Here is a 243,159-nt window from a genome sequence, read left to right on the forward strand (position 1 = left end):
GTAAATAACATACAACCACTCTACGTTACTTGAGGCTCTGTCTCAATCTTGGGGTCTTGCTAATACAGGCATACGCTTAAACTTCATTCTTATAGTTTGTGTGGGCCTGATCCAAAGCCCATTTGAAGTCAGTGGAAAGACACCCACTGAAATCAATGAGCTTTGTCTCCAGAATTCTGCATAGATGGTATTACATCTTGTTATGTTCAGATGGAGTTGTATAACCCCAATAATATTCTTACATATCTTTAAGTACAATAGGTTCTAGATAAATTACATAATTCAGGCATATGCTACGTGACATAACACCTTGCTGTCATAGCACTTGTGTAAATACTCAAACTAAATCTGCTTTACAGGGCCTGTTCCTACTCCCATGGAAATCAGTGGCTAAACTCTGACGGATTTCAGGGAGAACAGGGCTGGGCCCAAAATGAAAATGTAGTTCCTCAAAAGCTGTTTTGCTCACGGTGCCTCAAATAGTGACCGGCTTGAGTGAGTATCACGATGTATTTAGGTAGCACTGCTTTGTGAAACAATAGTGTAAATGCTTCAAAAACACGGGAACCCGTAGACCTGATTTTCCACACTAATTTAATATCTATGTAACTCCGCTCCATTCAATGCAGAGACTCTTGATTTATTTCCATGTGCATGAGGAAAGCATTTGATAGACTGAATACAGTCAAATTAGACACCATATTTATTCTGGATTATTTTTTCCTTACCTTTTATATAGGTTACTGTTTGTTTCACAATTATCCTAAATTTTCAAAGGAATGCATGAGGTTTTAGCTGTGAGATGCTCTTTGACATTAATAGCTGTTTAGCTTTGCAGCACTTATGTTATCTTCTGAAGACGTACTGGTGAATATCAAAATTGTTTGTTTGCTTTCCTGGCTGTAATACCCCTAATTCCCTGCATTCTAATGAGAAGGGATGAAAATAGGTTCACGAATCCTGAAAAATCAGGATCACGAGGAAAGATAAAGAGCATAATGACATTCTTCAGATGCCAGTGAAACAAATAGGTTTAAACAAGGCCATAGAGAGGAAATCGCCATATTCATTGACTATCTGAGTGGTAGTAACACATACAAGGTGTTTTTGTGTGTGTATAAAGAGAGGTTACTCTCAGTGGTATAGCTAGAGGAATATAAGTACAAAATTTGGATTCATAATCAAAGCCCAGATCCTCAGGTAGTGTAAATTGACATGGCTTCATCCATTTCCACCAAATGGAGACTTGGTCCTAAATGAATACTGGTCCTCTTTTTTAAAAAAAGGTTCACATGGAGTCCTTACTCTGGCAAAACTCCTGTCATAAATATAAAGGGAAGGGTAAACACCTTTAAATCCCTCCTGGCCAGAGGAAAAACCCTTTCACCTGTAAAGGGTTAAGAAGCTAAGACAACCTCGCTGGCACCTGACCAAAAGGACCAATGAGGAGACAAGATACTTTCAAATCTGGAGGGAGCGGGGGGAACAAAGGTTCTCTCTGTCTGTGTGTTGCTTTTGCCGGGACCAGAGCAGGAATGCAGGTCAGAACTCCTGTAAAAAGTCAGTAAGCAATCTAGTTAGATATGCATTAGATTCTGTTTTGTTTAAATGGCTGATAAAATAAGTTGTGCTGAATGGAATGTATATTCCTGTTTTTGTGTCTTTTTGTAACTTAAGGTTTTGCCTAGCGGGATTCTCTATGTTTTGAATCTGATTACCCTGTAAGGTATTTACCATCCTGATTTTACAGAGGTGATTCTTTTACCTTTTCTTTAATTAAAATTCTTCTTTTAAGAACCTGATTGCTTTTTCATTGTTCTTAAGATCCAAGGGTTTGGGTCTGTGTTTACCTATGCAAATTGGTGAGGATGTTTATCAAGCCCAGGAAAAGGGGTGTAGGGCTTGGGAGGATTTTGGGGGGAAAGACGTTTCCAAGTGGGCTCTTTCCCTGTTATGTTTGTTAGACGCTTGATGGTGGCAGCAATAAAGTCCAGGGACAAAAGGTAAAATAGTTTGTACCTTGGGGAAGTTTTAACCTAAGCTGGTAAAAATAAGCTTAGGGGGTTTTTCATGCAGGTCCCCACATCTGTACCCAGAGTTCAGAGTGGGGAAGGAACCTTGACAACTCCCATTTGATAAGAATGGGAATTTTGTGAGTATGCCCTGCAGAGCTGGGCCATATGTTCAATCTCAGGTTTGAATTTCTGACACTTGTTTTTTGTTGAAATCTTAATGTTGTTTAGCTATAGTTAATTGTGCATGAAAAGGAGACACTTCAAGCTGTACACGTGATAACTGCACATCTTTCAAACAAGTGTAAGTTCAGACAGAAATGGAGGGAGAGAGAAGACACACAAAATAAAGGGGTCAAATTGACAAGTCCCCTGCCTTGAGAGCTACTGTTTCTTTAGAATAATTTTCCAACTTTCCTATTAAAAACAAAACAAACTTTTTTAGTTTGATTTCAAATGTGTGCAACATTGCTGACAAACAGACACTGAACCAACACAGTTTATGTTCCTGTCCTAGGTCTTCACAACTTCTGACAGCTATCTGAGGGGTTCTCTCTCTTTCAGAGGCTACATAGAAGTTTATATTGTACCTGGTATATCAGGCTACCTACAGACAGGAGAATGGGAGGACCAGACCTATAGCATGTCACTGTGGTTACGTCTACACTGCAATTGGGAGGTGTGATTGCAGCATGTGAGCCAGCTTGGCATGGGCCAGTTGCTTGAATATGTCCTCAGGGTCCCGAGCAGGCTTGAACTTGAGCAGCCAGCCTATGCTTCTACAGCTTCCCTGTTATTTTTAGCAAGCTCAGGTACATCTGTGTGCTGCAGTCACACCACCCGATTTGTTGAGTTGCTACTCTGATGACCGGGAGATTGCCGAGCGATGTTCGGTCACTGAGTTGATGGCATTTGTTGTGAATTCTCACTTAACAGAGTGGGCCCTGTGAAGGCTGCCATCTTCCACTCCAGAAGGAGGTTCGGAAAGCAGATTGGGCTAAACAAGACTTTAAAAATAAGCACCTTGTGCCAGATCCCACACAGAAGGTTCCTGGGTTTGACCTTCCACAGTCGTCTTGGTCAACTCTGAGCCGAATTCAAACCAACCCTGGTAGATATGGACATCTAATGCACAAATGCAAAATCAAGGACTCCCCGGCGTGCGAGTGTGGTTCCCCATCACAGACCATCGAACATATCACTACCTACTGCCCAATTTGTAAATACGAAGGAGGCATTACTGCAATCAATTCGGCTGCTGCTAATGTAGCCATTTGGCTCAATCAACTTCAGGTGAAATTGCAGGTGGTGCTCTACACCAGCCATACGAAAGAAGAAGACGCCACCCGATTGCAGTGTAGACCTGTCCTGTGTGGGAGAGATTATGACGGGGTAGACTAGTTTGTTCTGTAATGTGAACTGATTTAAGCTCAGAGTAGTTCAGAACTCTATTGAGGGAGGTGAAAGCACAGTCTGAGGGCAGTGCTGGTCCCATGCTGGGACCTAATTCTAGTTCTCTCTCACTAGCAAGGTCCAGAATAAAGGATTCTAAAAATTGTTTTAGAATTTGTGCCCAAGTTTTGACCTCTTTATCATCTGAGGAATACGTTGTGTGTATTAACTGGAAATAAGAAAGGGGGAGGTAGTGGCAACTTGTCAGTTTTCTTCTAATTTTTAAAAAAAGTTTGTTTCCCTTATTTTAACATGCTGTACCTGCTCCTGCTCCCCTTGAAATAAGGGGGAAAACTGCCACTTTCTTCAATGGGATCGAGATCTGGCCTGCCATCTCCCTTTGGTCCTGCATTTTCGCAGAAAATTTCGTCAAAGTAATTCTGAAACCATTTCTACTTGCCTGATACCTCCCTATCCTCTTTTTGTCGGTGTTGCTTTGCTGACTGCCATCCTGTTGGGCAACACATTGGGTACGTCTACACTGCACACTCCCTACAGCAATGTGATTATATACACTGCATGGCTGCCAGCATGGGTATAAATACAAGTGTAGCTGATGAGGCACTGCTTAGGCAAGTAGAGATACACCTGGACACTTAGGGTTTGAACTCTATATGGCACCCTACATACCCAAGCAATGGCTGCTATTTTTAGTGTGTCATGTACTGCTGCCTGCCAGCAGCCGAAGTCTTTCCCTGCCACAGGGAAAGACTGAAGCAGTGGGAAAAGATTCTGGCAGCTCCCTGCTCCTGGAACTTTCCCCCACCACAGTGAAAGATTCTGGCGGCGGGGAAAGGCTTTGGCGGAGGCCCTGCCAGAGCCTTTCACTGAGTCATGTAACTACACACCACAGTGTGGATGCAGCCTGCTTGTCACTATGCATGTAGCTGCACATACCCTACAGACTGCTGCCAATGGTGTGCAGTGTAGACATTGCCACTGAGAATTGAACAGGGGACCTGCAGAGCTAAAAACACCAGCTAAAGAGTCAAACCTCCCTAGTTGGGCCCCATAACAACTCATATCTTCTGTGGATCAGCACAGAGGAGGATTTGTAACGCACACTGACCAGTGGGTTCCACTTTGCTTTGTTTCCAAAACAAACATGTGCAACAATCCTGTTACATGAGGGAAACAATACGTTTTTACATGAATTTCATGCTTCTCCAAATGCATCTAACATATTTGGTACTTTTGACACTTATGTCAGATGCTAAAATTTTTATCTATTTAAAAACAAATTTGAAAATTAGTCCTGGAAGTGGAGCCCTCTCCATCCACAGAGAACAGGTGCAGTGCTCTACCAGTGTGATCTGGAAGGACTATCTCCAGACTACCTACCACAGAGTCAGAAGGAAACTTGCTCTCCTTTGCCATTCAGTCTTTGGCCTCTGCTGAGAATTTCAGCAATAAAACCCGATTCAGCAAAGCACTTTTAAGCATGTGGTTTATGTCTATCCCTATTCAGCAAAACACTTAAGAGAGTTAAGTACAGTACTTTAAGTACGGCACATAAATGTGCTTTGTTGAATCAGGGCCTTAGGTCTGGGGGGAGTGGAGGAGTTAACCCACAGCTTTTTTCTACATGTCCAATAATGCGCATTATGCAAGCCGCAGTAATAGCGTGCACATGGGTTGGTGTGCCGTTTGTCAACAAGCATCACTTGCTGTGAACTGAGGGTGTGGTGTTCTCAGAGAGTATCCCATGCTCCTTTGCTTTGCTGCTGAGCAGTGTGCGTTCTGGGATTTTTCTGGCTGAACATCATGGGGACACATAGCGGAAGCCAAGCTAGTTCAAATTTTTTACAAAATCACGATTATCTGTTTCCATCCAGTATATCCTTTTTGGGCGGGCTAGGGCCATTTTTGAATTGCTGTCGGACAGCGTGGACTCAGCAATGTTCAGTGCCACTATATTGGCAACCTCGAACATGCAGGGGCGACTTGGGCTGTGTTTGAGCTCTGAGAGCTGGGTGGTTTTGGTTTGGGACTTTGCCTGCTGCACCATTGCGCAGATGGCTTGGCAGCAACAGCCGCTCCTCTAGCAATGGGGGAACCGGAATACAGAGGGGGAGGAAGAGGAGAACTCCGAGCAACTGATTGTAGAGGACTGGTTGCTGGAGCAGCTTCACGGCATGCAGTGCCACTTCTGGGTTTGGGAAACCAGTGCAGATTTGGCATGAGATCAACGGGCCATTGGCATGCAGGCCTGGGATGCCATGGAAAAGGTACCATTGCACCAGGTTTTAAAGTTTGGTAATTCTGAGGAGGTGATTGACGGCTTTGCATGCATGGAATTCCCCTACTGTACTGGGGCAACCGATGGGAGTCGTGTGCCTACTGTTTAGTTCCTCCCTCCCCAACATGAGGGCTCAGAATTCATAAACAGAACGGGATGTTTCTCCACGGTGCTCCGACAGTTTGTAGACCACCATGGCAAATTTATGGACATAAATGCTGGTGCTCTGGAAGGGTCCATGATGCTAGGATCGTTTGGAACTGAGCTCTGTTTGAATGAATGGAGAAAGGACTGTTTGCCCCCAGGGACACCGGATATTAATGGTGCAGACATTGCTCCAGTTATCCTGGGGGACCTGGCTTAACCTCTGCTTCCCTGATTAATGAAGCCATTCTCAGTCCTCTTGAACAGAAGGAAGAAACTGTCTAACTACTGCTTCCATAGCTGCAAAATGACAGTGGAGTGTGCATGTGGCTGTTTGAAAGGGCGATGGACTGTTTGTGGACTAGGTTGGAAGCAGCAGAAAAAGACACCCCAAAGGTTATAGCAGCATGTTGTGTTTTGCACAATATTTGAGAGAGAAAGAGAGAGAGATTTAGTGACGGGTGGAAGACTGAGGTGCTGAGACTTGTTCAGAGGTTTGAGTAGCGCACAAGGTGTCCAATACAAAATGCAAATCGCTGGGGCAAGGTTGTCAGGGATGCCTATTCTGCATCTCAGGTCTGAAACTGGGCAGCTGTTCATCCAGCTATTAATCTGTGGAGAGGAGGTGGGGGAGTTTTTTGTGCTGTTCAGTGTCGTTTAACTGGTGGTGATGCCAATCGGTGGGTATTGGCAATCCCTACTGCATCTTGTCTTTGCCTACATGTGTTCTGAATTAGAGCAAATGTAAATATTTTCTGTTAAAAATGAATTGTCAACTCCTTATGGCCCTTTTAAAGGCTTTTATTCTTAATCTATGGTGTAAAAAACAGAAAAACCCTTCAACTGAAATGAAAATGAAAAATGGCTTTTAATTAGCATACAACATATTTCAAATCTACTCTCGAACTACAACGAACTCTTCCATTAAACCAGCAGTGAAACAAAACAGCAAAGTGCAACAGTGCAGGACACCATGCAAGAGGCGGGGGGGGGGGCTTAAAGTCAGGTGAGGTGTGTCTTGGCTCTGCTCTCTGCCTCTCTTGGTTCATGGGCATTTTGGCACTTAGTGCTGAGACGGTCAAAGATAACAGGAGCTACAGAGGGCTCAAAAGAGCCGTGGTCCCAGGTACCACTGTTCTCAGGGTCCTGAGCTGTGCTCTGGGAGAGGAATGGCATCTGGGAGTACAGCAGGGTGGAGGAGGAGTTGTTCCCAGTAGCCTAGGGGCTGCATAGTATGACTGTCTGCTGCCCTAATAGTAACATGTGCTGCAGAGGGCATTTTGGCTTTGTATTGCCTCCAGGAGTTGCCTCTGCTTCTCCCTGTCTTTTTTCGTACTATCTTTGGCCATGGTAATGCTTTCCCTGGCAACTGCCACACTGTCCTTTGCCAGTGCAATGATCTCCCCAGAGAGCTCCTTGTCAGATTTCCCTCTGTCCTCAGATATCGCCTCCACCTCTCCATATTTTTGAGGGGGTTTGGGGACTTCGTAATGGTGACCACAAACATTTCATCACAGATCTTGCGTTTTCTCTCCCTTGGGTCTGCCAGTCACTTGGCCATTGATAAGGGCCCTGTCATCGAGGGTCTGGCCGGTGCCGGTGCTGTAGGGGTATATTAAAAAATAACAAGCAGTTGTTCATGTTCTTGGGAGGCTGATTATTTTTATTTTTTTTGGACATGCATTTCTGGCTTTACCTCACTGAGATTCTTCCCAGTCTTGGGAAACCTTTGAGATAAGTGGTGTGCGCACTGGGATTTTTGTCTGTGCAGTATCAGCTGTGTGGCTTTGTCACTGTGCCTGGGAGGTTGGGGGTGGAGATAGGGTTGGGAATTACATTCCCAGTCTCGCTTTGAAGTTTTCTTTGCCTTGGAGATGCTTATATGATGTTGGACGGGATAGCAGAGTTAATTGGGGGAAATCTAGATAGTAATTCCTTTTACATCCCCTTTAGACTGTCCTAACTCTGGATGATGATACACTGAGGTTGGTGACTAGGAGACACAGAACAGCTTTATTCAAAAAGGCAAAGGGCAGACCAATGAGATACACTGTGAAGTTCTTCACCAACATGGTTTCCCCCCCCCCCCTCCGACCCCCAGTGTTGCAGGAGTAGAAGGGAGTTGCCAGCTCTGCCAGTGAGGAAGGCCAGGCAGATATTCCTCATGATCTTCAAACAAAAATTGAACAATTTCTCAGCCTTCGATTTTGCTTTATCTCCCCTGCAGACATATTTAAATTGCAGAGAAAAATAGATAGGGATCTGCAATGATTGCCTGAAGCACTCGCTGTTACCATCTGCAAGAATCCATGTTACAGGGCATTTATCGGGATGCTGTACTCTGTGTGGCTTTATGTGCCTGCAGTGTGTCTCTACATCATGTAAAGTCAGAACGTGACGCTCTATACCTCGGGGGAACACCCTACACCCCCATGTTCATCCTTATGATTGTGTGGTATCCAATGCAAAGTTTGTCATGTCGGGTGTCTTTGGAAGGCTCATGAGGTACTGAGCATTGTTGTTATAGTAATGTCATGGGTTGTAATTTGATGTATACAGTTATGAGGCTGAAAATGTGTCCTCATGGCTTAAAGCAAGCCCAGGCAAAAACTCTCCAGAAGCAGAGGGGCAGGTCACACCTCATCAGGGCATGTATGGGACAAACCCAGCCCAGCCTCACAGGAACAAAGGACACTGGCCTAGGCAACAACAAAGTGGAAGGTGATCAGGAACAGTCAACATGGATTCACCAAGGGCAAGTCATGCCTGACCAACCTGATTGCCTTCTATGATGAGATAACTGGCTCTGTGGATATGGGGAGGTGATATATCTTAACTTTAGCAAAGCTTTTGATACGGTCTCCCACAGTATTCTTGCCAGCAAGTTAAAAAAGTATGGATTGGATAAATGGACTATAAGGTGAATAGAAAGCTGGCTAGATTGTCGAGCTCAACAGATAGTGATCAACGGCTCAATGTCTAGTTGGCAGCTGGTATCAATCGGAGTACCCCTGTGGCCGGTTTTATTCAACATCTTTATTGATGATCTGGATGATGGGATGGATTGCACCCTCAGCAAGTTCACAGATGATACTAAGCTGGGGGGAGAGGTAGATAAGCTGGAGGGTAGGGATAGGGTCCAGAGTGACCTAGACAAATTGGAGGATTGGGCCAAAAGAAATCTGATGAGGTTCAACAAGGACAAGTGCAGAGTCCTGCACTTAGGACGGAAGAATCCCTTGCATCGCTACAGGCTGGAGACCGACTGGCTAAGCAATACTGGTCTGGGAATTGTGGTTGGTTGCTGCAGGGCAGAAATCCAACTTGCCTTCTACCTCACCACCATCAGGGGCCAGAGTCTCAAAGAGATCCTGGCCTTTTGGGGAGGTGTCTTCACTGGCCAACTTGTGCTCATCCCTTGATGGATCTTGCTGCTCATCCTTGGGTGTGGAAGGCAGCCACAAGTGCCTGGGTTGGGTTGTCATGTAGTTGTGTAAAATCCTGTCCAGTTCCTTGGAAGATGCATCAAATACGTGTCCCCTGAGGGATTTTTTTCTGGTTGTCCCTTACTTTAATGTAGATGCTCGTGAGCAGTTTGCTCTTTATCCAGCACTGTTCAGCATCTCAGTCTCAGCCCTTACCAGACATCTGCCTAGCAATGTCCACAAAAGGTCTTTATTCCAGGGGCTCACCCCAAGAGCTTCCTGCACTAATGCTTCTCTCCAGATAGTGATAAGATCCAGGTTCTCGGCATGGCTCCAAGTGGCTGCTTGAGGCACTTTGTAGGACTTCTGGAGTATTGGTACAGCTATTGTGATCATCTGGAATTCAGGAGTGAATGGACAAAATCTGGCTTGTGTGCCTGCTTATAAACGGGGGAGGGGGATATTCAGTCAACTTGACCCCTGAGTAGGGGAGGGCACACAGGTAAACAAACAGGTCAGTAACAGTCTCCTGCAAAGCAGTTGGGGGGGAACTGCTGGAAGACTGCCAAAGTAGTTCACAGCAGCATTGTGTACACACAAATGATAGAACAGACTAACTCGCTTTGCAGCAAAGTTAGTTCACTTTGAAAGAGAATGCCATAGTTTGTGATAAATGCAGAGTCCATGCACTACAATGAATTTCATTGTGTGTAGATAAGTCTTTTAAAAGTGGATTAACTCAAAAAGCTGTAGATTAACCACACTGTATAGACAAGCCCTTATTGCCCATTGTGAGTTTTCAGGCAGTGCGGACCTCTGCCTGCTAAAGCAAGTCAACAAACACTGCTGGAAGCCAATACTTTTGGTATATAGCATGCTGTATGGCAAATGTCTGTCTGGTAGCTATTACAGAGGTGGCTGTATGTACAAACTGTGTGTTTGTGAAGCATTTTAGGTTGAAAAGCACTGTATGAATGTAAGAGTAACAGATATTTGCATGTATGGGGCACTTTTATTCCAAAAAGTTTTTCTAATCCAGTGATAATCTCTGTCAGTGCAGTCTCCCTTCCCATTTGCAAAAGAATTTATGTCCAACCCAATCTCAAGAGAGCATCAGTGGCATCCATTTCCCATCAGTAGAGCCAACCAGGGACTGGACAATATTGCCACTAGAATACTGCAGTTGATAATGACTAAATTTAAATGAAGTTGAGTTGTAAAAGAACCAGGTCCATGCTCATATTTAATTGCACCTAATGGAAAGTGAAAGTGAGAAGGAGAGTAAATAAATGAACCATGAGGACCAATGCAAGATTCCAACAACCTGTGAAAGCTTATTGGATGTAGCAAAGAACAATGCATCAGTGGTTTTAAAACTAATCTGTGCCCACAGGTGGTCCCAAGAATGAAATCTGTGCAGTGGGGTATTGGGTTTGGCAGGGGCAGTAGAGGGAGTGTATCTCTCTAACAAACTGGTCCACAGACTAGAAAAGCTGCAAAACCCCTGCAACCTGTTATTGGCTTCCTGCTTACTCCATGGCAATCTTTTCCACTTCAAATAGGTTAAGATGATGTTCTGAAGGTATGTCTGTCTAGTATGTTTTTGGTCCCATAAGCCCTAGTATCTGAGGACCCCACAACCATAAATGGAGTATTTATTCCCATAGTATTGATGGGGAAACTGAGTCACAGACCGATTTAAATGACTTGCTCAAGGTCAAAGAGTAGCTGTAGCAGTGCCAAGAACTGGATTTAGGAGGTCTAGGTTCAAGTCCAGCGGCCAACCATCCACCTTTCACAACAAAACATTTTCTGAACGGGTGCCAACAGTAGCGCTCATGCCTGTAAAGGCGAAAGCCTTAAGGCTGCCTGAAACGCGTTCCCTCCCGTCCCGCTGGCTGGGCGTTATTTCTCCACGCCGTGTTTCCAATTAGCGTGGCACTCCTGGGATCCGGATTCATCCCCCCCACCCCCCAGCGCCTGCCTGCGCCGCTGCACGCCAGACAGATGGGATCAATCAGGGCTCTCGGTGCCGCTGTGTTTGCTTTGGGAATGCGGACAGGCTGAGCGCGCTGGGGGCTCTGGTGCCCTGGAATCCAGTCAGCAAGAACTTGAGCCCAGGGGAGGGGAGAGACCGGAGAGGAGCCGCTGATCTCGCCTGCCCATTTCCCTTCCGCCCCGCAGTAGGCGGCGAGAGGCAGCGAGCGAGCACCGCAGCGGGACCGGTCCCTGTGCAGCCGCGGGTCCCGCGGTGAATGGGGCAGCGCGCGGGGCGCTGATCCCCGGCCAGGGCGCGGCGCCCGCAGCCCCGCGGGCTTGAGCGCGGAGTCTCCGCCGGCGGAGGGGCGAGCCGCGGCGCTCTGCCCGGGGCCATGTGGCCCCTGCTGGCTCTCTGCTGCTGGGGGGGCCTGGCGCTGGGCTGGGCGGGCGCCCAGCAGCCCCCGCTCAACTTCACCGCCCTGGCCCTGGCCGCCGCGCGGGTGGCCCCGCCGCCGCCGCCCCCGCCGCCGCCGGACGCCACGGCCGCCAAGGTGGAGCGGCTGGGCCGCTCCTTCAAGCGCCAGGTGCGGCGGCTGCGGGAGCGCGGCGGGCGGCTGGAGCTGGTCTTCCTGGTGGACGAGTCCTCGAGCGTGGGGCCCGCCAACTTCCTCAGCGAGCTGCGCTTCGTCAAGAAGCTGCTCTCCGACTTCCCCGTGGTGCCGGCCGCCACGCGCGTGGCCATCGTCACCTTCGCCTCCAAGAGCAACGTGGTGCCGCGCGTGGACTACATCTCCCGGCGCCGGGCGCGCCAGCACAAGTGCGCGCTGCTGGGCCGCGAGATCCCGGCCATCGCCTACCGCGGCGGCGGCACCTACACCAAGGGCGCCTTCCAGCAGGCGGCGGTAAGGGGCGCGCGGCACCGGGCACCCACCCCCTCACCCCCTGGGCGCACACCCACCCCCTGGGCGCCCAGCCACCGGGCACCCGCACACCCCCTGGGCGCACACCCACCGGGCGCACACCCACCTACCAGGCACACACACACACCTGGGCACGCACCTATGCCCATGGCGTACAGCACCAGGCACACACCTACAAGGCACCCATCCCCTGGGCGCACCTACCAGGCACCCACCCCCTGGGCGCACAGCCACTGGGCACCCAGCCCCTGAGCGCACCTACCAGGCACCCACCCCCTGGGCGCACAGCCACTGGGCACCCAGCCCCTGAGCGCACCTACCAGGCACCCACCCCCTGGGCGCACAGCCACTGGGCACCCAGCCCCTGAGCGCACCTACCAGGCACCCACCCCCTGGGCGCACACCCACCGGGCACCCAGTCACCCCCTGGGCGCACACCCACCTACCAGGCACACACACACACACACCTGGGCACGCACCTGGGCACGCACCTATCCCCATGGCGTACAGCACCAGGCACACACCTACAAGGCACCCACCCCCTGGGCGCACAGCCACGGGGCACCCACCCCCTGGGCGCACAGCCACCGGGCACCCACCCCCTGAGCACACAGCCAGCGGGCACCCGCTCACCGGTGCACGCACACCCACTTACCTGTGTGCACCCCCACTAGACACACCTACATCCACCCACCTGTGCACATAACTACTGGGCACATCTCTTCTGGGCACGCCCACCTTCAATGTGTACACACCTGCACACGCTGCAGACAATATATTCAATATAAACTCATTGGAGGTTGTATATACACAGATACATTGTGCACATCGAAAAGGAGGACTTGTGGCACCTTAGAGACTAACAAATTTATCTGAGCATAAGCTTTCGTGAGCTACAGCTCACTTCAGCTACAGACTAACACGGCTGCTACTCTGAAACCTGTCATTATGCACATCCACACCCTAGGAAATCTACCATGAGTTAACATAGGTACATGTTTTCTTCCTCAGAAGATGCTGTTCATGTGTTACTATACATAGAACTAATTTATTCTTATGTAAAATATAACTTGTTCATATAACACGTCATGTTTGTAAACTATCTAAAATGTTATGGATGAAATCTTTGACCCACTGAAGTGAATGGCAAAACTCTCGTGAGCTTCAGTAGGGCTACAATTTCCCGTGTGTGTGCATGCACGAGTGAACATGGGTGTGTGTGTATATATATATATACACACATATATATATACCTACAATGACAGTAATTCTGCCCTCATTTAGGACTAATCACGATGTGGTTTGCACAAGTATGAATGTCTCTGTATTTATTATCTCATTGATTTGAAGCATGTGCTTTCATTTGTGTAAGGGGCTCTGGACCATAACTGGGGCTCATAGATACTACTGCAAAATAAATAATACAGCATACTGTGTAAATAATATCCATAATTACATATATCTACATATGTATATTACCATTTACACGTACATAACTCTAATTTTCTGTTATGTTTAAATACACATCATGAGTAAAATTTTCAAAAGCACCTAGCTGAGCACCTTAGGCTTCTAAGTCCCATTTAGGAGGTGACTTAGGCATCTAAGGATACATCTACACTGGGGGAAAAAAATCCCCCAGGGCAGTGAGTCTCAGAGTCTGAGTCAACTGACTCAATCTCAGAGTGAAAAATAGTTGTGTGGACATTCCCTCTTGGGCTGGTGCCCGAGATCTGAGACCCTCCTACCTCGCCGGGGACCCACCTACTGGGCGCACACCTGTGCACACAGCTAGCAGGCTCACACCTACCGGGCACCCACCTATATGCACACATGCAAACCCACCCATACAACTGCCACAGTGTGTTTTTGTTTGTTTTGCAGTGTAGAAGTATGCTAAGTGCCTAAGTTGTCTAAGTTATTTTTGAAAATGGGACTTGGATGCTCCGAAGAATTTATCCTATATCTATATCTGTCTAGATACATAAAGCAAAACATATTTCTATACTGTATGTAGGTAAACACTTTAATTATTGAAGAGCAGGTAAGACGTAATAGCTGCTCTGTTTCCTGCACCTGGATGTTTGACAGATTCTCTAAATAGATCATATGCATTCTGTATTTAGACAGAATTCTTAGTGATTTCAGTAGGAGTTTTGCTTTAATAGGAAATGAATAAGGATTTCACCCAGTGTGGGGCTCAGGACTGACAGGTTAAATTATTCCCTCCTCCTGCTCCCCATGTTTGATAACCGAAAATGATGTTCACTTTCTAGTGTGCTTTAGTGTTATATATGGAAATCACCCTTTAAAAAGACAAATCCGTTCGGTAATTCTGTGCTTGTGAAATTAAGCTATGTTATAGGCTCAATATCATGAGAATTTTCTAAAAAGTTTAAAGAATTAATCTTGAAGTAATTGTGTTATAAACAAAATGTAAGTCGGTTACAACTCCACAGAAATGATGTAGTAAGTTTTCCTTGACATGTAATCCTGACTAAATCTACTTTTAAAAACAAGCAAGGTTAGACATAGATGATTTAGTTGTACAAGCACAGCTAAATAATGTAACCCATGGGCACAATAGTATTGCTGTCATCTACATTTTCTTTATTGGGGTTTGATAACTTGGGAAGTATCACTTCATGTTATGGCAGGGTACTGAGAAGGAATGACATTACTACATGTTCACTGAATTAGCAGCATCCCCTCTCTCAGTTAAAAAAGTCGGGACTGCGCTGAGGTTCTGTATTGTATATCTTTTTGTCAGACAAATTACAAGTTTGGGAATACTCTCTTTTCCGAGAACTTGAAAAAGAAGACTTTACTATGTTTAGAATACCGCTGTGGAAGGGAATTTAGCAAAATACAGATCAGTGTAACAATCAGCTTTCTTTTCTTTCTCTGAACTATTGTGCTCCTGTTCTCTATTTTTAACTGTTTTTTTTTTATAGCTTTGAATTTTTTTTTCTTTCTTTTTTCCCTTGTTGGCCCAATTTCTTCTATTCCCAATAAGTTTAATAAAACAAAATCCAGAATCCTCATCTTCTTTTCCAGTTTGAAGAGTATATTAAACAAATAAAACCAAGAGCCCTTGAAATAATTGATGAGTCCCAGGTAAACCATTCCAGGCTCCCTGTAATAGTTACAAGTCATGTGTGGTATTATGTGTAAATACTTTAGATTAGAAGATAAATGAACCATGGCATGACATAATTGTCACTAACTTCACTTGTCTGCCCCAACAAGTACAGTAACTGAAGCAATGCTTTACAATCCCCTGTAAGGAGTGCTGCACCTTTTAATATACTGTATGTTATGTAATGCTGCATCCACAGATGCTGACTCTTCCTCATACTAAAAGTGAAAGGGTTCTCTTCTGCTCCTTAAAGATTAGCACTATCTATGGAAGGATCTTTGGAAGATTGTTACTGCAGAGTTCCTATCTCTCCGCAGTGCTATCCTCCTGCATGTTTAAAATGACTTAAGAAACATTTACTAGACATCTAGCAGATGGAGGACTCAACCTTCTAGACATATGGAAATATGAAAGATGTGTATTAGCGTGAGCCACCAGTGAGGTCCTGGGACAAAGCCCTGGTGAGAAGTTCAGCCCCTATCAGCATCCTCAGCTGCTGGGATTTCCACTAAAGTGCTGTTCCTGGATCCTGGTCCATATTTGCCAGGTCTCTGGCTGGTGGGTCTTGCCCATATGCTCCAGGTCTAACTGATTGCCATATTTGGGGTGGGGAAGGAATTGCTCCTCAGGTCAGTTTGGCAGAGACCCTGGAGGGTTTTCACCTTCCTCTGCAGCGTGGGGCACGTGTCACTTGCAGGTTTAAACTAGTGTTTAAATGGTAGGTTCTCTGTAAGTTGAAGTCTTTATATCATGATTTGAGGACATCAGTAACTCAGCCAGAGGTTCTGGGTCTGTTACAAGAGTGGGTGGGCGAGGTTCAATGGCCTGCAATGTGCAGGAGATTAGACTACATGATCATGATGGTCCCTTCTGGCCTTAAAGTCTATGAGTCTGAGTCTGTTTCATATCAGCCCTTATCTAGCAAGTGTTTGGTACATTTGAAGATCCATACCCTCTAGCTGCTGAAAAGGAAAGGGCCCAAGAGCCTCTTGGTGCTACTTTGTCAAGCAGTCACCATGTGAAACTGAGGTGAATCTAGCCTGTGACAGAAATAACCAAAGTTTTGTTTATTTCACTAGATAACACTTTGGGCATTCAGAGAGGGAGGTACTGAAGCTGACAGTGACTGCAGACTCAGAAAGATAACACCATCATCTTACATTCACTTTACTTTCAGAAGGTGTTTTTTGCAACCATATGGGCTAGAAACTTCTTTTGTGTTTTAAATGATAGTCTAAAATCTGAAGAAATTGATGATTTAGGCTGCCATGTTTGCCAGGGAACCCTTTCCACAAATGAGAGGATTTTTCAAGGTCAGCTTATGACAATCATCTTTGATAGTATTTAGTTAGTTGGGGTTTTTTGTATATTGAAACATGTTTCAAGCTGTGTTGATGAAAGCACATTCCATGCGCTGATAATCTATTTTTACGAAAATATAGTTTTTAAATCTTAAAACTTTGTCTAGACAACACAACCTTCCTGACTCTCAGTAACCGAAATTTAGATATTAGAATCTGAATACTCGGGTACATGACTCATGAAAAATTATACAGCTCCTGACATGTTAGCATGTTAACCATGTGAAAGGGTCAGAGGTGTATTCTCTTCTCATTGTGCATACATAGAAACGTTAATGGAAGCTAAACACGTGCGGTGAAGGGAGCACTGACACACAAGGAGACAGTGCTTCTTCTTTGTCAGTGTTAAGCAGTGAACAATTTGTGATCCTTTTTGTTTGTCTTGAAGTTATGCTGCAAAGATTTATTTATAGAAAATAGTGTGAGCAATTAATCATTATGGATAAAACACTCTGAAGTTACGGATTAGTTGAAAGACTCATTGGCAGTAGCCACTTGAGAAATCATTCAGTAGAAATAGTGATAGGCACAGGTGGTTTTTTTCCTCTTCACATGAAGGTGCAATTAATTACTGTTGAAAATGGAAGAAAAAAATATAGCTGTGCACTGTTGCTGAGTTAAAGTAAGAGTTAATGTAAAGGTCGACTTTAAAAGGCAGGTCAGACTGTTACAAGGGGCATTGTACAACAATAGCTAAGGGAGTTATTTAGAAGTATTTTATGCTACTAATTATTAAACTAAAAAAGGTCGGATCCTCAGCTGTGGTCAATCAGTATAGCTCCCTTGACTTCAATGGAGATACGCAGCTTTACACCAGTTGAAGATCTGGCCCCAAATCTGCAGAATTAGACAACGCACCCTATCTATTTTTAAATGCATCTGGTCTTTTTTTTTTTAAATCTGGCTTTTATCTTCTACCCTAATCTTGATAGTGTATAACAAGCCAGTATGTCAGATCCAGTGTTCTGTTGTTACCCAATTAACAAACATGACAAACAGTGGCTTACAAAAGAATGTAAGCACATATATTAGCGTAAACAATTTTAATGCTTATTTAGTGTTTGTTTAAATAAGTTATGCTGGTTTTGTTTCTTCTTGATGTCAAAAGCATAAACTTACAAAGTACAGAATTATTATCCATTGGGCTATCCTTGATGATCTGATTTCAATTACAGCACGTTATAAAGATAATTCTTTTCCAGTTTAGTTTCAAACATTTTTGTATTGTATTTTTAAAGTGCAGTTCTGCTCTTAAAATCGACTACTTAAAAAATGGCACACTCTTATTCATCAGATCTGCTCCCTGTGTGCATTTAGAGTCATATTTGTGGACTTTATTGACAACAGATGAGTAATCTCTTTTTTTATTCCTGCAGAATTAACATAGCTAATATAGAATGAGCGAGTGGATTCTTTTCCATCTTGTGTATCATCAACAGGATGTTCACTAAAACCTCCCATCGGTTACAACTGTGCAAACTCTCTGAAGGCTGCACAGATCTCACTGTGAGCCTTACTTGGCTAGGAGAATGTCTTATGATGGTTGTGATAGAAAAAGTGGGAGAGAACCCAGTTTAACTCCAGGTTCAGATTGCAGGGCTAGCAGTTTTTAAAAGTACATATTTGTGTGAACCAAGCAAATTTTATACGGAATCCTTGAGAGACAATAAGCAAGGAACCCTACAATGCGCTCACAATGCCACTATTACAGAGTCACTTTTCAGAATACAACCACATGCAAAGTTAATTTAGTGCTGTGATTGAGAGCCCTGGATACTGAAGTTCTCTGTGGTACCTATTCACAAAATACATACAGCGTGGTCAGTGACCGCTCACACGTCTCCACACTATTCATTAATGATCCTAAGTACTGTGATGGAGGGACCAACTGTAGGAGTGAAAGGGTAATTCAGGCTTCTTGTCAATTCAGATCTTTAACCTTCCTGCTGAGACTGGCAACAAGTGAGCTGTTCAGCATCCTTTGTGAGGCTAGATTGTGTAATGTGGACACCCGTTCATTAGGAATCAGTGTGTTAACGCCCTGATATTATATATCTATCACAAGCATTTGTTTCAGAAGAAGAAAAATCAGGTATTTAGCATCATCCACTTTTTTAAAGTTCCTTTTGGTTTGTGAATAACTTAAAATGCCAACATTTGCATAATACAACAAATATGCAAATTTAGCAGCTGCCCTCCCACACACTTCACATACATTGCAGGGCCAGCCAGATGCTCAGAAGCTTCCCTTTCAGCACATGCAGAACTTGAAGCTGATAGGTGCTTGGCTCACATTGCCTGGTCCTCTCCTAGGGCATGTCTGCACTGGAGCTGGAAGATGTAAATTCCAGCTCGAGGAGACTTACTCACACTCGGTCTGATTGAGCTATTCCATAAAAATAGCAGTGTAGCCATGGTGGAGTGAGCTGCTAACTGTCCTGAATATATATACCTGTGTCCCAGATGGGATTGTACTTGGGGTGGTTAGTCTCTCCTGCCATTCATGCCACCGTGGCTACACTTCTATTTTTAGAATGCTAGTTCAATCAGAGCTAGAATGGGTATGTCTCCTCAAACTGGAATTTATATCTTTTAGCTCTAGTGTAGACATACCAGGTACGTCTATGCTGCAGTCTGGATTGTGATTATAGCACATGTAGAGACATCTGAGCTAAGTTTAATCTAGCTAGCTCAGATACTGTATGGGGAGATTTTGGCAAACCAGTAAAGTGCCTCTTGTGTTGACCTGTTTGTGCCAGCCGTCTTTCGGTCGGATGGCCGTGTCTCCCGTGATTTATTTCCCGACACCACCTCGAAGAGAGTAAAAGTTACCAAGAGCTTTGGTTGAAAGAAGCCCAGGTAACAATATCAGGAGCATTGAATCTATAACAGCTCAGTATTTAGTGTGGGCTTGTTGCCAGAGTAAGTAACCAGGGCCCCAGGTAGGCTTGAACAGCCTGCACTGAAGGTGGTATTGTTGTGGTTTCACTGCTGTTGGTACCCAGGCTAGCTAAATTAAGTTCTCAGGTATTCCTGTGTATGCTACAGTCACATCCCCTGGTTGCAGTGCAGATATACTCGTAGACCAGGCAAACCGAGTTGAGGGTCTATGGGTATGTGTGCACAGCAAAAAACCCCACATGGCAGCAGGTCTCAGCGCCCTGGTCAATTGACCGGGGCTCATGCTACAGGGCTAAAAATAATGTTCGGGCTTGTGCTTTCGTGGCTAAGCTGATTTTCCACTTACTTTGCACTGCCTGGATAAGGAGTGCTATCTGCACTTCCAGCATTGGGAAATGAGAGATCGTTACAATAAATATCATACCTAAAATGTGTGTTTGGGTTTCTGGAATATTGTCAAAATTTTAATACACTAGACCAATGGCTCTCATAGCCAGTCTATTGCTTGTTCAGGGAAAGCCCCTGGTGGGCCGGACCGGTTTGTTTACCTGTCGCGTCCGCAGGTTCAGCCGATCGTAACTCCCACTGGCCGCGGTTCGCGGTTCCAGGCCAATGGGGGCTGCGGGAAGGGCAGCCAGCACGTCCCTTGGCCCGCGCCGCTTCCCGCAGCCCCCATTGGCCTGGAGCGGCGAACCACGTTCAGTGGGAGCTGCGATCGGCCGAACCTGCGGATGCAGCAGGTAAACAAACAGGTTCGGCCCGCCAGGGGCTTTCCCTGAACAAGTGGCGGACCAGCTTTGAGAACCACTGCACTAGACATCTTGCTGAGGTATTGGAAATTAGCCATCTAGTTGCCTGAAGTCCTCTTTTCATGTGTAGTACAGAGGCCATTTTTAGTTTGATCCATCCCATTTGGTTCGTCCAGGTGAAGGCAAAAACTCTCCAGGGTCTCCGCCAATCTTACCTGGGGCAATATTTCTTTCCAGCCCCAAATATGATTACAAGCTGAAAACAGTGCAGAAGTGTGTTTTAAGAAGAGATTTGACTGAAGAGAGGGAGATGAGATGACATGGAAGAAAGCAAAAAGATGAAAATAGAACGATGAAGGACAATGCATGTGTAGGTACCCATTTTGCCCGCATATGGTAAGCACGTACTTCTGAAAATTCAGTCATTCAGAATTACTGTAACAACATGTGTCAGATCACTTGATTAAATCTACATAAGTGATTTGGTTTAACTGAAATAACATCCCTGTAATAGAACACTGCAACAGGATTAGCCTGTCCCACTCTGAAAGTAATAGTCGTGCTTGGCTTTTATGTAGTAGCAAGAGCCTGTTTCTTGTGGCACTGATGTTCTAATCTGTGGGCATTTAGAGCAATGTAACGTCCTTAATTTTGTGCATGCAGCTCTCATTGTGGAAATGTGGAAACGGAGCACTGTGTCTGCAATTACGTATTGGAAAGGAACGGTATTCATTAGAGTAAATCTCTCCCTGGATAATGCAGGGAAAATATCTCGAGAAAATCAAAATAAAACAGACTTGCTGATTGCATTTATTCCCACCATTCCTGTCCACCCACATGTGTGAAGAGCAGCAGTCTGTCTGAGGTCTTAAAACAAAATTTCAACCAGAGGTCAGAACCACTAGCTATCAACATTAGCTCCTCTTTTGAATGGGAAAAACCTAAAAGAGTAGAGGATGCATCTGAATGTAACAGGCAAAACAACAGTGAGGAGGGAACCAAAAAAGAGGTGGTAAAATCAGGTGATAATACTTTGAGCTTTTATTGCCTCTTCCATCTAACAGCCTCAGAGCACTTCAGCAAACATTATTGAGCCTCCTGGCCATCTTGTGAGGTTCAGAAGTATTATTCCTAATTCAAGGATGAATAGCTGAGTCACAGAAAGGTTAGGCTATACCTCTCCACCCCCTCCACACATAAGGCAGTGGCATTAATGTCTCTCATGATAGGGATTTTGAGACTACTCTGAATTAGACCAAGGGTTTTTGCATCTTCTTATTGCTCACAGGTTACAAACTAGGTAAACATAAACAAGCTGTTGGTACAGAAAGGACAAATGGCTCTGTGGGTTGGTAATGAAATGCAAAGAAGTTATAAGAACAGGAGTACTTGTGGCACCTTAGAGACTAACAAATTTATTTGAGCATAAGCTTTCGTGGGCTACAGCCCACTTGCCACAAGTCCTCCTGTTCTTTTTGTGGATACAGACTAACGCGGCTGCTACTCTGAAAGAAGTTATAGTGATCACTCTGTAAAACACTTCACAGTTACTGCAGCTGATAGTGCTAGCTCAGTATTTCCTAGGTATTCCTTACACTACCTTTAAGGAGTCCTGTAAATGTTGGCATAAGAGAATACTCAGGGAATGCTTTAAATGCTGCGGTAACATTATTTTGGCATCTAAAATAACACTGAAACTTTTTAAGGATGACCACTGTGCTAGCATGACTTCATCCTGGAATGCCAGGGGCTGAGAGATGTTATCTGATGATTATCTGAGCTGAATTAGTCCATCTCAGTTCAGTTCTTCATGGACGGGTGTCTTAATCACAAATTTCAGAGTAGCAGCCGTGTTAGTCTGTATCCGCAAAACGAAAAGGAGGACTTGTGGCACCTTAGAGACTAACAAATTTATTTGAGCATAAGCTTTCGTGTAGCTCACAAAAGCTTATGCTCAAATAAATTTGTTAGTCTCTAAGGTGCCACAAGTCCTCCTTTTCTTTTTAATCACAAATGGCATTTTAGTTGGCAGCCTCTCCAAAGGCCAAATATTGAACGGGCACAGACACTAAGCTACTCTCTCTCTTCAGAAGCAAGGCAAATAATAACAGCAGTTCCTGTGCTGTACCTGTTCAGTGGATAAGAAGTCTTCAGTCTCAGATGCTGCCAATCCCATACCTTTCACAAACCTTAAATTAATATTGAAAACATGGAAAGGCAACTAGCCGTGGAATTCTTATAAGAATTATCTGTCCTAACTGCTGAATTTCTAGAGCTGGATTTTGTGTACTAACTTTGTTACACAAGACTACATTTTTATAATTCTGAGGGCTATTCCTGGCACAGGGGAGATGGCTAGTCTGCCAGATACTTGTACACACTGAACTGAGACTGAATACAATGCAGATGGTTATAACTTTTTGCTAATGTGAAAAGAATGTTGAATTTTGTCGTAGGAGTAAAAGGATTGTATGTTGAAACAGTCTTAACACATCCAATCAATGCTTAAAACCTGAAAGAAGGATAAAGAGAAAAGCTTACTACTGACCCTCTACAATAGTTAACCAGCACTGTGACCATTTAATTGTATTTTCGGTTGGTCAGTTATTAAAATTACTTTACTGTAATTATGGTATGGACCTCATTTTCAATTAAACAAGTAATTCAGGGCCTAATTTTCAGTAATGCTGAGTGTGAAGTCCCGGGCAGCTGTGTGTTTTCAGTGCCTCTGAGAAATAGGTCCTATCCAAATCTCCAGTATAACTCATGGGTTCTTATGCTCAGTCCGTAAAAACTCAAGACCTGATCCTGAAAAAATACTCATGCTTAACTTTACGCATGTGGGTAGCCCCATTGAGTTAATGGGGACTAGTGACACGAATAAAGTTACTTGTACATAAATATTCGTAGGGTGAGGGGCGGGGTTTGAGTCATTCTACTTATATAAATTAAGGTTGAAATGTTTAGAACAAAAGTGGCTGTTACAAGAGTTTTCTGGGAGGGTTGCGGGGAGAGGAAGGTCATACAGATTTTCATTAAATAAAACTGATGAAAAATGTTTGACAAATGTTTGTGGGGAAAAATGTAATCCGTTTGGCCTCAGCTCCATCAGTGACCATAGATTAGGGTACAATTTACCAGAAAACATCCAACAGTTGTAGACCCGCACTGGAATATCAAGCATTCCTTCAAGTAGCCTGTATTTAATGCTATGTTCATAAAAAGAAGCAAAGCAACTAACTGGAGTGTCTACCTTATGCATATAATTTAAAAATAGACTTGTCTACATTCTTTGCTCAAACGCTTAATGTCTCTCCGTTTTGTTCTTTTAGTCCTCTTCCTTATACAACAGGGATTCTATATCTAAGATTACAGCTGCAAGACTTAAGGGCCAAGCTATTAAATTTTGTTGTTCCAGGAGCAACATTTAGCTGTCTGATTATCTCTTTGGCAGTTTCCACTGTTGCCTGCATGTTTTGAATGCACACCAGGTAACTTCATGATCTCTTGTCTGAAGCAGCTGTTTGTTAGGCTGGCATACGATTGGTGTCACTTCCCTTTTAATGAAATGCTCTTTATCCAGAAAATCATTTTTGGAGATTAGATCTTGATCAACTGTTTTTCAGTAAGTGCTAGATCAGTGTATAATAATTTTAAAGGGTGATTTTGGGGAATGATCTTGTGTAACTAACTGCGTGTTTTCTAGGTTTCCATTAAATAGGTTTCCATAGGTGGCCATGATGCCCACTTTCCTTCAAAAAAAGATTTTACATTTTCTTTCTGACACTAAAATCATGATGCTAAAAGCATGCTTATTTAATGCATATATATACACATACACTACACATATAAAATATGATGTGCTGCTTCCATGGTAATTAATTTGTGATCTGAAATTTATGAATTCCAAAAGAAAGCATAATCATGCCATAATGCTTCACAAACCACAATTCAGCATGGACCTGATCCAAACCCCACCACAATCAGTCAGAGGCTTTCTACTGATTTTAATGAGTTTTGGATTAGGCTCTGTAAGAGGTAACGACCAGTATACTTGCACTCTCAATCAGTCTGTGCTATATGTGTAACTGATATAAGGCCTGATCCTGCAATCTTTGCTCAGGCAAAACGCTCACTAATGTCCTATCCCACACTGGGTATTACTACTACTGGTTAGCTTTGACATCTGTGTGTTGACAGCAGGTGAGCTAGCAGGTTCACAATCATTGAATGGGTGTTGCAGTGACATTTAAAACAGTAGCTTTCGTGGTATTTGTAGAAGTTAAGTTTTTATTTTTACACACTTGAAATTATAATTTTGAGGATTGTCCCCTGGGACACTTCCAAGTACAGTTTCCCTGGACCATTCCAGTAAAGGAGTTGCAGCTAGCAAGGGATGTGAAGGTAACAAGAAGGGGTTTATACAGGTATGTTAGCACCAAGAAGAAGGTCAGGGAATGGGGGAGGCAACCTAGTGACAGATTATGTGCAAAAGCTGAAGTACTCAATGCTTTTTTTGCCAGCTTTACTGACGTACTCAATGCCACCACTTCCTGCACCTCCCATTGGCTGGGAACAGTGAACCGCGGCCACTGGGAGCTGCAGGCAGCCATGCCTGCGGACGGTCAATGTAAACAAATTGTCTCGCGGTCCACCAGTAGATTACCCTGACGGGCCGTTGCCCACCACTGTGTTAAAAAGATCAGGTAAACGGTTTTGCTCTGGACAACAATTTCAGTTGTAAAACGTGTGGCCCACTATGATAAACTGCAAAGGACAAGGGCCAGATCCTCAGCTGCTGTAAGTCACCATAACTCCGTTGCCACTTTCCTAGTTTACACCATCTGAGAATCTGGCCCAGTGGGTCTTAAGTTGCATCTACAGTGTACTATCCATCCTAATTGTTACCTAGTCAGAGTTGATGAAACACTAATGAAGGTCTTTTCACCACCATAAGAACTGTGTGTTTGAATTTTATTTTTATTTTTGCCCTCTGCCAGAGCAGATGATTTTGTTCATCGCTGTGAAAAGTGGCTCATTGGCCCAGCATCACAAATTCACAGTATCTGTATCATGCCAGGAGTCTGAGCATATAAAAATGAGTCAATATTTGGCTTGATAACCACAGTCTCTGATTAAAGATTGTTGATCTTCTTTTGTTAGTACTGGGTGGTCCAGCAAAACTGGATTAAGTCAGAAAACAAGTCAAATAAAAGGAGATGCACTGTGGAAGAAAGTACTACATGCAGGTCAGCCACTGCTAACCCTTTGCCTGAGATATACTGTTTTATAATCTATTGCAGCAAATACTTCATCACTCCCGTGAAAATGCTACAAAAGTGATATTTCTCATTACTGATGGATATTCCAATGGAGGTGATCCTAGACCCATCGCAGCATCCTTACGTGAATCTGGAGTAGAGATCTTCACATTTGGAATATGGCAGGGCAACATCCGAGAACTGAATGACATGTCTTCCCATCCAAAGGAAGAACACTGTTACCTGCTTCACAGCTTTGCAGAGTTTGAGGCTTTAGCTCGCAGAGCTCTTCATGAAGGTATTACATTTAGTAACCCTGGAAGTATCATTTCAGATGCCAGAGAGAGCATAGGGCCTGGCTGGAAATAACAGGCCTTGTGAAATGTTTCATATGGGTGTTGTAGTCTCTTTCCTTCTGTATTTTTCTTGCATTCATTTGTATTACATTCAACAGAAACCAGCAGATTTCAGGAATTAAGGTAAATAGTAGCTCTTTCAAAGTCAACAGATTGAGCCAAATTCTTCTCTTTGGTGTGCATGTACATTGCCCTTTGGACCAGTTTCAAGGCTTCGTTTTACCTGAGTAAGAACTGGGTAAGAATGTCAGCGTTTGGCCCAATGGAGATTTTGCCCAAATAAGAACTTTGGGCTAGTTTTCAAAGGTATTTAGGCACCTAAAGAGGCAGACAGGCCCTAAGAAGGACTTCAGGATTTGTCTTAGTATTAATAAAAGCCTTTATACGCTGTGGGCACATAACACAGATTTAGAATATTTCAAAAATTCATAAAACTACCTCTCGTAAATGTGACATTTCTTTAGGTATAAAAATTCTATAAAACGGAACTGGTTTCTGATGTTTACCTTTATGAAGAATTGTCACTGAACAAAATAAAACAGGATGAGAGTAGCTGTTAAGAGTGTAGGGCTGAATCTTCACCTGGTGTAAATAAGTGTATCTACACTCGCTTGAACGGAGCTATGCAGCTGCACATCAACTAAGGATCTATCCATGAGTATTTATGTAGTTTTGATTTAAGTAAACCTTCTGATTTAATGAATATGGTACATATCAACCAGCAAATTCTTTTGGTGCATGGTGTTTTTTTCTGTTATGAAGGATGTTTAATTAGACCTTTTTTTGTGGAGGCGGAGAATCTACCTATTTTAACAGTTACATGTTCAGTGACAGACTGATCTCATAGGGTCATCAAACTCAAATTCATTCCTGTGATTTTGGTGGAACCTAATTTAGGCCCTTGTTTTCCTTTTAATTCTTGCATTGAGGTCAGTGATAATTTTGCCTTAGTAAGAACTAAAAAGAAACTGAGTAAAGACTTCAGGACTTTTGCTTCGTAGACTTCAGTGTTTCCCGAGTTAAGAACTTCAGAATTTGAGCCGTACATTTCAAAGAACTGAAGTGTTGCTTCACATCGTTACCACCACAAGTGAATATTGGAACTGTAAGGTTTTTGGCAACATTTCACTAATTATTAACTTTTGCGGCCTTTGTAATTGATTTGTATTACAGATCTGCCTTCTGGCAGTTACATTCAAGAAGATCTATCCTATTGTTCATATCTCTGCGAGGCAAATGAGAACTGCTGTGACATCATGGCAAGCTGCAAATGCGGCACTCACACAGGGCAGTTTGAATGTATCTGTGAAAAAGGATACTATGGTAAAGGACTACAGCATGAATGCACAGGTCAGTCTCCATTTTTCAGATTTATCTACATATCCTAAGTGTAAATCTAATTCAGATCACACGAAGTAATATGCTGTTCTGCTTGCAGATGTGCGGCTACGGGCCTGATCCAAAGTCAATGGAAAAACTCCCATTGCCTTAGTCCGTTTTGGATCCGGCCCTTGTACATTAATCTTAATGCAAGCGGTTCTTACATTAAACTCATGATAGACTGAATGTTCTTGGATTCTCCCAAATTGGCTTTCACTTGCTAGAGAAGAAAAAAGTTCCAGTTGCTAAGCAGAAACGTATCACATTTCAATAAGACTTTTGTGTGACTGTTTTTGTGAACTGCCCCTTAGTAGTGCTGATAGAAAGACAGTCCTCTGACTGAAATAGAGACATTTATTGAAGGCCGTATTTTTGAATTCCTGGATTCCATGTAGCGTTGTCCATGAACAAAGATGAAATAGTCGGATGCAATATACAGCTTCACAGTAGACATTCATTTATTACTTAATTTTCACGTATATAGCCTGAACTGCTTGAAGGGAAATAAGGAGGGAAATGATTGCCCTGGTCTTTTGTGGAATTGGCTTTCAATTCTGGGAAGCACTAGATGCTACAGTGATAAGAGCTATTATGAAAATATGGATGAATGGATATCAACCATTTTACAAACAAAACCGAATTCAAATTAAAGTTTTCTTGCGATTGGAAGATCATCTAAGAAAATGCTTTTTAAACATAATGGAATGATTACAATAAGTGAAGGGAAAATATGCTTGTAAAAAGGATATACAAGTTTTGTCCAATTGCATTAACTTTTATGGGAGAGAAATATCACAATAATCAAAACACTTCTTCACTTCTTTTCTACTTAGTTTATAAGATAGTTAAAAGAAATTGTTGTAATGAAATATCACCAGAAAAAGAAATGTAAGATAAAGTTAATACTGATTTATACCAATCTTAATTCTGTCTCCAAGCTCTCACATGTGTCATCAAAATTTTCACCAGCTGCCTCATGAAATGTAAGCCTGCTCTGCTGAGTGTATGAATTACAACAACATTATGGCCTTTCATGATGTTTCATAATTTTTGTTTTTTAAATTAAGGTTATGTGGTTGTTCACTATCATTTGTAACTGTTCTCAGGCTATTTGCTCAAAGGGTAGAGTGGAAAGGACACCAATAGATCTGGGACCTAAGCGTGGAGGGTATCTTCTCAGATCTCTGTGAGAAGGATGAGTAAGGTATAGCGCAGGGGTCGGCAGCCTTCAGCACGTGGCCAATCAGGGTAATCCGCTGGCGGGCTGCGAGACGTGTTTGCGTTGACCGTCTGCCGGCACGGCCCCCCACAGCTCCCAATGGCCGTGGTTCGCCGTTCCCAGTCAATGGGAGCTGCAGGGAGCTGAGCATGTCACACTTTAACTTCAAATTTCTTTGCTTTCAAAAATATTTCATTCTACCAGTTATTTTAAGTGAAATATATTCTCAATCCTAACTCAATTTAAAAAGGTGTTGTTTTTTTTAATCTGATTTCTTCGGGCTCAGCTTCGCAAGAAGGAGCATTTCTATGGCAAAATATGGCAAATGTATTCAATGCTGATACCTCTTAGTGGTTTGTATAGTTAAATATTGTTTTTTATTAACTACTGCAGAAGTCAAATGCGTTTTCCAGTTGGCCTGTCATTACAGAACTATCACCAGATCCTGCACTTTGTCTCTTCTGTTAAAAAGGGTCTGCTCTAGCATGAACGTGCCCCTGAACAAAAACAGTGTAAACCCATAACTTCTTTAAATGTGCATTTGGCAACTGCAGAACAAAGTGTTATTTCAATAGCACATCAGCAATCATCTGTTAAATCGAAGTTTTACAATTATTATATGCAATGCCAGTGAAGTGAAGTTCTGCCATCTGCTTTTCATGTGCATCATCTGGCAAAGTTAATGAAAGTTGCACACTTGTATTTTTGGATAGAATTGGCCTATTCTTGCAAATAAAACTTAATCTGCTGAAGTGTTGTATTGCCTCTTAGGAAAGAGAGAGAGACAAAAGGCCACATGTGTTCCTTAAAAGAAAAACGTATTTCGAAATCTTGTTTTCCGAAATAGATTCCAGCATTTTTTATTGAACTTTCCCCTGGTGAGCATAAGTATGGTTTTGTAAAGCATGAGGAATTTGCAGACTGCATGCTAGCTCTTATTCATGGTATAACGCGCGGGAATGCTGCTGGCAAGTTTGCTTTGGTGGGACTTAATGATGGACTGTGATTAATTGTGCTGCCTTTAGTTTTCAATTTTTTAAGCTTGTGGATACCATTGTAGATCATGTTTAATTCAAAGAATATGACTTGCGCATAGAGTTTTTATCAAGAAAGGAAATTGTTCTCCTTCTCTAATGTATATACATGTCACATTCCGGGATGCAATCCAGACCAGTGACGAACTGTGTCACTATCTGCCCCGCAACATTGGGTGCCTCACAAGGGTTTGCTGTTGTAGTTCCCAACTTGGGCTGCTCACAAACAGCCTACCAGCATGCAGGTTGCACGCTCAGTGTCTCTGTATAGCTGCAGCCTTGTTTAGCCGCTCTGACCCCAGTAGCCTGTCAGCAACACACCAGCCACAGTTGGCTTCCACCAGCCTTGGTTACTACTTGCAGCAGGACCCCAACACACTCCCAGTCCCAGATTATCCCAAAAACGTGTGTTCTGCGCTGTCCAGCCTTCTCTTGGAAAGTTCAGATATTAAAGGTTTGTTGTTCCTGTAAAGAGTCAATATTCAACAGTTTGCTACTTTGACTGGAGTCACCAAATAGTTCAGCCTAAACATAGCATTGGATTGGTTTATATTAAAAAATAAAACAAGTTTATTAACAAAAGAAGATGGTATTTTAAGTGAGTTCAGGTGTAAGAGAGAAAGTTAGAAATGGTTACGAGTAAATAAAAGAGAAAGCATTTAAAAGTCTAAAACTTAATCTGCCAAGTTTTGGTTCTGGGCTTTTGTTCAGGATGGTCTTTCTCACCTGCAGTCTTCCAGCAAGATGGTGACTGACCCTTTCCTTGGTCAGGATCTTTCCCAGAGGTTGCTGGTGCATTTGTCGTCTTAGGTGAAAGAGCAAGAGAGGGAACTTGGGGTTATCTGCCCCCTTTCTTTTATAGTCCAGTGAACCTTGAAAGTGGATTCTTCTGAAGGTTACCTCTTCAAAGCAAAGATTATTCAAACTGTGAAGGAGGTGACATGGTGTCTGGTGGTGATGGAGTCTCTATGCTTTTTCTTCTCACCTGTGTTTGCTGAAATGCAAATTTGATTTGTCTCCCTTGCTGTCTTGAGGACCTGTTTACTACTTACGTGTAAATTGAGGTAAACACACATTTCTCTGGATAGGATAGACCTGTTTAATAACCTTTGCCTAGGCAGGGCTGAGTGGTTTTGAACATGTGCTAACAACATCATAGCAGGATTTTATAACTTTACATATAATGTTGCTACCTACATTTCACCATGATAATATTGACCAGTGAGTTATTAGTTTTAAGATATCTCACAAATTTTGAATGATATCTCACAAATAGCTCACATATTTTGTACAAAGATTATTACAGTAGTGTGTAGGGTGTGAATACAGGAGTGCTTTTGATCACAACGTGCTCTTTTAATTAAAATTATTCTATTTATGCCCGTGGTTAGACACGTGGTTTATAGCATTGTATATGAAGCAACAAAATAACTGTGTAAAGTCAATTACTTCCCTAATTACCCAAAAATGGCCTCTAGAAAGTCTCCATAAAATAAAATGAGAGCCACATGCTCAACATCAGACAGTAGAAATTGGCCCTAAACCTCCTCCAGTATTGTGAATGATTTGCCATATAAAGAGGAGCAGACCAAGTGTTCTCTGCTTTATACAAACAAACAAAGTTAAGTGAGTCATTGCCCTCACACAGGAATCACACACATTCAGAGATTTCCATGGCAGCTGTGACAAAGGAAGTCCATGGAAAGCAAAATATGAGACAGAGTGATGGAAGAAAGAGACACTCGGAGAAATATCAGAGTGTTAAATTGTACTTGGAGATGTACATACGTGGGAAGCTGCTAATATCATGGCTGGCCCTACGTGTTGTGCAGCCCAGTGAAGAATATTTTGGTTTCTCCCCCACAAACATCCCCAGATGAAAAAAGCAGATATTTTACGTTCCCTTCCTCTTCCATTGGGTGCACCTATCACATTTCAAACTTATGTAGACTCTCAGACAAAAACACAGCAGCTGCCGGTCAGCAAAAAAAAAAACCTGCCTTTATACTCTGCCATTGTACAGAGATAGACCTAAGATGTTGCTGCCATCCTGTCATTTTTAAGATAGCCTGTTAAAGTTCATTCTATTCCAAGCCACACAGAATGCTAAAATATAACCTCTTTATCTGCTTCAGCCTCTCTTTCTTGCTAGGTTAGGGAATGCATCTTCTTCACAGCCTGCCTTCACCTGCAATGATGTTCTTTAAGGTTAGGCTCTCAGAAGCAGGGTTCTTTGGCAACTGAGCTCTTCATGGATTGGATCTCCTCTCAAAGACATGATGCCGCCTGAAATGTGGTGCCCTAGGTGGCCACTTTACCAGTTAAATCTAATCATGCCCCTTAACATTGACCTGTTGTCTCTGACATGACAGTCGTCTTCCATCAATAAGACAAATTCCTTCTATCGTTTCTTTAATTGAAAAATATGGACTTCATTTTTTACAGCACATGCCATTTATGAAGAAGATGTGTGGTTGGCAAAGCACGAATTAGTATATAGAAGATTTTATAACAATGCTAATTTAAGTGCATATGTTAAATGTAGACATGATGGTTTTTTGTTTTGTTTTTTTTACTTTGCTGCATGAGAATGGAATGTGAATAATTGCGGCAGTGTGGAATTTAAATAGTACCATCTGGATGAACAGTTTAAGAAGCTGTCCAGGCTTCTAACATATTTCTAACAGGGATGCAACAAAGGCATTATCATCCGACTATATGACAGATCAGTTTTGCAAGCAAATAGTATGTTAATTAGAGCTGTGCAAAGCCTTTGCAATGAAACGCGAAACCTCATGAAATTTTGGCTTCATTACAAGCTTGAAATCCAGACCAAGTCTGTTGAAAGATTTGTGAGAGTTTTTTGAGAACATCTGGGCCCAGCATGAGTGAGCTTGAGCAGAGTTATAATTTTGTGTTGTCAGTGGACAAAACTCTTGGTTTTTCAAGGTTTGGACCCAAATGTGGTGATGTCAACTGAGTTTTGTTATGAGATTTTCAAGGTTGTTCTAACTTGGAAATACAAAGGAAAACTTGGTGTGGGAGCTGGGGGCGGTGAACAAGATTAAAAAAAAAAAAGAACTTTTTTTTTGTGGGGCTCCTGGTGATTTTTACGAAATTTAATGTATATGTCCTATTAGTAATTGTTTACTCACTAGGACAGGAAGAACCTTGATACCAATCAAGATTCCAATAAGCTATCCAAAGAATGCTAGGGCAGCTACTCTGGTATCTTTTGCTGTAGGGAGGATTCTGCTCCGCTTTGGAATCTAGGTAGCCCTTTCTCTGCCCACTGTAGTTTTCAGGAAGAGGTTCTGTAATGTTTCTCCCTGCAATGGTAGCAAGTGGTGGGGCTGGGCCAGCCACTGTCCATTTTTTCATGCTCTGGAGTAATGCCCAAGAGTGTACCGTATGCTTGGGAAGTCAGAGAGTGCATGGGATTTGAGGCTTCCAAGGTGTGCTGTGCATTTGGCTTTGTGACAACCATGAAAATCACACTGGAGAAGCATCAGCAGCTGGCTGAGATCCCACCAGTAAAAGGTGGGTGAGGAAAGAGGTTCAAGAAGGGGAGAGTGGAGAAATGGATTGTAAGATACTTTGCCTTCATCTCAGTGAAATTTCTGGCTCATTTTGCTGGTTGGGCAAAGGTGTAACTTGATTCCTGTTTTGTCCAAATGGTTTGATCATCTCTAGTTTGGACCTTGGTAAAAAAGAATTTCTGCTGAGTCCATGAATTGGTAGATGGAAAGAGGAAAATCTGTTTAGAAAAATATTAAATGCCTGAGTGCTACAAATGGTGGGGTGTTATCTTGTGCTGTAATTCTTGGTAACAAAAAAATGCAGTAAATCAGTTTTAATAAATCAAAAAGAGCTGAAAAATTTCTACATCCAGTTCTGTGCTTTGACATCCAAATTCTACACTTGGACGCTCAAATTGGCTCAGACAGTTTTACAAACAGTGCATTTAACTTCCCAGCATCCTTGGCGATAAATTCTGGGTGCATTTACTTATTTAAAAATGCTCCTCTGTAGTGGAATTTTATCATGCTATGGATTATTTTCTTTAGCTTTTCTGTTTATACATTTTATGATAGTGCACTGTGGCTTATACATTAATATACTATACTAAAATGACCAACTGTAACAGAAAGAGAGGAGAGAAATATACTGACCTAAACGAGAGAGGGATGTAGGATTTCCCCAGTTAACCAGCTAGGGATCCGTGCCTGCTTTTCATCAGCGCAAGTGTTCATTGTCATCATTCTTTGGTTCTTTATACTGTCTAACATTTTCCAGACAGTGGTTTGAACATGGCATTATGAATTAAAAGTGCAGAAAGATGTAAATGGAGGTGTGAAATCTTGAGGATATTGAAGATTAAGCACAGAGACACTGATAAACTGATGGGAAGACATGTGTGGGAAATTGACAAACGATGCAGACAAGGGTATGCATGGATTTGGCTTAGATAATAGAAAGGTAATTTCCATTTAAAAATAATAATTTTAGGAATTTAAAAGAGAATTAGAAAAATATTTATAATCTTTACTGTTATGTTTGAAAATAATAAGGTGATAGCCATTTTGGCTTGAAAGGGATAGAGATAAAAGTTATACGATATTTGTTTGGGGGGGTTGTTTTTTTTCGACTTATGTGCTAAAAAAATATAGAGGTATTTTTGTTTTAAAGAAACACTTGCCCATATAAACCCAACTTTTCCTGTTTTGTCTTTGGAAACTCATTTAATAATGCTTCACACTACTTGTCAGATTAGGAAGCAAAGGAAAGACCACACTGAACTGGTGTGGAATGCTACCAGGTTTACTGTAATGTAGCAAATATTAGAAATATTCCTTTGTTTTGGCAATAACAAATATATGCTGGTAAATCCTTGATTTCAGGAGATCATTTACTAGTAAATATTAGTTTAAAGCAACAGTGTGGGAACCTTAGTTATGTTTTTCATTATTGTGTGCTTTGATATGGCAGGAATGGCTCTGATTCAGATTATGAAGTCAGATGAGTGGTATCTTGTACTCTATTACAGTAATGATTTTGCATACATTATAAATGGTTCCTGGCATTGAAGTAAATTATGAGCCACACGTGTCACTTCTTTCACGAAGATGGGGAGTTCTTGATGAAAGCTAATTTTCTCTTGAGTCCTGCCTCCTTATATTTACCCAGTAATACAAAAGGAGGTTCATATGGCACTGTGTATGTGTAGTGGTTAAAGGGGAGGGTTTGACAGATTTCTGGGAAACGTTGCTTATGCCAAAATAAATCCCAAGTCATCAGACATTGCCGCCTAAACTTTGTGAAAAGAAGACTGTAGCAAAACTAAAGCTTTGTATGAATACAGATTTAAAAAGGAATGGAAGGTTGTTGGTTTTTTTATTAGTGATGTGATTACCACAACTCAGAGGTGGGGTTGGCCACACAGACTCCATGCAGGAGAGAAAGACATGCGGATCTCATCATCTTCAAAACAGAATTTGTATCCAGACTCAGTTCTTTAGACACACTAAAATAACAATCTCTGGAACCAGATAATGAATTAACGCCATAAACTGGCAATGTGATAGTTTAAACACAGCTTAGTACTTGGCCTGCATGAATGTAAAGAGAGAAATTAGATATCATGTCCATCTGCTGTGGTCCCCATTCTGTGCCCCACCTTTATTTTTAGCAGAACAAATGAGCCATGTTTTTGTCCATAGCCTTGTTATGATAGAGATATTAGGCCTGATTAGAAGTCAGCAATAATCTTTCTGTTAACTTTAATGGGCTTTGGATCAGGCCCTTTGAAATTAGTGACTCATTCCCCTTCTTTCTCTAATTGTACACTGCAGCACTTGGCTTCTTTAATGTTTAAAACACAACTGTTCTATATTCCCCTTCTCTCCTCCCCCCCCCCCATGACTTTTATTAACTGTGAAATGTTTTTGCTCTGTAAAAATAAGTGCATATGTGTCTCCATTGATAGGAAAAGTTAAGAATGGAGAGAGATTTTTTGTGGAACTGTATAGAACCTTATTACAATTTGAACTTGTCCCCTTTAAAACAAAATTCAACATCTTTACCCACAAGAAGAGAATGTTTGGTTAACATGCGTGGAGATTAGAGGGACGAGGTCAAATCCTCAGCTGGCGTAAATGGGTGTAGCTCCATTGATTTATATGGAGCTGCACCTACTTACAGCAGCTAAGGGTTTGGCTCACTGTTTTCACCACCAGGCAATTCGCATATTTTTCCATGAGCTCGAAAGAAACCTACTGAGAATAACTAAAAAAAAAATTGGTTATAAGGCCCATAAAGTTCAAGCAAAGGGTGTTCCCTTATAAATGCCACGATAAACATCCATGCAAAATTTCCATATTAATTTAGTGTGCAGTTTGCTTCTGCAACAACAATGTGAGAAGATAAAGAATGAGGATTTTCCTTCATTATTCTGGCTGTTAAGTTTGCAGATGTCTCCCTTTTCAAACTGATTTTTTGCTTAGGTGATTGTTGGAGGGATTAGGTCAGTACAAAGCAGCAAGCAGCATAACATTGCCCCAGACGCACGGAAAGAAAGACAGGCCTGAGAGGGGGTTAATATAACCTCTCTCAGGTGCACAAGGGCCAATGGCTTACCCTGAGCCACATTGGCCTGCCTACCAGCTCAGGTGAAACCTCCCATTCCCTCCTCCTGGTTAATCCCCTCTCAATTCCCAGTGGGGGGAGGCTCTTCAGGGAGCTACAATCCTTGTGTTCCCACCAGTCCAGACAAAGCCCTCTTGCCTTGCGGTTGGGGGTTGCATTTCCATCTGCATTGTCAGGGCAATACTCCAGATTTCCTCTCAGGTTCATGTCTGTGTGGACAATAACACCAGAGCACCTTTATTTTTACTTTTATTTTATTTTATTATCATGATTTAGGTGTATCGATGCCACAAAATGCTATATAAACAGAAATGTTCAGTAGCACTAATAAAAAAATAAAAGCAGGAAAAGTCACAGTTGTGGGTGGAACATAGAAACACCTACACACATAGCATGTGGGTACTTTAAATTAATAGGACTGCCATGATATTTTAAAGACTTCTGTTTTTAATTTCTGAGTAGAAGTGCCCAGCTTCATAGAATCATAGAAGATCAGGGTTGGAAGGGATCTCAGGAGGTCATCTAGTCCAACCCCCTGCTCAAAGCAGGACCAACTCCAACTAAATCATCCCAGCCAGGGCTTTGTCAAGCCTGGCCTTAAAAACCCCTAAGGACAAAGATTCCACCACCTCCCTAGGTAACCCATTCCAGTGCTTCACCACCCGCCTAGTGAAATAGTGTTTCCTAATATCCAACCTAGACCTCCCGCACTGCAACTTGAGACCATTGCTTCTTGTTCTGTCATCTGCCACCACTGAGAACAGCCGAGCTCCATCCTCTTTGGAACCCCCCATTCAGGTAGTTGAAGGCTGATATCAAATCCCCCTTCACGCTTCTCTTTTGCAGACTAAATAAGCCCAGTTCCCTCAGCCTCTCCTCGTAAGTCGTGCCCCAGTCCTCTAATCATTTTTGTTGCTCTCTGTTGGACTCTCCAATTTGTCCACATCCTTTCTGGAAAACATAACTGACCACTTACTACGTTTTCTTCTCCCAGCCACTGCCCCTCACTCTATCCCATCAAACCTATGTAACTCTGGAACCTTCCCTTTGTTAAAATCCATTGTAATAACCAGACCTCTCAACCCACCCAGGCCCAGAGTCAAAACAAGGGACACACAAAAGTTCTTCATGCAGGAAACTTAAAATGCTGTGAGATTAATTCTTTTAGTGTGCATAATATGATCCTGTATTTCTGGTGTAAATAATTTTCAAGAATGAAAGTGAGAGGACACCAGATTTTTGTGGAACATGGGCAATATGAGGACTAGAATGAGTGACATACCTTATTGTTCTAGAATGAGGGGCAGTTGAGAGGTATGGTTCATTGTGACAGAAACTGGGGAAAACCATCACCTCTGTGATTCCACACTGTGGAAGGTAGGTACATTTTAACTGGGTCTTTGGAGAAAATTAGATGAGTGGCTTTTTCTGCACTTCCAGCTGTCTTTCATAGTTTTAATACCAGAAGGGACCATTATTCATAGATTCATAGATACTAAGGTCAGAAGGGACCATTATGATCATCTAGTCTGACCTCCTGCACAACACAGGCCACAGAATCTCACCCACCCACTCCTGCGAAAAACCTCACCTATGTCTGAGCTATTGAAGTCCTCAAATCGTGGTTTAAAGACTTCAAGGAGCACAGAATCCTCCAGCAAGTGACCCGTGCCCCATGCTACAGAGGAAGGCGAGAAACCTCCAGGGCCTTTTCCAATCTGCCCTGGAGGAAAATTCCTTCCCGACCCCAAATATGGCGATCAGCTAAACCCTGAGCATATGGGCAAGATTCACGAGCCAGATACTACAGAAAATGCTTTCCTTGGTAACTCAGATCACACCCCATCTAATAGCCCATCACAGGCCATTGGGCCTATTTACCATGAATATTTAAAGATAAGTTAATTACCAAAATCATGTTATCCCATCATACCATCTCCTCCATAAACTTATCGAGTTTAATCTTAAAGCCAGATAGATCTTTTGCCCCCACTGCTTCCCTTGGAAGGCTATTCCAAAACTTCACTCCTCTGATGGTTGGAAACCTTCATCTAATTTCAAGTCTAAACTTCCTGGTGGCCAGTTTATATCCATTTGTTCTTGTGTCCACATTGGTACTGAACTTAAAGAATTCCTCTCCCTCTCCGGTATTTATCCCTCTGATATATTTATAGAGAGCAATCATATCTCCGCTCAACCTTCTTTTAGTTAGGCTAAACAAGCCAAGCTCCTTGAGTCTCCTTTCATAAGACACGTTTTCCATTCCTCGGATCATCTTAGTAGCCCTTCTCTGTACCTGTTCCAGTTTGAATTCATGCTTCTTAAACATGGGAGACCAGAACTGCACACAGTATTCCAGGTGAGGTCTCACCAGTGCCTTGTATAACGGTACTAAAACCTCCTTATCCCTACTGGAAATACCTCTCCTGATGCATCCCAAGACCGCATTAGCTTTTTCACAGCCATATCACATTGGTGGCTCATAGTCATCCTATGATCAACCAATACTCCAAGGTCCTTCTCCTCTCCGTTACTTCTAATTGATGCATCCCCAGCTTATAACTAAAATTCTTGTTATTAATCCCTAAATGCATAACCTTACACTTCTCACTATTAAATCCTATTACTATTACTCCAGTTTACAAGGTCATCCAGATCCTCCTGTATGATTTCCCGGTCCTTCTCTAAATTGGCAATACCTCCCAGCTTTGTATCATCCACAAACTTTATTAGCACACTCCCACTTTTTGTGCCGAGGTCAGTAATAAAAAGATTAAATAAGATTGGTCTCAAAACTGATCCTTGAGGAACTCCACTGGTAACCTCCCTCCAGCCTGACAGTTCACCTTTCAGTAGGACCCGTTGTAGTCTCCCCTTTAACCAATTCTTTATCCACCTTTCAATGTTCATATTGATCCCCATCTTTTCCAATTTAACTAATAATTCCCCATGTGGCACGGTATCAAACGCCTTACTGAAATCTAGGTAAATTAGATCCACTGCGTTTCCTTTGTCTAAAAAATCTGTTACTTTCTCAAAGAAGGAGATCAGGTTGGTTTGGCACGATCTACCTTTTGTAAAACCATGTTGTATTTTGTCCCATTTACGATTGACTTTAGTGTCCTTAACTACTTTCTCCTTCAAAATTTTTTCCAAGGTCTTGCATACTACAGATGTCAAACTAACAGGCCTGTAGTTACCCGGATCACTTTTTTTCCCTTTCTTAAAAATAGGAACTATGTTAGCAATTCTCCAATCATACGGTACAACCCCTGAGTTTACAGATTCATTAAAAATTCTTGCTAATGGGCTTGCAATTTCGGGTGCCAATTCCTTTAATATTCTTGGATGAAGATTATCTGGGCCCCCCGATTTAGTCCAATTAAGCTGTTTGAGTTTCACTTCTACCTCAGATATGGTAATATCTACCTTCATATCCTCATTCCCATTTGTCATGCAACCATTATCCCTAAGATCCTCTTTAGCCTTATTAAAGACTGAAGCAAAGTATTTGTTTAGATATTGGGCCAGGGCTAGATTATCCTTGACCTCCACTCTATCTTCAGTGTTTAGCGGTCCCACTTCTTCTTTCTTTGTTTTCTTCTTATTTATATGGCTATAGAACCTTTTACTATTGGTTTTAATTCCCTTTGCAAGGTCCAACTCTACTTGACTTTTAGCCTGTCTCACTTTATCCCTACATGTTCTGACCTCAATAAGGTAGCTTTCCTTGCTGATCCCTCCCATCTTCCACTCCCTGTATGCTTTCTGCTTTTTCTTAATCACCTCTCTGAGATGCTTGCTCATCCAGCTTGGTCTACAACTCCTGCCTATGAATTTTTTCCCCTTTCTTGGGATGCAGGCTTCCGATAGCTTCTGCAGCTTTGATTTAAAGTAATCCCAGGCCTCCTCTACCTTTAGATCCATAAATTCTTCAATCCAATCCACTTCCCTAACGAATTTCCTTAATTTTTGAAAGTCAGCCCTTTTGAAATCAAAAACCCTAGTTGCAGATTTATTTTTGTTAATCCTTCTGTTCAGTTTGAACTGAATTAGCTCATGATCACTTGAACCAAGGTTATCCCCTACAACCGTTTCTTCTATGAGGTCCTCACTACTCACCAAAACCAAACCTAAAATGGTATCCCCTCTAGTCAGTTCAGCAACTACTTGCTGAAGGAATCCATCAGCTATCGCATCTAGGAAAATCTGAGCCCTATTATTATTACTAGCACTCGTCCTCCAGTCTATATCTGGGAAGTTAAAGTCTCCCATGATCACGCAGTTTCCATTAGTATTTACTTTATGAAAAACATTAAAAAGGGCTCTATCCATATCCAAATTAGATCCCGGCGGTCTATAGCACACCCCAAGCACTATCCCAGGGGAGGCTCTAATAGTTTTCTTCCCCAATGTGATTTTTGCCCAGATGGACTCTGTCTTATCCATTCCATTGCTTCTTATTTCTTTACATTCTACCTCATCATTGATATACAATGCTACTCCACCACGTTTACCTTTATTTCTGTCTTTCCTAAACAGCACATACCCTTCAATACCCATACTCCAGTCATGACCACTATTCCACCATGTTTCTGTTATCCCTATAATATCTGGTTTCACTTCCTGCACCAGTAGCTCTAGTTCCTCCATTTTGTTACCTAGGCTTCTCGTATTGGTGTACAAACATCTTAATTTTTGCTGTTTGACCTCACTCACATTCTGTACCCTATTAGGCACGGTCATTCTACAACTAGTATAACCTATTAGACTGGTATCCACACTGCCCTTCCTCCTTATATACATTCTCCTACCTACGGCTGTATCCTTTCTTACTTTGTTTTCTTCCCTCTCAATGCTAAAATCCAGTGTGGAGATTACCTGGACATCTCCCAACCATCTCCCCCCAATTCCTAGTTTAAAGCTCTCTTAATCAGTTGTGCCAGCCTCCATCCTAGAAGTCTATTTCCTTCCCTACTCAGATGAACTCCATCCCGAGAGAACTGTCCTCTGTCCATGAATGCCTCCCAGTGGCCATACATCCCAAAGCCCTCCTTATAGCACCACTGCCTAAGCCATCTGTTGATAGTCATAATCTTGTCACACCTTTGTTGCCCTTCTCTAGGAACAGGCAGAATCCCACTAAAGATTACCTGAGCCTCGATTTCCTTAAGCGTCTTCCCCAGCCTAGCATGGTCTCCCTTAATACTTTCCAGCGAGAATCTAGCCGTATCATTTGTTCTCACATGAAGGATAATTAGGGGATCCTTTTCAACCTCAGGTCTACATCCCGTATCTTAGCACCTGGAAGACAGCACACCCTTCTATTCTCTGGATCAGCTCTGGTTACAGGCCTGTCTATTCTTCTCAGTAAAGAGTCCCCAATCACATACACCTGCCTTTTCCTGGTGAGGGTGCTATTCTCCCGTCTATCCCCTGTTCCCTCTGGCTGCAAGTTCTTTCCATTCCTATTCTCCCTTGTAATCCTCTTCAACCCATCCTATATCCTCCTGGGGCTCATATTTGGTGTAGTCTCCATTGACTCTTCCCCTTTTCCTATAGGACTAGCCGCTCTTCTCTTCTTCCTTGTCCTTCCACCTTCAGTGACTACCTGCTGAGCCTCTTCTTCATTTTCCAACTCTGCAAACCTATTTTTGAGCTCTGTTTCTCCTTCACTAGCCTGTCTTTTCCTCTGCCTGGTTCTTTTAGTCACATGCTTCCACTGACCACTATCCTCACCCAGTCTCCCCTTAGAATTCCCCAGCCCTGATTCCATCTGCAAGTCTGAGCTTTTCCCTTCAGATACCTCATGTCTTTGTTCCATCATCTGCTCAAACCCCTTCCTAAACTCAGCCAGACTTTCCACCTGCATCTCCAAACCTCGGATCTTTTCCTCCATCAGCTCTATCCGGCGGCATTTCATGCAGACAAAGCTCTTACCAGGTGCCCCCTCCAGGATCATGGACATACGGCAGCTTCCACATCCAGTCATCCTCAGTGTGTCTTCCGCTACATGGGTCACTCCCACTGTTGCCTCTGTATCTGTCATAGCCTTCCCGCCTAGACCCTGTTAATCTGGGAAACACAAACCACACCCAAAACACCACCCCCCACAGCAAAACAAAAAACCAAACAAGCACCGCAACACAAACTCCCCTTTCGAACTCCCCCTCAAACTCCCCTGTTTACAGCTCTGTTCGCTAGCTCCTGTGCCGCTGCGGCTGTCTGTGCCGCTGCCTGGCTGCCTTACAATCCTCTGGTCTGACCTGCATAACAGAGGAAATACTGAAATGTGAATACTCCAGTTCTTTACCCTCAGAGGTCAAGCCTTTCACTTCACAACACTTGGAGGGTCAAATTTTGCAGTCTCTGCTTAGGCTAAGCTCCCCAGGGACTGATGGAGGATTGATTCTATCTGCCCGGGTTAAGGACCCTGAGCTGGCACCCTGTGGAGTAGGTGGGCCTGGATTACCTTATCTATCTCTTAACAGGAATTTAAGAGCTAAAGGGGTTCCAGACCTCTGGAGGGGAAGTCCTTATGCCCCAGTGGGAAAGAAATTAACATCCCTGTCCTCTCCACACCAGCTAGTGGGGTGAGAGTACTCCCTACACCCTTTAGAAAATGTATCAGGCCCTGTTGTTTGTTCCTGCAGTGTTCTGAGTTGTGGAGTCCTTCGCTGGTGCACATAATTTCTTACTACCCATTTCCCCAACACAAGTAGTGGTTTAAAGCTGTAATCTTGCCAATAACCTTTTGCACATTAGGATAAAGCATACTCAAGTATTAAAGATATTATGTGCTAATGTTCTATTTGTACAAAACAGTCTATAAATTCTTAACTTTCCCCATTAATGATATTGTAAATTGATTTATTCTTACTACTTTTGCAGAACTTCTGCAGTCTGCTGTCAAATAATGAGACACAACACACAGCACTTCATCTGCCTGTTGGTCTCTGAGGCAGTTTAGCAAACTTTTGCTTGCATCCTTTACTAATTTATGGTTCAGAGTAGTGCAGAAATATTTGGACCCTGTTCAGAAATAACAGTGGCACCCTTCCAGCACACAAGGACAGCATTAATTAATTGCCTCATGAACCTAACTAATTGGAAGAAAGTGTTTCTTAGTAACAGACATTTTGGCTCAGAATCAAAGACTGAATAATTATATGCACTAGTAAAGGCATTAAATTGACATTTAATCATGACTAATGCTCAGAGAGTATATACTATGGGCCATGCAAAAATGTTCTCGCTCTTGCACCAGTGTGTACGTGTAGCTACACATTGCAGTGAAAGGCAGGCTGTGCCCACAGTGTGTTGTGTAGCTATAGGTGTCACTGGGGAGCTGCTGCAGCAGGGACAAGGCTCCAGCAGCAGGAAGCTACAAGTAGACAGGGCAGGCACTGCTTGGACATGTAGAGAGCCATGTAGGGAACATACCCACAGGGTTCAGACGTGTCTTTATTCTCCTAAGCAGCGTCTACACTGATATTTATACCCAAGCTAGGGGGACATGTAATGTGTGTACTCTACACACCATTCTAAGGAGTGTGCAATGTAGACATACCCTTATTTGTCCATCTCTGTAGGGAAAGATCTCATAAAGAGGAGGTCATTCAGATAGGCGGATGCAGACAAGTGTGATGAGCCTGCTGCCTTCAGTAATGTACAGCTCTCATTTGAAAAGAGGACATGCCGAGTGCCTGATCCTGGAGTCTTTAAATAGGCAAAATCCCCCTTAAAGCCAAAGGGTAGGATTGGGGTTAAGGTAGACAGTGTATCGTTTCACCACGTACAGCATGAGATAGCAAACTTCAAAAAGTCTTATAAAATCTTCACTATCTTCTGCTTGGCTGCTAGCTTTTTGAGGCATCAATCTATTAATTTCCATTTTAAAATCTGTGTTTGGGGATTTAATAATCTGGACATTACAAATTGCATTGGGATATCTTTAGTGCATAGGCTCTGGCAGTGCTTCGGAGCCTTAAATCCACTTTAATGACCCAGGTGAGAATTCCTGCTTTATGGGGGAATTCTAACATGGTGTAGAGCTAGCATAGGGAGGAGTCTCAAAGGTGTGGCTAGGGAGGCAGGATTACCGGAGTGTTGCTATATCCTGATGATTTCTAACTAGTGTATCAACCCCATGGGGTCAGTACTGTGCTTAGGGCTGTGAGAATACTAAGATCATGCTACTCTTTTTCTGTGTGTGTACCCTCTGCTGGTTCTCCATGGGGCATAGATTGGCCAGGCCAAGTATCAAGCCCGCATTGTTCTGTCTAAAACTTGTCTGAATTAATTAAGCCTCGTTGTGGTGAAGGTAATGTAGGCTAGCAGAATGTCACAGGGCTAGGCGAAGTGAGTTCAAATCCTAGTCAATCATTGTGTTGTCATGCAATTCACATTGCTTTACTGATAGCCAGATCCTTCCTTAGATCGATATTTTACAAACAAAAATTGAGAAAAAACAAGAATGACAAACAAAACTAGAAGCTAGAACCTCTTTTGGTGCTAAGAAGATGGTGGCCTCTCTCAGATATTTTCTAACCAACCCACCGTTACTTCAGACGGTAGTGGGTCTCATTGCTCCCTCCAGGTCCCTTTATAAAACAAAATCCACAATTTTTTTTTTTTTTGGAACTGCATTATTCCGATCATTTAAAAAGAACTCAGTGCTACCGGATTCCACAGAATTTTTTTCATAGCTAGCAGACAAGGGCGAGTATGGTATATAGTCACCATAATCAACAGGGGATGGCAAAGATTCAGAAAATCTAGAGAAGGCTATAAATCTAGAGAAGTTTATTGAACTCTGCACAGAGGAAAAACTTAAAATGAAACAAAACAGTTTCACAGTATTGTGCAAAACAATTGGCAAAGGCACCACTTCTATTTTATAATTACTGGCCTAAACCTGCTGCATGTGCCTCAGTGCTCTCGAGTTAACCAAAAACTGTCTGACTCCTGTCCTCAGCGGCTTAGTAAATAAACATGGAAATAATGGCATATGTTCTCAATCTGCAGAGTCATGTGCTAGGTCTCTAGTGCTTGGAGATAATGCTTCATAGGGTTATAAACATTATTGTTGAAAAGTATATCTAAGTGATAAAACAAAAATAATGGACATTGCGGGGAGGCCAAGTCTGGCGCTAATTTGGAGTAGCAGTTTGTTGAGGATCTGGCAGAAATGACTTAGTGACTTTAACTGTCCTGCTAATAGTTTAAGTTGTTACATTCCCAAATTGTGATTCAGAAACTGGAGCTTCTCTGATCTGCAAACTAAGAGGGTCTGGGTTGTTTGTTGTTTTTTTTTTTTTTTTTAACTTTTGTGGTGCATAACTTCTGTTATTGTCCATGGGATTTACAGAGAATGCAGAAAGGAGAAATATCCCAAAGGAATGGAATAATGGTGGCCTGCAATTCATTATTCATGCAAAATTCTCAGTGACATCAGTGGAACATTTGCCCGAGGAAGGAGCAGGAAACCCCCAAATCAGGAATCCCTTAAGCTATTGTGGATCTTCTGTGCCGTTGGTGAAGTGGCCATCAATGCCAATTTCCTAATTTGGGTTAACGGGAGAGTTTGTGGTACATGCTTTGAACCTTAAATTCAGCTCCCTTGAATTTCAAGGCTTGAAAGAAGTGTCTCAGAATGCATTGTAGAATAAGGAAGGGGCAGCACGGGGCAGATGGACACTTTGGAAACCAAGTCTAGTCCTGAAACAATCACATTGTAGGAAATTCCACAGGAGAGGATACCTTGTCTTGCCCTCTTGAAGTAAAACCTTTGTTCCCAACATTTTAAAGATTAATACCAAAGATTATCTGGGTTCTGCTGAGCAGGTGGATGGGGTGCCTTTGCAGGGTGGTCTGAGTTACATGGCGGTGACCATACTGTTTGCAGTGAGGGTTCTAGACTGTGGGACAGATTCACTGCAGCATCCAACTGACAGCTAATCGGGTTTGCTTATGGAGCCTATGTTTCATTGCCCCTTCCTGAGTCTCAGCACAGATTTGTGAGAAGTTGTGTGGGGTTGGTTGTGTGTAATAAAGAGCCAAATTCTTCCTTCATATGTATTCATGTGGCTTTCACTAAGGTAATGCAAGTTAATGGGAGATGATTATCATCCATCCAGAGGTAAAGCTTGATCCCCAATTTGGAATTTTTGACCAAATTTATCTTTGGTTTAACTCACTGAAAGTCAATGGAGTTACTCCAAGGATGAATTTGTCCACTGGTAGGTTTGTAGTTATTTTTCAAGCTGCCTTGTTAAGGGACTTATTGATAGATTTCTTGATGTACAGCTGGAAAAGCCACATGTTGCTGGTGATGAGTGGTACTCCATGAGTTTGCTCTGTTTCTGATCTGCATCTCCTTTGCAGCTGCCCCCCTCTCCTTCCTACCTGTTCACTCCCAACCCAGGGCTCTTTCCTTAAACAAAAAAAGAAAAGTAGAGTTGGTTGATGCACTATACAGCTGTTAGACCAGTTCTGAAAAGAACTGGGTTTCCTGTCTCAATTCATCCTTTTGTAAGTGTTAATACATGGGAAGTTTTGTATTTATTGAATCTGTTTAAGGTACAAAAATATAAAACAACAGACAGGATAACAGAGCAAACATTTTATTTTACTACAGGAATAGTAAAGTGGGAACTGAGTGCACATAGGGGACGTAGAGATGTTCCTTTTGCATGTTTATATATTTAAATTCCAGGAAGCAGCCCACAGATCCAGTGCTCTTAAAACAGGATTATTTACAGTGCTTAGTGCCAAGTGCTGTCATACCATGGATGATGCAAGATTTACTAAGGAACTAAAGTGTGTAATTATGTAAAGACTCATGACCAGAAAAACCTTCTCTAACAGCTACACATCTGAAGCAAAAGCAGCATTGCTTTCGTTAACCACTGTTGAGTAAGGATTGAACAGTAAGCAAGGATTTGAACACAAATGCCTGTTTTTGAAAAGGCTTTTTATATGTCAGAACAGCCAAACTTACCTAAAACAATGACTTTACACACTAAAATAATGTAATTTCCTACCGTGACCATTTGGTAAGCTCAGAATTTGCTATGCACAATTTCCGTGCCATAAGAATGTGTGGGAAACCATGGAATTAGGACACAAAAAGATGTTACTGAAATCAGACTACGGTATGAATTGGGAAAATGGCATATTCCTGTTCCTCAGCTAGTGTAAATTGATGTTGCTCCATAAAAGTCAATTAGGCTATCCCAGTATACACCAGTTGAGGACCTGATTTGATGTGCTTTGTATTTATCCCCACAGGTTAGACCTCCATGAAGTCCAGAAGTGACATTCTGGCTCCATTGAAGTCAATGGGAGTTTTGTCATTATTTTCATTGTGGTCAGGCTTTTTCCCCCATTTATTAGTTTAGGCCTTAAATAAGGGCTAATTTTTCTTCAGTGCCATGCCTTATTCACTTTTGGTTTAAATGTGTGCCAAAGTGGTAGCTACATTATTGTATTACTGAACATAAGTGCACAAATACGGTATTATATCAAAATATGGATATTTCTAACAGTCTCTGTTGCTTTCTTTGCCCTTCCCTACTGTATATTTCCAAAAAACAGCTGGAATACACCTTTGTTTTTGTGAGCAACCAAAGGATGCAAGTGGAATATTGTGCAAAGTAAAATGTACATATTTGCTGGTATCAGCTTGTATTTAGGACTTTTCTTCACAATAATAAAGTGACATATAGGGTCCTTTTGAATGATAAACTTTTTAATATTATGCTGTCTAGCAATGACAACAGGAATCAGGATTTCTGTTTTCCATTTCTGACTGTGTAGTGGGCAGTCATAGAATCCTAGAATATCAGAGCTGGAAGGGACCTCAGGAGGTCATCTAGTCCAACCCCCTGCTCAAAGCAGGACCAATCCCCAACTAAATCATCACAGCTAGGGCTTTGTCAAGCCTGACCTTAAAAACCTCTAAGAAAGGAGATTCCACCACCTCTCTAGGTAACCCATTCCAGTGCTTCTCCACGCTCCTTGTGAAAACGTTTTTTTTTAATATCCAACCTAAACCTCCCCCACTGCAACTTGAGACCGTTACTCCTTGTTCTGTCATCTGCTACCACTGAGAACAGTCTAGAGCCATCCTCTTTGGAACCTCTCTTCAGGTAGTTGAAAGCAGCTATCAAATCCCCCCTCATTCTTCTCTTCTGCAGACTAAATAATCCCAGTTCCCTCAGCCTCTTTTCATAAATCATGTGCTCCAGCCCCCTAATCATTTTTGTTGCCCTCCTCTGGACTCTTTTCAGTTTTTCACATCCTTCTTGTAATGTGGGGCCCAAAATTAGAGGATTGGGCCAAAATAAATCTGATGAGGTTCAACAAGGACAAGTGCAGAGTCCTGCACTTAGGATGGAAGAATCCCATGCACTGCTACAGACTAGGGACCGAGTGGCTAGGCAGCAGTTCTGCAGAAAAGGACCTAGGGGTTGCAGTCGACGAGAAGCTGGATATGAGTCAACAGTGTGCCCTTGTTGCCAAGAAGGCTAACAGCATTTTGGGCTGTATAAGTAGGAGCATTGCCAGCAGATCGAGGGACATGATCTTTCCCCTCAATTCGGCATTGGTGAGGCTTCCTCCTGGTATCCCACTTCCCCACTTACCTCAGGGCTTTGGTCTCCTTCCCCCGGTGAACCTAGTTTAAAGCCCTCCTCACTAGGTTAGCCAGCCTGCTTGCAAAGATGCTCTTCCCTCTCTTAGTTAGGTGGAGCCCATCTCTGCCTAGCAATCCTTCTTCTTGGAACACCATCCCATGGTCAAAGAATCCAAAGCCTTTTCTCCGACACCACCTGCATAGCCATTCATTGACTTCCACGATTTGACAGACTCTACCTGGGCCTTTTCCTTCCACAGGGAGGATGGACGAGAATACCACTTGCTCCTCAAACTCCTTTATCCTTCTTCCCAGAGCCACGTAGTCTGCAGTGATCCGCTCAAGGTCATTCTTGGCAGTATCATTGGCGCCCACGTGGAGAAGCAGGAAGGGGTAGCGATCCGAGGGGTTAATGAGTTTCGGCAGTCTCTCCATCACATCGTGAATCCTAGCTCCTGGCAAGCAACACACTTACCTTATTTTATCTGTGCCTCAGTATACCTACCTATAACATGGCTATAATAATATTTATTTTCCTCACCCAGTGGGATTGTGAGTCTAAATGTTTTTCAAACTCTTTTACATCATGATTAGAGGTTCTACATCTCCACAAAAAGAAAAGAAGGACTTGTGGCACCTTAGAGACTAACAAATTTATTTGAGCATAAGCTTTTGTGAGCTACAGCTCACTTCATCGGATGCATTCAGTGGAAAAATTCAGTGAATGCATCCTATGAAGTGAGCTGTAGCTCACGAAAGCTTATACTCAAATAAATTTGTTAGTCTCTAAGGTGCCACAAGTCCTCCTTTTCTTTTTGCGGATACAGACTAACACGGCTGCTACTCTGAAACCTGTCATCTCCACAAAGTATTTTTATTATTAAAGTATTTATACTTTTAAGTCAAGTACTGCATTAATACTCTTCTGATTTTTTAAATTAGTATTAATACAGAATACAAATGGGTTTGGCTGTATTCCCTGTATTGTTAATATTAATAATGTTGTCACTTTCAGCTTTTCAATAATACTAACTGCAACTAAATACATGGGCCAGATCCTCGTGCTAGTCAAATTACACTCAGCTCAAATATGACTTAATGCCACCTCCTCAATCCAGGGGCAGCCAAAAGCTAGTTCAATCCCTAGCATAGGTTAGAGCAACCCTAAGGTTGCTCTAATTTACACCAGCTCTAATGTTCTCTGGGCCCATTCCGCCAGTCCACAATCACTGGAGAGCAAGGAGCTCCATCCACACCCTTTATGCCTGGGACACCAGGACTTGGTGGGCTATAGCTGTCCTATCTGCTTCTGAACCAGATGGGGAATCTGCCCCACTCTAGCCCCTCTGCACCATGGGAGTGGTGGGGAGGGTGTCTTGACCTGCATTTTAAGGATGAACAATTTAAATACGTTGAAAGTTGATTATTACCATTTCGGCCGCATTGAGAAAAATGACAACTAGTTTGATCTGTGGAGGGGTTATTCAAAGTGCTGCAGTTCACTTGTTAGTGGTTGGTAGTTGGTATGGTGTCTGTGTATCGTGGAAGGGTTGATGGGTGCTTCTATATATGGAATTATCTAAACTTCTGTTTCAGTTCAGCCAATGCCTCTTATTGGGATGTAATGTGTAAATATAATAAATAAGACTGTAACATACATCTGGCTTTTTAAATCACTAATAATAATGCTGAATGAGGAGTTATTTCAAGAAAAAATGATAAAAGACAGACTGGTGAGCAAATTCATTTCTGTCTGAAATTAATGCAAAACACATGCTGGGTATAACGGGAAATATTGAAGAGTTGCACCACATGCTGGGACTTAGCATAAATCCTCTTCTGATTCTTGCACTTATAGACATGCTAGATGTTTTCCTTTGCAATCTTTCTGCAACTCCTATATATCAAATCTTTAACTAAATCCACTTTCTTGCATATTTCTTGTAATCCTAGTATGTGCCTATCTGGTATTTTCTTTACAGTACTGTATATTTTCCATAGTGCGGAAAGGTAGGTTACAAAATGTGACAAGGATTTTTTTTTCTAACATTATAATATTTCAAATTTTGATGACGCATAATTCCATTCCTACAAACGGCCTTTTAGGAGACAAAAAACAGAAGCCATAAATGCAAATATAAAAACGAGGACCAATGGAAGGGAAGGGAGAGCAGGGTGACAAGGTGTGAGAAGCCATGTAGGAAATGGTCCTTGAGGCACACATGCACAGCCAATCTCCTGTCAGTTTTACTAGCTCTGCTAATTCATTACACTTTTAGGGAGCCAGGCTGCAGATTGTTTGTTTATTTATTTAACAAGGACCTGTGGGATAGGCCTTCACATTAGGGATTTCCTAGAATTTTCATGTACTCAGGCTGCACCCTGGGCACACAGCTGAAATACAAAAGCTATGCCGCTTGAAAGCCATGTCCTCACCAGAAGTCATGGGGAAGGCTTGGGGTCAGGGAGTTTGGTACGTGTGGTTTAACAAACATGCCCACTGCCCTGGGTGCTCCACATCTGGTGCAAATGATTCAGATCCCTGACAAGAGTATTTTGTGTGGCAGACAAAATATAGTATTTGGGACCATTGCTAATATGCCTAAGGCCCCATATTTAGTATTGCTTTTGCTCTTGTCTGTGTTAAGCTTACTGAGGGCCTGAATTTGGCTTCTAAAATTCTAAAGCCAGACTTTGTCACAGCTAGGAATACAAATGTAAATATGGAAATGCTAGCAAATCATAATATACTGTAATTTATTAACATTCTCTTTCTCATGAAGGTTTTGCTTTCCACTTAGTACAATCTCTCAGTTTAAAGTAGGAAGTCAGGTCCAAAATAATGTCCAAATACCATTTAAAATGTGAATGATTTCAAAACAGAGCAGTTAAAAAGACTAAACCTGCCAATACTTGCCAACTTTTACTAGCAGTGAGGTCATGATGAGTATGATGCTGGCAGACCAAGTGCCAGTTCTTGCCAAAGCTGTAAGTGTCAGCTGAGCACTAACAAATTCATAGCTGGAAACCAGCCCAGCTCACCTGGTATGCTAGTATTGTTCAACATAGATGTTAGACTTGTAAGAATGTGTTCTGGTGTTTAGACTCTGTGGAATGCTTGTAAGTTGTAATCTTACTTGGAATGCCTGTATCCCATGCAATAAGGTAATATGTAAGTTTTGGTTTTTTACTGCAAAAATGCCTGCTCTGAACCTGTGAACCCTGTCAGGAAGGGAATGGTCCACTGCCCATTAAGAACAACTATCAAAATTAAATGGGCTTTTGTGGAACATTATGATACAAAGACTTGGTTAATGGCCCTCTCACAGCCATGAAGGTGCTATGTGAAAGAAAGCACATGTATCCCATGAGCTTGAATGCTGGAAGAACAGGGATAAAATAGGGACACGGAAATTTTTTCTTTCTCTTGCTGTTTGGACTCTCACAGAGCTGGAGTTAGGAAACACAAGCAGAGGTCACAAGGGTCAACCTGGGTTAGCCCTAAAAGGCATTCATTGCCGACAGATTGCTACAACTCTGTCACCTTTTCAAACCATAGACTATATGTAATTCATTTGTGTGTATATATTACCTGCTTTAACCTCTAAAGAACTCTCTTTTCTTTTTCCTATTTAATAAAATCTTTAGTTAGTTTTACTATAGGTTTGGCTACAAGTATTATCTTTGGTGTGAGATCTGAGGTACAAATTGACCTGGGGTAAGTGACTGGTCCCTTGAGACTGGGAACAACCCAAATCTTTTATGGTCTTTGGTGTATGGCAGCCAGCTATCACTAAGTCCAGTTTGTCTGGGTGGCAAGATGGACTGGATTGCCCAAGGGGACTGTCTGTGACTCCCTGGTAAGACTGTTACAGTGCTTCAGGAGTTCACATTTGTTACTGGGTTGGTGAAATCTAATTCTAGAACATACAATCAGTTTGAGGTCTCTACCCTGCTTTTCAGCAGTCTGCCCTGAGGCTGGCATTCATGGTTGTGAACCATTCCAGATGGCGTGACAGTGAGATTTATTGTTCTAGAAGTTTTTGCCTTTAATTTGCTGCTGCCAAGGCACAAGGAGAATTTTGGGGTGAGACAGCAAACTAACTACTCACATAAGGCTGGATGGTGCAATTCTTACGATTATTTGCTGTCACAAATTAATATTAGTAATTCTTAGTCCCACTGGTTTTATTATACTACTTGTGACAGAAAGGTTGTACTCGATGGGCCTGATTCTGCTCTCACTTACATTGGTGTAAATCAGGAGTAACTCAACTGAAGGTAGTGGAATTGCACAGATGTAATGTAGGGAATCCCAGAATGAATTAAGGTTGCAGATTTGGACCCGCAATGATCAAAATAATTTCATTCCTTTAATTCAGGTCTTTGGGCAAAAGCGAGTTTTTACATTGCCCATTGATTCTCAGCTTAGCGCAGTGGAGTCGAGAACTAAAAGTGGTTGGAGCTACGTCATGTATGCAGAGCGTTCCCATTTCAGTGTCTACATGGCTCAGGTTCATTCTTGACAGATGAGTGTATATTAGTAAGTTCCTCAGTTTCTATAGGATAGAGCAAAGCAGATTGCTGTCAAACCCACTAATAGATAAGCCTTTAATTTGATCCATTATTAGCATCAGATGTGGAAAGTAGTTAGTTATAGGGATTACTTACGAAATGTAATTTAGTTAACTGAAGAAATTATGCATTTTAACCCTGTGAAATGTATTAAATTAATCTTTTAATCACTGAATCTGATTCTCCTCTCTTATACTGGAGTAAATCACGACTAACTCACTGAAATTGCTAAATTACACTGGTGTTATTGAGAAGGAAATAAGGCCCTGTCTCTCTCAGGAGTTGAGTAGATTTGAATTTTTAAAGCAAAATTACTCGTCCACAATTTTTATTCGTATATGCAAATAGAAAACTTTGATGCTAATAAATAGAGAAGATATATTCTCCCCTATAGTCTTGTGCATTAAAATCCAGACAAGCTTCCATACTATCCTATGTATGCTGGAATGTTACCTTTTACAAATTGGCTTTAATTTGTCACTATTTTTATTTTTCATAGGTTAAAAAAAAGTGACTCAATACTGCATCCTTAAATATTCAGTGAAATCTGTGAAATCTATGTAATTTTATATTTGCACTTGACCGTGTTAAATTGTTCCAGATGGATGATTTAAAATATTAAGTTAGTAATTATAGCAGATCTCTGCATGCAGCCAGAGAAGGATAGTTTATATTAAAGTCTTCCCTTTGATTTTTGCAGACCTTACTAGGGGTATGTCTACACTACGGAATAAGGTCGAATTTATAGAAGTCGGTTTTTTAGAAATCGGTTTTATATATTCGAGTGTGTGTGTCCCCACAGAAGTGCATTAAGTGCATTAACTCGGCGGAGTGCTTCCACAGTACCGAGGCTAGAGTCGACTTCCGGAGCGTTGCACTGTGGGTAGCTATCCCACAGTTCCCGCAGTCTCCGCTGCCCATTGGAATTCTGGGTTGAGATCCCAATGCCTGATGGGGCTGAAACATTGTCGCGGGTGGTTCTGGGTACATATCGTCAGTCCCCCCTTCCCTCCCTCCCTCCCTCCGTGAAAGCAAGGGCAGACAATCGTTTCGCGCCTTTTTGCCTGAGTTACCTGTGCGGACGCCATACCACCGCAAGCATGGAGCCCGCTCAGGCAACCGTCACCGTATGTCTCCTGGGTGCTGGCAGACGCGGTTCTGCATTGCTACACAGTAGCAGCAACCCCTTGCCTTGTGGCAGCAGACGGTACAATACGACTGGTAGCCGTCCTCGTCATGTCCGAGGTGCTCCTGGCCACGTCGGCTGGGAGCGCCTGGGCAGACATGGGCTCAGGGAGACTAAATTTTTGGTGACTTGACCAGGTCATTCTCTTAAGTCCGGCAGTCAGTCCTATTGAACCGTCTTATGGTGAGCAGGTAGGCAATATGTCCTTCTTCACCGTCTGCTGCCAGCCAAAGATGTAAAAGATAGATGGAGTGGATCAAAACAAGAAATAGACCAGATTTGTTTTGTACTCATTTGCCTCCTCTCCTGTCTAGGGGACTCATTCCTCTAGGTCACACTGCAGTCACTCACAAAGAAGGTGCAGTGAGCTAAATCTAGCCATGTATCAATCAGAGGCCAGGCTAACCTCCTTGTTCCAATAAGAACAATAACTTCGGTGCACCATTTCTTATTGGAACCCTCCGTGAAGTCAACCCTGTAAGCCGTGTCCTCAGTCGCCCCTCCCTGCGTCAGAGCAACGGCAAACAATCGTGCATCTGAGTTGAGAGTGCTGTCCAGAGCCGTCACAATGGAGCACTCTGATTGGGCTAAAACATTGTTGCGGGTGGTTCTGGGTACATATTGTCCGGCCCCCGTTCCCTCCCTCCCTCCGTGAAGGCAAGGGCAGACAATCGTTTCGCGCCTTTTTTCCTGAGTTACCTGTGCGGACGCCATACCACCGCAAGCATGGAGCCCGCTCAGGTAACCGTCACCGTATGTCTCCTGGGTGCTGGAAGACACGGTATGGCATTGCTACACAGTAGCAGCAACCCCTTGCCTTCTGGCAGCAGACGGTACAGTACGACTGGTAGCCGTCCTCGTCATGTCCGAGGTGCTCCTGGTCGCCTGTGTGAGGTCGATCAGGAGCGCCTGGGCAGACATGGGCGCAGGGACTAAATTTTTAGTGACTTGATCAGGTCATTCTCTTAAGTCCGGCAGTCAGTCCTATTGAACCGTCTTATGGTGAGCAGGCAGGCAATATGGATTGCTAGCAGTCCTATTGTACCGTCTTCTGCCGAGCAGCCATGAGATGTGGATGGCATGCAGTCCTTCTGCACTGTCTGCTGCCCGCCAAAGATGTAAAAGATAGATGGAGTGGATCAAAACAAGAAATAAACCGGATTTGTTTTGTACTCATTTGCCTCTTCCCCTGTCTAGGGGACTCATTCCTCTAGGTCACACTGCAGTCACTCACAGAGAAGGTGCAGCGAGCTAAATCTAGCCATGTATCAATCAGAGGCCAGGCTAACCTCCTTGTTCCAATAAGAACAATAACTTAGGTGCACCATTTCTTATTGGAACCCTCCATGAACTCCTGCCTGAACTACTCCTTGATTTAAAGCCACCCCCTTTGTGGATTTTAGCTCCCTGAAGCCAACCCTGTAAGCCGTGTCGTCAGTCGCCCCTCCCTCCGTCAGAGCAACGGCAGACAATCATTCCGCGCCTTTTTTCTGTGCGGACGCCATACCAAGGCAAGCATGGAGTCCGCTCAGCTCACTTTGGCAATTAGGAGCACATTAAACACCACACGCATTATCCAGCAGTATATGCAGCACCAGAACCTGGCAAAGCGCTACCGGGCGAGGAGGCGACGTCAGCGCGGTCACGTGAGTGATCAGGACATGGACACAGATTTCTCTGAAAGCATGGGCCCTGCCAATGCATGCATCATGGTGCTAATGGGGCAGGTTCATGCTGTGGAACGCCGATTCTGGGCTCGGGAAACAAGCACAGACTGGTGGGACCGCATAGTGTTGCAGGTCTGGGACGATTCCCAGTGGCTGCGAAACTTTCGCATGCGTAAGGGCACTTTCATGGAACTCTGTGACTTGCTTTCCCCTGCCCTGAAGCGCAAGAATACCAAGATGAGAGCAGCCCTCACAGTTGAGAAGCGAGTGGCGATAGCCCTGTGGAAGCTTGCAACGCCAGACAGCTACCGGTCAGTTGGGAATCAATTTGGAGTGGGCAAATCTACTGTTGGGGCTGCTGTGATGCAAGTAGCCCACGCAATCAAAGATCTGCTGATATCAAGGGTAGTGACCCTGGGAAATGTGCAGGTCATAGTGGATGGCTTTGCTGCAATGGGATTCCCTAACTGTGGTGGGGCCATAGACGGAACCCATATCCCTATCTTGGCACCGGAGCGCCAAGCCGGCGAGTACATAAACCGCAAGGGGTACTTTTCAATAGTGCTGCAAGCTCTGGTGGATCACAAGGGACGTTTCACCAACATCAACGTGGGATGGCCGGGAAAGGTACATGACGCTCGCATCTTCAGGAACTCTGGTCTGTTTCAAAAGCTGCAAGAAGGGACTTTATTCCCAGACCAGAAAATAACTGTTGGGGATGTCGAAATGCCTATATGTATCCTTGGGGACCCAGCCTACCCCTTAATGCCATGGCTCATGAAGCCATACACAGGCAGCCTGGACAGTAGTCAGGAGCTGTTCAACTACAGGCTGAGCAAGTGCAGAATGGTGGTAGAATGTGCATTTGGACGTTTAAAGGCGCGCTGGCGCAGTTTACTGACTCGCTTAGACCTCAGCGAAACCAATATTCCCACTGTTATTACTGCTTGCTGTGTGCTCCACAATATCTGTGAGAGTAAGGGGGAGACGTTTATGGCGGGGTGGGAGGTTGAGGCAAATCGCCTGGCTGCTGGTTACGCGCAGCCAGACACCAGGGCGGTTAGAAGAGCACAGGAGGGCGCGGTACGCATCAGAGAGGCTTTGAAAACCAGTTTCATGACTGGCCAGGCTACGGTGTGAAAGTTCTGTTTGTTTCTCCTTGATGAAACCCCCCACCCCTTGGTTCACTCTACTTCCCTGTAAGCTAACCACCCTCCCCTCCTCCCTTCGATCACCGCTTGCAGAGGCAATAAAGTCATTGTTGCTTCACATTCATGCATTCTTCATTCATTCATCACACAAACAGGGGGATGACTACCAAGGTAGCCCAGGAGGGGTGGTGGAGGAGGGAAGGAAAATGCCACACAGCACTTTAAAAGTTTACAACTTTAAAATTTATTGAATGACAGCCTTCTTTTTTTTGGGCAATCGTCTGTGGTGGAGTGGCTGGTTGGCCGGAGGCCCCCCCACCGCGTTCTTGGGCGTCTGGGTGTGGAGGCTATGGAACTTGGGGAGGTGGGCGGTTGGTTACACAGGGGCTGTAGTGGCAGTCTGTTCTCCAGCTGCCTTTGCTGCAGCTCAACCATACACTGGAGCATACTGGTTTGGTCCTCCAGCAGCCTCAGCATTGAATCCTGCCTCCTCTCATCACGCTGCCGCCACATTCGAGCTTCAGCCCTCTCTTCAGCCCGCCACTTACTCTCTTCAGCCCGCCACCTCTCCTCCCGGTCATTTTGTGCTTTCCTGCAGTCTGACATTATTTGCCTCCACGCATTCGTCTGTGCTCTGTCAGTGTGGGAGGACAGCATGAGCTCGGAGAACATTTCATCTCGAGTGCGTTTTTTTTTTTTCTAATCTTCACTAGCCTCTGGGAAGGAGAAGATCCTGTGATCATTGAAACACATGCAGCTGGTGGAGAAAAAAAAAGGGACAGTGGTATTTAAAAAGACACATTTTATAAAACACTGGCTACACTCTTTCAGGGTAAACCTTGCTGTTAACATTACATACATAGCACATGTGCTTTCGTTACAAGGTCGCATTTTGCCTCCCCCCACCGCGTGGCTACCCCCTCAACCCTCCCCCCTCCCTGTGGCTAACAGCGGGGAACATTTCTGTTCAGCTGCAGGCAAACAGCCCAGCAGGAATGGGCTCCTCTGTGTGTCCCCTGAAGAAAAGCACCCTATTTCAACCAGGTGACCATGGATTATATCTCACTCTCCTGAGGATAACACAGAGAGATAAAGAACGGATGTTGCTTGAACGCCAGCAAACATACACTGCAATGCTTTGTTGTACAATGATTCCCGAGTACGTGTTACTGGCCTGGAGTGGTAAAGTGTCCTACCATGAAGGACGCAATAAGTCTGCCCTCCCCAGAAACCTTTTGCAAAGGCTTTGGAGTATATCCAGGAGAGCCGCGAATGCCAGGGCAAAGTAATCCTTTCACATGCTTGCTTTTAGACCATGTATAGTATTTTAAAAGGTACACTCACCGGAGGTCCCTTCTCCGCCTGCTGGGTCCAGGAGGCAGCCTTGGGTGGGTTCGGGGGGTACTGGCTCCAGGTCCAGGGTGAGAAACAGTTCCTGGCTGTCGGGAAAAGCGGTTTCTCCGCTTGCTTGCTGTGAGCTATCTACAACCTCCTCCTCATCATCATCTTCTTCGTCCCCAAAACCTGCTTCCGTATTGCCTCCATCTCCATTGAAGGAGTCAAACAACATGGCTGGGGTAGTGGTGGCTGAACCCCCTAAAATGGCATGCAGCTCATCATAGAAGCGGCATGTTTGGGGCTCTGACCCGGAGCGGCCGTTCGCCTCTCTGGTTTTCTGGTAGGCTTGCCTCAGCTCCTTCAGTTTCACGCAGCACTGCTTTGGGTCCCTGTTATGGCCTCTGTCCTTCATGCCCTGGGAGATTTTGACAAAGGTTTTGGCATTTCGAAAACTGGAACGGAGTTCTGATAGCACGGATTCCTCTCCCCATACTGCGATCAGTTCCCGTACCTCCCGTTCAGTCCATGCTGGAGCTCTTTTGCAATTCTGGGACTCCATCATGGTCACCTCTGCTGATGAGCTCTGCATGGTCACCTCTGCTGATGAGCTCTGCATGGTCACCTGCAGCTTGCCACGCTGGCCAAACAGGAAATGAGATTCAAAAGTTCGCGGTTCTTTTCCTGTCTACCTGGCCAGTGCATCTGAGTTGAGAGTGCTGTCCAGAGCGGTCAAAATGGAGCACTCTGGGATAGCTCCCGGAGGCCAATACCGTCGAATTGTGTCCACAGTACCCCAAATTCGACCCGGCAAGGCCGATTTAAGCGCTAATCCACTTGTCAGGGGTGGAGTACGGAAATCGATTTTAAGAGCCCTTTAAGTCGAAATAAAGGGCTTCATCGTGTGGACAGGTACGGGTTTACATCGATTTAACGCTGCTAAATTCGACCTAAAGTCCTAGTGTAGACCAGGGCTAGGTTTCTTTGTCTCTAGTTCAGGTTCAGGCAGTGTTTTAGCCTATAATTCTGCCTGCTTAAGTGTAGTGTCTGCTATATGCTTCGGTCTCGCAATCCTATGTCAGAGTTGCTTTCTAGTAATTTCTTTACCAGGAAAAAACCCACAGATGGATGTGGAATAAAAGTAGGCAGTCCATTTATGACCTTGAATGTCATCAGCAAGATGTAGGGGATTCACGACCATAAGAGGCATATGGGACTTTCTTTGTGGGAGCTGTTTATCCAAGGAAAGAATATGTGAGGGGGAGAATGCAGAGGCCAGTCTGGCTGATGTTTTTCCATAACTCTTTTCACAGTAATGGTGCTATGGCAATTGTAATAATAGGTTATTCCCAAGGATGGGTTTAAATACATACATACATGCATGCACATGTACGTACACACACACACACACACACACACACACACACACACACACACATTGGCAGATATTCATCATTTCACCTATCTAGTTGCTGTGGGTAACAGCTGCAGAAGTAACAGAATCCTTAGATAGTTACAGAGCTAGAGGAACACTGTTCAGTACTCCTAACTCTGATTGCCTGAATACACCTAAAGCTTTTCTGACACTCGACAGGCATCTCCTTCCTCCCAGTCATGAGAAGAGAGGGCCCTCCCACACACTTCCCTAGTATACACTTCCCTGGTTTCATAGGGAGAATTAAATTAAATCAAAATCCTCGAGTGGCTTCTTACAGGGAGCGGTGAAAAGAAAATCCCATTGGTGGCCCAGTGCCTACCATCTCCTGGTCTGCTGGAGAAGGAGAGAACAACTAACCACCAACAGGAGCTGAAATGTTTCCAGTCCTACTGATAGAGCAGAAAGTAGGGGAGAGTGAGATCAAACACCTATTTTGCTGACCATTTCCATAAAGAGGTAAGATGGGGGAAGCAGCCCAGCCGGTTGGCACCTGAAGACACCAGGATCAATAAGGTTTGATTAACCCGTAGTTTTCACCATTGGCAATAGATATGGTACTCTTGATAACCTAAGGAATATTCCTATCAATTAAGCCACAGTGACATGGACAGAGTAGGCGCACATAATTTTACAGTGATGTGCACTGTGCAGAGTGAATGTACCATGTAAGTGATGGGAATACAGGTCCTGTTATCAGGAAATGTGTTTTAAAAGGAAAAAACAATTGATGTCAGCAGAATTCTTAGGTGTGGTTTCTAAAAGTATCTTCTTTCGCTTGTCCCTTTCGATGCTTCGCTGCAAACATCTCTCTTTCTTTTTTGAACAGGGCAGGGGGGGATTGTTTCACCATTACTGAAATTCTCTCTTTTTCTATTGCTCTTGTGCAGTTATAGTCATCAGAAGCCTTTCAGTTATCCAGTCCACTCCCTGACACGGGCAGTGACTGAACTGAGTAACGTAGTGATAGCATAATGCACCGCTACAGACTAGGGACCGAATGGCTAGGCAGCAGTTCTGCAGAAAAGGACCTAGGGGTTACAGTGGATGAGAAGCTGGATATGAGTCAACAGTGTGCCCTTGTAGCCAAGAAGGCCAATGGCATTTTGGGATGTATAAGTAGGGGCATTGCCAGCAGATTGAGGGACGTGATCGTTCCCCTCTATTCGACATTGGTGAGGCCTCATCTGGAGGACTGTGTCCAGTTTTGGGCCCCACACTACAAGAAGGATGTGGGAAAAATTGGAGAGAGTCCAGCGGAGGGCAACAAAAATGATTAGGGGACTGGAACACATGATTTATGAGGAGTGGCTGAGGGAACTGGGATTGTTTAGTCTACAGAAGAGAAGAATGAGGAGAGATTTGATAGCTGCTTTCAACTACCTGAAAGGTGGTTCCAAAGAGGATGGATCTAGACTATTCTCAGTGTTAGCGGATGACAGGACAAGGAGTAATGGTCTCAAGTTGCAGTGGGGGAGAATTAGGTTGGATATTAGGAAAAACTTTTTCACTAGGAGGGTGGTGAAACAATGGAATGGGTTACTTAGGGAGGTGGTGGAATCTCGATCACTTTAGATAAGCTATTACCAGCAGGAGAGTGGGGTGGGGGGAGAGAAAACCTTTTGTAGTGATAAACACACATTTTTTCATGGTCTGTGTGTATAAAAACATCTTCTGTATTTTCCACAGTATGCATCCGATGAAGTGAGCTGTAGCTCACGAAAGCTTACGCTCAAATAAATTGGTTAGTCTCTAAGGTGCCACAAGTACTCCTTTTCTTTTTGTGAAACATGTACTGTTATTTATATTATTGTAACCCTAGGAGCCCCAGTCCTGGCCCAGGACCCCATTATGCTAGGTGTTGTGGAAATACAGAACAAAAGGACGGTCCCTGCCCCGGAGACCTTACACTCTAACTGTAACACAAGAGACAGAATGTGGATACAGACAGACGGAGGAGTACAAGGAAACAATAAGACAATATTGGTCAACATGATAGGCTGTGGTCTGAGCACACCAGCAGTGTAACTGTTGTCAGGTTTTTTGTAGGCCTCGTGGCAGAGGGGAGTTTTAAGGAGGGTTTTGAAGCACTATAATGACCTCAAGTTTTGTGGATGTTTACATGGAGTTCTCCCAAGCATGAGCGGCAGCATGGGAGAAAGCAGGGAGGTGCTTGTTTGAAAATTTAACCAGTGGGTGATGGAGCCAGCATCATGGGCTGACCATAACTCTACAACAGTCTGGCCATCACCAGTTGCCAAAAAAGCTCCTGTGTAGTTTGTTGCAGTTGGGCTCAGGTCTGAGGTGATTTTTGTGTACAAAGTGTAAATCATACAGATGGAGTTATTTCATCTAGAGACTGGTGGCTGTTTAAGACCAAGAGAAGTTTGTGATCGGTGTGTGGTTTCATAGGTGAGACTTGTAAAGATTGAGGCTTGTATCCTGACATTGTTGATAGTAGTGAGACTTCTGCACCTGGAACAAGATATGAGTGGGATAGGTCCTGTCACAGTAGCAAATGTTTCATTTATAAAGAAGACATAAGGACACTTGGTGATATTAGCTTTTCCAATGGGAAGAAAATCCCTTAACAATGTCTGTAGTCTCTTGCAAATGTGCTGGCAAAAATCCATTTCTATTTTGAAACCTCAGCTAAAAATAGCCAGACTTGCCATGTGCCTGGCCATTTTTTACAAACAAACCAAATTATTTGCTTACAGCTTTGACTCACCCTAGCTTTGAGGAAATGGTTCTTTCTAAAATATAAGTACTAGCTCGTCACACAATATGGTTGAACCTTCAAATTTCCTTTAAAAGGAAAGGTCAGAGTTTTTTTGCAAATAAACTGTTTCTGTTAAGATGCCTTTTTTACAGGTCCTGAAAACCTCACGCTGGTAGCTTTGTCATAGGACTTGCTCCCAGCAGACACTAGGCAAGCTCTTCCACACAGCTCTGCTAAGGCACCCCAAAATACTTGGCTACCATGCTTTTTCTTTTACGCCTTTGTGACTCGCCTGAGCAGGAACTACTAGCTGTGTGTTGGTTTGCATGATGATGCCCTTGAAGTTTCACAAAGGACTGAACTGAAATTACTAGCTACAAAACACAATTCACTTTGAACCCAGAGGTGAAGCAGCAGTAGCCGTACTTAGCCTGACTGGAAACCATCATCTGAATCATGGGAGAACAGGTTTCCCAGTCGTCTGGTGTTCTCAAGGCTTATCTCCAGCTTAATGGGGGTGGAAAGAATCAGTAAGGGGCACAGGAGGAGTGTTCTACTCTAAGATTAAGGGGAAGGGTAGGTCACCAACTTGGAGGTCACTGTCCAGATAGATATAATGGCCAGCCATTCAAACAAACTGGATGGGAGAGCTAGCTAACAAGCCATCCCCTGAACTGCTCAGGCCAGATGTCTGCCTTCTGAAGACATTAGAGAATAATAAAACAGTCAATGGAACAACACGCCCCCACCCAAAGTGTAAAAGGGGGTTGCCCAGAGATTGTAGAGGAGGATCCTTTTAAAGACATTCAGATTGGAATGTTGTTTATAGATGCAAGGCCAGAAAGGGCCATTATGAGCATCTAGTCTGACCTCCTGTAGAGCACAGGCCAGAGAACCTCACCCAGCGAATCCTGCATGGAGTCCAGTCAAGGATGTGGTGGAACTAGACTAGAACATATCTTTTAGAAAGTCCTCCAGTCTTGATTTAGAGACTCCCACTTATGGAGAAGCCACCACATCCCTCCATGATCTGTTCCAATGGTTAACTTCTCTCACTGTTAAAAATTTGGGTCTGTTAAAACTCCAGAGTACGAAAATCATCTGGACATTGGGCTATGCACTTGCACCTGCCAGGAAGCCTATTAAGAGAATCGTTGTGTTGCTGTTGTTATTGCACAAAGTAGTGCAATTTCCATTACAATAGGTTGACTGTGCCATGAATACTGCAGTAAAGGCAGTTTAATTGAAGTGACTTTCACAGTGGTGGGTAATTGTACTGCAAAATTGTTCACTTTCAGTGATAAAGATTTCATTTTTCTTAAAAGCTTAATCTGGGCAGATATCCTTTGTCATTCAGGAGAAAAAACAGTTTAATGTTTATTAAAACTATTTCTATGCAATATCAATAAGAATCCTGAATATAGAGTGGTTGGCACTTTCTCACTCATTTTTATTCTCTCATAAAAGAGCGTGTTACTTTTAATGAAGTCACAAGAGGACTAGAAGCAGCTGACTGCAAAAATATGATGTAATTAAATGGCATTTTTGCAAGTGTTTTTTTAAAAAGTCACTTAAAAAAGAATTCCTGCTGTAGTTGTGAATAAATTTGCCTTCTGGTCTTCCCTTAGCAAGACACAAATTGACCTTCTAAAATGTTTTGATCTTTAATTACTTCCTTTCTTATTTAGGAGCTTTCATTTGGAATTTTAAAGAGCCATTCTACAATGTAGAACCAGCAAGCCAGCTTCCAACTCACTGTGTTACATCACTTAATATTTTGCACCATTCAATCATTTTATCACCTAGTTTGAAACTGAAGCTGCGAACTTCCAAAGAGAGACAGAAAAAATATGATTTGTGGAAAATATTCAAGACGCGACCATGTTCAAGAAAATAAAGCTCTAAATATCCTAAACTATATTTTTCAATGCATAATTCACCAGATATGGCTGACTGGATGGTGATGGGCTTTGTCGGGGTGGCCAGGGGAGAGTAGAAATCTATTTATCTTAGTAAGACAAATGTCAAAGTATTTACTTTTAAACTCACACAAAGTATAGAATTGGTCCAATTCTGTCAAAATAAAAAAGAAAGATATAGTCACAATCTGAGACCTTCAGGAATTAGACCTCTAATACTTGAAAGAGCTAGGAAATATTTGGTGCTGGAAACAAAGGACATTTTAAAGAATTTAAGATTGGACAGAGTTTTCTGGACACAGTTCTCTGGAAGCTACAGAGCCGGATTCTCCATTGTCCTGTACCGTATGCAGCCATTTACATCAGTGCAAAGGGGCTGTAAAACACTACTAAATCAGACTGGTATGTTTTGCATCCACTTTGCACTGATGTAATGACTGCACATAATGCAGGACAATGGAGAATCTGGCCCACAGTCTGTAAGAGAAGTTTAAACAGAATAATAAGTGGTAAGCATTTAAACTAACAGACTTCTGTCTGAACTTCAGCTTTCTTTAGGCTTGTTGCAAATTTCATGAGTCTCATAGCTCAGGAAATAATTACTTAGGCATCAGCATCTTAGAGGGAATGCAGTCTAAGGTACTTATGGCCCCCCATTACCATAGTGTGTGGGTGCCTCACAATCTTTAGTGTATTCATCCTCACAACATCCTTGTGACGTAGGGCAGTGCTGTTACCCCATTTTACAGATTGATGAATTGAGACAGAGAGAGAGAGAGAAAGATTAAGTGACTTGTCCAATGTCACACAAGTAGTCTATGGTAGAGTAGGAATTAAATCCTGGTCTCCTAAGTCCCAAACTAATGCCCTAATAATTGGACTATCCTGTCTCCTGTTTCTGCCTCTGTTAGCCCATATTTTCTGTGTCTATTCTCTGTCTCTTGACAACATCTCTTAAATATTTCTCACACACATTCACGCGCACACAGAGTTAAAATTCTAGAGTAGGATATAAACTACTTTAAAGGCTTTGGGGAGTAATTGTTTTGATTAATTGCTCCATGTGCTATGATTCACACCTATATATAGCATAGCTTCTAAATCATGAAGTCAGATGCTGGATTCTGCGAATTCAGTATGCCAAGAATTTTTATTTATTGAGCCTGATCCTAATTTTCTCATGTTTTGAAAATCTTTGGCTTGATTCGGATCTCATTTATACAAGTATAATCCACGAATAACTCCATAATGTCAATGGAGTTACACAAATGTAAAACCAGAGTGAGGCTCCTTATGTAGGAAGTAAATTATGGCATTGATCCAAAACCCACTGAAGTCAATGGAAAGACCTCCACTGAGTTCAGTGGGCTTTGGTTCAGACCCCATACGCACTAATAACTTTACAGACATACCTGGGTCCTGCTCTGAATTTGAATTAATGACATATAAATGGAGTAAGGGGAGCAACTAAAGCACAGCAATTAAACACGCAACTTGGTCATCCCCACACCTCAAGGTACACTAAAAAGGAAGTGTGCATTAAGAAATCCTTACAAAAATTGGTAGTCCAGTGAACTTTCAGAAAGGATGGAGTCTCGCCTTTTCTTCTTCTTCTAAAAGTCATCTTTTTCATTTGATAGCTTGCCCATCAGGAACATATAAACCTGAAGGTTCGCCTGGTGGTATCAGCACTTGCATCTCTTGTCCTGATGACAACCACACCTCTCCCCCTGGAAGTACCTCCATCGAGGACTGTGTCTGCAAGGATGGGTATCGTGCTGCAGGACAGGCCTGTGAACGTAAGTCTTTCCAAACAGCGAAGATGAATAGAGATGAAAGGCACATTAGGATGCATAGACAGTGTAACCTTAGCCCTTCTTGGACTGTTTCACTGTAAATGAGATGGTCACGCATCTGTGGGGTTTATTATAGTGTTTCATATGCATGCCCTCAAAAGTATAGATGCTATAAATTAAAAACTCAAACCAGCCAAATTAAAGACGTAAACTAACCGAGTGGGAAATGAAATGAAAATCATGCTTCTGGAATCTCTAACCCTTTTGTTGTTGTATGATTAATTAGTTGTCCACTGCCCTGAGCTGCAGCCCCCTGAAAATGGTTACTTTATCCAGAACGTCTGCAACAACTACTTCAACGCTGCCTGTGGAATCCGATGTAAAGCAGGATTTGATCTAGTGGGAAGCAGCATACGGCTCTGTCAGCCAAATGGCCTCTGGTCTGGTTCAGAGACCACGTGCAGAGGTATGAAAGCCATTTCTTTGGAAAAAGCTTTTGACACAAGTTGTTTTGTTGTTAATGATGGTTTGAGATTTGTTGGTTTTGCTGGCTGAGAGTAAATCCCAAATGAAGGAACATTCAAAAGGACCACCCCATGATGAGTATTTTATCTTCTGGTTTACTAAAATGGAGGAAGAAAACCTTCAGTAAGAAATGCAGAGTGGGTATCATCTGTTAGAGAGCCAAACCCTGGTAAACATTCCGCATTGTCCTCTTTTACACACCTATCCTGTCGATTACTAACTTTATTCACGAGACACCAGTGGAACTGCTAGAGTAAAGTTAGGGTTGTAAATAAAGTTATGGTTAGTAAATAAGGATTTGCAGGATGGGGGTTTCAGAATACCCATGAGGGATCCATCTGGTGGATTAGATGCACGTTGGCATTGGAACCTGGGGGCATAAACTTCAACAAAGAATATTGCTTCCAAATTTCTGATTTATGATCCTTGGGTTTATCATGTGAATGAAAAAAAAAAATGGAAAGTTCCAGGCCACATGTATAATCTCAGAAGAGTTTTGAGTGTGATTCCATTGGACAGTGACTATTTCCTGGAGGCTGAATGTGAGGATATATTAACTAGAAAGGAGATAATCAGAAGGAGTGATCGAAGATGACACGGCTGGGAATAGGGAGAGGGGCTGAAAAAAAGTATTTATCCAAAGAGGGCCTCCTGGCGTCCTAATAACTACGATTGAATATTGCTTTAGTGGATCAGATCACAATTCCATCTTGCCTCTGGCTTAAAACATGATGTTTCAGAGGAAGGTATCCACCTTCCAGTTCCACCAGTGCTCTGGCAGGACACCTTAACCAGTTGTGCAATTCTACAAGGGATGTGGGATTCCTTTCTGACCTCCTACAGGCACTTATGGACTGAGGCTCCTCTTCCACCTTTCACAGCCCGTTTGGAGAAAGGAAGCTTGCAGCCACACACTGGCTGGTATGCAGGTCAGGTTTCACTTAGGGAAAGGATGCGTGATGGAGACAAGGGGAATGGACAGAGCCAGAGAACAGTTATTCTTTGAGACATGCTCACCTGGCAACCCACCTGAATTTGCATAACAAATTGCTGCATAGTCTAATGCTGAATGTTGCTGAATTTACTGTCCCTCTGCAACTCCCAGTGACCCTGGAACGGGTGAGAACTTGCAATGGAAAAAATATGTTGCTAGTACTTTGGGACAGAGAAGCAAGATCCGTGGGATTTGGCCGTGTCATTCCCCTAGGCAGGCTGCAGAGTGAAATAGTTTGAAAAACCAACTGCAGGCTGAATGGAGTATTGGGAGAGCAGGTCTCCATGAGACTCTCTCTCTTACAAAGGGGTCCTCCAGAATGAAAAGGCTGGAGAGCCCCTGCACTGGAGCATAAAGGAAGGACTGATCAGTTTTCACTCTAATCATCTACAGTATTATAGTCTCCACACAGAGAAGTGGAACAATCTTAAGCATGTAAAATTTAGAGAGCCCACCCCCCTTCCCCCCCGCACACACACACACTTTTAGGGGAGAAGCTATTCTGTCTTCTGTTTTTTTGGTGAGGAATGGTTTCTTTTTTCTGCAAGGTTTCACAGTTTTCCTTTTAATGAAGCATTTGGCTTTAACATGGAAAAAGAAGTTAGCCCTCTGTTTTGAGCTGTTATCTTCATGTGGTATTAATTTTCTTTGAAGCATCTAGAGGAGATCCTTTCTTTTTTTCCCTCTCATAATACATCGTATTGAAGTTCCTAATAAAAAAAAAATCCAACCTTAGCATACGCTGTGTCTGCTGTTCTCCATTCATACAAGAAACCGTGCTGTAGAAGAGAGCAAGATCAAAGGCGCAGTTTATGGGCTGTCTCATTAATCCCAACAGTATTTTATCACATCAATTATGAAAGGACCCCAAAGGATTTTAATCCCTTCACACTGCTTTAGGTTTCGACATTAAACATTCAATGTTTTGGCATTTTTGCACTACTTAGCTAAAATGTGTCATGGCTGTGGTAAGTGATGCTTAGACCCATCAGCGCACCTTCTCCAGTTAGCAGCAGCTAATATAGAATTAAGCTAAATACTGTCCAACTGCAAAACACCCATTTAATCCAGAAAAATATACTATAACAAAATTATAAAGGCCAACAGAATATATTTTAATGTACATTTATGGGAACTTTCAGTGATTGTGGAAAGTGCTAGATTGATAGTCCTCAAGTCAAGAGGATGGTCTTGTGGTTAAGGCACTAGGCTACAATTTGGAAGGTCTGGATTCTATTTCTGGTTCTTCTACACATTCCTGCTGTAAATTTACAGAAGCTAAGTTACTTGCCCGTGCCTCAGTTCCCCATCTGCTGATGGAGCTAATAGTATTTCCCTACCTCACAGGGGTCTTGTGAAGAGTAATCCATTAGCCTTTGAGAAGCCTAGATCCTGCATGGCCTACACACCCAGTACTCCCTGTGACTTCAGTGGGATGCTCAAGAAATGCGGGATCAGGTCTCTGGGCCTTTAAGCATTCTGTGTGTGTGTGTGAGAGAGAGAGAGAGAGACTAGAGATGGGGGATAGTTTATTTAAGTTTTGTCAAATCTTGTCGGCTGGGTTTTGGTTTGGGGTTTTGTCTGGATCCCATTTTATTCAAAAGCTTAGTGTTCATGGGGAGACTGACATAAGTGTTTTGTTCAGGTTTAGGCATATGTATGAGCAGTAAGTCCAAATGTTAGGTGGGCTATAGCCCCGGAGACCAATAGATCTTGTATGCTCGTGCTCATACTCACTGGGATGGAAACAGAGGTCTCCACTTCCCAAGTGTGCCCCCTTAGAGGGGTGAGGGCTAGAAGTTCAGCAGTGGCAAATCCCTGTGCTTTGCTGCTCCCTGGGATGATGTTTCAAATGGAGCTCCCTCCCTCCTGCGTAGGACACCAGTGGGAGAGGTAGCCGCGGTTCCGGTCCTTCCACTCTGGAACACACGGTTAGCAGTGTTGCTGATAGTGAATCATAGCTCCATCACCCTGAAAGGAACAGAACAATGGCCATGCATTCCTTCCATGCCCGCAGGTGAGCAGGACCTAATAACAGGTGCAAAGAGGCACATGCTATCACCTGTGAAGGTGTGTAGCAGTGGTCACCTGCTGAGCATTTCCCCAGTGCTTCCAGATTTATTCCCGCTGCCTCCATAATGCCTCCAGGACCTGATAGTTTGCAATGCCCACTACACACACTACCACAGCTGTGGCATTAAAGGCCACAGTAGAAATCATCATACCCTAGGAGCCTATTCTCTTTTGCATGACAAATTTGCATTAGAGTTGTAATATGTTTTTCTTAGTGCAATTAAGGTAAAGAATAATAGAAAACTAGTCTGAAGAGCAACACTTTCTTTAATTCATTAAGAGACTTTCGACTAGAGTCACTAGAAAGTTTCCTGATCTCTTTCATTCTAGAAAAGCCTGTGCATACACATGAATTGGGGGTGGCAGGGAGGAGTGGCAGAGCTCTGGACCTGAGCGAACACAAGGCCGTCATAATGCCTAGATGTTAGGCAGCTAACTGGGTTGCCACTCCTTGCTTTTTGGTCAATAGTTGATACAAATCATGCAGGTTTTTTCCTGATGTGTTTATATCAAACTCCATCCGAAAGGAACTAATTTTTTTTAATTACTCAAGACTTGTAATCCTGGCTGTTGGTACAGCTGGATTTCATTTGATTGATAACTGATTAACTTTGTTCTCTATCTTTCGGAAGACATGTAGTCTGTTGGGTCAATATGTACAATTATACATGCATGTTTTCTCATCAGTATGTGCAATAGACTACTGGAAAAAGGAAAGAAAGCTGCCAAGTTTGCTTAACTTTGAACTTATTTGGAAAGAAAGCTAGTAGTTTGACTCCTACGTTGGCAGGGGGTCACTTCGTAAAATCAACATTCTTAACCACAACATAGAAGTTACCCAGGCCACTGCAGTCATGACTCATTCAGGCCTTGACCCTTCTCCATCCAAGATGATGGAAGGCATGGAAGCAGGATCTAGCTCTTAAAAAGACAGTAGATTGGAGAACTGCAGCTTTCCCCCCCTTTTTTTTTATTACTATTCAGTTGTGCTACTGCTTAATTTGTTAGACAAGACTGATGCACAAGATTACATTTAATTCCATGTTCTTCTGGAGTTGATTTTAGTTATGTAATAAATTGGTGTCAAGATGCAACATTAGGAATTCAGCAAGTTTAAAAAAAACAACCTGTATTCTCAGCCAAAGCTAACCCTGTCTTCCCATTCAGCATCATTCTGCAACTCCTCCCAGAGCTAACTAAACAAATCTTCTTAGTTACACTTCCTTTAAGTTCATTGACTAGATAATGGACCCAGATTTCCCAGTGTGACATCTTAAAGAGGCCTGGTTTTCAGAAAGGGGTAAGCACCCACCTTGTGAAAACTAGGCCCCTGTAAGGTGTCTTAACATAAGCACCCAAAATCACTGGTCAGTTTTGAAAATATTAGCTTTATTTATAAACCCAGATTACCAGAATGTTATTTTCACTATATCCATTTGAATGACAAAGGGTTTTAGAAGTGACCTTTAAACTGTCTGTTGTTCCTCTTGTTTATCGTGAAAACGTAACATGATTGTTTTACCATTTGCAGTTCGAACGTGTCCAAAACTTCACGCACCTGAAAATGGACAAATGAATTGTTCATCAGGTGATATCTCATACAAGACAGTGTGTTTTGTGACTTGTGATGAGGGCTATGAACTGGAAGGAAACTCCAAACTTACCTGTCAAGGAAACTCTCAGTGGGATGGAAAGGAGCCAACGTGTGTGGGTATGTTTTTTGTCATTCCATGACAGTTCATATAGAACCATATCTTGAGGAGGGATTGGTAATGGGATAAGAAAACCTTGACCTCTAGATTGCTGGTTGAAATCCAGCCCCAATAGGTAATATCTAAAAGTCACTCCTCTCCTGTGGCTGTTTGGTAACCTGTATGAAATGAATTAGTGATCACAGTCCAGTTCCTGGTAAACATGGCTCTCATACAGCAGAGGCAAGAGTGAATCTCTGGGGAGACTCAATTACCCTTTCGGAGCTAGAGATGCTCCCTCCAGCTAAAGATTGAGGCATGTTGGCAGTGTGGGGGAAGCTTAAACTACCGCTGACTCCTTTGTTGGAATTCCCAGCACAGAGGCCAAGGGTTGAAAGGGTTGATGCTGAGGAAGGAAACTTGCTGGTCACATTTGAAGCACATCGGTGGAGCAGTGCGGGGAAGCATCCACTGCTGGTGCCTGCACAGAAGCTGCTATGTGAATAAGTAGAGGACTTTAGACTCCAGGATTACCAGTCCAGCACTTTTCATGAGTGTGCTGACTTCACTGGAAAATGTTAATAATAATAATAATAATTTTTAAAACCCAGTGAAATACAGAAATCATTAACTTTTCTGACCTAATGATTTCTGTATTTCACTGGGCTTGTTTGATGCTCCTGAAAATTGTGGGTGCAGTTAATGTCATCGGTAAATTTTGTACCTACATGTCCAGATAACCTACATTATGCCTATAATTATTTGTAATTCAAAAACTACGGGGACAAAAATGGGGACCCTGTGAGGGCAAGGCTGAACATTGAGCCCTCGATATAGATACATGCTTTAAAAACATCATGAAGATAAATTCATAAATTTTCGATTATTTACACTAAGTACATTAAGAGCCCGATCTTGCTCCCAGATCAATGGGAACATTTTATTTAACTTCAAAAGAGCAAGCCTGGGCCCTGAAATGCCATTGGAGGATTATTATTGGAGGATTTACTTTAGTCTGTCATTTCTTAATTTTTAATTATTATAATTCAGTTCCATTATATATCAGAAGGCTGCCTCATGCTGTTTGATATTATTTGACTCTTTTTTCATAATCAAGTAGGTTATATGAGAGTTGTTGCTGGATTTCTGAGTCACCCATGGCAAGGCTTTGTTCTTGTTGGTCCCAAAAATCCAGTGTAAGAATTTCCTTTGATTGTCCCGTTGCAAAAAGCAGTAGCTGAAAAATCTGGACTCGCTCTTGCCATGACTGCACACAAAAGTAACTTGTATAGACACCCCACCCCCATGCAAGGAAAGCAGATGTGAAATTCCACTCATGGAATGATTGCAGAATCATGAAAATGCTAACCAGAGTCCTAATAGCACATTTAAAAAAATGGTTCTCCTTACTAATGTTCTCCTTACTGATGTTCTAATCTCCTTTCTGATGTTCTAAATTATTACTCTCTCTGTTAAAAATGCGCACCTCACTTCTAGTCTGAATTTGTCTAGCTTCAGTTTCCAACCATTAGGTCTCATTATGCTTTTTACCGCTAGATGAAAGAAACATGTACTATCGGTAGGGCTCCGTGTCTGTCACGGAGGTCACGAAAGTCATGGATTCCGTGACTTTCCACGACTTCTGCAGGGGATGGTGCGGCAGGCTCAGAGGCCACCCAAAGCAGCTGGCTCCTGGGACAGCCACACCAACCGCTGCGCCGGGGGCTCCAGTGCCCCCTCCCCCAGAACCCCTGCTCCCCCCGCAAGATTTAATCATAGGTATTTTTAGTATAAGTCATGGACAGGTCACAGGCCGTGAATTTTTGTTTATTGCCCGTGACCTGTCTGTGACTTTTACTAAAAATACCCGTGACTAAATCGTAGCCTTAACTATTGGAAATGCTTCCCAGTGTAGGTACTTGTAGGCTGTGATCTGTTAACCTTCTCTTGGTAAATTAAAAAGATTTTGCTCCTACGTCTTTCGCTATAAAACATGTTTTCCAAACTTCATGTCATACTCACAGCTCTTTTCTGAACCCTTTCAAATTTTTCGACATCCTTTTTGGAAGTCTGCTCAGCAGAACTGGACATAGCATTCCAGTAATGGCCTCACTAATACTATGTTATAACAGTTATTCTGGGTAGTTAGGTAGGGCCCAATTAGTTTTACCTGCCACATGCTATAGGTTTTTTTCCTACAAGGGGGTGTATGTTACGTGTCTTTTTAATTCAAGCAACTTTTCATTGAAGATGCTGTTGTAATGAATTGTCTTGTATTATTGTTACATTATATTCTGTTGTCTAAAATTAAAATATTTGATAGGCATGAAAACGTCTTTCTTTTTTTTTTTTTTCTAACTTGCAAAAAAAAAAGTTAATATTTCCCCACCGCTAAACTCTTTTATCTCTTTCCCTTTTGTATTCCACTGAAGACTGGTTTATAGCCAACATCTTAGATTTAGTATACATCAGGAAATGTTAGTCTCCTCGTATTACAATGCTCTGTACAGTGCACATGATTACTGCAGGAGTACATAATTCACTGGCATTAATGCCAAGGGCACTGATGCCATCTAGTGTTGAAAGAATTAGTGTGCCCACTTTTTAAATGTGTTTTGGTCAGGCTTCATCCCCAAAGTTTATGTTTAAAAAGAAGAGGAGAGAGAGGTCAATTAGTGCCCTGCTGTGCAGTATTCTTTTTGTCCATTAGATTGAGATTCACTTGTTAGTTTATGAACTGTGTACTATACTCCTACTCCCTTGGTTTCAGTCAGCTTCATGTGATGCACTGTTTTACAGACATGGGACAGATTTTGCTTTCTCATATGCTGGATTTTCACCCTGTATTTCCATTGGCATGAGTAACTGAGATCAAATTCTGACCCATCCAGTGCTAAATTGTCTAATATTTATATACATTTACAGAATCAGAGATTGATGGGACGAAATTCCTCTCCTGTATACACCCTTTTAAATCCAGACTTACTGGGTCAGATCCTAAGCCTGTGTAAATCATTGTAGCTCAGCCGAAGTCAGTGGAGCTACAACAGTTTATACCAGCTGAGGATCTGGCCCACTGAGAGCAGAAGACCTGTAGAATTGTAGGAGTCAGAGATGAAAAAGTTCTATTAGGCCATCCAGACCTTTTCTCTAATAATGCAGGGTTGCTCCTTATACAGTCTAGTGTTTTGTCTGGTTCAGTAATATATGTCCTAAGTGCTTGGACTGTCACCACTTCCCCAGAAGACTATTCCACTTTTCCTTGTATTCAACCTAAATTTTCCCTTTCTCAATTTCTTCTCTTCACTCCTAGTTATATATCCCTTTCTACCACCCTACATAGTTCTTCTTCTCTTTGTGTTTGTGCCTGTCATTACATCCGATGAAGTGAGCTGTAGCTCACGAAAGCTTATGCTCAAATAAATTTGTTAGTCTCTAATGTGCCACAAGTCCTCCTTTTCTTTTTCCCTAAATTGTCACTTATCCAACCAGCTCATAATTAGGTCTTTTAATTTTGATTCCCTAATCATTTTTGTTGCTGCTCTCTGAACTCCCTCCAATTTGTCAATAGCTTTCCCATAAAGAGGTGTCCAGAAATGAACACCATTTTTAACTAATGGAAATAGTTTTAAGTTTTAAGACAATTATTCTGTCTAAAATGAATGTGTATACACTCAAGGCCTCTGCAGACTGTCAAAATAACGACAAGATATGAAGTATTATTATTAATAGTTTAAACTTTAGTCTTAATTTTTCAAAAGCAAGACTTTCAAGGGCAGGAAATATTTATAATACTTAGATTCTTTCTTTAAAATAAGTTTTGTAGAACTGCCAGCTTTTCAAGTACTTGGCAAAAAAATTTTTTTGTCTCAATATTAACTGTTCTGAATCTGAATCTTTTCTACACCCTGAAACATCAGGTAAGGAATGAACAAGGCTCCACCATCCCAATCTGTCCTGGAAGCTTTTTACATATCTGCTATGTTAAGTATCATAGGTTTTCCCTCTCTGAGTAGTGTTTAACAGACGGAGTCTTTCAGTCAGCTCTTTTTACGTGGTTGACCAACTGCCTAATGAGAGACCTGCCATGGCAAACTCTTGCTTCATACATGTCTTAACACATGTCCCAGATATTTCCATCTTCTTTTCTGGATAGCTTTGGCGATGATAAGTTGTTGAACTCTACGATGAATCTCGGTGCTATACATTCATTCCATTTAATACTTAACATTTTCCTGAGGCATTTGCTTTGGAAGGCATATTAATATTTCAAGGCACATTATTGAAAATACATTTATTGTACAAATTCGGTATCCACCTTTTACCGTATTTGCTCAGCTCTACATGACAACAGTAAAAATTTGCAGTAACTGCCTGAAATAATAAATATGGCTGGTTGAAAAACAGGATAAAGTGTTGGTAAAAATGTAGTCATTTCCCTCCCTCTCTCCTTCCTCCCACCCCATTTTAGTTTTGGAAATTTCAAATTTTGATTAATTTTTTCTTCACAATTTGAAAATATTTGACCTGCCCTAGTCATAAAACATTTCGGTACATTTTTGGTCCCTGCAAATCCACAGTCAACATTTGCTAAACTTGGAAGTTTAGGTTTACATGGAAACCAGCAAATTGTTCTTTTGGTTGCCATGTATAGTTCCCTGAGTTCTGGTTCGTATTTTAGATTTGAACAAAATCAGATATCAGCCTATAATAATTTGAAACTGGATGTAAGTTCACTTACGAGCCATTTCACAAACAGAAGGTGATTGAGCATGTAATGAAACCTGAAATAAACAAATTTTAATGACTTTTTTGTTTTAGTAAAATTGTTGTACCTCTTAGTTCTCATTTCATGGCATTGTATAAACAGTCCTTTGTAGTTAGCATGCAGCAAACTGCTCACAGTGCCACTCCAATATCTGTATTGTGACAATGAGACAACAAAATAGGAGCAGGTGAAATTAATAGGTTCTTGTACAAAGCTGTGGTGTGATTCCAGCAGCAAAAAAAAATGGTAAATGGTGAATTTAAGAAAAAGGAGCAGATCTGATACAAGGGGGTGGAGCCAGACCTGATTTGTCTCATGAGGATATTGCCAAGGTTGTAATTTACTGAAAGAGAACTCCTGCAACCATAAGAACTCACCTGAATTCCAGCACCCATTTCAAAAGGTTCTTAATTGCTGATAACTTTGGATGTGTATATTTTCTGTGTCAGCTGACATTTGTGTGTTTACTTCATGTAGAGGTGCATTGCCCCATCTTCCAGAAACCTGAAAGTGTGACAGTACATCCGTCAAGTTGTGGACAGGAACCATCAAAATCTGGAACAGTGTGCCAGTTGAGCTGCCCCCAGGGATTCACCTTGTCTGGTGTTAGAGAAGAACTGAGATGCACTCCTTCTGGGAAATGGAGTGAAAATGTCCAGAAGTCTCTATGTAAAGGTATAGACCTGAACAATAATTTCCACTTGCAAGTAGATGTGAGTTCCGAGGGAAGGGGATTGCAGAGAGAGAGATAAAGATGTGTTGGAACCTGAGGCAAAGCCTGATTAAAGTGATTTCCAAAATGTACTGCTTCTACCATTGCCTGACAATAGAATTTAATATTTATTAGTTCATTACAATTTTGTTGCTCAGCAAGATTGTTCCAGTACATTTATGATGCACTCACCATCAGTCAGCCCTCTGGAGACCCCTCCCAGGTGTCCTGTTTTGTTGGGGTTCACGGTACTGTGTGACTTTAAGGCCTGGGAGAAAAAGTTAAATTATAAATTTGAAGAATGAAGATGAAAAAAACCTAGGCTTTAGAGGTGGCGAGAGAGAAACCAAACAATATAATAACAGTAATAATATCAATGGTATATCATGAATTTATATAGTTCCTTTTATCTCCAGGTTCCGTATGTGCTATGGAAACTTATACTAATATGCAAGATATATTAAGGTGTTTTATCCCAGTTTTTCAGAGCACCCTCCGGGAAGAGGAACTAGCTCTGTTTAACAGCTTTCTACTCAAAACTTTAGGGCATACGGTGAAGAATGCTGTAATTAACTGAAGCTGCACAGGAAGTGTAGATGGAGAAAACATAATTACATTAGTTTGAGTTTGGCCAGGGCTCTGGTATGAACACCAAACTCTTTCAGAAGATATTAGATTTTTTCGTACACAAATATACTTTCAGTTTGAATGCCTTTAACCCTAGATTAAGGGAAAACCCCAAGAAAGAACAAAAGTAAAGTCTCATTGAGAAAGCATAGGGTATATTTCTCTATGACATTCTGCTCCTGAAACAGAATGGAGGGCCTTACAGCAGAGAGGCAGGCAGACTCTTTAGAAATGAAAAGGTGCGTTACGAAAAACAAAATTATAACAGTTATTTAGCACATCACTACAGAAAGTGCCACAGGATTTCTGTTGTTAGGACCTCCATATTACTACTTATCCTAAACACAGCACCTCCAGCAGCATAATGATCCCTAGTGCATTATTTCCGTATTGACTTGGAGGGTACAGTCCCCCCTACTGAATCAGCAGCAGCCTCCCTGCTCGTGGAAGTTCTTCTGTGCAAATATGGACGAGGCATAATTTATAATTAGGGCTGTCGATTAATCGCAGTTAACTCACACTCAAAAAAATTAATCGTGATTTAAAAAATTAATCGCAATTAATCACAGTTTTAATCGCACTGTTAAACAATAGGATACCAATTTAAATTTATTAAATATTTTGAATGATTTTCTACGTTGTAATTGAAATCAAAGTGAATATTATTTTTATTACAAATATTTGCACTGTAAAAATGATAAACAAAAGAAATAATGTTTTTAAATTCACCTCATACAGGTACCGTAGTGCAATCTCTTTGTCGTGAAAGTGCAATTTACAAATGTAGGGGGGCTTTTGTTCGTTACATAACTGCGCTCAAAAACAAAACAATGTAAAACTTCAGAGCCTACAAGTCCACTCAGTCCTACTTCTTGTTCAGCCACTCGCTAAGACAAACAAGTTTGTTCACATTTGCAGGAGATAATGGTGCCCTCTTCTTATTTACAATGTCACCAGAAAGTGAGAACAGGCATTTGCATGGTACTTTTGTAGCCGGCATTGCAAGGTATTTACTTGCCAGATATGCTAAACATTTGCATGCCCCTTCATGCTTTGGCCACTATTCCAGAGGACGTGCTTCCATGGTGATGACGCTCGTTAAAAAAATAATGCGTTCATTAAATTTGTGACTGAACTCCTTGGGGGAGAATTGTATGTCTCCTCCTCTGTTTTACCCACATTCTGCCATATATTTCATATTATAGAAGTCTCGCATGATGACTCAGCACATGTTGTTCATTTTAAGAACGCTTTCACTGCCGATTTCATAAAATGCAAAGACAGCACCAATGTGAGATTTCTAAAGATAGCTACAGCACTTGACTCAACGTTTAAAAATCTGAAGTGCTGTCCAAAATCTGAGAGGGATGAGGTGCGGAGCATACTTTCAGAAGTCTTAAAGAGGAACGCTCTGATGCGGAAACTACAGAACCCAAACCACCAAAAAATATCAACCTTCTGCTGGTGGCATCTGACTCAGTTAATGAAAATGAACATGCGTTGGTCCGCACTGCTTTGGATTGTTATCAAGCAGAACCTGTCATCGGCGTGGATGCATGTCCCCTGGAATGGTGGCTGAAGCATGAAGGGACATATGAATCTTTTAACACATCTGGCAAGTAAATATCTTGCAATGCCAGCTACAACAGTACCATGAGAATGCCTGTTCTCACTTTCAGGTGACATTATAAACAAGAAGCAGGCAGCATTATCTCCTGCAAATGTAAACAAACTTTCTTGTCTGAGCAACTGGCTGACCAAGAAGTAGGACTGAGTGGACCTGCAGGTTCAAAAATTCTACATTGTTTTATTTTTGAATGCAGTTTTTTGTACATAATTCTCCATTTGCAAGATCAACTTTCATGATAAAGAGATTGCACTATAGTACTTGTATTAGGTGAATTGAAAAATACTATTTCTTTTGTTTTTTTACAGTGCAAATACTTACAATAAAAAATGAATATAAAATGAGCACGGTACACTTTTTTTTCTGTGTTGTAATTGAAATCAATATATTGGAAAATGTAGAAAACATCCAAAAATATTTAAATAAATGGTATTCTATTATTATTTAATAATGCGATTAAATTGCATGATTAATCACAATTAATTTTTTTAATTGCTTGGCATCCCTACTTATAATATCTGATGGAATCACACCACAAGGTGATAAGGCTGCAGGCCAAGCTGTTTGGATCAAGATGAAGCTGTGTGTATTGAGACCAGGCACCCAGGGTCTACTGTGGTGGGCAACAATATAAAACCCTAAAATAAGAGATATCTGTAGTCTCTGAAGGCTACATGTCTCTAGTGAAGATGAGGGCGGTTGCAATCTGTTGAATTTTATGTAAAGAAAACAAGTCCCTGCTTAGTTCTCTTTGTTGTTTATATGTATTATGTAGCCAGAATACTTCACTTATCCAAAATAATCTGTTCGCTCACTGCCAATGATTAGCCTTTCTTCAGAACTTCACTTTTAACTGGAACTTGCTACAGCTGAAAGTCCATGGTCCCGGGAGTGTGAAACACAATTGGAAGTTGTTTCAAAGAGTGTGCTTGCTATGAAACCTTACTTCCGAGGAGGGCAAAGTGGCTTGTATTTATTGTTCATGCAGTCTTCATCATGGAATTTTAATTACCGCAGTTATATTTTGAAATGTAAATATCTCTAGCAAAGTAATAAATGGTGTCAGTTCTTTAGCTGGTTTAAGGCCTCTTGGGCATAAAAGAGTTCAGAGGTGAACGTTGTTGTCCTTTCCTAGTGAGACTGAAGACCATTTATCAAAGAGCACTCCAGTAATGAAATAATCCTGCTGCAGTGTTTGGAAAGGCTCTATGCTGGGGGGATAACAAAGTGCTTTAGGTTTTGTCAGAGTAACTGGAGGCTTAACTGTTGTTGGCCATGCAGCACAGATTGTACCCCATGCTAGTGAAACAGAAACTCTTTGAAACTGGAGGAGACCATTTGTCACATGTAGAACCTTTGTTTAGCAGCAGAAATAAGTCAGTCAGAGCAGTCGTTCAGTCAAAGCACTCTTCCCTTGGAGTCAGTTCTAGACCATGCCCCAGCATGGCGCTAGAAAGCACTGTTCTCTTGCGCTGATTAGATGTAAAGTTAAGGTCTCTCACACCTGTGGACATGAAAGATCCCATGGCACTTGTTGTAAGAGGAGAGGTGTTGATCTTTTACATTAATCAAATTTTTACTTTGGTATTTACATTCTGTCTGTTTAAGTTGCCTCATGCAGTTTCAGTTAGGCACAATGTTCTTCTATGCTCCTATCTTAAAATAATGTTGTTGTGTACTGTTAATAATATTAAACAACTTTTCAAGTTCTGGCCAAAAGGGTGCTGCCTTTCAGTGGTAGCTTAAGTGATCTGGGGTCTCTCAGGGATGTTGTGAGCTTAACTAGTTAATAGACTCCATCCTTGTCATGCAGAACTCCATTGGAGTTTAGTCATTGACTTCAGTGGGAACAGGGATTGGAAGCCATTTTTATAAAGATGCGCGAGTTTTTCAGATGAAAAGTTATTATAATAAATAGTTGGAATACCAAATTATTTCTGTCCACCTCTCACTCTCTCATCTCCACCAGCCCATTCCCAACATGCCTCCAGTTCTTTCCCTTTGTCTTTGGCTACCTTCTCTTTAGAGGGGACCTAATTATGGCGCATATTAATTCATACTGTGAAACATGTCAAGGTCTGGCAAACCTCAAAGAAGACTTATGCTGGTCTGAATTATTTCCCTCTCCAGTAGCAATCCCACCATCTCCCTCATGCATGCACACTCACACAAACATATACACATGTACGCGCACACACTCTCTATAACATATCCTGGGACCTTAGCTCATGGGAGACCCCGTGTAACCCCCACACCTCCTGGGTTTGGTGCTCTGTCCCATGTAGTGGCACCGAGATCACTTCGAGAGAGATTAATGAGTCTGCTCTACAGCCTTAGCTAATGGCCTTGTGGCTTTTACCTCATGCAATAGAGGCTCATACATTTAGCTCGAGGTCCCAGGTTCAATCCCGCCCGCTGATGACCGGGGTCTGTCAGTGTCACACCTGCATTGCTCCTTCCCTACTAATGTGTTCAGGGATGGCCTGCTGACCTATTTCCTCATCCACTTTTTTTGGTGGTTCAGATTGTGGAGGCAGACCCCGGGCTAGTTTTCCACCCACCTCTGCATCCAAATGAAATGTCTTCCGTGATGATGCAGAAAACCCACCCCTTGCATTCCACATCAGCAGGATGGAAACTATTCTGGTCTCAATGCTGCCGTTTTAAGTAGTTTTCCTCATTCTTAGACTGAGACTCTCTAGAATGCTCCTCACTAATAGGGAACTCCTGAGAGCTATTGGAATAAAAGGTGGGCCCTGTGGTGGGAATAGGAGATTTTTGAGTGGGGAATAGCTGGGATGAGTCACTGATTTAGTGATGAAATAGGCAAGTTTCAACAGGATTTACTGGAGTTTCACTTGATTTTTCAGGTTCATGTGAAAGAACTCTTGATGACAGTAGGCCAGATCAGAGGTCAGCAACCTTCGGCATGCAGCCCATCAGGATAATCCAGTGGCGGGCCACGAGACATGTTGTTTACATTGACCGTCCGCAGGCACGGCCCCGCAGCTCCCAGTGGCTGCGGTTCGCCGTTCCCAGCCAACGGGAGCTGCGGGAAGCGGCGGGCTGCAAGGATGTGCTGGCCGCCGCTTCCCATAGTATTTATAAACAAAAAACATGCAAAGAATTACACTGACTTTGCAAATGATTATAAGCAAAACTGTAGGTGTCATTTTGATTCTCCCACCTTCCCACCAGAATCCACATAAATCACATTTTTGTGCCATGGCATTAAAAAATTGTGTATATTCAGGGTAATTAAAGGTCAGTAACTTTTGCTATGAGTTCCTAACTATATGGGTTACACTTGTTGTCAAGAAGTAGGGGAATAAAGTAGCCATTCCTCATGGAAGAATAGATGTGTTGTTTTAATAAAAGGCAACTGTAGTGTTAAAATAAACACTCATTCTATTAGTATTATTTGTAGTATGATAACTCCTAGAGGCCAAGGACCCACTGTGCTGGGCACTGTACAAAAATATAATGAAGAGAGAGTCCTTACCCTGAAGAGCTTGCAATCAAAGTGTAAGAATATAGGTAAGAGGTGGAGAAAGCAAACAGGTGCAAAATGAAATAATGAGATGATACTAGTCACCTTGATAAACAGTGCACACAGCAAGCCAGCTGAGTAACCGTTATGATTTTTTTTTCTCTCTCTCTCTCAATTAGATATTGAAGCTCCTCAAATCAGCTGTCCAGACAATATTGAGGCCAGGACTCTGGAACATCATAACTCTGCTAATATTAGCTGGCAGGTTCCAATAACAAAGGATAACTCTGGAGATGAGGTACAGCTAAAACATATACATTTTATTTTGATGCAGTCCCTTTTCAGGTAGCTGTTTTAGAGCTCTGAAATGTGTCTAAGCCATTAGAATGTATTGTTTCTTGGTGAGAAGAAGCAGAGAGATCTGCTGTAAACCAGTGTCTTCAGAATTCAGCATTTTCTCTGTTTGATTTATGTGGTTACTGAATACCCTGTATGGTGTTTTATATGCATACAGTTCTGTACAGTTAATTTATGCAGTCAAAAGAAAGAATGCGTCCTTGTTTATAAAATACAGAATGGCACTTTAAAAAGGAGCTCTCAGACTATGAAGGAGTTTAGTGATCTGCCTTCCATAAAATCCGGTCCTTCCTCAAGGAAGTAAACCAACTCATGACGTTCAAAGGCTAAAAAGAGCCCAATGTGATAAGTGAAAACTCACCACAGCATCATACAAGAAATAATATGATCCCATTTCTTAACCATGATCACGCTTCAGATACAGGCCAGTTACTTCCGCTGAAGTAGTTGGTGGTGTATTAATTTTGATGGAATGTACAGGCCAAAGGTGCTAACATAGTTGAATCACTGTCCAATGTTAAACAGAGTTAAACAAGGACCAAGGCTGGTAAACCGAGATTTCAGCCTGCTTAGTAACATGGCAAACACACCATTAAAATCCTTTTGACTTTTTTATTGAAGGTAAAGAAAAGAAGGAAAAACAGTTAAAGCATTTGAAATGTAAAGTATTAAGTAAGGCTTTAGTTTTAACAACATCCCTTGTTCCCTTTCGCTGGAGAGAGTTTTTAGAAGGAAAAACCCCTTTGTCTGACAGTCTCTTATTCAGTGGCTCTCAACCTTTCCAGACTACTGTACTCCCTTTCAGGAGTCCGATTTGTCTTGCATACCCCCAAGTTTCACCTTGCTTGAAAACCACTTATTTACAAAAACAGACACAAAAATACAAAAGTGTCACAGCACGCTATTAATGAAAAATTGCTTTTTTTCATTTTTACCATATAATTATAAAATAAATAAATTGAAATATAAATATTGTACTTGCATTTCTATGTATAGTGTATAGAGCAGTATAAACAAGTCGTTGTCTATATGAAATTTTAGTTTGTACTGACTTCACTAGTGCTTTTTATGTACCTGTTGTAAAACTAGGTAAATATCTAGATGAGTTGATGTACCTACTGGAAGACCTCTGCGTAGACCCACACCCCTGTTTGAGAATCACTGTCTTAGGTGGTCTCAAAGATGGTAATAACTGTCCTTTTGGGGTCAAGAGAAGAAGTTAGTTGAGATGGGCTGGAGCTGTTCTTAAAGTCTGATCCCGTTTCATCCTGGGTGGAATTCAGCTGGAGCCAGGGGAGGTGGCGATTTCATCTGGGTCCCTCTCTCTGGCCCAATCTGGTCAGGATCAGGATGACAAAGGCCTGGGGTCTTCATGGAGATGGTGAGGGTGGCTGCCATGAGGGTGAAGCTCACTCCAGTAGCCAGTTTTTCTCCCCAAGTCTCTTTAAGGACCCCACAAGGGAATGGTGGGAGGAATAGATCATCTCCTCATTATTTTGTCCACCAATTAGGCCTACTTTCAGACACACCAATTTTGGTTCACTGATTTCTGGTTCCATGCTTTTCTTGTTTACCAAGCATGCTCTTAGCACAGTCCTTGAATTATATCAGTAGGTCTTTTTGCTGGGACTAACTCAGTCTTTTTTGTCTCCCTTTCATACCTTTTCCCATCAATGTTTGTTATTAGGGGTTATTGTAACAATTTATGAACTTTCGTGTGCTTTTTACAATTGAGCTCACAATCGGGGTAAATTTGTAGCCCAATGATTACAACAATGGGAGGTCTATGTGCGTATCCAATGACAGAATTTTTCCCCAAACTGTTTTGTAAAGAGTAATGTTCTTTGAGTTACAAGTCTGGCCTGTGAAAACTTTGATTCCCAGCTGAGTCATTTACATTCGTGTGGGCCTGATTCTCATTTATACTAAGGTCCCTTCCATTACTTTGTCCATATAAAGAAGCCTGTAAGAGGGTATAAATGTAATTTATGCCCAATTTATGGCTCTTCTAAACAGCTAAAGGGTATAAAGAATTCTTAATGTAAATGAGAATCAAATCTACATGCATCCAAACACGTAGAGGTTTAATTTTAAAGGATTACATTACGTGCACATTTTGTAAAATACAAATATGTGATTACTGACCCATGTTTGCATTTAAATAACAAACATCTGTTCCTCTAAAAGGTCTCCATTCACGTTACTCCAGCCTTTGTACCACCTTCTCTTTTCCCCATTGGAGAAGTTGCAATCACTTACACAGCAGTGGACAAGTCCGACAATCAGGCAAGCTGCACATTCAGTGTCAAGGTTATTGGTAAGTGCTTTTCAGAAGTACCTGGGAAGGATTCTGACAAAGATAAAACTGTTTCATTTGTGCAGGAGGTGGCTCTGATTCACCATGGCATTTAAGCACACACCTAATTTTAAGCATGTGAATAGTCCTGTTGAATTCACATGCATAAGTGCCTGGCTGAATGGAAGCCATCATTTGCATAATATATGGTATTTGCTGTCAGATCCTGGATTGTCAAATGCTCTATTTGGATTGGCTGCAGCTAAAGCATTTGTCCTTAATTTGGGGCTTCCCCACATTTCGTAAATAAAGCGCATTAATCTGTCAAAACATAAACAAGCATTAGGGTTAGTTATGTGGCATGCGTGCTGTGTTTACTCACAGACCATTGGTTTTAATTCCTGACTGAATGTCTTCCCAAACCCACAAAGAGCTTTCAAGATGACCACATATTTCCAATGAGATAAATCATGCAAGTATTTGTTTGCCCAAGTATTTGAGACATGCTCTCTCTTTCAGTGAACTGTCTTATGAACAAAATTCACTCTTTGAAAAGTTTACAGAATGCAAATAAAATGGATGGTGAATACAGTTGACGCCAATGTGCAATTTTTGTATTTGAGAAAATGTTCTTGAATCCTTTTTTGCAGTATCCACTTAGTTCTAGTGATGCTGCTGCATAGAGGTGAGAGGGTATATTTCTCTGTCGAGTTAGCTGGGAGGTTATAGGTGGTGGGACACTATCTTAGCTTTATAAAGGGAAAGGCAACTTTCTGCTTTCTGCAATATGGCTTGGTTGATGAGTCTAAAGAAATTGTTGGATAAGTACATAACATTAGATGGTTTTGATGGATAAATATGAGGTGAGGCACGTTGTGATGGCAGTGTTGTCCTCTGTTGAGCCTAATTCTTCTCTCACACCAGTTTTCCACCAAGTTCAAGCAGAGTTACACCTGAAACACACAACAGCACGTGACAGTAGAGTCTGGCCCTTGTATTTGTAATTATGCATTTAACGAGCAACCTGACTGATGTATTTCTTGTTCACTTTTGTAGTCATATACTTAGGCAATTCAAACTTGGTGGGATATATTTAGCAATGATAATGTAGGCGATAGTTTACGTTACACATCCGGTGCCTGTTGGTTAGCAAATGTATGCAACTTGTACCAATTTGACATTTAGTTGTATGCAAAGCAAGTGTTACTTATACCAGTTTATTATTCTGGGGACCAGATTCAGACTTCCATCAGTGTATGTAACTCCTTTCCCATTGACTTGAGTGGGTATTGTTCCTGTTAGACCTGGACTGGATTTAGTCTTCATTGTGATGGGGATACTTCAATGTAAGCTACAGTAAAAGGGTGGCTGTTTATATAACACCCGTCCTGTTCATTGCTTTTTCTGATACACCACTCTCTCCTGCCACTTCTACATATGAATTACATTTACTTCATATATTGGCTCAGTGCCAAACCAGCATAAATTACACCGCTTTCCCACTTACACCCATTTTCTGGGATACATACCTGATGTCAAATTTAAATGATATTTATGTCACTTCCTGAATTTTGCCCACCGTTCTATTGGAATGGCATCTGCTCATTCTGGTGTGCATTTGGCCTGATACCTTGTTGTCTGCTGTTATTTTTAATCACTAAACTCAGTCAGAGCCAGTGCTCAGTTAAATTCAGTGAGTTAGGTATTATGAATTGGTGGCTATCTGTGTTTTACCAAGGATAGCTCAGTTGTTCTGGACAATGGGTTTTCAAGCTTTTTTCACTTGCCGACCCCTAAAAAATTTTAAATGGTGGTATGGACCCTTTGGAAATTTTAGACAGGGGGTCTGAGGACCTCCTGGTGTCCCTGATCCACAGGTTGAAAACCACTGCTTTAGGAAACTTAAGTGGCTGTTTACGTCGCTTGAGCCAAAGTCTTGTTGGTCAATTGGTCAAAATAAAGCCACTCTCCGTAATTTATCTTCCGGTGCTTTTCCTGCTGTAACCCTGCACTTCCATTCTTTTGGCATATATATATTACAGCAACTTACTCTCAAACGCACACCCACTTATACAGATTTACAGATGTGAAACCTAAAACACCCTTCACATCACCTCTGAGTTTGACCCACAACTTGTCTATTGTTCTGTGATCAAATTTCATGCTGTCTCTTCAACTTCTCTAGATGTAGAATCCCCTGTAATCGATAGATGCAGATCTCCGCCTCCAATTCACGTATCGGAGAACGAGTACAGAGCAACATGGGAGGAGCCTCAGTTCTCGGACAACTCAGGTGAGATAATGCAGCTCATGTATAGATGAACCAGCCGAAGAGTGGTTATGTCCATACAGTTCCTACATGGCATGTCATATTTTTAGGCAACTTACCACTTTGAACAGGTTTGATGGGATGGATTGCACCCTCAGCAAGTTCGCAGATTACACTAAACTGGGGGCAGAAGTAGATAAACTGGAGGGTAGAGATAGGGTCTAGAGTGACCCAGACAAATTGGAGGATTTGGCCAAAAGAAATTTGATGAGGTTCAACAAGGTTCAACAAGTGCAGAGTCCTGCACTTAGGAAGGAGAAATCCCATGCACCGCTTCAGGCTGGGGACCAACTGCCTAAGCAGCAGTTCTGCAGAAAAGGACCTGGGGATTACAGTGGACGAGAAGCTGGATATGAGTCAGGAGTGTGCCCTTGTTGCCAACAAGGCTAACGGCATATTGGGCTATATTAGTAGGAGCATTGCCAGCAGATCGAGGGAAGTGATTATTCCCTTCTATTTGGCACTGGTGAAGCCACATCTGGAGTATTGTGTCCAGTTTTGGGCCCCCCACTACAGAAAGGATGTTGACAAATTGGAGAGAGTCCAGCGGAGGGCAACAAAAATGATTAGGGGTGGGGCACATGACTTATGAGGAGAGGCTAAGGGAACTGGGATTGTTTAGTCTGCAGAAGAGAAGAGTGAGGGGGGATTTGATAGCAGCCTTCAACTACCTGAAGAGGGGTTCCTAAGAGGATGGAGCTAGGCTGTTCTCAGTGGTGGCAGATGACAGAACAAGGAGCAATGGTTTCAAGTTGCAATGGGGGAGGTCTAGGTTGGATATTAGGAAACACTATTTCACTAGGAGGGTGGTGAAGCACTGGAATGGGTTACCTAGGGAGGTGGTGGAATCTCCTTCCTTAGAGATTTTTAAGGTCAGGCTTGACAAAGCCCTGGCTGGGATGATTTAGTTGGTGTTGGCCCTGCTTTGAGTAGGAGGTTGGACTAGAGGACCTCCTGAGGTCTCTTCCAACCCTAATCTTCTATGATTCAGTGCTTACCATGGTTGAGCACATCTGTTACCAAGAAAATTAATAAGCCTAAATTGTCCATTGTGTAGTCAGCCTCTGTAGGGATAGCTGCAATATACAAGGCCAGAAAAACCTTTTCATTTATTTTTTTTTAAAACTACTCTAGGAGCTGCCCTAACAATCACGAAAAGTCATTCACCTGGAGATCTCTTCCTCAAAGGAGAGACAACAGTTCAATATACTGCTACCGACTCCTCAGGAAATAACAGGACATGTGAGATCCACATTGTCATCAAAGGTTTGTTATTTGATCATCTTCTGGCCATAGACACAAAATTATTTAGTACTAATAAAAATGCAGTTATACATATCGGTCACCATCAGTCAGTTTAATGTTCAGTGCTATGAATAATTCACTGATAACAAGTGTGTGTGTAATATAATACTTGTTATAAATGCGTATATGTATACAGCACCAATGTGCTTTTGCATTTCAGTATCACTGTTTTACACCAATGTAACTCCAGTGAAATCAGGTCCATCAATAAAATCAGCTGAGTTATATGGCAAAACTCTGGAGTAACCAAGTAGTGTACTCCGTACATCCAAAATAGGTATAAAAAGCACTAAAGGTTTTACTCAGTAGTCCAATAAAACTTCAGACAATTGTCCAATTATTTGTCAACAAGAAGCATAGCCTAAAATGTGGTCTACTTTCTGTTCACCAGAATGGAAGATTTCTCTGGAGAGATTTTTTAATAAACTGCTAATATCCTAACAGGAAATGGAACACTTTCTAGCCTTTACAATTGGGTTTACACATATCTAGATGTACATAAGTATGGGGGTATGTATTATATTTAAAAAAAAAAAAGAGGCGGGGAGGGAGGAAAAAAAATGTCCCAACCAGCAGGCTAACAATTAGTTAGGAAAATCAGTCACTCAGAAGTTAGCAAATACCGATTTATGGTTGAACATTCAACTTTAACTCTGCCCCCTACTGGTTATGCCTTAAAACAGGGTCCAACTTTTACACATGGGTCGGCAACCTTTCAGAAGTGGTGTGCCGAGTCTTCATTTATTCACTCTAATTTAAGGTTTTACGTGCCAGTAATACATTTTAATGTTTTTAGAAGGTCTCTTTCTATAAGTCTATAATATATAACTAAACTATTGTTGTATGTAAAGTAAATAAGGTTTTTAAAATGTTTAAGAAGCTTCATTTAAAATTAAATTAAAATGCAGAGCCCCCCAGACCAGTGGCCAGGACCTGGGCAGTGTGAGTGCCACTGAAAAGCAGCTCACGTGCCGCCTTTGGCACGTGTGCCATAGGTTGCCTACCCCTGCTTTTGCATCATGGTAAATTATTTAATTAATACAATATTTAATATTGTATAAACTGGAATTTTGTGTATATCCTTAGAAACAGTAAGTTACAGGAGTAGATACAGTCTTCAGATTTGACATGATTTTTAAGTCTCAATGAGATCTACAGAACAAGACAAGTTTGAATAATACAATTTTGGTTGTTTTAAAATTATAAATATTGAGAAACTTCAAGGTGAACTTAATTCAATTTTTAAATTGATTCAAAGATACTGGGATTTAGAACATTAGGCTTACTTGTTCTCTGACTTGGCTTTATTTCAAGTTCTTGGATATTTCAAACTCAATATCATCGCAAACTCTGGGCCACTGAACGTCAAACACTAACAATTTTAAAATTACCATCAACCTATTTTCTTCACAGTTGTCTGCCCAAGTCTGAAGATTATAGGTCTAATTTTGATCACTTATATACCATCATAAATCAGGAGTAACTCCACTAAAGTCAGTAGAATTCCACCAGTGTAAAGCTGATTGGCATCAGAATCAGGTACTGTATGTAATGTACTGTAACTTACTGTGTATAAGGTTGTGTAAAAAGTTCTAGTTAATATTATATTAATAGACGAATAATTTAGCATGCTCTAAAGAGACACCCCAGTTTTAAGCAAAAGCATACAGGGCTTTCAGTTTTGCATTTCCACACTTTTGGTGCTTCATTTTTTTTTCTCAACCTTTGCATTTCTGGATTTTAAACTCCCAGGTTGGGATTTTCAAAAGTGCTTAACATTAGCCTAATTTTCCTTCCATTGAAGTCAATAGTCATACTGCTGTTTGATTTCAGGGGAAGCAGAATTAGACTTTCAAGTGCTTTGAAAATCCTATCCCTCAGGGTCTCCTGTGTACTTGTTTATATTAATCTACAAGCTATCCATATGTGAACTGAATATATTTTTTCACAGGTTCTCCCTGTGAAATTTCCTTCACCCCAGTGCATGGGGATTTTATATGCATAGAAGATGAAGCAGGTGTTAACTGCACGTTACGCTGCATGGATGGTTATAACTTTACAGCAGCATCAACTGAAAACTACTATTGTGCCTATGAGGATGGTATCTGGAAACCACCATATTCTACTGAATGGCCTGACTGCTCTTGTGAGTTTTACTTTGATTATTAACCTTTGTTTTTCTGCTGTATAGCTAGGAACATGATTCAATAACTAGCAATTATAACCGTTTTACATTATAAATTTTCTATTGTCCCTTCCCCTGAACTGTTAAGAGCCTTGTACAAAAAGAGTTTTAGGATTACAATATATTGTTTCATAAACTGGATAAAATATAATAAAAAATTTGAGTCCTTGGGATTTACAAAATAGCAATGGAAACAAAATCTGTATGGCATGTTGGTTAAAAAAAGCAGATTGAAATAATTTGTCTAGACCAGCGGTTCTCAAACTTCATTGCACCGTGACTCCCTTCTGACAGCAACAATTACCACATAACCCCAGGTTGGGGCACCGAAGGCTGAGCCCACCCAAGCCCCTCCACTCTGTGTTGGGGAGCCAAAGCCCAAGAGCTTCAGCCCCTGGTGGGGGGCCTGTAACCTGAGCTCCTGAGGGCTGCTGCTCAAGGCTGAAAACCTTGGGTTTCAGCTTCGGCCCTGGGCGGCAGGGCTCAGGCTTTGGCTTCAGACCTGGACCCTAACAAGTCTAACACCAGCCATGGCGACCCTGTGACCCACTTTGGGGTCCCGACCCACAGTTTGAGAACCCCTGGTCTAGACGACCAATGTTGTTACAACTGGAGGAATGGATAACAAAGCTTTAGTAAGCTGTTTACAAAAGTTTTTTGATCTATCGCAAGCCAGACTCTCTAAACCCAGCCAAAATTCCAGTGCAATTGTGCAAAATAACTTCACAAAAAACAGTCCCTTGAACATAACCAATTGTGATCCAACCAGCATTTATTAGAAGTTTCTAATCTGAGACGTGTCCAATCAAAACCTCAGCTTGGACAGCCCCAAACTCTGGGGTCATATGAAATCCAAATCTGAATATAGATCCAGATACTTCAAATGAAGCCCATATTTGTGATGGATTGTACGCTCCCTGAGTAGACCTTTCTCACACAAGTAGCCCCCATAAACATCAACACAAGTCAGGGTGTTCTCATTATGGGTCAACCCAAGATCCTTGATCTGAGTACCCCAGAGTTTGGGGTTGCTTGAAATCTGAATCAGAATTTTGCATTTGGAGCCAAGCTGTATTAGTAATAAGCATTAATTTCTCCCTCTCAGGTGTATTCAAAAATACATGCTAAAAGATTTGATGGTTTAAAAAAAATGCCATGAAACTAACAGGTTCTTTTCCATTAAGAAAATGCTGAATTAGGTCAACAACAGATATTTAATAGCTGGGAACTTCTACACTAAGTTGTTCAATACTGTGTGTGTATTGGAAATGTAATTACTATCCATGGATTTTAATTGTTGCCACACTGTGCTCTCTCTGATTGAAGTAGTTGGATATATTTTTATTGTAACAGTCAAGTTTACCAGCTTTTGCTTCTGTCCTTATATTCTTTTGTTGTGATCTATATTTAAAGATAACCTGTTGAGTTCAGATAATTTTAGTATAATCCTGTCCATAGTATTCTTTTGAAACTGTTACTCTAAAATCACAAACCATAAAAGCGTCCTTCCCCAACTCTTTTCAGTAAATCGTTTTGCAAATCATGGGTTCAAGTCTTTTGAGATGCTCTACAAAGCAAGGCGATGTGATGACAACAACCTTCTAAAAAGCTTTGCTGAGGCTTTTCAGAGTGCGCTTGGTAAAATGGTAGGTTAGTAATACTCTTTCACTTTTCATAAACCTTTTTCTTTACCAATATGTTGTCATTTTTTCCCTAACTGTTCTTTCATGGTTTCAGAGTAGCAGCCGTGTTAGTCTGTATTCGCAAAAAGAAAAGGAGGACTTGTGGCACCTTAGAGACTAACCAATTTATTTGAGCATAAACTTTTGTGAGCTACAGCTCACTTCATCGGATGCATGCAGTAGCTCACGAAAGCTTATGCTCAAATAAATTTGTTAGTCTCTAAGGTGCCACAAGAACTCCTTTTCTTTTTGTTCTTTTACTGTATACCTTAGAAACTTGAAAGGGAAGTCTGTTCCATTTCAAAATATGAAATGTCTCCATTATAGACAAAGTACACTGGTCTGTTATTGTAGGGGTTGCTGTGCAAACCCTTGTACCGTTGTTTGTATCTATAAATCGGGGAGTTAACTGCAGTCTTTGTCTTGGAGTTGTGGTAAGATTTTCAAAAGTGCCTTGTGACTTAGGGCTTGTCTGTTTGAACCCTGGGTGTATGTCTACCCTGCACTAAGTGTCCATGTGGATCCTGCTGCTGCATGATAAAGGCTCCACTTTGAGCTCCTGTGCGCTTTGATCTACTCCTCTTTAAACCCCAGATTGCTGCATACTAAGTGTTTCAATAGATGAGCCCTTAGGAGCCCAAATCCTATGGATTTACAATGGGATTTGTGCTCCTAAGTCATTTAGGGTGTCTGCACAGCACGCAGGAGCAACTCAATGGGGTTCTGAAAACAGCTGGGTAGATAGTGCTTTAAAGTTGCCACTTGGGCTCTGAAGTGTAGGGAGGGGGGTGGGCTTGAGAGCCTTAGCCCAGCCTAAGCCACAACTTCAAAGGGCCGTCTGCACAGTAGGGCGCTAGCCCCGCTAACCCACATCTGTTGACCCAGGCTGGGAGGCGCGCTGCCCTGGGCTGTGTTGATGCACCCTTTGATGCTTTTGCAAACCTCACCCTGCACCCCCAATATAGCACGTTTCTTGACATTCAGGGACTATGGCAAAACATTCAAATCTGGAGCCTAAATTTAGGCACCTAAACCTATAAGTCGGTACCTAAATTATTAGCCTTCTGTTCCGAGTTGTGGCATCCTGATCGCTGATATTATAATCAATAAGAACTCCCGGTGCTCAGTGCCTTTGAAAACCTGGCCACCTAAAGACCAATTTAGCTGCTGAACTTTCTTTGAACTTGTATGCTGAATGCCTGGGTGACCTGCTCAAGCCACAGAGCACACTGTTGTCAGGTCTGGTGCTGCTGGGTCCTGATCTGTGCTCAGGCCAGTAGCTCACAACCAGTGGGACACAGTCTTGAAGCGGGTTATGAGAGGGTTGCAAGTTGCACTGTACCATCTGAAAAAGCAGCAAACTCATTAGGTCCCAGTGGTATGCTGGATGCGAAGGAGTAGCAGGCTCCCTTATCCCTCTGTGGCTCCTGCCTCCATCCCAGCTCTGTACACTTCTGCCCATCAACCCAGAGCAGATCCTCAGCCCCTTTCTTCCCCACACTTGTCCATTGCGTGGCTCCGGGGCAGAAGAAGCAGTACTTCGAGGGGCTTTGGAATCAGCTTCCCTGCCTATTGAAGCCGTGCTGTCCCAGAACTGAGGGCTGTGCTGTGCGGGTAGAGGACAACGCAGAGGGGAGAAGAGAAAAGCATCACCAACAAAAACATCTTCTCCCCACAGAAGCATCATCAACCCCCCAGCCCAGCAGCCCTCATTGTCATACAATTTTATTTGGATCACAAACCGCAAAGACTTCTGAGTCACTGCAGTCACCTTATGCTACACTCTGAATGGTGTAGGACAGACACAAGACTTCAGAGTCATTTTCTGATTGAAGACATCTGTGTCTTTCCCTCCTGTTGGCTCAGCTTTATTTTCTTTCTGTGGAAGATCCTGGCTGGTTTTCCTTCCATTCCTCCTCTTTGATAGCATATTATCAATTGTGAGTGAGCCCAAAGTGCAGAGTAAAAACATTAGCAAAAATGACATGCATGGAATACTGAACATAAGAACGTAAGTTTACTGGTGAAAAACACTTGAAGATCTGCCCAAGCAGTTATATTAAAGTGCAATAAGCTGGAAAAAGCAAATCCAAAAGTCCAATTAAATATGTCCAGTCCATTTCCAAAGACTCTTGGAATCCCAGCAGTGATCCAAATGAAAAAAAATCACCAGCTTCCAAACACACAAGACACAGGGATGAACTCCAAGGGAGAGGGAGGGGGAGAAAGTAAACGCTAACAAAAGCCACTTCCTAGAACACATCCTGCAGAAAGGATATCCTGAAAAGCAACAGACTGGGTTAAATCAAAGAAAGCTCGACTGCCCCTTTATTCAGCTCTGATGTGGTCACCGCTCCCTTCATTGAGGGGGCAGTTCTCACTTAGCCATGGGAGTGCTGTGCCAAGTTCTCTGCACTGCTTCAGCACCAGGTAGGAGTTGCACAAGGGGATTGCAGGTGGAACAGCTGTGCAATGAGGCCTTTGCCTCTTCTGTGTCTTTCGGTGGGGCTTAGACTGTTACAATACCCATGCAACTCGCCTGAAGAGGCTACGGCTGCTAAACCAACCGGAAAAGCTGCAGAGCAGCTCACACCTGGCCTCACAGTGCAGGTGGATTTTACCTCTGCGTCCCCTCCATGCTCAACCCACATTCAGTCCAAATAGTCAGGCTTCAGACTGCTTGTAAACTATGGAGAAATATCACATCATCTCCGTTCTTCTCCCATCCGTTATCCTGCTGTGGAATTATACCAAATGGGTACAGTGAATTCACTGTAGCGCAGAAAATATTTTCCTCTTTACTTTTATAGCTTATTTTGTTTTGTACAGTCTGATGATATCGCATGTTACAATCTACTTTCCCTGTAACACTGTCTTTTATTGTCAGGTTTTATTGAGGAGAGATTTACGGTTTTGTTTAGGACTAATAAAATCTCCCAGTAGGATCAAATTACTGTAAATTTCCATTGGTTTCACAGGAAAGCTTTCTTCATCTGCAACCTACTATGTTCAGCAGGATTTCAGTAAGACCTCTGTCTATAATCTTATAAACTCACTTAAGCAGACTCCAGTGGGGAAATGAAGATTTTGAACAATCAGTTGCCCAGCCTAAAAGCAAATAGTTCTGCGCTTTTATAGCACCTTCCGTCTGAGGATCTTACAGAGCTTTACAAACATTAATGAGTTAAGCACCTGCACCCTGGTGGCATTGGAAAGTACTGTTATCCTTATTTTGTAAAATAGAGGCACAGTGAAGTTAAATGAATTATCCAAAGACGCACAGAGCTAGAGCTAGGACTGGGACCTCGATCACTGACATTCCATTTTGTGCTTTAATACAAAACTATCCTTCCTCTCAAGTGATTTTCCTTATTGTGCATATACTGTTGCAAGAATTCTGACACTACACAAGTTCCCACAAAGGTGGAAGGAAATCCTGAATGCACAATATTTGAACGGTTTGATTGTAATAGCTATGCAGGATGAAATCTGATGTCAGAGAGCAGGCAAGGCTGGGTGCTTTGTCCTGAGATTAGATTATATATTTGTTTGTTTAATGGCTTGTCTATTTCTATTTACAGGTCCCATCGTTCTGTAATGATGTCGATGACATTGACTGCAGATTGGAGGATTTGCCACTGAAACATTGCCTAGAATATAATTATGACTATGAAAATGGATTTGCAATTGGTAATTTAATTACTGTGTAGCTTGCTAGCCATAGAGGTTTAGTGTGGTTTAAATACATTTAGTTCTGCTAAGCCATAATATGGTGGGTACATTTAGCTCTGGTAGATTTAAGTATGCTGTGTGGAAAATTTAAAGAAAATAATTACAGAGCCCTTGAGATACTAAACAATTAAACAGTAGATCTGAGAAAATATTACACTAGCCTGCCTGTCTCATACACTGCACCTGTAGGGGAAAAGATGACTAAGGTGTCTCAGTATACAAGAACAATAAAACTATGAAACTGTTTGGCTAGTCTTGAAAGCAAAGGGGTTTTCAAAAACCATACGTTTTGAAACCAAAACAGTGACGAAGGAGACAGGATGACTCTGGGAATTGTTAATGTAACTGAGGGAGTCTTTCGTTTTTGTCACTGGTTTAAAGCGAGCCTGAGATATGTGCACAAGTTTACATATTAGCAGTGAGTAAGGGTAACCATGTGCTTAAGACTGCGTGGTTGGAGCCTTGGTTAGTGACTGAAAGTAGTTAGGAGGAAACAATGTTGAAATCTCCACTGATGTCTCTGGAATTTCTCCAAATTTACGTCTGTGTAGCTGAGATCAGAATTTGGCTCATGTTCTTTAGAGATGATAGTTTCAGAGAACATAATTCCAAGGTTCTGGGGTTAATTTGCCATTAGTTATTTATAATCTAAATAAAGATGCTCAGTTATATGCAAAGATTATTTATACTTCCATTTTTTTCTAAAAAGAGATGTTGAATGGAACAGGCAAAAGTTCTTCAATTCCAATCATTATACAAAGACACATTACGTACAGAAACACTTATTTAAACAGTCCAGGCCAAATGAATACATGGTACAATTTATAACTTTAGGGGTGTAACACCAGGTATAAATTTGACCCAATATGCTTAATATGGACTGGATAGGTAAGGGGATTGGATGTGGGCCTATTGCCACTAGAGGATTTATATGAGTGAGACCCAGTTCAGCAGTGACCAAATGTGTTAATCTCACAGCTGTTCAGGCTGCTACATGAAATGAGTGTGAGAGTCTAGTTCCTCCTGGACAGATGCCCACATCTCAGAAACTACTATGGGGTAGTACTTGTTGGCACTCTTGGGAATGAACCACAGGCCTGAATGAGCATAGAGACAGAACTCCCTTCCTACCACTTTTGCTTTTTCTTGCAGGACCCGGTGGCTGGGGTGCAGCAAACCATCTGGATTATTCCTACGATGACTTCCTTGACATAGTGCAGGAAGAACAGCTACAAACGCCTCTCTCTGGCTCTGTGAAAACAGCACCGTCCCGGGTCAAGAGACACAAAAAACTCAACATTCCAATGACAGATCACAAAATTAAGTTAATATTTAACATCACTGGTGAGGAAAAACTTCCCCTTCCTGTGCCTCCTTTTTAAAATTTATTCTTAACAAAATATTACATTGTTTGCAGTTCATGAAGCCAGCAGGAAATGCAGATCACAGGTTTCTCACTGAGTTTATAGCCACAGTTTCTCACTAGCTCATTTCTTGGGTAGCAGATTTGTGTGGTCAGCACTGTATCTGGTACAACATGGGTTTGTGTCGTCAATTCCCGTTGACCATAGTAACAATGATCACTGCTTTTTTGGTCCACTCTACTGCGGCCTGAATAGCATTAAAATCTGTAACACACTGTGTATGCATGTGTTTTCTTTTTATATTCTAGCTAGTGTGCCATTGCCCAGTGAAAGGAATGATACTGTGGAATCAGAAAACCAGCAGCGACTTCTTAAAACTCTAGAGACTATCACAAACAGGCTGAAAAGGACACTCAATAAGGAACCCATGTATTCTTTTCAGTTTGCATCAGAACTGGTTGTAGCTGACAGCAACTCACTGGAAACTGAGAAAGCCTTTCTGTTCTGCAGACCTGGTTCAGTTCTGAGAGGGCGAATGTGTGGTAAGCCAAAAGCTCTGTACCTCCTGGGCCTTATATCCTGTATATGTGACTTTAAAAAAAAAATGGTTTGGGGGAGATATTTGCTTCGGGTGGGATATTGGCACAGGCATCACAGGGTTGCAGTAGCTGAGACCTGCCAAAGCAATTTATTGTCTAATGCTTTGTGCAGTCTGCTTTCTGAAGGGTGGTCTGCTCCAAAAAATGGCTATGTAAAAAGTACACCTTACCTAACAGTTCTGCTCCCTATATGAACTTGGTCACATTCACTCTCACTGCTGATGAAAAGGTAACTCACAGCCTATACTACTGTCAGCCCTGCCGTTCCAGCATAGCTGAGAGAGAGAGCATGAACTGGATCCTATTCATAGAATCATAGAAGAATCATAGACGATCAGGATTGGAAGGGACCTCAGGAGGTCATCTAGTCCAACCCCCTGCTCAAAGCAGGACCAACCCCAGCTAAATCATCCCAGCCAGGGCTTGGTCAAGCCAGGCCTTAAAATCCTCTAAGGATGGAGATGGAGTCAGGGAATCACCCACTCTTTCCTCAGGCAGAGGGAGACAGTCCATTCCTTCCTATTCATCATGAATGCAAATGTTTACAAAGTTCCAATCAGTTCCCCCTATGCAAACCCAGTCAGGTCAGTGAGGTTGCACAGATGTCACTGAATCCACATAGCCAAGATTGAGATAAAGTGAGTTAGGCTAAATGGAGTTGCCCTGAAATACCAAGAAGAGCATCTGCTTATTGTCAGGTATTCCATGGTTAACGTGTGTTTTATTTTTCCTTCTCTGAAATCCCAGTTAACTGCCCTTTGGGTACCTACTATTCTCTGGAGCATCGCACTTGTGAAAGCTGCTGGACTGGATCCTATCAAGATGAGGAAGGGCAGCTGGAATGCAAAAGTTGCCCATCTGGCAGCTATACCGAATACCTCCACTCCAGGAGTATCTCTGAGTGTAAAGGTGCGAGCTCAGCATTCAGAAAAGAATCACTTTTCAAGTTTACTTCTAGTGCTTGAAACTACTGAGCATTGCAAAATGTAACTAGAATAGCACCACAGAAAATTAAATGGATGGCTGTGTTACTTGACGGCTTTTGCCTAGATCCTGGCTGCCCCTGTGTGGGTACAAGTGGAGAGGGGAGAAGATATCTAGAATGCCATTGCTTGTACCTCTTAAGTGTCCGTGGAACAGGCTGTTAAGGCCAGAGAGAGTGCATGCTGCAGCACTGAAAGGGAAGAGTACACATAGTGCCATATCTCAGTACTTCTCCCTGCCGACATCCTCTACATCTCCCAAGGAATAATGCCTCTTGCCACTGTCACTTCTGTGTCCCACCTTGCACCGTTCTGCCTCGAAGCCGGAAGAGAGCTCTCACTTCGCAGCTTGTTTATGATTATAAGGATTGGTATTTTCTAGTTACTGTTGTTTAATTGGCTTTGTTAGTTAAAATGTGAATTGCTAACGATAAACAATCTGCAGCCGATTGGAATATAATAAACTATAGCGAGTTTATGTCTTGTAAATACACTATCAGTAATTTGCAGCCCACCGGCTATCATAGAATTGCATTTTCTTTATTCTGTGCGTTGCACATTTCATTGTACAGCCTGTGGTTTTGATGTGTCCATGAAATTATAGTGAAATAAACAACCCTCAATAAATTAAATGCATTTGGAGAGGGGATTGATGCTTTGTGCTGTCTGTACTTTGCGAAACGTTGCATAGAGCACTATCTTCTGGTTTACAAATGTCCTGGTAGCTGTTTCTTTCAAGGGTTGCTTGTCAATATATTATGAAGTGTTACCTTTATTTTTAGGGGACAGGAGACATACTTTCTGTTAGGTATCGCTTAGCCTTACGCCTAATCTTTATGTATTATTTTGCCTTTTAGCTCAGTGCCAGCAGGGAGCGTATTCACCTAATGGTCTTGAAACCTGTGAGTCATGTCCTCTTGGCACATATCAACCTGTGTTTGGATCTAAGAACTGCATCGCCTGTCCAGAAAACCTGTCAACAGTGAAAAGAGGAGCTGTGGATATCTCAGCATGTGGAGGTTTGTGAGGAGAAGGCCAGTGAAATTCCTGAAAACAAAATGTTGCTAAATACCATCCACTATTGCCCCATTTATCTGACCTCAGGTAACCTGCAGCTCCTGGCTGACTGCAGTGAAGTTATGTCACCCAGCAGCAGTGTACATAATTTTTTGCTGCATATCAAACACCAGTTTTTCTGAAAGATTTCAGAGATGAAGCTGTGCTGTATGCACACAGAATTCTATTGTAGGCCCTGTGTCAGATATCCAGATGGTTATGTGATAATAAAAACTTCCTTTTTTTATTTATAGAAAGCACTACTGGATGTTTTGTAACAATCATCCAGGCAATAGCCAATCATTTTTGTGGGTCAAAATCCTGAGGTCCTTGCTCAGTTTTTACTGAGTCTGCTTTCAAAGTAAACTACCGTCAATGGGTTCTGTCTTGGCACAGACCCCTTTGGGGCAATTGCACCCCAAGGGCTGATGAGGAGAACAGTCCACAGTGAGAGTGGACCAGGGAAGAGAATCTGTCTCCAGGTGTTGACCTTGTTGAAAATATGTTTGTGCACTGCAAGGACTGCAGTGTGGGGTGTTTGGTTGAATTTGAGAACTGTCTCCATAGGACAAAGATTACATGGAAACATTTCTCTGGTCTTAGGTTTGAAAAAGAGCTTATTTGGGGCCAGAGTTAACCTGAGTGACCCTTTAAATAAGCACACACTTTGGTTGTGAAATTCTCGTGATTATTGGCCTAGTCTTGTACTATGCCAATAATCTGCCCTATGATGGTGGGGAAAAGACCATGCACTGGGAGCCAGCAGTCATTAGAGTTTGTTTTGCACTTTGCAGTACCTTGTGCAGCAGGGGAATTCTCTCGCTCTGGTTTAATGCCTTGCTACCCCTGCCCCCGGGACTACTATCAGCCCGACCCAGGAAAGTCCTACTGCTTATCTTGTCCCTTTTATGGGACAACTACGATCATTGGTGCCAGATCCATCACAGACTGTTCAAGTAAGTTGATTAATTTCCTCCAGAGAATGTGACTGAGGGAGGCAGGATCTGGCCCTTAGTGAAAATTGGGTCCATTCAAAGGAAGAATACACCAGTCTCCTTCCACAATGTTTGCCACACATTTCTACCAATGCCTCACCCCTGCTATTCCTTTCCTGGATTATCTCTGAGTTATCAGACGCTGCCAGTCACACAAAATTGTGGATGACTGTGTGATATGGATTAAGGTTCCATAACAGAGCCTAGATAGTAACCCCGTTGGAAACAATGAAAGTTTTGCCTTTGGCCTATAAAAATTACCTCGCAGTAGACAGACTAACATGATTTATGTGACCCTCTAAGCTCTAAGTCAGGACTGGAGAGGAATAAGTCTAAAGAGTGAATTCACCACAGTGCCCCACCCTTTCTTCATTTATTATTGATGTTCGTGTTTTGGAATTGAATAAGTTTTTACTGTAAGTGTGGTATTTATTCCCACAAATCCACTTCCCTCATAGCATTTTTTAAATGCATCAATGCAATGCAGTTAGGGTCTTGTCAAGCTGCATTAACAGCTGCTTTCATAATAATCCTGTTTAGGTTTTGGCTCTACTTTCACGGCGGCCGAGGAGAGTGTAATGGTACCAGTCTCTCCAGAAAATATCAGCAAGCAATACAAAGTCAGCAGTCAGGCAAGGACAAGATTTATTTATTTTTTTCATGATGCTAGCTCTAATGGAAGAAACAGAGTATTGGATGCCAATATTAAATGGCTAATGCCTTCCATAATATAATTGTGATAATAAGTTTATTTTCCAAACTAGGCAGCTATAGTTACCATGGGGGCTACCTTTATTTGATTAAAGTGATCAAACATCGTGCCTTATAACTCCATAACTGGCTTATATATATATTAGTCCTTAATTAACGGCCTTATGCAGCAGAAATAAAAAAACTGTGTTTGCGTTTTCTAATAAGCTCTTCCACTCAATGGTAATTTAATAGTGATTCACTAAAATACTGTATTTTAAAATTCTACTACAATAATAGAACAGTAGTATTTGGGAGAAGGAGATTTGATCCAGTCAAAGGCAGTCTTAGATTTAGAAGCATGATAACATTAGCCTGACATAAAAAATGTCACTAAACTTTTATTTTTAAAAAAAACATAAACCCCCCAACTCCTTGCAGTTGGCAGGTCTGCCCCTCATCTGATCAGTAGCTCCTATGCTGGCGATCAGTGTCTCTTTTATTTGGTTTCTTTTTCATTTTAGTCTTCCAGGAGATTACTTCTGGCTTCCAGGTTCTGGTTCTGAAGTATTTATTTTCATTTATTTGTTTTGATTTATATAAATTTAAGAAGAGATGTCAGACAAGTCAGGTATGACCCAATTCTGCAAATCCTTTCTCCTGTGATTAGCCCTCTCAAAATACATGGGATCACTCACGTGAGTGGAGACTATTCCCAGGACTATGGGTTTGCATGAAAGGCCCCTATTGTTGTAACTCAGAAAAGACCACTCTGTCTCAGAATCAGGTTGTGAGAAGCTACATTACATGAATAAAGTTGGTAAGTGATAAATTAGACCTGAACTATTAGCTTATAATACCTGCAGTCCACAAACTCAGGCCCCAATACAGCAAGCAGCTGAGTTTTCCCATTTAAGTCAATAGGACCATTTATGTACTTAGTTAAGCACATGCTTGAGTGCTTTGCTGAAGTGAGGCCTGCTATCAAAATACAAATAAATAACAATAACTAGAATGCTAACCTCTGAAAAAGTCCCTTTCATGCCACTAGCTCTGGGTATTTATTTCTGTATTCTTTAGATTGGGGTGGCTAAAATACAGCCTGTAGGCCTAATGTACTCCACAGTGTGCCCTGACTCACCTCTCCCAGCCACTGCAAATGGCTGATGGCAGGGATACGTTACCAGCCTCTGTGGAGAGGAACAGAGTGGAAAAGAAATGCTAGAGAACTGTGGCATAAAGACTTTTTTTTAAAATGCTGTTACATGTCAGTCATTGTTTGATATTTGCCTGTGTAATACACATGGTTGTCTCTCCACCTCTTTGATAACTCTACTGTTCTGATCTGTGACAGGTTTTTCATGAGTGTTTCCTGGAACCATGCCATAATAATGGCACGTGCAAACAACTTGGAAGTGGGTACATTTGCATGTGCCCACCTGGATACACAGGTAAAGTATGTGTATGTTGGGAGGACATTGTTTCATCGTATGAGGTAGTTAGAAAGTTCTGTTCCGAGGAGAAATTATAAAAGAACTTGACACTCCCAGCAGAAAAAGCACATAATATAATTAATGGAAATCATTATTGCTGACACAGGTTATTCATTATTCTTCACATTTTTTAAAAAAATGAAGAACTGTTCCCTTTGTTGTTGTATGGTTTATCTCAGTGTTTGTTCTCTAAGAGAGATTTTCAAAAGGCTCATGTTGGCCTATACTGTGCTCCTATTGGAGTTAATGGTAACATCCCCATTGACTTTAATGGGAGCAGCATCTGACCAAGACTGAATATATTTGAAAATCCCACCCCTTGACCACAACTGTGATCAGCAAGGACCAAGAAACTCACACTGCAGTCCATTAATCCCAGTAGGTCTGCCTTTGCATGTATCCATTGTGAGCTCTGCAGTTGCTCCAGAGCAACTGGATATGTTATATTCCCCAATGATTGTTTTTTTTAAAAGGATAGAAATGTACTAAGTTTGACTATCTGGAGCTGATCAGCTTGTATTTTATTATTGCCTGATCTGCACTGTACCTTTCTGATAGCAATTGTCACAGGTCTCTGGTAAACTGCAGTGTTTTAAAGCAAAGATAATGGTCTGTAATGCCCTCCGTGTTTCTGAGTGATTTAATTATACTTTCTTTCTGAGTTCTTAGTTGTGATCCTGCTTTGTTTTTCAATTTAGGCTTAAAGTGTGAAAAGGAGATTGATGAGTGCAAGTCAACCCCTTGCCTCAACAATGGAGTTTGCAAAGATGGTATTGGGGTGTTCATTTGCCAGTGCCAACCAGGCTATACAGGTGACAGAAGTGATTTAATTGCTTTATAACTCCTCTTCATAAGGGTATCAGTTACATGTTGCATAAATAAAACAGACCTATTAGGGTTATGCTTATTTCTTCAGTGACTTCCATGGAATTATAAACAGTGGTGAATCTGGCCCGTTAGACAGAGAAAACCTTTGGTGTAGGTGAATACTCTGTGAAGTAAAAGGATTAATATTCAAGATGTACTCTGTGTCTGTGTGTGGGTAGTAACACTTCTGTTCTAAAAAAAAAAACGGAATAACAGTGAAGAAATATTAACGAGGCACTTTTGTGGAAAAATGCTAATGAAACCTAATATTGTAAGGCCTTGATTCAGCAAGACAGATGCCTAACTTCAAGCATGTGAGTAATCCTATGGATGCCTAATTGATATTTTTTCATCTTTTCTCTTCGAACAGAAACGTTATTGAAAACACGCACACATACATACATCTCTCTCTCTCTGAACAGCACTTTTCACATGCTTAGTCTGGCACCTGCTTTTGTACCTTGCTGAATCGAGGTCTTAACTTATTTTATCATTAAATTGTTGATTATTGAATAGGTATCCTCCTACTCCTATGCCCAGAAATTTCCACCTAAGCAGTCCCTACCCTATATCACATTAGCCCTATAAAAGCTTTTTATATCCATATGAATTAAAATTATACGTGTGCGGCTGACTACTTTTTAAACGTTGAGCTCCAAAGTCTCAGTAACTACGTGTATGGACGGGCAACTGTTCACACTGAATTGCATCCTTGAGAGATTTTATCTCCTGCTCTCAATAACCTTTTATGACACACGAAATATTTTGCCATTATGGCTTTCAAAACCAATCACTACAGGATACGTACCATGTATGTATTAAAATACTGTGTAAATCATGGCTTGTAACTATTATTGCTTGAAGGTTTACTGTGTGAGGAAGATATAAATGAATGCAGGTCCAACCCATGTGTGAACGGAGCACTTTGTGTTGATGGCATCAATGCTTATCACTGCACATGTGCAGAAGGATTCACAGGTAAGCTGTATTTCTTGATTGATTTAGTTTTTATTTATATTAACCAGAAAAAATGTACCTTATGCTCACTAAGAAGTACAGTGTAATTCAAGATTATCTTCATGTATTTGCTATAGGTATGCATTGATCTAGGCATGTGTAATATTTAGATGAGAAGGTGTGGTCTGGTGGCTTCAAGCACATGACTGCGAATCAGGAGATTTGGGGTCTATTCCCAACTTTGTATGACCTTGAGCAAAGAATAATAATATTCACCTTGATGAAATATTTCAGAGTTGATATACGAGCGTTAAATGCTATTGTTGTTGTTTTTTTTATTATTTTTATAGCATATCCATGGGCCAAATCCTCCCCATCGCTATTAGAAGTTGCTTCTCATCCCATTTAGCTCTGCAACTTTCTGTTGCTTTGTGTCATGTTAAAGAATGATTTTCTTCTCCTGGGTTTCCAGATTGCCGCAAAGCTTTGACTTTAAATCTTATGCGGTTTCTGCAACTTTGCATATCTCACAATTTGGAACTTTATGCACAACTAAACTCCTGGATGGTTTTCTTAAAAAATGAAAAGGTTCCAACCTCATTTCCATTGTAGCAATACTTTCTCTCCTCTGTATCTCTCATCATTTACTCAGAATGGTGTCTCAGCTTCTGATTGTGTGTGTGTTTCTAATATATCCTTGCGGCCCATCCTGCACTCTTCACACACACAACTTCCTGAGAATGTATGAGTTCATGGGAATGTTGGTGATGAAAGATCCAGCCCTTAACCCATATTGACACCTGAATATCATTACTTTACCACTTACAAACTGACGCCTGGTCTACACCGGGGAGGGTATCGATCTAAGTTATGCAACTTCAGCTACACGAATAACGTAGCTGAAGTCAATGTACTTAGATCTACTTACCACGGTGTCTTCACTGCGGTAAGTGAACGGCTGATGCTCTCCTGTCAACTCCGCCTGCTCCTCTTGCCCTGGTGGACTACCGGAATCGATGGGAGAGCACTTGGCGGTCAATTTGTCGTCTCTAGACTAGACACGATAAATCAACCCCTGCTGGATCGATCGCTGCCCGCCAATCCAGCAGGTAACATAGACAAGCCCTGACAGATGAGACGTACTTCTTATTTGAAGAGCCCAACTTACTAACAAAGTTGGTAACACTCACTTCTGTACATTCCCAGTAAAAGTTTGTTTTTTTTCAAATGTTGACAAACGTGTAATGAGGGTTTTATTTCTATAACTGTGAAGCTGATTCCTGCATCTTCTCTACAGTTGCATCCAATCAGTGCAATATATTGTATGCTGAGGAAAAAAGCCAGCCACTCAGCTAATCTGTTGTTTGCCATTCCCCAAAGAATTCTGTATAATTTTAATTGTCTTCTGGATTTGTCGGAGACACCGAATCATAGAAATTGGTTCCTGATCGTTCCTAACAGATTTTGAATCTTTTAAAATTGAACGTAAACCTTTGCTTTGGTCTCTCTCTTCCCAGGCACTCGCTGTGAAACAGAGGTGAATGAATGCCTTTCAAACCCATGTCTAAACAAGGGCATTTGTGAGGATCGGCTCAGGAGTTTCCACTGCAAGTGCCTTCCTGGGTTTACTGGTGTCTTGTGTGAAAAAAACATTGATGAGTGTCTCAGCAGACCCTGTAAGAATGGGGCCAAATGCAAAGATGGTATCAACAACTTCAGGTGAAAAACTGCTGACGGACTTCCTGTAATACACAAAGCCAGATGTGCTGCAGTGTCTGGGTTTCCCCAAAGATTTTAGCAAAGGCGGTAGGCTAATCTGTCAAGTGGTCTCAACACGCACCCCAGTGTGGGAGAAAGGTGGATATTTAAAAAGAAAAAAAATGTGATGGTGTTATTTTAGCTTTTGTTAAAGGCGTGATAGATAGTGAGGAGAATGTGGCGGGGGAGGGGTAGAAAGTGAGAGTGCTGTAGGGCTGCCACCCTTACAGTGTGCGGAAACTTACAGAGAACTATTTTCCTGAATCAGTTTTCCCCCAGGCTGTATTGGCATGGGGACGGAGGGGGGACCCTTGGTGTTTTTTAACCTTCTATTATAGCGTTGAACAATTTTCATCAATTTGTGTATCCCACATGATCAAGTTTCCTGTGATTGTTGGGCCCGGGGGAAGATATGGGCATTGATGGACCTCAGCCCTTCCTCCTGTCTTCTATTTTTATGTTTCATCAAGATGAACCTGGACCAAAAAGTTTGTTTCTGGATCCAGATCAGAACTTCTCTGATGTTTATGGGGTGTTCTGCTCTGGCCCATTTTACAGAAAAGGGCCAGTTGTGAATTTCGAGGTTCCATAATATTGGAGTGCCTCTCTAATGTTCTGGCTTTTTGTAATGTAACTGGATCACTAGCAGAAACAAAGAGTGCCTCCAGTCCACAGATGTGAGAGCTTTAAAAGTGGCCACAACAGAAGAGTGTTTTTGTTTTTATCCTCAGGTGTCAGTGTGTGACAGGGTACACGGGACTGCACTGTGAAGTGAACATCAATGAGTGTGAACCCAATCCTTGTTTAAACCAAGCAGACTGTGTGGATGCCTTGAACTCGTACGTTTGTAAATGTCCCCCTGGCTTTACGGGCAGCAGGTGTGAAACAGGTACACGGGACCAGAGTGTCAGCAAAAGGTGGCTTGACAAAGCCTCCGGGCAAGAATTATGCTAGCTGAGTTAATACCGTATGGCTTCTCTGCACAGCAGCTGGCAGGGTGGGGTCTCAACCCTGAGCAAAGCCGTTGCGAGCTACAGCAGTTCAAATAATAATATAATAATAATTAATTTCAAATGTAGCCTGTAAATACCAAGTAACAGCATGCATGCTAGCAAACGATATTTTGGTAAATGTTTTTCTTTGCTTAAAAGCACAGTACCCTTTTTGTCATGCACTATAGGCCTGTGAAGTTCAATTTCGGCCTCTTTCACATGTCCTAGTTATTTAGCTCTTCACATACTACTTGTGATGCTGTCATCAGAAAGTCACAGATATTGTGGTAACAAGGGGCTATACAGTCTTAAAGATGACTGGTCAAATTCCAACCTGGTGAGATTCCTTTGACTTCAGCGAGGTTACAACAGAGATAAATTTGTCTCAATAACATTTCTGTTTTAGACAAGATGTTAATATGTGGTGGATCATATGTGGTGGATCTTCAGATGGAAGTTAAAGATCCACTGGCAATTTTTATGAAGGGGCAGGAGATGTGCTGGTCATCTATGCATCATCCCCTCTCTCAATAGAACAGATTCTAATGTCCAGGGCTTTATGAGAACTACCACTGAATGCATAATGGCTGCTGCATTTGCACAAAACATGCATTTTACTTCTTTGTAAAGCACCTTGCAATACCTTGAACATGAAAGACACAAATTCTATTCCATAAATGCACAATATCTTAATTCCATAAAGAACCATGTCTCCATTTGGACCCATTTTATACACAGGTCCAATCAGGCACTTTTGGATTTAGGATGGCCAGATGGACATGTTAGTTGTATGACAGAGGGCTGAAAGGCACATCCAATGTTGTGAAAGGTTCATGTTCATTATCTACCAGAAAATTACAATTTTTTTTTATTGTGCTTCTTAAACCCTGCATCTCTTCTAGGTATGTGAACACCTTGTAGGCTAGAAATAGAATATTTCTAGTTCAGTCCAGTTGAAAGCAAATACTTTTAGCCTGGTTATGGTTAGTTTTATTGCATTTGATTAAGCTTCATTTAATTTGTTGATACAGTTGCAAGAATGTAGATCTGAAAACTATTCTTGTTTGTTACAGAACAGTCCTCTGGTTTTAACCTGGATTTTGAAGTGTCTGGTATCTATGGCTATGTCATGCTTGACAATATTTTCCCGTCACTTGGTGACATCACCTGTGCATTCTGGATGAGATCAACTGACACTACTAATTATGGGACTCCAATTTCTTACGCAGTGGAGAATGGAAGTGACAATTCATTTCTGCTAACAGATTACAATGGGTAAATCAATCAACAGTATTATTATCTTTCTTCCTAGATTATAACTGCATTTTAATTGATAGAGAGGAGTCTGAACTAAAACACCAAATTCCAATGACGCCTGTCTTTGGGGAAGTTCATAGCTGAATCTGAATCAAAACTGTGTAGCTGGAGTTGCCCTTTCTTACTGATTTTTTCCCTGTGATTAATTCCAAAACCCCAAAAATTTGGGGGCATTCATGTCTGCAACAAAGTAGCAGTGCTCAGAAGGCAGAATATTTCTTCTTGTCTTTTTTTACACAGAATAAAAAAGATGTATTTAATGTAACATGTACATAAAAAAGGAGCTTATCAGCAGGCATATTGATTGCTGTGACCCTCTGGCCAATGGGCTGTGAGACACCAAGAACAACTCAAGTTTAGGAATCCACTGAAAAACATGACTGAAATTCCTTTTTTTTTTTTTTTTTTTTTGGTAGTATTTACAGGGCTAAACATGTGGAAATAGCCCCTTATTTCACTGTCTGTGAGTATGATCATGATGACTCCCAAGTCTTCTCTTTGGGAACAAGTATGGCAGCAGGGAGTTCCTGTGTGAGCTGGGGAAACTTAAACTCCTTCAGTAAATTACTTTTCCTGTGTAGGGAGTAGCAAGCAGAAAGAAAACTTTATTTTCTTGAAAGAGAATGTTATATTTATTAAACCTCTGCATGTGATTGAATGTGCCTTGGTATTTGCTTTTTATGCAGCTGGGTTCTTTATGTGAATGGGAAAGAGAGGATCACAGATTGTCCCTCTGTGAACGACGGCAACTGGCATCACATTGCAGTCACCTGGACATGCATGAATGGAGCCTGGAATGTGTATATTGATGGGAAGTTGTCTGATGGAGGCAGAGGTCTATCTGTAGGATCAAAAATCCCTGGTATATCTTGTTAACATTTGTTTGGCTCTGTTTTCTCTTTTCTCTTGTTATTGTAGGGCTTGCAAGGCTTGGAAGGTTTTGTTTATTTCTGTGTTCAGCATTTATGTAGAACTGAATTATTTCATCCTTCGTCAGGCTGGGTAGTACCTTAGTCCATGAGTAGTCTCTCACTCAACCAATGGGAATATTCATGGAGTAAGGTCTCATACAGGCTGCTTAAGGATGGCAGAAATCCTGCCCATAGAAGAAATGCATTGACTAAATTGACTAGAGAATATTTTAGTAAGAATTGATCTCACAGCTGGATGCCTGTGTTAAACTCAGGAGCGATTTTGGTTTGGAAGCATGTACTTAGAGGGTTTTTTTCTCATAATTTTCAGGCCTATTTTTGGAGTTTAATTTCAGGAACACCTCTTCCTCACAGTATATGACATGTTTTTACATTCACTAGAATATGAATGACAGAACTGTTTTATGTCCACTTCTTTCATTGTTTCCTTTGATATGAGGAAGAAATTAAGATTCGTTTATTGTTAGAACTTGACACTTTCCCCGCTGAAATCAGTGGCAAAACCCCCCATGACTGCAACGGGAGGATGATCAAGCCCTTAACTACCTGCTTGAAAATGAAGGACACGTAACAGGTTGCATGACATACAGTATTTGGAGTGTTTTCCATTCAGAGCAACTGTTGCATTGTAGTGTTAAAAGAAGACATGCAATATGTTATTTCATGGGAGAGCCAAAGAGCAGTGGAAGGTCCATGCTTTCCAGAGACGAGTACTGGTCATTTAAAATCTTTAATGAATATACCATTTTAGAACAGTCTTCTCAGAAACATAGCATGGTTTCTGTTTTTAATGGTGAAGCTCCTGCAGGGTTTTGTGCTCCCTCCCTCCCTCCGTTCCCAAACACACTGTGGCTCTCTCCAAAACCTGGGCACAAGGCAGGAAGGCATCTGGCACCTCTGGCCTCATGTGGTGCCAGGCACAAACTGGTCTCCAATGTTACTGCTAATATTAGATGAGATAAAACAGAATTTACTTGTGTGGGGTGTTACAGTGTTTACCATCAAGTCTTCCATGTGGTTCAATTGTTTGGAATCAAATGCTCCTTTTTTCTACATGGTATTTTAACTCTTTGTATAAGTTTTGAAACATTGATAAGGGATAATTTAAAGCAACAGTTAACCAACTGTTACTGTGAAATATGCTATGCCAATTAATAATTCATAATTACATTATTAGTTATGTTGTAATATGATTCACAGTAAAACCTAGTTTAAGGGTAACTCTAAAAAGAAAAGGCCTTTCTTAAACAACCACTTAAAAGTATCCCCAGTTTCCAGTCAAGGTTAGCTTAACCTTTAAAGATCACTGCTACAAGGTAACCAATTTTTGTGGGTACTTTGGGTATTTGACAGTTTTTGCTATAAGGTATTTACCATCATCAACAACTGTACAGAGCAGTAACATCTTCATTTTACTTTGTGTTTAGGTGGTGGTGCGCTAATACTTGGACAAGAGCAAGACCAGAGAGGAGAAGGATTCAATCCAGCAGAATCTTTTGTGGGCTCTCTTAGCCAGCTCAACATCTGGGACCGTGTCCTATCCCCACAGGAGGTGAATATTTACTTAATAGTTTTCATTCATTTGCTCAGTTTCCAAACTTAAACTAGTTTTAATGCATTTTTGCCAAATGGGCATGATCCAACTCCCACTGAAGTTAATGAGAATCTCATTGGGCCCTGTGTTGAGGTGATACTTTTATAGCTCTATGTCAATGTACATGGAGTAAGATTAAAACTGAAGATTTTGGCAGGGCCATTCCTCAATAACCAACTCGATGCAGGAGAGCGAAAGGGAAGGAGAAAACATACACAAAATATATTGTAACCATAGTAGAGTCCTCTCTACCAGAGAAGGGAGGAAACTCCATGAAATCTACTAGAGAACTTGCTCGGCGGGTCTCATTTACATGGGAAGCGCTAAGGGCTTGATCCTGCTTCTACTGAAGTCATTGACAAAACGCCGATTAACTTCAGTGGCAGATGATCCAAGTCAAAGAACTACAGTGCTAGGCACATGGAAAACCCCAAGGTAAGTAGATAGAATGGAAGCTGTGAATGCTCAGTACCTCTGACAATCAGGCCACTTTTATTTAGCTACCAAAAATATGGATTTAGGTGCCTGACTTTAGGCCCTGAGGTTCAGAAATATAGATCCTGCTGTTGGAAAGTAAAGTCTAAGGATCAATGCTCAACATGAGCTGGGACTCACAGGAACAGATTTCTGGCTGTTTTTCCCCTCAGAAGAAAACAAGTACCTGCTCTTCATCTGCTGGTACTTTTTTTTAATTTTCTCCATTTTGTTTTTTAAAAAACAATAATACATTTTAAAGGTTCAAGAGATAAGAAAAGAAATCTTTCAATCCAGCGTCTGACTGACCCTGTTCTGACAGAGTGTTCATGTCTGCTTTACCTTATGCCTTTCTCCTGTTCTCCTTTATTCAGCGTTACCCATAAGTTCTGCCACAGATTTTCTGCACTTTGTGTGTTGCTGAGGGTTGTATTCTCATCTTGAATCACAGGGATTTTGGTGCATCACGATAATGTGGATGTGAGTTTGAAGAAGTGCTCATTTCCTGTGCTTGAAGTCTTCACTGCTGTGCCATTCAAGTGGGATTTCCAAAAGCACTCTCAGCCCTGGCCTAACTCCAGTCCCATTGCCAAGAATGCAGAACACCCTCCCCCCACTAACTTCAACAGGAGCAGGGTTAGTCCAATGAAAAGTGCTTTTGAAAATCCTATCCTTCAATTATGGTATGTCCCATAATCCATGGTCTTAATGCTAAAAAACAGATGTGAGACCACAACAGGAAAACTAGCCAAGTCAATTTCCCATAAACTTTTTACCTCTTTTGTTATTAGAGCTTGAAATAGTAAATCATCTTCTTTGTCTGTGTTTATTTCAAAGTTATGTTATACGCTAGAGCTTTAGCCCACTGAGATTATTGGTAAGCCTTTTCTTCCTACAAGCCTCCATGAAACGGAACGGAATAATGATGTACAGAATACGTTGCCAACTGAATAAAAGAGAGACTAAATAAATGCTTTAAGACTTCTTTATATGTACTATTAGCTGTCCATTGACATGTTCATCATCTTCAGGTCAAACCCAGTGCTCTTTCATTTTTGCTGTAGTCTGGGTTGGGGGTTTTTTTTGGTTTGATTTGTTTTGGTTTGTGAGTGAGGTTAACACTCATAAAAGATGCTGACCTGACAGCAGTGGAAAATGAAGTTCTCTGTACATCAGTCAGGGGGAAGGTCCCTTCCCTTTCCCCATCCAATATCCTCTTACCTTGTGTCTGCACTAGGGAGATCTCCCCCACAATTCCAAATGGTTCCAAAACAGTTTGCTGCCCTAGCCTGGACCATTTTTCAGCAGCCTGTGCTGCAGGAAGGAGTTTTTTTTGAAGATGCTTCAGTAAAAATAGGTCAGGCTGCTGGTGCCTGGTCCATGTACCAGCTCCATCCAGTTGTACAATCTTTTATACTTCAGTGTAGATCAGGCCAAGCAGGGTGGGAGGAGGTGAGAGTAGTTTGGTTGCCATAATCATTAAATACCTGCCCTCCTCACTGAGGCTGACAACAAGATGCTACCTTGTGACATGTGTTTGTGATATGGATACTTATCCATCAGAAACAGGACAGAGACCAGCCACACATTTCATGCAGGCCACTGCTTTTTTTTTTTTTTTTTTTCCCCCATCCCTCATGAAATATTCCACAGCTTCTGCACAGATTTGCATGTCTGTTCTCCTAACCAGGCCAATCCCCTTCCAGTCCATTGCTGTGTGCGATGAGAGAGGGGGTTAAACCACACCAATGCTTTCCTCCTTGGGCTGCTCTTCCTTATTCTTCGCAATTTTTAATCCAACTTTGCTTGTGGCCATAGAAAACATTCCTTTTTGCACCGGGGAATTACTAGAGTCACTCTTCAGCACAGCCATGGAATGCACTAGTTCAGATATCAACATGTTTTTTTAATTAAATAACCATTTCCCTTCAGAGGGGTACTTCTGCCCTTCCTATTAGAGGGATGGAAGCCCTTAATCTTCTTTTACTGCACATTTGTCTTCTGTAGGGCATTTATCACTTTAAGCAGTTGCTTGGCTGAGAGCAATGCTTCTGTCTTAGGCCAGCTAGGGAGAGCTGTAATATACTCAATAGGACCTTTGCAGTGAGGTTATGGCATTACAGTTTATATAAGGGCTTTTGGTCTCTATTCCAGGAGCTCTTTTACTTTCTTTTCCTGCGAAATTGGGGAAGGCTGATTCCAAGACCTTCCTTTCCACTTTCTTCACTCAACTGTCTAATCATCCCAGGTTTTATGTATTTTTTAAAAAAGCCCATAAATACCCTCACTTTTAAAGAGAGTTAAAAATCTTTCTGTGTGTCCAACAGAACCTTAGCCTCTCCTGCAAGATGATGCAGTCAGCGCACTAGGACCATGCTTGGGGTCACTGCTCAATGTCTAATGTGACATCCCGTGGTCACAAACCTATCTACATTTTTTTCTACTGAACATTTAAGCTCAGGGACTGCAAACTGTGCAACCTGGGCTTTTGCCCCAGATCACTTCTGCTTGGTGACTAGCGCCCTGTATTTAGAATTTTATTGAAAGGGAAAGGACACAGAAAATAAATCAGTCCTCTGTCCAGCATTTACCTAGCATGGACAGGTCACAGCAGCAAATTTTAACTTTTTTGAGTGTCCATGTCTCTTGAGGAAAACCCGCATTAAACCAACATATATCCTTCTCCCACACAGTACAAGGATGCAGGGCTCAGGTACTGACACAGGGCTTTACTCAGGGCTGTATATTTCCACTTGGCTACTGAACTGCGAGGAGAAAATAAATGTCTAGTATTAGTGTGTTATTAACGTAAATCCATCAATGAAGAGAACAAAACTTGCATGAAGAGTTTTTGAGACAATCAGACAATCCACTCCATTTGAGACAAATGAGACAATCCACTCCATTTCACTGTGCACAGGGGAAAGCATTGTGATTTCCCCCTTGTATCACCCAGTCGCGATGTCTTGCCGTCTCCTGCAGAAAGGCAGTTTGCTCAGGTTTGCAATGCGCCACTGCAGTTGTGGCAACTCTACCATGGTGAGGCGTAAAGGTCTTCTGCATTCCATTGCTGTTGCATAACAAATCTTCCCATCAAAAGCAGTCCACTGCTAGCTTTTTTATGCTTTTTAACTTGACACTGTGAAACCGCAGGCTCCTATTGCTGAGTGATGGTGGGAATGCTGAAATGCACCATCTGTGCATTCTTTCTATATATCTCCAGCCCATATTTCCTGATGGTCATAACTATAGTATATGGCTCAAAATACTGTCATGGCTACATCTTCCTCAGGAAAACGACGACTGGTTCTCATTAATGAGGTTTAATCTATTGGATATATATTCTGGATATACAATGAGTTATTGTCTCATTGTGTGATTGAGTTATGGTACATGACTTTGCTGCCCTCAGGTACAAATGCTTCGAACTGGAAAATCTGACATTTCAAAATTAGTTTTCATTCCAGATCAGAAAGAAATACTGCAGTTTCCCATCATTTTTGATTCAGAACTATCAAAATGTTAAGTGTTAATACTTGTCAGAACATAATATATTGTAAAATATTAAATATAGTGAACATAATATAATATAAAATGTAATAATACATATAATAAGATCAGTATGTTAATAGAATCTGAAAGTCTAAGTAAAAGGTTTCAAAGGGAGAAAATCTAAATGTTTTTAATCTTGTCAAAATTAAATGAGAAAGTCAAAATGATTTGACTTTTTCCCATTGAAAATTTTGTAGAAATTGACATGGTCCCACAAAAGATTGCAATTTTGACTAAACTGCATTTTTGTATGGAAAACTATTCCATCAAAAAAGTTTCATCCAGTTCAGCCTATCTAGCCATCCATTAATCTAACAACATAGCAGTTCTTTTATCCTGTCCTCATGCATCCCAATTTCACATTCAGTGCTCACTTATAATAGGGCCCAATCCTGCTTCTAGTTAATTCCTGTTAACTGTGGTGTGTCCAAAATCTGGCTTATCATGTTTTGCAAAGTCACATAACAGCCTGGTTTATTTAAGGAATTCAGAAAACTTAATTCCTGGTTTCCAGGATACATCTTTTTTTAAAGCTTCATGTTGTGTTTACTGTCCTTAAAATTAGGTATCAAGAAATAAAACTATTTCAGAACTATTGCTCTTCTAAATTCATATTCCATTATTTCTAATGGTAAAAGTTTCCCTTTACAATTACTTGAGAATCTGCTCAGATTCTTTCCCCTCACCTGTTTTTAATGTGTGGGGTAAATACACTGTTCTGCCAAATAGGCATACATAGAGGGTTTTAAATTAGCATGTTTCCTACATCACCTGTAGGACAATACTCTTCTGTCAGATCCACCCAGTAGTAAATTGCTTCAGTGTTCCACCATTGCACTGATGACAATAGGTGATCCAGACAAATAAGAAGAGCAGAATACCTATGAGCTTGCTCAAAAAGCCCACTAAAGTCATGGAAAGACTCTCACTGACTCAATGGGCTTTGAATCAGATTCTAGGTTCAGTACTGCAGATGTGAGAGGAAAATTTTGTTTGTGTTCTTTTCTTACAAAGCTGTCTGTTAGTTAGCAAACTCTATCTAACCATGTGTTTTGAACCTTAGGTAAAATCCCTAGCTACTTCCTGTCCAGAAGAACTGCGAAAAGGAAATGTATTGGCCTGGCCAGATTTCCTGCCTGGGGTTATTGGAAGAGTGAAGATAGATTACAGGAGCATATTTTGTGCCGGTTAGAACTTTATCTCCTAGAAGTGTTTTTGTTCCGAGTAATAACACAGTAAGACTTTTTATAAGGTTAAATGTGCTATAATGTGACCTCTGTCCTACTAGCCTTGAATACATTATTTTGATAATTTAATGGTTGGTACATTCAGTCTTCGTTCCTAAAATTCCAGTGTTTTGTAACAAAAGTTCATTGGAATCTCAAACAGAGATTTATGGCTTCCTGTATTGAGATGTTGAAAGAGTGATGATTGATGATATTGGATCAAATGGAGGATTTTTCCACTCATTCATGCTCACAATAGTTTGAATATATTGTGGTATCTTTTTGTTTCCTCCTTTTGCTTGGAAATATATTTTAGTTCGTATAGGTTGATATAGGGAAGCTCTTTGAATCTGGAAATAATATATACATCTTATAGTATAACACTTTCCATTAATATCATTCCCAGATAAACATGCACAGCATCACAGATATTTAAAAACAAATACATTTGTTTTGATTCAAGGCTAAGTCTGTTGTGTGTGCGTTTTGTCCTCAGATTGCCAATCCTTAGAAGGATCCATACCTCATCTGCGGGCTTCATCAACCAATTTAAAGCCAGGGTCAAAAGTGAGCCTTTCCTGTGATCCAGGCTTCCAAATAGTGGGGAACTCTGTCCAGCACTGTCTAAATTTGGGACAATGGACTCGACCTCTTCCCCGCTGTGAAAGTGAGTAGACAGTGTTAGCGTAGCAGCCTGCATCTGCAGGCTGCTGTATCAGTCACAAGCCACGCTTAGGAAATCTTGGCTTCTTTGTTTGGATGCAATTAAAACAAGGACTCCTGAGAACATAACACAGACCTGATGATTTATCCAGTGCCTCACAGCCTCCCAAGTCTTGCCCCTTAGATCATGAGCAAATTTGGAGAAAAGCTTAAAAAATCAACTGTATCTGACTTTTTTTTTCAGCAATGGTGAGATTGAGGCAGCCATGTAGCAAAATTCTCCTCCAGCTCCTTCTGGTTTCATACTATTTAGGGAGGTGGTGTGGTGCAGTAGATAGGGCATTGGACTGGTACTCAGCAGCGTGGGTTTGATTCCCAGCCCTGTCACTGACTTACTGTGTGACCTCGATTTTCCCCGTCTGTAAGTTGGGCATAATTATACTTCCTTTCTTTGTAAAATACTTTGAGATCTATGGATGAAAAGCACAATATAGCCCTGATCCAAAACCTATAGGAGTCCATAAGGAGCTTTCTACTGACTTCAGTGAGCTTGGAATCAGGGTCTATGAGTGCTGGGTTATTACTATTAGCTTGATCCACTGGGAGTCTTTCCTTCCATACTGCTGTCAAGGGCTTGTGTCTTCTTCCCCTGACATTTATCCGTTGGTATTGTCATTCATGAAATTGACAGTAGTTCTGTCTAACTGTGGTAGTTATATGGCCTCCATTACCATGATATCAAGCATCTCGCAATATGTGGTGTTTTTATCCTCACGATATCCCTGTGAGGTAGGGAAGTGCTGTTATGCCCATTTTACAGGTGGGGAACTGAACGACAGAGAGACTTATGGGCCAGATTTTTAAAGGTATATATAGGCACTTAGCTCCCATTGCACTCTGGTCCTACGTGTCTTGTCCGAGGTCACACAGTCTGTGGCAGAGCAGGGAATTGAATTCAGGTAAAAAAAAAAAAACATCCCCATACCTGAAACTGATTAGCAGCCTTGTTGGCAGCCTCAGGCATAGAGCCTGAGATTCCCTCTCACTTTGAGACATGTCCCTTGTGCACCTGAGTTGAGACACATTGACTAGGGATGTGTGGAAAAACTTGCCTTTTTGCTGGTGGTGCTGAACCTTTTCTGTGGACAAACAGAGGACGTCAGTTTCTAGGGCTGTCAGGCCTTCACCTTTATGAACAGTCTATTCACATACACGTTTTCAGCTGCAGAGACAGTATATTAATCCTCAGAGGCTCTTTCACTGCAGTCTTCACTGTGCATTTCTATTCACAGCCCATCACTAGAAAATCCTAGCTGTAAAAGCTGAACTTTAAGGGCCAAAATCATCCCTGATAAAGCTTCTTTGACTTCAGTGGAGCTACACCAGGCATGCAGTTGGCTCTGAGATTTCTTCAGGAGTTCAGTCTCGCGCTAACTCGTGCCAGGAGGTGATTCACGGAATGTGTCTGATCGGCTGACGTGTTTTTACTCTCCTTGTCTCTGGTGTGTAGGAATCAGCTGTGGAGTGCCTCCACCTTTAGAAAATGGATTTTATTCTGCTGAGGACTTCTTTGCGGGTAGCACGGTTAGCTACCAGTGCAATAATGGCTATTATTTGTTGGGGGATTCAAGGATGTTCTGCACTGACAATGGAAGCTGGAATGGCATCTCGCCGTCTTGCCTTGGTGAGATATGTCACTTACGTGGCTGTATTATTGATGTTACAGGCTAAATCCTGCTCCTCTTCCTCTCCCAAAACTCCCATTGACTCCAGTGGGAGATTGACATTGGTAAGACTTGCAAGATCGGGCCCAATGTGATTTGCATTTGAATTGTGTTTATTTTATTTTAACTTTTGTAGCGCTCATCTCACACTCTAGGCTCATTAAGTCATCAGAAAACATGAAGACCATGTTAAAAGCAAAGCCGAAGATCTTCCAATCCAACATAAGCTCCCTTTATACATGACCTCCATTGCATAGCACAGCCTCCAACAGTCTCCGTTACAACCGCAAAGCTGATCTCACCCCATCTGTTGTTCTACCCTCTCACTATTCTCTCCCTCACAGAAAAAGCCTGTGAAAACAGGTCCATTTTATAACAGGTCTTAAGTTCACCATATCTGGGCCCTGCCAAACCTTGCATGGTTTCTGGAGGACTCGGAACCCAAGCCATAGGATGTTAGAAGCCAAGACCTTGCACTACACGCCAGGAGCCTGAGTCTCCACTGCCTAGCACATTGTGTAGTCATTTACACGGGTGAAAAGTGAGTGTGCATTGCGTGGGAAACACAACGTGCCTGATTCCTCATGGCCCTGCACCTTATGCAGTCATTTACACCAGTCTAAAGTGGATGTAAAATGTGACAAGATCAGAATAATAATGATTTACATGCCCCTTGCTGTAGCGTAAATGACTGCACAACGTGCAGAGCGTTGGAGGGTCAGTCCCTACCATTCTGATTTGATAGCATTTTATATCCACTTTGAGCTCTCTTGACACAGGTATAAGCTGGTTAAAGTGCGTGCAAGGCAGTGGGGAATTAGACTCCCCATATGTTTTATCTCTTAACATTTTTCGTTGCCATGCACCAATGTGAAAAAACTTTTCCGTTTAGAATTATTGTTTGTATTGGATTGTTTGGTTAAATGGTTGAGAATAAGTACACACTCCTAAGGAGTAGACAGCCCTACGTTTGTTTGTTTGTTGCCCAGTCACTCCAGTATTTCTGCATTGTTTGCAGAGACTGGGATAAATGCTTTGCTGACAATAACCACAGCAGTGTGTTTGCATTATGGAGCCCGTACAACATCATTCTGTTGAGTAGTTCTTAATGAAGAATTTTCCTGCCCCAAAAGGATCTGGTTTATATAAGGAATAATCCCTGCTGCTGGGATTTTTCAATGAGATAGTTTTGAACCGTTCCCTACAATAGGTAACTCGTATACATACCGAGCTTGCTTCTCCACAGTAGAAAGCCAGTGATTAGAATATGAAATGAAACAAACGGGGGCAGGGACGGTCTCTTTTGTTGGATTGTCGGTAGAGCACCTAGCATAAGGGGGCCTAGATCTTTGGTAGAGGTTCTTAGGCACTATCGTCATTCACATAATTAATAATTCTAATTATAGATTTCTACCTCATTTTAACCTTTCCAGTATCAGACAACTCCAAACATCTTAGCAGGCTTCTAATATAGTAACAGTCTGCTCAGCACAGAAAGGGCTGTTTCTGTGTTTTCTGATCAAAGTGCTTACCTTGTGAGCTAAGCAATCATGTCCCCCATTTTACAGATGAGAAAGCTGAGACATAAAGAGGATGTGAGTAGAGTTTAGAGTGAAAGAGTCCTCACTCCTATCCTTTTGCCCAAACCACTAGGGTACACCCCTCTCTCAGTATGAACTAAAACACCCATTCATATGCCTTCCTGGAAACAAAATAACTGGCATAATAGGACATTTCCTGGGCTCAATGAGAATATTCCCTGAATGTGGAGTAACAGACTGTTTCCAGTTTCCCCTAATGTTGGCAATCTTTTATTTTACAGTAAATTAACTGTTTGTATAAATATTCCATTTTATTATTCTATTTTTATTTCCACTGTTACAATGCATCAGAGAAGTGATTCAGTAAATGGTAGGTTTTTAATGATACCTTTTAAAATGATCCCTGGCAGACATTTCGAGTGATGTAAATTGAAAACAATGTTCTTTACAAACACTGCCCTCAGGACATTTATTTTTGCAGATGTCGATGAATGTGCTGTTGGATCAGATTGCGATGAGCATGCTTCTTGCCTTAATACAAACGGGTCCTATGTATGTACTTGTATCCCTCCTCATACAGGCGATGGCAAAAAATGTGCAGGTAATGAGATCAAATTTTCAACTACCTGGGGATGGCAAAGGAGGCCTACTCTCGCTTCGTAGATTAAGTTCCTCTTTGTGGTAAAGGGATAGCGGGTAAAAAAAAAAAACCAACAACAAACTTCTTTCTTGTAACCTGGGCACATTTACTTTAGAAATCACGAGACAGTAAATTTGGATCTCCCACATTGCCATTTTTGTAGCATCACTCTTCAAAGTAGATCTGCGCTTTCAAATGCACAAAGAAATATGTAAAATGTAAGTGCCTAAATAGGGATTGGGATGCCTAACATTAGGCACTGAAGTTTGAAAATTTTGACCTAACTAACTTGCTATAGTCAAATGCCAGCACAGTGGAAGATTTGGAAATAGATATGTCACCTGACTCGCAGTCCAGTGCCCTATATGCCTGGACCACACTGTATCCCGTGGAGGGAAAACATGAGGTTGGAGCTGGTTAATGATACTAGTTCAGTCCCAGTGCAAGAAGGGTCAACTGCACTGAAATTAAGTCAGTTGCACAAGCTTATAGTGGACCCAGCTTACATGAGGAACAGAGAAAAGCTGAGGAGATTCTTAAAAATACATATAGATATTTTTCCCCATTCTTTTTTTGTCTGATTTTCACAAAATGCCTAGACAAATGTCACTCAGCTTGTTTGTAAGCACTCACGTTTAGTGATGCCACGCTGCCTGTTGTTAGTACGCTCTGTTGATGGTATGTCTGCTTTCACAGAACCAGTAAAATGCAAGAATCCAGGAAATCCAGAACATGGTCATTCTTATGGTGACAATTACAGTGTTGGTAGTGAAGTTACTTTCTCCTGTGAAGAGGGTTTCCAGTTGATAGGAGCAACCAGAGTCACATGTTTGCAGTCTGGAGGATGGAGCCACCTTATACCATACTGTGAAGGTATTGTCTTGGAGCGCTACTGTGTGTTTACTGAAAGGAAATTCAACAGTTGGTGTTAAAGCACAGTGGAGGAAAAGAAGGAATCGAAATGGCTTTCTATGTAGAGATGGATGGAGCACCAGAAAAACCACTTCACATCAGGCATATCTATGGGGCACAGTCCCAATTATTCACCTCCAGTTAATCAAACTTTTGGTTAACTGAAGGTGGGTGGTGTCCCCAGAAGCAATATCTCTCTTTCTGCTTAACTACTACAACAATACGCTTATACAGCAAAGGTCCATAGCGTTGAATATTCATGGCCACATTGTATGGTTTTATTCCAGGCGTCTGAAAGCTCCACAGGGTTATTACTGATCCAGTGCAGCCAGGAAGACTGTGTGCGGAAGACTGTGTGGCTGACACTGATCTGTGGCTGGCCGGTGTCCCCACCTGATCTCAAGTCTGATCTAGGGCTTGATGTGCAGAGACTTTATCTCCACAGTGGGCTATATGTCCAACAAGTGCCAACCGGCAGTGACTGATGATGACTTCAGTCCTCTCGAGGCCAGTTCTCAATGATACATCCCTATTACTGATAAAATAAAACCATCTTATGCTCAGTAGTTGCCCCTGGCAGTGCATATGAAATGCCTCCAGCCTCCGGATGTCTTGTTTAAGCCATATCCATGTTTCAGATCCATATAAGAGGATCGGAAGCACAGAGGTTTGATAAATCCATACTTTATATGTAATTTCACCTTCTTTTGGCTCCAGACACTATGCAGGTCCTTCATGGCTGAGGTTTCTGAACTGATTCTTCTTAGCATGTCCATCAATCAATGACAATGTTACTGCCTCAATAGATAAAATCATCCACTACTTACACAGTTTGTCTGGCAGCACAGATGTCTTGTCTCACAACTTTTGTGCTGATACTCTGAATTTTTGTTTTTACCCAATAAATCCTTAGTCCAAGGGCAGCTGCCACAAGCTGGAAGCTCCCTCGTGCATCTTTAAGGTCATTTGCATCCTGGTCGAAGAGGGCGACATCATTCGCATAGTCCAAGTCTGTAAAAGAAGTTGAACCGGCAATTACACTGGTATTTGCAGAGACATGTTCAAGGAGCCAATGTGCTGTGCGGCAGAATAGGCCTAGGGCGAGGACACAGCCCTGCTTCATCCCAGATCTAGAGTAAGACCACTTGGATCTGTGGGTCTCCCATCACATCCATGCCCCGTAGTCATTATGTAGGTCTTAAATTAACTTCATGTGGATGTCAGGAATGCCACTAGGGCCTTCCACCAGGTAGCTCTGTCAACAGGATCGAAGGCTGCCTTTAGGTCTACATATGCTGCCGTCAAAGGACAATTGAATTTGCAATGGATCTCAGATAAAAGATGAAGAGCAAGTAGTCCATTGTAGATCGTCCAGCAGTGAAACCTGATTGCTCGGGGCAGTGGCATTTCACAAGAAGAGGCTGGGGCTGGGACAAGTAGGACAAGTGTAAAAACTTTTCTGGGAACAGCAAGCGGAGTTATTGGCATGTAGTGATAGCACTCAGTGCCTTTCCCCAGTGGGATGACAATCCTTTTCATCTACTCTGCTGATATCTGCCCAGTAGTAAAAGCCCAGACAAAAGGTTGGTATAATGTTACACTTACGGACTCTGTGGTGCACCTGAGGAGTTTGGGTGTTATGCCATCAGGTCCAGTAGCATGCCCGCTTCCCAGTTTCTTTATGGCAGAGTGGACCTCTTCCGTCGTAGATACATCTACCCACGTTTCAGGGTCAGAGTTTGCATCTACTACTAATACGCCCACATGTTACTACTAACACATCCAGATCTGGGCATGAAGTCTCTTCAGGATGGTTAAATGCCTTACCTTAGACGTCCATCCCGTGCTATGCTGCACATTGGGCTTCCCACATTTGCCATCCTTGCCTGTCAACTGCCCTTCTCTCCAAATCTTCCTATTTCATGTTGAGGTGCTTGATGTCATTCAAAACTGTTCGTTTCCATGTTATTCACGGTCTTCCTCTCTTTCCTCTTGCGTTTTCTGGCTTTCATTCAAGGGTGGTATTTAGTAAGCGTTCTTTTTCCATTCTCAGCACATGTCCCAGCCACTGATGTCTTCTTTTGTAGATTATTTGTGAGAGGGTGCTTTGTCCAGTAATTTTTCTGACTTCTTCATTCGTCTTCGTATCTCTCTATGTTATTCCCAATATTCTTCTCAGACATTTGTGATGAAATGCATCCAGCTTTTGCATATCTTTCTTGGTAAGTTGCTATGTCTCACTGCTGTATGTTGTGATGGCGATAACAGTTGCTTTGTACACGTTCAGTTTTGTCTTGAGGAAGATGTTTTTGAGTTGCCAGATGTTTTGATTCTTCCAAATGCAGCATTTGCCTCCCCGATTCTTCTTCTTATGTCCTCGGAACTGGTACCATCTTGGCTGATGATACTTCCAAGATATGTAAAATTGTCCACCTTCTCCAGTTTCTCTTCTTCAATTTTGATTTGTTCCCTGTAGTCGCCATTAACATAACTTTACATTTGTTTGCACTGTATCTCAAGCCTGTCTTCTCCATTACTTCTTTTACTTGGTTTGTGCCTTTTTGCAGTCCGCTGGCATCTTCATTGACAAGATAGATGTCGTCAGCAAAGCCTAGATCAAATAGCCTTGAATTGTTCCATTTTAAGCCATATGTATCACTGTCACATTGTTTTAATCCATAGTCGATGACTAGTATAAACAAAAACGGAGTCAGTACGCACCCCTGCTTTACACCTGTCTTGATGATGAATGGCTTACTCAGTCCATTTTCCATTTAATGCAGCATTGTGAGTTGGCATAGAATGCCTTCATAATGTTGATTAATTTTATTGAAATTCCATATTGTTCCACAATTTTCCACATTGTTTCTCTGTTTACACTATCGAATGCCTTTTGAAAGTCCACCTAATTGATGGCACTTGTGTACTCAATAATGCATCTCAGGGGGAAAATAGCATCTGTGCACAATCTCCCTTGTCTAAATCCAGATCGTGTTCACGTCGGATGGTATCCATCTTTCCTTTCCTTCTATTAAGGAGGACTGCTGCTAATACTTTTCCTGTGACAGATAAAAGTGTTACTCCGCTCCAGTTTGAGCAATTCTTTGGAAACTTGATTATGATAACGAGGGTCCATTCTTCCAGCACTTTCTCCTCCATCCATATTTTGTTACATAGCGAAAAGATGACTGATTCCATGTCTTCGCCTCCATATTTAAGCATCTCACGATGAATGCCGTCCAAACCAGGTGCCTTGTTGTTTTTCAGCTTCTGCAATTCTTTTTTTTACTTCTTCAATTTTTACCTCAGTACATCTATGTCTAGATCTAATGATTTATCATTGTTAAATTCCAGTCTTGTAGTTGGTTCTGGTTGGTTTAGCACTTCTTTGAAGTGTTGCACCCATCTATTTTCTTGTTCCTCCTGTGTTTTCAACATTTCTCGTGGTTTCCCTTTCACTGGGACACTTCTCAATTTTGATCCATATCCTGTTAACAGTTTCAGGATCGTGTAGACTGTTCTTGCATCATTTCTTTCCCCTGCTTCTTCAGCTTCACTAGCCTTACATTCTAGCCAACTTCGCTTCTCTTTTTTGCATCATTTCTTTACTACTTTGTCAAAGTTCCTGTAGGTGTGTTTTGTTTCTTCAGTCACATGTTGTAGTACTAGAGCTTTTTGTTTTCTTCTTTTGTCTATCATTTTCCATGTTTCTTCTGAGTATTCTTTCTGTCTTTTGAGGACTTCTTCTTGGTTGAGCATGTTTTACTATCAGACTTATTTAGCAGCATAAACTCTGCCCAAAGTCCAATTTTGGATCAAAGTTATTTCATAGCTTTGAATGCAGGTTGTAATTTATTAGATCTTATTCCCTCATTTGCCTCTTTTGCCAAGTTCTCAAACTAAGCTTCACAGTCCCCTTTTGCTCTCACCTGAAAAATAACTGGTAAACATTTACATACAGTGTTGTCAGGGCACACTCTGGCCTCAGATTTCTTTGGCAAAATTTGAAATGTCTCATCAGATAGCTGGTGACATCACTTGTAGCATTTCAGTTTTGGAATGACATCTATGGCTTCTCAAATGACTGTACTTATGACAGTCCAAGTTTATTCTACATTATCCAGTGGAACGCCATGTGCACTGAATTTGTTATGCTACGTTATGTTATGTTATGTAATGTTGTTATGTTATGAATTTTCATAGATGCTTTGTGCCTACTGTGTCATAACGAGCTTGCTCTTTTGTTGAAATAGGGGGGTAATTGCCATTTTAGCAACCAGAAGAAGATGGTTAGTAGTTGCCAAAGCTTCTGCACCTCTGTAAATCCAATATGACCATGCTGTACTACAATTCTGGACCAATATATGATCCAGCTCCTTCCTCGTCCAGCCATCATTGTATATCCAGGTTTCCCAATGGATGTCCCAGTGCTTGAACCAACTGCCAGTGATGGTCATATTATGACAAGCACAACAGGAGAGAAATATAACAGAGCTATCATTGCTGTTCCAGAGCAAAATAGCCTGAGAATAAGCTCAAAGCCATTTCTGGGACAACTTGGTGTGGCATTCATATCTGCAAGTATAATTTCATTGTGTGGCAGAACAGACTGCATCTCTGCTGCTAGGTGCTGAGAAAATGTGTCTTTATTAGCATCTATTGCTTCCTCAGTGGGAATGTAGGTTACAGCGATGCACAGTTGCCCATGGCAATGCATCAGCCTTGCATATAGTGGTCGATCAGAAATATGGAGCCACATTGTGAGTAATGTATTAGAGTGCTACCTTGTAAACGTGTCTTGTTTCCTCCAGAGTACAGTAGACTTGTGTTCTCCATAGAATGTTGACCATTTTTTGCAAGTCTCGCCTCGGTTATCCCCGCAACGGCAGTGTTAAATCTTTTCAACTCTAGGACTAACACAGCCTGGCACCCAACCTCATTTAGCATTAGTACATTCCAGGTGGCAAATCGAATGGATTTTCTCAAATTAGTCATGGACGCCATAGGCATTATGGAGTTCGGCCTAAAGTGTGGATCGTGTTTTATCAGATGCCCTTTGATTCACCGTGTCTCCTTGGTACAGGAGAGTGGTGATTTTGTTTGGGGACACCAGCCCCCTTCCCAGAATGCCTTGTGCATGAAGCAGATGGTTCTGAAGTCATAGCTTGTCTGCCTTCGCCACCGTTTGGGAATATTTTCCCTTCTCTGCTGGGTCTGCCGTTGGCCTTTTCTCGTAACCCACAGAAGGGGCCAGTTGGAACCAAGGCTCACATTGGCAAGGGTGACCACACCCCTAAGTGATGCTGCAAATAATGCTGCTCTACCCACTACCCACATGCTTACACAGAATCCAGTAATTCCAGAGGCTGCAACTGTCTTCAAACCCTTTGGGGGGAAATGAGGTGATCCTTTGCTCTACAGCTCTTCTGTTTAAAGTGTGCCCCTAGGATCCATATGAAAGTTATAACTTACATCAAGCCAGCTGTTATATACTGTCACTTTTGTTGTTTTGTGCTGTAAGGTAGGAAAATTGGGAATGTTTGTTTAATAATCAGTTTTTCCTCCCAAGATGCCTGCTTTTCTGGTCATTTTTTCCCTTGTTTTAACCCCCACACCCACACTGTACTCCTGGAGGTCCCATGGCGCAGTGACCAACCGGCACAAAGAAGCCCATCAAGGCTTTACCTTTATCCAAGGGACCTCTTGAGCAATGTGAAGCATCCGTGTACCATTCCTCCTCTGCTTCCACATCCCTAAGGGCTTGCTACTTTTTCTGAAATGTTGTTTTGTAAAAGGACATTGTCAAATTGAATTTGATGCAAATTTTAAAATAAAATAAAAAATCCAGTGGAAATGGCTGTCTTTAAATGAACATTCCCCTGCAGTGCTTTTAACCCTAATCCTATCCCTGAAAACCTCTGCATGAAACTAACTATAAACAAAGGTGAAACTGACTTCATTGATTTTCATTGTCCAAGCTGTATAAAACTCAAAGAGCATAAATAGTGACGAGTAGATTAGACAGTCTAAAATTCTCTCACCCGTTATAGTAGACAGTGATATTAGTAAAATAGGTAAAGGGATGTGTTTGTTTTTGCAGTTTCATTGTTAAGCGATCGTGCCCCTTGACACAAAAGATTTACCCTTTTAAAAATAATTTATCTTGATCAGACGTTTCATAGACACTAAGGCCCTAATTCAGCAAAGCATGTAAGCACGTATTAACTTTAAGCAGCTGATTAGTCCCATCCTTATCCGGCAGAGCATGCATTTGAAGTTAAGCACATGTGTAAGCATTTTGCTTAATAGAGACAAAGTGCTTTTCTGAATTGGTGCGCAAACTGCTGACTACAAAAGTCAGTGCCCCTGCTTCCACAAAGCACTAGTGTGCCAAAGCAGACACTCTGGACAGTAGCACATAGCAAGGTTCTATTTTAGGCAATGAAGAATCTGCTTGCCTAGCTGATATCTTCTCATAGGACAACAAAGGTCCTCCCAGCTTCTTGTTCCTCAATTAGGAGAAAAGTGTGACATGAAAGCAACCAAGATGTTTCCAATAATTAACAAATAAAGCTATAGCAAAATCAATTACTCCTGGAAGAGCAAATCCCGCTTCCCTGACTCAGGCAAGTCCCCACTATGTCCTCATTGCAAGTACTTGTGTGAGTAAGGCCAACGGGATTCAGCCCTAGTTGGCATTTCCACAGAAATCGGAATTTTCTTGTCTGCATCTTGGACCTGTGCTGTCTAAACAATTATTTTTGATGTTCTCTCTTTAAAGCTGTATCCTGTGGTAGTCCAGTTATTCCAGAAAATGGTGCCATTGAGGGCTCAAATTTTACATATGGCAAGAAGGTGCTGTACAGGTAGGAGATTCATTGTATTTGGAGCAGTACTGTAGTAAGAGTCTGGAAGCAAATGAGAAAAACAACAACTGGATTTAAAAAGAGAGTAATTGACCTGCACAAAGTGGGGAGGAAAGTAATGGAACAATGAACAGAATCCACCCAAAACCTCACCCATTAATCCTTTCATGGGGTTCACAAATTATACAATACTAGGTTGCATTTATTTTAATATACAGGGTAGAAAACGAATATTGCGGAGCACTGTACCTGGACAATCATTCTGTAGTTAGCATATGATGTTTTACTTATTCCACGTAATGGGCTGTATATTAACAAAGCCCTTGAAATAATGCTAGTACAGTATAGTGGGCCTATTACTCTGTCCCCATTCATCACCCCAGAAACCCAGTTACCCCGGTATCAGCCTGTATTATTATTTTTATATGTATCGAGGTAGCACCTATGATCCCTAGTCACAGACCTAGACCTCATTGCTCTAGGTGCAGTACAAACACCGAACAAAAACAGGGCCCTGCCTCAAAGTGCTTATAGTGTAAGTATAAGACAAAAATCGACAGGTGAATGCAGTCAGACAGATGGGAGAGCAAGAGGAAACAATGAGACAATACTAGTCAGCATGATAGGCTGTGGTCTCAGCACACTAGCTGCCTAATGATTGCCAAGTATTTTCTCAGCATCATGTCAAAGAAGAGTTTAAGAGGGTCTTTAAATGGCCAGGATATCACAGAAGTCACTGTTGCGTTTTTAATGGTGTCCACTGTGCATACTGTGAAAGACACATAAATACTAACCAGACCTGTGGAATAGTCCGTTTTGCTTTGCAGAGCTGGGTACAAAAACCTACACTTTTTGTGAAAATTTGGCAAGTTGGGCCCAGCTAAATTTTTTCTATTTTCCCAAAGAAACAGCTTTTTTTAGTGAAATCTCTTTGTTTGGCATTTCTACAAATTCTGAATAAAATATTCAGCACTAGTTCAAATACTATTCCATCCATACTGTCTCCTGGGGTATGCAGTACAACTCCATCCTTCCACCCACTGGCCAGAAGGATGGTGAAGGGACTTGAGGACACATCCACAACGTAGGGGCTAGTTAAAGACTGAAGCCACAATGTCCCTCTGTGGTTTTGGCCTTTGCATTCTGTTCAGGCCTGAGCCCACCTGACCTAACGGACCTAGGCTCAATTTCTCAAAAGAGGCCAGGCGACTTAGGAGTCTAAGTCCTATTTTGAAAAATGAGCTGAGCACTTCAGAGCCTAAATCTCATTGGAAGCATATGGGACATGGGCTCCTAAATCACTTAGGTGCTGTTGAAAATGTGACGCCTAGGAATCGCATCAATTTTTAGTGGGATGAGAGAGCATTTCCCTAGCTACAGGGGGGCGGGAAATCCTGAGCCTACAAAGCCGTTTTAGATCTCTGAGAATATTTAAGTTGAAGCCACAAGTATTCTCCTTTGCATAAATCTGCTGAAAACTTGGCTGTTCATCAGTGGAGCCAAATTTTTGTAATGGCACTAATCCTGTGCACTTTGTAATGTATGTGGGTAGGGGGGATGAAAGGGTTGCTTGGGGAGAATCCTATACAAACAAGATGTATGTATTTTATACTGATTTTCTTCTTTTAATGCAGATGTAACAAAGGATACAATCTGATGGGTGAAAAGGAAACATCGTGCCTTGCTAGTGGTGCTTGGAATCATGCTCCTCCTGCCTGTGAAATAGTAACATGTCCTAGCCCACAGGACATAAACAATGGAAAATACACACTGAGTGGCATGACATACCTTTCTACTGCATCATATAAATGTAACAGTGGATACAGGTAAAAGCTGTAGAATCAAGTCACAGGCACTCTTAAGTGCTGTGAAGATGCTGATAAAACGTAAAGACTTGCTGGAATGCTAATTCATATCTGATGTAGAGAGTGTCAGAGGAACACAATAATAGATTTAAGGATTTTTTTCATCTTTGAGATACTTTCTGTGTTTCACACAACATGCCAACATTTGTGGGGCGCTCATGTAGCATCAGTCATCTTATTAATGTTTAATTCATTCTCTTTATCACCAAGCTGTAAAGCACATTTCAAACATATGGAAATTAACCCAATATCAGAACCATATTTAAAAGTTCTTCTTTACACCTGAAAGGCTGCAGTACACTTAATTAGCTTTTATCTGTTTATGCAAAATTATTTTTATTATTATTTTGTAATGATCTTAAAATGCCAGCTAAAAAGGATCTTCCGTAAATTAAAGTGACCTTTATAGCCATTCTAATGAATGAATAAAATCAGTAAAATAGTGATTTATTTTAAGCTGGCGTTTTCATTTTACATTTGTGGATTGAGCCTTGTGTAAACAGATTTTTAGCAGACAATTAAAAATAAATAACCCCCATTATATTAAAAGAAATAGCTTTAATCATGTTACCTACTGTGCAAATTAAAAAATCCTTAATATTATCTATATCAGTTGCAAACACACACCTATACTGACATATATACATACATACTCTGGGCCTAATTCTCCTCTGCCGTTTACCTTGTGCAATTATTCACATCTGTGCAAATGAGCGCAAAGCAATGTGAAATGATAGCACAGGTGTAAGTGAATGGAGAATTCTGATTTAGTAGTGTTTTTACACATACTTTGTGCTCACTTTCAATTTGTGTAAATGACTACTTAAACTACAAGGCAAGGTAGAATTGGGCCTTATAGCTACAGTCCAGGCTCAATCCTGCACTCCTAACTTGGGCATAATTCCTACTAAAGTAAATGGAAGCTTTGTCTACGACTGCAGAATTAGGCCAACCAGACAATACATATCATATAGATCATGGCTTCTTTTATAGATGAAATCTATTACATGAAAATTACAGTTAATGTATAGTGTTGTTTCACAAATACCAGTTGCATCAATGTATTTTGAAGGCTCTTTTGTATAGTATGGGTTAATTTTTTTATTTTTTTTTTAATTCCTGCATAATGCCTAAATAATTGAGCTTTTTGTGGCCATCCTCCCTGGGTGTTTGGGAAATGAACTCCACCATCCCTTTTGGTAGTCACCACTCCCCTGGGTGTCGTGGCATCTGTGCAAGCATGGATCCAGTCCCTTCTGTAGTCCACCCCACATGCTCTTTTTCACACCAGCATGTTCCAAGCCCGTGCAGAGCCCACCTCCTTGGCAGTGCCACATCCTTATGTGCCGTGGCTCAGCACCGGAGATGGCCTTTCACCGGTGAATTATACCCTGCCATTTTGTGCATATCCCTTGGTGTTACTGTAGCTAAAGAAACCAAAAGATCAGCTAACTTCTAATAGCTTAGGCCTTTCCTCAGCCAGCAAAAACCTTTAACATCCTACAGGGAATGAATGACTTTTTGAAAAGTAATCTAAACATCAACATGTCCCTTAGCCTTTTGGGTGAACCAAGTTTCAGAGTTCTACAGATGCACATTGTGGTGGTGTATAAATGAATAACCTAATTCAAACACTGATGGCCCAATCTTGCAGTCCATAGATGGGCAAAACTTCCATTTTCTTCAATGGGAGTTTTATATGGGTCAGTAGAGCGATCCAGACCAGAACAGACTCTGTCAGCTTTCTCCTCTAGTAGTTCTGATCAACTGCTGTTCTGACAAAGTTAGCCATATATTTTGTGAACAGAGGGTAAAATCCTGGCCCCAATTAAATTAATGGCAAACTTCCCCATGACTTCACTGGGGCTAGGATTATAGCTAGAAGATATTTTCAAGGAGCTCCCGGCTTCTGTCCCACCCCCATACAAACTGTGGTTACAGATTAATAATAACCTTTAATTCTCTTAGCCTACAGGGTCCCCCAGTACTTGTGTGTGAAGCTTCGGCTAACTGGAACAGCATACCACCAGTCTGCAAAATTGTCTCTTGTGGATCCCCTCCTGCCATCAAAGATGCCATGATCAGTGGGAATAACTTTACTTTTGGCAGCACAGTCACTTACATGTGTAAGGAAGGGTATGTACATTAGCACTATTAGAATAAAGCCCACGATGAGTGAAAATTGTCAAGCCACACAGCAGCTCGCTCGCTGTAAGGCTGTGTCTTAATGCTATTCTTTGATGTCACATGCTCGTAAGAACATGACTGTTTTATTGATGCTCAATCATTAATTATTGGGTCGGTTGTAACTAGATGGAAATGAAAGGTGATTGACAGTTTTTGTGACGTGGAAAGTTTGTATGTGTCACAAATAGCCCATTTCCTCAGGCCATTTGTCAGGTTTCACAAGCCAGCTAAAGTTAGATGGGATACATACTTGAATGGGAGAGCTACAGGGAAGTCCAGTTGCTGAAGGCAGTGATACTGATAATTCAATTGGAGCCCCTTTCCCTCTAGTCCCTGTTGAAACAGAGCCCCAGCATGGTGTGATGCTGGCAGTGCCATATTTGAGAGGAGACATTTTGTAAAATCAAGGATCCCATGGCTCTTTTCATTAGAGTAATAATAAAGTGAATAGTGACTATTTCATCAGTAGATCTCAAGGCGCTTCACAATCTTTTAATGTGTTTATCCTCTCAACACCCTGGGAGGCAGGGCAGTGCTATTGTCCTCATTTAACAGATGGGGAACTGAGGCTCAGAAATGCTAAGTGACTTGCCCAAAGTCACACAGGAAGTCCATGGTGGAGCAGGGAATTGTACTCAGGTCTCCCACATCCTAGGCTGTGCCCTAACCACTGGACCTCCTTCCTCCCACTAGAGACAGAGATATTAATCCTGGTGTCAAGGCCAGATTCTAATTTGGGTGAATTACATTCTGCCTTCATGAACATCTCTCTGCAGTTTCAGCTATGCAGTGTCCTTCATTTTCTGTCTGTGTAGGACTTCTGTGCATTTTTAAATATACAGTACAGACCCGTTTGCGCGCGGATGTTAGGAGTCAAGCCATCAGGACCGCGTGTTAACGGACTGCAGGTTAAGAGGGCCGTGCTGAAATATCTTAAGATATCTATATATACATGTATAATTATCTAGGATTATATACGTATTCACAGCGTCCCAAATACTGCAGGCCTATCTGTTAACGGCGCTTTGCAAGAATATCAATTCAAATGTGTAATCTAATAAAACATTATTATTACTACACAGGGGTGAAAGTAACTCGACACTTACCAGTACAGGGCTGGGGTGGCTCTGGCCCCCGGAAGGGGTGGGGCTAGGGGGGGGTCAGCACTCCCCAGCCAGCCCTTCCAGGCCGCCTGGTCTGCGCCACCCGGGGTTCCCGTGGCAATTTAAAGGGCCCAGGGCTCTGGATGCTGCTGCTGCGGTAGCAGCGTCCGGAGCCCCGGGCCGTTTTAGATCGCCGGCGCCGGGGCAGCTGCTCCCTTTGCGCCCCACCCGCCCCCCCACCCGTCAGCCGCCATGGGGGGGCAAAAGGGGCAGGGACCTTAAAGTGCTGCAGGGTCCTTTGCCGCGGCAGTGCTCTAACTTTGCTGTGTCCCCCCGTCAGTGGTCCAGCTCTGCCGCGGCAAAGGACCATCCTTCAAGCGCTGCCTGCCACGTCGGCAGCCTGCTGGCAGGGTCCCTACCGGCAGGGCTGCCAGGGGGAAAGGGGCAGCAACGTTAAAGGACAGTCCTTTGCCACGGCAGCGCTTTAACATTGCTGCCCCTTCCCCCACCATCGGCGGTAAAGACGTACAACATGTTTCCACTCCGCACTTCCTGTCGATTTCTGTGTCGGTGAGTTAGTGAGCAAATCTGTAGCGCTACAGAGCAAGTTCCTGTACCGTGTGTTAACCAGTCTCACATGTTGAATAGGTAGCACTGGGAGGCCTGGCGCTACCGCACGTTAAGCGGATTCGCGCGTAAAGGCGTCTGTACTTTACGCCATATTTCATCCCAGAGGAGGTTGCAAAGTCCTGCAAAGACGTTCTCACACTTGCTTAATTTTGCACACTGGGAGTAGTCCTGCTGAAGTCATTAGAGCTACTCAGTGCATAAAGTTAAGCATGCACGTTAAGTCTTTGCAAGGTCAGGGTCTAAGTTCATAAAGCGTTTTGTTCTCCTTCTTGATGAAAGGAACAAAATAAATGTACAATCATTCTCCTTCCAAGCTGAAATCTTCAACATTGTGTCTGATATCATTACATTAAATTCTTCGTTTTCTTTTTCTTAAATGTGCTTCGACTCAAAATGCTTTGGTACTTATGGTACAAGTATTTTAAACAGGTCGGCTTAAAAGCATTTGGAGAAAACAACTGTCACCTCTATAGCAATGAATCTAATGATGGGTCATATTAAAAACTGGCACTTCTATATGCTTTTTTTCGTGGAATCCCAGCCAACAGTTTCTGAAAATAAATACTGCAGAAAGTCAAGAGTACTTTTACAGATGTGGCCAACAAAATCTAAACAGTTCATTTCCAGTCCTCAGCTGCAAAGATTCATCAGAGACTTTCACAGTGGGTTGTTGTTCATTGTCTTTTTGTATGAACACACCACAGAAAATGTAAGGCTTTAAATAAACAGACAACACATTTTGTGTTGAAACACCTGTAGTTTAAGTGGGATAATTGGCAGCATGACATGCTGCTTATGATCAAATCCCAGAGACAGATTTGCTAAATATAATATTACCCACTGACTACATATTAAAATTGCAGTATTTGTGAAGGATTGGAAACAAATTACATGTCATACTGAATTTTAAAAGTATTTCTTTTTATATATGTTGGTGGTTTCTTATGGAGGAGTCATTACCAACTGACTATATATCCATTAACAACAATATTTTTAGCTAACTAGCTTAGGATTTTGTACTGATATCTATTTCCGTAGTATCTGAGTACTTCATAGGTCAATTAGATTGGCATAGCAAACCCACTGGATTTCATAGAGTCTTCAACTCTTCTTCCTTCTCTAGTTATAAGCAGCTCTGCTTTGGGTAGAAGTTTGTGGTTTGTTTCCATTTGATGGGGAAGGTTGATTGTTATTGTAAATGTTGTTCTGACTGTGGTGGAAAAGCTTTACGAAAAGGTAAAGTCTTGCTGTGTGTCCAGAGAGCCACACTACCTAACCTGTTTCTCCATAGATAATAGGTTTTTCTATAGCAGCCTTTGGCATAGTATCTAAGCAGTAAACAGTCACACGAGAGTTGTGACTATTGTCTAAAGTGGACGCTTCACAGTTCTAGGAAGCTCCGCTTGTAGAGTTGTCCGGGGGATGTGGGGTGGCTTAACACTTCAGTTATCAGTCTAACTCCATATGTCGTTGGTTTTTTCCTGATCCACAGCTACACGTTAAGTGGCCCTGACACGGTAGAATGCTTAGCCAGTGGTGAGTGGAACATGAGTCGCCAGCAGTGCCTGGCTGTTTCCTGTGATGAACCTCCCCATGTGGAACATGCTTCTCCAGAGAGCGCCCATCGGTTGTTTGGCGATATAGCTTATTACTACTGCTCAGATGGCTACAGCTTGGAGGACAATTCCAAGCTGTTTTGCAATGCTCAAGGGAAGTGGGTGCCTCCTGCTGGCATGAAGATGCCCCACTGCGTCGCTGATTTTTGTGAGAGGCCGCCCACAGTGTCGTACACCATCCTGGAATCAGTTAATAAAGTAAAGTTTCCTGCTGGTTCAGCCGTGAGCTTCAAGTGTATGGAAGGTTTTGTCCTAAACACGTCTGCTAAGATTGAGTGCAACAGAGGTGGCCAGTGGACTCCGTCTCCTTTGACCATCCAATGCATCCCGGTTCGCTGTGGGGAACCGCCGAGTATTAGAAATGGCTATAAGAGTGGAGCCAACTACAGGTTTGGAGCAGTGGTGGCTTACAGCTGCAACAAAGGGTTCTATATCAAAGGAGAAAAGAAAAGGACATGTGAGGCCACAGGAGACTGGAGCGGTACCCTACCTACCTGCCATCCGGTGTCTTGTGGAGAACCACCCAAGCTTGAAAATGGAGTCATTGAGGTATGATAAGGGTTTTCCAAGCTGCTTGCTGTGCTGGCAAAGTTGAGGTGTCTTAAAGATTCCCACTGGCTAGCCCACTAAAGTTGAAGTAGGATGCAACTAGAACTGATAATCAAAAGGATGATGGGGATGGCCTTGTATCTTGTGAATTAGGCTTCTCAAAAACACAAGCCCATTAACAGAATTTCCTATTATGAGCAAGGATTTGATGTAGGAGACTCTGCCAATTGGTTTTCCTAATGTCTCGCTACATATTTGTCCTCTCCAGTCTGTGGGCCAATTCCCACTGCTCCCTAGAGATCTATCCAGCTGCTACAGCTAGCTTACAAACCTTACTCTTTTTGTGCTTACTACCAGAAACATCTGATCTGAAATAAACAGATAACTCTGGGATGAATTCTTCCTTTTGGATGTACACACCGCTCCCGCTGAGGGTAGAATTTGGCCAAACTGTCAAATTAAATTGAAATGAATAAAAGCTAGAAGTCAATAACATCATCAGAGCTAAAAGGTGTAATGAATGCAGCTTTTCTCTTATTGCTGGACCCGTGCTCTACTCTGGTGTACAAAGAAATGTTTTCATGCTAAACTTCATGGGGTATGGGCGGGAGAGGCGAGATCAAATTTATTTTTTATTTTAAAGGTCTAGCTTCAATTAGAATTGAGGCCGGAGGGGGAACAAACATCCTCTCTCGAGGGGTGAGGCTGCAGTAATAAGTTATAGGAAGAGTGGGATTCCAAGAGTGGGATTCAAGATTCCAAGAGTGAAACCAAACATGAAACTGCCTTTTACCCCTGAACTATGATTGTAACACAGTGGCCCCCATGTAATTAGGTTGATAACGGTAGGACAGTTCCACTAGGAGAAGTTGAGAGTCCATAATGTACCTGGAGCCATTTTAACTGCTTCCTTAAGGGAACAAACGCTTCTTATTATAATTACTTGTTTTCTTTCTCTTATGAAGGCCAGTTATAGAGAGTGGCTAAATCAGCTGAAAAAATGAAACTCCCTCACTAGTGCATTCTTATTTCAGTTTGCTCATTTATTATTATGTATTATCATGAATACTGTTTTTCTACCATAAGTATTCATTGTACCTATAAAGTTTTCTTTGCAGTATTGTACTTGCAGTCTCAGGTGTTCTGTCTCTACAGCAGAGGTTCTCAGACTGTGTTAATTATTATTGTTATTATTTCATCCAAAGCACTTTACAATAGTTAACTAACAGTACAAACAACATTTGGAAAGATTATTAAGTGGTCCACCGAGACCCTCAGCAATCTTCAAGTGGTCTGCGGGGAAAAAAAAGTTTGAGAACCACCGCTCTATACTGGATAAAGCTTTAAATTACAGAGCCATGTCATTTGCAGAGGTCGCCTCTGGCTACTTCCAACCTTCTGTTGCTCTTCTCCCTTTTTGTGTACAGATTTTTTTGCATATATGGCCAGGAAAACATTTTCTAGCTTTAAATTTTGAACATTAAACTTTAAAACTTTTTAATGTTTCATTCAGTGCAACTCTATTGACTTCAGCGGGTGCAAGTCAAGGCAGAACTTGCCCCCTATATTTCTAGTGCAGACATTTATTTCTTTGCAATCAATCCTTGTGTCTGGTTAGCAGTTAGATACAGAAAGACTAATAAAATCAAAATTCATCTGCCAGGGTCAAGAGTTTTTACATTCTACTTACCATTTGTCTCACCCATTTTACAGAGTACGACTGGCCGTTTCTTTGAGAACGAGGTGTACTACCAGTGTAATGCTGGCTACAAGCTAGTTGGCAGTTCAGTTGCAGTCTGCCAAGCAAATCGTCAGTGGCATAGTGAATCGCCACCTTCTTGTGTTCCTCTCAGTTGTGGCAAACCACCACCTATCCAGCACGGATATGCCAAGGGAGAAAGCTTTGATGTGGGATCCAAGGTTGAGTTTTTCTGCAATGAGGGCTATGAGCTGATGGGAGATGCCTCTTGGACGTGCCAGAAGTCTGGGAAGTGGAACAAAAAACAAAGCCAAAAGTGTGTGCCAACAAAGTGCCCAGAACCACCACTGATTGAAAATCACCTCGTCTTGAAAGAGATGGTTCACCAAGTAGGCGTTGTACAGTTTTCCTGCAAAGAGGGCTATGTCTTGCATGGTTCCTCGGCACTGAAATGTTTGCCGTCACAACAGTGGAATGATTCCTTTCCAGTCTGCAAGGTTGTACTGTGCCATGGGCCTCCATACATTCCCTTTGGTGAGCCTGTGGCATCATCTCTTCATTTTGGTAGCACCGTGACATACACCTGCATGGATGGGTTTTTACTGAAGGGAGAATCTACAATTGGATGCCAAGCTGATGGCTCCTGGAGCTTTCCATTGCCAGAATGTATTCCAGTAGAATGCCCCCAGCCTGAAGAAATTCAGAATGGCATTGTAGATGTGCAGGGTCTTACTTACCTCAGCACAGCACTGTACACTTGTAAACCAGGCTTTGAATTACTGGGGAACACGACTATTCTCTGTGGAGAAGATGGTCATTGGCTAGGTGGAAAGCCAGCTTGCAAGCCTGTTGAATGCCCAAAACCTAAGGAGATTCAGAATGGCAAATATTCATACACAAACTTTCATTATGGGCAGACTGTTACATATTTGTGTGACAGAGGATTCCAGCTCAAAGGGCTGAATGTACTGAGCTGCTTAGAGACAGGAGACTGGGACGCCGATGTTCCGTCTTGCAAAGCCATAAACTGTGACCCCCCTCGGCCCATTGAGAACGGTTTTGTGGAAGGTGCAGACTACAGCTATGGTGCTATGATCATCTATAGCTGCTTTCCAGGTTTCCAGCTGGCTGGTCTTGCCATGCAGACTTGTGAAGAGTTGGGATGGTCTAGCTTTACTCCAGTCTGCCTACCAACAGACTGTGGCCTGCCTCCCCATATTGACTTTGGGGAATATGTGCAGGTTAGAAGTGAAGAAGGACATTTTGACCAAGAAAGAATACATCTTACTGAGAGCCCTCCTCTTTCCCACACGTTAGTTGGTAGTAACTGGAAAGACATAAAAAGTCCTTTGAAGGAAACTAATGCAGTACAGTTAACAAACTTTTTATATGGAACCACAGTTATGTACACATGCTACTCTGGTTATGAGCTATTAGGAAACCCCATACTAGCTTGCCAAGAGGATGGGACGTGGAATGGTAGTGCCCCTGTCTGCATATCAATAGAGTGTGACTTACTCTCGCCCCTAGAGAATGGCTTTTTACATTTTACTGAGAATACACTTGGTAGCGTAGTGCAATATGCCTGTAAACCAGGGTATAAGCTAATTGGTTCCGACACCAGGCTGTGTTTGCCTAACCGACAGTGGAGTAATGCTGCTCCACATTGCGAGGTGGTATTGTGTCCCACACCTAACAAACTCATGAATGGAAATATAAAGGGAAAAAACTACACTTACAGGAGTGTGGTCCATTATGAATGTGATCCTGGGTACGAGTTAAATGGCTCAGATAAGAGGACATGCCAGGATAACCAAAAATGGGATGGGAATGAGCCTGTTTGCCTCCCCATTTCTTGTGGGCAACCAGCAGTTTTAGAAAATGGCCAAGTGGTTGGAGACGAATACACATTCCAAAAACACATGGAGTACAGCTGTAATGAAGGTTTCCAGCTGCATGGGGACAGGAGCAGAGTCTGCCTTGCAAATGGAAGCTGGAGTGGAATCACTCCAGTTTGTAAATCCATCAGGTGCACAGTACCACTACCTCTTCCCAATGGGGAAATTATTGGATCAGAATATGGCGTTGGGAAGGAAATTCAGTATCGCTGCAGTGAAGGCTACACGTTGCATGGAGCATTCATACTTACCTGTCAGGCTGATGGCACCTGGGATAGAGAAGCTCCATATTGTGAGCCAGTCAAGTGCGGACCCCCAGAAGACATCTCTCATGGCTTCCTGAATAGTTCAGGCTTCAGTTATGGGGAATACACACAGTATGTGTGTTTTCCCGGTTATGAGTTACGTGGAAATCCACTGCGGCAGTGTTTGTCCAACGGCTCATGGGGGGGAAGCCTCCCCTCTTGCCTCCCCTGTGAATGCCCCACGCCACTGATCCAGAACGGGGTTGTTATCGGGCAAGATTTCCGCTGCGGGAAAAGTGCACAATTTCAGTGCTTGGAGGGCTTTAAACTGCTAGGACCTTCTGAACTCTCCTGTGAGGCAGCCGGCAAATGGAGTTCTGCTTTTCCACACTGCAGGGGGATTTCATGTGGCTCCCCACCAACAATCCCCAATGCCTTTATCAGTGGAAGCAGCTCTGTGGATGAGAACGCTGTAATATATAACTGCATAACGGGCTTTGTCATACAAGGGAGGCCAGAGCTGACTTGTACAGATAAGGGCGTTTGGAGTGAGCCATATCCACTCTGCGAGCAGTTGTCCTGTGGACCCCCACCTTCCATTCCTAATGCAGTGGCTGTCGGAGAGGCCCATACCTATGGAAGCAGAGTCCAGTACAGGTAAGAAGGCTGCTGTAATTACATCTCCCTGAAATGTCAATGGAATGAACATAGGAAGATGGGGTGGGATCTGAGTTACTACAGAGAATTCTTTCCTGGGTATCTGGCTGGTGAGTCTGCCCACATGCTCAGGGTTCAGCTGATTGCCATATTTGGGTCAGGAAGGAATTTTCCTCCAGGGCAGATTGGTAGAGGCCCTGGGGGGTTTTCGCCTTCCCTTGCAGCGTGGGACACGGGTCACCTGCTGGAGGATTCTCTGCACCTTGAAGTCTTTAAACCATGATTTGAGGACTTCAGTAGCTCAGACATAGGTGAGAGGTTTATTGCAGGAGTGGGTGGGTGGGATTCTGTGGCCTGCGTTGTGCAGGAGGTCAGACTAGATGATCATAATGGTCCCTTCTACCTTAAAGTCTATGAGTCTATGAGGACCTTTAAAGCAAACAAATAAATTCAATTAGTGAAAGGCTACAAAATACATAGAAAGGCTGTGGAGCGGACCTCACGGGGAGGTTAACGCACACTCTTGGGGTTCCTGCTGCCATGTAACGCCTCACTCCAGCCTCATACTTTACCCGCAAACACATAGCCTATCATGCATTTAAGCCATGGAGAGTGCACAGTATACGTTAATATTGTTGAGGTTGTGGTAAAAGCTTTGTGTTACAGTTTCCAGGTATATGTGTGTCTGTGTTTCTATGAGGCTGAAGTGAGTGTATTAGCAGGGGGGTGGATTCGATCAGTGAGAATGGCTAAAATAAGGGACGGATGGGTGGGTGGGACAGCATGTAAATGAAGGTACCTGAACAGGTTGCTTCCCTGCTTTTAAGGGTTTGGGTGGATGGATTTTCACTTAAGCACACTTAACTGGTGTGTGTATGTTTGTGTGCATGTGTACATACAGACAGACCCCATGGAGGGCCAAATTCTCCAGTCCAGTTGAATTGCACTCAATGCAGGACTGTGTGGGGTAAAGCAAATATGTCTTTAAGTTAGCTCCAATCTTGGGATCTGCCTGGGATTTGCCCAATTCCTGGTGCAAGCAAGAGCAGCCCTAAGGTTGCCAGTGGCCCCCAGGGACAGATCCAACAGCTGGCAATCCCCAGAACATAACACTGTGACCATACCCCTTTCACCCAGCCATACTCTCTCTGCCCAAACTGTAGGAGCTGCTACTGTGGCTTTACATCACATGGGGATTCCCCTAGGCACAAGGAATCATCAGGGTGATGAATCCACCCTGTTTACTTTGTGCTGCTAGAGCAGGGTGACGCAGCCAGGGATGGACTCAGGATCTGGCCAGAGTGTTCAAACTCCTGCCACCAGATTTATAAACGCACAACAAAAATGCCTCAACCCTATCACAGCAGGTTTCAGAGTAACAGCGGGATGCCCTGAACTGATACAGAAGTCTAGAGGCACTGCTAATAAGAAACAAATACTGACTGTTGAGCCACATGATAGGTTTTGTACCTTGAGGATTAAAACGTCGTCCGCGTGTGTACCATAGCTGTCCAGTGATTCTGATACATTGCAGATGTCTGGAGGGCTACGTGATGGAAACAGAAATGGATACATGCACTTGTCAGGAAGATGGACACTGGTCTCCTAAGAGCATTTCCTGTTGCCTCACAAAATGTCCCGTGCCCACAAATATAACCAATGTAATTATTTCTGGTGATGAGTTTACTGTGAATAAGAGCATCACTTTGTCATGCACAGAAGGCTATACTTTGTCGGGAGCAAGCGCATCTACATGCCAGGTAAAGAGTGTTGGCCTTTTCTTTTTTTATAGGTGCAGAACACTATCCTTGGAGGTGTGTACTCATCTGTGGGTAGAATGTGGCCCTGCTTCCTGATTGTACACAATACAGGTGTAATGCACAGTAAAATATGCAGCAGGTCCTCCTCCTCCCTTAAGAAAAAGACACAGGCTTCCAGATTTGGGAAACAGTCCTCTCCTCTTACTACTTAACCACAGTACTGTACTGTGACTAAACATTATTTTTCACTTACTTAATTCTGTTTTAACTCTTAATTCTGTTTCAGCTCCCACTGAAATTAATGGGGATCATGCATCTTAATCCCTTGGCACCTTTAAAAACCTCAAGCCTTGGCGTATTTGTAAAAAACAAACTTCTTCAGCTATGTTGCCAATAACAACTCAGGCCTCAGTCCTGCAAGTATCTGCCCATCTGTTTAACTTCAGGCTTGGGAGTAGTTCCATTAGAGTCAGGGAGACTACTCATGTGAGCCAAGTTCAGCATGCCTACAGGCATGTGTGAGTTCAGGGCCTTCCAGAGTTAAAACTGGAAGAATTTATAAACTCTCCCTGCTTGTGCTATTTTTTGTATTTCTGTTGAGTCAGTTTGCAGGGTCCATTCGCTCCTGCTTTCCATCCCACAACAGACAAAAACGTAACATAAAACTGTAAACGGGTGAAAAAAACAATTCTACTCCCCTCTGTTTGCTGACCAGTTCTTTGGGCATTCAGATGCATAGCTGAAGCTGTTGATTGGTACATTGGAGAGGCAGCATTGTTGTCTAGCGGGTAGCGCATTGGATTGGGAGTCTAAAGAGCTGGGTTCCATTCCTGGTTCGGTCACAGACCTGCTGTGCGACTTTGAGCAATTCCCTTCACACCTCGCTGAGCTTGTTTCCCCTTCTGCCCTTTCTCTGTAAGCACCTCTATGTGAGCGTGCAGTGCCAAGCACAATGGGTCCCCAGTTTAGGTTGGGGCCTCTGAACGTTACATTAGTGCAAATAATAATAAATGAGAGTTATTGCCCGTCTCTGTACTGGTAGATCTCTCTCCCATATGTTTTCTGATTTTCTCATTTATTAGTTATTTCTCGTATAAAATGATAAATTCTTTTCATTATTTTTACATTTGCTAACAAGCCCTACAGATATTTTTTCTCTTGCTTTTTAGCACAATGGCAGCTGGGCGCCATCATTTTCTGATGATATCTGTGTTCCTGTGTCTTGTGGGAAACCAGAAACCCCAGAACATGGAACTGTGGTTGGTGCTAGTTACAGCTATAAGGATGCGATTCTTTATCAATGCAATGCTGGCTATGAATTACAGGTAAATCAACTGAATCCACAGTATATGTACCAATACTATTAAGTTTAACCCTTCTATTATCATCTTTATTATTCTTGCTTATCCGCTTTGTTTAGTAGAATGTATTATGGCTGTTCCTTACTGATTATTTTCTTAACTTCTGCTGAACATTTATGCCTTTCTCTTGTTGTTGGTGCTGTTGCCTATAGAATGGTGCACATATGGACGGGGCTTTACAAAACACTTCAAAAGACCACTACCCTTTCTTGAGCAGGTTACAATTCAGACAAATATAAAATACTGGTCAGCGATTCATATGCAAGAAGTGGGTGGAGGGAGGGGAGGGAGTTGTAAGAAGACAAGTTTGTTTTGGCCCTCAGCAAATGCAGCTTTTTATTAATCGGTGGATTCTATTAAGGTGTTGCAAAGAGAAACCAGAATGGAGAGTTATTTTCTCACCCTTGGATCTACTGAATGAAAGCATAGACTTATTTCTCAGATTCCTCAATCCCAGCTCAGTTCAGCACTCCTGCTATGACTCCACAGCTCCCTTCGTGCACCTTCCACCTGACTATCTCAAAGCACTTCACAAACATTAGTGATCTCAGCCTCAGCTGCTCCTCGATGGAGATGAATAGTATCTCAGTTTTACAGATAAGGAAACTAAGACAAAGTGGTTGCAGCAGCTTGCTCGGATTTACTTTGGGGCGGGGCAGGGTAGGGCACAGAGTCCAATGCTTCTGGCTCTGTCCTGTGCTTTTATAATTCGCCCATTCTGTCTTAACAAAGTAACAGTTACTGAAAAGATAATTGCAAGTCTTAACCTATCACAAGTTAGAAAACTTACCTCCTTCTGATTCTTCCATAAATTATGAAAAGTGGCCTTTTAACCTTGCCCAATCCTGCACTGAGCCTGGCAGGTGTTGTGATGGTAACGTGAGGAACAGCGATGGTAAGGTAGGGAGCAGTTCTGAAACAGAAAATACTTAGATTGTGAACTTTGTGAGGCAGTGACCTTTTCGTCGTCGTTCTGTGTTTGTACAGCGCCTAGCACAGAGGGGTCCTGGTCCTAGGCTTTACTGCAATACAAATAATAATGATGAAAATAATACAATATTTAAGTCAGCTTGCTAGGGCTCAATCCTGCAAGGTGCTGAATATTCTGGTCCTGACCCAGCCAAATATTTACACACCTGCTTTACGTTAAGGATGTGAGTAGTCTCATTGATTTGGAGAAGATAGACAAGGATGCTCTTGTAAATCTGTTCAAGATATTGTGAGGCTAGCAAAAAATGGAACCCTACAATAACAACGTGTAAATACTGAAGGCATATTTTATGGTGGTAGTTGGATCAAACTGCAGCAATGGACTGATTTTAAGACAGAGGCTACCTCTCTGACAGAGACAGAAGAAACCCACTGTAAAATTCTTCCAAATGAAAAATAGTACTGCTCCTCGGAATTATTCCACCGACACCCCCTAGTGTCAGTCTTGCCTCCCTGCTGTTAAAACAGAAGTCCCCTACACTCCTCTGAAATGCTCTGCCGTGGCATGATGCCCTAACTACAAGCATACTTTAAAGTAAACACCTGCCCTTGGTAATAGGGGCTGTTCATATGGACATAACTTATGAAAGAAATAAAACCCAAACCTAGAGGTTGGACCTAATGTCCTGTGACCAAAGAGACTGTTTAATTGCCATGTCCTGAAAAAGTGCTCGTAACTATTAGAGTGTACTACAGGATGTAGGCAAGAGGACAAGTGACATAGCCTAGAACACGTGAGTGGGATGGGATAGAAGTACAGTATTATTTAATTGCAGAGCTCACCTCTGCCCACCTGCTTTTGAAAGGAGTAAGTTAGGCCATTTTTCCTACATCATAAAATGAGTATTGGAGTGAGGACCCATCTAAACCTTCTTGGAAACAGGGGAGACACTGCTGGCAAGGAGAATGCAGAATGGTCTTGGATTCCCAGCCCTGTGTTTAGAGCACAAAGACCACAGGCCTGGGAATCAAGAGATCTAGATTCTCACTTTAGCTCTCCCACTGACTTCCTGTGTAGCCATGGGCAAGTCATTTGACCTCTCTGTTCTTCACTTTCCTCCGCTGCAAAATGGGGACACCATTTCCCTGCTTCACAGGGTGCTGGCTGGCTAACTATGTCAGTGTTTGTGGAATGCTGCTACGGCGATAAACACTGTTGGAATGCTTATAAACAATTACAGATACAATCTCGGTCGGTGCTTTTTTATTAAAGACCTTAACCAGAGCTGTGTGGGCCAAAGTCTGCTCTCAGTTACAAGTGCAAATCTGGATTAGTTCCATTGATTCCACTGTAGTCACTCCCAATTTACGCTGGTATAACTGAGTAGAGTATGCCCCAATTTCTAGTGACTGACTGAACTCACAGGGTCTGATTTTCCCCTCAGACACTCTGATTTTACACCAATGTGGTTCCATCAACTTCAGTGGAGTTACTCCTGATTTACACAAAAATGAGTGAAAATGGGAGAGAAGCCGGTGCAATGACTACACTGTGGCACAGATTCTCACCACAGCTGCACGGATGTAAACCATGAGAAAGTCCACTGGAGTCAATAGAGTAGCACAGATATAAAATGAGGTGTATGTGAGCAGAGACTCAGGCCCACCAACCTGGCAATTTTACTCTCCTGTTTTGTTTCTTTCACCATAAATAACCTCTACAGAGCAGGACACTATCCACTGCTCACAGTACATGTCTGGGAGACATCAGACACTAAATCCTGATCCTGTCTTTGACATTGACTCACTCTACGGATTTGAGAAAGACACTTATCCTCTGCCTCTGTTTCCCCCATCCGTACAGTGGAGATTCTGACCTGGCTCTAAGGGGTCTTGTGAGAGTTAATTAGTGAACATTTGTAAAGTGCTTTGAAGATGAAAAGTGCTTTAAAGTGCTAAGTAGTATTTTGTAATTATTTTGTAATTATTAGACGTAAGAAACCCAGGAATCTAAGTGCTTTCTGCCCCTTCTCATCTACCAAGGTCTGAACCCCGGAACGTGCACGGGATGCTCCGCTCTTTGGATTTCACCTGCGTCTTTCTGTGGGAGCTATATTGGATCCCACCCTAAATCCTGCATTCCCACCCAGTTCATGGTTGGTGGTGCTAGTGATGCAACATCAGCTGATCTTCTGAATTCCTCTCTCCAGGACTGAGAATGTCATGGGTTTTGGCACATTTGTTTTTCCCCATTTCTTCCCATTGAGGACAGTGACAAACTAGTGCAAGCGTAGAGCAGTCAAGGGGTCGCAGCAAGGCACGAAGATTTTAAAGCATTCTGCTCTCCCTCGGTACACAGATTTCTAGAGGAGGGAACATGTACAGGGATAGCAGAATAAAGGAGTCAAGACTGGTCATGAAAAAATAGACCACATGTCTATTCAGGGGACACCATCATAGGGCCTAATCACATCAGCCACACTATCAGAGGCTCGTTCACCTGCACATCTACCAATGTGATATATGCCATCATGTGCCAGCAATGCCCCTCTGCCATGTACATTGGTCAAACTGGACAGTCTCTACGTAAAAGAATAAATGGACACAAATCAGACATCAAGAATTATAACATTCAAAAACCAGTCGGAGAACACTTCAATCTCTTTGGTCACTCGATTACAGACCTAAAAGTTGCAATTCTTCAACAAAAAAACTTCAAAAACAGACTCCAACGAGAGACTGCTGAATTGGAATTAATTTGCAAACTGGATACAATTAACTTAGGCTTGAATAAAGACTGGGAGTGGATGGGTCATTATACAAAGTAAAACTATTTCCCCATGTTTATTCCCCCCCTCTTCCACCCCCCACTGTTCCTCAGACGTTCGTGTCAACTGCTGAAAATGGCCCACCTTGATTATCACTACAAAAGGTTTCACTTCCTCCCCTCCTCCCCCCCGCTCTCCTGCTGGTAATAGCTCACCTTAAGTGATCACTCTCGTTACAGTGTGTATGGTAACACCCATTGTTTCATGTTCTCTATGTATATAAATCTCCCCACTGTATTTTCCACTGAATGCATCCGATGAAGTGAGCTGTAGCTCACGAAAGCTTAGGCTCAAATAAATGTGTTGGTTTCTAAGGTGCCACAAGTCCTCCTTTTCTTTTTACGAATACAGACTAACATGGCTGCTACTCTGAAACCTGAAAAAATGAGAGCAGCTTTGATTCTCTTCTCCTGCAGTGCAGTAATGACATAATCCTAATGATTTTATGCTGTTTCATGATCCTTTTCCTTTTGTGTGATAGGGTGATGCAGAACGTATCTGCCAAGGAAACAAACTATGGAGTGGAGCCGCACCAGTGTGCAGAAGTGAGTTCTGAATTAATGTGTTGTATGTCTAGTGTGGCTTGGGAATATTTTTATGTGGCAGATAAGTATTAATGTTCAGTTTGCTTTGTCTGTTACTTAAACTGTTACAACGCACATAAAACTTTAATGCGACTATTATGACACATCTCCTTGCAAAATTGCTATCGTCTGAAGATAAGGTGGTTGCTTTCTCCAAGAAAACAGCACTTCTGGACAAAGCTTTTCAAAAGGTGTCCAGTGATTTTTGGTGCCTTAATTTTTGGGTTCCCAACTTGAGACGCCTTAAAGGGTTTGTTTGGTTAATGGGACCTGGTTGTTATATTTTGACACTTCCTCTCTGCAGTTTAACTGAGTGAAGCTTTGGGTAGCTATTATTTAACCGATGAAGTGAGTTGTAGCTCACGAAAGCTCATGCTCAAATAAATTGGTTAGTCTCTAAGGTGCCACAAGTACTCCTATTATTTAACCGTGAGACCAGTCCAGGGCCAGATAGGAAGACCAGTGTGCTTGGATAAAGCTTGGGTTAATGTAACCAGAAACTGTTCAATTTTAAGGGCACGCCCCAAATGTAAACACTTTTACAATTTAAGGCAACATTCAGGACAGTTGCTGACCTCATGGCGTCACATGAAGTCAATGGGAATTGTGGGTGCTCAGCGGTGTGAAAATTAGGCCCTGAATGTCTTTCATTTACAAAGGTTATGTCTACATTACTGAGCCTGTGTCGGCATAGCTATTGTAGTTAGCTACTAGGGCTATCAATTAGTCGCAGTTAACTCAAGCGATTAACGCAAAACAAATTAACTAGATTAAAAAAATTAGTCGTGATTAATCCCACTTTTAATCACACTGTTAAACAATAATAGAATACCAGTTTAAATTTATTATAAATATTTTTGGATTTTTTTTACATTTTCAAATATATTGATTTCAGTTACAACACAGCATACAAAATGTACACTGCTCGCTTTATATTATTATTTTTGATTACAAATATTTGCACTGTAAAAAAGATAAACAAAATAAATAGTATTTTTTATTTCACCTCATACAAGTACTGGAGTGCTAAGTCTTTATCGAGAAAGTGCAACTTACAAATGTAGAATGATTTTTTTTACATAACTTCACTCAAAACCAAAACAATGTAAAACTTTAGTGCCTACAATTCCACTCAGTCCTTGTTCAGTGAATCGCTAAGACAAACAAGTTTGTTTACATTTACAAGAGATAATGCTGTCCCTTTCTTATTTACATTGTCACCTGAAAGTGAGAACAGATGTTCGCATGGCACTGTTATAGCTGGCATTGCAAGGTATTTACATGACAGATATGTTAACCATTCGTTTGTCCCTTCATGCTTTGACCACCATTCTGGAGGACATGCTTCCACATTGATAACGCTTGTTTAAAAAAAAAAAATGTGTTAATTAAATTTGTGACTGAACTCCTTGGAGGAGAATTGTATGTCTCCTACTCCATAGTCATATAGTTCATGTTATAGCAGTCTCAGATGATGGTACAGCACATGTTGTTGTTTTAAGAACGCTTTCACTGCAGAGTTGACAAAACACAGAGAAGGTACCAGTGTGAGATTTCTAAAGATAGCTACAGCACTCGACCCAAGGTTTAAGAATCTGAAGTGCCTTCCAAAATCTGAGAGGGATGAGGTGTGGAACATGCTGTCAGCAGTCTTAAAAGAGCAACACTCCAACGTGGAAACTACAGAACCCGAACCACCAAAAAAGAAAATCAACCTTCTGGTGATGACATGACTGAGATGATGAAAATGAACATGCTTCAGTCTGCAGTGCTCCGATTGTTATCGAGTAGAACCCGTCTTCAGCATGGAAGCATGGGCTCTGAAATGATGGTCAAAGCATGAAGGGGCATACAAATGTTTAGCATATCTGGCATGTAAATACCTTGCAATGCCAGCTACAAAGGTGCCATGAGAATGCCTGTTCTCACTTTCAGGTGACATTGTAAAGAAGAAGCAGGCAGTTTTATCTCCCATAAATGTGAACAAACTTGTTTGTCTTAGTGATTGACTGAACAAGAAGTAGGACTGAGTGGACTTGTAGGCTCTAAAATTTTACATTGCACTCAAAAATAAAACAGTTATAAAAAAATCTATGTTTGTAAGTTGCACTTTCACGATAAAGTTTTATGAGGTGAATGGAAAAATACTATTTCTTTTGTTTATCTTTTTTACAGTGCAAATATTTGTAATCAAAAATAATAATATAAAGTGAGCACTGTGCACTTCGTATTCTGTATTGTAATTGAAATCAATATATTTGAAAATGTAGAAAACATCCAAAAATATTTCAATAAATGGCAGTCTGTTATTGTTTAACAGTGCGATAAAACTGTGATTAACGGTGACTATTTTTTAATCTCTCACAATTATTTTTTGTAATCGTTTGACAGTCCTAGTAGCTACCTGTTGTAGATACAGCATACACCAACCGAAGGAGTTTGTCTGGTAGTGAAGGAACACCACCTCCCAAGCAGAGTTAGCTACATCAACTCTTCTGTCCGCATAGCTGTGTCAACACTGGGGGTTTTGTTGGCATAGCTGTATTAGTCAAAGGTGTGGGTTTTTTCACATCCCTGACTGAGGTAGCTATGCTGACATAACTTTTAAGTGTAAACCAACCCTGAGACACTTACCCTGAATCTTAATTTTGCTTTTTGTTTTCCTTTTCAAGTTTAACATCATTCATGCGGCTATAAAGAGATTTTCTAATGCCTTCAGCTAAAGCCAACCTACATCAGATTTGTTTTTAGGGGTACCTGGCAAGCCCCAGACAGCATTCTGGGCTAGCTGTTATAGGATGTCTTTGCCAGTGAATGGAATAATCTGGGAATATTTGCATACATACTGCATATATGAAAATTACATTTCCTCCATTCTAATTGCTCTGCTGGGGACTCTCAGGAGAAGATTGAGAAGGGCTTGTGGCTGAGACAGGCAGTTTGTAAAGGCATCTGATTAAAACAGCATATTTTGTGGTATAGGGATCTCCTGTGGACCACCAGAATCGATAGAGAATGGATCCGTTCATGGGGAGGAGTTCCTCTTTGGGGATGAAGTTCTCTACAGCTGTAATCAAGGCTTTGAACTACAGGGACCCAGCCGAAGAATCTGTCATGTTAACAGACGGTGGAGTCCCTCAGCCCCTTCGTGCATGCGTAAGTACAGATCAGAGCGAGATGAGTGCCATTCTAGAGCAGGGCTAGACCACCTAGGGGTAAAAAGCCATTGGTGGTTTACACAAGCGCTCCCCCAGTGCTACCACCAGGGGAGCTGCACCAGCAGGAGTGCATTGGTGGGAAATATCAGGGAAAATGCCATTGCAGACAAAGCCTAAATGAGGAGTTATAGTTTGCATTTCCTCTTTGACTGTGATGGAGGCTTTGGTCTGAAAGATGCTGCAGCAAATTCTCCACCCAGTTGCATATGGAAATGGCATGACTTGTGGTTGCCCTGGGGTAAATGACGGGAAAGCTTGGCCTGTAATGTCTGCATTTTATTGTATCATGGAATATGGGTCTTGAATATCACACTGCAGTGATTTGTCGTAAGGGTGCCAGTGCTGACCCAGCTGGGTTGTTTGAGGGTGTGGAACTCAAATCACTGCAGTCTGGTGGTTTTGCTGTCAGAGCAGTGAGGTGTGACTTATTTTGGGGTGGGGGACAAAGTAGATGTAATTGCTTTGTGCATTTCATAAATGTATTCTAGGGGCATTATAGCCTCTTGGAAGGAATTCTGTCCAGCCTTTCTCTCTCACTTTTTACTCCTCTACCTCCACATTGTGCTGCTGCGATGTGTGCTAACTTTTAGGTCCCCTTTCCACTTCACCACTGTACAAAATGAGTGAGTGCCTGTCCTCTAATGCTGCCCCACCTGTCTGTGATTCTGTCCCTCTGAGACATAGTCACGTTTCTTTATATCTTGCTTTTGCAGCCTCCGTTTCCTCCCCTTTGTCCTCCTTTAATTCATTTTATGAAGTAGGGTATGATACAGTGTACAAAAGAGAAGAAATAAAAACAAACAGCTTTGTATAAATACTGTAAAGATGATAAACTCAGAGACTTCTCTTCTAGGGATAACTTGCGAGCCACATCCCTCTATAGAAAATGCAGTGTCCATGGCCTCAGGAAGTGCTTACAGAAGTAACGTTACCTATGTATGCAATTTTGGATACCATCTCGTTGGGCCCCAGAATATCACATGTCTTGCCAATGGGACCTGGAGTAAACCCTTCCCATCATGTGAAGGTAACTGTTAAGTTGTATGCCCCAATATGTATTGATATAGGAAAAGCAATCATTATCGTTCTTGTTGGCATACCAGTATGTATATCCTACAGCCAGAGAATCAAACCTCTTTCTGGAAATGTTCTTCCATGGAACAATGAGGTGCAGTAGTTCTTTTTATATTACTATGTAACTGGTACCCAATCAGCTAAAAGTATTACAGGAAATGGTTCCTAGAGTGGAGAGTTGCTATTAAGACCAGAAGGCTTATCAGACAGGAAGGATTTTCCTTTAGGGTCTGAATCTGCAAGATACCATGATAGCTTTATAAACATCAATGACAGCTAAGGGCACTCACCATTTTACCAAAGACTATGGACGATGAGAATAAATGACTTTTCTCCCAGTGGCTCAGAAAATCCATTTGAAGAGCCATTTTTAATTATTATTAATTTATTTGTTTATTTATTAATTATTTTTTATTATTTTAGTCAGGTTGGTACCATGCAGTAAGAACTTAAAAATAATTGTCACAACAAATTTAGCTTACACACACCACCTTTCTGCAAATTACTCAATTCAAAGACTGCTTAAATATGTCCTGTTATTCCTGCCCCAAACCAGAATAAATTATAAACATGAATTGTTTGTGTTTATAACCAGGAGGCAGAGCTGTAAACAAAAAAGCAGAACAAGTAATTGACAAGATCCCAAATATGTATGGACATATAGTTTTTTCCCCTCAGATGACGCTGGCCAAAATCAGCGTACATGGGAGTAGATCAAACAAAAGTACATTATAAACTTTATAATGTGCATTAAACTTTAAATATAAACTTTCCCCTTTCCACACTCCTCTTTTCCTTGGAAAAGCCCCTCTGTGTTTTCTGGCCCCTTTGTGTCCTTAGTGCCTTCTCATGACACACGCACAGGCGCACCCTTGAGCTCAGTTCCTGCCCCGACACTTCTTTTCATACAGTTCCTGCCCCTGACACAGATACCCTTTGTCCTCTGCACTGGACCCTAGCACCCTACAGCCGCCTTTACCCTCATTATTTGCTGCTGGCATTCTCATTCACCCTCCCCGCCTGTGAAGTGGAAATTCCAGTTTCTCTACATCCAGCCTCTCACACAGATTTAGGGAGGATCTGACCCCTTCACAGCTGCACCAGGAATACTTGGGTGCGGAGAAGAACAGAGAGGCCAGCTGGTGTACACAGGGCAGAGGAGATGAGAGAGGGAGGTGTCAGCAGTGCAGCCAGGCAGCCAGGGCAGCTTGCTAACTGACCTCCTTGATGCCTTTCCAAATCCAACGGCACAATCCCCAGGGGTCAGTGCCACCAACAGGTCTGCGAGTTTCACTTGGCTGCCAAGGCTGATGGTCTGCCACTCAGACCGGTGTGGGACTGCCCTCCCCAGAGCCAGTGAAACAGCAGGACCTGGAGGGTAAGCCTTCAGGGCATGCCAGTGACTCCCTTCCGTGTGAAGGGGCAGGGCCGAGAGATCACTTCACAGCCCCGCTGCAGGCAGGTCATCCAGAGGCACAGGAGGTAGGACCTTCAGCTCATTGGCAGGTGGAAAAGATATTCAGATGCTGCATTAGCAACCATCCATCACACAGGTCTCAAGGGTAGTGACTTGCGGAGCATACTGTGATAATTTGGCCTGGGATCTGGATGACCCACATCAGAAAGAAAAGATCACAGGCATCTAGCCAGATGCAGATGAACAAGGTGCAAGAACAATCAAAGGCCCGGAACCACCCCAAAATTGCAAACCTCCTTGACAAAGGGTGGGCATAGCCCCTCAGTAACGGAGCAGATATTACTGTATCCACATGAACCCTACCACCGGCTCGAGATGCTCTCTCCTGCCTGTCAGCTGGCATCACCTCTGTCTTACGTGGCTTAAGGTCCCATCAACTTTCTCTTGTCCGGGCCTCCAGCTCATCTAGACTCTTGGGTAGCAGGAAAGCTGCACCATCTGAATCAAATGGAAGGTGAGACATGCGGCTGCCTGTCATTTGAGTAGTGATGGCAGCGCAGCCCAGATCATCTGACAGCTTCTCCCACTGGCTGTGTGCCGTCTGGAAGCCAGGAATGGTCACACCCCATCAGGCCGGTGATGCCTCTAGTCCAGTATCCGATCTGACAAGTACCCGCTGTTGCAGAGGCAGAACAGTACGCTCTGGGATCTGTCTAAGTGGAAAGGAAGGAACCACTGAAGCTCAATCCCCTCAGTCCAAAGCCCCAGGGCCAACATTGTTAAACTCTCTGCGATCTTGTTAAAAACATGCCTGGACGTTCGCCCTTTCTCCATCACTAGGAGGAGTTCAGCCACCAACCCAGCTACCCATTTTTCTGTTACCGCTTACTAGGTTTTATTGTTCTCCGGTTGCTATTATAAACACCGCATCACGATAATCAAAGAATAAGGTATGGGCTTAATATTGTTTAAATTAATGACTTCACTTCCTTGCAGAGACCAGATGCAAAGCTCTGGTTTCCTTGGCGAATGGGAAGGCTCTGTATGAAAATAACACGGTTGGCAGCCGAGCCGCGTATTACTGTGACAGAGGATACAGCTTGGAAGGGGAGCCCATAGCAGAGTGCACAGGAACTGGCAGCTGGAGTCACCCGATACCGCTGTGCAAACGTGAGTGTTTGGTCAATAAGGAAGCTTTTTAAGCATTAAAGGACACGTCCTGCTCTTTGTTTAAACCATTGTTAATTGAGAGTAAATCCAATTGCTTTGATGGAGCCAACCCAGCTTTATACTGGTGTGACTGAGCAGAATTGGTCAAGTTCAAAATCAAATATATTTGCATATCCCAGTTTTTCCTCACTTAGTGAAATTCTGTAACTTAAGTGAAACTTCCCTTGCATAGCGAAATTTAATCTTCCGCTATTCTGCAGGTTCTGGGAGACACCTATGTGCATGGGAAAGAACTGAATAGTACTGAGGCACATTAAAAATAACAACATCCGCCTACAAATGCTTGTGAAAATGAGAGACTAAACTGTTCTGTAGCAGGTGACTTTATTGGAAAAGGGCTTTAAAAGGATTTAAATCTGCCCCTCTACCCCCAATTTAATCTTATTTGGCTGTAACTGATCTTAGATCTGTCTTGCATTGCACTAGGTGGATCATCTCTTTTTTTTTTTTAAACAAGAGACCAGTGTGTCTCTAGCTTCATAGAAGAAGCATCCCCTCTGCTGGTGTACACATCGTGCTGTATCCTCGTCACATTTGTCATGCAACCCGTCCTATTTAAATCAATGGAAATGCTCCCATGAGGAAGGCCAGGAGGGTTTAGCACAAAATTACAGTGTGCAGGAACAATAGGTGACCTGTAAACTGTTGAATATTAATAGTCTTCATGGTACACACCCTTAGGGACAGATTTCCTGGCCCTCTGCCGCTTCTTTACCCTGTTCCGGAGCCGCTAAGCCACTGTAAATCCGACTGAACCCAAAGGCTCTGCTTCTCGTTTACACTAAAACCTCTTCACATTGCTCTAGCAGTGCAAGGGGATCTTAAAGCAATGTAAATTACATTGACATCCTCTTCAATGCCCGCTTCTGCGGCCAGGGTGAAATCCTGAACCCACTGAAGGCAATGGGAGTTTTGCCATTGGTTTCAGCGGAGCCAGGTTTTCATCCCCAGAACGTGGTGTAAAGTAACATTAGTATAAATGAGAATCAGGCCCATTATCTTTATTTCGTGACCCCAAGCCTCACAACTTTACACCTGTTTAAAGATTAAACTTGGGATCAATCAGTCCATTCCTTCTGCTGGTTTTGCAATTTGATGATGAAAAGAGGAGAGAGTTTGCAGACATGCTTTACAAATATTTTTTCTCCCCTCCCCCCCGCTTGAACAGCAAATCCTTGTCCTGTGCCTTTCATAATCCCAGAGAATGCCCGCCTGTCTGAGACAGAATTTTATGTTGGCCAGAAAGTATCAATCAAGTGCAGGGAGGGCTATCAACTTAAAGGACAAGCTGCAATGACCTGTAACCCTGACGAGACTTGGACGCCAGCAAGAGCTAAATGTGAAAGTAAGTGTACAAACTGAATTCATGGCGGACGTTGTGAGAAGATGGCTGGGAGATGCACCGTGTTCTTATACCCCTCCAGCATATTTCTTTGTTGGTGGGCAGCCCTAACAACAAGGCCTAATGTCACTCTCTTCTACTTACAACTTTTAAGCACCAATACGTACGCCATTGCCCCTGGCTGGCAGTTGCAGAGGAGTGTGGGGAATGTCCTGGAAATGGCTGCCATGCACGTTATGCACATTCATTCTTTGATTTGCTATGCACAATGTTGTGTCTGCTACAATTAAGCCCTATCTCCTGGTCACCCCCTTTCTCTGTCCCCATCATGCCCAGTTTCCCCCTTCTCACCAATGTTAAACTTGGTGCTAGTGCAGAGGTCTCTCTTCATTGCTGGACACTGTGTGCGTTTCTTTTCACCATGCAGAAGGCTCTCTCCGCAGAGCTTTGCTCCTCACACTCTTCTTGGCAGTGCTCAGCATCCTGCGGGCTCGCCCCCTAAACAGACAGGGACCTTATGTACTGTATTGTCAATGAGTTCCCAGATGCTGCAGCTTATCAGCCCATGGTGGCTTCTTCTTTTTCTTTAGAGATTTCTTGTGGGCCCCCTGCTCACATCGAAAACGCCTTGGCCCGTGGTACATTTTATCAGTATGGAGACATGATCACCTACTCGTGCTACAGCGGGTACGTGCTGGAGGGGTCGCTGAGAAGTGTGTGTTTAGAAAATGGAACCTGGACAAAACCACCTGCCTGCAAAGGTCAGAGTCATTTTCTTAACTCTGCGCTGGTGCTTTTCCTAACCTGCTGTACAAACACACAAGGAGAAATTCCCATATGACTTCACTGTAGCCACAATTTAACCCATAGCACATAAAGTACAAACTCACGCCCTTTCTGCTTTAAAATAAACAAATATCCAAACAAACAAATAAATAAAGACTAGCTTAAACCTTCTCCCTAACCTTGGCTGCTTCTAGGGTTCCTCTTTCAAAGGCTACATGTCTCATACCCTAGATCAGCGTTTCTCAAATGTGGCCACCAGGGGCTTTTCTTGCAGCCACAGCCTCCTGTGATCGGGGTAGCAGGCTCTGTTTCCAGGCTCTGGTCCCAGGCTCATCACCCCCACCATCATTCCTGGATCCCACCGCTTCCCTGCCCACCTCCCCATCCAGGGCTTCATTTATCCCAGGGCTTGCCGGGGCTGAGTAAGTCTGCTGTGAAAAGTGTTATTAACAAACATACAAATATCACTTTTCACAGCAGCAGACTTACTAGCTAGCAATTTTTTTTAAAAGCAACCAAAAAAAGCAAAAGAAATAACAACAAAAAGATAAGAACATGCAAAGCACCTGATTTATGTTTCTATTCTGTTTAGGTCCACTAAAGAATAGAGACAACAGTACATTATTTTTATTACTGAGTCTGAAAAAATCCTACATAAATAAATTACAATGATTTGGACATGTATATGGGCATATTTATTTGTTTTTCCTAAAGTTAAGTAAGTATTTTAGGAAAAAAATGTCAGCGCGGCCACCAGCAAGAGTTGGTAGCCGCACTCTGAGACCACCAAAAAATGTATTGTGAGAACTCCTGCCCTAGATCCCCTCTCTCCAGAGAGTCATTCACACATCAGTTGTAATCAGCAGGGGGAACAAGTTTCCTACCGTTATGAATCTACAGAATACACTTAATCCTTTCCCAGGCAGAACAACACCCGCTAAACAAATACTACCAGCCTGTTACATTCGTATGCTTAAAGAAATTTAGCTTTTTACTGTTAAGACGGAGCACGACAGGAAAGGCAGGTGGCTGATACAACTGGTGCTTATTCTGTCGTTGTTTAGCTTCTGTGTGTTGCTGAAAACAACTGTCTGCAGTAAGATGTGCAGAGATAAACTGATGCAGCTGTACTAAAGTCATACACGCTGGGGAAGCATCACAGCATCTGTGTTAGCCAGTTTAAGTACAGCACTGTAAGGACTAGATCGATATTTTTCTAAAATCCCCAAGATTTGATTGACAAATGGGCATGTATTTACATAGCTGCATTTGCATGAAAATATATCCTAATTGTAGCACATATGAAAGTTAGTATTTAAACACCTATGCACCCATTTGCACAACAACTGCAGTGATTAATCATACATACATGGGTGCACAAACTCACCTATTTTGCATGTAGACCTAGAGTCTGTGTGTGTCTGTTTCTTGCTCCCTCTCTATTTTTAAACCTGTCCCTAAATGGCAGGAGAAGTGATCTTGAAGATAAACAGGGTCTCAGAGCTATCTTGTCAGAGAGTGTGTGTGTGTGTGTATGAGAGAGAGAGAGAGATAGATGTGTATACAATATAAACATATATACATTAAAAAGTATGTCACCATTGAAAAGCTAGCTTTTACCAGCAATTACTACAAAGTGGTACGTGAGATGTCACGGTTCTTCCCTTTATTTAGAATAGGAAATAAGTGCATTGTGGCTATTAGCAAATGTTGATACTTTATTGGCAATCACTGTGCTTGTGTGTGTATGTATTTATGTCTAGCACTAAGTGTATATAAACTACTACAGCATGACATAGCAGTACAAATTATGATGTGGTTTGGCAATGCGTGCTATTTTGGTTGTAACAAGTCTTTGCTGGATGGAATTCCTGTAGAATCTCGAATGATAATTTTTCACATCTCTGCACCAAAATTGCTCCTGAAAAATATGCATGTCCACAAACTCTCACCTGTGCACCCCAGACTGGTCGTTGCAAGTACAGGCAGTTGTTTATCTGGGCATCTGTGTGTTTAGCAGGTGTAGGTACATATCTGTGCATGCAGTTTTTTAGTTGCAGGAACAACTAGTATGTCACATGTTGAAAATGTAGCTTCTCCTCCATCAGCCCAAGGGCTGAGCTTCCCAGATGTGACAGGCTGCTCTTCTCCAAGCCGGACTTCTATAGCTCTTCTTCTGCCGCCGGATGGTTCCCAGCTGTTGTTTCTGCCCTACTAACTTGCATGCATCCAGCTCTCCACAAGGTAGTCTGCAATTCGGGGATACGTTGTTTATCTTATGCATGTATCCTGTATATCGGTGAAGCACACCTCCAGACAGCCGTGATGTACTAGGCATTAGAAATACTATTCATTTTGGTTTGGAGTGCCACATTCTCAAAGACTGTATTACAAAATTAACAACTCAGCCAAAACAGCCAAATAACCAAAAATCTGGAGCAGAAAGGAGAGGAAAACACCCACAAAACACAAAAACAGCAGTAAACTAAACCATTAAAAATAAGATATAAAGAAAGGTTCTGCTGCACTTTCTTAATGCCAGAGATGAAGTATAGCAGAAAGCCCAGGGGCAGACATATCCAAAAGCATAGGGCCACAGTGGGCAGGGCACTACCTCCTGCCATTTCAAAATTATGGCGTTGATTATGATCTCAGTTCCCCCAGTTTATACACCAGTTTGACTCCTCTTACTTCAGTGGAACTAATCCTGATGGGCACGACTATAACGGAGACCTGAATCAGGCCCTTTATGTTGACAGTTAGCAAGCCCAGTTCAGCCTGTCTCCGATTCTGTAGCTGGATACAGAGCAGCAAGCAATACATCAGAACAACTGGTGCTATGCTATTTAGAGGTTTATTTGTTAAAAGAAAAAGGCTGGAGGCACATCCACTGACAGTCACAAACAGTGCAGGGCCCAAGGCACAAGTGTAACGCTGACAGACCCTGGTTGTCAGCGGGTGGGATCGAGCCTCTGGAGCTCAGTGCATGAGCCTCTACCGGATGAGCTAAAAGCCAACTGGCTGTTGAGCAGACTCATTTTATCTCTCTCTTTAAATGGTCTCAGTGCCACCAGATGGGAGAGAACACCACACCCAGAAGGTGTGTGGGTTACCCAAGCGCTCCTGCATCAGAGGGAAGAACAGTTTTGTTGCTAATGTACTAGTTTGGGACACCAGAGACGTGAGTTCACTTCCCAGCTCTTTCTCTGAAACCTTAAGTAACTCACTTCCCCATCTGTAAAATATTCCTCACAATCCTTTTCTGTTTAGACTGAAAGCACTGTGGGGCAGGGATTCTGTACAATGCCAAACCCCATGGGGCCTCAATTTCTGCTGTGACCTCTAGTCACTAATGTAATACAAAAATTCCTGTCAGTGATGGTGAATCTTATGAGTCAAGGCCCTTGAAAAGTCATGTTGCCCTGCTCTCCAGTAATGGTTTGCCATGGTCACCCTAGATAGAGCACTTTGACAAGGTCCAAATCTAACAGGTGTGTGACTTCTAAGCACTTCACAGATTAAAAAAGCCACTCCTGGGCTTCCATGTAGATCACAATGCTGCCTTGTGATCGCAATGGAGCACCATCACGGTTGCTACAGTGGAGGGCCCAGCAGCAAAGTGATGATGGGTGACTTTTCCAAGGTGCCTTACATGACTTAGGAGCCCAAGTCCCAATAAAAGATTTAGGCTTCTAAGTCACTGGGGTGCTTTTTTTGAGAATTTTTCCCACTATCACATTAACGCCATCATTGTGGGAGCGAGAATGTAGAAGTGATCTCTGTGTGCGGTTTCTGGAACTAGTTAGACATCAACTAGCAAAGATGTTTTGGGTAAGTTTGTGGTGTTAACATCTTACTGTTGATCTGTCACAAAAGCTTTGGGTTCTAGCCTGATCGTAGTGTAGTGCTGCAAGCTGTTATTACTTTTCATTCTTCTTTAATGTTTGTTATTTACACACAGCCCTGAAGTGTGTTAAGGCTTTGGAGATGTCTCATAAGGCAGGTCCTTACCACAAAGAGCTTACAGCCTGAGGCTCTGATTCTGCATTCTACGACCAAATGTGCAGCCTGATCCAGAGGCCCCTGCAAATGGACACTTTGCATTGGCTTGAATAGGCTTTGGATGAGGCTCGTGGCACTTACTACCATGAGTAGTCTCACTGAAGTTGCTGAGACTATTCATAGCCAGAAGCACTATGGGTAAAATTTTCCAAAAGGCCTCAGTGACTGAGAAGTCTACAATGCATTTTAAAAAGTGGGCTTGGCCTTAGGAGCCAGAGGCCTCATCTACCCTGAAAAATTAGATCAATCCAGCTGTGTCATCACTCAGGGATGTGAAAACCCTAATCCCCACTGAGTGATGCAGCTAGGTTTTCCGTTGACCTAGCTACAGCCTCTCGGAGAGGTGAACTAACTACAACGGGAAAACCTCTTCAGTTGATGTGGAAAACATCTACCCTTCAGTGCTACACTGGCACAGCTCCACCACCGTGGCTATGCCACTGTAGCAGCTGTGTAGTGTAGACACAGCCTCAGTTTCATTGAAAGTCAAAGGATGAGGAAAGGGATATAATAACAAAACCAGCTATTGAACAATACTGGCTGACACGATGTAGGATTCCTGCAGGGTTCATGCACTTGGCAACATTCAGGGCACACCCGGAGTGTTGTGTAGGAGCAGTGCGCACACGGCTCCTCTCACGGGCATGAACCCTGGAATCTCGCCCAGATGACATGAACCGTGGGAAGCCTCCCAGGACTGGGCTCAAGGCCCGAGAGCAAGGAATGCGGTAGATAGAAATTGGTAAATAAGAATATTAAACAAAGCCAGTGTATTCCTTTTATCTGTTAGAGTATGTAATGCGCAGGAGGAGGGAGAGAAATAAAAGAGAGGGTGGAAAGCTGACAGGCAGAAAACCCCGTCGGCAGACCAGCCTGCTTGCTTGCTTAAAGCCTTGTTCTGTCTTGTATTTGGACCGCAACAACATGCAATTTGTTAGTTCCGTGATTCTGCTTTTTTTTTAATAAATGTTAATGGTTCTAATATAATGTAAACCACATACATTCCGACATTTTAAAAAAAATAAAGTCTAGAAGTCCTGCTCCAGAAGAATATGGATCTCTACTGCTCACTGTTTAGCAATCCCCTGCCTCTCAGCTTTCCTTCCCTCCCTTCTCCAAATACCAGTGGCTTGAGGTGGTCTTGGAGATGAAGGGGTTAATGTACTAACGCACAAAGCACTATCCCAGACCTGGCAACCCTAGATATTAATGCCGTATGTTAATAGTTTCCTGCCTCCTTCCCCTAAAATGAGAATAAAAAGGACCAAAGATGTTCATGAGAGAAAAGGCCTATGTTTCCCTGATATATGTGAAAGTGATCTTTTAGAACTGCTTTATAAACAAGGCAGAATATTTTCCTAACAAAAGGCCTACAGTATCTAAAGCTTTGTGATCTACATCAGAAGCAACATGAAAGCAAGAAGCATAATGAGTCACGTAGCTTTTGACACCAGTGGTTAGTTATAAATCTCCCAAGCCTGCAAGAAATGTCTAACCCAACTAAACAAAGTAATTAATGTGAATATTATAATTAAAAATACAGACTGCATATTAATTGGGAGTGCACAGCTGCGCTTGTCTGAACTGTATCTAGTTAAAGATCACACTCCTGGTTCTGATCTCAGTGACGTTGGTGTAATCTGGAGTAACTCCATTGAATTCAGTGGAGTTACACCAGCATAAACTAATGTGAGTGAGATCATAGTCAAGCTCCCAGTTGGGAAGCCAGCGACAGTATCCATGGAGTTTACGATCTGCCCACCACCAAATGTAGGACAAAGGGCCGGTAGGAGAGCCAAAAGAAAAACCAGAGGGCACTGCACGTCGTTTTAAAGGACATGGGCTGATTTTCCTGAGCAAAAAACAATGTTACGTATCTTTTGTTTTTCTCGCCAGCATTTCTCATGCAACTAATTTGCAAGAAAACAATGAGAACACCAAAAATGTGTGGTTTAGAGCTTCCTTTGGCTCTAAAGAAAGGGACTTCTTTCAAAAAGGTCGTGGAGAGCTATCGCTGTAGTCTGTTCTGTTCTGCGTCTTGTACCCTGCTCGTCACTGTGGTATCTCTTACGTTCTGTAGCCTCATAACATTTTGCATTTACATATCACTTTTGATTAGCAATAGCGAAGGCTAAGATTTTGTCACGCAAACTTTTAGTAGAATTCACAGACAGGTCAAGGGCAGCAAAGAAAAAAATCACGGAAGCCGGTGACTTCTCCATGACTTTTGCTAAAAATATGCATGATAAAATGGGAAGCTGCAGGGTCCCCACACCACTCCTGGGGGGCCAAGCTAGGAGATGTGGGTCACCCCAGGAGCCCATGGCAACTCCCGGGCACCCGGCCGCCTGCCTTGGCTCTGAGCTCCCAGGTGCCCCGCCCACCCACCCATGGCAGCTCCGAGCTCCTGGGCGCCCGAGGCACTCCCTCCCCTGCCCGCGGCGGCTGGTAGGCAGCTCGAGGCCCCACAGTTCTCAGCCACCACAGGTGATGGAGGAAGCCTGCAGCTCCCAGGGGCTGCGGGCTCAAGTCACAGAGGTCTCTGAAAGTCACAGATTCCGTTACTTCCGTGATCTCAGTGCATTATCCCAGTTTCACAGTCATAACATTACTGGGAGTCACCCGATAGCATTGTTACAGATAATTTTACTAAATCTGCTTAACTGACTGTATAAGTAGTTGTAGCATGGAGAAATGTTGTGTTTCTTTTTAAAAAGCTGTGCAGTGAATTTGGCCCCCTCTGCACAAGACTTTTGGACTGGGCTCATCCCTGGGTGCAGAGCTGCCAACCAGTTTGTACCCAGCCAGCTAACAAAAACATTACGTGGTGTCAAATCTGAGGCATAAAGAGGGTAAGTGGCTTGCTCAAGGTCACATGGAAAGTCTGTGGCAGAGCTGAGAAGAGAAGCCAGAAGCCCCCAGTTCTCCTCTTATTTATATTAGCTTTACACCAGTATAACTTCTTTGACTTCAATGGAGTTAATCCCCATTTACCCTAGTGTGAGAGGAGAATAAAGCTGTAGGTCTTGTAACATCCAGCCCCATCTCTGAAGCCCAAGACTGCCTTTCTCTTCTCTTGCCTGCTCTACTGTTCAGTAATCTCCCTGGCCATAGCACACAGTCTCTCATTCCCTGGAGCTGTATATAACAAGTCCACATGGGAATAATACTGTCTTATTGTGCATATAGAATTTCACAACCAGGGCTGGCCACAGGAACAAGAAAAGGAAACCTCTACATGGGGCCCTGAATTGCAGAGCTTACCTGGGGCATTGCATACCAAACAAGCTCTGTATTTCACAGACCAACTTTATCTCCTTTTCCAGTGGCAGCGTGGGGACACGTCTCATAGCCAACGCTTACTGGTAGCTTGGGACTCCTGGTAGCATAAAGCCAGCCTTGTTTATGTCATCCTATTTTATTTACCTGCTCATAGGATATACACCTGGGACATCGCTCAGGGGAAGTGTGGATCACAGGCAGTTTCAAAGCTTTACGCTTTAGTTACAATCCTTAAAAAATTGTGCCCCAGTTTTTAAATGGCTTTTGTTTAAGCTTCCTCATACTAGTACTATAACTTAACTAGTATTCAGAGAATGGAGGTTGCCTGTTGTTTCACAATAATATACACACAGTGGTGAATCACTGTGTTGTTAACTTCCTTAGAACCATAGCTGTGTGAAACTTTTTTTCACGAGATCCCAGGTTGTGCAACACTCTGATTCAGGTTTCTTCAGAAACACAACAGGCAGTTCAGGGTTTCACTCTAAAGGTTTACAACCCTTGGCCCAGTTTCAGAGGAATCCAAACAGGGGCTGCTGGAACCATTTGTAAAGTGGGGGTGCTGAGAGCCATTGAACCAAACTGTAAACCCTGTATACAATGGAAACCACTTCAAGCCAAGAGGTGCAGCAGCAGCCCTAGTTCCAGCACCTATGAGTCCAAACTATGGTTTCACATTGAAACTGTAAAACTTGCAGCAAAACCTGGTTAAACTTGACTATTTCAGTGGTAGTTTTGGATTGGTTCAAACATGCAACTCATAAGTATTTTAATATATTTAATGGTTCGTCATATTTAGACTAATAATGAACCAGATCTGGGGCTCTCTCAACCCTAAACCTACATTTCACTTGTTCTAATAATGGTTAAATATGAGATACATTTACAATGCATTGTGTGCTTATAATTGCCACTAACTAAAATTTCTTGTGATTCTGTATTTGCATTGTAGTAATATCCACAGGCCTTGATCTCCGATTGGGGCCCCACTATGGTAGGTGCTGTTCACACACATGATAAAAACAGTCTCTGCCCTGAAGAACTTACAGCCTAAGTGACTTATATTTACTTTGTTACACAGTTTTGCAAACAGTGGTGTTTGTAAATAACCAGACACATAGTACAGTGTTACAACAGATTATCCCAAATTATCACAAAGTACTCTTCATTCTTCTGTCGTGTTCCTGTAATAAATTATTGGTGCTGCTATTTTGTTTTATCTTATTTTAGTGACAGAAGGTAGATTATACCTGACAGCTTTGCCTTGTTTTTATGCCAGACTTGATTTTCCTTTTCCCTGTGTATTGGACTTAATTTTTTTTACAGGAGTGAGGGGATGGGGAACTGTTCGGTTTTTGTTTTATGAAATGAGAAGGAAAATTCAGGTGAGAGACATCTTGCAAAATTGTAAAAAAAAAAAATTACCAGCTTCGGCAAAAAATTTACTTACCCATTCTTACCATGATAATGACAGTGGAAAAAAATATTTTACTCTCCTGTCAAAAATCATATTTGACCCAGACATTTGAGCAAGTAAAATTTTGCAAGGCTGGTTGGTTTAACACCTCAGTATAAATATAATAATTTAAAATAATTGCAGTCCTTAATAACTTGAACAAGTCATCCATTAGAGGGGCAGTATTATACACACACAAGCACACTATATATTCCTTGCAATCAAGGCAAAGCTTGTCTTTGAGTTTTGCTGAATTCATTTGTCTTAATAACAAGGACTGTGTAAGATGCAGAGCTCTGGGCAGAACAGTTTCTGAATATTAACTGACCCTGACTGGACTGTATTATTATTTTCCAGCCATTTGTCGATTCCCGTGTCAGAATGGTGGAGTCTGTGAGCGACCAAACGCATGCTCCTGTCCAGAAGGCTGGATGGGCCGTCTCTGCGAAGAGCGTATGTACATGATCTCACAATGTAGCTTGAAGATATGCAGTAGATAAGAGATGTGGATTTACAGGATGTCACAATGGGTGTGCTGGGACAATTATTGACTTAAAGTTTCAAAATGGCAAAGGCCATAACCTGTTCTGTTTGGCAAATTAGATATGAATTGCAACAGAGGACATAAATGATCTTGCTCGGTTGTGTGGAATAAAAGTGTTCCAAACAGAAAACAGCAACATGCAAGTGTAGATCCGGAGGACAGATCTACACACAAACGTGCACTGGTTTAGTGGAACCAATGTAAAGCGCTATGTGCAGTGTCTCTCGTTTTGGTTTAAGAAGGTCTCGTTTCAGTTTAATTTAAACCTTCCTCGTAAAAGGAAATATGCCTGGTCCAAAGCAAAATAAGTATGTCCACACAACCTTTTGCACCAGTTTAACTCCATTGGTTTAAAATCACTCCTGACATTAAACCAGCGCAAGTCTGCTTGCAAACAAGCCCTAGTATACTCAGAGTTACTGAGCACCCACAACTCCAACTGACTTTGAAAGTTGTGAGGGCCCAGCACCTGTCCGGATTAGCCCCTAGGTCATGAAAGTTCATCTTGCCATTGGAGGAAATTTTGGACCTAATTCTTCAGTATCTTGCAGCTGGTGTAGTCATATAGACCTGTGAAAAATAGGTTTAAAATTCTGCCATTCTGATTTGGTTGCAGCAAAAACCCAGTTTTCTCTGATTTTGTTTGGGTGTAAACAGCTGCACAAGGCCGTGGAGATCTGCGTCCTTTATTTATATCCACAGTAGTCAATGGAAAGCTAGCATTCCACCTCCTCTCCCCCGCCCCCCATCATTCCCATTCCGCCTCCTCTCTCCCCCCCCCTCCCCCCCCCCCGAGCCTCTTGCATGGCACAAAAGAGCTGATCACAGATGGTGAGAGACACAGGGAGGGAGGGAGCGGGAAGTGCTGATCGGCAGGGTAGGCAGAAGGTGCTGGGGGAGGGAGGGGCTGATAGGGGGGCTGCCAGTGGGTGCTCAGGACCCACCATTTTTCCCCTGTGGGTGCTCCAGCCCCGGAGCATCCACAGATTGTGAGGCATAATTCCTAGCGACTCTGAGAGTTTTGCCCAAACACAATACTGAATAAAAGCTACATAGGGATTTTAGGACTTTGTCCATAATTATTATTTATACAGGGTCATAGAGTGTGCGTGGTGCTGTACAGAAACAGAAAACAGACAGATCACTGCCCCAGGAGGTTTACAGGCTAATTGCAACATGACTCAGTATGGGATAGCAGTAAACCCCCAGGAGTAGTGAGTGTGTTGTGGGAAGAGCTGGAGTTACAGCCGTAAAAGACTGAGATTTATGCTTTGGATTGTGCGCACATCTTTATTTACTAATATACTCACAGAATATATCAAGTAGTTTGCATAGTTACATTATGGTCGGATAATAAAGCAATGACTCTCTGGCTCCTTTGCCACCCACACCCACGTCCTGACTTTCTGCAGCCTGCCATGCCCTGCGCCCAAGGGAGCTGGTGCTGGATTTCTCCTATAGGTACAAAGGATCATTTTGTGAGTAAGGGGCTGGACCGGGGCTGGGTTCGAATCTTGGATCTGCCACACACTCCCTGTGTGACCTTGGGAAAGTCAATTAGGCCCAGATCCACAAAGGTATTTAGGGTCCTAACTTCCATTAAAAATCAGTAGAAGTTAGAAGCCTAATATCTTTGTGGATCTGGGCCTTAGTCTCTCCGTGCCTCAGTATCCCATCTGTAAAATGGGGATAATAGCATGGCCCAAGCTCACAAGGGTGTTGGGAGGATAAACACACAGTTCTGGAGCCCATGAATACATAGATATCTGGATAGATAGAAAGGCAAATATTTCCATCTATAGTTAGTACTCAGAGATGAGCCTGAACTAGGGCAAACACCCTCAGACATCAGGGTTTTGAAATCCCAGTCTGAGTCCTGCTGCTTGAGACCATCTCTAGTTATTACATTGTCACTGTACTTAAGAGTGTTGCATGTAAGTGGAGACCCATGGAAAAGAATGGCAGATCCCTTCACAGTTAACAGAGGTGAATTTGATTAAAGTATGAATATTGTTTGTCATGGCCTGTACACCATGTTTAAAAACAATCTATGAAATCCACTTACTTCCTGCAGCTGCTTCTGCTAAGTCTCTGCCTGGGCTGGGCACCACCAAATTGGCTACATGAAAGTGAGGAGAAGAAATCTGGCAAACAAGTGGTTTGGCCTTCGGTGTTATAAACTCCAGCTGAATAGTGCCTTCATACGTAACGTTGTCTCTCTTCTGCAATCTCTGTGTCCCTTCCTACACACACACACACACACACACACACACACACACACACACACACACACACTTACTTCCTCTACTCCAGAGGTTCAGGGTGAGGTGAGTGTGCCCAGTACCTTGCAAAATCGATGAAACGTCAGAAATGATTTCCTTACCTTCCTGGTAACAATGATGCTTAGCCTAGTCCTCAGCTTTGGAAGACTAATGTTAGGCTCCTGGTCATTTTGATCTGCCATCCCAATTCGTAGCCAGTCTCCCTGTATACACAAAGGAACGGACCGCTGACTAGTTAGATTAGAGTTCCCACATATACATGCGCCCTCTTTCTTGTTTATACAAAAACAGTAACTGAAGGGGGAGCCACATACAATGGGTTTTAAATGGTCTTACCTCATTTTGTGGCATTGTTTCCCATATAAAGAGAGTCAGTAATTAATACATAAGGACCTAATCCTGATCGGTGCTGAGTACCTGCACCTCCCCTCAGCTTCAGCAACAGATGCCAGTGCTGAGCCACCTCTCACGGTTACAAAACTGAGGTTACAAAACTGTGACAGGATTCACTCACCTAATATTTCATGGTACATTTGACTCAAGGGGCGGAAAAAGCTTATAGCGTGACTGGCCCTGCCTCCTGAGACTAGCTCTGCTGCCCTGAGAAATGTGGAGGGACCCTAATTTAACCGTATAAACAAAAGAGTAATCCAATGGCAGCATGGAATTCCCATTCCTTCTCACGCCTATTTTCAGCTTTGCCTCTGCTATGCAGTAAAGGACACGGGATCAGACCTTTCAGCCCCCAGATAGAGCACTTGGCTCCCTCTTCAGGGATGGCACGCAGTTGAGAATGCCACCAAAGCTGAAGAACTGCTGAATTTGACCTGTTAATTTCAATGTTTTACAATTAAGTGCCCACCACAGTTTCACTGGGTTTGTCGTCCGAACCAACTGAGAAGCCTTACAGCAGCCAAGCCCACCGGGTTTCACCCTGTTCTTCTTCTCTTGTGGCATCTCCATTAGTGGAGGTTTGCAAGCATGGTAGTCCATTCTCTACAATCCTCTGCTAATCTCTTCGTGTATGAGTAGTCCTTTTGATCCACATCATCCATCCAAGATCTTCTTTTGCTGCCTCGTGTTCTTCTGCCATCAGCTTTCCCCTCCAGTGCCCATAAACATGCATCGCCTGCTGAATCTCTGAAAACGTGCCTTAAATCTTTCTTTTCGTAAAATCTCTGACCAGCGTTTGCTGAGTTCCAATCTTCACCCAGTTAGGACACAGGAATTCCCATTGTTAGGGACATTTTGCAGAGCTCTCCTCCTCAAGGGGTCTGTAGAGCAGGACTTTATTTGGGGCCTCATTATAGTCTTTACCCCGTTGGTGAGCACTCGTGCGAGGATTGTAACGGCATTACTCATGGGCGTAAGTGCTTGGTGGTGTGAGTAAAAGTTGGCACAACAGCGGCAGACTTGCTTACAGTAGTGGTGCAGGGAATCCAGTCCGGTTTTTAATGCACACTCCAAGGATTCAGACTATTTGTCATCAAAATACAGCTCTCTGCTGTGTCTTATTTGGACAACTGCAACAAACACGTTAAACAGGTTTTGCCTAACAGTCATCATCCTGAATTGCTTCTGCTGACATTCATATTACTCTCATGATATTAGCAAGCAAACAGATTTAAACCACACTGACAGCTGTCAGAGTGTACTCCCCTTGAACCAAACTGGGGGTTTCAGGTTACTTTGTTGTTTTATGGTTTGGAGTTTGTATTGTGGATATTTTATTAATATGTATATGGTTACAAGTACATATTATTTTCCGCAATTTCCCTTGCATATAGATATAGATATATGTATATAGATATAATGTCAGAAAGTATCTTTCTACCAACCTACCATTCAAAAGATAATGGATAGATGATCAATAATAGATCGATCATCTATTTCTTATCACCGTGGTATGTAGGTGTAGATACAGTGTCTCTTGATCACCAAAAGGTTTTTCCATAAAGCACTCTCTATCTGTTGTTTTAATCTATCCACTGTTACTTCAGGTTTTTTCCTTCTCCTTTACTCTTCCTCCTCCACTCTCATCTTCTCCCCGCTTCCCCTTGTACGTAATAGTCTTCAAGTATGTAAAAGGTACATAAAGAGAAGCGTGATAAATTGTTCAGCTTATCCACTGAGGACAGGACAAGAAGCAAGGGGCTTAAATTACAACAAGGGAGATTTAGGTTAGGCATTAGGGAAAACTTCCTAACAGTAAGGGCAGCTAAGCACTGGAAGTACTTGCCTAGGAAGGTTGTGGAATCCCCATCACTGGAGGTTTTTAAGAACGGGTTAGACCAGGTGTGGGCAAACTACTGCCCGCGGGCTGCATCTGACCCGTTGGACCTTTTAATCCAGCTCTCAAACTCCTGCCAGGGAGCGGGGTTAGGAGCTTTCCCCGCTCCGGTGCTTCAACCGGGGAGTGGGATCAGGGGCTTGCCATGCTTCACTCCATGCAGTTCCCAGAAGCAGGGGCAGTCGGGGTTGCGCATGCTGCCCCTGCCCCAAGCTCCAGCTCTGCAGCATCCATTGGCTGGGATCCCAGCCCAGAGCACCCTCCTGCACCCCAAACCCCTCATCCCCAGCTCCACCTCAGAGTCTGCAGCCCCAGCCGGAGCCCTCATGCCCCCTCTCCCCCGCGCCCCTGCCCAGCCGGCCCTCCATACAATTTCCATACTGAGATGTGGCCCTCGGGCCAAAAAGTTTGCCCACCCCTGGGTTAGACAAACACCTGTCAGGGATGGTCTAGATAATAATTAGTCCTGCCTCAGCGTAGGGGACTGGACTAGATGACCTCCTGAGGTCCCTTCCAGTCCTACATTTCTTTGACTCTGTTTGGCCTCCCGTGCACAGTGCACAAATGCAACCTGCAGCAGGGACAGGATAAGAAAGATCCAGTATAGGTCTGATGTATTTGAAGCTGAAATTATTTACTCCCCACTGTTAGGCCAAATGCAGATTTGCTGCCAATGGATGAGTTTTATTCTCCTTGTAAGTAGACCACATGCAAAACTCCTGATAGTGGGTACAAAACAATAGATGAGATGAGCTTTTGGTGGAACAAAGGTTTTGTTCAGCTCATCTCAACTTCCCTCTCTCCTTCCCTGGTACTAATGTTTTTCTTCTTTGTCCTTCCTCTCCCTTTATTTTTTCTTAGCAATATGCATCCTGCCTTGTCTGAACGGAGGTCGCTGTGTGGCCCCGTACCAATGTGATTGCCCAACTGGGTGGACTGGATCACGCTGTCATACGGGTAAAACTACTTTTACTCACCTATGTTTCCTTTTCCAGAGTTTGTTGTCATCAGCGCCAAGCAAGGCAATATAGAGGCATTACCCAGGGCTCTATGGTAACCACTGACTGGCTCAGGAAAAAAACAATTACTTAATATTCCTGGAAGGTTTGATCTCCACTGCTGCCGGCCATTTTCAGAGTAATCTTATTCTTGATTAGTCTGCAAAGCAGCCTGCTCCCATAAAGTATTATGTAGCATTATCAAGGGAGTTTTCTGTTAAGGACATGCAGATAAAAGAGAGGATTCCCACGGCCCATTTCCAAGGAAAGTAATATTACAATATCACCCGAGCAAAGAACGAGCAGAAAGCATGCATCTGAACTATTGCCTGAGCGTAAGAGTTGCTGAGCATCCACAGGTCACGCTGACTTCCGTGGGGCTGCTGGTGTTCCATGTCTCTTTTAGCTGAGACATCTGTGTGAACACCAACCTTTGCATTTGTGTTTGTCACTTTGATTTATCCCACTGCCCAGTGTTCATTTGTGAGGAAAACTGTACCTAGCACAAATAATTATGAGCAGAATTTGAACCTGCCCTTTAAATCAGAGGGGTCGCCGTGTTAGTCTGTATCCACAAAAACAACGAGGAGTCCGGTGGCACCTTAAAGACTAACAGATTTTTGCATCTGAAGAAGTGAGGTTTTTACCCACGAAAGCTTATGCCCAAATAAATCTGTTAGTCTTTAAGGTGCCACCAGACTCCTTGTTGTTTCGGTCCTTTAAAGACCTTCATGTTACTTAGTATTCAGTAGTCACTTGTGGGTGACTACTAACAGCATGGAGAAGAGTCAGGGGAAAAAGAGATGGGCGTCTTAGTATGTTAGACAGTCTAAACACAAGTGATGCAGTTTGTGCCTTGTGTACAATACATTAGTAGCGAGCTCAGACCTTCAATACCTATTGCTCCTTGTTTATTTATTCCTTTGGAATACTTGAGGATCCATCCCCACCTCTTGGTGTAAGCTGTGTTAACTACATGTTCTGTATGTAGGCCAAGGTATGTATAGCAGTGTTCTGGCTGTGATAGTGAGCGGTGCTCTGCAGAGGTCCAGCACGTTGCCAGAGGCATTCTGTCTTCGGAAGGCAGAGGAGAGAGGCAGACAGAATTATTATTCATTATGCAAACAGTGTGCTGGGTGCTCAGGCCAGAGTCCTTCCCAGAGGAGCAATATGCACAAACCTCTACAACTGCACTCTTTAAAATGATGTAGTATGAGCTCCCCTCAGCTTGTGCCACTAGTGAGGTGCTTGGATGGTATTGGGACCAGGCCATATCCCCTGCTTTGCCTTCTGGAGTACTTCTAGAGTGCAGCAGCTCAGGTCTTGCTCACTCTTCCCTGCACTGTCATCCAAGGAGCATACGTGCTACCATCCTGGCTGCCCTGTGGAGTGTGCAAGAGGAGGGCAGGATCGCCTGCACCTTCTCTCCGTGCTTGTGCCCATGCAGGGATATCCAGAATCCCAGCCCATAGTATCTAGTTTAGACAATCCGAAGGACAGAATAGTGGCCCTATTTTTAAACCTCCAAACGGAGGTTGGAGGGGGGTGGGGAATCTATATCTTGGATTCACTGAGCTGCTCTGCTACTTTTGAAATACGTTAAAGAATTGTGAGTCTGACGATCCCCTCCCTCTGGTGTAAATTAGATATAATTACTCAGACTTCGGTGGAGTTACCCAATAGTGTAAGTGAAAGGAGAATCAGGCCCAGTTTGTATAGCCATGTTGATCACACTTTATATTAATGTTCTATTTACAAATGATTTATCCAAGCTTAATAAACGAGAGCTGTCATGAACACATTGCAGTCATGAGCAGAATGTGTTGTAAATGTTTATAGTATCATCAGCTTAAGGTGTAATAGATGGTTATAAGTAACTTGATGGACTTGATAACACTCAACTAGCCCTGTAATAAAAGATGTATTAATCATGAATTATCCCTTTATAAACGGTTTTAAATGGAATCTTAAGTGTGGCACAGTTTAATGGAGTATAGGGCCTGATTCTGCCCCCACATAGTTACACCAGTTAATTGGACTGACTGCAGTAGCTTTACTCTAATTTATGCTGGTGGAAGTCAGAGTCAGTGTTTCGCCATTAATTAATAAATAGAGCAGGTCAGCGAATATGAGGGAATTGCCGTGTGATATGCTGCAGGCCTAAGCATTCTTCTGAAAATCAAGATGCTAAAGTAAAAAATTTTCAACACATCTAAGAGTAAAAAAAAGTAACATTTTCTGAAGAGATATTTGTGTATGACAGTATGCAGTAACATTCCCTCTGATAGTTTACAAAGCACAGTGGGAATTATTGCTGTTATGTCTGGATGACTCAGGAGATTGGAGACAGGATACACAGCATTTCTCTTTAGCCATTTGAATCCATGCCAGATTGGAAATAACCCAAAATTGTTATCACCTAATGGTTGTTCCGCAGCCCATATGTCATTTCTAGTGGACAGGTCTGCCCATCACAAAGTCCATCATCAGAACTGGCATCCTCATTGGCATTTTCAGCAGAAAGGCCAATGTTAGATTCGTTATGGAGAGACGGAATTTGCCTCTCACTTTTCAGCAGTCTGTTAAGGTTGGAGTTTGAGGCACATGGGTGACGTGAGGTCAGGTGTGGGGCGGTTTGTACCACTGCTGCCCTGACTGTACCTGTGCTGTGGATAAAGAGAGAAATACAGTTCCATGGATTTTTTTAAAGAATCTAAAGTAGTTTTCAGCGTGACGTCATTCATGATATTTCATGTGCCGAGAATGGTCCGTTTCTGTGACCATCTGACATAATTTTGGTGCTGTATTGACCCTCATCCCTCCCTTTAAATGGACTGGGGTAGTGTAACACCAGCTGCTTTTGCCGATTCCTGCCAAGCGGTCCCTTTCTGTCTTCTGTGGCTCCATTTTTTTCTGAATGGGGGGGGCATTCTTGGTGCCTAAGTATTGTCCCCAGCTGCTGTCTTGCTCCCTGTGGTTTGCTTTTCCTCACCAAGACTAGGAGTACTTGTGGCACCTTAGAGACTAACCAATTTATTTGAGCATAAGCTTTCGTGAGCTACAGCTCACTTCATCGGATGCATACTGTGGAAAGTGTAGAAGATCTTTTTATACACACAAAGCATGAAAAAATACCTCCACCCACCCCATTCTCCTGCTGGTTATAGCTTATCTAAAGTGATCACTCTCCTTACAATGTGTATGATAATCAAGTTGGGCTATTTCCAGCACAAATCCAGGTTTTCTTTCCCCCCTCTCCCCCCCACACACACAAACCCACTCTCCTGTTGGTAATAGCTTATCTAAAGTGACCACTCTCCTTACAATGCGTATGATAATCAAGGTGGGCCATTTCCAGCACAAATCCAGGGTTTAACAAGAACGTCTGGGGGGGGGGGCCCTAGGAAAAAACAAGGGGAAATAGGTTACCTTGCATAATGACTGAATAAATGACCCAACACTCTCACAAATCTTGGGAAACAGGCCAGTCCTTGCCTACAGACAGCCCCCCAACCTGAAGCAAATACTCACCAGCAACCACACACCACACAACAGAACCACTAACCCAGGAACCTATCCTTGCAACAAAGCCCGTTGCCAACTGTGCCCACATATCTATTCAGGGGACACCATCACAGGGCCTAATAACATCAGCCACACTATCAGAGGCTCATTCACCTGCACATCCACCAATGTGATATATGCCATCATGTGCCAGCAATGCCCCTCTGCCATGTACACTGGTCAAACTGGACAGTCTCTACGTAAAAGACTAAATGGACACAAATCAGATGTCAAGAATTATAACATTCATAAACCAGTCGGAGAACACTTCAATCTCTCTGGTCACGCGATTACAGACATGAAAGTTGCGATATTACAACAAAAAAACTTCAAATCCAGACTCCAGCGAGAGACTGCTGAATTGGAATTCATTTGCAAATTGGATACAATTAACTTAGGTTTGAATAGAGACTGGGAGTGGCTAAGTCATTATGCAACCTATTTCCCCTTGTTTTTTTCTAGCCTCCCCCCCCCCGCACCCAGACATTCTTGTTAAACCCTGGATTTGTGCTGGAAATGGCCCAACTTGATTATCATACACATTGTAAGGAGAGTGATCACTTTAGATAAGCTATTACCAGCAGGAGAGTGAGGGGGGGGAGGTATTTTTTCATGCTTTGTGTGTATAAAAAGATCTTCTACACTTTCCACAGTATGCATCCGATGAAGTGAGCTGTAGCTCATGAAAGCTTATGCTCAAATAAATTGGTTAGTCTCTAAGGTGCCACAAGTACTCCTTTTCTTTTTGTGAATACAGACTAACACGGCTGTTACTCTGAAACCTCACCAAGACTATATCGCCTGCCTAAGAGACTTCACATTTTGCAGCTGTCCTGTGCTATAACTTCTTCCATTAGACGAAGCTCATTAACTGTGTCTTCTAGTCTACCCTAGTAATCGTATCGCCCTTCGTCTCATGGCCTCAGGGTGGACAGGAAGACTTGGGGCTTTGTCTTTTTCTCTCTGTTTGCCTGATGTCCATTTGGCTGACACAGCAGAGTAACTGCAGCTGCGTCATGCTGTCCCGACACTACTCTACCAAATAGGCTTGGTGTTTCTTCACGACTTGAAGTGCCCTGTGTCGTTCGCTTACACACCTCGTGGCTGTGAAGTTTCTTTCAGGAAGCTGTTGTCATTCTCTGCTTCCCCCCTGTTTCCATGTTCAGCTGTTGCTTTACCAAGAATTACTCCTCATCAGAAGTTAGTTTTTAAGTGGCTCTTTTGTCATCACTTTCTCCTTTTCATTGGGTGTATTTCCCCACTTCTGACCATGTTGAGTTTCTGCTTTTCTACACTCAGTTCTGGATGTTGTTTGTGTCTCCCATTCCGAGCAAACCTCTATGTTTCATCTCTGAAAATGAGGCCTTCTTTCCTATTGATCTCTTTGATGTGCTACATTAACTCCTCCTACTGCTTATATTTGCTTTCCACTTTGCTTGCCTGAGCTTGGAGCAGTAACGCATGTTTTAAAGCCAACATAAAGCATTTCATTGACTGTTTCATGCTGCTAGGCATATCACAGCAGCTAACAAAAATAGCTAAGAGGGTGGCTTCACACTTAGCAAAGATCCACTTCTGAGCTTATTCTTTCCAGAGCAAATCATATCCAAACACGTTTTCAGGGTTGTGTGGGGGGTGGGGGATGGGGGGGGGGTTAATGTTATGGTTTTGAGAAAAGGAAATGTAACACCTTGGCCCCTCCTGTTCTCTGCCTGTGGCACACAAGAGCTTAGTCTCCTAAGAGCTGCAGCACTTTTGTCTAAACCAGGTTATTGGGTTCAGTACGGCTGGGTGGGGTTTACTGGGCTCATTCTGTGACTAACAGAATGATACATACAGGGCTAAATGGATTTTCAAAACTTAATCTCCCAGATGAAAACTATTCTAGCCCTACTGGAGTACATATGTATACATGTGTGTATTTGAATGCAGCTGTGTGCCAGTCTCCCTGCTTAAATGGTGGGAAATGTATACGACCAAATCGGTGCCATTGCCCCGCATCATGGACTGGACATGACTGCACGAGGTAAGTGCTGGCAAACCGTCTTTCACATCAGGTTTGTGTCTGACTCTAACGATCTCATTAAATGGAAGGTAAAGTTAAATAAAAAGTTGCCCCTGCTCCCACCCCACCCCCACTCCACCCCTTCCCCTGAGCTACAGCCCGGGGGACTGCAGCAGGGGTCAGGCACGCCCTGCGCTCATGGGGCAGCAGGACGTGGAACGACCCAGCTCTAACGCGCTCTGCTCCACCGGCTTGTGCTGGGGGGCAGTTTTGCCCCAAGCCTGCTCCTGGCCTGCCCCCCACAGACCTTGGGCAAAGACACCCCCCACCACTCCCTGCAGAAGCCTGTGGGAGCTGCGTAGGGCACCACAATGTCTAGGGACGGCCCTGCTGGCTGTAATCACTTCTGCTCTCATTTTGAGATGCCTCACCCTGCTTGTTCATTCTGCATATTATAGAACACTAATGTTGTTTTGTTTGTTTGTAAATGCAGGAAAAGGAAGGCTGGATTCTATCCCTTTTAACAGCAGAGGAACCATTTTATAAGAAGAAAATATTTCGCCAGCGTAGCCACTGGGGCTTGAAACCTAATGCATTGTAAATCAAACCCTGTGCTTTTATTCCCCTGGAGGATGTTTTTGCTTTGTATTTTATTTTGTGATATATTTTTCCTCTACTTTTCCATTTTTAAAGAAACCATCTGTATTTTTTCATATACAAAAGTATAACAAATATATGCTGCTACACACACACAAATTTACAAATTCTGCTGTCCAGTGAGGAAATAGCTTGTGTACATTTTGGTCCTTGCCATTCCTTGAATACAACTGGTTAATTACAATACACTTTACTGCCAGTCAAGAGTAAACAGGATGTTGCACTTCTGGGTACTAGTTGCCAAAGCCTTACTGTAATTCAGCAATTAGTCTGTAGACAATAGTTACTGCAGGCTAAACTGAGCTGTGAAACATTCCATGATACTTTGCACCTGATCTCACTTACACCTATGAGAACTGGGAGTAATTTGACTGACATCAATCTCAACCTGCTGACGCTCTGCTAAAATGGAGTTATACCAGTGTCAGACTGGTGAAAGAGGAGAATCAAGCCCTATAGTTTTTGCCCTAAGGAATTAATTTTCTTTGAAAATGTTTTAATGAGAGGGTGTTTGTGTTAAGTTTACCATAGACTTACTGGGGAAATAGTCAAAAGTGTAGACTAGGTGGGAGAATGTTGTGTAGCTCAGAATGAAATAGACAGACAACTCCAGTAGCCACATCCATGGAAACAGGTGATATTTGTAGTGTGCAGAACCATCAGTGAACCAGAAAAATAGTCTCTCTCACACACATACACGTACACACACATACACCTTGCCAACTAAGGACTTACAAAGTGCACAATCTGCATAGGAGTGAGTTATTCCAAGTCATGCGTAAAGTCTGTCGCGTGCTCTCAGACACCCCTATTGCTGAACTGATTAGCGTCTTACGAAACATGCACCTGAGTGCCCTTGTTAAAAATGCCCCTCAGTATTTTACACTAGGGATCCAAGACAGTGATGCTTACCTCTTGCTAAGTAAAAGCAGGATGTGAAAGGAATGTTTGGGGGGGACGGAGTGTGTTTGGTATTAGCATTAGAGAGCAAACGTCTGATGTATGAAAGGAGTTACTGTATAAGAATTTGGCTTAGAAACCTTATCTGACACGCCTTTCTACAAACACTGTGCTTGCTAGGTTCAAAATGCTCACGTAATAAAGTAAAATGAATATCAATGTCAGGAAAGAAGAGGAAGGAAATAATTTATTTCATGGAGCTTTATTTGCTCTTAAATCACTCTGTGTGCACACTCTGGTTCCCCACCCTTCCCTTTTATGTTTAGGTATCCCTTAGGAACGCATCCCGGGAAATGTAGTCAGAAACAACGAGGAGTTAATGATGTGTGCACTGTGGGCACCAGTGAAAGGAAAACATCTGATTATTGTGGTGCCAACTATAGAGGCAGAGAAAAATGACAAGTGGCTTCTGTAAGGGTAGCAACTGTCAATTTAAAAAAAAAACATGGCTTGGAGAAGAAAAGGAGGGAATTTTGTAAAACGGAGTCTTCTTTTCTTATCTCAGTTCTAATGCAAATTCAATTCCAGCCTTCAACCTGCAACCACAGCAACCAATTGATAGAGATTTCCATTCAGATTGTAGCATGCTATAATTGAACAAAAGCAGTTAGAAGAGTTAAGGAGCTTCTCTTCCTATCGAGCTGAGGTGGTACAGGGCAACCATACTGTAGCACCCAACTCCACTACAGTGAGTTTCCTTTACCATTTTGATTTAATCATTACTGCTAAAATATCAGAATATGATAACATTGTGCTGAACTATAATTCCCCCCAAAGAAATAATAATATAGCAATTTAGGTCTGGGAGAGGTTTGCACCAAATAGTTGCGCACATGCTCTCAATAAATACTGTCCTGGGGAATGAATCACCACCATTTATCAATACACATTTCATTTGCCTTTCTCTTTGCTATCAGCAAAACTCTTCATTTTCATTTTTTATTTTGTTTAAAATGTCCTGGGAATTTAGCAGTGTTTATTACAAACATTTAAAAACTGGTAAAAATCAGTGCAACAAATTACCTTCACAGTTGTGTGGGTAAATACTGAGGGATGGGAGGATAGGAGGAAAAAAGCAACAAATAGAGAAGAGTAAACGCTGTTTGATGCTGTGGTTAATTTCATGAACTGTACATTAATAACACTTACACATCTGCATATGAGTGTATCTTCCACTACATTACCTTATTTTAACAGGCAGCCTAACATTTACACTTAGACAAACATTATTAACATAAACACATCTACCTAATGTCATGTCTTGGGTTTGCTTAACACAATCCGTATTTTCATGGACTTGAGAGTCCAAAATTTGGGTGAAAAGCAGTAAAAACTGAATAATTGCTTTTTTAAAACCCAAGAATTTTTCAGTAAAAATCTGGTAAAACTGAAAACAAAGGGCCTTAGCTGTCCCACACAGAGTGTTACTGGAGGCTTTCTGGTCCATATGACCTGTTTTCAGTACACCACCAAGAAACTACAGGAGAGGGAGTGGGTAGATGGAGAAAACCGAGCTATCTTTTTATATACACACACACATATATATATATATACACACACATACATATATATATATATATTGTTCTTGTTTCTTTACAAAAACCAAACCGTATCTTTTCTACTGTGTCTGTATAGTGTGTGCACTTTCTCTCCTCGTGATGCCCTGATTCTGTCTTGCCCTGATGCTCTCTTTGGAGTAGAACAGTGTTGTGTATGGAGGCACTTTGTGTTGATAAGAGACTGCTCAAGAGGAGCCACACAGCCACATGGCCTGCCTCTAGCACTGGAAATTCACATGGATGAAGAGTTAGACAAGACTCAAAGACCAGTCTGGAAAAACCATGTCATTAGCGGAGCTGCTGGCAAGGCACAAAGGCTGTTCTAGTCAATGATATTTTGCTATTTACAATAATATAGTCTCAGAGGAACAATCTTTTTGCAAATACTGTATTGTCATTTATGTCACTGCTTGTTGTGTGTATTAAATGACTTCTGTGTGATGCACTTTACACTGTAAATAAAGTTGCACCCTATTTAGTACCTGTAAATACAACTTCCTGCTCTTTCATTAATGCTTGACAACGGCTTCCTGTGTCTCCTCCCAGCTCTTCATGGTCTGATGTAGGATTTCAGGTTAAGAGACGTGGATCTCCACTTAAATAATTAATAATCATTCTGAAGGACTAATCCAGTACATCCAAACTTCATGCTTTAGATGCAGGTGAAATTACAGTGTTTTTAAAATCCTCTCCTCTGGTTGAAGATACATTAAAAGCGAGTGGGCCAAACTCAGGCCTGGTGTAAACAAGTACAACTCTATTAAAGTCAACATCTGCTCTTTGCTACGTGTGACCAAGCTGGATTTGTCCCAAACTGCTCATCTGGGCTCCTTGCATTATGCACTGAGAGTAAGGTTTTCAGAGGAGCCCTGAGGGGATTTTCAAAGATATCCAGGTCCCTAGTGAAGGGGAGCTGGGAGCTAAACTCCCTTAGACTCTCTTGAAAATCCCAGTAAATTATGGAAGATATGCTAGAATAGAAGATATTCCCAACAACCGATGTTACCACTATTCCATGCAAGGGAAGTATAGAACAGGTCAGCCAAACGATCTTTTGCAAACCACACCACTGGTTGCAGGTCACATGAGAAATCGTACTGGATTTGATGAAAGCTTATTATGGGGCTTATTATTTGGCTTGTTTGGTGGTGTTGGGCGGCTGTTTTCATGCAGTTGTGGCCTGTTTTTTTCTGCTTGTCTCTGGAGTCTGCTTTTTAGGGGGGAAGGGGATTATGCCCTATGCTGTTTTTTTTCTCAAACTCCACCCAGCAGCATGGCATCGTGATGCAAACTCTGCCCAGCCACATGGCCTTGTGACACAAACTCTGCCCTGTGGCATGACCCCCAGATACAATCCCTTTCCCCACTTATTTCTTGCCTTTTCCATCAGTTTTTAGACCAATCGCGCTTGTTTGCGGCAGGTTTTATGGCAACCCTTGCTGTTAAACTTCCTGGGTATGGTCACTTTTGCATCCCTTGTTTATCTGGAATTCTAGTGCTGGGTGATTGGGGCAAGTTCCTTCATCTCTTTGCAACGCCATCTGTAAAACCAGGATAATGAGCCGAAACTCCTTTTGTGAAGTGTTTTGAGCTCTGCAGGTGGAAATGAGCATATGAGTGAAGTATTTCTAAATGGGAGGATTGGCCAAAGCATCCAGAGAGAGACCATTTCCACACTGAAAGTGAAAGGTCACCATTTTGCCTAGAGGAGTGTGTCCTTGATGACGATTAACCCTTTCATACACACGCACACCCCTCCCCCCACGCACAACATTGCCATTCCCATCTGGCTATTCATCTTTCTTCTGCTATAGGAGCCATCTGCCCTGACCCTTCTGTTACCAGCCCCACCTAGATTCACCCTTCTGCCCTTTGAATTTTTACTGCAGGGTGTCAAAAGCAATTGCAACTCTCTCCTCCCGGTCAGTGCACTGTTCTCAAATCCATTCCCTACTTGAACTCTAGGATCTGCTTGTTCATGTTCTTACAGTGGGATGCTACCACAGGAGAGGGCCTGATCCTGCTTCCATGGAAAGTAACAGGAGCAGGGCCCCTGAGGGAGGGTCCCATAGTGCTTTTCATATCATCCATGCATAATGTTATGTCCCATCAGGCAATCTACGCCTCCACCCCCACTTGGAGTGGTGATGGCTGGGGAAGCAGCATGGGGGCCATCTTCTCCCCCAACTCTACCAGGAGCAAGGGGAACCCCCAATACTTACCCCAGCAGCTGGGATCTATCTGCGCAGGAGCTGGGCTTGCAACACTCTCCTCCTCCTGACACAGAGTCCTGAGGTAGGTTGTGTTGCAGGTGGCCCCCAGAGGAGGGGGAGTTAGCACTCCTCGAGGTGCATGGGATGCAGGTCACCCCTCCCAGGGCAAGAGTTTCAGCTTGTCTGCAGACTTAGAGCCGTCCATTAATTTGCCTCATGCAAACACAAGGGATAAACACCGACTTGTTTTTAAATGAAAGCTGAGATGTGGATGTAATCACATGACTCCAGCAGCTGATTCTTCAGGTATGGATTTACAGCGTCTGTGCCTTAATCCGATGCTGTTTCCTATAGGTTTTTTTCCCGTTAGATTTTAGAGAATGTAACACTGGTATGAGCTGCTAAATCAACAGCCCTGGAATTTTATATCACCTTCTTATCTGCAGAAAGGATCATGCAGATTGTGTGAGCTCCTGCATACTGCCCGTACTTTTACTTCTGATTTTACAGGGCTGCTGCATATGTAGAAGTGTCTGTAGCTCGTGGTTGCAAGAACATAACAGGTCTTATATAGCACTTTCCATCCAGGGCTCTCAAATCACTTTGCAAAGGCCAGTATCATATGTCCTTGTTTTACAGATGGGGAAACTGAGGCAAGGGAGCTGGGAAATGACTTGCCCAAAGTCACCTGCGGCCACGCTGAGAACAGAACCCAGGTCATGCTGCCTGTGTCACAGCAGCCTCAAGGACTGGTGGGCAGTAGCCGCCTATCTGACCTCTGCATTGTAACCTCTCTTTACAGAGCAGGGAACTGAGATGAATGTTCCTCTGTTAGCTACACTTCCTGTCTAGGTTCTCTCTCTGCACCCATCCAGGTGGTTTCTGAGCACCTGCCCTGTTCATTAACATGACCATGAGAGCGAGACGCTCTCTAGTCATCTCTTTCGCACATCTAGCCAAGGGACATGGGTTCCAAAACTCTGTGAATTGAGAGAGGCTGGGGACAAGTATTAATACTTGGTGGCATTGGCCCTTTGGTGAGGGCCTTACATGCTAATTGCACTTCCTCCTCTCTCCACTGTGGCATATCAGAGCTAATTTTGATTCCATTAGGAGTCTAGTTACAGGCTGCTGAACTGAATTCACTTTGGGCTAATGGTGGACCAGCACTGAGGCTCCCCTACTACAAGCTGAAATCACAAAAGAGCTGAACTGACTAAGAGCTGAAATCACTGAGTGTTGTGTTAAGTAGTGGGGGAGCCTGAAAATATATGGTGGAGCAGTGTGCGGGACGGCGAGCAGAGCGGCTGGTAGAGCAGAGCAGTGTGCGGGATGGCGAGCGGAGCAGAGCGGAGCTGTTCGAGAGACGGCGAGCGGAGCCGTTCGTGAGAGAGCGGAGCCGTGCTGTGTGGAGTGGAGCGGAGCCGTTCGTGAGAGAGCAGAGCGGAGCGGAGCTGTTTGTGAGAGAGCAGAGTGGAGCGGAGCGAAGCCATTCGTGAGACAGCGGAGCCGAGCCCTGTGGAGCTGTGGGGTGGTCAGCTTGAGGTCACGTAAGGTGCCCCTTACCTTTTCCCTCCTCTCTCCCCCAGGCACGTTTTTATCCAGACTGGGGAGTAAAACTCTGCAGATAAACTTTTGGACTCTGGGGCTGCCCTGACCAGGGACAGAGACTTTTGGGTCATTAGACTTTTGGGACTTTGGGTGATTTTGGGTTGCTGGACTCAAGAACCCAAGGGGAAGGGCATGCCCCAATTTGCTTGGGGTGGGTTTTTGCTCATGGGTTGTGTTATGAATCCTGTTCGTGGTGTTTCCCCAACATAATGCCACATTGTTTCTCTCTGTTATTAAAAGGCTTTTTGTTACGCTCAGACTCTGTGCTTGCGAGAGGGGAAGTATTGCCTCTTGGAGGCGCCCAGCGGGGGTGGTATATATTTGTCCCAGGTCACTGGGTGGGGGCTTGAGTTGGTTTTGCACTGTGTTATTGGAATGGAACCCCTAAATACTGAACCTGGCCCTTGTTGCTGCCAACTCCGACAGGCAGAAGGGTTACACGTGCATCCGATGAAGTGAGCTGTAGCTCACGAAAGCTCATGCTCAAATAAATTGAGTCTCTAAGGTGCCACAAGTACTCCTTTTCCTCATGCAGTGAGGCTTCTGTGTAGAGCACTCGATACACCTGCAGGCATCATACCTCCCTGGGGTACAGAACGAGCTGGCGGACCATCTCAGCAGGTATTTTCACGGCCACGAGTGGTCTCTTCGCCCGGACGTAGTAAACTCAATCTTCCAACACTGGGGCTTTCCCCAAATAGACTAGGTTGCCACACGACACAACAGGAAGTGTCAGCGATTCTGCTCCTTCCTGAGTCACAGCCCGGGCTCCATGGTGGACGCATTCCTCCTCCCAGGGGGAGGCCGTCTCCTGTACGTGTTCCCGACAGTTCCTCTTGTTCACAAGGTGCTCCTCAAGATTCGCAGGGAACGAGCTTTGGCGATATTGATAGCTCCGGCCTGGCCACACCAGCATGGGTACACATCACTTCTGGACATGTCCATGGAAACCCTGCCACTCTTCCCAGACTTAATAACGCAGGATCACGGCCGCCTCTGGCATCCGAACCTCGAGTCGCTCCACCTCATAGTGTGGAAGCTCTGTGGCTGAATGCAGTGCTGCTCTCTTGCTCTGACAAGTATTCCTTGGCAGCAGGAAACCCCCCACAAGAGCTACATACCTTGCCAAGTAGAAGAGATTTTCAATCTGGTCGGAGCAGCACCTCGCATCCCCGAAGCTTGCCTCAGTGCCACTTACACTGGACTATCTTCTCCATCTCAAGCAGCAGGGGCTGTCCATGTTGTCAATAAGGGTTCACTTGGCCGCCATCTCTGCCTTCCACCCCAGCGCAGGGGGCTGCTTGGTCTTTGCGAATCCGATGGTCAGCCGTTTCCTTAAAGGTCTCGACAGGCTATACCTGCAGGTCCAACAGCCTATCCCGGCTTGGAACCTCAATCTGGTCCTTTCCAGGTTTACGGGATCACCATTTGAGCCTTTGGCGACATGCTCCCTGCTCTATCTCTCATACAAGGTGACATTTCTGATAGCAATAACCTCAGCTAGGAGGGGGTCTGAGCTCAGGGCCCTCACATCAGAGCCCCCTTACACCATAGTCCATAAAGCCAAGGTTCAACTCAGGGCTCACTCAGCTTTTCTCCCAAAGGTTGTCTCCCAATTTCACATCAACCAGGACATCTTCCTCCCGGTATTCTACCCTAAGCCTCACTCCAGCCACACTCCAGGGAGCAAAGGCTTCACTCATTGGATATCTGCAGGGCGCTAGTCTTCTATATCAAGAGAACGAAGACGTTCCGAAAGTCTATCCAGTTATTTGTGGCAGTGGCAGACAGAATGAAAGGTCTTCCTGTCTCCTCTCCAACATATCTCGTCATGGATCACGTCATGCCTTCGGGAGTGCTACAACTTGGCAAAGGTGCCCGGTCCACCGATCACCACACACTCCATCAGGACTCGGGCCTCCTCAGCAGCATTCCTGCCACAGGTTCCCACCCAGGAAATCTGCAGAGCAACAACGTGGTCCACAATACACACTTCCACCGCGCACTATGCAATTACCCAGCAGGCCAGAGATGATGCAGCCTTCAGACGAGCTGTGCTCCAATCGGTGGACAGCTCCAACCCCACCTCCTGAACTTGGGCTTGTGAGTCACCTGATTGGAATGGACATGAACAAGCACTCGAAGAAGAAAAAACGGTTATTCACCTTCTCGTAACTGTTCTTTGAGATGTGTTGTTCATGTCCATTCCAATACCCACCCTCCAACCCCTCTGTCGGAGCAGCTGGCAAGAAGGAACTGAGGGGGTAGCGGGTCGGCAGGGCGCTATATTGGGCGCCATGAAGGTGCGACTCCAGGGGGCACCCAGGCCGACCCTACCGATGCTGCTAAGGGAAAAATCTTCTGGCTGGTGTGCAGGCAGTGCGCGCACACCTGATTGGAATGAACATGAGCAACACATCTCGAAGAACAACGGTGACAAGAAGGTGAGTCACCTTTTTTTGTTGGATATTCCATTTCATGGGAACTGTTGAAAATCTGTTTTCATTCTGAATCGGAACAAGAAGAAATTATGAAATGGCGACATTTCCCGCAAAATGGAAAATCCGAGTTTTGACTAGCCCCTTTGGTGTCACTCTGGGCAGTGCCATCTTTTTAAAGGCAGTTCTTGTGCATAGGATGAGAAGTAGCTGCAGCCTCTCTTCCCCTGCGATCATGCGGAAGTCAGGAATTGGGATTCATGTACTGTAGGATTCATACAAGGTTTATGCGGTTGGCAACATTCAGGGCACACCCAGAGTGTTGTGCTGGACTTGTGCACACACAGTTCCTTTCAAGGGCATCAACCTTGGAATCTCGCCAAGATGACATGAACCGTGGGAAGCCTCTCAGGACTGGGCTCAAGGCCCGAGAGCAAGGAATGCGGTAGATAGAAATTGGTAAATAAGAATGTTAAACAAAGCCAGTGTATTCCTTTTATCTGTTGGAGAATGTAATGCGCAGGGAGGGAGAGAGAATAAAGGGGAAGGTGGAAAGCTGACAGGCGGAAGCCTGTTAGTGGAGACCAGCCTGCTTGCTTGCTAAAAGCTGTGTTCTGTCTTGTCATTGAACTGCCACAATGTACAGTATGGATACAAGTAAAAGGAGAAATTGAGTGAACTAGATTTATACTTTATCTTGATTTTACTAGTGCTGGCCCGAAACTTCAGTTCTGATCCAAAAGTGGATCAGAACTTTCTCACGGTTAAAAACTGATCAGACTTGGTGTTTTGCTTTGGGCCTGTCATCAGGAAGGTTCTGATTACTACATTCAGATCCAGAACTGGGTCCAAACCATTCCAGAGTTAGTGGGTATTCAGAGCTGAGATTTTGGCTTAGACCTTTGTGATTTTAGTAACGTTTCAGGGCTTACCTACACTTAAAATGTTACAGCAGCATCATGTTACAGGAGGGATTCTGCGATCAGAGGAGGTAATCCACCTACCCAGTAGGTGGTAGCTAGGTTGACAGAAGAATTCTTCTGTCAACCGAGTGCTGGCTACTTAGCCTGGGCTCTAGGACCCTGCGGGATGGGAGGTCTCAGAGCCCAGATTCCAGCCCCAGCCCAGAAGTCTACACAGCAATGAAAAAGCCCCGCAGCCCACACCCCACGAGCCCAGCTGGCACGGGCCAGAAGTTTTCTTTGCTGTGCAGACATCCTCTAAGAGAGTTGGCCTCAGCCCCACGAGTGCTTAATTATCTACATTCAAACTGATGGGTTTGATTGATTTCCTTTATTGGCACTTGCACAGCCATTACATCCCCAGGGCACAGAGAACATAAACAAGGTTCCCTATAATTGGACAGGAAGGAAAGAACTCCATTTGTCACAGCTCAGAGCAACTGCACCTGTATTCTCCCTCCACGGTCTAGCAAGGGCATCCACCCTAGGCTCCCGGCTCCACCCCTGTCCCCTCTCTAGGGGGAGACCCACATCTCTCTCCCTCCTGACAGGGGTTTTTCCAGGTTGAACAGTTCCCTGCCCACACTGTATTATTCCCTAGCGAGTCAAACTACCTAAACAGGCCAGCATCCCTTTGCTTTCTTATCAGAGGTTACACACTGTTGTGATTGCCCATGCTTTTAGATTACAAGCACATTTTGTCTTATGGTAGAACCACGACAGAGAAAACAATAAAAGAACCGACCACACACGACTAAGCTTACCAGAGATCTGGCTGGTGAACAGTCCTTCAAACCTCAGCCAAAGTGTCTTCCTGTGGTCACAATTCCATAGAACCAGCACACTCTTGATGATGTGAGTCACTCTGGTAACAGGTAATCACCCAGACAAAAGGTCCTCCCTTCAGGGCAAAGCTTCAAAGGCTGCAGCCATAGGTGGGAGTTTTCAAGCCTCTCCTCCCAAATACTTCCTTAATTCTTCAACTAGGTGTGGTTCAATGTCCATGCGCACAAAGCAGCCTGGCAGTTATTCCACATCCGATTGCCAGTCATCCGTCGAAGGTTGCCAAAGATCCTGCTGCCATTGTCAAACAACAGGTACTTGGGGAGTGGCCGCATTTCCTAAGCAGAATGGAGCCATTCACTAATCTGGAATTGGATGAAGTGCCGAATGATTTAAAAACGGGTACAGCTCCCAGATATGATAGAATTGCACCGGAATTCATTAAATATCTGGGTTCTTGTGCTCGGGAATGGCTCTTTCAGTTTTTCAGTGGAGTTCTGCGAGAATCCAGACTGCCTAGAATCTGGCTCCAAGCGAAGGTCATTGCCTGCTGAAACCTGGGAAAGACCCACACTTGTCTTCAAGCTACAGACCAATTTCACTTCTAAGCATCTGCTTTAAGGTGCTTGAGCGTCTGATTTCACAAAGAATTTCACCATTGGTGGAAGGCATGCTGGCACCAGAGCAGGCTGGTTTTTGCTGCATGTGATCAAGTACTGGCACTTACAACTTCCATCGAAAATGGATTGCACCATAATTTGAAGACTGGTTCCATTTCCCTTGACGTGACCGCGACATACAATATGGTTTGGCACACGGGCCTTTTGGTGAAATTATCTAGAACTATGCCAAGTTGATTAGTATGTGCAATGGCTCTGTTTTTGAGAAATTGCCATTTCCGTGTGCATACTGGTGATAGAACAAGTGTTTGGAGGCACCAGAAAAATGGCCTCATGCAAGGATCACTATTATCTCCAATGTTATTCAATTTATATTCGAATCACCTACCATATACTGGGTCTCACAAGTTTGTTTATGCAGATGACATATGCCTTGGCACCCAATCACACTCCTTTGACACACTTGATAGTGTTCTGAATGCAGATATGGCGGCTATGGCCAATTATTGTCGTTGGTGGTGCCCAATACCAAGTGGAAGTAAGACTGTGTCGTTGAGTGTCTTCCACTTACATCATGCGCAAGTGGTCAGAGAGCTGAACTTAGTTCTCAATGGTCAGTGAATAAAGCATGATTCACACCCGGTCGGTCTAGGCATCACATTGGATAGAACTGTCACATATCATGACCATCTTACAAAGACAGCAACTGAGGTCAAAACATGCAACAACCTGCTCAGAAAACTGGTCGGAACGACATGAAGTGCCCGCCAACGCCCAATGTTACACACTTCAGCATTCCCTTGACATGCTGAGTCGGCCACACTGTGTGCTGGTTTTGTGATGCTGCTGCAACCTGAGGGGAAGAATCACAATCAAGGAAACTTGGTAACCACTGCTAGAGAAGACACCTACTGGAGAAACCAGTCTTTAAAGTCTTTCCAGGTTTGTTTCAATAGGTCATTCCAGACAACACAGAACCTATATCAGATGCCTCGTGCCCTCCTTTTCAGAGAAAATGTCCTTGTCAGACTAAACCCACTTCCTCCCACCTAGCCACATGAAGACTCAGATGGTGGTAACATTTACTCACAACCAACCTGCACCATAGTCAAAGCAGTGACTGTAGGTGAAAGGCCCTTTTTTCCTCTTATTAATTCCCTGAGCCACATTAAGTATACACATTAAGAAATACAGGTGACACAGGGCAAAATTTGTACACCTGGTTCCCGAAAGCTTAGCACCTCTGACCATTGTCATTTATTTAGGTGTCCAAAATATAGAGTGAGCTGCCTACCGTTAGGCACCCACATTAGAAGAAGTCACATTCTCTCTCCCCTGCCCTCAAGCTTCATTAGATGCCCCCTGGTTTTCCCCACTTACAACCTGGTCCATGTTTTAGCAGGACATTTGCTAAGTGGCCAGTGCACAAGCAGGGAAGGACACCAGGAGTTTTCTTATGCATCCCCAAGGATGCTAGTCACATGTATAGTCCTCACACTCACCCAAGTGCAAGGAAACCATGAGATCATCACCCTACCCTCTCTGCACAAGTCTATGGGGCTGGCCATCCAAAGAGCATGCAGCAAGTACTCTGCTACCCCGCGCACCAGGGAGTTCAGGGAGAAATAGTGCCTCCGTAGCATGATGACTTTTGGAGCTGTCACTGGCAGTGCTGCTCTGTATCCCCTGTGACACAATCCCCAGTCACACAACACACCTATAGTTGCTAGCTAATTACACTGGGCACTGTAGGCTTTCTCTAATTTATGGATGGTGGAAATCTCTGGAGACCAGCTGATCCTGCAGGATTTTGACCATTTGGTCAAATTTGACCAAAGGAGACAAATTTATGAAATTTCGGTGCCCTGGATTCTGGACCCTAACCCTGACTCCAAACCTAATCCTAATCTGGATCCCAGTCCAAACCTGTCTTTCTCCACTCATCTCTAGCTATAATGCTACAGTCCCATGTGACAGCAGGCGGGAGACCGCAAGGTGCACAGCATGAGTTGTGCCATTAAACTGGCTGCTGATCCACTGGCTTCCAACAAATATGGGCCCAAATGTAAACTCACTTAAGTCAGTTTATAGATCAGGACTAACCCCGCTGACGTCAATAGCGTGATTCTGGTGCAAGGTTACATTCAAACTCACATGGTGGGTGCAGCTCATTTGTCCTGCTGCAGGGCTGATGGAGCCAATACACCCAACCGTGCAGCGGAACGTCCCCCCAATCCATAGGGCACCAGCCCACCCAGGACGGCCTGAAGGGCCACTGTGAAGTGTACTGCTCATGCGCCTCTCCCACGTGCTTTGGAGGACAAGCTGCTCCATGGTGGCTGAGTGGTGGGGTGATACGCAATTGAGCCCCCAAAGAGAATCTAGCTATCTTCCCATTTATCACTGCCCTGGCTGGGGCACATCATATGCTTCCTGTTATGGCCCATTAGACTGACCTTCCCCATCTAGCATGGAGGACAGCTTGGGGCAAGGAGAGAAGATTGTCCGCTGAATCCTGGCGGGGGCCTTGCAGCCAGGGCCCAGTCAGATGGCTTTGCATGTGGCCTCATCTCTGGCTGAACCAGCACTGTACTTGTGCAGAGGTGGGGACTTGGCTTTGTGCTGCAAGCTGGCGGCTTGGTGCTACAGAGGCTCACGTTAGCCTGACAAAGGGCTTCGGGGGTTGGCACCGGGAGGATTCCTGCTGGGATCCTTGCTCTCGTATTACAATGACATTGTATTATTATTATTTGGTTGTTGCTATTTTAACCAAGTCCCCTCTGAGATGCTCAGCTGGAGTTACAATCTCTTGCATCAACCCCTAGGTCTAAGTCAGTCACCTTCTGTTTAATTCCTCAGCACCTGGGAAGACTGAATCTCCATGGCAGCTGTCTCAAATACCCAGTTCCCCCTGGATGTTTGCAGCAACAGACAAAGCACACAGGCACCTGCCATGCCGGTCCGCCATCGAACTTTGCTCTCGGGGCAGCAAAGAGGTGAGATGTCTAATTGCCTTCTCGCTGTCCTGTGCCGAACGTTCCTTAGAGGCCCTGCTCCTGCACCTGTTGAAGTCAGTGGGAGTTTTGCCTCTGACTTCAGTGGGACAGGATCCAGGCCCAAAAGCCCATTGCCCAATTCCTTTCTCCCCCAGGACCCTGCCTGCAAAACTTCCATTGTGAGGAAGAAGTGAAAGTCCCCTTGCTTTCCACAGCAAAACGGTGGGGTTTATATATGGTGATAAAACAAGGGAATTCTGGGACAGCTGGCCTCATAGCTGGACAAACCAAAACTTAGACAATGACCCTGTGACCCAGCCAGTGCGACCACTTTGTACTAGAGCTGTTCAGGCAGTCATCCCAGACTGCAGGGCTTCAGGTGCTGTTGAGCGTTGCTCCGCGTGCGTGTCCTCCGGGCACTCTGTCTCCTGCCAAGGCCCTGTGGAATAGCTGCCCCCACTTCCCAGGATTCATTGCCTACCCACGTTGGCGTCAGTGTGACACTGAGCACAGACACACCATTCTATTAACAGGAAGGGAAAGTAGTGATCACAGCAATTCCCTCAACCCCCAAGAACACCTTCCCTCAGAGGGGCTCAGCATCCTTGAGTTTAGCCACACGACTTGGAGGATGGGGGAAATATTAGTGTGACGTTGCACTCCATATTTTTATACAAATATGTTTATCAGTGTGGCTATGATGTTACTGGAATATGTTTTATGCAAAAGGTCTCTTGTAAGGTATCATTACAAAGCTTATAATCTACTGAATGTGGCCATCCTATTTGTGTGAATGTATCATTCTTTTATCTGAAATTAGGAATATGAAATATAACTCTAAGGTCCTATTGTAATTATGCAAAGTGTGGGCCGTTAATGATGGTTTGGACTCTTGATGGCTCCCATTAACCAGGACAACTGGTTGTAAATGGCTCTGGTTACTTGTAAGACTTCCTGTATACATGTGTGCCAGTGAGTGGGTAATGAAGTCTCACAGGACATGTGATCATGTCACCTGAAGTGGAATCCATCTTTAACCTGGTGCTTTTCCATTAAGAAGTAGGGGGCAGAACCCAGAGGGAGACAAAGGATTCTCGTCTTGTGCCAAAGGGTATGTCTACACCTCGAAATTAGGTCGATTTTATAGAAGTCGATTTTTAGAAATTGATTTTATACAGTCGATTGCGTATGTCCCCACTAAGAGCATTAAGTCGGCAGAGTGCATCCTCACTACTGTGGCTAGCATCGACTTACAGAGCGGTGCACTGTGGGTAGCTATCCCACAGTTCCCACAGTCTTCGCTGCCCATTGGAATTCTGGATTAAGCTCCCAATGCCTGATGGGGGAAAAACATTGTCGCGGGTGGTTTCGGGTACATGTCGTCAGTTGCCCCTCCCTCTGTGACAGCAATGGCAGACAATCGTTTCACGCCTCTTTTCCTGGGGTACCCATGCAAACGCCATACCACAGCAAGCATGGAGCCCACTCAGCACACCGTCACCACTGCTGTTGTGAGCATTGTAAATACCTCATGCATTATCCTGGAGTATATGCAGAACCGGGCTAAGAGATGCCAGCATGAGGAGGATTTTGATGAGGACATGGACACAGACATTCCTGAAAGCACGGGCTGTGGCAATTGGGACATCATGGTGGCAGTGGGGCTGGTTGATACAGTGGAACACCGATTCTGGGCCAGGCAAACAAGCACAGACTGGTGGGACCGCATAGTGTTGCAGGTATGGGATGAGTCACAGTGGCTGCAAAACTTTTGTATGCATAAAGCCACTTTCCTGGAACTCTGCGAGTTGCTTTCCCCCACCCTGAAGTGCAGGAATACCAAGATGAGAGCTGCCCTGACAGTTGAGAAGTGAGTGGTGATAGCCCTGTGGAAGCTTGCAGCACCTGACTACCGGTCAGTTGGGAATCAATTTGGAGAGGGCAAGTCTACTGTGGGGGCTGCTGTGATCCAAGTAGCCAAGGCAATCATTGACATTCTGTTATCAAGGGTAGTGACTCTGGGAAATGTGCAGGTCATAGTGGATGGCTTTGCTGCAGTGGGGTTCCCTAACTGTGGAGGGGCGATAGACAGAATGCATATCCCCATCTTGGCACCGGACCACCTTGCCAACCAGTACGTGAATCACAAGGGGTACTTCTCAATGGTGCTGCAAGCACTGGTGGGTCACAAGGGACGTTTCACCAACATCAATGTGGGATGGCCAGGAAAGGTGCATGACACTCGCATATTTAGGAACTCTGGCCTGTTCAAGCAGCTGCAAGAAGGGACTTACTTCCCAGACCAGAAAATTACCATAGGGGATGTTGAAATGCCAATAGTTATCCTTGGGGACCCAGCCTACCCCTTGCTCCCATGGTTCATGAAGCCTTACATAGGCAGCCTGGACAGCAGTAAGGAGCAGTTCAACTATAGGCTGAGCAAGTGCAGAATGGTGGTAGTATGTGCATTTGGACGTTTAAAAGCTCGCTGGTGCTGTTTGCTGACTAGGTCAGACCTCAGCACAACCAACATTCCCATTATTATTGCTGCTTGCTGTGTGCTCCATAATATCTGTGAGAGTAAGGGGGAGACGTTTATGGCTGGGTGGGAAGTTGAGGCAAATCACCTGGCATCCGATTTTGAGCAGCCAGACACCAGGGCAATTAGAAGAGCACAGCAAGGCGTGCTGCGCGTCAGAGAGGCTTTGAAAACCAGTTTCATGATTGGCCAGGCTTTGGTGTGACAGTTGCGTGTGTTTCTCCTTTATGCAAACCCGCCCCCTTTTGTTGATTTTAATTGCCTGTAAGCCAACCACCCTCCCCCCTTCAAAATAAAGTAACTGTTGTTTTGAAACCATGCATTCTTTCTTTCATAATTAAAAAAAAATGAGATAATGGACAAGGTAGCCCAGGTGGGGTGGGGGACGAGGGAAGGACAAGGCCACATTGTTTATTGTAGCCACACTAAAAATCAAACTGTTTGAATGACAGCCTTCTGTTGCTTGGGCCATCCTCTGGAGTGGAGTGGCTGGATGCCCGGAGCCTCCCCCTCCATGTTCTTGGGCATCTGGGTGAGGCGGATATGGAACTTGGGGAGGAGGGCATGCGGTTATACAGTGGATGCAGCCTTTTATATTGAGCACCTGCCGGTATGGTGATACATCACACACGGATGGGCAACAGAATTCAGTTTCCAGTCAGCCATAGTAAGCTTTTTGGTACACGGGGTTTGCTTCTTATGCCTTCATAACATGTGGGAATGTTTTCAAACTGTAGCACCCTCCTTTCCCAGAGCAAGCATAGAGTTGGGTTTCACATTTAAAAGGAGGGGCTGTGGTTTTCAGGTGGATGTGCAGCACACAACTACCCCCACCCCACCGCGTGGCTATTCTCCGGGATGATCCCTTCACCCCTCCCCCCCGTTCGTGTGGCTATTCTCTGGGATGATCCCTTTTAGCCAAGCGCAAACAGCCCAGCATGAACGGGGTCCTTTTACTGTTCCCTTACAAAAATTCCCCTATTTCAACCAGATGACTATGAATAATATCACTCTGCTGAGGCTAACACAGAAAGATCTAGACCGAATGTTGCTTGAATGCAACCAAAACCCAGGACCATTCGCTGCCATGCTTTGTGCTGCAATGATTCCAGAATACTTGCTACTGGCTTGGCATGGTAAAGTGTCCTACCGTGGAGGACGAAATAAGGCAGCCCTCCCCAGAAACCTTCTGCAAAGGCTTTCAGAGTACCTCCAGGAGAGCACCCCAATTCTTCAGGGCAAATCAAACATTAAACACAATTGATTTTAAACCCTGTACTGTAGTTACAAATGTGCACTCACCAGAGGTGACCTTTTCCAGCTTCAGGGTCGGGGATCCCACCTTGGGAGTGTATTGGCTCCAGGGTAATGAAAAGGTCCTGGCTGCCAGGGAGAATGGATTCACTGCTTGCCTGCTGCACATTCTCCTCCTCCTCCTTTTCCTCTTCCTCATCCACACAATCCTCCTCCATATTGTGTGAGACTCCCCCATTGCAGGTGTCCATGGACAGTGGTGGGGTAGTGGTAGGGTCCCCGCCTTGAATGCCATGCAGCTGATCATAGAAGCAGCATGTATAGGGCTCTGACCCAGAGCAACCGTTTGCCTCCTTTGTCTTTTGGTAGGCTTACCTGAGCTCCTTAACTTTCATGCGACACTGCTGTGTGTCCCTGTTGTAGCCTCTCTCCATCATGCCCTGTGAGATTTTGACAAATATATTTGCATTTCTTCTTTTTGATCAGAGTTCAGCCTGCACAGATGCTTCTCCCCATACAGCAATCAGATCCAGTGTCTCCCTTTTGGTCCATGCTGGAGCTCGTTTGTGATTCTGGGAGGACTGCATGGTCATCTGTGCTGGTGAGTTCGCCATGCTGACCAAACAGGAAATGAAATTCAAAAGTTTCCGAGGCTTTTCCTGTGTACTTGGCTAGTGCATCTGAGTTCAAAGTGCTGTCCAGACCGGTCACAATGGGAGCACTCTGGGATAGCTCCCGGAGGCCAATACCATCGATTTGCGTCCGCACTACCCCAGATTCGATCCAGCGAGGTCAATTTTAGCGCTACTCCCCTTGTCGGGGAAGAGTACAGAAGTAGATTTTAAGAGCCCTTTAGGTTGATGGAACGGGGTTGGTAGTGTGGACGCAGTCATTTTTAAATTGACCTAATGTGCCTAAATTCGACCTAACCCCGTAGTGAAGACCAGGCCAAAGCTATAAAAGGGGGTGGAACAGAACAAAGGGGTGGCAGTCATGAGAAATCCCCTTGCTACCACCTGAGCTGGAACGAGGACTGTATCGGGGAAAGGATTTGGCCCAGACTAAGAAGGACTCTAGTCTGTGAAAGAAGTTTATTGGAACATCTCTGAGGGTGAGATTTACCCGTATTCAGCTTCCTAATGTATTAGGCTTAGACCTGCGTGTTTTTGCTTTATTTTACTTGGTGACCTACTTTCTTCTGTCTGTTATTACTTGAAACCACTTAAATCCTACTTTTTATACTCAATAAAATCACTTCTATTTATTAATTAACCCAGAGTAATACCTGGGGGAGCAAACACATATCTCTCTATCAGTGTTATAGAGGGTGGACAATTTATCAGTTTACCCTGTATAAGCTTTATACAGAGTAAAATGGATTTTTTGGGGGTTTGGATCCCATTGGGAGCTAGGTGTCTGGGTGCTGGTGACAGGAGCACTTCTTAAGCTGTTTTCAGTTAAGTCTGCAGCTTTGGGGATGTGGTTCAGACCCTGGGTCTGTGTTGCAGCAGGCTAGCGTGTCTGGCTCAACAAGGCAGGGTTCTGGAATCCCAAGCTGGCAAGGAAAATGGGCTCAGAGGAAGTCTCAGCACATCAGGTGACAGTCCCAAGGGGGTCTCTGTGACCGAACCCATCACAATTAGTATCCCCATTTTACATACAAAGAAGCAAAATGAGACTTGCCTGAAGTCTCACAGGGCATCTGGGGCAGAGCCAGGTGATACAACTAGCTTGCCTGGGCCCCAGGGCTTTAGCCAACCAACCGTCCTTCCTGTTCAGATTGTCTGGTGACTTTTGACTCTTTGAGAACCGTACTCAGTCGTTCCCCTATAGCCTAAACATGCTACGTCTGATAGCACTGATCAGAGCTCCTGGCTCACCACAGCCTAATTGTTATTACAGCACAAAGCACAGGTGGTTTTTTCCTTGGGAAAACAGGCGGGGCGGGCGGGTTGAGACAGTGGATGCTCCTCTGCTGGTTCTTGCTGCTGGGTACAGGTAGGATTTTCACTGTAGTTCCATGCGCTGCCTTCTCCCTCCCCTCCAGGCAGTGACACCGATTTGCCTGCCTTTAAAACATTCCCCCATTGTCTCTCTTCTAGTTTTCTTCTAACTAAGCTTTGTCACCATCACATTCTCACACGTCTCTTTAAAAGTCCCATGCAATATTTTCCCTTCTCCTTTCTCTATTTCTGTTTTTTTTCCCCTCTTCCTCCCTACATGCTAGGAAAATGCCAGAGGGGGGAGAGAACATTCTCAAACCTGACCTTTCTTTGTTTTTACTTGTTTTGCCCAAGAAAATAAAGAGCAATTTACATCAATAGGCAACAAACAGCTCCCACGCTGTCTGTTGAGGCCATATTAATAGAAGCCCATCTGTTCCTGAAACAGCTCACAGACTGGCAAAGGAGAGAAGTGTTCAGAGATAAATGGGCACTGATCTGTGAAATTTTTTACATGGATGAACGTAGACTCTGATGAGCCCTGTTCATCTGTGGCAGTGCTCTCTCTGAGCAGAGGGAGACCAGCATGTTCCATTCGCTGGGGTCATCTCTAGGGTTACCAGATGTCCCGATTTTATAGGGACAGTCCTGATATTTGGGGCTTGTGCTATATAGGCACCTATTACACCCCACCCCCATCCCAATTTTTCATACTTGCTGTCTGGTCACCCTAGTCATCTCCAAGACCAGTAGGAAAAGCAGGTCTCCAGACAGCTCCCCCGGTGGCTAGAAGAGAGAGGGCCCAAACTCCCCCATCTCCCCAGGCCACTCCACAATATTGTTCACCAGCAGTTTTATTTTATTGATGCGCTATTGTTGCCTGAGCCTTGATCACCGGGGGTGGCAAGTGAGATGGTGACAGATGGGTCCAATCCTCCTATTGGAATCAATGAGGGGAGGGAAGATTGCAAGTGATTTCAATGGGAGCACAATTGGACCCAGCTCTGGGGGAAGGGGGCATTTATTTATTTACTTGTTTGCATTAAAAAGCAAGAAACTTTATTTTAAAGGGTTTTTTCCCCTATCAGTACAGTTTTTTAATTGCTCATTAGTCATCTAATGAGTCTTCTGTGTGTTTCTTGGACATCAGAGTTCCCATTGAAATGTCAGTGGATGAATTTAGTGCTGTCTATAGCAATAGCCCAAGTGACATGCGGACAATTCAGAGAAACGATTTCTTTTGAATGACTCCCACCAAAAGTGGATCTCTCCTTGGCATACAGCTGACCCTTAAATAAAATGGGAAGGACAAAAGAGAACGTGCACCAGGCCTGAGGCATTCTATAGCTAGTCATTCCCAAAATATGCTGCCTGCCCTTTCTTACTCCTTAAATGTACACTTTGGTTGCACAAGGCTCAAGAAAGTCTTGTGAAATGTGTTTGTATAATGGTGCAGTTTCATAGAACCGTAGAAATGTCGGGCTGGAAGGGACGTCAAAATGACATCTAGTCCAGCCCCCTACACTTACGCAGGACCAAGTATATCTAGACCATCCCTAACAGATGTTGTCTAACCTGTTCTTAAAAACCTTTGATGACGGGGATTCCACAACCTTCCTAGGTAAACTATGCCTGTGCTTTATGATCCATATAGTTGGAAAGTTTTTCCTAATCACCAGCATAAATCTCCCTTGCTGCAAACTAACCCAGTTACATCTTGTCCTACCATCGATGGACATAGAGAACAATTGGTCACCATCTTTATGATGCCTTTTACATATTTGAAGATGTTGTCATGTTCCCCCTCAGCTGTCTCGTCTCTAAACTAAACATACCCAATTCTTTCAGCCTTTCCTCATAGCTCAGGTTTTCTAAGCCTTTGATCATTTGTGTTGCTCTCATCTGGACTCTCTCCAATTTGCCCACATCTTTCCTAAATTGTGGACACAGTACTCCAGCTGAGGTCTCACCAGTACCGAGTAAAACGGGACAATTACCTCCTGTCTCTTACATATAATGCTCATGTTAATGCAGCCCCGGATGATATTAGCTTTTTTCACATCTACATCAGTTTGTGATCTGCTATAGCCCCCAGACCCTGTTCAGCAGTACTACCACCTAGCCACTTATTCCCCATTTTATAGTTCTGCATTTGATTTTTCCTTCCTAAATGAAGCACTTGCCTTTTTAAAATTTCATCTTGTTGATTTCAGACCAATTCTCCAGTTTGTCAAGGGCCATTCTAATCCCATCCTCCAAAATGCTTGCCGCCCCTTCCAGCATGGTGTCATCCACACATTTTATAAGCATACTTTCCACTGCCTTATCCAAGTCATTAATGAAAATGTTGACGAGTAGACTGACCGCTGTGGAACACCAATCGCTATACCCTTCCTAGTTTGACACTGAACCATTGATGGATACTCTTTGAGTACAACCTTTCAACCAGTTGTGCACCCACCTTATAGTAATTTAATCTAGACCACATTTCCCTAATTTGGTTATGCGAATGTCACATGGAACTATATCAAAAGCCTTATTAAAATCAAGATATATCCCATCTCCTGCTTCCTTCCCTCCCACCCCCCATCCATTAGACCAGTAACCCTGTCAAAGAAGGAAATGAGGATGGTTTGGCATGATTTGTTTCTGACAACTCCATGCTGGCTATTCGCTTATAACACTATTATCCTCTAGATGCTCACAAATTGATTGTTTAATAATTTGTTCCAGTATCTTTCCAGGTATCAAAGTTAAGCTGATTGGTCTATACTTCCCTGGGTCCTCTTTGTTCCCCCTTTTAAAGACAGGTACTATATTTGCCCTTCTCCAGTCTTCTGGGACCTCTCCTGTCCTCCATGAGTTCTCAAAGATAATCACTAATGGGTCTGAGATTGCTTCAGTTAGGTCCTTAAATACTCTAGGAGTAAATTCCCTGCCAACTTGAATACATCTAACTTATCTAAATTCTTTAACCTGTTCTTTCCCTATCCTGGCTAGTGTTCCTTCCCCCTTGTTGTTAATATTGTGATGAGTATTTGGTCATCATTATTAACCTTTATAGTGAAGACTGAAGCAAAATAGGCATTAAACACCTCACGCCTTGAAGTCATCAGATACCAGCTCTCCTTTCCCTCTGGGTAGAGGACCTATGCTTTCCTTGGGCTTTCTCTTGCTGCTAATGTATTTAAACAACCGCTTCTGATTGCCTTTTATGACTCCTGCCTCTAGCCAGGAATCCAGGCTGGGGAGCTGGGAAACCTCCAGAGGTTAGGCTGGAGGTGGGGGAAATACCAGCAGAAAGGAATGCATCCGATGAAGTGAGCTGTAGCTCACGAAAGCTTATGCTCAAATAAATTTGTTATTTTAAGGTGCCACAAGTACTCCTTTTCTTTCAGCAGAAAGTGAGAGCTGGTGAGAACTGATGTGACTATGCACAGCTACAGAGCATTCCTATAAGGAGGGAGCACAAGTGGAGAGGAACACAGGAGTTCACAGGCATTGTGGGTAGAAAGATAAAAGGGGAGGAAGAGAGAGGAATCAGGAGTAGGAAGGGGATCTGGACCCCAGGTTGCAGGGAATTGGAGGAATATTCCAGACTGTGGGTGTAGCAACACTAATATGTGATTGCTCAGAATAACTATGGAATAGCAATAGGATGCTGTGTTCTCTTCCGTCTTACCTTTCTCAGCAATGGAGACAATTCATCCATGATCGCACTGCGCCAGACCCATTGCATTCTCCCTTTTCACTTTGCTCCTTTCCAAGCAATAGTCAATAACTTCTTTCCAAGCTAAAACCATGTTTCAGCCTCAGCTTTGTGACCTGCATTGTCCCAGAGAAGCAGATTGTCAGTGGTCCATAGATTGACTCTCCGTCTTTCATGTAGCAGGGCTAGATCCATGAATTGCTTTGAAGATTAATACTAAGGCCTTTAAATGGTAGCGAAAGCTGACTGGGAGCCAGTGGAGAAGTGGGGGCACAAGCTTGATGTGCTCACAGAGGCCTAAACCCTGGTGGGGGTGGAGGGAGTGTACCAGAGCCTGATGAAGTGTGTTCACATTCAGTTTCAGATACAGAGGATTACAGTAACCCAGCTGGAAGGCAACAAGTGTGTGGATCACTGTGCCCAGCTCCTCAGGGTAAATGGGGATAATCTGTCCCTGTCTGACAGGGATGCTGTCTGATTTAATTTGTGAATGCCTGTGAAGCACTTCTTGGTCCTCGCATGGAAGAAATCAAAGCCCAAGGACTGCATCGGTGACAATGGGAGGAAATTTTCCCCTGCAGAAGAGACATAGAAGTGTGCTGAGATTTTCAAAGCTGGCTAGGAGCATTAGATACCAAAACCCAATAGTTTAAATGGGAATTGTTTGTCTAAATCCTCTAGGTGAATTGAAAACCTCAGCCCTGCTCTCTTAATATACAAGGAAAAGAGAAAGTTCAATGTTGGGGCCAAACATAAAGTGACCAGGGAGAAACCTACCAGCAACAATCATGTTTAAATACAGTTGTTGCTATTACCGTTTCTGGTGCAGCTGAGTGAGTAATTACTTACAAATCATTTTTTTCAATGAATTCAGCTTCTCTTTCTGTGCTCAGGCTATCCAGGAGCAGACTGGTGTTTCCCGAGATTTACTTGTTGGTCAACATTATTCTGTGAATTTTGGTATGGCCCTGCAGATTGATTGTAAAGGATTGTCTGCGAGTATCCACTAGGCAGGCTGTGTTGTTTACTTGTGATGGGTCACACAGAGCACATGGCATTGTTTATATGCCCTGACTGGATGAGTGAGCAAGCCATTCTGGCAGAATACTTGGGATTGGACTAGATGACCTCCTGAGGTCCCTTCCAACCCTGATATTCTATGATACCATGAATACGCATTTCCAATTTGATTTCCTCTGGCTACTCATTCACCGGACTCCAAGGTTCACTTTCTGCAAACCTTCATGGCAATCAAAATGGATTGCTCAGAAGTGACCATAAAAGGGGGCATGTGCCTGCCTCAAACCAAATTCATTTAAAAAAATCAGAAATTCACAGAATGTTTTTGCAGTATTCACCCAACTCTAGTTTCAACCATATCATTAACAGATTTGTTCTGGGTTTGTACAGCACCTGGCACAATGGGGTCCTAGTCCACAACTGGGGCTCCCAGGCACCGCTGTAATACAAATGAGGAGTAATAATAAGAGAGGATGTGTCACCTTTCTGAGCCTGTGTAAATGGAGACAATGTGTAGCAGTTTGAGATCCAGGGATGAAAGGTGCTATTAGATATGCACCGAGGACATTTGTTAAGTATAAAAATGTACATAAGTCTAAATAACTGCCAAAGGGAACTAGGAAGAGGAAACACATGATATAGGTTCAACCCTGGGCCTCGTTCTGCTGTCGCTATATACTCTTCTTAACCCAGAGCAGATCTCCAATGGGAGATTTGCACAGATTTGTGTAATAATTTAACTTGTAAGGGTCTGATTTTGTGATGCTGAGGACCACGACTCCAGCCAAAGTCCTCAGGACCTGCAGGTGCTCAGCTTCTACAAATCCATTTAGGCCCTATGCTGTTATTTGCTATTGTCTCACCCACTGTCAATCCGTGGGAAAGCCCTCTCCCCTTTAGGCCCATCACTGCCCTTTGCTTTTCTTCCTTTATTATCCTGCTTTCTCTGTTTCTTCCTCCTTCCTGTCTTTGTGATTTTCCTGCTTTTCTCCCTTCTATATTTCCATTCCTGTAGCAACTCTCAGTTCTTCACTCCCATCCCCTTCTTCATCTCACCTGCTAACATGATCAACGGTGAAATAAAGTTGCCTTTTAAAGCATCTTCATTAGGCTTTAGAATTACAACCAGAAGGGCAGATCTCTTAGAGCTATTGTTTTGAGCTGTTTGTTTGCAGACTCTGGGGGACATCACTGCATCAGTTCACATTTCGCCACAACCATGAGGTTTGGAAATGTAGTTTGGCTTTTAAATTAAAGCTTAGATTCTTCAGTTGTGCAATGAGGGTTCCGGGCAGGGCAGGGCCAGCCACAATGTAGCCAGTGGGTGATGACTGTAATTGAGAATACAGACCTGATTCCTCCTGATTACAATGCCTTCATCTGCTCTAGAGATGGGCATGACAGCAATGAGCTCGCTATTGTCAGCTGGAAAAGTCCCAGTTTCCAAGCAGTGTATTTTTGTTCCCTTCAACACCGCTGTGAAATGTAGCCTTGCCTTTTACAGCATCAGTGGGTGCAGTTATAAATATTTCAGTCCAGTGCATACAATGCAGCAGACCTTTTTAATGTAATGAATGGAATTGCTGAAGCCACGATAAACGCAGTTAAGTAATTAAAAGAGTATTTGTACAACTGTCGTATAATTTTACTTGCTGCTTTAGAAACGCAAGGGACATCGTCTTACCACAGGGCCAATCATTTCCTTCTTGAATGCAGAAGCAAGCAAGAGGTTAGCCTTTGGGTGGGGTTCCATGCCAGCCCAACTGATCCTGAGGGTGGTCAGACCTGGGAAGACTGGCTACTGACAAAGGTGGGAAGGGCACACAAATTAACTCTCCACCTGCTGACCTGGGTGATGACTTGTTTGGATCCTGTCCCAATCTTCCATTTCTGCAGAGCAATGGAGCAGCCTTGCGGGGGGGACCAACCTGGGGAATAAATCTCTTCCCTTTTGGGTGAGGGTTCTAGTGGGGAGGCTTCAGAGGCCCTGCCCTCCAGCTGTGTTAATAAGCGGTGTCTCATCCTATAGACATCAATTGTATTTCTTGCTCTGTAATTTAATTCCTGTCACCACACCCACAGATGCAGCAATTGCACGAGCATGTGCAGACCTGGCCGTGAAAGGCATGATCAGTTCCTGGCCTGGCTCACTGAATTGTCCCTGTGCCAGGGAGCTGCTTAGAGGGTTTGTTCACCATGTGTCTCTCTATAATAATACAGTGCGTCTCAGCCCACATAAAATGTACAATCTCATGTGTACGAGTTTAACATTTCCTTTCCATGAGCATGACCATAGATTAAAAGATTTGGAGCCCAGAATCATCTAGTCTGACCAGCTACATGACATAGGTCACAGAATGTCACTCACTAATTTCCAGTAACTTCTATGTGAGCTACAGCAGATCTTTCAGAAGATATCCAGTCTTCATTTAAAGACTCCAAGTGATGGAGAATTCAGCACATCTCTATGTAAGTCGTTCCAATGGTTAACTACCCTCACTGTTAAAAAATTGCTCCTTATTTCTCGTCTGAATTTGTCTAGCTTCAGTTTCCAACCACTGGATTTCATTGTGTCTTTTTCTGCTAACTAGATTAAAAATCTCTTCCCCATGTAAGTACTTGTAGAACATGATCTAGTCTCCTCTTAACCTACTCTTGGGTAAACTAAACTCACTTTTTCATGTTTTCCAAAGCTCAAATCATCCTTCGTAAATTGGTCATGTTTTCCAGACCTCAAGTCATTCTTGTAGCTCTTTTCTGAACCCTTTCCAATGTTTCAACATCGCTTTTGATGTGTGGACACCAAAACTGGACTCAGCATTCCAGTAATAGGCTTATTGATTGTGACGCTCTGTACCTCAGGGGAACACCCAGCGCCCCCATGTTCATCCTTGTAAAATGATTGTGTGGTATCCAATGCAAAGTTTGTCATGTTGGGTGTCTTCGGAAGGCTCATGATGCACTGAGCATTGTGGTTACAGTAATGTTATAGTAAGGTTATAGGTTATACTTTCATGTATGTAGTTATGAGGCTGAAAATGTATCCTCACGGCTTAAAATAAGTCCAGGCAAAAACTCTCCAAGAGCTGAGAGGCAGTTCACGCCTCATCAGGGCACGTATGGGACAAACCCAGCCTAGCCTCACAGGAACAAAGGACGTTGGCCTAGACAGCAACAAAAGAATCCGTTGGACTCTCGAAGGAGTCATCCCCCTTCCTTTGGCCAGTTTGGAACTGTGATTAGGTAATGCTCACGTGACTCTGAATGCCGGGGGGGGACGACAAAGCCAAGAGGGAAGAAAGGACATGATAAAAAGGAAAGACATTTGCCATGCTCTTCCTCTCTCTTCCACCTCCATCTACAGACATCACCACCAAGTGACTGAAGCGCTGATCAAAGGGGAGAGCCTGGCTGAAGAGCAACCAGCCAGCCTGTGGTGAGAAACATCTAAGTTTGTAAGGGCATTGAAAGTGTTAAGATCAGCTTAGAATGCATTTTGCTTTTATTTCATTTGACCAAATCTGACTTGTTATGCTTTCACTTATAAGCACTTAAAATCTAGTTAATAAATCTGTTTGTTTATTCTACCTGAAGCTTTGCATTTGGTTTGAAGTGTGTCAGAGACTCCCCTTGGGCGAACAAGCCTGGTGCATATCGATTTCTTTGTTAAATTGACGAACTCATATAAGCTTGAAGCATCCAGCGGGCATACCTGGACGCTGCAAGATGGAGGTTCCTAGGGTTGTGTCTGGGACTGGAGATATTGGCTAGTGTCATTCTCTTGCAAGTAGCTAGGAGCAGCTTACATGCCAGAGGCTGTGCTTGAACAGCCCAGGAGTGGGGGTTCTCATAGCAGAGCAGGGTAAGGCTGGCTCCCAGAGTCAAGGATTGGCGTGACCTAGCAGATCACTGGTCCAGACAACACCAGAGGGGAATGTCACACTGTTGGTGTAGACAGAGGTAATACCACTTCAGTCTTCTGACTTGATATATCCCTGCTTAACTTTTGTAGCTGCTGTTTAACATCCTCCCATGTTACTGCGGGAATAGAAAATATTTCCTTATCTCTGTAAGATATGAATATATCATCCAGCTTCTTTTTAAATAGAGAACAGAAATATGTAGTGAATACTTCTGTCATTCTGTCAAATCACGATTGGCAATTTTACCACCCTTATCTAGAATCAGACCCATACCATTGTTAGGAATTCATTTGTTCCTGGCATATTTAAATAATTCTTTCTTATTGTCCTTATGCCTACTAGCTATAGATTTTTTTATTAACATATTTGGTTTTCCTTATCAGTTGTCTGTATTTCCTATCAATGTCCCCATTTTTCCATTTCTTATATATTGTTTTTAATTGTTACTTCCACTTCCCCTCTTAACCAGGATGGCTTTTTAAAATAAAGATACCTTCTTATGTGATTGTGAGGTTGCGGGGCTGTCTTCTGCTTCTCTTTCTTTGCTCTATCACAGATTGCCAGTCCTTCTCTGATTTCTATTCTCTTTTGTTCCCTTGAAATCAATTCCTTCTCTGGCTGGGTCTGTGGTGGTGCTACCCAAGTCTGGCTGTCCAAATACTCTTCAGTCTCTCTGATGCTATGCAGGATCAATAGCAGCCCTTCAAGATCTAAAACCTTTTCTCCAATGCAGCCGTCAATTTGCACTTCATTCATGGGAAAAAGGTTTTCACCCCTCCCCCCCCCCCCCCGGCTCTCCTGCTGGTAATAGCTCATCTTAAGTGATCACTCTCCTTACAGTGTGTATGGTAACACCCATTTTTTCATGTTCTGTGTGTATATAAATCTCCTCACTGTATTTTCCACTGAATGCATCCGATGAAGTGAGCTGTAGTTCACGAAAGCTTATGCTCAAATAAATTGGTTAGTCTCTAAGGTGCCACTAGTACTCCTTTTCTTTTTGGGCAAGAAATAGATCATGACACGTCCTTTGTGGGTTGCAATAACTGGTCTATCACTGCCCATCACAGCTGGGTAAGTAGATCTGTATCTAGGGACTAGCTCCTTCACTTCCTCAGAAATTCCTGTTGTCCTCTTCTGTTTGTGTGTGTAGAACTCTGTTGCCTCAATATTTAGAGAAATTAAATACAAAAGGTGCATGAAACCAATACATTTTTAAATTCAAGTGAATATTTGTGGAATATTTCATAGACCCAGCTCGAAGATATTATTCTTATATTCATGATCATGTTATAATTAGATTAAATCTGAACTGAACCTGCAGATCTGCACCTGCAGCCCCAAGCTTTGAGAAAGCTCATTTCCACATCTTTGACTAGGCTTATCTCCAGTATATTTCACTGTGTGAATTAATAAATGTGACTGAGAAAGACTGTTACCAAAACTCCAGTAGGCCCGGGCTGTCCCTGTTGGCAGAAAGGAAAGTTCCAGGAATTCTACATGGATCCATCTGAGACAGTTTAATTTGTTGGTGATTAAGTCAGCTAGATCCCGAATACATCTGATACTAATCAAAGCTTCCTGCAGAGAGACACTGTCTGTGTCTTTCCATTTTAGATTAGCTGAAGTTAGAGAAGTGGTTATTTGGCTTATTGTGAGTGTGAGTCAGAGGTGAGGAACCTTTGTGGAGCAAGCTGAATTGCCCAGTGTAAATTCTAAGGGTCAGATTCTTCCCATGGCTGTTTGTGGGTAGCTATCATTGAATTTGTTGGAACGCGTGAAGAGAAGTATTAGCCCAGGAGTTTTCTATGTAAGAGTCCCTTGCTCTAATCTCTCTACATTCATAATAGTCCTGAGAATCCAAGAAGTTCTAGCTTTGAAAACAAACACATGGCATTCTCTCTCATTATCTATGTACATGGAGTTGACTGTGCTCTCAGTAAGTCAGGAGTGACTCCATTGAGGTCAGAGGAGTTCCAACCCTGCAAAACTGATGTGAGTGAGGGCAAAATCTGGCCTCACATCTCTGCAGTTCAGATCTGTCCCTGTGACTAATACAGGCTCATTTTTATCAGCTAGCATCATTTTTCATCTATGGATACTGATCTATTTTTTGGGTGGAACGTAAGAAAAGATTTAAATGAAAATGAAGTTTGTCCAGTCAGGGAAAAGGAGAAGCCTGGAAGCAAGAAATGAATAGGCTGTTATCCAGATAGCTGATCTTTTAGAAGATGGTATCATTACTGATTAGAAATTATCTAAGGCCCTGACTCAGGTCCCTTTCTGGTTCTATTGAAATGCTTAGTAAAAGGCATCAATAACAAGCTCAGGGACTAGTCTTGCCTCACACATGTAACTCGCACACAAGGCAAGAGGAGTTTTATGCACCTCAAGAGCCTGATCCAAATTCCAATAAAGTAAATGGAAGTTTTTCCATTGACTCAATGGCCTTTGGAGCAGGTCCAGAGATGCCACATTTGAGCCATGATTATACTATGCTCAATAGAGGCCACTCACAAGGCTTGTTCTCTCTCTCTCTCCCCTTCTCCCCATCCCCATGTTAGTCCAATTTTTTCTTTTTATCTTGTTACTTACCAAATATTTGTGCTACACACACAAGGAGAGAGAGATATGAGCATTCACCAGAGGCGAATGAAAGCCGGTACCGCCGGTACGGCGTACTGGCAAGAGCTGGTACACAGCCGACCGTACCAGCAGGGGACAGCTTCCCCAGGCCGGCGATTTAAAGGGCCCAGGGCTCCGCTGCGGTAGCAGTGGCCGGAGCCCCAGGCCCTTTAAATTGCCGTCCGAGCCCTTGGGCTCCCAGCTGCTACTGCAGCTACCGCTACCATGGGGCTCCCTTGGTGATTTAAAGGGTCCGAGGCTCCCAGCCACCACTACCGCAGCCGGAGCCCCGGACCCTTTAAATCTCACTTTAAAGGCCCCGCCTCTTCTGGTTGAGGCCCCGCCCCCTTACGGTTGAGGCCCAGCCCCCCTGCTCAGGACTCTGGCGTACCGGTAAGTCCTTTAAGTTACTTTCACCCCTGGCATTCACTATTGGAACAAGAGGATTTGGGAGACTGTGGTCATAAAAAATCTCACCTGTGCTGAAAGTAAGAGATCACAGAGTTTCCATTCACTGGGCTAAATCCTGCTGTCAGATTTTACTCTGTTTTTATGCACTTCCTCCTTAGCCACACTGCCTTCTCTTCAGTGGCAGTTTGCATAAGTGCTGCAGGATTTGACTCCCAAGGTTCTCATAAAAACACAAAGACAAAAAAACTTTTTGTGGAAAATGCAGTTAACGTGAACTTGCTCCTGGGTACGTTTTCTGAGTTGCTGCAAAACAGTATGTGAAAGGATTCAGCTGCCTTTAAGCCTTCTGATAATCACAGATCTTGAATCTCTCTTACTGGTGCTCATGTGGAATGATACAATTGGATAAAACATTCTGTGACACAATATTTCCACAGAATATAAAGCCATGGGAAATGTTCTGCATATGCTATTTGTTATATATTGTTTCTTAATCTCGCATGCACGCACATATAAAATCGCCCTCTGTGTTTATGCAGGGCCTGATTCTGATCTCACTTACACAGGTGTAAAGGGAGGAGTAGCTGCACTGAAGTCAAAGAAGTTACCGTAAGTAAAGCTGTTCTGAGACCAAAATCCATCCCCCAATCTTTTGCCAGTATAATCCAGCATTGACTTTATTGGAGACCCAGATAGGACCAGGGAGCTGGCTGTGTGGAGTAGCTTGCAGGATTGGAGCTCCAAGGCTCCAGTTCTGATCTCTGACCAATTTTATACCAGTGTGATTGCCTTGAGATCAGTAGGCTTACTCTAGCTTCACTCCAGCACATGTGAGATCAGAATCAAACCCTATAAGAAAGACATGTTCTCCGCTCCAAAGGGCTTCTGGTGTAGACAAGACAAAGATGTGGGTCAACTGGAAGGCAGAGTGAGGAGAATAAGGAAAGAATAAAGGGTTCCTGGCAGACAAATGCTTTAAAGAGAATCTGAAGGAAACAGAGGGACGGACCTTGGGGCAGTGAGAGGCTGTTTCCCATCACAACAATCAGCATGGCAGAAGGCAAACAGTGTTCCCTGATGAAGCAAGTAATATAAGATCCCTGCTCCTCCCCCTGGGGAAATGAAATAAGTTAATAAAAATTGTTCCTAGCTCAGATGACTCATTTCACTATGTCACAAAGCCTCCCTAGCATCATGGCCAGAGCTGCACAATCTTGTGTGGGGCAGGGAAGGGAGAAGATGCTAGCAGGAACCTGAAGCTTGTTTTCCGCAGTGGTTCCCAGGCACTTCCATGCGTTATGCTGCAGACTATACAAAATCAGGCAAGTAGCTAAGGGCTTAAAGAGGAAGGCAAAGTGCTGTAGGAAGCTAAAGCCAGGAGCGCTTCTTTTTAAAACCCTTTGGGCCAGATCCTCCGCTGATATGAATCAGTGTTGCTCCATTTGCTTCCATGAAAGCTACCCGTTTCCACCAGCTGTTGGCCTGGCCATTTCTTTTTCCCCTGAATAGCACGACCTTGGGGGGGTTAAGTTCAGTTCCTAGTGGACAAGTGTCCAGCCCACACAAACCACCACTTGGTGGGTAATCTCAGGAGAGGAGAAGAGTAGAAATAACCCTTCAGTCCTGGTAGGAAGGACTCTACCTCTGGGTCAAGGCACATAGCTGACGTAGCATAAAGGACAAGTGCTGCCTGTTCTCTGAATGCACGATTGTTCTGTTCTGTTCTATATAGGTTCTTATACCATGCTCTGTAGTAACTGAGTGCCTCCCAGACAGGCATCAAGCATTGTGACTAACAGCTCTCACGTGTGGTCTGTTCTCTCATCCTCTCCCCAGGGGGAGAACTGTGTGTGCACTAGAGTGTTTTGTTTTCGTGGGGTTTTTTGGTTTTCTGATTAATATACATGTTGCTATGTGTTCATGTTAGAGAGGGCAAGGTGAAGAAGTGCTCCTTGCACTTGGAGCGGAAGGTGGTGCGGTTTGTGATGGCTCACAGTTCCTGCGGGAGTTTGTTCCACAGTCTCAGACCAGCCCCTAAGAAAGCTCAACCTCCTGCATGGATTAACTTTACTCTTATTATTGGGAGCTCCATTGTGCCAGAGGAACAGAGCTGATGACTACGGTCTTCACCCTGGCGCTTTAGTCAATCTTTTAGAGACACTGGGCCCCAGCCATTGAGTACCTTGAAGATAAGGACCGAGAACTTGAACTTGATTCTATCTTCTATGGGGAGCCAGTGTAGCGAGCAGAGGACAGCTTTGACGTACTCATGGTAGTCCGTGTTGCTGAGGAGAAGCACTGTAGTTCTGAACTTGTCGGAATTTCTTAAGCTACTGAAAGTTCGTGCCCAGGTGTTTTGCTTTGCTATAGTCCTGCTGAAAGGTGACAAAGCCATGAATAACTGAGGTCAGCTCATCATGTGTCGTGATGTTACAGAGTCGCCTAGCCAAATGGGGACAGTAGAAGGCATTACTAGTGGATGCTGCTATGTTAGAGCTTAGCATCAGTGTGGAATCCAGCAGGGCCCCTAAACTCCGACTGACTTGATCAATTTTCAGTGTATGCCTTCAACCAGAGGAGACTGAATTGCCGCTGGGGACTTTTCAAAATGCTTTCCCCTGCCCACCAGTGTCACATCTGTCTTGCTCAGGTTCAGCTCAACCCCCTGTTCTTCATGCATGGGCTGATCTACTCCAAGCACTGGGCCATCTTGGTGGTACTGGTATGACCATATGTGGTGAAGAATAAGTAGAGCCGTATGTCCTCCGCATATTGCTGGCACTTGAGTCTATGTCATCTGACCATTTCATCTAGGGCAGGGGTGGGCAAACTTTTTGGCCCGAGGGCCACATCGGGGAATAGAAATTGTACGGCGGGCCATGAATGCTCACAGAATTGGGGTTGGGGTGCGGGAGGGGGTGAAGACTCTGAGGTGGGGCTGGGGATGAGGAGTTTGGGTTTAGGAGGGTGCTCTGGGCTGGGAGCAAGGGGTTCGGAGGGTGGGAGGGGGATCAGGGCTGGGGCAGGGGTGCGGGAAGGGGTGCAGGTTCCTGTTGGGGGTGCGGGCTCTGGGGTGGCGCTGGGGATGAGAGGTTTTGGGGTGCAGGAGAGTGCTCTGGGCTGGGATTGAGGGGTTTGGAGGGCGGGAGGGGGATCAGGGCTGGGGCAGGGAGTTGGGGCATGGGGAGAGGCTCGGGGGGCAGGCTCTGAGCGACGCTTACCTCAAGCGGCTCCCGGAAGCAGTGGCATGTCTGTTCTCTGGCTCCTTTGCTGAGGCACAGCCAGGCAGTTCTACATGCTGCCCCGTCTGCAGGCACCACCCCTGCAGCTCCCACTGGAGCACTTAAGGGTGCCACTGGAGCGCATAGGAGCCGGAGCGGGGCCATGCCGCAGCTTCCGGGAGCCGCATGGTGCAGCCCCAGACCCTGTGCCCTGGCTGGAGTGGGGCAAGCCCGAGACCCCGCTCCCCAGCAAGAGCTCGCTGGCCAGCTTAAAACGGCTCACGGGGCAGATCCGGCTCGCAGGCTGTAGTTTGCCCACCCCGATCTAGGGGCTGTGTGTAAATGTTGAAGTAGAGAGAACATTGAGTAGAGGAGTAGAGAGAATTGATCCTTGTGGGACTCCACAAGTGAGGGGTTTAGTGGTCGTCTCAAGGTCAAAATTCTCCAGGGCTTTCATTAGAGCTAAAAAAAACCCATAACAAATAAAGAAATATCACTATTAGGTTGACCAGACAGCAAGTGTAAAAAATCGCGATGGGGGGTAATAGGTGCCTATATAAGAAAAAGCCCCCAAAATCGGGACTGTCCCTATAAAATTGGGACGTCTGGTCACCCTAATCACTACTCAGCCATGGCTTTAAGCAGGTAAAACCTTTCTTCTCAGGGCAACAGGACAGTTTGATTTTCTGGTCACACTGTTGGGTGATTGTACTGAAAATCTCTGGACTGGTGGGAGAGCATTGCTGGAATTAAGGGGAAGATACCACTCACAAAACCCATTTCTTTTCTGATCCCGTCTCAGTTTGATCTCGACACCAATGATGTCCCCTAATCAATTTGTGTTTGAATTGCTAGGCTGTTGTTTCATCTCTGTCTGTAGTAAATTGGGTACATGAAACATATTCTGCATTGTTGCACTGATGTAAATCCAGAGTAACTCCAATAGGGTTATACTGGTGTAAATCCAGAGTAAATGAGAGCATAATTTGGCCCTATGTCTTTGTCAAGCATCATGTACCTTTACACAGCTCCTAATAACAGATCATATCTGCAGCTAGTCTGATAGGTTGCTTATTCCACATCTGACCTGTATGGCTGCAGCTGGTTCATGGAGAGAATAGAAGACCTCATGAAAAAGAGAAGGACTGATCAAACAAATATAACACAAGCCCCCATGCATGTTTATATGGCGTCCTTCGAACAAAGCATTGTATAATCCTGCTCCCACTTCGCCCATGGGAGTTTTTTAGCCAGTTTCAGTGGGAGCTGGAGCGAGCCCTTAAATAAGAAGCAGGTTTCAGAGTAGCAGCCGAGTTAGTCTGTATCCACAAAAAGAACAGGAGGACTTGTGGCACCTTAGAGACTAACAAATTTATTAGAGCATAAGCTTTTGTGGGCTACAGCAGTGTCTTAATGACTTGATCCAACTCCCATTTTAGTCACTGGAAAGACTCCCATTCATTTTAATGGTAGCTGGATCAGGCCATTAATTGCCTGTAGGGTCCTTTATGAGGTCACAGAGGATTAACCAATGGCTTGCAAGTTTATTAGTACATTCCAAAGAGGCAAAATGGAAAGAAACAGCTTAACACCACGTGTTTTTTCTAAACAAAAACTAAATGGACTTCCAATAGAGCTCACGATTTCTTTCAGCCCCAGCAGAATTACAGATTCTTCTTCACAATGTGTTGCTCATGTCGACTCCAATTCGGTGTGTACGCACCGCATACACAGCTGTCGGAAAGTTTTCTCCCTAGCAGCGCCGGTCAGGGCAGCTGTGGAGTTCCCTGGAGTGGCGCCTTCATGGCGCTGAGTATATGACCCTGCCGACCCAGGCACATCCTCAGTCCCTTCTGACCGCCAGTGACAGTCGTTGGAACTGTGGCATCTTGCTCAGCAAGTTCTACCACATTTCCCGAGCTTCGTTTGTTTGCATTCTCTGTACTTATTAGTTAGTTCTTAGTTGGTAGTTGGTAGTTAGCAGTCGGGCTGGGGGGTTTACCCTCCATCTCGACCGCTTTTTCTTGGGAGGGCTTTCATGCCCAAGTCCCAAGGGTTCAAGTCCTGTAGCAAGCCCATGCCAATAGTCGACCCCCACGACGCCTGTCTGAAGTGTCTGGGGGAGACTAACCAAGCCGATCGGTGCAGGAATTGTAAGGGATTTCGCCCCAGAACCAAAAAGGAGCGAGACTTTCGCCTCAAGCAGCTCCTTAGACCTCAGCCTCTGCCGGCGTGGCAAGACCCGGCCCCGAGTTCATCGGTGCGTAGCGCCCCGGCGACAGTGATGGAAGCGGCACTATGGAAGGACTCTGGCAGAGACCCGTGGTACTGATGCTCCCCGGTGCTGAAAACAGTGGGATCAACCTGGCACTGCTCCCACTCTCTAGCACAGAAGCGGCACCAGAAGCAAGGGAGAAGTAGCTCTCTGTCCCAGAGGTCCACCCCTCTGGAGCCGGCCAATGGGGCACGTCTTTGAGCGGAGCACAGTGAGCCCAAGTCTGCTGAGACGGCACCATTGACTTCGTCCCCGCAAAGGGAACCGTCGAGTCTAGTGTCATTGGACTCCCCAGACCAGGTAATCGAGGAGGTGGAACTGCCATCCACCCCAGACACCTTTGAGGCCGCGAGGGACCTCATCACCATGACAGCACTGAGGGCACCCACCCTTCACGCCAAGCCTCCGGTACCGCATCGTGTGGCACCATCTCAAGGCAAACTGGTGATGCTCTGTCCCTCGGCACTGCTGATAGAATCGCGGCACCGCTCGGCATCCCGGCACCGCTTGGAGTTCCAGCACCACTCGCAATCATGGCACCGCTCAAGGTCACACCAGGGCTCCTGCTCGTGACGCCAATCCGCCCATCAATCCCCGTCGCACAGCAGGTCCCGCTCCCAGCACCGGTCCCGGCGCCTCTCAGGCACCCCATGCAGCTCCAGATGGCAGTACCGCTCCAAGTCATGGCACCGCTCTCCAGCCTCATGGCACCGCTCTCCGGCATCAAAACAACTCCACTCGGCACCGCCCTGGCCATCGCGGTCCTGATCAAGACCAGGGAGGAGTTTGGAGCCATAGTGGAGGAGGGCAAAGTGGTGGCACGGACCTCTTTACAGGCCTCACTGGATGCTGTGGACGTGGCAGCGCGCACCTTGTCCTCTGGTATCTCCATGAGGCATAGCTCATGGCTGCAGGCCTCAGGCCTTCCGCCTGAGGTTCAACAGACAATGCAGGACCCGCCTTTTGATGGAGCAGGCCTGTTCGCGGAGCAGACTGTCTCTCAGCTACATAGCCTAAAAGACTCAAGGGCTACTATGAAATCCTTGGGTATGCACTCCCCGGCAACCCAACGCAAACATTTCAAGCCCCAACAACAGCAGCAGCGCTCCTATCCTCGGCCAAGGCAGGACTTCTACAGGAGAAGGGGCAAGAACACCAGAAGGAAGCCTTCCAACCCCCACTTCTAGACAGGGACAGGGCCCAACTAAACCATCTTCAGGTTCCAAGCAGGCCTTTTGATGGGGGGGACCCCGAGGACGGTGCACCAGCCTTGATTCCGGATCCTTCCCCGTCTTTTTTTAATCATCTGCCCCACTTCTACCGTGCTTGGTCCCAAATAATTTCAGACCGCTGGGTCTTCTGCAAGGTGGAAGTGGGATATTCTCTCTAGTTCTGCTCCTACCCTCCCCATCCCTCTTTAGGGACCCCTCTCACAAGCAACTCCTTATCCAGGAGGTGCAGGCGCTCCTCACCATGGGAGCGGTGGAGGAGGTTCCTAAGGAGTTAAGGGACAAGAGATTCTATTCCCAATACTTCCTAATCCCCAAGGCCAAGGGGGGTCTCAGACCCATCCCAGACCTGCATGGGCTCAACATATTCATGGTAAAGTTGACATTCTGCATGGTCTCCCCAGGCACTATTATCCCCTCCCTGGATCCGGGAGACTGGTACGCCGCCCTCAACATGAAGGACGCGTACTTCCATATAGCGATTTGTCCTGTACACCGGCGCTTCCTATGCTTCGTGGTCACCCACAAGCATTACCAATTCACTGTCCTACCATTCGGCCTCCCAACAGCCCCCAAGTGCATGTCGGTAGTGGGTGCTTTCCTCCATCGACAGCAGGTGAAAGTATACCCCTATCTCGACAACTGGCTGCAGGGGCCGCACCAGGGGGCGGTGCAGTCCCAATGCCATTTGGTCAGGTGAACGTTCGAGTGACTGGGTCTCCTCCTCAACCTGGGGAAGTCAACCTTGGAACCAACCCAAAGAATAGAATTCATTGGGGCAGTGTTAAACTCAGTTCAGGCACGAGTTCTTCTGCCAGAGACCCGATTCCGAGCCATCATGGACATAATTCAAAGCCTCCGCAATTCCCAACCACAACAGAAAGGGGGTGCTTGAATCTCCTTGGCCACATGGCTGCTTGCACATACTTGACCCAGCATGCCAGGGTGCAGCTCAGATCTTTGCAGGCATGGCTCGCCTCAGCCTACCGCCCGGGACACAACAGATTGAATTCAGTAGTCGTGGTGCCGGGCAGGTCCTCGCTTCCCTCTGGTGGCTCAACCCTCAAGTGGTGTGCAGAGGCGTCCCCTTCCACAACCCTCAACCTTCCTTGTCCCTGGTTACTGATGCATTGGCTCTGGGATGGCGTGCGCATCTAGGGGACCTCCAGACACAGGGCCTGTGGTTGCAAGATGAGATATCCTTACATATCAACATCAAGGAGTTGAGGGCGGTGTGCCTAGCCTGCCAGGCCTGACTACAAGCCCAGTGCATAGCAGTTCTAATGGACAACGCCACCGCCATGTTTTACATCAACAAGCAGGATGGAGCCCATTCCTCTCCCCTATGTGGGAGTTCTGCACAGCCCACTCCATTCACTTGGAAGCATCCTTTGTACCAGGAGTTCAGAACATGCTGGCAGACCACCTCAGCAGGTGCTTCCGCACACAAGAGTGCTCCATCCGGCCGGATGTCATACATCTCATTTTCCAAAAGTGGGGGTTTTCCCAGGTCGACCTATTTGCCACCTGACACAACAGGAAGTGCCCAGTGATCTGCTCCTTCCAGGCTCACAGGCCCAGTCGCTCACGGACGCATTCCTGCTACCCTGGAGAGGTTGCCTGCTCTACGCCTTTCCCCCATTCTCTCTCGTGCACAAGGTCCTGCTCAAGGTCCACTGGGAGTGGGCAAAGGTAATTCTGATAGCTCTAGTGTGGCCTCGACAGCACTGGTACACCACACTACTGGAGCTGTCGGTGGATGGACTGGTCACGTTACCTCTCCTCCCCAACTTACTCACTCAGGACCATGGTTGCCTGCATCACCCCGACCTGCGGTTCCTCCACCTCACGGCTTGGAAGCTTCATGGCTGAATCCCATGGAACATCTGTAATCAGAACAAGTAAAGGAAGTCCTCCTCGGCAGCAGGAAGCCCTCCACTAGAGCCATATATCTGGCAAAGTGGAAGAGATTCTTGTGCTGGTGTGACCAGCATCATACACACACCCCCTCAGGCACCAGTACCCCTCATTTTGGAGTACCTCCTACACCTGAAACTGCAAAGCCTGGCAGCATCCTCCATAAGGGTTTTCCTTGTTGCTATCTTGGCCTTCCACCCAGGAGCATCTGGTAGATCCGTCTTTGCCAACCCTATGGTTTGGTTGCTTCCTCAAAGGTCTGGACTGCATACATCCCCAGATCCAGCAGCCTGTCCCTGTGTGGGACCTTAACCTCGTCCTCTCCAGGCTCATGGAGCCCCATTGGCAACTTGCTCCCTCCTGTATCTGTCTTGGAAGGTAGATTTCCTGATCGCCATTACGTCTGCGGGGAGGGTGTCTGAGCTAAAGGCCCTGACCTCTGATCCACCTTACACGGTTTTCCACAAGGATAAGGTGCAACTCAGGCCACACCCAGCCTTTCTCCCCAAGGTGGTGTCGCACTTCCACACCAGCCAGGACATTTTCCTGCCTGTCTTTTATCCTAAGCCTCATGCCAGTAACCAGGAGCAGAGGCTGTACTCCCTCGATGTTCGGCGAGCACTAGCTTTCTACATCGAGCGCTCTAAGCCGTTCAGAAAATTGAACCAGTTGTTCATAGCGGTGGGCTCATCTCATCCCAGTCTCATCTCAAAGAATATCCTCCTGGATCACGTCATGCATCCACATGTGCTATGAGCTGGCCAAAGTACCGGTCTCGGCTCTTATGGCACACTCCACAAGGGCCCAGGTCTTGTCAGCAGCATTCCTGGCCCAAGTCCTGATCCAAGAAATCTGCAGGGCAGCAACTTGGTCCTCGGTGTATACCTTCATCTCGTACTACCCCATCGTCTAGCATGCCAGAGACGACACGGCTTTCTGCAGAGTAGTACTACAATCAGCGTTTCCTTAACTCCGACCCCTCCGCCTAGGTAAGGCTTGGGAGTCACCTAATTGGAATCGATATGAGCGATCACTCAAAGAAGAAAAAACGGTTACTCACCTCTCATAACTGTTGTTCTTCAAGATGTGTTGCTCATACCCATTCCAAACCTGCCCTCCTTCCCCTCTGTCAGAGTAACCAGCAAGAAGGAACTGAGGGGGCACCAGGTCAGCAGGGTCATATATTGAGTGCCATGAAGGCACCATTCCAGGGGGCTCCACAGCCAGCCCCAACGGGTGCTGCTAGGGGAAAAACTTTCCGACGACCATGCATGCAGCGCACACACACCTAACTGGAATGGACATGAGAAACTCATCTTGAAGAACAACAGTTACAAGAGATGAGTAACTGTTTTTTATTGAGATAGTCCCCCCAAAACCAACTTTACTTGCATATTACTGTTCAATACCATTTTGTTTGTCCGTTTGTAGTTTGCATGGCAAAATAACACCAACTTTAATGGGCATATGACCCACCCCTTTAATAAACGATCTTTTTGTGACCACTCGTAATTGGGAGGCAGCTTGAGGCATGGGACAAGGCTCTTCTAGGTTCTCATCCACCTTAGGCCGCTGATGTGTTGCATGACCTTCATCAAAGCACTTAAACGTTCTGTCCAAATTTCCGGGGAATAAAAATGCTTGATTCATCTTACTGTATGAGTGTGGTGGGACTGAATCAGTTAATGTTCCTATTATGGTTCGGAAATGCAAAATGTAATGCATCGTTAATATATTGATTTTGAGTCAAATTCTCTGCCGATGTAAATTGTGCTGGAATCTTTGGAATTGCTCCAGTTTGCCCTAGCAGAGAATATGGTTCTTTCCTTGGTTGAGGTTATGGAAAGCTAAAATGCCTTTCTTGCCATGTGTACAGGGAAGAGCTGTGAACAAGTTAGACAGATTTTCCCAGACATGTGGCAATGAAAGCTTGGCAATACCCCAGACCATCATGTCTTTTTATTTTCATGCTGTATGTGCCTTATTTCATTCATATTTTTCCTCTTTTGCAGTCTCCCTCTGCTTTTTCCTCTTTGGAGTGTACTAGTTACTATGGGAACAGTGATGTCATTGCTATGAGTGGGGCTTTCTAACATCCAATTCTTATAATGGTTTGCAATCTATATTAGCATAGCTTGTATCATTGCACCATGGTCTGTGAAAACAAAGGCGTTTCTATGATTATCACAACCATATTATGTAGTGTGTTGTTGTGACACTTCCCGTATTTATATATTTATGCAATTTAATTTAACACAAATGAAAGTTAATCAGGGCTGAAGTGTAGTTCTGTCGTGAAACAGTAGAAGATTCCAGTAGAGCAAATATTTGTTTGTCATGCATTTGCCAAAAATATTCAGGCTGTTAAAATGTTAGCCACTGCCTATGCATCAACTCTTCCTTTTCACGCAAATGTGTTCATTTCAGAGTGAATTTGATGACTTTTTGAAGGCCGCAGGCTCCAAACTCGTTGTTGTTGACTTTTCAGCAAAATGGTGCGGACCTTGCAAAGCGATCAGTCCTGTCATTCATGTAAGTACAGTGTTGCCATCCCATGCCACTCCCAGAATGGGGTGCTGGAATTGACATTGCATGGGGGAAAACCCACAAGGTCAGAGTCTGATCTTTGTTACAATAATGCAAATCCAGAACAACTCTATTGAGGTTAATGAAGTTACTCAAGATTTACACCTGTGTAGCTGAAACTCTAGTTCATAGAGTGTCCCTTTTACTTTTCTTTGCAGAAATGGCCAGGTGTTGAATTAGAAAGGAAGGCATTAGCCACTCCATTGCATCCTGGATATACGATCTACATCCAGGGGAGGGGACACCTATATTATCCTTTGGACATAAAACACATGCTCCGAGCCTTCAAGTAATTTTTATAAGGAGAAAAGGCACAACCACCTTGCTTTCTGGAAGTAAAAAGACTGGCGCTCCTTCAAACTATGTCCTGTCAAACTTGGGCAGCGGGGTTAGACCTGCTGCTATCCTCACTCCTCACCGTCTTCCCGGGTCCTCTCCATTTCTGAATTTGAACAAGCGTTACCTGTCTCCCACCTGAATTCATGGGGAGTTCTCTTCCTGTGAACACTTAGGGATAGATTGTGCCTAGTTCTGCATAGGCGACACACGGGGAAAGAGTGCAAAATGAACCTGACTTCCCTTGTGCCCGTGCATGGGGACAAAGTGCAGTCTCTGGCCTTGTGTTCCCACGGTGCAAGCAAGGACTGGGGAATTGAATGCCTACAGCAGTGCTAGAAATCCCATAAGGGATCGTGGGACAAAGGTAGAACCTCCCACCTGCTGTCCTGACCAGCGGAGCTGGGATGGCGTGAGAAGGTAAAAGAGTGTAGCAGCAGCCACCACTGCTGTGTGCCCCTCCTGAGGAGAGGTACTACGCCTCCTGCAGACACAATGCCTTCAGGAGCTGGGCACCTTTGCACACACTCTTCTGCACGTTGTAGCTTATAGCCCTTAATATGAGAGAGAGGCGCAGACCTGGGAGGCAGGAAGTTGTGGGCCTGATGCAGGGTGGAATTGTATGGTCTGTGCTATGCAGGAGGTCAGACTAGATAATCATCCTGGTGCCTTCCGGCCTTAAAAATCTATGAACTCCTGAGTTCTACATCCAGCTGAGACATGGACCCCCTCTCTCTGGCAAACAGGGATAATCACACTTGCCTATCTCTCTGGGGTGCTGGGAGGATTAATTAACCAGAGCTTACCAAGAACTCAGAAAATGAAATCCTAGACAGTAATATTATTCTAGTGACATTTACATTTCAGTGCTATATAATTGTTCTGATCCTATGCCCTGATTCTGCAAAAGGATCCGCAGAGGCAGACCCCTGTGCTTGTGCAGAGTCCCACTGAAGTCAACAGACTGGTTCAGGCATCCTCTCACACAGATTTGATTGCAAGAACTTGGCCCTCACTTGTATCAATCTCTTGGTTTTAGCTGTGTAGTACTCTTATCACTTAGAGCAACTGGAAAGTGCATTAAGGACTCCAGGAACCCAAGGGCTCATAATAACCTACAGTGAAAATGTCTAATACTGGAAATCAGTAACAGTTAGGTGGAGAATGTTTCAATCCATTAGAGACAACAGGCTTTTAGCAAAGCTCTTAAACTGACACCCTGAATGGAAACATCTTAATGAATCAAAATCAGGCCCCATTGGTGGTTTTGCTGCAAGATGTGCTAATGTTTAAAAAACAATGATGTAAACAATTATGGGACTGAGAAGCATAAACTTTTCCAAAAGACAACCCTTCACTCTTTTGCACCTTGCCAGCCTGTGAGATGAAAATGAACACAGGAATGCTCACTCTCAGGTCAACAGTTCAAATTTCAGCCAAGGGGTCAGTCACTGATATTTATTCCCATCTGCTGGTGCCCTGTGTGAAAGAGCCGAGAGTCTCAGTCCAGTTCTCAATGAGTAGGCGTGCACCTTGCAAGACCCTCCCAAATGAGCATGCAGCTGTGATATTAGTTGGGGCTCAGCGGACAGACAAAGGAGCCTCCAACCATGCTGCATTGCTGCTGTGTGTCAGGAATATCGCAACTGGGAAGCACAAAAACATCACTGTGCCAGTGCATGAAAAGGGGTCTTGAGCATCTGCTTTTCCTGCACTCGGACCAACTTTTCCTTGCCAGCCTTCACAAAGACCATCACTGCACGTGCACCGTTGTTGTCTCTCAGAAGACAGGCGACGTACTGATTCAGCACGAAGACGGAAAACCACAGGGAATGGACGATGGATATGTCTACACAGCAGTTGGGAGGTGTGAGTCCAAGCTCATGTAGACTTACACATTCCCTCTCTACTCAAGCTCGTGTACTGGCGGTGGCTAGCGGGAGGGGCTAGCTGCCCCAAGTCTGAGCCTGGCGGAGACCCTATGCAAGTACTCAGGCAGCTAGCCCAAGCTGCTGCTCATGCCACCATGGCCACACTGCTGTGTTTAGGGGCTAGCTCGACGAAAGCTAACGTATGCATGTCTGCAGGAGTTGGGAATCTCACCACCCGGCTGCTGTGTGGACATGCCCGAAGACTGATGGCATGGGATTAAGGAAAAACTTATCCTGAACAAACTTGGGACAGTGAGATCTATCAAATTGTTGAATAGTTTCCAGCAAGGGCAATTATAAAAGCCCCATCACTTTGGTCTTTTAATACTAGTCTCAAGAAAACACTGGGAAATGTACTAGAGTGAACAACTCTTCCTTTACTTTGTTTTCTCCAATGATAGCCTCTAAATGATCACCATAGTGCGCTGCAGGCCATTACTGCAGGATTCTGCAATACCTCCCTGTAAAGGAGTCCTACATTGCCAGGGAAATGGACAGGATGATCTAATAAGGCTTCTCCCTCCTCTCTGATTCTGTGCTCTGCCTTCCAACTCTAGAAGTGGTCACTCAGGGCCATTGGTGAGTCAGAGTATAGAAGCTTTCACTGCCACTGCCCATGCTGTACTTGTTCTGTAGATAAAAGGGGGTGATGAGAGTCTTTCCACTACTATCCCACTGTGCACTAGTTACTGCATAGGTGGCCAGTCTGGTCTATTTCCCGTACTCCACTGCACAGAGGTCAGGAACAAAACATATCTTTTTCAGGCTAAGCATCCATGCCAGGACTGCTGCTGAGAGACTTGCTGTTGGGGACTGTGACAGGGTTAGGACCCACCACCGCTGGCGCCTCCCACTGGTTGCTCCGGGAATTAGCTCTGTCCAGTCATGGAGCACCTTTTTCACGTGGTGCCTTGCCCTTCATCTGCTCTGCTGCTTCGGGGACCCTCTTTGCTCCCCGCTCGGCAGCGTCCTCTTCAGGACACTGCCCTGCGGCAGTGCCCACTGCTCCGGTCTCACCCCCTTCCGGGGGTTTGGTGTCACCAGCAGTCCACGATCTGCACCTGTTGTAATGGCCGCCTGCAGCCTCTGAGTCTAGCCCCTTATCGCAGGGGCCAGCCACAGCCTGGATCAGGCCACGCTCTTCTTCAGCCAGGTGTAGCACAAGGGGAAGGGGGGGACCCAGGCCCACCCGCTACTCTGGGTCCCGACCCAGGGACCCTCTAGCGGCAGCCTCTCTGCCCTCCTTCTCTCCCCTTGCCCTGCTATTGTCCCCGGGCCACTTCCCCTTCGGCCCTATGCCCCTGCCTTGCCTAGGCCGGCAGCCTGGGGTTTTCCTTGATGGGAGCTCCCCAGCTCCTTCTGGCCTTCCCCAGCACTGCTCTGTCCAAGGTGCTATCTTTCAGCCCAGGAGCCAGTCCTCCTCCCTTGACCACCAGGGAGAGACTGCCCGCTCCCTTCCTGGGAAGCCTTTATATATGGCTGAGTCTGGCTCTGTTTGGCTGTCTCTAACTCAGCCTCTGATTGGCTCCCTAGCAGGCCTTCTCTGATTGGCCACTCACCTGCACCGCCTCCCTGGCCTGCTGAAGCCCCATCTAGGATACAGGGACTGTCAGCAATTGTCTAGTATAGCCAGGACTGCCCAGGGAAGGCCAGGATATTTGTTTTGGATTCCACTTTTTCAGTATGCACAAGCCTGAGGACAGGATTTTACTCTTCAGTGAATACTGAAGAAAATGGATTCACCTGCGCGGCTAGCACAGGGATGAAAACAATGTTCTTTGGGGATTTCAACGGGGAATTCTTTGGAGAATGCTTTATCTCATGTCATCCCCTTGGAATTAAAATGCTGATGGATTCTGGTTTGACAATGGGTCTATTTTGATCCTTATTCTCACTACGAATAGTCACATTGGCTTCATGGGGCCTGCTTGTGATGGGAGGGGCTACTCAACGTGACTTGGTGTATCAGAGTCTGGCCCAAAATGAGTTGCAAACAGGTGGGGGCAGATTCACCCATGTGTTCTGTCTGCTTTGCACCGCTTCAGCGATGCAAAGAAGTATAAATCTGGTTTACACAGCTCACTGGCCCTTTATTAACTAGGATCCCTGACACCTGATCTCCCCTTTCCATGAAGGGTCAGGGATTTCCAGCTTCCCTAGAGCTGACTAGGGTAGCTGCAGAATGTATTTTGAAACAATGGGGATTTTCTTGCCATCTTTCACCTTCACACAGGGCAATGCTGTTGCTCCTGATTTTCCGTAAAAGGAAAAGCAAAAGAGACACCTTCTCAGCATTACAAACAACTGAGCGAGCAAGTGATATAGGCTTATGTTAAAATCAGTGTCAGGACTTGTTCCGATGACTCAGTGTCTTTCAAGTGAAAAACATAAGGACACTGCTTTGAAAGCTGCTGTCTGTGACCTGTCAGGCAGGATCACTGCCCGTGGAAGGAGGGTTAAAGAAGGATGAATCTGGTGGTGCCTGCTAGGAAGACAGCGGGGAAATGTCACATGATGGAGAATTAAGAACACACACACACCCCGCAACTGTTGTTCTAATTGGCTCCCTACGGATAGGTGCTGTGTTGCAGCCATGCTCATTTGTTGCTCAGCAACTGTTTGAATCAGGCAGAGTCTAATGAGAGGTTTGACCCACAAGCTATTAGCATAGAATGAGTAGCTAATAACATGAGAGAGCCCCTGCAGGGACTCTGTTTCCCTGGAACCTTCTAGTATTTCCTGGGAAATGGAGGGCCTGATGCAGCATTGCCTTACTCCAGCTTTTTGCTGGTGTCGCGCTGTTGTTGGCAATGGAGCGAAGCTAGAGCCTATCACTCCTGTCAGAGGTCTAAAAAGACAGAAGAGGAGGGCGAGTCCATTGATTAGATGGTGCTCAGGAGATGTAAAGCACCATATGAATGCTAAGAGGCAAACACTGTTCTTCATCCCACTGTGCCTGGACTTCATGCCTCTGTTCTGGTTCCTCTGCACAGGGGAGAGGCAGGATCCCAGAAGTCTACGTAGTGGATTGCTCCACAGAGGATCCCTGTGTTCCCAGTGCAGGGGTTGGGTTTAGGGTGAGAGGGGGCTGAGCCAGGGAAGGGGTGCGGATGTGACCAATGGCTGTGTGACTTCATGGCCATACTGGACAGTCCGACAGATGGAAGTGGGGGAGTGGGGCACAGCGGAAGCGACTTCAACCCTAATAACGCACTAGTGGCTGAGGAGTGGCTCCAGAGCCTGGAGAAAAATCCACAGCACATGGTGCTGACTGTGTGCTGCTGGGCCAGGACTTGCCCCAATCCTTTCTCTGTTAATCGACAGGACAGTGTACATCTCGTGTACAGACAGACTCTTACTGTGAGCCAGGCAGTGGCTTCGGAACACCAGCACGCCTGGGGGTGTTTGGATCTGGATCCTTGTATAAAATTAGTGGCCAAATGTGACATTTAGATCTGGGAGCAAATCCCTAAAGGCCCGGGGTTTGGTTCTGGCTCCCCTCGAATCTCTTCCAATATTTTCCCAGAATTTCTGGGTAAACGGTGGGCTGCTGACTTGAATCTAGTGCTTGTGAGAGAAGCCAGCCCTGGACCCCTGAACTTCCCTACCCCATAACAAGTACAGCACCAGCAGCAGCTAAGGAAGCTTCCCAATGCTGCCCTGCCAATTTGCTTCAGCAATGACCTGGAGGCATCACATCTGGAGGGATCTAGCGGTGCAAGCAGAGTTCAGTTCCCAGCCCAAAGCAGAAAATAAAACCAATTAGGGGCACCCAGTGGGTAATCTCAGCAGAATGCTCATTCCATCAGAACACACCATATCTGGAGAGAATCCCACAGCCCTTCTCTGGCTATTACTAGATCTGTGGTTTAATACGAAACTCCAGCTATATTTAATAGTGTAGCTTCTGTACTGGAGATGTAATGCTGACATATTGTTATGCTTATTAATGTTACTTCCGCAAACAAGTGTATTTATTCCATTTATTCCTAAAGGACCTGGCTGTTCGGTATGACAATGTGATGTTCTGTAGTGTGGATATCGATCGGGCAGAGGTAAGCTATTGACACCATGTTAGTTGAAATCATGCTATTGAAATCATGTTCATGTATAATAATAATAAATACCCGGCTTTTATCATCAGTAGCTCTCAAAACACTTCACTGTCTTTAATGTTAGACCTTGATCTGTGCATTTAATAAGTAGCCCCTACGTGAGTAGTACTCACCTAAGAAGTAAGTCTCACTGACTGCAAGAGATTGCGGGATCTTACCTTCCATGTCCCTTTTTCCAAGAAATCAGATAATATCAAAACACAATCCATTTCCACAGAGGACGTTAGTAGCTAGTGATTTAATATAGATTAGAAATGGGCCAAAACAGTGTGAAATGGCTGCCTACTCCCCAAATGTTGATCATTCATATAAAATGGAATCAGATTCAAATCATCTTTGGTTTTGATCTTTGCCAAATCAAAAACCTGACTGATCGTGTTTTGAAAAGCCAACACCAAACACAGCTTTGTCAAACGTAGCAATACAAATAGGTCCTGGTTTTGGAAGGACATACCAGGCATTGACTTCAATGCAATTACTTCTGGTTTACATGGGTGTCATTTAGATCAGATTCAGGGCCAAATCCCTGATACAGATACTGTGAGTCACCCATACGGATTTAGATAGTAAAGAGATAACAAGCTGCCTGCTTTTTGAATTTTCACCAATCTTTGTCCTGGGATTTTTAATTCTCAGTTGTGCTTAAATTTAGAGCAACCCCCTGTCACTTGCGCTGGATCGTGCAGTGTCGTAGCCTCAGCAGCTGTTGTTCAGCATAGTTCCGCTGAACTTAATGGCACTTTGCCAGTTTACACCAGCTGCAAATCTGGCGCTGTACAGCCAATAGGGTGACCATATAGCAAGTGTGAAAAATCAGGACGGGGAGTGGGTGAGGGGGGGAATTGGTGCCTATATAAGACAAAGCCTCAAATATCGGGACTGTTGCTATAAAATCGGGACCTCTGGTCACCCTAGCAGCCAAAGCAAACAAAGTCCATATCATTTTACGACAAGTAGCGTAGGATCTCCAGCTAATAGCAGAGATACCAAGTAGCCATAAAGGATTAGCTGGACATTCCACTGCCTCTTTTTAAGGAGCTGACATTTTATTTACCACGCCGTAGCAATCTCTACCTTTGTCTACAGCTGTGCAATATGGACATTTTCACATCAGCATATCAAAGAGCTAGAAAAACCTCAACAGCACCTTCAAGCTATTGTGCAATATATCAAGTGGCAAGGTGAAACTGTGAATAATGAAGTTCTTATAGAGGTGGTACAAGCAGCACAGGAGTGCAAAAGCTCTCGCTGCCTCAATTCAGCGCGAATGACGAGCAGTGACGACACCTTGCTGAATGCTTTGTAAGGCATTCTCGTGAGTAATCATTCTGTGTACTCTGTGTTATGATTTTATCTTGCCATATAATAGCTCGATGGTACTGTGCAAACAGCTTTTCTGGTTTCTATCTTACAGGTAAATTTTCTGTATTTCTCATGACTCATTCTTTATAATTATTATAGCTATTTGCCTGAAAGCAGGCCCTTGGATTTTAATGAATGGTTCTAGCATTAGTATGACAGGTGATTTTTACAGATGTTTTTTTCTCACTTTTCTAGGACGTGGCTAATTCTTGTAAAATTATAGCCATGCCGACATTCCAGATGTACAAGAAAACGGAAAAGGTATTGTATAGCTAGTGACATAAAATGGTAATTGTGGGTCTTTGTTTTATTAGTATGGCCGCAAAGGCTAATAACTTGCTGTATCCCTTCCTAATGACAACTAGGCCTGGTTCAGAAGAATTTCTCCGAAACTCCTGCCCACATTGCTGTGACAAGGTGGGAATGTTCTTAATGTTGTCTCTGAATACTGTGTGGGTGCCTCGGTTTCCCCTATGCATTTCTTAAGTATCTAGGTGGTGGGATAAGGGTGTGTGATTGTTGCGGAGCCCTAGAGGGCAGGTGTGATGCCGTCTGCACAGAGAATGGCCGACACCCTGTCTCCTGGCAACTGATGGCTTGGGGCCCTCCTCTGCAAGGTGCCAACTGAAGATGTTGGAGAACAAAGAGATCAGGTGGCCTTCTGGCCCGGGAAAGTTACAAAAGGCCAGAGGAGGGGCTGGAGAGAGTGCCAGTTTGGAGCTGGCTGGGGAAACAGAGGGAGGTCCAGAATCTGGGTCTGGGCTCCCTAGCCCCCAAGATAGACCTGACTGAGGGGTCCTGTTTTCTGTACTTACAAGCTCTGTTTTAGCCTGTGTTCCTGTCATCTAATAAACCTTCTGTTTCACTGGCTGGCTGAGAGTCACGGTGAATCGCAGGAAGCAGAGGGTGCAAGGCCCTGACTCCGCCACACTCCATGACAATTGCACTGAGTAAAAAGGCTTCTATTTTTTAAATATTTCAGGCTTTTGTGTGAAACAAGTGCCTAAGAAAATAAGACCTTTTGCAAAAGAAAAAACTCAGCTGTGGGATTTGAGCCACAAAGTTTAAGTCTTGATTTCCCAAAAATCTGGGGACGTTGAGTTCCAGAGTTTTGATACAACCCATTAAAGAGTTTGGATCTAGAACCAAACATCTGCAGATTTCAGAACCAGGTGGGGTTTTTATTCTGGGTCCATCTCTAGATCAGACCAGTGGGTCATTGTCACAGGGTGACTGGTCCCTGTGAATGAAGCAGGTCCTGTTCCTCTGTGCCAGAATAGATGCTCCCAATTTGGCCACTTAAAAGAACAGGGCAGCAGCTGGGGTCTATAAAGGATCAAGGAGGGACCCAATATGAGGGAGTCAGAGTTGTCGGATTCAGTCAGGGTAGGCAAAAGCTGACAGATACCAGGAGCACTGGAGGAGGTCCCAGAGGAAGCCAAAGGTACTTCCTGCAGGAAGGCTGAATGCAAAGAGAGCATCCCCCGTCCAGGGCTGGAGAACTCAGAAGGTGGGGGACCCAGAGGAACCAGAAGAGGGCCCGGGGGAAGAGAGGATGCACCTCAAACAAGAATGCTCCCCCGCAGAGAGACTGTAGGGGGTTCTTGCTGGGAAGAGCGGGATTTAAATCCGCTGTGGTGGCTGTCCTGGGACAAGGACAGGAGAGGATGGACAGAGACTCCAGGTGTGGATCAGAGGTGCCAGTGTGTTCTGTGTGGGGCATCGAAAGATGAAATGCCTTAAGTTTTAATGACTACTTGCACTGGGCTGAGAAATAGACCACGCCTGGGATGGGAACTTGCTTGGGACCATTTGCATAACGGGACTGGTATATTATAAAGCAATCGGGGTATTATTCTGTCACTTTGAGCCTAAAGTGAAGTGACTGGGGACTCTGAAAGGCTAACCTGAGACGGTGCACGCGTCATGTCAGTGCCTGCTGCGGGAGGGCGCTCCAAGTGGGACTGCCCTAGGACAATCATCAAGTACTGTGGCCTGCCACTGCAGTCCTGGCCTTCAGCATCCCCGTTTTGCTGGTCATGGGTCTCTCTCCAATGCGGAAGGCACTGTGAAGAATTGTGTTGAATTGTGTGGTGGTCTTATAGCCTCGAAAAATGTGCACAGGTCGAGGAGCTACAAGGAGAGCACAAAACTACGCGGATTTTGAGTCAGGCAAAGAAGCCAGGTCTGTGGCAATGAGAGGCTGTAGCGTGGGTTAAATCACTGCACTACGCAGCCCAGTGGAAAGTTCACAAGCTGGCTTTCAATCCTGTTTGCTTAGGGCAGCCAAAACACTAGCGTTGGCATTGATAAAAGATAGGCTAGAGGTATTGAAAATAATGAAGAGTAGAGTGAAGGCTAATAGAGTGCTTCTCTTGCTCCAGTCATAAAATACAGGGTCAAGGGATCAATCAATGAAATAAAGTGCCAAACCTACCCTTTGCAATTGCACTCCAAATTTTGTGTGGACAGATGCTCAGTTACGTGTGCACACTGCATTTTTGCACACAGGGTTGATCCAAAGGCCACTGAAGTCACTCGAAAGACTCCCATTGACTTCAGTGGGCTTTGGCTCATGAGACAGACGGGCAGTAGCTAGATATGCAACTATCCATTTTGTGAGACCAGTTGCAATTTGCACATGCAAATCTGAGGTGCAAGGATGAACATGGAAAAACTTGGTTGCAAAAAACTATGGGCATAATTTTGAGGCAGCTTTAGACAATTGGGCTAAAAAGGCAACATATTTGAAGTGTATAAAAGGGAATTCTTTTTTCATCCTTTTAACCTGTTGAACACACTGCTGCCACAGGATATTATTGACGCAAATAGCATAGTGATATGCTCATGTGAATAAGTCACAATGATATCCTGACAATGCACAGCATAAACTGCTTACCAGAGAAATTGTATCTGTATCCATGGTAAATTACTGCACAATTAGCTAGGTGAAATATGTGTGTGTGGGGAAGGAGGTGTTTACTTTCTTCTGAAACATCCAGTTCTACGATGACCATAAGAAACAGGATCCCCAACAAGATGGACCATTTTGTCCTTTCATCCTTCTGCATCATGCTCTGTCCTTGTATGGCAATTCTGACTGGTCTGCTCCAAATGTCATAGTGCTATTCCGAGATGCTAGTGGTTGGATGTGGTGATTTGGGTGTGATCACAGGCACGAGGACAGTCTGTAGGTGACTTGCAGGGAATGCACGGTACAGTTTGGGGATTCCAGTACGCTTAGAGCTAAGTTTCTCACAGAAGATTACCCCAACGAGCTCTACCTCAGGGTCCCACCGAATACCAGGTGATATAACATACACATTATTTGCCTTTGGGGCTACAATGTGCTATACTGTAGTACAAGTAATGCACAAAATAGTTCACATCCATTCACGTGTTCAGCCAAGGTTTGGTCTATTTCTAATATCCCCATCACAATGGTTTGTCCTATTAGTAGTCTATGTAACATCCTTTTGTGTTGTGGACCCCTCTGTTAGAAGACTGAATGCTATTAAAAAAGAACCAAAATGACTTGCTTTATAGATGGCATTAAATACAGTCCACTTTTTAATCCACAGATCCCCTCCTACCCCCTTATTTCCCTTTCCCTTTAACTTTGTAAAAAGAACTAGTAAGTTGACTTGCTTAGTCAGCAAAACTTTACGTGATGGACTGTCACAGCTAGGTTGAAAATGATTCTGAGAGCTCATATATGTGTTCTTGTGAAAGGTAAAGCATCGGACTCACTGAATACTTATAAAATAACTTCATTTATTTACAGATGACTGAAAAAATATAAATTACATAGACAGAAAGGCTCACTGATCAATGGACAGGCCTCCTAGAAGTGAAGACAAGGTTGTTTTGCTTTTAGGGGCCTGATTCAGCAAAACATTTAAGGATGTGCTTATTTTCCCTCAAAGTCAATGGGACTTAAGCACGTGTTTAAAGTTAAGCACATGTTTAAATGCTTTGCTGAATCAGGGCATAAGAGAAGGAGTCCCAAATATCTGTCTCTGTGTTAGAACAATCCTTGCATATGAATCTCCCCATGTGTAAGGTTATGCAGGTGTGTAAGTGTTTGCAGAATCAGAGCTTTAGTGTGCAATTCTTATGAAATTTTATTCTTTATCCCAAACATTTTTTTTAAAAAGGAACTTTCTAAATTGCAACTTACTGCTTTATCAAATCAGAAGTTTGTGCAAAAATAAACCACCTTTTTTTGTTGTTTTGTTTTGTCTGTTTATTTGTAACTAGATTTGGGAAATTACTGGTACTGACACTGGGAAGTTGGAAGCAAAGATTGAAGAACTAATGTAGTTCCTGCAGAAAACAAAAACAGAAGTTCCAGTAAAATCCACCTTTTGCAGTCTCGCATGTGTCTATTTTCCTTCAACACAGTTATTCAGAAATGATGCATCAAAATGTATAAAGATTCTCACCTGTACAGGAAGGAGAATCTTGTGGTTAAGGCACAGGAATGGGACTCAGGAGATCTGGGTTCATTCTTGGCTCTGCCTACGGTTGCCTAGGGTTGCCCGGTGTCCTGCTGACTGGGCCGTTAAAAGTCCGGTTGGCGCTGTGGTGGCAGGCTCTCTACCCAACTCCAAGTGGCTCCCAGAAGTGGCCAGCATGTCCCTCCAGCTCCGAGGTGTAAGGGTGGTGAGGAAGCTCCACGTGCTACCCCAAGTGCTGACTCCACAGCTCCCATTGGCCAGGAGCCTGTGGCCAATGGGAGCTGCGGGACAGCGCCTGCGGGCAGGAGCAGCCCGTGGCACGGAGCCCCCTGGCCACATGTCCACCTAGGAGCCAGAGGGACATGCTGGCCACTTCCAGGAGCCACCAGAGGTAAGCGCCACCCAGCGCCTGCACCCCTCACCTCCTCCCACACCCCAACCCCCTGCCCCAGCCCTGAGCCCCCTCCTGCACCCAAACTCCCTCCTGGAGCCCACACCCCACATCCACTCCTGCACCCTATCCTCATCCCTGAGCTCCCTCCAGAAGCCTGCACCCCCTCCCATGCCCCAACCTCTTGGCCCCAGACCTGAGCCCCCTCCTGCACCCCAAACCCTTCATCCTCGGCCCCACCCCGGAGCCCTCACCACCACCCCCTGCACCCCACCCCTAGCCCTGAGCTCCCTCTCACACCCAAATTCCCATCCAGAGCCTGCATCCTCAACCCCCTGCCCCAGCCCTGAGCCCCTTGGCCCCAGGGCAGAGCTCCCACCTGAACTCTAACCCCCAGCCTGGAGCCCCCTCCCGCATCCTGGACCCTTCATTTCTGGCCCCACCCTGGAGCCCACACGCCCAGCCCAGAGCCCATACCCCCTCCCACACCACAACCCCTACCCCAGCCCGGAGTCCCCTCCCACATTCCGAATCAGAGCCCTCACCGCCTCCTGCCCCAGCCCAGTGAAAAAGAGTGAGCAATGAAGGGAGGGGAAGAGCGAGCGATGCAGCATGGAGTGAGTGGGGGGCAGGGCCTTGGAGAAGGGGCAAGTCAGGGGTGGGGCCTTGGGGCAGGGGGTGAGGCAAGGGTGTTTGGTTTTCTGCAATCAGAAAGTTGGCAACCCTAGCTCTGCCACAGACTTTCTGCGTGAAATCCTGGCTCCCACTGACTTCAGTGGGGTGAGAATCCACCCTTTATGTAACCTGGGGCATGTCACTTAGAGACAGATTTTCTAAAGAGCTGGGGGGCTAATTCGCAAGTGCTCAGCATTCCAAATTGGGGCCAGTTTTGCAAAAAAGCACATTGGCTGCTGGCCACTTATTAACAATCTGGCATAAATGGTGCCTAAGTGGAAGTTGAGTTCTTTAGAAAACCTGGCCTTCAATTCAATCAGTTGGAAGAGGATGTCCCAGGAAGGAAACAGCAGCTCCCAATGTGATACCTAAGCAATACCTGCTGTGCTGAGCTCTTTGGAAAAGCAGCCATTTATTCCGGTGCCGAAATGGGAGTTTAAAAACCTGGCCCCATCTCTGGGTATTGAGCAGTTCTGTAAAAATCTGGCCCTTAATCCCCCAGTTTCCTCATCTGTACAAGGGGGTTAATAACACTTCAGTGCCTCCCGGGGGTACTGTGAGGGGCCCAGATTTTACAATGAGAAGCACAAGACAGAAGCCTATACATAAAGTTTATGAATCAGCATGTTTTCTAAATAAGCAGCATTAGCAAGTCCCAAACAGACCTCCCCTCCCTGTGCCACTGTAAGCCTGCTCGTATAGCCGCTCTATGTTGATGGGAGAGAGCTCTCCCCTTGACATAGGTAAACCACCTCCAACGAGTGGCAGTAGCTGTGTGAGTGGGAGAGGGGGAGAGGCTGTTGAAAAGTGGTGTGAGACATGGTCGGAAGCCCATGGAATGATGGGATAGAGAAAACTGCATCATGGGATGGTGAGCCCACCCCCCTGAGGCACTCCGATCCCTTCCTCTGTATACCCCATGGCAGATGGTGGTGAGTTGCACAGTGGGATAGCTACCTACAGTGCACTGCTCTCTCTGTCGATGCAAGAGCACTAACTGTGGACATCACAAGAAGCTATGTGTGGACGTGCAAAAACAGTTTCACTGCAGTGGTGGATGATTGGTGATGTAACTTAAGTCGACTTAACATTGTAGTGTAGACATAGTCAGTCTTGCCACTGCTGATGTGAGACTTCTGCCATCTGGCTTTTCCACTCTCTCTGCTTCATCAGCTCCCTCTGTTCAAATCTCATAGAATCGTAGAATATCAGGGTTGGAAGGGACCTCAGGAGGTCATCTAGTCCAACCCCCTGCTCAAAGCAGGACCAATCCTCAATTAAATCATCCCAGCCAGGGCTTTGTCAAGCCTGACCTTAAAAACTTCTAAGGAAGGAGATTCCATCACCTCCCTACATAACACATTCCAGTGTTTCACCACCCTCCTAGTGAAAAAGTTTTTCCTAATATCCAACCTAAACCTCCCCCACTGCAACTTGAGACCATTACTCCTTGTTCTGTCATCTGCTACCACTGAGAACAGTCTAGAGCCATCCTCTTTGGAACCCCCTATCAGGTAGTTGAAAGCAGCTATCAAATCCCCTCTCATTCTTCTCTTCCGTAGACTAAACATCCCCAGTTCCCTCAGCCTCTCCTCATAACTCATGTGCTCCAGTCCCCTAATCATTTTTGTTGCCCTCCGCTGGACTCTTTCCAATTTTTCCACATCCTTCTTGTAGTGTGGGGCCCAAAACTGGACACAGTACTCCAGTTCAGGCCTCATCAGTGTCGAATAGAGGGGAACGATCACATCCCTCGATCTGCTGGCAATGCCCCTACTTATACATCCCAAAATGCCATTGGCCTTCTTGACAACAAGGGCACGCTGTTGACTCATATCCAGCTTCTCGTCCACTGTAACCCCTAGGTCCTTTTCTGCAGAACTGCTGCCGAGCCATTCGGTCCCTAGTCTGTAGCGGTGCATGGGATTCTTCCGTCCTAAGTGCAGGACTCTGCACTTGTCCTCGTTGAACCTCATCAGATTTCTTTTGGCCCAATCCTCCAATTTGTCTAGGTCTCTCTGTATCCTATCCCTACCCTCCAGCGTATCTACCTCTCCTCCCAGTTTAGTGTCATCTGCAAACTTGCTGAGGGTGCAATGCACACCATCCTCCAGATCATTTATGAAGATATTGAACAAAATCGGCCCCAGGACCGACCCTTGGGGCACTCCACTAGATACCGGCTGCCAGCTAGACATGGAGCCATTGATCACTAACCGTTGAGCCCGACAATCTAGCCAGCTTTCTATCCATCTTATAGTCCATTCATCCAGCCCATACTTCTTTAACTTGCTGGCAAGAATACTGTGGGAGACAGTGTCAAAAGCTTTGCTAAAGTCAAGGAACAACACGTCCACTGCTTTCCCTTCATGCACAGAACCAGTTATCTCGTCATAGACGGCAATTAGATTAGTCAGGCATGACTTGCCCTTGGTGAATCCATGCTGACTGTTCCTGATCACTTTCCTCTCCTCTAAGTGCTTCAGAATTGATTCCTTGAGGACCTGCTCCATGATTTTTCCAGGGACTGAGGTGAGGCTGACTGGCCTGTAGTTCCCAGGATCCTCCTTCTTCCCTTTTTTAAAGATGGGCACTACATTAGCCTTTTTCCAGTCGTCCGGGACTTCCCCGGATCGCCATGAGTTTTCAAAGATAATGGCCAATAGCTCTGCAATCACATCCGCCAACTCCTTTAGCACTCTCGGATGCAACGCATCCGGCCCCATGGACTTGTGCTCGTTCAGCTTTTCTAAATAGTCCCTAACCACTTCTTTCTCCACAGAGGGCTGGTCACCTCCTCCCCATGCTGTGCTGCCCAGTGCAGTAGTCTAGGAGCTGACCTTGTTCGTGAAGACAGAGGCAAAAAAAGCATTGAGTACATTAGCTTTTTCCACATCCTCTGTCACTAGGTTGCCTCCCTCATTCAGTAAGGGGCCCACACTTTCCTTGACTTTCTTCTTGTTGCCAACATACCTGAAGAAACCCTTCTTGTTACTCTTAACATCTCTTGCTAGCTGCAACTCCAGGTGTGATTTGGCCTTCCTGATATCACTCCTACATGCCCGAGCAATATTTTTATACTCATCCCTGGTCATTTGTCCAATCTTCCACTTCTTGTAAGCTTCTTTTTTGTATTTAAGATCAGCAAGGATTTCACTGTGAAGCCAAGCTGGTCACCTGCCATATTTACTACACATCGGGATGGTTTGTCCCTGTAACCTCAATAGGGATTCTTTAAAATACAGCCAGCTCTCCTGGACTCCTTTCCCCCTCATGTTATTCTCCCAGGGGATCTTGCCCATCAGTTCCCTGAGGGAGTCAAAGTCTGCTTTTCTGAAGTCCAGGGTCCGTATTCTGCTGCTTTGCTTTCTTCCTTGTGTCAGGATCCTGAACTCGACCATCTCATGGTCACTGCTTCCCAGGTTTCCATCCACTTTAGCTTCCCCTACTAATTCTTCCCAGTTAGTGAGCAGCACGTCAAGAAGAGCTCTGCCCCTAGCTGGTTCCTCCAGCACTTGCACCAGGAAATTGTCCCCTACATTTTCCAAAAACTTCCTGGATTGTCTGTACACTGCTGTATTGCTCTCCCAGCAGATATCAGGGTGATTGAAGTCTCCCATGAGAACCAGGGCGTGCGATCTAGTAGTTTCTGTGAGTTGCCGGAAGAAAGCCTCGTCCACCTCATCCCCCTGGTCCGGTGGTCTATAGTAGACTCCCACTACGACATCACCCTTGTTGCTCACACTTCTAAACTTAATCCAGAGACTCTCAGGTTTTTCTGCAGTTTCATGCTTGAGCTCTGAGCAGTCATACTGATCTCTTACATACAGTGCAACCCCCCCACCTTAATCTCACTTTAAACCTCATCTTTTCTCCCTTCCTGTGCCCCTCAGTAGTGTTCTCCTTGGTTATTCTAAGGTACCTGTATTGCTGTATTCTCTACCTAGGGTTGCCAACTTTCTAATCACACAAACCCAAATACCCTTGCCCCGCCCCTGCCCTGAGGCCTTGCTCTACCCTGCCCCTTCTCCGAGCCCCTGCCCCCTCTCACTGCATCCCCCCTCCCTCGGTCACTCGCTCTTCCCCATCCTCACTCACTTTCACCGGGCTGGGGCAGGGAGTTGGGGTGCGGGAGGGGGTGAGGGCTCCAGCTGGGGGTTCAGTCTCTGGGGTGGGGCCAGAAATGAGGGGCTCAGAGTGTGGGAGGGGGCTGTAGGGGGCTTCAGCCTGGGGCAGGGGGTTGGGGTGCATGAGGAGATGAGGGCTCTGGCTGGGGGGTACAGACTCTGGGGTGGGGCCAGGGATGAGGGATTTGGGGTGCAGGAGGGGGCTCAGGGCTGGAGTTGGGGTGCGGGAGGGGATTCGGGGTGCGGGCTCCGGCCAGGCGACACTTACCTCAGGCGGCTCCTAGAAGTGACCAGCATGTCCCTCCGGCTCCTCGACTCAGGGGCGGCCAGGTGGCTCCACATATTGCCCCAGCCTGCAGGCACTGCCACTGCAGCTCCCATTGGCCGTGGTCCCCTGCCAATGGGAGCTGCAGAGTCAGTGCTCGGGGTGGGGACAGTGCGTGGAGACCCCCTGGCCGCCCCTGCACCTAGGAGCTGGACATGCCAGCCGCTTCCGGGAGTCACGCAGAGCCAGGGTAGGTAGGTAGCCTGCCTTAGCCCCACTGCATTGCAACCAGACTTTTAGCGGCCTATTAAAATCTCCCGGGATTTGGGGTGCAGGAGGGGGCTCAGGGCTGGAGTTGGGGTGCGGGAGGGGATTCGGGGTGCGGGCTCCGGCCATGGACATGCCAGCCGCTTCCGGGAGTCACGCAGAGCCAGGGTAGGTAGGGAGCCTGCCTTAGCCCCACTGCATTGCAACCAGACTTTTAGCGGCCTATTAAAATCTCCCGGATTGCTTTCAATAGTCACCAGGAGATTGATGCCGATTCCGGTAGACTCCCAGCCAATCTGCAGCTCCACGGTAGGGATCCCCCATCAGGCAGGTCCTGCACCCAGGGGAGTCCATGGCAAGAGGGCTCCAATGGAGCCAGACTGTCAAGAAGTGAGAGCTCAGCAGCAAGGTCCAGAGCTGATCCAGAGACACAGAGCATGTGCACGGACAGCTCCCTGCACTAGGCCATGCTCAGTTTCTTCCAAGGGAGTGAGGGGAGACCCTCCCTATCTTCCCCCAGTGCAAGAATGAAGAAGATAATCCACAGTGAAAACCTTAGAGGGCCAGATCCGCAGCTGGTGTAAACTGATTAATAGGGTTTTAGAAACTGACACCAACTCAGGATCTGGCTCAGCGTTTCCTGCCGCCTACGTGGATATTTCCACATACGGATATGATCTGGCCCTACAACAAGAACCACAATGAGTATCTAAAATGTAAAATCATGGGCTCAGATTCTGACACCCTTGCATATCTCGAGTCGCACCTCCCTGGTGGGACTATTCCCAGAGAAAGATGCTACTGCTCAGCGTGAGCAAGGTGAGACAACTTAGCCAACAGCGTATAAGTCATTATGGTCAGAGCTCATCCACTTTACCAAGGAGCTTTACAAATCCAACATAGGTTTGAATTTTTAGGCTGAGATTTTCAAAGTTGCCTAAAGGAATTTTCTTGTTTCCCGTTAAAATTAATGTCTCCATCCCCTAGGCAGCTTTGAAATTTTCATCCAAAATGCCAACTCCCGATAGAGGGACAGAGAGAAGAACATCTTACATTTATTTATTTCTGACATATTGGTTGCTGTTGGGTTATTTTTTCTTTTTATTGTTCTTATCTGTGTTTTCTCTCTGTTGTATCTCTAAATGTGAATGGTGACAAGAGATCTAATAGATTTACCTCGAGATTTCCTTTTCCAAATTATTTTCCTCCCATCAAATTTTAAATCTGGGTTTATCCCAAATTACAGCTTTCTCCTGGCAATAGGGAATGAAATTTCTTTTCCCTCTAGAAGTCCCCTAGAAAGCTTCAGGTTTATAATCCGGCACACAGAGCCAGCAGAGAAGTAAAGCAGCTGTCTGAACTTATAAAACTGACTCCTCTGTAAACCAGGTATCAGAAGTGGTTTTATGAACCCTTCCATTATCTCTTTGAGTCAATCACCCAGTGACTGTTTTAAGAACAAATCAAATGGATGGAAGCCCCAAACTGCCTTCCTCCTCATGCGAAACTCCCTGACACACAAAAAGAAAAGAAAGAAATTGTGTGATACGTGCACATGTGATCTTGATGCCACGGTTTTTTATTTGCAGTCAGATTCCCTTGGTTAAAGATGGTATCTTGAGCAGTGGATTGCAAAATGATAGTTTATCTTCATCTATTTTCTAACTGTTAAAGATCCCAAATCAGAAAGGGAGGTTTTCCATTGACCTTAATGGGCTTTGGCTCAGACTTTGAGCGATTTTTAATCTTTCATTCACCTGTCAAGACACAGATAAGGTCAGGAATCGGATCTTGTGTTTCTCCTGCATTTGTTGTGGATATCACAAGCACCAAAATCAGAGCAGGTAAATAATTGCACTGCTGCCTTTGGATCTTCTCTTTTGGTTGATCTTTTTCACCAGCTTATATTATTTCCTGTATGTATTTATTATGAATAATGAAAAGTGGAGCATGAATCTTCGCATTTCTATCAGTTCCTGTATTTATTGGCCTTCATCTGCTAGGAAAACACCAGGACTGTAAGGAGAACATAGACCCTTTGCTGTGTGCAGTTCAACATTTATCCTTGCAACAGAGCTGCAACCACACA

At 43.7% G+C, this 243,159-nt stretch overlaps 2 protein-coding genes across 3 annotated transcripts; both read left to right on the forward strand.

Moving 5' to 3' along the window:
- The first annotated feature begins 11,741 nt into the window (after positions 1–11,741).
- Positions 11,742–183,355, forward strand: SVEP1 (sushi, von Willebrand factor type A, EGF and pentraxin domain containing 1). The gene is made up of 50 exons (XM_037902114.2): positions 11,742–12,154; positions 25,626–25,881; positions 27,113–27,289; positions 66,485–66,643; positions 66,927–67,106; positions 71,764–71,943; positions 77,169–77,366; positions 83,327–83,445; positions 85,692–85,821; positions 87,986–88,093; positions 89,264–89,395; positions 91,386–91,580; positions 93,144–93,265; positions 96,883–96,991; positions 98,186–98,377; positions 98,706–98,939; positions 99,744–99,905; positions 100,837–100,998; positions 101,830–101,991; positions 102,571–102,662; positions 104,075–104,171; positions 104,912–105,025; positions 105,945–106,058; positions 107,555–107,756; positions 108,527–108,684; positions 109,861–110,062; positions 110,791–110,966; positions 112,464–112,588; positions 117,720–117,843; positions 118,379–118,549; positions 120,056–120,229; positions 122,292–122,411; positions 123,147–123,323; positions 130,144–130,228; positions 131,863–132,054; positions 134,062–134,229; positions 137,506–138,178; positions 139,892–142,677; positions 144,212–144,437; positions 145,607–145,762; positions 150,038–150,101; positions 153,123–153,296; positions 154,212–154,385; positions 156,846–157,019; positions 158,248–158,424; positions 159,012–159,182; positions 168,365–168,460; positions 173,985–174,080; positions 179,618–179,711; positions 180,184–183,355. The coding sequence occupies exons 2-50, from the start codon at positions 25,794–25,796 to the stop codon at positions 180,212–180,214; spliced, it is 10,392 nt and encodes a 3,463-aa protein (XP_037758042.1). The 5' UTR covers positions 11,742–12,154; positions 25,626–25,793; the 3' UTR covers positions 180,215–183,355.
- A 29,856-nt stretch (positions 183,356–213,211) lies between these two features.
- LOC122465886 (thioredoxin-like) lies at positions 213,212–235,358 on the forward strand. 2 transcript variants are annotated; one of them, XM_043547043.1, is made up of 5 exons: positions 213,212–213,235; positions 222,983–223,087; positions 229,404–229,463; positions 231,081–231,146; positions 235,146–235,358. In XM_043547043.1, the coding sequence occupies exons 1-5, from the start codon at positions 213,212–213,214 to the stop codon at positions 235,206–235,208; spliced, it is 318 nt and encodes a 105-aa protein (XP_043402978.1). In that variant the 3' UTR covers positions 235,209–235,358. The 2 variants fall into 2 exon arrangements, 1 of the variants encoding a protein (XP_043402978.1); XR_006291012.1 differs by lacking the exons at positions 213,212–213,235; positions 222,983–223,087; positions 229,404–229,463 and adding an exon at positions 230,727–230,838 and having other exon boundaries at positions 235,146–235,188.
- The last annotated feature ends 7,801 nt before the right edge of the window (positions 235,359–243,159 follow it).

This window comes from Chelonia mydas, chromosome 5, assembly GCF_015237465.2.
Source record: "Chelonia mydas isolate rCheMyd1 chromosome 5, rCheMyd1.pri.v2, whole genome shotgun sequence".
Lineage (NCBI taxonomy): Eukaryota > Metazoa > Chordata > Testudines > Cheloniidae > Chelonia > Chelonia mydas.

What these genes read in the sequence shown, in the direction of transcription:
- SVEP1 (XM_037902114.2), top strand. Translation starts at nt 25,794, where the DNA reads ATGTCTTCCCATCCAAAGGAAGAACACTGTTACCTGCTTCACAGCTTT. An exon ending in TGAATGGCCTGACTGCTCTT is followed by an intron (nt 91,581 to 93,143) that starts GTGAGTTTTACT and finishes AACTCTTTTCAG; the next exon opens with TAAATCGTTTTGCAAATCAT. An exon ending in ATCCATCACAGACTGTTCAA is followed by an intron (nt 101,992 to 102,570) that starts GTAAGTTGATTA and finishes AATCCTGTTTAG; the next exon opens with GTTTTGGCTCTACTTTCACG.
- LOC122465886 (XM_043547043.1), top strand. Translation starts at nt 213,212, where the DNA reads ATGCTGCAGACTATACAAAATCAG. An exon ending in TGCAGACTATACAAAATCAG is followed by an intron (nt 213,236 to 222,982) that starts GCAAGTAGCTAA and finishes TGTTCATTTCAG; the next exon opens with AGTGAATTTGATGACTTTTT. An exon ending in TGTACAAGAAAACGGAAAAG is followed by an intron (nt 231,147 to 235,145) that starts GTATTGTATAGC and finishes ATTTGTAACTAG; the next exon opens with ATTTGGGAAATTACTGGTAC.